Genomic DNA, 288,358 nt, shown 5'->3' on the forward strand with positions numbered 1-288,358 from the left:
ACCAGTTATTTTTATTAAAAATCTTTCTATACCATTTGAATATATGTAAATGTGAGTTTAAAATTCTTGGAGCTACACGCATGTACTTTGCCATAAGGATTATTGTGATTTTTCTCAATAACTTTTTTTAACATATATAAGCAAAGCAAGCTGAACACTACTTAGTTCTTGAATACTGAAAATTATTCCATGGCAATTACCCATGGGGGGGGGGGGGGGTCTTGTGACCTTTCACATACACTTTTTTTATTTTAACAATACCCCCGCTTTCTTTCTTTCACTTTCAACTGTAGCTGAAGCAGAGATGAGGCAATGCCAGTAAGGACAAGAGCAAACAAAGCATCTATAGGAGCTTACATACAGCAAGGTAGTTTACATAAGGTGTTTTGCTTTCCCAATTTTTCTTTGATTACATCACTTTGTAAATGTTAAGTATAAATTAGCCTCCTAGCACCCCTGACAGTTGGGGTTACAGACACTGTCATAGTATGTAGTTTGCTGAAATACTTATTTTTAGTTGACAACACAGGCAAACAGCAAGTTTCAAAATAACTTGCTTCTTTCTTCACTGTAGCAAAATAAAACATAACCGCAGCACATCACTTAAACATGGACAGAGAGAGTATTTGGCATTGGAATTTCTGCTGCCTAAAGAATCTCTGTATGACCTTGCACAACAGTTTTTATGCTGAAACAAATTATCAGTAGGGAACTGCCATCAAAAATTAAGGCGACATCTCTGATGGAATATGGGTCTCCCTGATCGCCATTAAATTTTATCTGAGTTCACTTCATGTCAAAGACAAGAAAGTAACAGCATACTTTCTCATCAAGTGGAAAACAATTATAATGTACTGTATCTAGTATTTAATTGCACAAAACCTAGTCACAATAAAAAAATTACATCTATCCTTTCAGATTATTATTTTTATATATGTTATTTCTTATCAACATTAATCAGTATATGTTTGTGTGGACCTTTAGACTTTCTCTGAAACCTCAGATGAATGACAGAAGTGAATCCTTATCAGTCTATCAAATGGCACAACTCTTCTATGGAGCCAGTTTGGTGATACTAATCAATTTAACCTGCATATCTTCAACATGTAGTAAAAAAAAAAACACACAGAATATCTATGCAGAAAACATGAGATGTCCACTTGTGCAAGCCACAATCTGAGCCTATAAGGTAAAAATACTTTCAAGAGTGCCATGGTGATACTAGCCTGTTGCTTCTAAAATAACTGCTCTGGATGACATAAAACTACTACAAATAAATAATAAAAGAAAAAATGCAGAAATCATCACTCACTGTGAATATAAAATAAATGGAAATATAGAAAAAGTCATCTTAGTAAAGTCTTCTAAATACTGTATAGCATTAAGATATTCTTTGAAACATTTTATGCTGCTGTTACAGCTTATATAAAAAAAAACAACAATCCTACAAGTATTACACATCTTTTTCTTAAAATAAAGGAGAAATGTCCTCAAATACCCTAAAAGAAATTAAAAAGTAAAATAATGAAAATGCAAAACAGACTACAAAATACTACAACCAACATCTGTTTAGCAGTTAAATCTAACAAGGATATAAAACTGATCATACCTTATGAAATCAGTGTATTACTGTCAAAAATAAATTGATGTCCCATACCTGTAAAGTTTTTGCATTTTAACCGCACACATATATACCATAAATTTATATAAAAACATAACCAGTGCATTGAAAATTATGGCAACACTAAAATTAATGTCCAAACATTATTAAATCTTGGCTGTCAATTGACTTGTCATTTGTACTAAAGATATACAGTAAAGTGGAAATGCAGATAATTTAGACAGACCCCCCACCTCAAAGATCATAAAATATACATTGTTTAACTATTAAAAAGGAACTGCGATCTATACTTTTAACATCACTAGAAAACAACAATACAGAATGCACTTGCTTCCATTCAGATTGTGTAAGTTTTACCAGCATGTACTTAATTTACAAACTATTTGCAAGTTTATCTGTGACTAACTGCTGGAAGCCTTAGTGCTCAATAACTAACATTCGTTTTCTGAAGCAATGGGCTGCGTCAACTATGGAAATAGTTAACTAAATTTAAAAGATACTGAAAGAACTTTGAACCATTTTAATTTTACTGCACATCTTTCTGTGTATAAAACACAAGAATCACTGTGAGTGGCAAATACATTCATCAGGAAGAATTTGCATTGTTCTGGATTTTCACTTACGTACAAAGGTAATAAGGCTGGACTTTTGCAATATTTATATCTCACCATAAAAAAATATCGCAACCCCTTCTAGTGAATGAAGTGTACATTAACTGGCAAAGGTGTTCAAAGGTTAGAATAGAAAAGGCTAAAATAATCATTTAACCATCTGAAAAATGGTATTCTTTTCTTAAGAACAGAGCAGTAATGAAAGAATTACCTCACATCGCTAATTCAATTAATTAATGGCATTGTAAAACTACACCGCTCGTTAAAAAACATAAAATATGGAATAACTGATCTTTTACATTTCAGCAGCACACCTTTTTTTAAAAAAAAACTGCAATCCATCTATTCATCTGGAGAGTCAGAACCTCTAGAAAGGCCCATAAAGACATGGGTAGAACATTCAAACCACACAGAGATTGACAGTTCCATGTGTTGAACCTAGCCAGGTCTAAAATATTCAGGCACATTTTATTGGCATTTCAAAATCACAGAATTAATTACCAATTAACAGGTATAGCAACAGATATCAAAGCAAGGTTATTTTCCTATACACACGTACCCTGTGTCCTCTTACAACAACTTGTTAGGAGACAACTCAAACAGAGCTTATCTAAATCGAAACACCTAAACTAGGCATGTCCTCTATATATTATATATGAATTATTCTCTCTTGTTTTCATCTACCAAAAAGTGAAGCAACCAGGTATCATCTATTACAGAAAGTTGCAGGTGTTTGTTTAATCAATATAATTTACATAACAGTGAAAATATATTAATACATATGGATTTCTTAAACAGTTGTTTAAAAAGGAAAACATTTAAAGAGTTATAGGATATCAGTAATTAAAAACATGCAAATGTATATCTCACTAAGGTTTAAACTGTACAATTTAAAGCTGGAAATATTCTGCTGAAGAATACCAAAAGGTTCATGATGGGTTTACACTGTTATACTATCATTATTTTCACGAAATCTACTTTAACGCTCAGTTTTGGAGCTGTGTAGTATTAAGTTACAATGTGTATGTTGTTGAAAAACATTTACTTAACCTTAAATTGGACGACTTCTTATGCGCAGGAAAAAATGCAGGAAAAATTTGAACATATTAGGAGGACAACTACGCACAGTCCTAATATATAACAGTTAAAATGGCCAAGGAATAACTAGGGCTTTTCTGGAGTATCCCGTGATCATCTCCATACTGGCTATAAATGAATGGGAGCAAACAACTGAGTACAAGTTGTCGGTCTGAAGTTCAAACTGTCACCCAACCGAGTACTTTATTACAAACTGATCTCGCACTTCAGTCATTGCTCTATTAAATTCGTTTCAATACCAAGCGCGAAGAAATGCGTTGTATATAGCTAACGCCCGGGTGTTCCTAAGGCAAAGATCGACCTTTATCCTCACTTTCTATCCGATTTTAATCCAACGTGCTCTTTCTTTTTTGTGTGCAGGTCGTGGGCCTGTTCCGTTTTCGCCTTTAGTTCCCTAGCGAGCTCGGCTGCCCGAATTATCACGAAATCGTTGCAGGAAGCCCAGCTGTCTTCCTACAGCGTCCGTAAGTGACACCAAGACCCGGACGAGCCATCTCTTCTCGGTCGCCCTTCAGGCTGAAGCCCTGCATCTCCATGGTAAAACCTACGACAGCATGAAGTTTACACTCAGCGTGACAAATCGGGTCAAATGGCAACTCTGAGGTTGTGGCACCTGGGCAGTCGCCATCAGAAAAGTAGCAGATTATCAGTTAAACAACTCGGCCCGGGACACTGCCGTTCTGTCAACCTGGATGTGCATTTAGTTCCTGTGCAGTCTGACAGCCTCGGACAGCATCCGCATTTACCGGCGCTCATTCCCAACTGTGCTTTCCAAAGAGTCAGGAGGGGTGGGTAACCCTTAAAAGCAGCCTGTGCGCTGCTATAGTGCCTATAACACGAGAGGTTCCGAAAGGTCGCGCTTGTCACTTACTTCGTTTCTTCTCAGAAGAACTGTTTCGGTTTATGAATATTTTTTCGTTCCTATCACCGCCACAAAACTGTTTGAAAACGAGTACTTTCAAGTTTCGCCAGAGCAGGGAGACGGCAAAGTGTAGTGACAAGGTAATCCTCCCCCGGCTTCCCTACTGCTTCTCTTCCTGCAGCCGCTCGCCTGCTCCGACTCCGTCTCAACAGGAATGAAGCCCTGGGAAACCGGTGACGTCACAGCAGCCCTAGCCTGAGCAGGATGGGACCGACGGGAACGCCTGAGCGCAGTGCCACCCGGCTGCCGTGTCGTCACCGATGTGTCCAGTGGGAGGAGGAGGATGAGAAGGAGGTAAGCAACTGAGGGTGTGTGTGAGCGAGCGAGCAGTGGAGCGGATTAAGCTTACTCAGCAGAGATGATTCCACTCTGTACATGTAACCAGAGTCAAGGCGCACATTAATCTGATATTCGGAAGAAATGGGAAATGTAATAAAAATCACGACGCGAAGGCAAATTAGGAATTGGCAGGAAACACAAATGTTTTTTTCACAGTAATTGCAAGAGCAATGGAATCAACTCTAATTTAATTTAATTAAAAGGAAAACACCGAGCCAAGTTTTAATTATAAACTGAGAATTAAGAAAACAGAAACTCCTACGTGCAGTGAAAATGGAATGCAAAACAAAACTAAAGAATCCTATAGGGCGACTCTGAAAACAATTAACAGCCTTAAGCTGTAAAATAATGAAAAACTACAAACTTCAAGAATATACAGATATCGTATTACATTCTCAAACCCACTCAATCCAATTCAGGGGTGCGAGGGCCGAATCTATCCTGACAGCACTGGGCACAATACAGGAAACAGCATCCTGCCTGAACATGTCATTGATTTATAGTTTGTTTAAAAAATCCTGAAGAAACTGCATAACCAAAGTTGACAAGTTTCAGTAAAAGGAAAATATAGAGTACTTTAAATGCCCAAATAAAAACTAAACATCTTAAAGAAAATATGGCGAATGCTGAACTCCAGAAGGAACCATCAACCAGACAATATCAAGCAATGAGATATTATGAAATATTGAAATTCAAGAACCCAAATTAGTGATAGATTCTCCTGAAAACCACTAGTCTGATCATGGTATCAAGATGTTTTCCTCTCAATATGAATAAATGACTAATAGTACCCATTTATGAAAGCAAAGATGATGTACCAGCAACCACTGCAACGTCTGTGTGAGGAGTAACCTGGTGAAGAACTTGTGTACTGTAGTATTTTAGACATCCAGAAACTCAACTTATCTGTGAGAAATACAGAGCTGAATCAGAATCACTTTTATTCCCGAGTACTTAATGTACAGGAATTTAGCTTGGTAGTTTTGGAGCTGCATATAACAAAACACAACCTAAAATACACATAAGTTAAACAACATACATTATAAACAGCTGCAGAATAGTGGGATTATAAAAGAGACTTGCAAATAATGTGCAAATGAAAACGTGTATGCATACACACATATATACATGCAAATTTACAGTAAAAGTCCTATCACTTCTTTCCAAATAGCCACACATCCAAACACGTTTTTACATGTTGGTTCTTACTTAACAAACTTTTTTTTTTTCCTTACCCGCTTTTTCAAATATAGGGTTTTAGGGGGCCAGTACCTATCATAGCAGCATCGACACAAAACAATAACAAGCCCTCAATTGCACACTAGTTCATTTCAGGCATGCTGACTCACACAGTGACAATTTAGTCATTATTTACTCTAAAGTTCATATGGATGTGAGCGGGAAAACAAGAATATCCCCACACAGACATTAAAATAATGTATTTATCAAGAGTACACATTAATATTGGTAACTGTTTTGAATACATTTACCTGTTCCCACAATATAAACCTAACTAGTTTGAAATCTCCTTGTACCAGTGCCTGTTCCACCAGTAGTGGGCACTGATGCCAGTTTAATTACTGTTTAGCCATATGTAACAGGGGTGGCAAACTCCAATCTTGTAAAGCCACAGTGGCTGCAGGTTTTTGTCCCAAACCAGTTGCTTAATTAGAAGCCAATCTTAACCAATAACAGATATTATTTAATTTCATGACATGTTAATGTTTTCACTCTACCACATCAGTTCATTCTTAAATCATAGATTTTTTTTCCTCTGCAATGATACATGTATCATCCAAGTGATTTGAAGCCTAAAATGGATAAGTAATTTTCAGTTCTTCACTTTCTCTTCAGTTTTCTTCTGAGCACTTAAGTAAACCAAATAATGAATGATGAATACACACGGGTGGAAATGGAGACAAGCTAGATGTAGAACTACTGATTCCTTTGTCATTTGCATCTTATTGCTAACCAGTAAGCCCGCGATTCTCGAAAGAATCGCAAATCCAATAATGGCAATCACTTTCTGTTCCCTCCGATATGTGGAGGGATGCAATATCATGGAGGGTGGGTGCGTCCTGGGACATATTTCATTTAATTAAATAAACATATTTGTACCAAAACGGTTTCTTTTGGAGTTGTGACTCATCTGATTCTGGTATTTCAGAAGCGCGTTGTAGGCGCCTTCATTTATTGTTTTTATCCATGCAGTGTCTTTTTTGTTTTTCTATGGCTGTGTCGTCAGATAGAAGTCGTTTGCTGACAGCGGCGGATTCGCGTGCTGAAGTGACCATGGCGGCGGATCCGGGCATGGAGGGCTACATCACTAAACGAAGGTGGCATATGCGGTGGTGTGGGCGGTCGTCTGTGGTTGTGTCATTAGGTAGAAGTCGTTTACTGTTAGGAATAATAATCCAACTTACTGTTAATACTGAATTACCGTCATGTGATTCAAATATGCCACCCTGACCGCTGGCACAGTGGATTAGAGCAAGTTTAGCTTACAGGTTGTGTTGTTTGGGCGCCACGTACTGACTCTGAGAAGTACGGGCTTGGTTTTGTATTACTAATCGGTGAGCTCTTTCCATTTGGAGCCATGACTCCTTTGCCTCTGCTGTGTCAGAAGCGCGTTGTCGGCGCGGTCTCGTTTTTGTTTTTCTGTGGCTGTGTCGTTAGGTAGACGTCATTTACTGTTAGGAATCATAATTCAAATTACTTTTAATACTGAATTACCATTATGTGATTCCAATATGTGTTGTTTGGGCGCCACCTACTGACCCTGGGAAGCCGCTGGGTTTGACTCTGGGGCGCGCGGTCTCGTCTTTGTTGTTCTGTGGCTGTGTCGTTAGGTAGAAGTCGTTTACTGTTAGGAATCATAATCCAACTTACTTTTAATACTGAATTACCGTTATGTGATTCAAATATGTGTTGTTTGGGTTCCACCTACTGACCCTGGGAAGCCGCTGGGTTTGACTCTGGGGCGCTGAGGCGCAGTGCTCATGTGCATGCGCATTGGTGCGTCTGCCGTCCAAGGCGCAGTGCACATGCGCGTCGGTGCATCCGCCGTCCGAGGCACAGTGCGCATGCGCATTGGTGCGTCCGCCGTCCGTACATAAATTAAACTGTCGTTTAGTAATATATATAAGCAGTGGATAAAACAATGAATACAGCTGTGTACAACTAAAATAAGCAATTAAGGGATAAAAATCTTAACAAGTGAGACAACTAAAATGACTCAGAAAAATGTCACTTGAACAATAAGTGCTTCATCAGCAATGAATGATTTCTTATGAAGCAATTGGATTGGAACAAAAACCTGAAGCCACTGCGGCCCTCCAGGACTGACGTTGCTCAGCCCCAATTTAAAGGATCTGAGTCTTAAATAGCAAATAAATTAAATGAAGTTAATTAATAGCAAAATCTAGTCACTAATTAAGTACCGGTAAATGCTCAGAATGAAAACCTGTAGCCACTGTGGCTCTCTCCTATCAGAGTTGGCCACCCCTGATATATAAGAAAATATCAACTGTACTGTGAAAAAATGTATTGATATCCTGAGAGAAGGCTAGAACAAACACAGAATTACTTCTCAAAGCTATCCTTGAGATATCCCAGACAATCCATATATTTATTAAATTCCAACAGAAGCATGCGTGATTCACAATAATGAGGTAGAAATAAGCCAAACCAATGGTGTCATTTAACAAACAAATGGATGTATTGAATAATATTGACAAATACCGGGAACCTTCAAAGAAAGATGTGGAAATGGCTAGGCTAACACAATTTGACAGCCATAAAGTCAAAAGTTTTACCTCAAGAAGCTATTCTCAGTGAGCAATGGCACACCAAACTAGATTACTGAGATGTGTTGTTCGAGCTGTAGTAATGAAATATGAATACATTGAGAAAGTTGAAGACAGAAAATGCTTTGGGAGACCCAAATAGCAGTCTGCATTTCATAAATACTACTTAAAGGTCACATAGGATGGTGGTCTGTAGGATGACATTGGAGATCAAGAAGAGGAAGAGATTGAGGGCAGAGCCAAGGATCAAATGGTGGAAGTTGAAACAGGAAGACTGCAATGTTGAGTTTAGGGAGGAGGTGAGACAGGCACTGGGTGGCAGTGAAGAGTTACCAGACAGCTGGGAAACTACAGCAGATGTAGTAAGGGTGACAGCAAGAAGGGTGCTTGGCGCAACATCTGGAAAGAGGAAGGAGGAAAAGGAAATCTGGTGGTGGAATGAGGAAATACAGAAGAGTATACAGAGGAAGAGGATGGCAAAGAAGAAGTGGGATAGTCAGAGAGATGCAGAAAGTAGACAGTACACAGAGATAAGGTGCAAGGTGAAGGGAGAGGTGGCGATGGCTAAGGAAAAGGCGTGTGATGAGTTGTATGAGAGGTTGGACACTAAGGAGGGAGAAAAGGACTTGTACCGATTGGCTATACAGAGGGACCGAGCTGGAAACGTACTCACAAGTGAGGAGATTGTGTTGAGCAGATGGAAAGAGTACTTTGAGAGGCTGATGAATGAAGAGAACGAGAGAGAGAAGAGGTTGGATGATGTGGAGATAGTGAATCAGGAAGTGCAATGGATTAACAAGGAGGAAGTAAGGACAGATATGAAGAGGATGAAAAATGGAAAGGCCGTTGGTCCAAATGACATACCTATGGAAGCAAGGAGGTGTTTAGGAGAGATGGCAATGGAGTTTTTAACCAGGTTGTTTAATGGAATCTTGGAAAGTGAGAGGATGCCTGAGGAGTGGAGAAGAAGTGTACTGGTGCCGATACTTAAGAATAAGGGGGATGTGCAGGACTGCAGTAACTACAGGGGAATAAAATTGATGAGCCACAGCATGAAGTTATGGGAAAGAGTAGTGGAAGCTAGGTTAAGAAGTGAGGTGATGAATAGTGAGCAGCAGTATGGTTTCATGCCAAGAAAGAGCACCATAGATGCAATGTTTGCTCTGAGGATGTTAATGGAGAAGTTTAGAGAAGGCCAGAAGGAGTTTCATTGCGTCTTTCTGGACCTGAAGAAAGCATATGACAGGGTGCCTCGAGAGGAGCTGTGGTATTGTACTAGGAAGTTGGGAGTAGCAGAGAAGTACGTAAGAGTTGTACAGGATATGTACGAGGGAAGTGTGACAGTGGTGAGGTCTGCAGTAGGAGCGACGGATACATTCAACGTGGAGGTGGGATTACATCAGGGATCAGCTCTGAGCCCTTTCTTATTTGCAATGGTGATGGACAGGTTGACAGACGAGATTAGACAGGAATCCCCGTGGACTATGATGTTTGCTGATGACATTGTGATCTGTAGCGATAGTAGGGAGCAGGTTGAGGAGACCCTGGAGAGGTGGAGATATGCTCTAAAGAGGAGAGGAATGAGGTCAGTAGGAACAAGACAGAATACATGTGTGTAAATGAGAGGGAGGTCAGTGGAATGGTGAGGATGCAGGGAGTAGAGTTGGCAAAGGTGGATGAGTTTAAATACCTGGGATCAACAGTACAGGGTAATGAGGATTGTGGAAGAGAGGTGAAAAAGAGAGTGCAGGCAGGGTGGAATGGGTGGAGAAGAGTGTCAGGAGTAATTTGTGACAGACGGGTATCAGCTAGAGTGAAAGGGAAGGTCTACAGGATGGTAGTGAGACCAGCTATGTTATATGGGTTGGAAACGGTGGCACTGACCAGAAAGCAGGAGACAGAGCTGGAGGTAGCAGAGTTAAAGATGCTAAGATTTGCACTGGGTGTGACGAGGATGGATAGGATTAGAAATGAGTACATTAGAGGGTCAGCTCAAGTTGGACGGCTGGGAGACAAAGTCAGAGAGGCGAGATTGCGTTGGTTTGGACATGTGCAGAGGAGAGATGCTGGGTATATTGGGAGAAGGATGCTAAAGATAGAGCTGCCAGGGAAGAGGAAAAGAGGAAGACCTAAGCAAAGGTTTATGGATGTGGTGAGAGAGAACATGCAGGTGATGGGTGTAACAGAGCAAGATGCAGAGGACAGAAAGATATAGAAGAAGACTAGCCAACCCGCGACGTACCATACGCCGCATAATCAGGCCGCTTTTTTAATGATTTTTAAGCACAGGGAAAAAATTAACATTCGAAAAATCCGTAATTTAATAAACCACCAAGAAAAGTAACATTGTAACAATGCACGGTACGAACCAACATACATTTGTCCATGACTGAAAACTGGAGGACCGCCGTCACACCTTCTCCTCCCAGAGCGAGGGACGGGGGTGGACGGCACTCGGGCGCGGAGGATGGAACGGGAGGAGAGGGGAAGGACGCCCATTCCGCCCCCTCCTTAATGCTAGTCTGCTGATTTCTCGTTCAGTATGTACTGCCTGCTCATGTGCCCACCCCCAACTCGTCAGACAGGGCTACTTAAAAAAATATACAGCAGTTTATCAAAGCAACTTGCTTCACCTTTACATTCTAAGGTATGCTACACAAAATACCAACTTGCTTTAAAATATTCATGTTACTTTTTATTATACCAATGTTTATGTACGGTATTTCTTTTCCAAGCAAATGAACAATTAATGCCCAACAAACTAGTTTTAAATTTAATTGTTTTGGGTGGCCTGAGATTTCTTACATGTACTATATACTGCATACATATTTTAGCTATAAACGATCATCAGTGCTGCTTATGAAGAAAGTTCCATAGCAGTGTGATGCAAAGCAGACCTCTAGGGATCTTTATGTCTCTGCTCAAAATTGTTCTGGAACAATTAAGTGAAAATAAATGGAAATTATCTAGTGGGCTGAGTGGTCTGTTCTTGTCAAAAAAGTTTCATATTCTTATTTGATGGATCAGATTCTTTGTTAGTTGTTCTAAAGTCAAATATTTTAAATTGCTTTCTAATAATTAGGTGTTTATGAGATGATCTGCTGGCCTTTTTAGCAGCTGACATTTACATAACAGTGTCATTGTAAGTGATGGAGCCGGAGCCTGAAACAAACTCTAGAGTTGTGTGCAGTAAGTCAAATGGATGCCCAACCACAATTTTAAAAGCTACTGTTTAACAAACTTTAATAGCTTAATTACTAGCTAAGGAAAGATGGTCATAGCAGTCTCCTCTCATTTGAAAATTTATCCTTTTAATGTTGCAAGCCATTTGAAAAAAATCAATTCAGCAGCAGTAAAGTTCAGAGGCTCCTATCTGCAGCAATCTTAATTAATTTTCCTGACTGGTCACGGACAACTGCATATGTAGTTTACACAGTTTTCTATGCTTCTGCCTGTAGTTTTATGCAGGCACTTCAGAGAAGTGGACATGATAGGTCAATTGCCATCTGTTAACTGGTTCTGTAAGAGGGATTAAGCGAGGGTGCTGGCGTCCTGTCCAGAGATGGTTTCTCCTATGCAATTGAACCTTTCAGGATAGATTTCTGGTGCCTGTCACCATATACAGGTAATCAAAAAACTGATAATAAAAATGGATACATACTGCAGTTCCCATTAGACATGCTCAGAGCACTGTACATATTATCATTACATTTAAAATAGTACACAAAGTGTCCTGCAGTATATATTTAGCTGAATACATGTTAAGTAGACACTTTTGGGTAAACATTGTTTTCTCTCTTAATTGACCATACAAACAGTGATATCAACATAGGTGCAGACAATATCATGTAAACTCAGGGGATGAATAGGCAAAATTAAGGTTGCTTTAAATATGACCCAGTAGCAGCCATCAGACACACTCACAGAATTACATCAGGAAAAGCCAACCTGCCAGAGTTTTAGAGTACAACAGTGTCCCTCTTGTACTGAAATGGACCATTGTTCAAACAACATCCAGCCAATAAAAGGCCTATGGTAAAAAACAATGACTGGCGCAGAATAAATGATGAGATTAAGAACAGTGCAGAAAGAGGCGTATTGAACCATATAATTTGTTGTGCCTTGTCACAAATAGGGTATGGTAGGCAAGCATCTAAGGGAAAAACAAGAAGGTTCAGTTGCAGTTCACTGAGAAACACAGACATTGGCTATTGGTAGACTGGTTTTGATGAACCCTGGTTCATAATAATAGGAGAACCAACATGCTTGAGAATCTTCAAGATGTTAAATTTAACACATTTTAGTATAGTTATGGAGACTAAATCAACAAACCGCATCCCAAAAAAGACCCACACATGTCTTCAACAGGACAAGAAGAATAAATGTGTATCAATAAACAGAGTTTAAAACTATGAATTCTAAGTGATCATTAATGACAAATCAAAAAACCAAGCTCTAAATCATATTCAAAGCTCACATAATATAATATTTTAAACCAAGAAATCAAGAATACTGTCATTACCCAAATCTTGGATGACCTGGAAAGCCCAGGATTTATCTTTAATGGTGTCATATTAATGCCATAACATGTTGCACATCAACATACTAACTCCAACATAACTTGATAAGAAACACATGATAAAATAGTGTATGTGAAAACCAACACGACATTGAAAAAAGACACAAATAATTTTAAACTGCTTGAAAACAAACCTAAATTAAAAAGTAAGTCAGAAATTAATTAGCCTTGCGTTTAAATGCAGAAACCTCTTTAGAAAACAAGTATAAATTTAAAAGCAAAACATAATACCCAATTTCCTAGTAGCCGTTTTAATCACTTCTGACTTCTGACACTCAATAGGACTTTCAGTTTTATTTTTTTTTTCATGAAGTATGTTTTTTAGCTTTAGGATGTTCCTTACAACATATATCATACTGTACTTTTTTCCTTCCATGTAACAAAATGTTCATTTATTTGCCATATATCATCCCAGTTTGGAAATGTTGCCTATGGTATCTGACAGTATATATCATTTAGTGTCTTCTGCACATCAAATTAACTTGTTTGTTATTTTTACACCAAAAAGGCAGCTCAAGGTAGCTAGCAAGCAAGTAAGTGTGGCAGTCACTGTGTACATACAGTACATATACTCTAACTAATAAAACAAAGTAAAACCTACTTAAATTGACTTAATATGGCGTGGGCTAACTGAACAGCTTCTTTGCCCCTGCCACATAATCTAGTAGTGTCTGGTACTGTACTGGAGAAGTTCTCCTGCATGTGAAATCTCTTCATTTGGTGTTCTGATGGTAACTTATGGTAGAAGAGACATGCATCTCAGGCACTATTTCAGAATCTGCTGTGAGAGCTCAATTAGTTTGAGGTGAAGTGACGAGAGCAGTCATGGTAACATTTATTGAACACTTGTTCCCAGTGGATGGTAAGATTGGTGTCTTGGAATTTTCTGTGGGTATCAGGATAAAAAAGCTTTATAGTGATTATAATCACTTGGATTATAATAGAATTATATAGATAAAAATAGATTAGAATTACTGTATATAGATTACTGTATAACAGAATTATAATCACTCAGATTATAATCATTCAGATTATTATAGATTACAATCACTCAGAATTATTACCAGCATGGTTACCTTAAACCCCAAAAGAATTAGAGGACCTATTTATATCTGGAAATTGCAACCACAATCATAAAAGAGACGCCAGACACTATGGGAAACAAGCATTGTATCATTTCTTCTGTGTCGCTGATGAGTACAGGATAAAAAGGGTGTTCTCTGACCAGAAGATACTACTCTCTACGCCATTGCTTTTCTCCTTTTTTGTCACAAGTTCATCTTTATGTGTAATAAGGGGTTTATGCACCATAATACCCCTCTCTGTAATGTTCTTGACAGACCATACTTAATGAAACATCCCTCTCTTGCCTTGCTTGGATGTTTTCCCTTGCATGTCGAATCATGCCATTTGGGTCTGGTAGTTTCCACTTTTGTACACAATTACCCCATTTTGATGATGTCTTTCTCTTTGGCCTCCATGTCTATTTAACTTTAACCACTTGTTATACATGAAATATCATCATTTAGAGCAGCCTTCATTACTGAAACACTTGCCAAACATGCTCCAACAATCAGCCTTTTGTCAAAGTGAAAAAGATCTTTTCTTGGAGACATGGCAGCCAACTATTTGATGTTTGCAGCATTTTTATTCATCATGATATGGTTTAACTACTTAATTATCTCAGTGGGTACACAAGTGTAGAAGCAGGCTGATCCTGGGACTGCATCGTGAGTTATGAGGAAAGACTGATATATGTAGAGACTAGAAGTTGACAGGACTGAACCATTTAAAATTATGAAGGAAAAAAATGGTGGATCCAAGCTGTTACTTTAAGTTAAGTTATTCAACAAGATACAGATGGAAATTTGTTGAGAATAAATTTGACATAAACATTACACTTGTGGCAAGCGGCTGGGGGTGGCACCCAACCGGGATGCCTGGAAGGACCAGAGGAGGGATTACACCTCCTTCAGACCACAAGGGGGCGACCGCCCTGGTGGCTTTGGTGACCATGGAAACAGAGCTTAGAAGCTCAACCCTATAGGGGCCCGTGGTCACTGCCAGGGGGCGCCCCAATGCCTGAGGAGCCCTGGCCCTCAGCACTTCCGCCACACCTGGAAGTGCTGGGGGAAAGAAGACCAGGGACACCCGGAGTGCTTCCGGGTGTGCAGACGGTACTTCTGCCACACCAGGAATGGGTGGCGGAAGCTCATCAGGAGGCACCTGGAGCACGTCTGGATGTGTATAAAAGGGGCCGCCTCCCTCCGTTCGATGGCTGGAGTCGGGTGGAACAGGACGGAGCTCGGAGGAGAGGAGAGGAGTGGAGGCGGTCAGGACGAAGGAGAAGAGGAATTGTGTGAAGGGCCTAGACTTTGGGGTGATTGGTGCTGCGGCACTGGGTTTGTGTGTGTAAATATTGTAAATTTATGTGTTGTGGTGCTTTAAAATCATGTCTACCTGTCTGTGCCCGGGCTGTTCCCCACACACTGTTTTTCTTCACACAGAGAGCCATTGCTGCATGGAATTAATTACCAAGTAGAGTGACAGACAGTAGGATCTCAAAAATATGACTTGATGTTATTTTGGAGAAACTATGTGAATAGGATTGAGGAGGTTTGGGCTGAATGGATAGTTTGTATCCAAATTTATAAAAGAGTTTCTTTAATTTTACCAGGTAACTATTGTCAATTGCATGAGCCTATTTATCACAAGCCTTACTGGGACTGGGTTGAATGGAACATCTCTTCGTCCTCCACAGCTGCAGTGAATATGAATAGAAGTTCCTTTCCTTCAGTCTGGTCTCCCCGCCACTTCAAACCCCCAGAGTAAAGAGTCCAGAAGAAATAACACTGTATCATCAGGTATGACTGGAGAATGACAGAGGCATGCCAGTATGATGGAAGCCTGAACTCTTGTTAAAACATTCTTCATTTTTTTCCAGCAACTAACCTCTTTAAACAGGGTCTGTCGACCTTTGACTTTCAATGCTTCTCATAGCTTTGTGTAATTTTCTCCCACTACACAGGCAAACTCCATTTAATGCAGTTAGATACTGAAAATAAAAATGAAGATAGTGCGTTTGGATCAGGGACTTTACAGTCAGATATTGATTTTTTCTGTGTCTTTACCAAAAAAATGTAATTAAGCATGAAATTCCAGTTATACTTCTTGCTGTTTCTATTACAAAACATAGCATTCTCAAACCTGCTTAATCCAATTTGGGGTCATAAAGGCTGGAGACTGTACTAGCAGCACTGAACACATGGCCAGAAATAACCCAGCATGTGGGAACTACGGCATAAAAGGTCCACCTACCCACAGCCCCATCCATAATCTCTTACAGGGCCAAATAAATTAGTATAGGTGTTTCTGAGAGTTCAGGAAGAAAATCAGAGTGCCCATAGAAAAACTCATATGAAAATGTGGAGAATGAGCAAACTCCACACAGGCAGTGACCAGGCACAGTTTTAAATCAGGGTCCTGTCTTCACAACAAATAAGCACTAACCATTGCAGCATTGTGGTGCCATTGTTTGTACTGAGTTCCAGTGCGTAATTCTGGCATTTTCTCACACAAGGTTATATTCCAGTTTTTGTGATTTCTAGGTAACAGGTCGGTGGTGGGCTGGCACCCTGCCCGGGGTTTGTTTCCTGCCTTGCGCCCTGTGTTGGCTGCGATTGGCTCCAGTAGACCCCCGTGACCCTGTAGTTAGGATATAGCGGGTTGGATAATGGATGGATGGATAGATAACAGGTAACCACCTAATTCTGGAAAACACGTTTTCTAAAAAGATGACTGTTTTATAAGATGCATGGATAAGCACTTGTGACTCCATATTAAATGGGAGCAATTAGTATGAATTGTCACATACACCTTAGTTTGCAATGTTTAAATGGTGTAATAATGAGAAAACACAAGCATAAAGGTTTGGGGTGTTTAGCCCCGTATACTGCAACAAAAAAAGTCAGAATAATTCAACAAACTCATCAGAAAATAGGGATGGGTAGACGGACAACTTATAGGGTTGGACCGAAAATTAAACAGTGGGATGCTGAGAAAATCGTGGTGGTGGATGGGAGGTTGATGTCATCAAATGGGGACCAGAGGATAGAAAGGGATCCAGAAATATTGCGACTCTTTTAGTCGTCCAGGCGATATTATGGCAGCGGCGCTTTGTTCTTTCTAGGGAAATAAGAAGAGAGAGGTAAGTACGCTGCCATTGCCTCCCGGCACGACTTGTCGCAGTGCGCGTTGGTCCTTAAGCTGCTCCACATGCACTCGTGCATGACAATAGAAATAACATAGCAGCCAATATAATATGCACATTGATGGGATACAATTCATGAGCATCTTACGCAGACTATCAAGACACTATACTCTATTTTTAAATGCAGTATCTGAGTTCCATAACATCAATAGAAGAAGCCTAAGTAAGAGTTTTGATTAAGGGAAAACTTACTTTTTAAGCAAAATGTTTGATTTGGGCACAAGACAGTAGCCACAGCAGTATTCAAGAAACTGTCTTTGGCAGCCATGAATGACTTATGTAGAATAGTCAACTGGTATCTTTACTTGAACACATCCCATCCTTCCATCCATACATCAACATTTGAAAAAGAGAGAGAGAGAGTGTGAGATAAATGAATGGAATGGATAGAGAGAGGAGCTGTAATAAGGCAGTGGCAGCTGGTCTAAATTGGGAGAAGAAATTATATAAAATATCTTGCAGAAATTATAGAAATATTAGCTGCCGCCCCACATGATAGTGAAGGATTCAAAAAAATATCACCCTGCTGTAATATGTTGGTTGTTCTGATTCTGTTTTTTCTTTAAAATTTTATTGATTGATTTAGAGTTTATTTCATGTTCTTTGTGTCTTTTTGGGTGTTTTGGAATATAAAGAATTCATATTTAAGGTTTATTTTTTGCTAACAACTATTGTTGAAATTGTTCACATATATTCAATGTCTTATCACAACACTATATTGTTTCTTGTGAGTGCCACCATTTTGGACAGCTTGCATAGGTTGCTAGCCACACTGCTATGCAGAGTACCAGATATCAAGACTAGTAATGTGACTGAAGAGAGAGTATAAAAGTTATGCACTAACCAATTATCCAAGACTGGATTGAAACCTAAAAACTTTGAGAATGTCTGTATTAGTTATAGTTTTTTTGGTTTCAGAATTTGTATAGAGGTATTTTGAATATGTCTTTGTTTAGTGCCTTGGATGTGACAACAGATATGAAAGATTCATGTTTTTGGCCTTTGCTTGTTTTGTGACTTTTGTTTCATCTTCTCGTCTATATTTAAAATTATCTCTGTCTTTTCCCTGTTAAGGCATTACAAACAAAACACACAAAAGTATTTCAGGGGCGATCATATTGAAGACATAGCATTTTGTTAACATCGGATTTACATGGAGCAAACTAAGGATACAGCTAAGAGTATATACTCTCATTCACTTTCTGAGTCCACTTTGGAACCAATCCTTGATAGGATGCCAGTCCATCGAAGGGAAGAACTCAATTTAGGGTGGTCAGAAATGATGCAAACCTCTGAATCCTTTTTTATTAGTCATGTAGGTGTTACAGAGATTGTGGACAGCCATAATATGAAAATCGCCTCCTATTTTTGAATGAGAATTGAGATGCTCATTTCAATATTATCATGATTGTGCATCTATGCCAATAAAGTGTGTGATGCTTTATGAGTTCAAAATCATTTTTTCAGGTGACTACGCATGAAACACAGTTGATTAGTGTCATCAGCTTGTTCTCAAGGAAAGCAAAGATGGGTAGAAAGTGAATGAAAATACAGGTATTAGAAGTACCGGGAGGGAGCATGTTTCGTTTTACTTTAGTGGGTGGGGAATACTTCTATGCAGACAAAGATAAATAGACTGACATTAAAAACTTTTTTTAATCTGCTTACATGTTCAAAGAAAGCTACAAGTGATAATATCCAAAGTGTCAACAAAAATGTAAAAGTCTTTCATTGCATTACCTTTGTTATGTGTTTACCTTTATGTTGGACTGTTGACATAAACATGATGTCACTTGTCTAAGATGTCATCCATTTGTATTGCTGTTTCAGATTGTTGTCTGTGTAAAAAGCAGGGCTGTAATAATGGTTGCATGAAACTATAATTATGAATGGTCAGACAAAATTCCACACGTAAAAAAAAATAACTCTCACCTTTCTGTAACAAGACTTGTTTTAAGTTTCATAATCACAATATGAAACTTAATTATTTCCAAATATTTCTACTTTGTACTTGTGGCAGATGGTTGGGGTCCATGCCCGACTGAGACGTCCCTTTGCTATATATTCAGGGGGAGCAGCAATGGACTGTGCAATACCTCCCCCTGGACGCTAGACGGCCGCCCCCCTGAGTTGGCGGTGCCTCGGTTTCCCACAGGGCTCCATGGGAATTGGAGTTGGGAGCAGCCCTGTTGGGTCCCGCAGGTGCCACCAGGGGGTGCTACAGCTGGGACTTCTGAGTCTGTATGGGCAGTATATTCGCCACACCTGGAAGTGCAGCCGGAACTCGGCAGTCAACCACCTGGAGCACTTCCAGGTGGACTATAAAAGGGGCCAGCAGCCACCACTTAATGGCCAAAGTCGGGAGGAGGAGGACAAAGCTTGATGAAGGAGTGGTGGAGGAGGAAGAAGATTGTGGTGTGCTGTTGTGTACTTGGGACTGTGTTGTGCCTGTGGGGGTCACGGGGAAGACATGCCCCAAAGGTGAAGAAAAATAAAAGTTTCTTTGGTTTTTATACATGCCTCTGGCGTGAGTCTGTGTCGGATCAGGCACCTATATAGCGCCTTTTTACATACTTTATTGCCACATGATTAGAAGTTGCTTGGAATTTGATTCAGTGAAGCTCATAAAAATTAAACATCATTAAAATTTAACTACATTAGGACTATATTTGTCAGTTACCAGCCAGACAATTAAACATATTCATCAAACAAAAAAAAATCCCTTCAAAACTTATATCGAATAAAACAAATAACAGCATGGAGTCCAAAGTTAATGCAACCAACATCTTGTGAATCAGTTCTAATATGAAGTCTGGTGCTTCTTTTCTTGATAGACCAGCCAGAGGCTAAATTGGATTGGATAAAGTCTGACTTTGTGTTTCAACCTGGAAGAATAGAGTGATTTCTCACTGTGAAGATGACATACTATGATTTTAGAAACAGAGCTCACCACCTTCTCAAGCATTTTCTTGTCTGCTGCAGGGATACCGCAATAGAATCTAATGAAGGAGTATATAAGGCAGTTAAAATGAAAGAGCTGTCAAAAAGGGTCATTGCATCCTAAGACACTTAAAATTGCTTTAACTGTCTCAGATATGCAGCTTACTTGACTTAATGGATAGGATGACCTCTCAAATTGTAGTGTTGTAAAGGATGATATCCAGGAACTTTGATTTCTTCAACCACTTTTCAGCTGTTTCATTGATATATAACAGGGGGTTTCCTCTTACTATGTTTAAACTCCATTGCCATTTTTTTTGTTTTGTTGACATCCTATTATAGGCTATTTAGGCTAACCTCATCTTGTGTGCAGACTCTTAAAGAGTGCTGTAACAACCAACTCATAAACCAGAAATTGTACTTGAAAACCCTTAAACTAGAAGTCAAAATGCTGTCTTTTAGAATTAACACACAAAAGCCACAGAGAGGAATGGCACACATCATTGGCTTTTAAGGCATGACATAACTGAAAAAGTCAATAAAACGCACGTCTAACAACTTAATGTTGTGGCATGGCAACCCAGCCCCGAAATGACACCATCTGCTGAAAACAAAATGGTGATAAAGCAAACATAAAACATAATGTCAACAAAATACAACATAGTTCAAGAGGAAAGTCATTGTCAAAACAACATTACTATTCAATTCTCCAGTGTTAAAAACCCTAAAGGAAATATTTTACCATATAAGGAACAAATTACCAATGTTTCCTGACCCATAAAATAGATACAGTCATTAGTATTCTAAATATATGACAAACCTTATGAGGTACATGAACTCCAAGGTTTTTTCCTTCTTCTTCATCATCTGTTCCCTACCAAAAATGAAGTGTAATAGACAAAGGGACAAGAGATGATTGATGCCAGTGTATATTAGATTATCAATAGGCCTGAGAGAGAGAATGGAATTAAACACAGAACTTATAGTCAATAAATATGATCCAGGCTTCAATAATGTTGATACTGAAGAATATCATGAAGCTCTAGAAATGCCATGGTGTCTTCTAATCCGCTCAAGTTATTAAAAAAATGCTACAAGACCTGGTGCACAACTGACAGTTTGATCATTTTGTGGTTCTTCATGTGTAAATTACATTTCTGACATTCCTTTTGAATTATTTTGGTATACAGTATATTATTGTTATATTTTTCTTGTTTTTGCAATGTCATTTTATGCATTGTTTTTGGTATGATTAACACACTTTTGAGTAGTACTGGCGTCATTTTGTTGTTGGTCTTAGATGACAATACATCTGCAGCTATCTCTAAGTTTGTGGGTAAATTCTCATAAACTCTCATAATCGATTGTTAGCTTTAAGGACTTAGTCTTTGGTTTAGGTTCTTGGCTCTGGTGTTTTGGCATCCCTCCTCTGGTTTTCATTCTGGTCTGTTCATGGTTTAACTTTCTTGCTTAATCACCTGGACTATCTCTGTATTATTCCGTTCCTCATGGTAACATTGTGTAAAAAGAAAAAGGCTAAATACTAAAAAATCAAAGCAGAAATCAGAGCAGAGTTCAACATGGAACTGAGCTAAGTTTGTGAGACTGGGTTGTACATATGGCTGAAACAGGAAGAAGACGAATCAGGGTGACCGGAAGAAGAAACAATGCCTTCTGTAGGTGGGTTCTGGAACTGATATGACATTGTCAGAGAGAGCTGGAAGTGACGTCATTAGTGGGAGCGCCGGTGGTGACGTCATTGATAGGCATGTTCTTTGCTGGGTCAGCAGAGGGACAAAAGGAGAAAGGAACATATGACAGGGCCAACCCATGGTCCGACTGAGACATAACACCATTTGAGCCCATCAACTGTCTCACATGTGCACGTGTGTGACAATAGACAGATTTCAAAGGAACAAGTTGGTATTCATTGAAGAAATAAAGGATCCATGTCATTGAAACGGGTATTAGCATGGTCATCTTAAAGCATAAAACAGAATTAAAAAATACAAAAATGAAGAAAGTGGCTGGCACAAAGCTCAATATCATCATTCAAAAAAGTCAATCCAAGATTCCCTCCATCCAAGGCACGTATAACATTTTAGATACAATTGGTTACATTTCTTTTGCTTTTCCAATTGAAGCACAGACAGATGAAGTGACTTGCTAATGGTCCCACACTGTCAGTAGTGGGATTTGAACCCACAACTTCAGGGTTTGAAATCCAAAACCTTAACCATTACACTTCACTGCCTGCTTTGTACTTTGTGCTGAGAAACCTCCTTACGTAACACTCCTGAATGATAAGGGTGGCAGATGGCACACTTAAGGTCCTTAATTTTGTGTCATGCATCAAACCTGTAGTAGAATTTGTTTAGTTTGTCTGTAAGTAAGCATTATTTTGTGATTCAGTAAATTTTTTAGAATTTAATCCGTTATTTTTATTTTAGTAGAAGGCTTTAGATGGTGCACTACAGTGCTCTGCTAAGCAGATTAAGAAATCAGGCTATTTATTCATCACAAAGTGTGTGCCTCCTCTTGTAGAACAATAGTAGTGGATCAACAAAGACCAAAGACAGCTACAAACTTAATTTAAGCTCTCATACTAAAGACAGCTGAACCAACAAACCAGGATTCATGCATAAGGATTTGCTACTGAATTAAATGTCAGAAAAGAACATTCTCTTTGCAGGCCCATTGATTCCATTTCTAGTAATTTCATTTCCCTATGGAAGTCAGACTAGTCGTGAATTTCGCACAGCATGGAATAAATCAGTTTGTCCAATGATCTATTAACTGTTATGTTTCTGCCAAGGCATATATCTATATACCCTGGCTTATGTGTGTTTTCTGAATATTGTTTTTTTAAATTTTTCATGTTTCATATAATTTCTGTAATGCTTCTATATTACTTAGTATTTATGTATAATGTCTTTAAGTTTATATATGTTCCTTGAGTTTTGTGGGTGGAGCCCCAAGAGACGAGGCCTCCATGACATTCCACCAGCAGCACTGCCTTCCACTGTTATACTCTTGTGGATGTGACAACATCCCTCAGGTTGTCATCAAGTGCTGTTTGATGTTTGTATTTGATATCTTTTGTTTTTTGTAGATTTTGTTTCTGTTTTGGACTCTGATTTCTGGATTAAGTATTGGGACTTATTGGTTCTGTATCGCATTTTAGGCAAATATTTTACATTTCCTAGTTTTGCTGTTTTTTTCTTAAATTCTTAATTTATAAAGATACTTTGGATTATTTCAATAAGCAAGACATTTATGGTTACCCCCTCATAGGGCAATTTGGTATATCTTGGGAGTTTTATTGAATTTTGAACTTTTAAAGCCAGCTCCCCATTTTGGGCCTGTGTAAACTGATGGCTGTAGATAGTAGTTAATCCATCCATCCATCCATTATCCAACCCGCTATATCTTAACTACAGGGTCACCGGGGTCTGCTGGAGCCAATCCCAGCCAACACAGGGCGCAAGGCAGGAAACAAACCCCAGGCAGGGCACCAGCCCACCGCAGGGCTCACACACACACACACCCACACACCAAGCATGCACTAGGGACAATTAAGGATCGCCAATGCACCTAACCTGCATGTCTTTAGACTGTGGGAGGAAACCGTAGTACCCAGAGGAAACCCATGCAGACATGGGGAGAACATGTAAACTCCACGCAGGGAGGACCCGGGAAGTGAACCCAGGTCTCCTTACTGCGAGGCAGCAGCGCTACCCACTGCGCCTCTGTGCCGCTCATAGTAGTTAATAATAATACTAATAATCATAATATATTTTATTTATATAGTGTCTTTCCCATGCTCAAGGTGCTTGTAGGCTGCCTGGAAGTTTGGGGTAAAGCCATATCTGGGTAGGCCTATGAAGTTCCTTGCCTGCTTTTTTGGGACATTTAGTACGCCTCATACCCTTTCACCATGTTTTTGAAATCAATGTACAACATTCATGTATTCATACTTGATTATTTCATTTATAGGGTCACAGAAAGGTGGAGCAGATTTGGCAGCAATGAGTATAAGGTAGGACCCAAATGTTGACAGAATTTTAGTTAACTTCAGGGCACACTTTCACTGTTATGATTTCATGGGAATTTAAAATATTTCTCTAGTCTAAAATGACATTTACATATAGTTTTTCTTGATAGTCCACAGTTTTAGTTCAAGCTGAATTCAGATATTTAATTATTTTATATTTTGTTTTGAGGTAGCCATTATTTTTTCATATCATAATTTTATTGCGCAATAAAACTTTGTTTCCAGTAGGCCTTTTGAGATCCCATTTAATTGTTGGTAACACTCGCTGTTACTATCGTGTAATATCCAGAAGTTACATGTTTTGATGTTATTTGCACACTAGTATGAAGGGTGGCATCATTAACAACTGAGTTGTCCAAGATTGTAGACATTTCCAACAAAAATCTTAACTTGTGCTGTTCATTGCACCTTACAATTTAAAGGAACATTTAACTAGGATTTTTGAGCTAGGTGCTTGTATTGAGATCTCCTGGTTTTTATTTTTGCCTACTCTGTTTTTTTAATCTCTTGGTTGCCATCTACAGTATCTTGTCTTGTGGCCTGCTGTTATTTTCATTTCCTGGCAGAATACTCAAATATACAAAGACAAATAACTTTGAGTGGATAATCAACCTAACATTTGAAATGTATGAGAAAAAGACTAGGTGGATATAATAAGAAAACTCCATAATCAACATATAAGAAGTAAGCAGACAGATATCTTAAACCCTGACCCTCTAGGCCTCTGAGGCAGCAGTGCTGTGCTATTCATTAGTAAATCTAGTCAAGAGACATCTAAAGGATGTTTGACTGCTATACTGCTAAAAGTGTAATTACTGGATGCATCACAGTGTTATACAAAGACGTCAGTCCATAACTGAAATGAAATTGACAATATGGCCTCCATGGCATATAACAAATCACTGGGTTAGACCTTCCATCCACCAAGGGCACTTAAACCAGACGTTATCCTAATCAGCATTTTTCAAGGAGTCTGGTAACCCAGCCAGCTCCTGTTCATACCCCTTTAGCCTCGGCGCACAAACAAGAAGATTCAGGTTTCCTGCTGACACCTGCTTTTTCTGTACGGTCAGATGTTTACTTTGCTCATCTGGTGTGTGTATTCAATAAATATTGTTATTGTTTTCTCTACCACCTGTGTTGGCTGAGAAAGACTGCAGCATTACAACTAAACTTTAGAAATGATTCAGAACTTAAGTGTAAAAAATAAATTGTATGTTGCTCCTCTTAATTCTTCTTCTTAGCTTATCTGCTAACCATACCCAGAAGATGAAACCCTGCTAATGCCCTTCAAGAACTTAAACTTTATATAAAATCCTTCTTAATCTTCTCAAGGCTATAAAGGTTTCATTTTGTGAGTCTATCAGTTTCCAAGAGTTCTTTCAAAGTCAGGATTAGTCCAAATGATTTTCTGTTTAATAATGAGTGGTATCCACCACTGACTGAAACTCTTGGACTGATTTATCCATAATCTCTGTGTTCTGTGTTCTATAATTTATGGACATTTATACTCAAAAGTTATATTTAATAGGAATGATTTAACAGTGCTCTAAAGTTCTATTTTCTGCAAACACCTCTATAAAATATACATACATACAAAATAGCAAAGCAACTGGTACACTACATAAATATTGGGATGTAACTACATTTAATGGCTAAGTGATTGTGAAAAAAATATTTAAATAATCACAGCTGTAGGCAACAATGGTGTGCTTTCTTCTGAGGATGATGCAAGGTTAATGCCTGTGAGGTTTTAGCCAGTCTCTCAACCCACAGTGTAGTTTCATTTTCTGTGATCTTTATGTTGTTCTTTAACTATTATTATTGTGTACTGTATATTGTGTCATTGATTATGTTTTTGTCCTGTCAGTGTTATGTTTTGAATATTGTTTGTTCATTAGTTACTCAGTATGCAAATATAAAGTTAATTTTTGTATTAGTGCATTTAGTTATATTCCCTGGCCCAGTTATATAGAGTTTTGGGGGTGGAGCACCATGATGTTTCACCTGGAGGACTATATTTACAGGCAGGGGATCAAGTTCTCAAGATTGGCATCGAGACTGGTATCATGTCCTTTATTTTGTAAGTACTGGATTTCAATTATTTTGCTCTGTTTGTTGGATAATGGATTTTACGTTATGTACTGGGTTGCCTTTTAGTCACACCTTTTTCTTTTTTTTTTTCCTTTTTTTGTTTCTGAAAGTAAACTTGCAGGATTTTATTTTTACAGTTTCCTCTCCTCCTTTTAGAATTTTTCATGAGCATTGTTAAAGACTGGCCTGTGACTGGTGAGACTGTGCCTTCTGGTTCTGGGTAAGGCCCATTTTGAAAATTAGGCTTCAGTGAGACTTGGAGACAGATTTAGGAAGCTAAGCCTCATTTTGAGTTTGGATCCTACAGGTAGGAAGGCACGATACTTCATTTCAGAGGTTTAGGCCTCATTCTTGCATTTTTTTTTGTATGCTTGTTGTAGTTTGAACCAGAAAATCAGAACCATGCCAATGTCCCTTTCAGGGTGTCATAGTTTAGTCAAGTATTTTTTTTACTCTTCCTGGCTGAAGTGTATTTTCTTTTAATTTAATCTTTTTGTTATACTGCTTTGTATATGATATTATTAATTTTGGTTTTGTTCTTTATATTTTATGAACCAAATATTGTTCTGGTTATTATTTTATGGTTAGGTGTTATGTTATTATTGAATGTATTTGGTATTCATATTTTCTTCCCTTTCCCCTTTATATAATGCCCCAAGGGTGGGACTACCTAATAATGCACTGTTTGCATTTCCTGATTTACATTAATGATATTGATTTTGGTGTAGCTAGTCAACTTGTAAAAGCCGCTGATGATGTTAAAATTGGAGGGATGGAAGACATTGAAGAGGCAGCAAAAACAATTCAGAAGCACTTGGACAACCATCAGAACAGGGTAAACCCCTGGAAAATGCAAAAGAAAAGTGCAAAGTGCTACACGTGACTCAACAGAAAATCAATTATAAATACCAGATTGGAGACACTGTCATACAGGAAGCAACGTCTGAAAAATATTTTGAATGTTTATGTTGACTCAATGTTTTAATCATCGAAGCAATGGGTGAACAAAATGTTAGGTTATATAGTAAAAACTGTTGAATATAAATCAAGAGATGTTATGCTCAGATTATATAATGCACTAGTAAGAACACTTCTGGAGAATTGTTTACAATTCAAGTCACCACACTACAATAAATACGTATCAGAATGTAAAGTTGTGCAGAGCAGAGAAACCAGGTGAATCCCAGGACATAAAGACATGCCATGCTCTGACAGACTGTTTAGTCTTGAGCAGAGGGGACCTAATCCAGGTCTACAAAAAAAGGTATTGATAAAGTAGATGTAACAGAATTCTTTTAACATAATGAAGAATCACATACTCAATGACACCAGAGGAAATTAAGGGGAAGTACATTTTAGACTGAAGCCAGGCAGCACTTCTTTACGTAAAGAGTTATGGGACTCTGGAACAAACTACCAAGACATGTAGTTGAAGCAGAAACCTTGACAACCTTTAAAAAAAAATCTGGGTGAGATATTGGGACAGCTTAGCTATTGTGTCCTCTTGTTTGCAAATTTCTTATGTTCTTATTGAGAAAATTAAGTTAACACTGCTGCTTTAGCCTTGTTTTTGATTTGTGCTACTTCCTGATTTTGGATACCATGGCCATTGATCTCTGCTTTTGCTTAAACCTGCTGCTTCTAGCTTGTGATTATTTGGATTTTGTTGCTTTTAAGTTTTGCATTTTAGGCAAAAATATGTTGCTCCATTATATTTCTACTTTGCTTTTCCTATCCAATTTTTGAAGTCAGTTTTGAATAAATCTTTAAATATAAAGGAAACTAGTTTTGTGTTCCCCTCTGACTTTTATGGACATTTTATTATTTAAAAGCTTTTGCCCAATTTTGAGCCTGTGCAGGCTGTTTGCCTGCCTTTTGAGTTTGGGCCAAGGCTGCTTGTGGTGGTGAGGCCTACTTAGTAGGTTCAGACCTGTGGAGAAGGCAGGACTGGCTTTTTGTTGTTTGTTTTTTTTTTTTTTTTTGAGGCCTGGACTTATTTTTTATTGAGTGGCAGGAATCAAAATACAGGGGAGCTTTTAAGTTGTGGGGCTGGAAGAAGAGCTAAAATTGAAGTCACCGCTCCTCTTCTAGTTCATTGTCTTCCAGGCTGAGGGTAAAAAAGGAAAACTTGTAAGAGGTTATACCACATCTAAATTCTTCTCCTGCGCAACCATTTAATCAGTCCCTATAAATGGTGCACTAACCCCTTATCTATATATATAAAATCCCTATGTGCGTCCAGGTGTCCGTGTGTGGGTGTCTTCTGATGAAGTGCGCATGCGCGGGGCACGGTGCGATGCGCGATATTACTGTCAGAGAAAGTTAGAGGCGTTTTAAGGAAATACAAACCAGTATTACTGCGAGAGGAAATTAAAGGTACACAATACAGTGACGCATATTACAGCCACATACAAGCCAGTATTACTGTCAGAGGAGATTAAAGGCATATTACCGACGCGCACGCCTGTATTACCGCCAGAGAAAATTAAAGGTATATTACGGACGTACAAGCCAGCAAACGTACAAGACGGCATCCTTCAATAAAGGCGTGCACAGGCATCCTTCAATAAGGGCGCGCACAAAAAGGCAAGCCTCAAAAGAGCGACCTCAATTGGGCGCAGCGAATAAAGGCGCGTGTAAATAAAGATCTGCACCTTTGTTGCTCTTCACATATTCCAGAGGCATTTGAACTAAATTATCTACGAACGCCTTTATTTGCCGCGCTCAATTGAGGTCGCCCTTTTGAAGCTCGCCTTTTTGTGCGCGCCCTTATTGAATAGAGCCGTACAAGACAGTATTACTGTCACAGAAAATTAAAGACACACAATACACGGCGGCAGCCCACGAAGAACGGTCAGCTCAGCAAGTAAACATCAACAAAAGAAAGGCTGAAAGAAAGAAAAATACGACCAACAAAAAGAATGAGGTCAAAGTCCCTTGCCATTTAATATAGACTGTTCCTACTAATGTTTATGCACTACTGTTCTAGCGCCCGTTATTGTAACGGGCTAAATGACTAGTATCCAAATAAATGCAGTATATATTTCCTGTATTGTTTTGTTGTGTTCAGTAGGAATCATTAGCTCCACAGACGGGCCAAGTTCAAAGCTAGTAGTAGCACTGTGGAAGAGATGTTTCACTTACAGTACCACTTCAAAGATACAAGAGTGACAAAGTAACCACAACAAGAACACAAATCAATCAAGACACAAATTACAAGTTTACACTTAGCTTGTTATTAATCTTTCAGGGCCCAAGAAGAAACTTGACAGAGATTAACACAACAGTTAGCCGTGGCGTTTTCCATATTCTGGCTGCTTTCTTTTCCAGATGCTGTGATAGAGTGAAGAAGTTTGGATTGTGCAAGTTTTTACAGAGCAACAATTCAAATGTCCGAGGCCTAATCAGGTCAGCAACTGTGATGTTTCAGTGTGTTTGGGGTGCAGTGGTTTAAATTCCAGACTATAGCAATAAATTTTATAACTTTAAGGTAATATTGTTTTGGTGCTACCAAATTAATCAGTGTCTAATTAGTTATTTTACCTCCCTTTTCTATAAATCTGTCCAATTTCTCCTTGTAGAGCCCAAGAAATGCTTTCCCACAGATTTACTGTATGTAGCATAAAAATGAAGAAGCAATGCATAATAAAAAGAAAAAGTGAGCAATGTAACAAAGTAATGATAAAAGGCAGAAATAAAAATGATGTACTATATATTATGCATAAAAGATTTTTATTTCTTACGCTGGCTATTATATGAGTTCAAATATAATAAAATACTAGGGGGCTTTTCCCCCTGCTCGTTTCGCTCGCGAACCACCCTGCCTGCGCTACGCACTAGCCTCTTTGTGGTTCTGTTGCTCACGTATGGGGATTCGGTTATACAATTTAAACAGATTTTTATTTTCATGGGAATTGTTACATATGCATAATAGAACTATTTTACATTACAGCGAGTAATTAACCATATTAAAAAAGAGTTAAACATAATAATTTGAAAGTAAATTATGTTTCATGTTGCGTTAGAGTTATTCGTTGATGATACGATTTCATTTTGTTTGGCTTTAAAATTAACATGCAAATACTTTTTAAACCTACACTTTTACTGTAAAACTTCAGTAAAAACAATTTTTTGAATTAAACTGTCGTCAATATCACATTGAATTTTGATTCTGTGTTTGGACTTTTATCGTGACAATGCAACGTACAACTGCCCGTGATTGAATTTCATTTTTTCTCCCTATTAAGTAAAATTACTTTTTCGAATATTTGGCTTTGAGATTTGTTAATTCTCTTTGCAAAAGCTATTTTAACGGGAAACTGTTAATGTTTTAATATGAATGGCATATCAACATCTCCTTTGTTGTCTAATGTTATCCCCTGAAGATGTACTACATTACCTTTCTTGGATACATCTTTCTTTCTACAGTAATTCGTGTGGAGAAAGACCAGACGGTGTTAATGGTTGTAGATATTCTTCAGAATATTGTAAGCTGATGTTTTCATCTTCTGCACAATCACCACCAACTGTTTCAGCATAGTATATTGATACACATTTAACCAATTTGCCGTGTTACCGATCGACATTTTTGGCGTTAATTCGTTTGACTTCATCGTTTCTTGCTGCTAGTATTGCCCGTGTACTCATTTTTTCTGTTGATAACCCTTCATGATGAAATTCTTCAATAAGATTTGGACATATGTCTTCTTTAATTGGGAACTTAAAGTGAGGAAAACTTTAAAATTTATAAGACTTGAGAGAGCAGAAAATGTGTCTGTCAAAAGCATTCACATGAATGAGAGATGAGATTACCATGTATGTGGTTGAAAATGGTTGAGAGGTGGGCGGGACTTGAAACAATCTCATGGCCAAGGTCTCAACTTGCGGGACTTGAAAAAATCTTCGAAAAAGTCTCATCGCAGGATTTTTTTATTATAATAGAGAGATATGGAACACAGTGGTGCACTTAATATCAGTAATCCTCACTGCTGCATACAGTTGTATATTTTGACAATGAATGTTTTCAGGTCTTCAGATAGTTTATGTAGTATATATCGAACGGACTAAGGATGCCACATGAAAGTTTGGGGTTCCAACCGGGCAACCCCGTTTAATTATTTGTCAGAAAATAAAGAAAACTAATACCCTAAGCACTCAAAGTACAGAGGCTTGCAGCAGCCCATAAATATGGCAATTCAGCAGAAACCCTGTCTCCATTGAGATGCAGGTCCATAATGAGCACCGCCTTCTGGGGACCACTTGTTTTTATGGTGTCCCAGATGGAAGAAGTGGTGTCTTCTTGAGATGATGTAGGCAGGAATAGATGTTGCCCTAAGATGTCTTCCTGGAGTTGCTGTGGGGAGAGAAGAAATGGTTAGCACCAGTGCCCTCTCTCATCCCCAGGTGGTATCTCTTACCTTCTCAGTGTGAGTAATACATGTGTGACTATATTAATTGACTAATTAAAAATTAAATAATTGTAAAAAGATGTGTTCCACATTGTTATAATTTTAAAGTTTTGAGCTGTGCAGACCTTTTTGTTATGAGCAGATGGAATCACTCATTTTGAAGGACCAATAAGGCTGCAGGTACTGGAAAATGACTAGACAAAGGGTGGTCAAAAGCAGGCATAGTCTAGACCAGGAATATGGTAACCACTGAGCCCAATATACAAGGCAAACCCATTGGTCATAAAACAAAAATCCTAACTGACTATAGTTCTCTTCCATAAATAACTACCAAAGATGTACAGTGCATCATAGATTTGTAAATATTCAGAAGCTTGAACACTGGCACTAAAGGCATTTTAAATAGCCTCACAATTCTGCTGTCAATCATATGACCAGTAATATGCGCCATCTCTACAACTGAACCACCTCAGGAAGGATGCAAATTTCAAATGCCTCTGCAATGATGTCATCAACAAAAAAATAAAAATAATAACAGCTTTTTCTACTTCTTTTGGCTGCTCCCGTTAGGGTTTGCCACAGCGGATCATCTTGTTCCATATCTTCCTGTCCTCTGCATCTTGCTTTGTTACACCCAGCACATGCATGTCCTCTCTCACCACATCCATAAACCTTCTCTTAGGCCTTCCTCTTTTCCTCTTTCCTGGCAGCTCTATCCTTAACATCCTTCTCCCAATATACCCAGCATCTCTCCTCTGCACATGTCCAGAACAACACAATCTTGCCTCTCTGACTTTGTCTCCCAACTGTCCAATTTGAGGTGACCCTCTAATGTACTCATTTCTAATCCTATCCATCCTCGTCACACCCAGTGCAAATCTTAGCATCTTTAACTCTGCTACCTCCAGCTCTGTCTCCTGCTTTCTGGTCAGTGCCACCGTCTCAGGGGACTGGGCGGTCTCGTGGCCTGGAACCCCTACAGATTTTATTTTTTTCTCCAGCTCTGGAGTTTTTTTTTGTTTTTTCTGTCCACCCTAGCCATCGGACCTTACTCCTTTCTATGTTAACTAATGTTTTCTTATTTTAATTTCTTATTTTGTCTTTTATTTTTCTTCTTTTCATTATGTAAAGCACTTTGAGCTACTTTTTGTATGAAAATGTGCTATATAAATAAATGTTGTTGTTGTTGTTGTTGTCTCCAACCCATATAACATAGCTGGTCTCACTACCGTCCTGTAGACCTTCCCTTTCACTCTTGCTGATACCCGTCTGTCACAAATTACTCCTGACAATCTTCTCCACCCATTCCACCCTGTCTGCGCTCTCTTTTTCACCTCTCTTCCTCAATCCCCATTACTCTGTACTGTTGATCCCAAGTATTTAAACTCATCCACCTTCGCCAACTCTACTCCTTGCATCCTCACCATTCAACTGACCTCCCTCTTATTTACACATATGTATTCTGTCTTGTTCCTACTGACCTTCATTCCTCTCCTCTCTAGAGCATATCTCCACCTCTCCAGGGTCTCCTCAACCTGCTCCCTACTATTGCTACAGATCACAATGTCATCAGCAAACATTATAGTCCACGGAGAATCCTGTCTAATCTCGTCTGTCTACCTGTCCATCATCATTGCAAATAAGAAAGGGCTCAGAGCTGATCCCTGATGTAATCACACCTCCACCTTGAATGCATCTGTAACTCCTACCGCAGACCTCACCACTGTCACACTTCCCTCGTACATATCCTGTACAACTCTTACGTACTTCTCTGCCACTCCCGACCTCCTCATACAATACCACAGCTCCTCTCGAGGCACCCTGTCATATGCTTTCTCCAGGTCCACAAAGACGCAATGCAACTCCTTCTGGCCTTCTCTAAACTTCTCCATCAACATCCTCAGAGCAAAATTGCATCTGTGGTGCTCTTTCTTGGCATGAAACCATACTGCTGCTCACTAATCATCACCTCACTTCTTAACCTAGCTTCCACTACTCTTTCCCATAACTTCTTGCTGTGGCTCATCAATTTTATCTCTCTGTAGTTACTGCAGTCCTGCACATCCCCTTTATTCTTAAATATCAGCACATTTAGTACACTTTTTCTCCACTCCTCAGGCATCCTCTCACTTTCCAAGATTCTATTAAATAATCTGGTTAATAACTCCACTGCCATCTCTCCTAAACTCCTCCATGCTTCCACAGGTAAAATAAAAATAATAATTAGCAATAATTATTACAGTGGAACCTCAGTTTGCGAGTAACTTGATTTACGAGTGTTTTGCAAGACGAGCTAAAATTTTTAATAAATTTTGACTTGATAAACGAGCGAGGTCTTGCAATACGAGTAGTATGTACTGTATTCGCTTTGTCTGCTGAGCGTCATGTGATCACAACTGAGCTGATGGTTCTTCTCTCTCTTGCTGCGGGATTGTGGGCAATCGTCTCCTATTCTCCATCTGAGTCGGCGTGCCTCACTCATATAGTCAACATCCATACAAATGTATACTGTTTACTACAGCATTGTGACTGTGTGTGTGTGCATGTGTGTGTGTGCGTGTGTGTGTGTGTGTGTGTGCATGTGTGTGTGTGCTGTGATGTGCGAGTCCCCGTCTTGCACCCCAAAACACGAAGCTGAGTCTCAGTACTTTAGCAAGACCAGCTTTATTCAGCTTGAAACAGCAACAGCGCGGTTATTTATTGTAGCGGGATCTGCCACTCTCCTATACACAGACACAGCAGTCAGGCAGGGTCGTGGCCAAGTAATACTCTGCCCTGCGCATTTATAATGTTCGTTGTTCCTTGTATCACCCATCGACGGCAGGCGCTTATATCATGTCTGCGATCTTTTCGGATTCGCTTTTACGGCGAACTGCTACAGCGCTGGGAGACTGCGATTGCTTTGGGACACTCTTCCGCGTGTCGTCCCGTTGGGTGGAATCCCACAAGAGTTTAGAAACTCGCTCACACCAGCCATGATTCTTTTCAAAGATAAAGTGCAGGTTAATTTGTTTTATGTATTTTTACTTTATATTTTGTATTAATCATTTTTATATGAATAGTTTTGGGTTGTGGAATGAATCATCTGAGTTTCCATTATTTCTTATTGGGAAATTCACTTTGATATACGAGTGCTTTGGACTGCGAACACGTTTCCGGAACGAATTATGCTCGCAAACCGAGGTTCCACTGTATTTTAAAAGAGAAAATAATGCACTAGAATGTTTATGAATAGTCCAAAACTGAACATTTTAACACCTTTGTCATCACCACATTGTCAGTCTGTTGAAAGTTTAAGGTTGTGATCTCTACCATTTTATGTTTTTTCTCATGGTCATGTGGCAATTCCCAAATGACCACTGGTGTATGACATCATTTTGCCAACAGCACTTAAGACGGTGGTGTGGTAATGCAGGCCCCCAAGTTTGTGAATAAATAAATTAAATAAATCAGAATAGCACCTAAGCCGGGCTGAACTATTTTAAGTTTTTTTTTTCTTAAATTTTTTGACTGTGATTTTTTGGATTATGCTTTAGGTAGGCTATTGATTTTGATAAAACTGACTTTTCATAACCAATCCTTGCCTCTTTCATCTCCTTACCCTGGTAATCCTTACCTTTGGGCTCACCACTTCACCTGTAGGATCACTCAATTTTGGGCAATGAGAGTTCAGAAAATGGTTGTATTGATGGATGGATTTATGATAAGCAACTAAAAAGCAACTAAAAAGACGTGGTAATAATGTTAAGTCTGCAAGCCATTACTCAGTGCCCTGGGTATAGGGACATAATTTAATGACGGTTAATGAGAAGTATCAAAAATTGGCGATGAGCAGGGCTGTACCATCTGGTGCTAATTTCTTTTTATTGCCTGTGAAGATTTTTATCTTGTGTAATTCTGCCAAGGTTCTGTAAGCTTCTTTTTTAATTCAGCAGCATGAATGGCCTGATGTCTCCCCCATGGTATTAGTTTTTGAATTAATCCGAACTGTCCGTATATTTCTTAGTTGGCATATGGAGTTTTTATGAAATGTGCTTGCTGCTTTTTTGTTATATGTTGAATGAAGGTAGCTTTTTGTCTTTATTTAAGTATATGTCCTTTCTGATGTAATTAGTATTTAGGCACAGATAGTGAGTGGCCACTAATTTTTACCAGTTAATTGACTGCTCAGTCAGAGAGGACATCATATGCATATACTGTATAGTGCTATTTAATGCAGGCAGGCAGGTACACAAGGAAATAAATATATAATTTTTAAAAATACGTAAGGGGCTTTAAATGTAATGTGCAGTTTTGAATGTCTTATGCAGTAGCATAAGTCTGTCAGTAACAACGTTCACGTATTAATGTGTTATGGTTGCCTTGATAATAGGCTACACAAAAAAGAAAAAAAAAATACCCAGTGAAATGGGCTGTTAAAATGAACAAAAGGATGTGGACAGAGCTAGTTCAGAGTCCAGCAATGTCACTGAAGGCGACATATCACACCACAATACTTGCTGTAACATGTCACAGATGTGATATGGCAAATGAAGACTCAACTGAGTTCCGCACCTGTCAGTGAAACAGAAGAAGGTACAGCTGTGGTGGGCTGAGAATACAAATACAATGAACACTGGTGGACTCAATAAACTATGCCTGGTCTGGTGAGTACATGTTTCTGCTGATTCATGCTAATACTTTATGACAAAAAGGTAATGAGCCTCAAATATCCAAACTTTAGAGAGTCACAAAGTCAGTACACCAGGTCAGTAGTACTGCTCTAAGAAGCAGAGTATCATCCGAACACCATGGGATATCTGAAGATATTTGCTTATTAAGAGAAGTATGAGTTTTAGAAACAGAATCATTCTTCATGACTAGAAAAGCCCTGTAATAGACCCAAGGACATGACAGGGAATTTGAAATAAGAGAACCAGCACCAGATAATTTGCAGCACAGGCAGACCGCACTGAATGTACCTTGTCTGAGTTCATGTTTTAACAAATTTGGGTATTTTGGTGTCCAAAAGAGTGAGCCGCTTTTTATTTGATAGATGTACCTTTTAAAATGGTAGCTCTGCTTAGACCCTGAAGATACTGACTTCTGTACCCCATACAGGTGATTGTGTATGCTTCCTAGAATAGTTAATGATGATGATATACTTTATTAGTCCCTAGGAGTACATTGTGTTTTCACATGACCTTTGGGGGTCAGAGCTCAGGGTCAGCCATTGTACAGCAACCCCTGGAACAATTTTCAAGTTAAGGGCCCAACAGAGTAGAGATTTTAACCTTCCAGATACCAATGCAAAGCCATAGCCACACAGCCACGTATTTGTAATTAGTATAATCTACACTTGTATTTTAATACTTAAGCAACAACAATCTTCAGTAACAGGTGAAGATATCATCACACATGCTTATTATATTTCAACTCAGATTTCCTTTAATTGCTTAATGACGTTACTTTTTTTCTCATTACTCTGTTATTGTTATAGCTTCCACACAACTCGATGCCTTGAGAAGCCCTATAAAGCCACAGGTTCAATCATTATCAATCATTCATTGGCTGAACTTTGCTCATTTACAAACATGCAGCTCTTTAAAGAAATTGAAAGGCACGTTTGGAATGAAATGGTGCTCAGCCTGCAAAGTACTAAATAAGGTAAAGGTGGATTAAATAGCTGACTTAACTGGCTTTCAGAGTGTCATTAGATGTAATGATTGACTAGTGCATGGCATCCTGCTTTATCTAAAGTAATGCATTCCAAAATCTACTAATATTCATTCCGAAAATAAAATGTGTCATTGTAGTCCAGAACTGCTAAGCTCCTGTTCCCTTTCTGCATGAACTATAAGATGCAATGAGAATGAGCAAGTGCCTGAGAATGAAAAACAGCGTGGAGATGAAATTAATAGATTGGAGCGGGTGACCTCATAGTCAGGGTAAAGGAAGAAGGTCGAAACACAGAGTGAAAGAATCAAAAGGCAATGGGCAAAACACAAAATCAAGTCAAAGAAACAAAGCAAAATGCCCTGTAGGTTCCTCTACAGTAACAAATATGTGGAAAAACAGTAAGAAATCCAAAGCTATCATGCTAGAAGGCTGTGCACCACCATCTTTTATAGGTGGAGTGGGATAAAATGACACATGGCTTTCAATGACTAGCAATAGAACATATCAACAGCGAACAAAATGGCTACTGTCATGAAAACCAACACAAAATGGCAACACCAGAATAACAATAAAAAGTCATATTCACTAAAGGGAAATATTACAACAAATTTAGCAAAAAATGCTTCCTGAGAATCTAAAACCCATATTCACAACAGTGAACAAAGAAAAATTTGAGTAAAATAAAAAGAAAAGCATCAGACAAAACATAACCATTGGATACAAAGATTCCCTCATCAGATTGGATGGCTAGCACATAGGCTATAGAAAACCCAGGAGGAGGTAGGTGGTCAGTTGACTGTGACTTTATTTTTGAATTTTTCTTGCATGACTTTAATCTCATCTGCTATCAACTGGCCAAAGTTTACGAATTAAAGGACAGATATTGTTGGTTTCCATTGTGGCTTCTAGGGGATGCCACTGGGTCCCAAACCCCAGACACAATTGCACAGACAAGTCCCAGGTTCACAATGAATCTTTTTTTTTTAATAAAGTATCTTTCCAGAGGCTCCTTTTCCAATTTATTGGCCAAACAAATCATTTCCTTTGTCCTCCTCCTATTATTTACTCCTCCACTCCTCCCGGACGATTGTTGCCCTTCTTCGCTCACTAGGCCAAGTGGAGGGCTCTCTCTTTTAATTCTCAACCTGGGAATATTTCCGGTGCTCAATTTATTGCCTCCATTAAGCACTCATAGGCTAGGCAGGACCACCCTGGTTGCTCAGCAGTTAATACCCAGCGCATGCCACAGAACCTGACAGGCCAACCGTATGGGACTACAACTCTTATGCTGCTTTGTTGGCATCCATTCAGGGTCCTGCTAGAAGAGATGCTGCCACCCTGTGTATGAGGGAGCAATCTGCCCATAGCAGACAGTTTCTAACTGTCCCATATTTCTGGCCTCCTGACTGGGAAAGGGACGGCCAACCAGCCCGGTCGAGTTGCTACCCCAGCCAAAATGTCCATCCATGGCTGATAGGACGTCAGCTCTGCTCTGTTGCAGCTTCCTTCCATGTTTACCTCCTGACAAATTGGGGGATTGCAGCTTCCTTTCAGGACATCTCTTATTTTGGATTCCAGGCCAGGTAATTGAGCCATGTCCATTTCAACCAGTCTGTCACCCCATCAGTTTCTACCTTGCTCAGTGTGTGTTTCAACAAACCTGCATTTATGGATGTACTAGTTCTGCATTTAGTAATTAGTATGATCTATACTTGTTTTTTAACTGAGAATTGTTCACAGAGCTCTGCACCTGCACTCAGTGAAGAGCGCTATACAAAAATAAGTTGTACTGTACTGTATCGAATAATAGTATTTAAACATGTATTCAAATTTGCAGCATGGAGTTGTTAAAAGGTAAACATATTCTAACTACTTAAAGAAAGCTTTGGTGCATATTCTACCAAAAATCGAAACCAATGCATTAAGTAGTAATAGCATTAATAATGTGATATCTACAGAACACAACTAACTTCTAACTTGCCATGTTTGACCAATATGCAACATACAGTGCATCCGGAATGTATTCACAGCGCATCACTTTTTCCACATTTTGTTATGTGACAGCCTTATTCCAAAATGGATTAAATTCATTTTTTTCCTCAGAATTCTACACACAACACCCCATAATGACAATGTGAAAAAAGTTTATTTGAGATTTTTGCAAATTTATTAAAAATAAAAACATTGAGAAAGCACATGTACATAAGTATTCGCAGCCTTTGCCATGAAGCTCAAAATTGAGCTCCGGTGCATCCTGTTTCCCCTGATCATCCTTGAGATGTTTCTGCAGCTTAATTGGAGTCCACCTGTGGTAAATTCAGTTGATTGGACATGATTTGGAAAGACACACACCTGTCTGTATAAGGTCCCACAGTTGACAGTTCATGTCAGAGCACAAACCAAGCATGAAGTCAAAGGAATTGTCTGTAGACCTCCAAGACAGGATTGTCACGAAGCACAAATCTGGGGAAGGTTACAGAAAAATTTCTGCTGCTTTGAAGGTCCCAATGAGCACAGTGGCCTCCATCATCCGTAAGTGGAAGAAGTTCGAAACCACCAGGACTCTTCCTAGAGCTGGCCGGCCATCTAAACTGAGCGATCGGGGGAGAAGGGCCTTAGTCAGGGAGGTGACCAGGAACCCGATGGTTACTCTGTCAGAGCTCCAGAGGTCCTCTGTGGAGAGAGGAGAACCTTCCAGAAGGACAACCATCTCTGCAGCAATCCACCAATCAGGCCTGTATGGTAGAGTGGCCAGACAGAAGCCACTCCTTAGTAAAAGGCACATGGCAGCCCACCTGGAGTTTGCCAAAAGGCACCTGAAGGACTCTCAGACCATGAGAAAGAAAATTCTCTGGTCTGGTGAGACAAAGATTGAACTCTTTGGTGTGAATGCCAGGCGTCAAGTTTGGAGGAAACCAGACACCGCTCATCACCAGGCCAATACCATCCATACAGTGAAGCATGGTGGTGGCAGCATCATGCTGTGGGGATGTTTTTCAGCGGCAGGAACTGGGAGACTAGTCAGGATAAAGGGAAAGATGACTGCATCAATGTACAGAGACATCCTGGATGAAAACCTGCTCCAGAGCACTCTTGACCTCAGATTGGGGCGACGGTTCATCTTTCAGCGGGACAACGACCCTAAACACACAGCCAAGATATCAAAGGAGTGGCTTCAGAACAACTCTGTGAATGTCCTTGAGTAGCCCAGCCAGAGCCCAGACTTGAATCTGATTGAACATCTCTGGAGAGATCTTAAAATGGCTGTGCACCGATGCTTCCCATCCAACCTGATGGAGCTTGAGAGGTGCTGCAAAGAGGAATGGGCGAAACTGGCCAAGGATAGGTGTGCCAAGCTTGTGGCATCATATTCAAAAAGACTTGAGGCTGTAATTGCTGCCAAAGGTGCATCGACAGAGTATTGAGCAAAGGCTGTGAATACTTATGTACATGTGATTTCTCCATTTTTTTATTTTTAATAAATTTGCAAAAACCTCAAGTAAATGTTTTTTCGCGTTGTCATTATGGGGTGTTGCGTGTAGAATTCTGAGGAAAAAAAATGAATTTAATCCATTTTGGAATAAGGCTGTAAAATAACAAAATGTGAAAAAAGTGATGCGCTGTGAATACTTTCCGGATGCACTGTATCACCACACTCCAGAGCTATGATCTACAACAATGTATTATCAATAGAAACCACCATGTTAGAGCATTTGGAGAACTTGTTTTTAAATGTAAAACAGTAGTAAAACGTGATACCCGCAAACGCATACCTAAACATTACAAGATTTGCTTCATGCTCCCCAAACTACACTCTGAAACAGCACAGTTAATGTTCATGGTCAAGACAAGAGGTGAGTGAGGTATTGCTGCTGACATAACACACACAATAAGAGACATTTCTGGCTTTACTTGTAAGGTATATACCAAAATGAAAGTTACGGGTCAGCATTACATCAGAACTACTGAATTTGTGTAACAAAATTATCTCCAAGTTGTTCCCCCAAGAAGGCCATTCACTTGAAATTTCACACTCAGTAACTCTCATCTGCCGGATTTCCCACATGATTTGTGGCTGCACATTTGAATCTTGCCCTGTAGGTGTACTCAAGTAACTAATAAAGTGTCTGTCATACTTTAGTGGATGCAGAGCCATTCTGAGCACAAGTGTAATGTTTCTTCATTTCTCTGAACATATGTTTTACATTACCACAATGTATTCAGTCGGAATCCAAAACAAACAGCTAATCCTTTAGTTTTGTTGATCATTTTTTCTTGTTTTGATGTCTCGATGGCCCTCTAAAGTTGAGACATACCGTGTGATGTATGAAAAAGTAGCCTGCAAATCATCAAGTTCACACAAACATAACCTTTGTGTTCCGGCCATCTGTTGAGAAAAGCATTATGTCGAGTTATGAGGACGTCTTGATCTGCAGTATGGGCAACAGCCTGTGAAGTTTGGATAGGGGTTATCTTGGTTTTAACATTGCTCACAGAAGCAGTAGTATGCCACTTTTTTTCACCAATTTCTGAACTGTGCACTACATGGGAGCACTTGCACTGGGATATTGTCAGTTTGAAGGAACCTGTACAATAGTACCACTCCATTATCCAAATATGCTGTTCCAATGAATACAGCATGTCTGCTCTCCAGCTAGCACACAGATAAGAGAACTAACGAAATGAAATAAAATGTGCATGAAGACTTCCCACTAACTTCACCTATGTTTCCTGCTTCTGAAACCAGGTCAAGCCTACATTTTCATATGTAGAAGTTAAATCTATTTTTTCTTCTCTGTCATTTGGGAATTACTAGAAAGAAAGAAAAAACAAGTTATGCTATAGATTTTTGTATGTACACATATTGTTTATATATATATATATTGTCATGCATGGGACAAGAGGAGATGTGGTAACTAACAGTATCATCTCCTTCTGTTCCAACAGCACGGAGAAATCAACCAATGAGGGCAATTGACTCTGCCCCTTCCGGTCGGAGGACTATATGTTTAAAGCGCTCCTGAAAGGTGGAGTAACAGTTGTCAGGGATGGAGCTCTGTTCCAGACCTGAGAACCTCGAAAAGGCACTGTCACTTTCTAAACTGCATTATCCACACCAGGGTCATGGAGGGTGCTGGAGTCTATCCAACCCAACAAGGCAGAAACAAACCTTGAAAAGGGTGTCAGTCTATCACAAGGTAAACACATACAGACTAATTTAGCATCACCAATTCACCTAAACAGCACATCTTCGGACATTAGGGGCAAATGCATGCAGACATGGGGAGAACATGCAAACTCTATGCAGGGAGCACCTGGGATGTGAACCCTGGTCTCTTTACTGCGTGGAAGCAGTGTTAACACTGTACCACCAAGCAGTGGCAGTGGTACAATACATATTTTATATGCCATAACAAGCTATTTTAGTTAAAGTCTCAATTGTTAATTAAACGGGGCGACCCCCAACATTTATTTTGGATCTCGTATAATGCGTCACTTGCCCACAATATATATACATTTTTGTATGTGTATTGTATGATGTTTTCAGCATTCAATGTCTTGCTTGTGTTTTATTTTAACAGTATTGAGTCTGTAATAACAATTTGAAGTGTCCTTGATAAAAGTAAACAGAACTGAATGAACTGAAGAGAAGCCCAAGCTCCTACGTGGACTTGGACATTGTGTCTGTGTCTGTCTAGATATTCCCTCAGGTTTTTCAGCTTTCTTCCATATCCCCGGACATTTCTGCTGCCTCTAAGCTGGACACAGTTGTGTGTGTCTGTTGGAGTGCCTGTCCTGTCTAGTGTCTGTATAGACTCTGCCCTACTGGGACCATGACGTGTTTTAAATGATGGCTAGGTGGATGGATGAATTAGGTAAGAAAATATGCATGCGTTTTATTTAAAATAAAATTACATGACATCATCCTGCAGACAAACCCCCCGTTTCTTTTTCCTCTTTCTTGTTAAAAATATTTCATGCAGGATAACAAATGAAAGCTCCTTTTGTGCTGAGCCTGTTTTTAGACCTTTATTTCAATCCATTGTTTCACAGTTCCTTGAGCTTACAGCATCTTTTTTGAAAGCATATGGTGGAAACTGATCAAGGTAAAGTAAACTGCCCTGTGTCCATAGTTTCCACCCTACATACAAGTGCCAAACTGGTATTCATAAATGTTTTAAATGTCTAGTAACCCAAGACGTTCAAATTGTTTTAAAAGAGTTATTCTATCCGAAACAGAAAACTAATACGAGGGCAGCAAAGCTAATTAGACGGATACTTGATAGGTTCAGACTTGTGGTCGTATCACGTTTCCTTTGAAGAATATAGCCATTAAAACATGTGCCTTTGAATGTTTACACGTCTTTCTATTCCTTCATGTTGTATATCCTCAGCCTCAGCTGCCTGGTCAATCATCTCACTACACATAGGTTTGATCGACAGACTGGACCAAATGTATTCATTTCTGCATTTTATAAATGATAATTATCAAAAGCAAAGTTTCTTTTTTTAAGAAAAATGCCCCATTATTAGCTGAAAATTAGAAATTGAAGCTTAGAATTAGGATTGCTTTCCTTGAAAGGTGCATTTTACAACCAACACTCATAGGCAAGGCTCTCCATGACTAGAAGGGAGGAAAATAAACAGCCTTGGCGTCATCACCAGGCCAAATGTTTGACATAGAGGAAGAGTGAACAGGGAGTGTCATGAATTAAAGACATTTTCCTGTTTTGTGCAGATTTACTATATAAAACAGAGTGAAAGCCATGTTTGCCTGTGTCCTGATATTCAGCAAGCAGATCTGGCTCACTACGAGATCTACTCAGGCCCTACTGTACTTTTTAGGAAATACAAAGACGTAAATGGCATGCTCCTGAGCTTCTGTGCTCATCAGTAAGTTTAATGCAGGCGACGCTGCTCTGTGCTGGCCACCTCCTGTCTCTCGTGTGTTTTAGGAGCCATTGCTTGAAAGCTCCATATTGACAAAGCGAAATTCAATCCGTTTGGGATCAATTTGAGTTTCTATGGCCATTTCAAAGCAGCTGTCATTGACTGCAATGTTAAAAACTGTCTTTCTTCATAAAATAGAGATTAGTGTTCACTATTTACAAAGTGATGTAGCCATGTATTATGTGCTGATAGATGTCTCTGCCCAAGATTTTATAGGATAAATGACTGTAGGCTTTATCAGCGAGAGGAAAGCCCCTCCATGAACCACAATGGGGAGGTGACAAAGTGTCAAGTTTTATGAATAACTGTTTATTTTTCAAGATGAACTTTTGTCAATTTTTTATGTACTCGGATATATATATATATATATATATATATATATATATATATATATATATACGAGGTTCTAAAACAAAAGAAACAACATCAAAGTGTGGTGCTTCTTTGTGTGTTTGTTATGTAAAGTAATCAAATGTGCTACTTCTAGAGGCAGCACAACCAGTCATTGAATCCAAGGGGCTGACTGCTTTTGACATTAGTGATTATAATTAATAATTATTATGTCAAATAAGCATCAAACTGTTATTCCATTTGTTCACTCAGGGTCTGTTTTATCTATTTTGCCCCAAATTTGAGGAAATTAATAAATAAAAGTATCCACTAATGTGAAAAATAAGACAAGGTTCAGATATTTTTACACCATTGCAAGCTCAGGAAGTTGCATATTTTATTATTTATCGTGATTTTCAAAAAGCTTTTGAAAGGGTTTTACATGAGAGGTTACTGGGAAAAGTAAGAGAAGTGAGAATTCTAGGAATTTTGTGTAGATGAGTGCAAAATTTGCTTAAACAGCCAAAGCAAAAGGTTATGATGCAAAGTACTTCTTCTGAGTTAGGTGAAGTTAAGAGTGGTGTTCCACAGGGCTCAGTGCTAGGGCTGCTATTATTTTTAATACATATAAATTATTTGGATAGAACTAAAAAAACAAGTTAGTTAAGTTTGCAGATGATACCAAGACAAGTAGTTTGTCAGATAATCTTGAATCCACTGAATCAGTATACAGTTAGGTCCATAAATATTTGGACAGAGATAACTTTTTTCTAATTTTGGTTCTGTACATTACCACAATGAATTTTAAATGAAACAACTCAGATGCAGTTGAAGTGCAAACTTTCAGCTTTAATTCAGTGGGGTGAACAAAACGATTGCATAAAAATGTGAGGCAACTAAAGCATTTTGTAACACAATCCCTTCATTTCAGGGGCTCAAAAGTAATTGGACAATTGACTCAAAGGCTATTTCATGGGCAGGTGTGGGCAAGTCCGTCGTTCTGTCATTATCAATTAAGCAGATAAAAGGCCTGGAGTTGATTTGAGGTGTGGTGCTTGCATGTGGAAGATTTTGCTGTGAACAGACAACATGCGGTCAAAGGAGCTCTCCATGCAGGTGAAAGAAACCATCCTTAAGCTGCGAAAACAGAAAAAACCCATCTGAGAAATTGCTACAATATTACGAGTGGCAAAATCTACAGTTTGATACATCATGAGAAAGAAAGCCAGCACTGGTGAACTCAGCAACATAAAAAGACCTGGACGTCCACGGAAGACAACAGTGGTGGATGATTGCAGAATTATTTCCATAGTGAAGAGAAACCCCTTCACAAAAGCCAACCAAGTGAACAACACTCTCCAGGGGGTAGGCATATCGATAACCAAGTCTACCATAAAGAGAAGACTGCATGAAAGTAAATACAGAGGGTGCACTGCAAGGTGCAAGCCACTCATAAACCTCAAGAATAGAAAGGCTAGATTGGACTTTGTTAAAGAACATCTAAAAAAGCCAGCACAGTTCTGGAAAAATATTCTTTGGACAGATGAAACCAAGACCAACCTCTACCAGAATGATGGCAAGAATAAAGTATGGAGAAGGCGTGGAACAGCTCATTATCCAAAGCATACCACATCATCTGTAAAACACGGTGGAGGCAGTGTGATGGCTTGGGCGTGCATGGCTGCCAGTGGCACTGGGACACTAGTGTTTATTGATGATCTGACACAGGACAGAAGCAGCCGAATGAATTCTGAGGTGTTCAGAGACATATTGTCTGCTCAAATCAAGCTAAATGCAGTCAAATTGATTGGGCGGCGTTTCATGATACAGATAGATAATGACTCAAAACTTACAGCCAAAGCAACCCAGGAGTTTATTAAAGCAAGGAAGTAGAAAATTCTTGAATGGCCAAGTCAGTCACCTGATCTTAACCCAATTGAGCATGCATTTCACTTGTTGAAGACTAAACTTCAGACAGAAAGGCCCACAAACAAACAGCAACTGAAAGCTGCTGCAGTAAAGGCCTGGCAGAGTATTAAAAAGGAGGAAACCCAGCATCTGGTGATGTCCATGAGTTCAAGACTTCAGGCTGTCATTGCCAGCAAAGGGTTTTCAAGCACGTTTTAGAAATGAACATTTTATTTCCAGTTATTTAATTTGTCCAATTACTTTTGAGCCCCTGAAACGAAGGGATTGTGTTAAAAAAATGCTTTAGTTGCCTCACATTTTTATGCAATCGTTTTGTTCACCCCACTGAATTAAAGCTGAAAGTCTGCACTTCAACTGCATCTGAGTTGTTTCATTTAAAATTCATTGTGGTAATGTACAGAACCAAAATTAGAAAAAAGTTGTCTCTGTCCAAATATTTATGGACCTAACTGTAGATAGACTTGGACATCATACAGGCAGATTTGTGGCAGATGATATTTAATGTCAGCAAATGTGAAGTATTACACATAGGAAGTAAAAATTTTAGGTTTGAACACATAATGGGAGGTCTGAAAATCGAGAGTACACCTTATGAGAAGGATTTAGGAGTCATAGTGGACTCTAAGCTATCGACTTCCCGACAGTGTTCAGAAGCCATTAAGAAGGCTAACAGAATGTTAGGTTACATAGCACGATGTGTGGAGTACAGGTCCAAGGAGGTTCTGCTCAACCTTTATAATGCACTGGTGAGGCCTCAACTTGAGTACTGTGTGCAGTTTTGGTCTCCAGGCTACAAAAAGGACATAGCAGTACTAGAAAAGGTCCAGAGAAGAGCGACTAGGCTGATTCCAGGGCTACAGGGGATGAATTATAAGGAAAGTTTAAAAAAGCTGAGCCTTATCAGTTTAAGCAAAAGAAGATTAAGAGGAGACATGACTGAAGTGTTCAAAATTATAAAGGGAATTTGTACCATGAATCGAGATTATAACTTTAAAATAAATTTAACAAAAACAACAGAACACAGATGGAAAACTGTTAAGAGTAGATTTCTTACAGACATTCTTCTTCACAAGGGGAATCATAGACACATGGAATAAATTACCAAGTAGTGTGGAAGACAGTGGGCTTTGGGAACCTTCAAAACTAGACTTAACATTATTTTGGGTAAATTAGGGGTTATAGGACAGGCAAGCTTTGTTAGTCTGAGTGGCTGTTCTCGCCAAGCGTGTTCTAATTTTCAAATGCCCTCTTATGTAGTGTTTTGCTAAGACAGGTACCACTATGATTGAGAACTTAACAGTAATACAAAAATTATATACAAAAAGTAATACAAAAAACTTAACAATAATACAAATAAACCTTCCTTGGATCTGAGTCTTCATTTTGGATTATCCCTTGGATGTAATCACATAGTTTTGAGCTGCTCTCAATAGTAGAACCCAGGAAATATCCTATATTTAAACATTTATTACATTTTAATAATGTACTGGAATTTACAGAATAACCAGTTAGGCCACTGGTTCAAAGTGTTCACATCAGACAGTCACAGAGAAGTAGATGCAATCTGCCTGCACAATGCGACAGTGTGACTGTAACTGCCAAGTTAGAAGCTTTTTTTCTTTTTAGTAAGTTTGGGCCCATATTTGAGAGTGTTGTGCTATTTATCAGAATAATATTATTTATTTATTATTGAGCTTCAGTAAAAAGGCAAATGTTTCTCAGGTGACAAAGTTTGTTTGTTCACTTGTTTTTGCACCTGTCAGTTTTGTTGATGTTTTTGCTTTTATTGGAAAGAAACTAGGCTAGTGAGCAACTATGATGAAGAACAGCACTTGTTCCACTACTATTATTTTCAAGGCAAGAAATATAATTGTTGCACAATGTGTTTGAAACACAAGCACTATTATAAACATAAGCAAAATTGTAAATAGTAAAATCAAAAATAATAAAAAGAGAAACACTTTTGCACATTTACCAGCAGAACACTGCTGCACCCAGCAGAGGGCACTGACGCTCTTGAAGAGTAGTTTTCTGACAGTAGACAAGCACCAAAGCTTGTTTTTCTTGATAAAGCTGATTGCGTTCACTCTTCATGCAATTGTGGGATGAGTGTAACTCACCAAGTTCATCTCTGTCTTATCCCCCTTGTCAATACTCCACATTAGTGCAGAATCATCTGAGAATTTCTGCAAGTGACATGACCTGGTGTTTTAGTTATAGTCTGAGGTGTAAAGAGAAAATGAGACAGGACTGTTCCTTGTGGTGCTCCAGTGTTGTTCACATCTATATCAGAAATATAGTCCTTGAATCTAACAAACTGCAATCAACAGGACAAATAGTCGATTATCCAGGACACCATGGGCTCTTCCACTTGAATACCTCTGACCTTACCCCTTATCAGGGATGGTCAAATGGTACTGAAGACACTGAAGAAATCCAAAAATACAATCCTCACAGTGCAGCCAACTTTGTCCAGGTGAGAATAAGCCTTGTGGAGCAGACAGATAATTGTATCCTCAACTCCAATCTTTGTCTGATAGGCAAACTGCATTGGGTCCAGGTGGTCCACCACAAGAGAACTCATATAGTACAGGACTAGTCCCTCAAAGGTCTGCCTGGTGTGAAAAGCAAGTGCCACTGATCTGTAGTCATTAGATAAAGAGGTGCCTCCCTTCTTTGGAACAGGAGCAATGCGGGTTCTTTTCCACAGCTATGGCACTTTCTGAAGCATTAAGGACCAATTGAATAGGTGATGGAGGAAACCACAAAGTTGGTCAGAACTGGCCTTAAGAACTCGAGGACTGGCTGCAACAGGTTGCGCAGCATTTCCTGTGTGTAGCTTCCTCAGTTGTCTCCTTATGTGAATATAGACCTAGAAAGCTTGCCGAAGATTATCAGCAGTGTCAAAAGAGTATGCTGCCTGGGCAGTGTTTAGATTCAGCAATCAGCCTGATGCATGAGTTGTGTTCTCTGACGTTGGTATCTCTGACTTTGACCTCACTCTGTACTGATCTTAAAGAGCTCCCTGCCATTACCCAGGGTTCATAAAACTAAAATATTACTTCCAACATTGGCTACATTAGCTCATGTTTCTGGCATCATAAATAGGAGTGCATGATTCTTGTATTGCTTATGTCACACACGTGCGCATGGAAAGCAGCTAAAGGGCTTGAGTAAGGGCAGTTCCGAAACATACCGGGATGTGGCAGAGTGCACTGACTCTTTTTCTCCCTTGCCTGCAGACCATTCACGGGAGATCCCACCTGGCCCTCTTGAAGTCACTTCCGGGACCGAGCCAATGGAAGGAGACCTTGCCGGCTCCGGCCCCTGTGATGTCACGTCCGGGCTCGCACCAATGGCTGAAGACCTTCATGAGCCCGACCCCTTTGACTTGACTTCCTGTCTTCCTGCCTTCCTGTTCCCTCAGTTCTGTTTTGGACTCGGTTTTGTGCACATCAGTGCTGAATTCATTTGCTCGACTTTGCAGCCAGGAAATTAATTACACGGGTGGCTGCCCCAAACCTTTTCACGACTCTTATGTCTGGTTTTTGTGACACTTAGTAACAACTTATGAAACCACATGTGCATCACGGTATCAGTTCTGCATTATAGATAGCAGCAAAACATGAAAAGTAGAGCAATCAATACATTAGTTTTATAATGTTGCAAAACGTTTACACTTTAAACTAATTATGCCGCTATTCACATAAATCTTAAGCAAATTCAAAAGCAATAATGAAGTTCAGTTTTTAATAACCAAATAATTTAATGGCTGTTTTCCTGTTTCAGCACAGAAAAATAATAAAGGTTCACTTTTTATATGTTAAAAGAAAAGTTCTGCTCCATTCTCCAACACTAGTTCCAAGGAATTCATGTATCCATTAATATTGTTGTTGTCCTATGGACTGTTGCCATTTGTAAATTCAGATTTGCAAAGATATATATATATAGAATAAAATCTAGTTGATTGCAGCTTGTTTGAACAAAATTAAAAACTTACAATAGAGGCAGATTAAAACTTTTTTTTTTTTTTTTTTAATAGTGGCTGCAGTTCCAAAATGACAATTTTACCTACCAGGATACGCCAGTAAAATCACCTAAAAAAAGCCCTTTGGAAAACAGATAAAGTTGGTTTTCTTCAGCTGATTTGTAATGGAGCAGACACCACAAGAGAGGTGATGAAGAAAAAAGAAGCCAGCTAAGTTGCTTGCTGATGTGAAGTGAGGAATTACTCTTCTTCTTCTAGAACTTTTTAGAAATTTCTGTATTATCATGCCATTTACGGAATGCCATATCCTTGACCTAACCAATCAGGGAAAAATAGATGTTGTTTTTCTTCTTATACATTGTTCTCATATCCTGCTAAATGAATCTTATGCTGAAGAGGTCACTTGACATTGGAGATGACCCACTTAAAGTTTTTCGAATGCTGTTTCCTTCCTAATGTGTATATAAACACAGGGAACTCCAGTTTCTGTACTACAACTTGCCTGAAGAAGGGGTTTGAGTTGCCTTGAAAGCCTGCATATTGTAATCTGTTCAGTTAGCCAATAAAAGGTGTCATGTCTCATCACATATTTTCTAGAAATGTTGGGTCTAAAGTTATCTTAACAATCCCCATTTCTCTAAACATGATTGTGTTCATAATCCATATTGGTTAGGAATACTTTTCATATTTGTTTAGTTCACTTTGTCTCATTTCTGTATGTTTAATGTTATACTTTCCAGCCATCCATCCATCCATGTTCCAACCCGCTGAATCCGAACACAGGGTCACGGGGGTCTGCTGGAGCCAATCCCAGCCAACACAGGGCACAAGGCAGGAACCAATCCCAGGCAGGGTGCCAACCCACCGCAGGACACACACAAACACACCCACACACCAGAGCAAATTTAGAATCGCCAATCCACCTAACCTGCATGTCTTTGGACTGTGGGAGGAAACCCACGCAGACACGGGGAGAACATGCAAACTCCACGCAGGGAGGACCCGGGAAGCGAACCCGGGTCTCCTAACTGTGAGGCAGCAGCGCTACCCACTGCACCACTGTGCCGCCCATATGTTATATTTTCCCTTTTCGAAATGTTTTTTCATTGCTACAGTAATAACATCATATTTTGTGTGATTGTTTTTCATGGTTGCATTTGTTACTTGTAATCATATACTGTAGTTCTGACGCCCCTTGACGCACAATGTTATGCATTACATACACAGCAAACCATCCAAATGTTAAGACTTTTTTAATGAGAGTTCACTACTAAAAACTAAAAAAGCTACATGGGGTAGCTCTTCTTGTTGTGATTCTGCTTTTGTTTTTTTTTGACTATGGGTCAGAGCTTTGGTTTTCATGAAAGATCATTTGACTTCACTTGAAACAGACCCCGGCATATTTATCAACTAGTCTGTGCCTACTTCACAAAAGAAAGACAAATCCAGTCAGGTTTAATCACTCCATCTGTCAATCACAATTTAGAAGAGTTCAGCAAGGGGCTTATTAAAACTTACAATACGTTCTAATCATCTAATACACAAACTTGCATACCAAAAAACCAAAAAAACAGCAATAGCTTCATTTTAGGTACCACCAGAGGAAGACCTGAGGGGCTTATTTTTCTTGTCACAGCTGGTCCATAGAGGATGCCACATACCATCCTGGCACAGCTTAAAACTGTTATGCCAACATCCAGTTGGAATGATACATCTCAGCATTTAAAGCCTCAGTTTAGGACTTGGTGCCTCTGTCTGCAATTTGATTTTGGATTTCCTAACCAGCAGACCACATCAAGTGCAGACTGCCAGAAGTGCAGTGTTGTCAACCTCTGACTCTGGGGAACGTAAGTAGCTCCTGGTTTTTATTCCAGGCCATTTCTAACTGGTTCTTAGTTACTTGACTGTTAATTTCACATACTTCTTTTGCCTTAACTATAATTCACGTGCCTAATTGCTTTTTTTCCTTACTTGGCAGCCAAACAACAAAGAGATGCAATGCAAGCCAAAAGATGACCAGCTAACCAGGTGTCTCGAACAGTCCAGGGGTCCCATTTGTAAAACTCTGCATGGATTCAGGTGTGAAAATACACAGTATGTACGCCAAACAAGAGGAAAATGCACATGCCAAAAAAAAAATGAATAAAATCTGGTGTATGCACATTTTTAAGCGATTTATAAATCACAGTCATCATGTAAATATGGGTACATGAATGTGTTTTGAACTCCACATGGTTGCCACCTTGACACAACCATATATGGACTATGCTAAACAACCTTATGCATATGCAATCACGATGCTGCAGACCTTCATTGGCTGGTAGAGCAGCATCTCACCTGACACATCGAGACACCGCCATCTGCATTCGAGGAGTTCTCAGGTACATTGCATTGAAGCACCTCTCCTCAGCATTCTGGGCAGGTAGCCACTATCAGCTAGCACATGCAAGCACATGATTAGTTACAATGACTACTAGGCTGTGTGAATCACCAAGGGTTTACCTTACCAACAAAACAACGCCATCACATACAACACCGTGAGTAAATTGTCTGATCAATACTACTTTGCCTTAAATTAATCACAGGTTGACCCAGGCCACCATGACACGATGCTTGTCAGTCTCAGCTTGGCATCACAGATGACTTGCGGTTAACAAAAGCAGTCTCATTCCCAGTAGATGCAAAATGCATGCTGTAATTCATGGCACGGGATCGTGGCACCACCAGTGCAGAGCTTGCTCAGGAATGGCAGCAGGCAGGTGAGGTGAAGACTTTTGGAGGATGGCCTGGTGTCCAGAAGGGCAGCAAATAAAACCACTTCTCTCCAAGAAAAACATCAGGGACAGACTGATATTCTGCAAAAGGTACAGGGATTGGACTGCTGAGGACTGGGGTAAAGTCATTTTCTCTGATGAATCCCCTTTCCGATTGTTTGGGGCATCTCAAAGAAAGATTGTCTAGAGAAGAAACGGTGAGCACTACCATCAGTCCTGTGTCATGCCAACAATAAAGCATCCTGAGACCATTCATGTGTGGGGTTCATTCTCAGCCAAGGGAGTGGGCTCATTTACAATTCTGCCTAAGAACACAGCCAGGAATAAAGAATGGTACCAAAACATCCTCCGAGAGCAACTTCTCCCTACAATCCAAGAACAGTTTGATGACGAAAAATGCCTTTTCCAGCATAATGGAGCACCGTGCCATAAGGCAAAAGTGATAACTAAATGGCTTGGGGCACAAAACATTGAAATTTTAGGTCCATGGCCAGGAAACTCCCCAGACCTTAATCCCATTGAGAACTTGTGGTCAGTCCTCAACAGGTGGGTGGACAAACAAATTCTGACAAACTCCAAGCATTGATTATGCAAGAATGGGCTGCCATCAGTCAGGATTTGGCCCAGACGTTGATTGACAGCATGCCAGGGCGAATCGCAGAGGTCTTGAAAATGAAGGGCCAACACTGCAAATATTGACTCTTTGCATAGACTTAATGTAATTGTCAATAAAAGCCTTTGAAACTTATAAAATGCTTGTAATTATACTTCAGTATACCATAGAAACATCTGACAAAAAGACCTAAAAACACTGAAGCAGCAAACTTTGTGAAAACTAACACTTGTGTCATTTTCAAAACTTTTTGCCACAGCAAAAATTAATTAAATCAGTTGACTCCATTCATTCTTTTAAAAAACAACTTAAAACTAATCTGTTCAGGAATGGCTTTTAACTTAACCAGACATTCTACTTCCTCTTTCAGTCTTCTCTGTACAGATGCTCAGTATAATTTGTGGGTATGTTATATCACAAATGATATTATTTTCTAGGCTTTTCTTTTAGCACTGAATTTGGTCTTTTATTCTATTTAATGCTTTTGTATACCCTGTATCTATCTGTTTTAGTGTTCTATTCAGGAAACATTTGTATCCAAGGTTAGATATACCTGCTGTTTCTTTATGGGACTATGTGAAGTGCCTTGAGAAAATACATTTATATACATAAATATATTATTATTATATTATTATAGGCGCTCTGCTCTCAGACATGGACTAGTGGAGTCTGTCAAATTATCCTGCAAGATTTTTCAAGTTATACTCAATCTAGAGATTGACAACAAATTTACTTACAGTACTGCGAATGTTGTCAGTTCTGTTATTTAAGGATTTTACGCGATCACTTTATGGTGTATGGGAGACGGTCAAGATGATAAGTCTAATTTAGGATGTGGTCTGCAGCCATCTGAAAATCGTTGTGGCTGGATGGAGATGGGAAACATCTGCCGGTTGGACAGAAGGGGAAGACTGGACTGTGAGGCTCATCGACTGGACCTTTGCTGCAATGCCTTGGAATGCTGTGCATCAGTGAGACATGGACACTGGCACCTCTTTATGTGCAACAGGTTGGTTGTCTTTACAAGCTTTACAAAACAACTTTGGGTTCTGTTTACTGCTAACCTTCTTTTTTGATGTAAGGGGGACTGACCAAGCTGGCACTGTGCTGACTCTAAGTATTCTCACTAGTCCTTACGGCAAGACAGATTTTTGCACTACAGAGGCTGTAGCATCCATCAGAAAATTCAGATTACAGTGCTGCATAGTAACAACGTAGAAATACTTTTTTAGTGTTTTTACTGAATGCTTTGAGAATATTTGTTCGAGTATAAACTTTTCTACATTTTCAAACACAAATGGATACTTTTACTCTAGTTACATTTTGCTAGACATATTGTAGCAATATAAAAACGAAAGGGCTATGCAAATACACGCACAGTTTTACCAGGCCAGTTGTCTAAAATACAGGCATCCCCGTATCTCATATACAGAATACAGTATATAAAATCTATTGCAATTTTCAATTGTGCACCCCTGGTGAGGCACAAGTCTCAATTATTACCTCGATCCAAGCTCCAACCTCAAGACAGCCGACTGCTAAACGGGATGGACACTGATGACACACACTCCCAGTCCCAGTGCTCCTCAAAGTTGACGCTGCTGTGTCCTTAGTGCAGCCTGCCAAATGGAGTGGGCCTTGTTCTGCAGGCTGCGCTGTGATGTACTTGTGTGTTCACATGCTGTGCTTCACTCACCAGGTCACCTTTGTTGCTCACATCTTCTCATATCGTCATGGATCTCTGGTGAAATATTTGGAAAAGCCCAAGAAAACCTGAAAAGCTATTTAATTGAACAAGAAGCTTGAGTAATAACGTCTAGGTAAAGTGCTTTATTATACGTTATTTAATATAGGGCCATGTCTTATTAGGGTCTGTTTTAAAGACTAATGATGTTGTTACTATACAGTCAATTTTCATGTAGTTCTGTGTTAACTGAACAATAAACAGGAGGCATTTTGGGGGTGGGCTCCGAGTGTGGGACAGGCAACAACCAATAAGTGGTTAGCTGGAAGAACACCACATCAAATCCAAGCTCGAGGGATAAGGAACATGAGGGGTTTTGGACCATGAGAACATAACTGAGGTTTATCCATCTGATGTCTTGTGTTTTACTGTATGTATCACGGCAGAATGGAGAAAAGGCAGAGATATCAACTGAACTGCCTCTGTCAAGCTACATGTTATTACCACTCAGAAAGAGAGACAAGCTCACATTGGAGATGTGAAACCTTGATAGAAAGTCATAATGGAGGACTCTAACTTGTCATGCCCTGTGATATCATCCTCAGGTGACAAGATGGGCAACTAAAGTCATAAATTTGACATTCCCCACTGACACAAAGTCATATAATGTGACAACAGCTTTAAAATGTCATCCCAAAAACCTAACATATTTAAATTCCGCAATGCACGTCACACACTATTATAGCACCATTGAGGAAAATTGTTTATCTGAACTTTCATTTAAGATGGCAAACAGCTACAGCATGATGCAGAAGAAATGGAATCCCACCCCCCCACCCAGATGAAAGTATCACAGGGAATAGAAAGCTTGTCTTTTAGAAACATCATCAGTGTCTAGGATCAAATCAACTACTTAAACTCTGCACCATGCCACTCATACATTGGGCCTGGTCAGCTTTACCCGTTTCTGCTCTGAACAATGACAGAGTCTTGAGAATTTCGACAATGCCAGTAGGACCCAAGCCAAGTTCACTAATGCAATGATGGAGATATATACTAAAAAACACCAGGGGCCTCATGCATAAGTTATGGGTTCCCACTCTTTTTAAGGAATCATTTTCCAGGACATTTCCAGGAGCTTTTTCCGGAAATTCATGACAGGATCTGGTCATACAGTCATACACTTTAGTCGCAGGCTTAACGCCATTTTAATTTCTCTTTGATTATGCAGGGACTTAGTGTCACCGATATGCTAAATTACATAAAGGCAACACCAATTAATGCACTGATGTATAATGGAGTTGTTTGACCTCTTTTTGTTACACACTGTTTTAAACTGCAAAACTCTTTTAAAGAAATAAATGCCTCTTGGATTGTGTAAAACTATCCAAACACTGACATATACTGAGCAATTCCATAATGTTCAGTATAGAGCTGTTGATCACACCATGAAATAGGCTACCATGGTGACCTAATTTCAGTAAAAGTTACTTGCATATTACATATTATGTCATTGTTTGTATCAAATAAATTTATGTACAATGTTTGTATTAAACAAAACTGCATAAAGCCAATTTATTGCCTATATCATGTGTATGATGCCTATAACACTAATATATGCAACAATTGGCACGCGACAAAACAAAGTTAGAGTTAACTTTCAACTGGTAGCTTTACTGGGAATACAGCAGCTGTAGAATTTGCATAAGTCAACGACAAAGATTATAATAAAGAACTTATCTTTGTGGGAAAAGAAGCAAATACATCAATTTTAAATCATGATAGCCTTGCCATCAATTCCTGAGTTGAAAACTTGGTTAAACTAGAAAGAATACTAGGAACAAAGGATAAGAGCCTGAACTCCAGTATATTGGAAAAAAAAAAACAATCTATAAGTCACTATAATGTAACCTGGTGTAGGCCTAGGTTTAGAAACAATGCTGGTGTTGCTCCTTGAGGTCTGATAAAACTGCATCCAGACCGATGACCTCTTTCTTTTTTTCAGCAACACTTTTACGCTAGTCATTAGATTTTGTGAGCAGTGTAAAGTCCTGTTTTCTCTCAGCCTTCTCTGCCATTGCATCTGCTTCTTCTTGCATTGCCTCAATGCTAGTGATTATTTTCTGTCTCTTTGCTGCCACTTTTGTGATTTCAGAGCGGAGCTCTTCTCTTTGCTTGTCATTTTCAGTTTTCTTTTTCTTCTTTTTTTCATCATCAAGGTATTGGACATATCGCATCCTGGCATTTCTGCAATGCTGCAAGAGGGGCTTTGGCAACACTCCATCAAATGAGCCACCAGTCAAAGAATCTTGGATTAGGCGAAGAGACATCAGAGTCCTTCCTTTCAGATTTGTAACCAGCATGTCCTTATTCACAGAGTACCCTCTTTCGACCGCTGCTTGCCCATGTGACAATGTGAACAGGTCTTTCATTGATTTCCACAGAATTGTGTACTCTGCTTTGTCACCAGCAAATCTTCCCATGAATGTGTCCAGCCGACAGGAGCTACTTCTATACCCTTGAAATTCCTCCTTATGGTGCTGCACCATTTCAGTGAGGAACATCTTGTACTCACTCAGGATTTGGTCACAGTCCTCTGCTGTATGCCATTTGGCGTTAAGAAGCAGCTGTAAGAGCTTCTCAAACATGGAGATGGCACGCCTTTCATCGCTGATCATAGTTACTGGATCTAGGCATGCCATGTGCTTTACTGCTGCATAATTCAAAGGGCATTTGTCCAGCAGTTTCTTTGCTTTTGCTGACAGGAAGGCTACACATTCTCTCCGGAATTGTTGACCCGGCAGCGGTTTTTCAAGCAGCTTCTCTGAGGCTTTCTCAAGAGCTTGTTTGGTGGCAAAGCCAAGATCCACCTCTTTCAGTGGCAAATGGAGTGTTTTGTCCAGTACATCAATATTAAGCATTTGGACAGGTGTTTTGATGTTATCCAGTACCTCCCTCTTCATAAAGCATGAAATCAAACTCTTCAGAAGGGCCTGAAGGTCTTTTGCCAAAAATGGCATCATGGGGGCATCAGTCTGGAAAGTCTCAAGAAAGGGTTTCAGCTGCCTTGCCACATAGGCAAAAAACTGTAATTTTGCCTCAAAAAGGGGGTCACCAACAGCCTCTCTGACCACAGTGTATGATGTTGACGTTGGCATTTTACTCTTTGGCAGTTTCTTGTAATTGTCGACAAATATTTCGACATGTGGCCACATCTTAAGTGCTCTCTCTGCCACTGGCAAGTCCTCCACCCACATGTGAGCACAGAATTTTAGAGGGAATGTTGATGTTTTGGTAATTTCAATAAAGTCATCCCGTCTGGCTGGTGTGTCATGAAAAACCTGCCAAAGGGCTCTTAGTTTGTCACCTATCTTCCATCCACTTTCCTTCTCGCCTTGTTGGAAGCTTCCATGAACTGTATGAAGACCACAGGTTCCTAGGTTTATCAAGCTTCTAATATCTGGGGCCTCCTTAGACCTGTCTTCTTCAAATAATCTCAAAAATTTTTTGTTGACACTTGGTCCATCCATCGAGATTTGCAGGAGCTTGTTTGGATCAAGTGGAGAGAGGGAAACTTTAATGCTCTCAACAAGCTTCTCTGATTGTGTGTGCCCTAGAAACGGGGAGTCCAGATAATGCACAACTACCTTTTCTTCATTATCACTCCAGTACCGCACAAGCACATCCATCTGCTCGGTCTGTGTTATTTTGTTGAGGCATTCATCAAATGAAATGGTATAGCAGTTGGACTGTCTAATGTCTTTCACTAGCTTGTCTCTGAAATATGGTGCAAGGCCAAAACACATCAGATACGCTGCTTTTGTTGCACCACATGAGAATTTTTGGGCAATTTCACTATCTGGAAACATCAGGTGAAACAATGAACCCATATCTGAACAGGAATTGAAAGAATATTTGGAAAGGGCCACTTTAATCACCCAGCGGATCTCTGCTTCTAAAACAGCTTCACTTGAAAAATGAGCTCCGATTGTGGGTGTAGCTTGAGGTGGAGTTACAGAAGTTGATGGCTGGACCTCGCTGCTTCCTTGACTCTCTGATTCTGCTGCCTGTCTGCTAGCTTCAGAATTTTGGGGGGTGGGAGATTGATTGATGAAATCAGTCATGCGTGGTCCTGTGCCTTGACTTGACATGACCCTCTTGTGTCCCTGTCCTTTGGCATGGCTTTTAACAGCAGAAATGCTCATGTTGCCTACATCAAAAGCTTTCTTGCATATCTTGCAGTATGCCCGATGTACATTATCTGTCACATGTCCTATCCAGTCCCTGAACTCAGGATTTATCTTCCATTCCTCCTTAAACATACACCTCCTTGACATGATTCTGCTTTCCCTCACTTCTGTAATTAGAAATACATTCTCTAAATTAACCATTATAGGCTACTATTTTTCCTGCAACACTGCCTATTAGTGTCAAAAACATTAAATACAGTAATGTACAAAAATGTAGGCTAAATAGAAATACTGATCCAGTACAGATTTTCTGTAGGCTAACTGTGGTAAACTTAATGTGAAAGCATACCCATATAATTCCTCTAGAGGGAGCTAACGTTCTGTGGAATAATGGAAGCAAGCTAGAATAAGAAGTTGAGCCAGGAGCTGTTAAGCGTGTTCAGTTGTGCAAATAAACGGCACAAGCCAAGTAATATTTATTGTGTGGCGATTGCTCGGCTGCAAGGATATCACACAAACCTACACAAACACACAAGAACAGGCATTTAGATGTAGGCTTCAAGTAGCCTAAGCCCTATTTGTTTTAAATGAAAGCAGTAGCTCTTAGTCTAATTCTTTTTAAGACTGTTATCGTGTTCGTGCTGTTTTAGGTTTGGTTCACTGAATTTATTTGCTTAACAGTGGGACCACGTAGGCCTACAAAATGATTTTAGATTGATTAAGCAATTTCCTCCGGGATCAATAAAGTATTCTGATTCTGATTACCGTCATTAGACAATTAGCACTATGCTAACACCTAATGGAAATTTCCATTAACAGGCTAACAGAAATTAGCATCGCCAATTTACTTGACATGTTTAATATGCGACCTAGGTCCACATCAGACGGTATGAAGTAACAAAACTGTCAGTTGCACCATATGCACTGTGGTCATACTTACAGTCATGCACTCAGCAGAAATTTCAAGTGATGAACTGATGTTCTGTTGTTCTCCTGTCAGCTACTGACAAGCTAGAGCAACGAGGGTCAAAACTCAAATATAATTGCCTATACATGTCTCAGTAGGTGGAGACATTGCGCAGCAGAGGCCACGACCTAGCTCAGCTGTCATCATATCTAGACTTACGAACAGCAAGCTGTTTCAAACAGAAAAATTAAAAAGCGAAAACAGAAATAAAATTCCAGTACAAGAAAGATTATTTCCAGGACATTTGGCCATTTCGATCAGTTTCCAGGTCATTTCAATGACTGGAAAATAACCCTCAAAATTTTCAGGTTTTCCAGGATGCGTGGGAACCCTGATAACGCCGTGCGTAGAATTCACACTAAAACATGGCGTACAGACAAATTTGAAATGTACATATGCACAAAAAAATTCAGATGCAGAAAACCGTGTGTAAGTCAACTTCCATGCACTTCCGCTACGTAAATCCCGGTCTGCGTGAAATGTAACGCACGTGCCTGCTGCCCCTCCCAGACTCCTTCCAGAATTATGCCTCTTTGAATATGCAAGTCAACATAAATAGCCCCTTAAGTTCAGCGTTCTGTGAAAAGACAATGGCAAAAGCACGGGGAAAAAAGAGAATATCAGCGAATGCCAAGTTGAGGCAAGGAAAAACGTACCATTTGTTGGTTTAAGCAGTTCTATAAACAAAAAAAGAAAGTTGATCGAAAGTTCAAGTTCAGAAAGTTGCACAGTGCCCGAAACATAAAAGAAGCTGTCAGATATCAAAGTCGCCGTGAAAAGGTGAGTCGTAGCCCACCGTCTGAGTTTCATATAGAAGCTTTTTAGGGTACAGAGGAAAAAAAAAAAATAGGGTCACAGTGGAAAAAAAAGCTCAAAATGTCAACTTTAATCTCGAAATTTCCACTTTAATCACAGTTTATTTTGTCATTTAAGTAGTACATCATAAACTTAATCTTAAAGTATTTTAATTTACTAGTTTCTCAAATCCCATCGTTGCTAAAGTAGCAAGTTAAATGCTTTGTATTCTGTGTGTTTTTCTATGTACTTTATGTGTGTGAATCACTACGTGCTTCTTAAATGGGCTTTCTCTTCCCCCGACAGGACACAGAATCCAGTACATTCATGATATTACAGCTCTCTGAACAATTTAAATACTAAGATGTATACTTAATATCATTTTCATGATAGGAATTAAAGCCGTATCCAGACATTGTTCCTGCCTCCTGCAAGATGCTTGCTGTGCTGTGCGTGACCCTCAATGAAATAATTTATTGCAGCAGTAGTGTCGCTTTCAAACCCCAAATCCTGTCCTTCTTCTTTCTCCAAGTAACCAATCACCACACAATCAGCTCTTTAATAGATGTCAAGCCATCGGTAAGCTTAGAATGCCGATTCTTCAAAACTTTTATGGAATCTTGAAATTTATTCATAGTACATGTTTAATTATTCCATCCATCTATCCATCCAGGGCCGCGCCAGTACCAGCAAGCATACATCGCGAGGCTGGAACAATGCCTGAATGGGTACCAGCTCATCGCTACTGCTGTTCACCGTGTCCTCACATGTTTAATTATTAACAATATAAATTATTTAAATGAAGTTAAAAATTTATCTGTCTAATGTAATACATACTTTACTGCATTTCATCTTAAAAATATCAAAAGCTCCAAAAACATAGCACCTGGACATCTAAATCGACTTGGAAGCCAGTTGTCATCATCTGTAAGTACGTGCTCACTTCTACTGAATTGAATTCCTTTATTGTTATTGTATGTTGTGCAAAACCTCCATAAACTTATTTTCCTATAAAATGGTAAAAAAACAACAAAAACAACAATAATAATAATACGATAAAAACAATGAAAAATATACAATATGAAAGCATAAGTGGCTCAGGTTGTGCAATATTACAACTGTAATGCAAGTTTATAGTGAGGCAATTGTACTTATAAGTACAAACAGTTCTACCGGGAGCACTTGATGGACTGATTTGAGTGCGTTTATAGCTCTTGGATAAAACTTTCTGAACCGTGAGGTCCATACAGGAAAGGCTCTGAAGTATTTGCCGAATGGGAGAAGTTGAAACAGACTGTGCGCATGGCTGAGGCAACGTGTGCTAGAAGCTCTATCCCGATAATTCTCTCCACTCTTCACACAATCTGCGGTACAGCTTTCTGATCAGCTGCTGTAGATCTGTGACTCCACACTCAGATGCATTGGGTTAAAACACCCATAGTCTTTGGAATAGTTTGGCCATTCCGTGCACCATTATATGGTTACAGGTTGATTACAATCAGATGCCTTAAACTAAAACATGATATGCGATTAATGTCCGTGTATTTGATAAAACCGTGTCAGGGATGTGAATCTAAAAAATAAAAGGAAGCTCCCAGGAACAGTAGCACTGCTTTGATGCTGGGTGCTGCCAGTTTGCAAAACCGAGCTAAAAACTTGAGTACGCTATGGTTTGAGCTGGCGTTAGAATGTGCGTGGCTTTACCCCAAGTTTAGTTTTTATACATCGCGATGTGAGCATGGAAACAGGCGTATACAACATTTTTGTGTGTACACACCATTTATACATGAGGCCCCGGCTCATTTAATTTGCAGATGATTCTGCACTTATGTGTATTGATAAGGGGAATGAGACCGAGTATAGGAGTCAGGTGGAAAACTTTGTTTCTTGGTGCAGAAATAATTGTCTACAACTTAACATCAGCAAAACCAAAGAACTGGATAATGACTTTTGCCACACCAAACAGCCTCGATGCCCAGTCATTATTCAAGGAGTGGATGCATGTAGAGGGGGTCCATATTAATGACAGGTTGGACTGGTAATGGTACACAGAGGAACTATGCAAGAAGGGGTAGAGCAGGCACTTCTTTCTTAGGAGACTACATTCTTTTAAAGTAGGAAGTGTCATCCTTTACATTTACAATTATCTCTGTGATGGCCAGCTTTTTTTCGACGCTGTGGTGTACTGGATTGGTAACATCACATCAACAGAGGCCCGTTGAATTAACAAAAGCTAACTAAAAGGGCAAGCTCAGTTATAGGATGCACTCTGTACTCACCTGAAGGTAGCCAAGGAGGGAAATAAAACAAAACTGAGTGCCCTTATGAACAATGCTGCACATCCTCTCTCCGACACAATAATACTGAGGACTTTCAGCCAACGAATCATTCAACAAAAGTGTCAAGAAACGCTACTGGAGCTCCTTTATACCAACAGCAATATGTCTGCATGACTCACTGTGACTGTGACAGCCAAGTCAGACGTTTTCTTAGTTTTTAAATTTTCTTCATTATTAGTCATACTGTTGAGTTTTCAGACTATAGTATGTGTATATACATTTGTCAATAGGTTCTGTTTTATAATAATAATAAAAAAAAATCCCTCTAGGAACAAATAAAGTTGTCTCTACAGGGTATCAATGACATTCAACATCAAAAGTTGGAACTCCTGAAAACTGACTTCTAATGTTGATCAGAGAAATTCACCAAAGTGTTTTTTGCAGTGATTGTCGTATTTGTTAGTGACCTTGGCAGCTGGTTATTTTTCTGGAAATTCACTGTACAGCCAGCTTAGGCAAATTTTTTTTGTCCAAATACTCCATGATGCTACAAGAGGCCAGGGTGCCATCATAGACTTGTAGAAGCGATGCACAGAACTTTCAAGACCATTGCTGATATGGCCATCACTGATCACAAATACCTTTGTGTATGTAGAAACCATTTCAGCTATGGAGATGCATTTAAAAAAAAACGAAACTCCATCTGTCCACTGAAGTGCTTCAAAGTGCTGTGCTTTATTTTTCTTCATCTCTAACTGCACACGTTTCAAGTCCCACGGCTCTTCGATTGCTGTCTGTGGGTTGTCAGTGACCTTCAAACAGGTAAAAATGGGTCCCCAAAACAACAAAAGTTGAGAAACACTTTAAAAGACCTTTTTTTTTTTAAAATCTGAACTCTGTAGAATAATTTCTCAACTAAGACCTTTCACTTATGCCTTCACCCAGTCCTAACAGTTTTTTTTTTTTTTAAGTGATATGCTTATTGATTATATACTTGACATAGTGAACTGGGGTCTAATCAAGAAAAACAATCCATACTCTCCTTAACAGCTTTAAACCTACTTCCATCTTGCCTTTTTAAAGTACAAATCTAGAAAAATCAGCTTATCAGCAGTTAAATGGTTACTTGAATATACAACCAATTGTTGCCTGTCAGGTTTCAGAACAAATCACAGTACAGAAACAATACTGATTAAAGTAGTAAATGACTTGCAAATTAATGCGGACAGAGGCCACATTTTTGTTCTAGTATTCTTAGACCAGAGCACAGCATTTGACATCCAAGACCACAGGATTCTTATAAATCATTTTAGACAATGGATGGGTCTTCCTGGGAAGTGTTTTAAATTGGTTTCAGTCTTATTTATTTTTTGTTAGACATGGCAATGGTAGTTTGGAGGCCCATGATATTGTATACTGTGTGCCACAAGGATCTATTCTGTGCCCACAGTTATTTTCCACCTAAATGCTTCCATTAGGCCAGATTATCTCAAAGCATAAGGTGAACAACCACAGCTATGCAGATAACAATAGCACCTGATGACCCCAATACTCTGGACCCTAAGATCTACTTGTATTTTTGAACAGATGAGTATTTGTCTTCTATGGGTACATAAGGAAAAAAACAAATCTTAGTTGTTGGCAAAAAAAAAAAAAAAATATATATATATCTTCAGGATAAATTTGATCCCTTAGCATTAAAAGCCAAGCTGGAAGAAAAAGAAAAAAGTGTAAGCACTGACACTGCAAAAAATTAGACCTCTTATAAAATTGCAAGATACTAAGAAATTCATTCATGCTTGTGTTTTTAATCTGCTAGATTACTCCAATGCACTTGTAACAGGACTACCTAAGAAAGATAAATATGTTGCAATTAGTCCAAATTAGAGCAGCAAGAATGTTAACCAGAAAAAGAAAACATGAGCCCATCTCTCCAGAGTTAGCATTATTATATTGGTTACCTGTGTCCTTTAGAATTGACTTTCAAATACTATTAGTGGTATATAAAGACCGAAATAAAATAGCTCCTTCCTATATTTTAGAATGCCTGCCCCCCTACACTCGAGGTCATAACCTTGAATCTTCCAATAGCTATCTTCTTATTATTCAAGGAGCTAAGCATAAAAACTCTTAAAAACCCATTTTAAGTTGATTTTTGTGTAGGTAAAATTTTGTTTTACTCTTAAGAGACAATACATGTATTGTTTGTGGATTTCCAATCATTACTAATCCCAACTTTCTCTGCTTTCTTTTCTAGTTTTTCCTGTGGTGGCATTTTACACAACTACCACCTGATCAAGGCATAATGCCACCATCTGTGATGCTCAAATTAAGGCAGGCGCCCCAACTGTCTATAAGACCCACTGCATTGAATTCTCTGAGGTGAAGCCTGGAAACAATGAGGAATGACTTAAGAACATTTACAGTAGGTAGAAAGTCCAGAGGGGGCTAGGTGGTCTTTTGGCCTTGGGACCCTACAGATTTAGTTTTTTAAAAATGTATACTGTGCTAGAGACTATATACAGTAACAAATTTGTAAAGGACCCTAACTTTCTACTAATTACATATGAATTTTATGTAAACCTGTATGGATTTACTTAGTTATTTATTCATTATTTCTTTCCTAATATAATTTTTCTTTTCTTGTATGTATTTTTGACATTTTGTAAAGGACTTTGAGCTACATCCTGTGTATGAAAATGTGTTATAGAAATAAATGTTGAACAACCAGAACAAATCTTTAGATGTTTCTATTTTTTCGTATTTACTATTTCCATAAAGGTGTATGTGCTTATTTTGAAAATGATTTGCTACATCTAATAATGGAATATATTGTTTTAAAATGGCAAGGAAATTAGAATCTTACAAATGTAATGCTAGGCAATAATAGAGTTACAAGAAAAGAAAAAAAGGTACCACTAACAGCTGAATAGTGAAATAATGAAAAAGAAAAAATAGTTTGTGAAAAGTACATCAGAATAATCCATACATTTTTGTTACGAAAAACAAATAAACCTTGTATTGTGGGTTTTAAAATGGGAGCAGAAACAGACAACCAAAACAAATAAAACTATGAAAACACACAAGAACCATAAACCATTTTAATTTTATAATAATAATAGTTTGCTATTATGCTACTTATTAACATAAAATACATAGCTAAGCTGAGTCTATCAAGTGAAAAAGTAATTACAAATGCTGCAACACCAGCAACTTTAATATATGTACATAACTTTGCTTAAAGGTTCTGGAGGGAATCTGATATTGTATTTAATAAAAAAAAAAAAAAAAACAGCAGCACACAATCATGGGCATACCCTTTAAACCTCTGAAGTGCATTGTGAATGAAAAAGTTCTTTTAAATCAGCACTTGTGTGTAAAATCAAGTTTCATTCAGAGCAGCTTGTACCAGGAATATCTGCATTATGGGAAGATGTGACACCAGTTCCACAGTCTTTATGTCCTTTTTTAAGCATTTGTTGCTGTTCCTGTAACCTCAGGATGAGTTCCTTAATTTCCTCACGTTTTTTTTTCATCCTTTGCTGGGGAAACCAGTCTGTCAGGTTCATTGGCAAATCAAAACTTACAATTGGTTTCTAGAAGAGAGAAAGAAATATTTTGAAATGAACTGTTTAAAATAAAGAACAGATGTGACTCTGTGACAAGACACCACAAAGACGTTTCTTAGTGTATAGAATGGCTGAGAGTCATGACTCCATCCTTGTGAACACACTTTCCCTACCAGATAAGGAAATTTATGATTGCTTTCTATGTTGCATTACAATAAACATATTAAATCAAACATTAAATATAGATTAATATTAATTAGGTAAACAATCATTCCGAGTAAAGAAGTAGAAAATTTAACATAAAATAATTATTTAAAGATAATGACATAGAAATGTTAGCAATGGTCCAGCTTGGTCAATTAGTTCAGAATAACCAACATGGTTTTAGCCTTCCTTATAAGGCAAATTAATTTAAAAAAAAATCAATCCAAGCCATCCAGGTGGATATTTTTTTGCTCAGCAGGTTGAATACTCCATTTGGATAGGATGAAATAGTGCGCTAGTAAAGTAGTGTAAGTTACTGTAATAAAACATTCATTTAATAGCTGCAATCCATTGGTTGTTGCAGTAGTACAGTTGATACTATTTTGATTCCAATTCCAGTCTCAAAGGTAAGCTCTTTCCAAAAAAAATAAAATTAAAAAGGGGTAGCATGAGTCACCCACAAAACATGTGAACCAGGGGGGCAGGGCAGGGGCTCCCTCAATTAAGATCAGTTAAGTACATTTCTGAAAGATTTTGACCTGCAGCAGACCATGTTTCAGAGTTCCTGTCTCAACATCAAGTGAAATCCCCATATTAGATACTGAACACTTTAGGGATGGTGGAAATTTACAATAATCCTCTAAGGATGCAATAACTTTTCAGTTTTAAAATATTTGCTTACACTGCTCTGGTACATTTTATGGATGCTGAACCCTGGGACTTCTACTTTTTTGACAACACTTAACAGCAGCTGGTGCACAAAATGAAAGAAGTAGTTCTGCATTTCCTTTCAACAGCTACTGAAGGAGGCACAAGTTCATTACTACATAACTTATTCCATAATTTCGAAGTCCCATGCAGTCCATTAAGTATTTGGACACTTGCACAATTGTTATTAGTGTGTCTCTCTCTCCAAACATACTGGCATTGAAATGAAGCAAAGGATATGAGCTATTATTGTAGATTTTCAACATTAAAAATTGTGGCTTTTTACTTAAATGGGTAAATGTTATAGGAATTGCAGCAGTTTTTATATGTAGCATCCACCCCTCCACTTTAAGGAACCATAATGAATTTGACAAATTTATATTAAATAAAACTTAGTTTCAAATCCTCTGCATCCAATGAGTGCCTTAAGTATGGGAACCCTAGACATCAAGCACTGGGTTTCTTCCCTGGTGGTGTTCTGACGTGCCTGTACTGCAGCTCATAGTGCCTGCTTGTTTTAGGGGCTTACTGCCTTTAGTCCTCTCTTCAGCAAGTGAAATGCATGCTCAGCCAAAAGATGTTGTTCCTGTTTTGGATGCACTTATTAGTAAACTTTAAACTGGCATTTCACTTTACCAGTTTTTGTATCTTGTGGTAAACCTCAGAATTTATGCTCTTGCAACCTTCTGTTTATAGTTGTTTTATACATAGCTATGCCTATACCCTAGAGAGTGTTTTTCAGCTGGTGGACCGTTAAAAAGAACTTTTCTTTACAGAGGAAAGCATTATTCTGTCATCCACTGCAGTGGCCTTCCTTGGTCTACCTTGCCTTTGGATATTCATGAGCTTACCATTGGTACATTATTAAACAGGTGATTCTGGCAAACCTAAAGCTTTTGGCATGTCTTGGGTTTTTTTTAGCCTCATGACGGGCAAAGTAGGTATCCTATAAACAAGCAAAAGAGGACTAGAGTATTGCCCATGATCTAAAAACAACAGCAAATTGAAAGACTACTGAAAATAAAAGCAATGCTATAATGAAAAAATCTACTTATATTTCAATTTAGTTTCCCAATTTGTGCCAATCAATGCATTTTAAATTTGCTATTAAGACAAAAAGATCCCTAAGAAATTATAATCAAGAAAAAATGAAACACTGGTTAAATAATAAGCCGCTCAGTGATAAGAAAAAAAAAGGGATGGTATATCACTCTGCAGTTTAAAGGGAACATCATCTAACACAACAAAAGGAACAGGCCTGCAGTACAGTATATGCACTGCTTGGTGCACTTTAAATACTCACCTCAAGGTACAGACACTATTAAAACTGAGCATTAATTTTCTTAGTCAAAATAGGCCAACGGATGATGATAGAAAAAGGACTAAACTGACCACTTTGCTTACAATAAACCAGTTTCACATTTAGCTCGAACTAACCTGTTAAATACAAATGATTTTTTCTTTCTTCCTCAATGGACTTATGTATTTCTTATTGGCTAAAAAGTAAAAATGAACTGACAGGCAATGTGACGGATGCTGATATTACTAAGAATGCAAGCTTTTTTGGTTAAAACTAATTAAATTTACATGAGCATCCTTTTACAATTTCCTCAAAAATAACTTCATAAAGGACTTGGCAAACTGAATCCCAACTGTATTACAGATGTAAAACTGCAAACAATTATTACTAATCAACCACCTGTCAGGTATATATAGGTGTCTGTGACACCCTGTGTAGTGGCAAGGTTAGCACCAGGCTACACAGTGTTGTAGTTTGGAACCGACCAGGATCAGATTTGAGAGAAGTCAGACAAGGAGACACAGACACAAAAAAGGTGTTTTCCAAAAATGAAAGTGGGTTTTATTTACATATGCACAAAGAAAAATAATGTCCCAATCAAAAATAGCAAATTATATTTATAGTGAATTTGCAAATCAAAAAATGAAAAATAAAGACAAAAATGTATATACACAAAACAGTAGTCTTCTTAAAGAAACAATCAGGAAGAAACTACACAGAACAAAGTCCAAAGAATCCCAGAAATATTTAGAAGAAAAAGTGTATATAAACAAGAAAAACAAAGTGCACCACAAACTCAAAATCTATATAAATACCTCCACCAAAACAATACAATAACTATGAGATATCTATATATATCTATATATCTATATCTATATATCTATATATATATATACACACACATATATACACAAAAAATATTTACAAATAAAGAATAAGCCACTGTTTGGTATACTAAAGAATAAGCTATACCACCACACTATCCACAGCACTGAGTCAAAAGACAACCCCTAAAGGCAGGAAGTACCACTTACACTTGGGGAACAAAACTTCACCCAAGCCGGCAACATGCAGCTCTCTTCCATCTATAGCAGCTGATGTAGGTGCATTCTGCACAGGTGCTACACTCAATCCCTGCAATTAAATAGACTAGCAGCCTTGCATGTGGACTTGAGTGCAGCCCAACACACTCCCTTCAGACAAGCCGATACTTTCTATGAAAGTAAGTTACTTTTTCTTGGATATCCCCTTCTCAAACTATAGTATAATCCTTTAACATCATTATTGTATAACAGTCCCCTTTGGGGAGGAAAAAAAATTATAATTGTAATTAAAACATAAAAATAACAGAAGGAAATACAGTGGTGTGAAAAACTATTTGCCCCCTCCCTGATTTCTTATTCTTTTGCATGTTTGTCACACAAAATGTTTCTGATCATCAAACACATTTAACCATTAGTCAAATATAACACAAGTAAACACAAAATGCAGTTTGTAAATGGTGGTTTTTATTATTTAGGGAGAAAAAAAAATCCAAACCTACATGGCCCTGTGTGAAAAAGTAATTGCCCCCTGAACCTAATAACTGGTTGGGCCACCCTTAGCAGCAATAACTGCAATCAAGTGTTTGCGATAACTTGCAATGAGTCTTTTACAGCGCTCTGGAGGAATTTTGGCCCACTCATCTTTGCAAAATTGTTGTAATTCAGCTTTGTTTGAAAGTTTTCTAGCATGAACCGCCTTTTTAAGGTCATGCCATAGCATCTCAGTTGGATTCAGGTCAGGACTTTGACTAGGCCACTCCAAAGTCTTCATTTTGTTTTTCTTCAGCCATTCAGAGGTGGATTTGCTGGTGTGTTTTGGGTCATTGTCCTGTTGCAGCACCCAAGATCGCTTCAGCTTGAGTTGACGAACAGATGGCCGGACATTCTCCTTCAGGATTTTTTGGTAGACAGTAGAATTCATGGTTCCATCTATCACAGCAAGCCTTCCAGGTCCTGAAGCAGCAAAACAACCCCAGACCATCACACTACCACCACCATATTTTACTGTTGGTATGATGTTCTTTTTCTAAAATGCTGTGTTCCTTTTACGCCAGATGTAACGGGACATTTGCCTTCCAAAAAGTTCAACTTTTGACTCATCAGTCCACAAGGTATTTTCCCAAAAGTCTTGGCAATCATTGAGATGTTTCTTAGCAAAATTGAGACGAGCCCTAATGTTCTTTTTGCTTAACAGTGGTTTGCGTCTTGGAAATCTGCCATGCAGGCCGTTTTTGCCCAGTCTCTTTCTTATGGTGGAGTCGTGAACACTGACCTTAATTGAGGCAAGTGAGGCCTGCAGTTCTTTAGATGTTGTCCTGGGGTCTTTTGTGACCTCTCGGATGAGTCGTCTCTACGCTCTTGGGGTAATTTTGGTCGGCCGGCCACTCCTGGGAAGGTTCACCACTGTTCCATGTTTTTGCCATTTGTGGATAATGGCTCTCACTGTGGTTCGCTGGAGTCCCAAAGCTTTAGAAATGGCTTTATAACCTTTACCAGACTGATAGATCTCAATTACTTCTGTTCTCATTTGTTCCTGAATTTCTTTGGATCTTGGCATGATGTCTAGCTTTTGAGGTGCTTTTGGTCTACTTCTCTGTGTCAGGCAGCTCCTATTTAAGTGATTTCTTGATTGAAACAGGTGTGGCAGTAATCAAGCCTGGGGGTGGCTACGGAAATTGAACTCAGGTGTGATACACCACATTTAGGTTATTTTTTAACAAGGGGGCAATTACTTTTTCACACAGGGCCATGTAGGTTTGGATTTTTTTCTCCCTAAATAATAAAAACCATCATTTAAAAACTGCATATTGTGTTTACTTGTGTTATATTTGACTAATGGTTAAATGTGTTTGATGATCAGAAACATTTTGTGTGACAAACATGCAAAAGAATAAGAAATCAGGAAGGGGGCAAATAGTTTTTCACACCACTGTAGAATGTATAATTATGGCAAAAGTCTCATTGCGAATGGAGCAAATTGCTGGTAAAATCTTCTTTGCCATGCCAGAACACAATGTGACTCACGATCGTACTTCAAAAGAAGTGTCGGGATCAATTTTCATAGTTCTTTTTCTGCTTCATCTGGAGAACTTGCCTTGAATTTACACTCTCAATTTAGCTGGATACAAGAGGCTGTACCTGATTTTGGCTTTCCATAAGCGCTGTATAATGCTGTAAAATACAAAATGTTTAGCAGCTGTAGAAGGTGATAAATTTGGGGGGAAATACAAATGTGGTTATTTTCAAATAAAATCTCTTGCTTTATTCTGAGAAGTGACATCAAATTTAATTGAGACTGTATTTTGTCAAAACGTACAATAAGGCTTCTAGGTTTTGAGGCATTCAATCCAGGTATGCGGTAAGCTGCTGATATCTTGATGTCTTGATTTAAATCCTCTCCAATTATTTTAGAGAATAGTTAAGCTATAAATTTCACTGGGTTTGGACTTTCACGGTGTTCAGGGAGACCTTCGATTCTGATATTATTACTTCCGTATCCATTATCCAGTGAAGCTAGTCTGTCTCCAAGCACTTTGCATTCAGAATTTGCAGCCGTTGCTTTTTCGTCAGCGGTAGATCACAAATTGTTCAACTACAGTATTTCAATACGAGTCATGAATGTTTGCTTAAAATCTTCAAGCTGAGCACCAAGTGCACTAAATTAATTCTCAAGTGTGTTTGCACTTTCCTACATTTTTTCCTCTATTTTTTCTAACATGCTTTTAAAGGTTGCCTCAAAGAGATTACTTAAACGTTTCCCCTAGTCTTTAATATCCTGAAGCAGCTTCTAGTTTGTCTTGTTTATGTCCTTTATATCTTTCCTTATATCCTTGAGAGAGCAGTAGTTATTGCGGTGAGCAGGGGGTAGCTTTCTCAGTTCCAATTGAACCTTCTGGAATCAATGAGTTATCCTGTCCTGATTCTCTTGCAATTTTGCTCCCACTTTCACTCTCAGCTGGAGCTGATGCTGCGGCGTCAAATTCCCGGAGTTTATTCTTTTGGGACTGTTAAAGATTATATTCTAGGTTTATACTATTTGGACTGTATTGCCATTAGATATTTCTACTTTAACCCTTCTACACCGCTGCTGGGGGGGCTTGTTTTGTTTTGGACGTGAGCTGTCTCTAGGTATGTGAGAGGACTGGGACTTCATGAAGTGTGGTCTAGCCTCATATGGGGAGGCAAAACAAGTGGGTGGGGAGGCAAAATGGAGGGTGGCAGGGGGCTGAGGGGGGAGAGATAGCTATTTCCAATCTATCCTTTCTACCCCCACAAATGTAAGCACCAACACTACAGGCTTCTTAGCAATATCCTGTGGCAAAACTGGAAATTAAGGTTAAAGCTATCTTATTTAATGATGCACTACCTTAACTTAAGAATAATGTAAGACTACAAAATGTCAACAAAAGGTCTGAAGCAATGTCTCTATGATCAAAGAGTGAAGTAAGCTGGAATGTCAAAAGTCTCAATCACAAATTAAAGAGAAAGAAAGCATTCTCTCACCTAACAGGTCTAAAAGCCAAGATAGTATTTTTGCAGGAGACCCACTTATTAAGCAAGGATCAGTTTCGGTTGCAAAGAGATTGGACTGGCCAAATATTCCATTCCACCTATACAAAGAAAACTAGTGTGGGAATTTTAATACATATAACAATTTCATTTGTAGTATCAGATTCTGAAAGGCGATATGTGATGTTATGCGTAATTTAAATGTAAAGTGGTTTTGATAAATATCTAAGCACCCAATGTGGATGATAGTGACTTCATCCAAAATGTACTTGCATCAATTCCTAATGTGAGCACTCATAAAATTATAATGGCCGGAGACTAGGGGTGGGCGGTATGACCAAAATTCTATATCACGGTATTTTTCTAAATTAACCCGGTTTCACGGAATTTGACTGTATTTTTTTCCCATGCATGAGTGGATGTTAAACACATTTTCCACTGCAATTACTGGCTAAGAATAACCTATTCCACTGTCAAGAGCATTGTACAAAAAAAAAACATTTTAATGTGCACACAAGTATTAATACAGGTTTGCATTGCCCCATAAAGTGATACTTTTCAAGGGGGTGGCACTAATGAAGAGAAGGAAATCACATTGCATGACAGATGCAGTCAAAATATAGAACTTTTTTATTTAACAAATTTTGCAAAAACTTAAATTATAATTTTGACAACATATTTTCAACCATCCAAAGAGGTATTTAGACTTAGGAAAATATCCAGAAGTGCTTGTCAAAAGTTGTATTGCACTGAGCATGTCTTAGAAAAGGAATAAATAAATATTTTTTGTAAAACAGCTACACTTTCTGTTAATGTTAACAATCTCTGTCCACTGACACGTTAAAGTGACTTTTTAAACAACTTTACCATCATTAAACTGCATAATATTTAAACTAATAAATAATAACAGTAAAATAAATAATTGTATTATTACTGATAGTTGCACTATTACTTCAAGGCTTCAAAAGCCCAGGTGCATTACACAGTATTCACCAAATTAAAATAAAATAAAACAAGTGCAATCTTGGTGATGACATCTTTACCAACTAAACTATCATTTAGGTAAACTGCATTAATATGGACCTTGCTTCAAGCTAAGCTATATACATAAATAATACAACTGCAACTTGCATTTATAATTGTATTTGTGGTATAGCCCTACGGAATCGTATTAGGGCCACGGTGAAGAAAAAAAAATACGGACACGGAAGAAAAAAAAAAAACTATACGTCGAGAATAAAGTCGACATTTCCACTCTATTCTCATAGTTCACTTTATAATTGAAGTAGAATGTCGTAAACTAAACTTCATCCTAAAATCATTGTTTAATTTACTAGATTTTCTCAAACCCTGTCATAAGTTAATGTAGCACATTAAATGCTTTGTGTTAAGTGTTCCCCGACCCAGTTGTTAATCACTACGCTTCTTAAACTGACTTCTTCCGCACTAAGAGGAGACAGTGATCACCATACAGAATCCATTCACTGTATGATATTCCTGCTCTCTGAAAATTTTGAATGCTAAGATAAATACTTGATATCATTTTCATGATGAAATGCATTAAAGCAGGTATTAAACATGCACGGTAGTGTGGCGGTAGTGCTGCTCCCTCGCAGTAAGGGGTCCCCGGTGTACGTTCAGTGTAGAGAACTTTATGGCAGGTGTGACGAGGCTCCGAAAAACTGGATGTATGAATGGGTATCGCACAGGTTTAACTTAAATATTGTTTAAATGTTGGGTTTGTGATCTGGTGGTCGGAGAGATGAACACAGAATTCAATGGATGTTATTCTGAGCAGGCTTTCTTTATTGCACGCTTGCTGTCTCTTCTGACGTACCAAAACCCCAATTTCTATCCTTCCTTTTTCTTTCTCCACATAATCACCACACGATAAAGGTCTTTGTGAAATTAAAACTAGTTATAAACTTAGCCCACGGAGTGTTCAGAACTTTAAAAATATCTTCGTTATACATGTTTAAGCAAGGCAGGGTACACCCGGGACACCCTTGCTGCGAGGCAGCAGTGCAACCTCCACGCCGCCGTGCCCCCACATGATTAATACATGATTTAATGCATTTCACCATGAAAATTATATCAAGTATTTATCTTGGCATTCTAAATGTTCAGAGAGCATGAATATCATGTGAATGGATTCTGTGCGGCGATCGCTGCCGGTGCCTCCTCTTAGTGCAGAGGAAGTCAGTTTAAGAAGCTCGGGGAACACTTAACACAAAGCATTTAATGTACTATATAACTTATGACGGGGTTTGTGAAAATCTAGTAAATTAAATATTCATTTTACGATGAAGTTTAGTTTACGATGTTCTACTTTAATGACAAAGTACGAGAATAAAGTCAACATGTCGTCACAATATTACACAGTACCCAGGTACATTACACTGTATTGAAAACAAATAAAACAAGTACAGCTTGGCTTGCAGTATTATCCAGTAGTATAGAAACAGTATTTACACATCTGACCTTTTAAAACTAAAGCATCTCCAGGCGACAGACGTGACTCCTTTTTTTCGGCTCTCTGTCCATTTTCACCGCGCGGCATACCTATTCTACCGTCCACTATTTGATGGTGTAGCAGTGAAAAAGAGCCCTAGTGCAACAAATCTGTGTTTAGCGGTGTAGCAGTGAAAAAGGTCCCCACTTGAACAGTTTCCCGCTGCGCCACGTTCCGAATGTCGTTTAGGCAATTTAAACCGGTGTTGCGGTACAAGAAAAATCCATATCATAAAAAAAATAAAAAACGGTTTTCGGTATGAACCGGTATACCGCCCAGCACTACCGGAGACTTTGTGTTTTAAATCCAGACCTGGATAGGTCTTCAGCCACAGGGGCAATAACATCACACAAAAACAATCACAAAGTTTGTAATTGATAATATCTTATCAGACCCTTGGAGATTTTTAAATCTAAGGTCAAGAGCACATTCCTTGTTCTCACCAGTACATTACTGTTAATCAAGAACTGATGATTTCTTTATAGATAATAATTTTTTGCCCATGATCAAATCTTGCAAGTACAACGCTATTGTTATATCTGAGCATGCCCCTCTGATCATGGATCTCAAATCATTATGACCCACGTACTCATCTTGCACCTAGCATTTTAACCTACTTATATTGGGTAACGAGAACTGTACAGAATATATATCCAAGAAAACTGACTTTATTTAATTATTTATTTAGGCACAAGTACATCTTCAGAGGTCTCCCAGAAAAATAAATTGGAACCAAGAAGGCATCAGAGTTAATCAGTGAAATTACCAGAATAGATCAAGAACAAGTCAGGTTTCCAAATGAGGCAATTTATAGGAAAGACAGGCTTTGCATTCAGAACTCAAACTCTTGACAACTAAAGAAACTGAACAACTAAATTTTTAAACCGCGACATCATTACTATAAATACAGAGAGAAGGCTAATAAGATCTTAATTCAACAAATCCACAAGCAGAAAGTTCAAAATGCAATACCAGTAATTACCAACACAGACAGAGAAAAAAATCATTTACTGTCAAAATATACAGTGCATCCGGAAAGTATTCACAGCGCATCACCTTTTCCACATTTTGTTATGTTACAGCCTTATTCTAAAATGGATTAAATTCATTTTTTTCCTCAGAATTCTACACATAACACCCCATAATGACAACGTGAAAAAAGTTTCCTTGAGATTTTTACAAATTTATTAAAAATAAAAAAACTGAGAAAGCACATGTACATAAGTATTCACAGCCTTTGCCATGAAGCTCAAAATTGAGCTCAGGTGCATCCTGTTTCCCCTAATCATCCTTGAGATGTTTCTGCAGCTTAATTGGAGTCCACCTGTGGTAAATTCAATCGATTGGACATGATTTGTAAAGGCACACACCTGTCTATATAAGGTCCCACAGTTGACAGTTCATGTCAGAGCACAAACCAAGCATGAAGTCAAAGGAATTGTCTGTAGACCTCAGAGACCAGATTGTCTCAAGGCACAAATCTGGGGAAGGTTACAGAAAAATTTCTGCTGCTTTGAAGGTCCCAATGAGCACAGTGGCCTCCATCATCCGTAAGTGGAAGAAGTTGGAAACCACCAGGACTCTTCCTAGAGCTGGCCGGCCATCTAAACTGAGAGATCGGGGGAGAAGGGCCTTAGTCAGGGAGGTGATCAAGAACCCGATGGTCACTCTGTCAGAGCTCCAGAAGTCCTCTGTGGAGAGAGGAGAACCTTCCAGAAGGACAACCATCTCTGAAGCAATCGACCAATCAGGCCTGTATGGTAGAGTGGCCAGACGGAAGCCACTCCTTAGTAAAAGGCACATGGCAGCCTGCCTGGAGTTTGCCAAAAGGCACCTGAAGGACTCTTGGACCATGAGAAAGAAAATTCTCTGTTCTGATGAGACAAAGACTGAACTCTCTGGTGTGAATGCCAGGCGTCACGTTTGGAGGAAACCAGGCACCGCTCATCACCAGGCCAATACCATCCCTACAGTGAAGCATGGTGGTGGCAGCATCATGCTGTGGGGATGTTTTTCAGAAGCAGGGACTGGGAGACTAGTCAGGATAAAATGAAAGATGACTGCAGCAATGTACAGAGACATCCTGGATGAAAACCTGCTCCAGAGCGCTCTTGACCTCAGACTGGGGCGATGGTTCATCTTTCAGCAGGACAACGACCCTAAGCACACAGCCAAGATATCAAAGGAGTGACTTCAGGACAACTCTGTGAATGTCCTTGAGTGGCCCAGCCAGAGCCCAGACTTGAATCCGATTGAACATCTCTGGAGAGATCTTAAAATGGCTGTGCACCGACGCTTCCCATCCAACCTGATGGAGCTCGAGATGTCCTGCAAAGAGGAATGGGCGAAACTGGCCAAGGATAGGTGTGCCAAGCTTGTGGCATCATATTCAAAAAGAATTGAGGCTGTAATTGCTGCCAGAGGTGCATCGACAAAGTATTCAGCAAAGGCTGTGAATTCTGAGGAAAAAAATCAATTTAATCCATTTTGGAATAAGGCTGTAACATAAAATGTGGAAAAAGTGATGCGCTGTGAATACTTTCTGGATGCACTGTAATTCACACATTTAGAGACTACTATAAGTCCTTACAATCTACTTGGTTTAAAGAAGATAAGACACAATCTAATGCATTACAGATACAACAGCTAGATATTCTCTGTGTACAGGAATTGGATAAGCCTCTGACACTTTCAGAATTCCTGGAAGCTAAAAAAACTCACTTCAGAGTGGGAAAGAAGCAGGCCCTGATGGCTACCCTGTCAAAGTTTATAAAAAAAACATTCAATCAAGTTAGCCCCCCTTTTATTAGCAACATTAATAGAAGCCAGAGACAAAATTCTACCTTAAACTTTTCCCCAAGCATGAATTACTATCTCTCTCTAAGAAAAATAAAGACTTATTACAATGTGCATCATATAGACCAGCTGTGCGCAACCTGCGGCCGTACGGCCGCATGCGGCCGTGGGCAAGGACTTTGGCGGCCGTGGACGTGTATATTAAAGTGTACGTAATGGCGGCCGTGCAGGTGTAGGGTCTCTGGACTCCAGCGAGTAAGGGGTCTCAACGCCGTGGAATCTTTGTCGGCCGGGTCGGTATGGTGACGCCGAAAGCCGATTTGGACTCTGGGGTCTCTAGACTCCTGCAAGTGTAGAATCTCAAACACCGCAGAACCTTCCTTAGCCGGGTCGGTATGTTGACCAAAATGTTGCCCTTTATATATTCATCGAGGCCTAGGGACTCTCGAGCTTACTCCGCATTTCCTGGGAGAAACAATTGCTGTAAAGGTTTTTTGTCCTATATGACGTTTCGTAGACATTTTTTTTACATATGTAGACCAGTAAATTGAATATTGTCAGATATATCATACTCTGTTTTAATGTGTAATCTGTAAATTTTTACATAAATCATAAAACATTATTAAGTTTACTTGGACTTACTGGCGGCCGTTATTAAAGTAAAAAGTCTGTAGTGCGGCCGTTATTAAAGTAAAAAGTCTGTAGTGCAGCCGTCAATAGCGGAAAGGTTGCGCATGCCTGATATAGACCAATCTCACTTCTGAATAATGATGTTAAGATACTCTTTAAAGTTCTAGCTACAAGGACTGAGAAAGTGCTTCCTTCAGTAATATCACAAGACCAAACCGGATTTATTAAAGGCAGACACTTAGCTTCCAAACTTCGATGCCTGTTTAATGTAATGTATTCACCGACAAAGTCTAACACCCTGGAAGTCTTATCTTAGTATACAGAAAAATTATTCAATATGATTGAATGGGACTACCTATTCACTATACTGCACAAATCTGGGTTTAGCCCGAACATACGTGCATGGATCAAACTACTGTATACCAGTACAGAAACGTCAGTCTGTATTAATAACCTTCAGACTAGAATGTGGTACTAGACAAGGATGTCCATTTGTCACCTCTGCTATTTAGCCATTGGCTGTTCACTTTCGAAATGCTTCCGAGATAAAGGGTATTATCAGGGAAGGACTTGAACAGAAAATATACATATATATAGTACCATATCATCTGCATATAATGATATCAGATCCACAAAATAATGTGCCTGCAGTCCTAATATCAACAGCAAAATTTCAAAAGATACCTGGACTCAAAATTAATTTGAATAAAAATGTGCTTTTTCCAGTGAACTCTCTGGCACACATAAATTGGACATCTTCTCTTTTATTGTCACAAATTAGTTTAAATACCTAGGGGTAAACATCACAAGTAAACATAAAGCTCTTTTTCAACAAATTTTGCTGTCTGCATGGAAAAACTTAAATAAGACGTGCATAGATGGTCTACCCTACATCTCACTTTTCCAGGGAGTATTAAACACTGTCAAGATGAATATCCTTCCTAAGCTTCTTTTTCTTTTTAAAAGCATCCCCATATACATTAACAAATCATTTTTTAAGAAATTAGATTCAATCATAACCTAATTTATTTGGAATTCAAAATATCCAAACATCTAAAGGGCGACTCTACAACAACCTAAAGCATAAAGTGGCCTGGCTCTACGAAACTTTCAATTTTATTACTGGACGGCAAATATACAAACTATAACAACCTGGACATTGACATATATAGATGAACACACACAGGGTTGGTCTGCAATGGAAAGAAAATCCTGCAGTACTTCTTTATATTCCTTGCTTTGTGCCCCAGTAAATATAAGTTATTGTCAATATACTAACAGCCCAATTGTCCTTCATTCACTCAGAATATGGGACCAATGAAGGAAGCACTTCAAGATAGAGAAGATTTTATCTGAGGCATCTCTATACAATAACCACCTTTTTCCATCCTCTTAAACTTAAACAATTCACTCTAACTCTATATGCACAAAGCACACAATTATTCAACATAAAATCTTTTAGCGAGCACACCTATCTTCATTTAAAATTGTCCAAAATATTTCCAGGGCAAGATCCAACCTGTGAACATTGCAATCAAGCTCACTGGGCCATATGTTTTGGGCATGCAGCAAATTAACATCATTCTGAACCAAAATCTTTAAATGCCTTTCACATAGACTTGGTGTCACAATCTCTCCTAATCCATTAACAGCTGTGTTTGGGGTACTCCCAGATGGGCTTATAGTAGAGATGGACAAACAAACTAATTGCCTTTACTTCACTCTTAGTACATAAGACTTATCTTGCTCAACTGGAAAAACTCTTGCCCACATCTTTTAAGTCAACAGGCAAATGATATTATATACTATTTGAAATTGGAAAAAATTAAATTCTCACTTATAGGATCTGTTCAAAACTTTTTTTAAAACCTGGCAGGATCTAATCAATATCATTTTAGAATAAGCTTTTTATATTGGGGAAAAAGGATTCTCTTCCCTCTTTTCTACTCAAAGTTTTACTCTGGCTGTCGGCCTTCCTCTCCTTCTCTTGGGTGGGGATGAATTGAATTACTGCCTTATGGAGATCTTATACATAATAAAATATATATGCTGGAGTGACCTTTCTTCAAAAACGTTTTGATCACAGGTAAATGCAATAGATTATTCTCTTATGTTGCTACTCTGTTTTGTAAATTCCCAAAGCCAATATATAACTGTTCTGTGTATGTAAAAATACTGCAGTTCTTTTAGTGGAAAACACCATCTCAGTGTTACAAAAACTAAAAATTCCTAAATTTTCATAGGTTCTGCTACATACTGTCTGCTCAAGCAATTTAAGAAAAAACAAAAACATGCAAATAAAATAAAAAAAACATAGCTAACAGACTATTCAGAAAACTGGGAAAAGACAACAAAGGATTAAACACAGTTGAAAATAGAAGGGTTTTAAACCATCTGAGAAATATGATGGGAGGACGCAGAATGTGTTAATCCAAAGTCATCAAAAGGTAAGCAAAATAAATGATATATTAAAAGCATCACATAAACTTACCTCAAAGAAACTTTGTACATACTGTAGGATGTAAACTCCACAATCACTAAAGTTGTCCTGTTGTGGTACCTTAGGGCTTGAGCCTTTCATTACATCTTTGTTAAAACTTCTTTTGGTTCCCTTTCTTGCTTCCCATTCAACCTCCAGGTACCTTAAAAAAAATGTTGGACTTCAAGATTTACCAATCCAAACATGAGTCAAGCAAGCAGTGGGAGAATTAATTAACAGGCTATTCTAAGCTACAGCAAAGAGGCCCTGCCTGGGTAGGGGAGTTTGGTGGGTCAATGGATTAAGTTTAATATTAGTTCTACAACATTTTAGGAAAATATAACTATTGTAACAAATGCAGCTTACCTGCAAGCACAGATGAGGGAGAGAGAAAGAGAGATGTGATATGTGTGAGCCACACTGCCTCCTCAGGTCTAATCTCATGACCATACTAACTGTAAACACCCCACACCAATGCAAACAAGAAAAATGTACGACAGGCGACAAGAGATGGAAAGCTTTTTATAATCATTAAATAAACAAATAGGTGATTTATGCGTAAAGGACCGCAGAAGGATCAGCATGTAGTTATCAGTACACTGAAATTCATTCTTGCATGTCTCCTCAGAACAGTTAAAAAATATGACAAAAATTTCTTAGCATACTGTAAATAACTTATTAATTAGTGACTGCAGTGGCGATGGGTAAATTGAAAGATTAGGGCTGCCCAGTGTTGTTAACACGTCATAATCAGAAGATGTCTCTCTGATTTTCTCTCATGTGGCTAATCTGTTTAATGCTTTAATATACAGGGATGCCACCTTTAAAATGCATGGTGAGAAACTAACATTATCTGGCAAGTCAGGTTTAGTTTGGACTAAAACCTCACATTGTCCATGTTAGACCCTCACACATTCATTTTTTGTAAGCCTCAGTGCAGCATCTGAAATGAAGCAGAGCTAGAGATAGAAAGGAGGACAAAGCAGCTGCAGGAGCATCTGTGTGACAGGAGGACAGGGTGTTATCCGTATAGTCTGTGCTTTTAAGGCAGCGAGTCTTCCATACCAGTGGTTCTCAAGTTCAGTCCTGGGTTGACTCCCTGTGACTTCAGGATTTTCTCCAAACCAGCTTCTTTTAATTAGACTACTTCTAATACAGCTGTTATTTGTCAAGATTCTATCCTTTTTGTTATCAATCCATAAATTACAAGCCAGTTATGCTATTTGTTTTCTGAATGAAGCAAGAATTTGTAAGTTACATGGATTAATACTAATCTTTTAAATTCTAATATTTCTTCAACAAGTTGATTTCTCTGGATTCATGGAGGATTTTGATACAAGAACACCAGAAAAAAAAGTTTAGGAAATTATGAACATATATTTTGTTATTATGCAATTTTGTGTTGTGCATTCACCTAAGATTTTGTGGATGTTGTGGTTGACTAGAGAGACAACAATAGACCTTTGTATAGATTGGTGGAAGTGACCTTGCTGATCACATTGTGTTGTTTGCAATGGATTCATGCTGATTATTCCTTTAGTGCTATTTCTTAAATGTGTTCATGGGTCACAGGTCCACAGCAAATAATATATTGATACTTTAGTGTGTTAAAAGCAATGTTATGTGTATCAAGTGCAACACAGTGATCTGCTCTTCATGTATGCAGTTACCTACCTGAAGGTAAAGTAAAGAGAGGTGGGGTATTCATATTAACCTGAAGGTCACAGGAGACTCAAAGCTGGCTCCAAAATATGGGCCTCCAGGTTATTTAAATTAGCCCTGAAAAGAAGGGGGGGGGGGGGGGTTTGATGGGGTGTAAATGGTGTTTTTTTTTAAAAAAGAAAAAAGGAAATCTTACTCTCGTAATGTTTTAACCACTGTAGATCGGGTTGGTCCTCTTAGAGAATCCATAATAAGTATGCATGGCCTAAAAGACAAAATAAGGTATTCATAGTCTATGAGACGTAATAGCCAAACATCACTTTTCAATATATATTTAGTATCCTTGATAAGCACTATTTCTTGGCCTGTCAACATTGAAAACATTTGTAAAAGCACACAACTTGCACTGTAGTGCAATAATATAATACGGGAAAAGAAAATGACTTTGGCTACATAACTAATTCGAATTCAGCACCAGGATGCATATTAAGGCATATACTGTAAATTCCTTTTGCACAGCATGGGCAGGCTGAACTGACTCAGAACAATTAAGTTATTTCTTGGAGAATGTTGAATATCAGCAACTTAGATTGCACAGTTTATAAACCCGTGACAATTAATAACAGCAGTATTGATCAAGCAAATGTATTTGATTATGCAACATGCTTACTAAACAGAAAAGAATAACTGTTTTTGCTAAGGACATACTGTAGTGCCGGACCACTGTGGTGCTTACTGTAGGGATCTCACTATCCTTAAGAGGGCTGATAGCTCTTGCTGAAGTAGTTGAAATTTGTATGCGACTTGGGGACTTCAAGTATTTTAAAGGGATCCCCAGCAAATGGCTTTGGCTCTGAAGCAGCTAATTTGTTGCCAGGGGCTGCAACAGGAATGCTGAGTGCTGTGCTGTCATGTGTTGCAACAGAAGTGTTTAATGCTTCAGTTCTATGCAGTAATCTGTCCATTATAAGTGGGTTAACAAACCTCTTTGTGTGAAGCTGCAGATGTATCTGTTGGCAATCTACCTACAAGAAAATTCCACTGAAAACAGCATCCCAGGTCCAAATCTTAGCTTTGGGACTCTTCCCTCAGTCTGCCCTGTAACTCTTCTATGATCTGCCTTATCCTTCACCTGCACAGTCTTGTTTGTTGCTGGCTCCGCTTCACACTGCTCACTTTGGGACAGCACAATCTGCCACACTTTACTTTTCCCCAGATTCATAAGCCCTGAGCTCTGTCAGCAACCATGCACGCAGGTCAATGAACTTAACAAATGGACAAGTGGTGGTGGAGCTGCTGAGGTGGCTTACTGTCAGCTCTCTTGCTTCTTTCCTGTACTAATGCTGCAAAAACCATTCCAGATCCTGGACCTTAGGCATACAAATTCTTCAGCAACTGCCAAGAGGCATCCAGCATGTCCATTTTAGGTCTCTGTGATACTCGCTGCTTTGCTAAGTCAAACTGTAAGTCTTTTTTCTTGTCCAGGTTCTGTCACCAATGGAGTGGCACATTGCTGTGGAGCTTGCTGGTACAGAGTGCCAATGGATTTTTGCTTTTTTCTTCTCTCTTTTAGGTAGCTTAAATTACCAGTCAAATCTTCTCAATAACAGCTCCTGTTTAATTTTTTTACTTTAAATTATATAAGTGTATGTTGTTATTTTAATTTCTGCCTAAAATTCTGACGCCATACTGAAATTACTCATGCTAAGCTATGACTCTGAACACCTAAAGGTGCAACTTAAGAAGAGATTTTAAAGTGTTTTTGTAGGCAGGATGTTTCATTAAATATAATACTAAATGAGACACATACTTGGGCTTAGAGATGGAAAAAAAACAGTTTAGTTTATAAGATCCACCATCCATTATGCTTTTATACATTTTAATGCAATTTAAAATTCGTATGCAAGGATTGTCTCTTTTTAATACTGTCATTTAAATGTTACAAATTTAAAACCATAGTGTCATTTTATATAGAAACAAAATTTCAAAATGGTTAAATTATTTTATTTAGGCAGCTGAATATCCTTGAGTGGACAAAGACTGTTGCATACAGACCTAAAACATAACTGCTTTTGACAACATATCAAATAAATAGGTAATGAGCAGTGCAATTTTTTACTTTTTGCTATGTAAATACCATCAGCAGTATTTTTGCATTAAGGGCCAGAGGGCATAGCTCATACCAGATATTGTGCAGAATAAGTAATAAGTTTCCCTCACTAATGTTACTTATTAAAAATGTTAAAATGTTTATGACAATCTCCTTAAGCATTTTTTACATTTTTCTGTCATACATCTAATGTAATTTTCTTCTTTTTGTAGTATGTACAACTGCCTTTTTGTTGCATACAACCTGTACATTTTAGTTTAATGGTGGGTCTTTTTAAAATCTCACTTTTACACTTTATGCAATGCAAAGAACTACAAAGAGTTTAGTACCATTTGCTCCCTCTGAAAAGTGGAAAAAGCACAACTATATCAGGAGTGCATCACTAAAAAGATATTATACTGATCAAAATGAAAGCGGTTGAATAGCATCTCAATTGTCATCTTGTAAAGAGAAGACTAGTCTGATGGTATTAAATTTGAAAAAGCCATAATGGAAACCTTATTTTTTTAATGGAATGAGAGGAGTACACATGTCAGCAGTACCCCTGTTTCAAAGAAACACATAGATTTGTAGAAAACATTTTTTTCAATTGTGCTGGGCTTTCACTGTCCAGCCCAAACCTGGTGCTATTATTGTGGCTTGTTCATTTTCATCTAAAAGCCATTTAATTCAAAACTTGAGATGATACGGTTTCAATTTAAACAATTTAGCAAATATAGGGCTATGGGTATTGTAAGGCTATCAACCTACTTAATGTTTAAATCTAAAATGATCTCTTGCCAGTCTAGTCAGTCCATTCACCAGCATTCAATTTTTTGAATACAGCTTTTTTTTTTTTTTTAATTTTTCCCCAAGAAAAAGGATTTCTCATTATATTTATAAATATACTTTTTCTTTTTTGCATTTCCTTGTGTTTTCTATTAAACCAACAGTCCAGTCTTTATAAACATCTTGCGCATTGCCTCCCCAATATTGACTAAAGTGCCAAGAAACTCTCTTAAAGGATTTTCTGGTTCTGAACTATAAATGAGGGGTACTCCTTTACTTTCCCCTAAGAACAAGCATTTGACATGCCATGCTTTCTGAAGTACAGTTAGGTCCATAAATATTTGGACAGAGACAACTTTTTCCTAATTTTGGTTCTGTACATCACCACAATGAATTTTAAATGAAACAACTCAGATGCAGTTGAAGCGCAGACTTTCAGCTTTAATTCAGTGGGGTGAACAAAACGATTGCATAAAAATGAGAGGCAACTAAAGTATTTTTTAACACAATCCCTTCATTTCAGGGGCTCAAAAGTAATTGAACAAATTAAATAACTGGAAATAAAATGCTCATTTCTAATACTTGGTTGAAAACCCTTTGCTGGCAATGACAGCCTGAAGTCTTGAACTCATGGACATCACCAGATGCTGGGTTTCCTCCTTTTTAATGCTCTGCCAGGCCTTTACTGCAGCGGCTTTCAGATGCTGTTTGTTTGTGGGCCTGTCTAAAGTTTAGTCTTCAACAAGTGAAATGCATGATCAACTGGGTTAAGATCAGGTGACTGACTTAGCCATTCAAGAATTTTCCACTTCTTTGCTTCAATAAACTCCTGGGTTGCTTTGGCTGTATGTTTTGGGTCATTGTCCATCTGTATCATGAAACGCCACCCAATCAATTTGACTGCATTTAGCTGGATTTGAGCAGATAGTATGTCTCTGAACACCTCAGAATTCATTCGGCTGATTCTGTCCTGTGTCACATCATCAATAAACACTAGTGTCCCAGTGCCACTGGCAGCCATGCACACCCAAGCCATCACACTGCCTCCACCGTGTTTTACAGATGATGTGGTATGCTTTGGATAATGAGGTGTTCCACGCCTTCTCCATACTTTTTTCTTGCCATCATTCTGGTAGAGGTTGATCTTGGTTTCATCTGTCCAAAGAATGTTTTTCCAGAACTGTGCTGGCTTTTTTAGATGTTCTTTAGCAAAGTCCAATCTAGCCTTTCTGTTCTTGAGGCTTATGAGTGGCTTGCACCTTGCAGTGCACCCTCTGTATTTACTTTCATGCAGTCTTCTCTTTATGGTAGACTTGGTTATCGATAAGCCTACCCCCTGGAGAGTGTTGTTCACTTGGTTGGCTGTTGTGAAGGGGTTTCTCTTCACCATGGAAATAATTCTGCGATCATCCACCACTGTTGTCTTCCGTGGACGTCCAGGTCTTTTTGCATTGCTGAGTTTACCAGTGCTTGCTTTCTTTCTCAGGATGTACCAAACTGTAGATTTTGCCACTCGTAATATTGTAGCAATTTCTCGGATGGGTTTTTTCTGTTTTCGCAGCTTAAGAATGGCTTCTTTCACCTGCATGGAGAGCTCCTTTGACCGCATGTTGTCTGGTTCACAGCAAAATCTTCCACATGCAAGCACCACACCTCAAATCAACTCCAGACCTTTTATCTGCTTAATTGATAATGACAGAACGACGGACTTGCCCACAGCTGCCCATGAAATAGCCTTTGAGTCAATTGTCCAATTACTTTTGAGCCCCTGAAATGAGGGGATTGTGTTAAAAAAATGCTTTAGTTGCCTCACCTTTTTATGCAATCGTTTTGTTCACCCTACTGAATTAAAGCTGAAAGTCTGCACTTCAACTGCATCTGAGTTGTTTCATTTAAAATTCATTGTGGTGATGTACAGAACCAAAATTAGAAAAAAGTGGTCTCTGTCCAAATATTTATGGACCTAACTGTAAATGTTAACAACACATTTATGCAGATACTATCTGTGTAAGCCCATGCTGTAAAAAGCTCGGGGTCCTAGAAAGTATTGAAATGTCAGAAAAAAAACTGAAATGTAGAGTTTTCAGTTAACTGAAAGGAACTACGCTGGGCATCTCTTTCCTAGGTGGTTTTGTTTAGCCGACGTGCTCGCATCACTTGTGTATTAGCGGCTAAGCAACTTTGTCTTTCTTTGGAGGTTTTGTTTTGCTGTTGTGCTCCCCTCGCTGTATTAGTGGCGGGAGGAAAAGTAAAAGGGATACCGTTTTGCTGATATGCTGGCCTTGCTTGCGTATCCTCGGAGGTGGAGCCTTACCCCAACTCCACCTCTCATTTCCAGGCCAGACAAACACACACACACTCTTCCACACGTAGACATTTATGTACAAGATTCTTTGTAGACTAAACTGCATAAAGCAATTTACAACTCACTGCTTGCAAATTGTAGGTCTCACATGCCATTGCCCTTTATCAGCAGAACTGAGGTTATCATCACCAAAAGCACCATCCTCACTTTCTTCATCCTGAAAATTTAGGAAAGTTAAAATATTCTTAAAATGTGTAGTTTAAAATTCAAAAAATGTAATTTATATGTTAAGAAAGATATATGGAGGTTTAATCAAAGCCTTTTCTCCTCTTTGTCCCTAAAATACATTTTGTAATTAAAAAAAAATGGTGAAGTAATCATGCATCAGTTGACTTCACTACTGTGGCTTCTTATCAGATCAAGAGTTATCTACATGACTTACAAACCTAACAGCAGAAGCAATCAAAAACATGAACTTTTTGATAGACATATTATATATATGTCATCCCTCACCTGTCGCGGGGGTTACGTTCCAGAGCCCCCCCGCGAAGTAGCGACCTCTATTTTATTATTTATATATATTTTAAGGCTTTATAAACCCTTCCCACACTCTTATAAACCTTTCCCACTCTCTTATAAACACTTCCTATGCTCTTAAACACTTTCTACACTCTTAAACACAGCACAACAACACTATGCGCAGCGATCAGATGTCAATGTGTCTGCCACGTGCTTTGTGAAGGGGGGCTAAGCAGCAGTGAGCTTTGTGCTGCTTCTGCCAAAATACCTGCTTGTCGCTCTGCACGTTCTGATGTTCGCTCAAACCCCCCTCCCCAGAGGCGCGCTACAGTCCTGCCACTTCGACTTGTAAACTAGGGGTGGGGATGGGGGTGGGGATTATTGGTGGAGAGCTGAATGTACCTAAGGAGAAGTTGACTTTGTGCTGGCTTTGTGCTGCTTGTCGCTCTGCATGTCAATAATTTAAAAGCCTGTACAGCAGCTGTTTTCCTGTCTCACTGCCTTGTCTTGCGTGAAGTTAAAATGTTTTATAATAGAGAGATGTTACTCATATCCTTAGCCCGACATCCACATATCATATGTGTTAACAAAGTGTGTTTTATAAGTTTACATGTGTTTAAAGCATGTGGGATGGGTATTTTAAGGCTTAAACTATAAAAATGTTTATTTATATGGTCTTTCTATATCGCGGATTTTCTCCTGTTGCTGATGGGTCTGGAACATAACTTCCGCGATAGGCGGGCAATCACTTGTATTTAAAAACCCGCGAAGTCGTGAATCCGCGAAAAGTGAACCGCGAAGTAGCGAGGGATTACTGTATATATATATATATATATATATATATATATATATATATATATATATAGTATATACACACACACACACATACTGTATATATTTTTTGCTGTCCCAAGTTTTCAAAACAAAATAAAAAAAAATTGGTTTATTTTAGTTGTGTGGCTACTCCAGGGATCATTCCATTTAGTCTACTTTCTCTCAGCTCGACTTAACTAATTTTATCATTAAAAAAAAAAAAAAAAAAAAAATCAAATCTAAATACTCTCTTTTTCTCAAACTGACTTTGTGCCTTCTTGCTTTACTGTGCTATACCCCTTCTCTATTCAAATGCTTCCCTTTTCCAGACAGCAACATTCTCTTTTCTTGAAATAATGTCATTTTGAAGATAATTCTTTTATATTTCAATGTTAACTCAGTGTGTTTTAATTTCTGTTATTGTTTATAATACAGCATCAATATGAACTTTTATATTCTGTCTAAGAAACCCCATGGTGAATGGTTTAAATGGATTTATATTACGTAACTGACTTATTAATGGATTGTATGCATATACATATATGTTGATCTAGATCTGATCTATATGTGATCAAGAATAAACATTACAATAAACACAAACACCAATACCAGTAAATGTAACAAGTCTCATGTTTTTAAAACAAGACATTAATTTTGTGTGATTTTCCTTAATGCAAAACTGAAACAATTTGCTTCAGCACACTATTGTACAATTTTTCCAAGTATTGTGGTGGTAAATTCTTTTAAAGTCTCCTGTAGGATTTGCCATAATTCTCATTTAGACTTTGGCGGCTTTTTTGCTCTTTTCATTGTTAAAGTATGTCAACTGCATAAAATAAAAAATTACCTGGTAAGCCTGGCACCTGGTATTTGGTTGAATTTTAAGTAATGTCATACACATTTAACACATTCATTTTGCTCCTTATTTTCACAAAAAATGTCAAGCTCTAATTGCTTTTATTTAAAGACCAATTAGGAAATCAATAGTGATATTGGTTTCTTGGAATAGTCCTACCAGAAACCTGATTGAACAAATTGAAGTGGGAAGGTGAACCATCACAACTCAAGCTCTGAATAGTCAGAGAGCACGTGGACACAGCATGTGCGTCACAGAAGGCAGCAAACAACCATCGATGACTCTGTCAAATGTACTTCAATAAACTGATCACTTTAAGTATGGTTCATCTAATAGGGACTTTTGTTTTTTCCACTGCATTCTTCAATTTACCCAGTGTCTTCAATTTTATTAATGACAGCTTGAACACAATATCTTAAAAATACAATTTGGTGTACTATTTCATGTTAATATTTGCTTGCTTGATATTAAACTATGATTTTGCTTCTATCAGTGTTTATTTTGTTTTATAGTGCTTTCTTAAACAAAGAAACACTTTCTAGATAACTAGGTTTAAAAAAATTCCTTCAGAGAAACCTTTTTGCATAGTACATACTTTACAGACATACCTATACATTCATAGGTACAACTTCTGCATAAATAAAATTACACAAAAATCTTAAAAATGAAACTAATGTTTTCTACATTTCAGCTCAATTTCAATATGACCTTTCAGGCAGCAAATCTCAGACAATTGTTGATTTTAAACATATTCTTACACAATGAATAGATTATTTTTTAGACTTGAAACTTTGCAGAATACCTGACTAGTATCAGGATCATCGGAAAAATTTAAATTGTCATCATCTTTGCTCTTGACATCTGTTTCATCACTGTAACTTGACCTTATTTGCTGCAAACCGTCTAGAAAGAAATGGAAAAGAAAACAACAGAAATAAAGTAACACAGCCAATGATTGATTGCTTACAATGCAATCTGCAAAATTAGAAAACAAATAAAAAGAGGCAGGGTTTTCACATATTGAAGAGTATGAGCATGCAACTAGTCAGTGGTTACTGAACAATTGATGATATCCCTAATTTAAAATCCTAAATGGCATGATAATTATACCAGACATTTTTTTCTATCGTTTTAATGAAAAATAATTCTTCAAAATGTGCATACTACAGAACAATGCAATTGCTAACACTAATGTTAGAATTTTGGCCACCTTTCACAAAGAGAATTCAGAAAGGGGCAGACAATTGCAATCACACCTTTATCATCAATTGTAACTGTTGTAAATATACACACGCATATATATACCTCTCTATTATAAAAAAAAAATCTTGGGAGGAAGACGAGACGTGATCTTCTCAGAAGACACTTTGATGTCACGAGAGACAAGGCAGTGAGACAAAAGGACAGCTGCTGTACAGGCTTTTAAATGATCGACAAGCAGCGTGACAAGCAGAACACGCAGCTTGCCAGCAGATGATCCGACCACATCTCCTTAGCATACGTTCAGCCCCCTGCTTTCACAAAGCGAGCAGCAGAGATGTGAATTGGCAAAATGACAGCTGCTGTACAGGGTTTTAACACTAGAATTACCAGAGCCTACGAAAAAACTTGTATATCCGGCCCACCTTAAATCGCTTCTTAAATCCGTTCACACCTCTCCGCCAGCATCCTTTGTCCTCTAAATGTGCTGATAAAAGACAAGCTGCCAGCAGCCGGCTATTCCATCCCCCCACCGACTTAGAACGTGAGCGAAGTTTTCCCAGCTCACGGCTTGATTGATTATGTGGGAGTGAAGTGGAGTTTTACAGTGGAAATAAGACATCATTATTCTAAAGTAATCTGTGTAAACACATTGTTAAAACAGAAACTTTTTCATATTTTAGTAATAAATGTTACAAAATGTAGTAGGCATAAACTATAGAATATATAAAGCCCGAGTTCCAAAGATCAAATAAACACTTTCACAAAAGCTTCAAGAATGATTCAACAGCTTCTGTGGCGTAGCGCGCTAAGATTTGTCTCTTAGCGCAGAGCAGCTTTTCCTTGCCTCACAGACGTGAGTTCGATTCCCCGCTGGGGATGAAGTGTTGCTCTTTTTTTCTTTTCTTTTAAACCTCAAACGGACATAAAATGTATACATTGGTATGCACTGTCAGTTACTGAGATCGTTATATTTTCATGTGGGATGCTCCTTTTCAAATATTTTTTTAACAATTGAGACTGCAATTAACAGGAACAACTGTCCTTATAACTTATTTTTAAGATCCATAACACACAGACAGACAGAGCACTGCGTAATAGAGATACAGACAGGCAGAGAAGTCACTAGATATATAAATAAACAGGGAAGCCACGTGTACTGAAAGAAAAAAAGAACATGTGCGTTGTCCTTGCTGAACTGAATAAGCGCAGGCGCTCTAACATCACCCCTCCACCCATCTGACTAAGCTCGGGGGAGGGGTGATGTTAGAGCGCCTGCGCTTATTCAGTGCAGCAAGGACAACGCACATGTTCTTTTTTTCTTTCAGTACACGTGGCTTCCCTGTTTATTTATATATCTAGTGACTTCTCTGCCTGTCTGTATCTCTATTACGCAGTGCTCTGTCTGTCTGTGTGTTATGGATCTTAAAAATAAGTTATAAGGACAGTTGTTCCTGTTAATTGCAGTCTCAATTGTTAAAAAAATATTTGAAAAGGAGCATCCCACATGAAAATATAACGATCTCAGTAACTGACAGTGCATACCAATGTATACATTTTATGTCCGTTTGAGGTTTAAAAGAAAAGAAAAAAAGAGCAACACTTCATCCCCAGCGGGGAATCGAACTCAGGTCTGTGAGGCAAGGAAAAGTTGCTCTGCGCTAAGAGACAAATCTTAGCGCGCTACGCCACAGAAGCTGTTGAATCATTCTTGAAGCTTTTGTGAAAGTGTTTATTTGATCTTTGGAACTCGGGCTTTATATATTCTATAGTTTATGCCTACTACATTTTGTAACATTTATTACTAAAATATGAAAAAGTTTCTGTTTTAACAATGTGTTTACACAGATTACTTTAGAATAATGATGTCTTATTTCCACTGTAAAACTCCACTTCACTCCCACATAATCAATCAAGCCGTGAGCTGGGAAAACTTCGCTCACGTTCTAAGTTGGTGGGGGGATGGAATAGCCGGCTGCTGGCAGCTTGTCTTTTATCAGCACATTTAGAGGACAAAGGATGCTGGCGGAGAGGTGTGAACGGATTTAAGAAGCGATTTAAGGTGGGCCGGATATACAAGTTTTTTCGTAGGCTCTGGTAATTCTAGTGTTAAATGATTGATGCACAGCGCGATAAGCAGAACACACAGCTCGCCAGCAGCAGCAGCAAAACAGCGGCTGATCCGATCGCAACTCCTTAGCGTGCATTCAGCCCACCCCCGCCCCCCCCACAACACGAGCTGCATTATATGTCCCGCGAGAAAGACATTTAACCATGCCCGGGGCCGGAAATAAAGGACAAAGTGTGGATGACAAAGCAGAACGTTGTAAAGAATTCAAAATTGTTGGCGCGTACACATGCACAGCAGGTCTTCTCTGATCTTCTCAGAAGACACTTTTCAACGTCACGCGAGACAAAAGGACAGCTGCTGTACAGGATTTTAAATGATCATCGCGCAGCGCGACATGTAGATCACGCCACAAGCAGCAGCTGTACAGGCTTTTAAATGATCAACGCGCAGTGTGACTTGCAGATCATGCAGCACAGCATTCACTCATTCACTACAGCGTTATTACTGGCATATATCAATAAACAAAAAATGAATGAAACAAAAATAACAATCTCTTTACAATTGTATATCCGGTTAATCAAACCCAGGGGTTGGCGAGCGAAGCGTGTGTGCATATATATATATATATATATATATATATATATATATATAGAGCATAGTTTACTGTCAAATAAAGCAAAGAGTACGCAACACATGTTTCATCCTCATTTGGGCTCATCAGGCGTACACACTCTACTGCTCCCTTCTCAGAGAATCGAACCTCGGACGTCAGCATCAGAGACGAAGCCCCTTTATGCTGCGCCACGGCGTGTGGTTTGTTTATTTGACAGGTCCGGAGTAATAAATTCATTGCATTTGTAGTCTGAGTCTCGACGACCTGAATTGTGTGGGCGGTTATCTACCAGGTAATGCTTGTGGTTGGTCTGCCATTCGGCAGAAATCCGCCACCGTGCCCTCTTTAAGTTGCGAGAAGCAGATCATGGAATGTTGCATAGTTTACTGTCAAATAAAGCAAAGAGTACGCCATTTCGTACAATTCAGGTCGTCGAGACTCAGACTACGAATGAAATGAATATATATATATATGTGTATATACAGTTAGGTCCATAAATATTTGGACAGAGACAACTTTTTCTAATTTTGGTTCTGTACATTACCACAATGAATTTTAAATGAACCAACTCAGATGCAGTTGAAGTGCAGACTTTCAGCTTTAATTCAGTGGGGTGAACAAAACAATTGCATAAAAATGTGAGGCAACTAAAGCATTTTTTAACACAATCCCTTCATTTCAGGGGCTCAAAAGTAATTGGACAATTGACTCAAAGGCTATTTCATGGGCAGGTGTGGGCAAGTCCGTCGTTATGTCATTATCAATTAAGCAGATAAAAGGCCTGGAGTTGATTTGAGGTGTGGTGCTTGCATGTGGAAGATTTTGCTGTGAACAGACAACATGCGGTCAAAGGAGCTCTCCATACAGGTGAAAGAAGCAATCCTTAAGCTGCGAAAACAGAAAAAACCCATCCGAGAAATTGCTACAATATTACGAATGGCAAAATCTACAGTTTGGTACATCCTGAGAAAGAAAGCAAGCACTGGTGAACTCAGCAACGCAAAAAGACCTGGACGTCCATGGAAGACAACAGTGGTGGATGATCGCAGAATCATTTCCATGGTGAAGAGAAACACCTTCACAACAGCCAACCAAGTGAACAACCCTCTCCAGGGGGTAGGTGTATGAAAGTAAATACAGAGGGTGTACTGCAAGGTGCAAGCCACTCATAAGCCTCAAGAATAGAAAGGCTAGATTGGACTTTGCTAAAGAACATCTAAAAAAGCCAGCACAGTTCTGGAAAAACATTCTTTGGACAGATGAAAACAAGATTAACCTCTACCAGAATGATGGCAAGAAAAAAGTATGGAGAAGGCGTGGAACAGCTCATTATCCAAAGCATACCACATCATCTGTAAAACACGGTGGAGGCAGTGTGATGGCTTGGGGGTGCATGGCTGCCAGTGGCACTGGGACACTAGTGTTTATTGATGATGTGACATAGGACAGAAGCAGCCGAATGAATTCTGAGGTGTTCAGAGACATACTGTCTGCTCAAATCCAGCTAAATGCAGTCAAATTGATTGGGTGGCGTTTCATGATACAGATGGACAATGACCCAAAACATATAGCCAAAGCAACCCAGGAGTTTATTGAAGCAAAGAAGTGGAAAATTCTTGAATGGCCAAGTCAGTCACCTGATCTTAACCCAATTGAGCATGCATTTCACTTGTTGAAGACTAAACCTTGAACAGAAAGGCCCACAAAAAAAACTGAAAGCCGCTGCAATAAAGGTCTGGCAGAGCATTAAAAAGGAGGAAACCCAGCATCTGGTAATGTCCATGAGTTCAAGACTTCAGGCTGTAATTGCCAGCAAAGGGTTTTCAACCAAGTATTAGAAATGAACATTTTATTTCCAGTTATTTAATTTGTCCAATTACTGTTGAGCCCCTGAAATGAAGAGATTGTGTTAAAAAATGCGTTAGTTGCCTCACATTTTTATGCAATCATTTTGTTCACCCCACTGAATTAAAGCTGAAAGTCTGCACTTCAACTACATCTGAGTTGTTTCATTTAAAAATTCATTGTGGTAATGTACAGAACCAAAATTAGAAAAAAGTTGTCTCTGTCCAAATATTTGTAGACCTAACTGTATATACACATGATGAATAAGAGAATCTGGCATGAAACAGGAAGTCATGGATCACTGCATGAAAGCTTCAACACACTCTGATCAACTTAAAAAAAAGCCAGATACAGTACAAATAGAAAAAATGCTTCAGTTACACTTTGCTCATAAGAGGTTCGAGTGGTGCCAATAACTGTGGCATATGTGGATTTGTGAAAAATAATTATTTGTAGATGAAAGATGATTTTCTATGTCAGCTGTGCTGAAAACTTGTGTGTTGACTGTTTTCATCTTTTTCCTTTTATTACCCATAATGGGCCAATCTGTAATGAAATGTTGGTGAATTTTAAGGTTTGAGGTTTTTTTTTTTTTTTACTCTAAATGTCTACGGCACATAAAATATCCTACTCCAAGACAATTTACTTATAATGAAAGCCTTCAATATTGCATTCAAAATTTCCCAATACTGGGCTTTGTTATTTTCTACCAGCCATACTGATCTCTGATTCCATCTCAGGCATATAAAATTTGTAGACAAAATTTTGCCACCTGCAGGCATGAAAAGAAATAAAAAAATCAGAAAATAGTTTCTACTGTGTTCTGACAGGTGTGATCAAGAAAATCATGTGGGCTTAGGAAGAACAGGGCTCTTAGGCTAGAATCAGTGTCCAGACCCAACCTAGCTCTATTGAGGAAAACAAAGATAAAAAGCATATAGTGTCAAGGTTAGGGGTAGTGAGACTTGTATTGCCAATGCATATGAACAGTAAACCCTTAATGACCAGAGTAAGAGTAGGTAATAGGTGCAGGGACAGCCAAAAAACGACAGAGACAGCATCTGAGGTTAAGAACAATATATACATTTTCTAAACCCGCTTAGCCAGACCAGAATCACCAGAAACCTGGAGCCTTGGAGCCTATCCCAGCAGATTTGGATGTTAAGGTAGGAAAAATCCCTGGTATGGCTGATGTTAAAAACAAAATTAATATATTTCAACTATCTATTTTGAGAGAGAAAAAAGCTGAAAAAAGGAGAACAAATATTTTAAAACATAATTCATTCATCCATCCATTGTCTCCCGCTTATCCGAGGTCGGGTCGCGGGGGCAGCAGCTTGAGCAGAGATGCCCAGACTTCCGGAAGAGCTAGAAGAAGTGGCCGGGGAGAGGGGAGAATCCCAAGGCGTTCCCAGGCCAGTCGAGAGACATAGTCCCTCCAACGTGTCCTGGGTCTTCCCCGGGGCCTCCTCCCGGTTAGACATGCCCGGAAAACCTCACCAGGGAGGCGTCCAGGAGGCATCCTGATCAGATGCCCGAGCCACCTCATCTGACTCCTCTCGATGCGGAGGAGCAGCGGCTCTACTCTGAGCCCCTCCCGGATGACTGAGCTTCTCACCCTATCTTTAAGGGAAAGCCCAGACACCCTGCGGAGGAAACTCATTTCAGCCGCTTGTATTCGCGATCTCGTTCTTTTGGTCACTACCCATAGCTCATGACCATAGGTGAGGGTAGGAACATAGATCGACTGGTAAATTTTCACCACGACAGACCAATGCAGCACCCGCATTACTGCGGATGCCGCACCGATCCGCCTGTCGATCTCACGCTCCATTCTTCCCTCACTCGTGAACAAGACCCCGAGATACTTGAACTCCTCCACTTGGGGCAGGATCTCGCTACCAACCCGGAGAGGGCACTCCACCCTTTTCTGGCTGAGGACCATGGTCTCGGATTTGGAGGTGCTGATTCTCATCCCAGCCGCTTCACACTCGGCTGCGAACCGATCCAGAGAGAGCTGAAGATCACGGCCTGATGAAGCAAACAGGACAACATCATCTGCAAAAAGCAGTGACCCAATCCTGAGCCCACCAAACCGGACCCCCTCAACACCCTGGCTGCGTCTAGAAATTCTGTCCATAAAATTTATGAACAGAATCGGTGACAAAGGGCAGCCCTGGCGGAGTCCAACTCTCACTGGAAATGGGTTCGACTTACTGCCGGCAATGTGGACCAGGCTCTGGCAACGATCTCACAGGGACCGAACAGCCCTTATCAGGAGGTCCGGTACCCCATACTCTCGGAGTACCCCCCACAGGATTCCCTGAGGGACACGGTCGAATACCTTTTCCAAGTCCACAAAACACATGTAGACCGGTTGGGCAAACTCCCATGCACCCTCTAGGACCCTGCTAAGGGTATAGAGCTGGTCCACTGTTCCGCGACCAGGACGAAAACCACACTGTTCCTCCTGAATCCGAGGCTCGACTATCCGACGGACCCTCCTCTCCAGGACCCCTGAATAGACTTTTCCAGGGAGGCTGAGGAGTGTGATCCCTCTGTAGTTGGAACACACCCTCCGATCCCCCTTCTTAAAGAGGGGGACCACCACCCCGGTCTGCCAATCCAGAGGCACTGTCCCTGATGTCCATGCGATGTTGCAGAGGCGTGTCAACCAAGACAGTCCTACAACATCCAGAGCCTTGAGGAACTCCGGGCATATCTCATCCACCCCCGGGGCCCTGCCACCAAGGAGTTTTTTGACCATCTCGGTGACCTCAGTCCCAGAGATGGGGGAGCCCACCTCTGAGTCCCCAGGCTCTGCTTCCTCATTGGAAGGCATGTTAATGGGATTGAGTAGGTCTTTGAAGTACTCCCCCCACCGACCCACAACGTCCCGAGTCCAGGTCAGCAGCGCACCATCCCCACCATATACAGTGTTGACACTTAAAACATAATTCTGATACTGAAATTAGTTTCACAATATCAAGTATTTTAAGCTGCGAATGTAAACTAAAAAGGATAAATTAATAAAGAATAAATACAAAAACACATTAGTATGTTTAGTTTTTCACCAGTTGACAAACTCTCCACCTACCTACATGTAGTTCACACATTGCCAACTCAGGAATTTTACAAGGTTTGTATCACTTTATTGTTAAATAAGGATTATCTGCATCTAATGCCTCTCATTTGAGCCCCGGAGATTCAGTGAACGGTAGCTTTGAAAGCAACTGAGCGCATTTAAAGCAAAATCAGTACCTTGGTATGCTTCACTAACACTTGAACCAAAATATATCATAGTGTCACTATCAGCTCTTGGAGAACTGTCACTGTTATAACACAGTAAATCACTTTCCATTTCACATTTTATGTGTCCGTATTCAGCTTGCTCTGTCACCGCAAATGCAGTGTGAACACCTGCCCTCCATCAGCACCCGCCGTTCACTGAATGAATATATGCGGGTGGTTAATGGGGGGTGACTTTCTGTTTTAGAGTTAAAAGTTACAAAATGTTAAAGATTAACAGCAAGAATATTTATTCAAAAATGGAAACGTAAGTAAATTACTTTCTTTCATTTAGTATGTCCAGCTACTTTAATAGTTTCATTTACTTTTATTGTTTCATTTCAGTTTTGTTAATGATTTTATTTCAGTTTATAAAAAATTTTTTATTAATAGTTTGAGTTTTGATTTTAGTTGTCTTTAACTATAATAACCTTGCACAGGACCAGTAACTGGCAGTCTTGATGCGTATAGTTCAATGACTCACAAACTAGTCACCAACACATTTAAGTCACAGAGTTACAAGTTAAGATGGTCTTCAACACACTATCACTAAATACATAGCTACTAACAGTAAATGACACATGTTAAAAACAATTTCAAAATATATCACATAAACATTCTCATTGTAGTTCCAGTGTTTACTGAACATTTTTCAGTGCATTACGTATTGTTTCTATCAGATCAACAATAACTCAGTTTATAGCATCACGGAAACTAAACCATAAATACTATACCTGACAAAGGTAGATGCTGCATTTCTTTAAATGATACTCCATTTATAAGTCTTGTTTTCTGTTCTGTTTTAGATCCTTGTTTTTCTGTTATTCTTGAAATTTGTGTCACATCACTGGAAGAGCTTATTTTTTTAAAATCTGCATTAGAGTTATTTTCAGATACACTAAGTTTAGATACTTTACTCCTTTGTGAGGTCTGAGGTGTACTACTTAGTGTACAATGTTCAGATTTACTACTGCTTCCTTCAAATGAAGTAGTATTGTCCTCTCCAGCACTGGAGTTACTTGTAGTTTCTGGACAACGGTACAAAGGGTTGGGTTCATACAAAGGTGCATTCAAACCTGGGAAGCAGATGACAGCTAAAAACCAATGAGCTCTGCAACAACAGAAAACCAAACAAAAAAAAAAAATGATGTTACACTACACGCATTCATATCACTCTCGTTACTAGTTTATAATACAATCTGAAATTTAATATGGATAATGTAGTAAGACTTGGCAGAATTAAAATTTTTATCAAAATAATTTGGTTTTAATAAAAACATAAAATGTTCACTTATCCTAATTAATACATTTAAATTTTTCATTTCATAAATGCTAATAATATTATAATAGATACCGTATATTGTATGTACAAAGTACTTCCTACATTATTAAACAACTTACGATTCATTAATAGGGACAAAAATAAAATCTTTCTGGAACAGGTCCACGTGACGTGTCCATGTTTTTACCCTGTTGTGCTTCCTCTGTTGTATTCTGTAAAGAAATATGACAAAAGTTAACCTACAGAAATGCATACAAAATATTCCTCAACAAAAGATAAACTAAATTCATGAATTAAATTAATGAATAGCCAATGTGAAAGCAGTCATTAGCATATTAGTGTTCATTACCATTAATCAAGAAACAAAGTCTATCCATATATGACTTTTCAAACCATTTTCAGGGTCATGGGGTACCTACCTCAGCAGCACTGGACTTCCAGTCCACTGAGGAGCATAATCACTTTTACACCTGCTCACTTACAAGAGGCATATTTAGAGCTGACAATTAACTTAGTGTGTCTTAATTTCCAAACAGTTAAACTAAGACAGAATAACATGTAAACTACATACAGACAGTCCATAGGTAGTTCATTCAAACCAATTAGCTGTAACATACTGAACCACCACAACACCCAAGAAACAGTATCCAGGGCTCCAGAATGCGACTTGATTTTCTATTTTGCGACTAATTTTTTCATTCCAGTCGCCGGTGGCGACTCTCTCTCTCTCTCAATCTAAGAAAAGTTTTAAATTTAAAGCAGCAGAAACGGCTTTTAATTATGTGCGAACACTCTCAGCCCGCGTCTGCCTTTCCAATTACACTATCACATGATTAAAACCAAACCAAAGCGAGGCCTCACCTGACACGCCCACTCTGCTTCAAACGTCATCTGGCTAACTGCTGCAGATAGAGATCTGAAATAGAAGAGAATCGGGCCACGTCTACTCCTTGAATTCCGTCCTAACTTTCCACGTAACGTGCAAAATGTTCTAAGTTTCCATGTAACATGCAAAATAGCCAAACAAAAAATTTCCGACTTTTTCTCAATGCCCACTCGTCCAAATCCTGCCTTGTCTACTTCTGAACAAACCGAAGATAATTCAGTCAGTGGGTTATCTGAGGTACTGCCACCGACGTCCGGAAATGTACAGTTATTAAAGGATGACAACTCCGTCCAGTTAGCAAAGTCTTCTGCGCCCGCAGCTCCGACGCCTGGAAGATAGTTTAAAGCGGCTTGGTTACGGTATGACAAGGGAAAGATGTATTGCAGCTTTTGTGCACAAGCCGGACAAGAAATTGCTGGTAAAACAGAATTCATTTGTGGTACGAGCCATTTTAAAAAGGAAACTGTGAAAAAGCATGGTGAGAGTAAGAAACACAAGAATGCCAGAGACTGTGTGATCGCTAGGTCTGCTCCTCGTGACACCCCCATAGCAAAGGCAGTGCAACGTGCTTGTGAGAAAGTGACATAAAATGAGATGAAAGAATTAAAAATAAAATTCAATGCAGCATATATGATTGCACTGGAATAAATACCGTTCACAAAGTTTAAATCTCAAATTCTGCTGATGAAGAAGAAAAGCATGGATGTGTCAAAAACATATGATAATGATACAGCATGTGCAGAGTTTGTAGGTTGCATTGCAGATGAATTAAAAAGTAATGTGCTGGAAGAAGCTTTAAAGGTAAACTACATCTCTATTATAACTGATTGTGGAACAGATGTCTCAGGGAAAGACAATGTCATCACATACTGTAGGTGTGTATCTGATGGAACACCTAAGACTCATCTAGTAGGTTTGGCTGAGATTGATTATGGTCATGCAGAAGGGATTCAAAACACCATTAAATCACTGCTTCAGAATGCTGACCCAACCAACCCAAATTGGTGGGTACATAAAATGAGTGCTTTTGGAGCAGATGGTGCAAGCGTGAACATGGGTGCAACAGGGGGAATAGGGGCACTTTTCAGAAAAGAGATAGGTAAACATGCTCTGTCTTTCCACTGTCTACCCCATCGGCTGGAACTGGCAATGCTAAACACACAAAGGTCAGTGCCAATGATTGAAAAAGTTTATGACCTTCTACAACTAGTGTGGAAAACTTATCATTTCAGTCCCAAAAGCAAGCGGAAGCTGAAGGCTATAGGAGCAGAGTTAGGATGCACAGTACGAAACCCATTAGCAGTGAAAACTCAGCGCTGATTGCCACACATTTATCGGGCACTCTCAGTTTTTCTCCATTCAAACTATGCAACAGGTCAGGGGCAGTACACTGCTGTGCATCATCATATGGAGCACCTTGCAGTCATGTCCAAAAACACAGACATAAAGGGAAGAGCCAAACACATTGTTCAGCAAATGGAAAGCCTGTCTTTCGTTGCCTTTTGTCACTTTTTACATGACCTTTTTTCAGAGGTCTCAAAGCTGAGCTTTACACTTCAAAAAATTCTCATGTACTTCCTCAGGCAGTTGCTGCAATTGTGGGCTGTGTGGTAACAATTAAAGGATTGAAGGAAAATGCTTTGAGAGAAGGGAAGCTGCAGGAATTCTTACAGCACATAGGTTCTCAGCCTGAAGGTTCAGTGCAACAGGAAGGGCCATCAACAAGCAGGAGTGAGAGGGCTGCAAGTAGCCACACAGTCATAACCTTTCAAAATGTTAAATTGAAAAGCCCCCAAAATCAGGCCACATTCAGAAGTGATCTAAAGGCCACAATTGAAAAAACAGTTGACATTACTTTCAAAGAATTGGAGATCAGGTTTGCAAACATGATGTCAAGTGTTACACAGCAAGGACATTCAAAGGGATCAGAAATCATCAAGTCATTTTCAGTGTTTTGTCATGATGCATGGCCAGAGGACATTGATAGCTATGGCAAGTGTGAGATAGACACACTTGTTAAACGGTACAGGAAGCTCTTATCAAACAATGGCTGTGATGTCACAGCTGTGCAGAAGGAATGGCTAATGTTGAAAATATTAGTGAAGGGTCAGTTTATGGATAAGACTTACGGTGACCTATGGACAGTGATGCTGAGCAAGGAGCCGTTCTGTACAGTAAAAATCTGCTTCACTTAGTCAAAATAATGCTGGTGCTTCCGATATCTGCAGCTCAGTGCGAGCGAGGATTTTCAGGACAAAACAGAATAAAATCAAAAGTGCGCAACTCCCTAAGTGTAGAAACACTGGAAGACTTGGTAAGGATCAGTACAGAGGGCCCTACACTTGAACTTTTTGACCCAGAGCCCAGTGTAAAGCGCTGGTTGTCATCCAGCAAAAAAAAGCGCAGACCAAAGTATACTGGCTGGTCTAATGATGCTGACATTGTAATGGTTAGTGACAGTGAACTTGAAGAGTAATTAATTTCTTTATATTTGTACACTCATTGCGAAATGATTATTTCTGAAATGATTGTTTATAATGTTTGTTATTGTGTTAATTCTTGTAAGACATTTGTGTGTAAGACGTGTGTAAGACATTTTCAGTGTTTGTATTTGTAGTGTTCCTTACACATGTTGTGTATAAGACTCTAGATTTGAAGTATTGCTTATTAGTAAACATTTGCACTGTTCACATTTATGTGTCATTTATTCTTCTGTTTTTATTATCTAAAAGACCTTGCAGAGGACACTAGTAGGCAGGTCAAATAGTTCAGATAGGAGAAAGGAAAGGCAGTGTGAGGTAGACCGAAGAAACAAATAAACAATACAAGTAAATATTATTTGATTATTTTACATTTGGCATGCGGTAGAGATTATGGCTCCCAAAAAAAGCATTTGGCTCCTAAATATTTTGGGTTTAGGAGCCAATGGCTCCCAAATTTTTTTTTCTGTCTGGAGCCCTGGTATCAAACATGTACATTAGAAAAAAAAAACAGTACGTTGGCTTATACAAAAAAATAATAACAAAAAAATGAAAATAAAGCATAATAATGAACTTATATGCACAATCATATATGCACTCCTGAGCCTCCTTCAGAAAACACACCATTTTTACAGTTACAAATGTTTTAGAATTCACATTTATTTATTTTGTTTGCATTGAAACAGAACAAAAATGCTGAGGAGTAAAAAACTCAAATCTGATATTATTTTACACAGAAATCTAAAAATTGACTGAACAAAGTTATTGGCACGCTCAACTTAATATTCTGAAAAAATAACTGAAATCAATTGCTTCATTTACTTAGTAACTGTGAATGAGTTTCTTACACCACTCTACTAGAATTCTGGACCAGTCATCTTTAGACAATTGTTCCAGGTCTCTCAACCGCTTTCCACAGGAGTTCACCTAGCACTTTTGTCTTAAACCATTTCTGCATGTTTTCAACAGTATGCTTAGGGTCATTGTCCTGCTAGAAGAGCCATGACCTCTACGGAGACCTAACTTTCTGACACTGGGCTCTACGTTATGCTCTAAAATTCTTTGGCAGTCTTCAAATTTTACTATACTATGCAAACAGTTAAGGCATCCAGTGTCAGAAACAGCAAAGCAACCCCAACATATCTGTGAACATCCATCATGTTTATCCATAGGGGCCACATTTTATTCTTTAAAGGCCTCATTTTGTTTTCTGTAAATGGAACAATGACATGCTTTACCAAACAGCTCTAGTTTGTCCACAAAATGTTATCTGAGAAGGGTGTAGCCATTCTTGAAGTAAGTTTTGGCAAACTTCAGTCTGCCTCTTTTATATCTCTGTGTCAGCAGTGGGGTCCTTCTGGATCTCCTACCATAGTGTCCCATTTCTTTTAGACAGTCAGAAAGTGTAAGCTTGACACCAGTGCAGCCTCAATTTGGTTGGAAGCTGATTGAGGTTTCTCATCCACCATTCGAACAGTCCTTTGTTGCAATCTTCCATCAATTTTTCTGTTGTGCCCACATCCAGGGAAATTAGCTACAGTACCATGGGCTAGAAACATGTTAAAAGTGATGTTGTGCAGAGTGCTCACCCTGTAGATGAGATTGTCCTTGTCTTTCCAAAATTTTGTTTCTCAAGTCCTTGGACAATTCTTTGCTCTTTTTTCTTTTCTCCATGGTCAGTGTGGTACACACAGATGCAAAGATTGAGTCAACTTTTTTCCATTTAAATTATTCTCAAGTGTGATTTCTATATTGCTAGCACCAATTATTTGCCAAAGGCAAGTTTTTAATACAAATTAAAGAAGCATCACATGATTGAAATCCAATCATTTCTTATGATTTTGAAAAGGTGCCAATAATTTTGCCCAGTCTATTGCAGGAGTTTTGGGTTGAATGATATTGGATGTTACTTTTCTTTCTCTGCTTTTTTGTGTTGATCTAATACAAACAGAAGCAATAAACATATGAATACCAAAGCATTTGTAATTGCAACAGTTGTCTATGAGAACCTGTATATACACACACATACACACATATACATACAGTAGATACATACATAGGTGGAATCCCGCTTTAACGAAATTTATGGGACCAAAATACTATGTTATTGTAACCAGGGTCTCCTGCGTTTCGCCATCTCTAATGGCAGCTGTGCAAGGTTAGCTTTGTAGTTGCCCTGCTGCATCTGGTAAACAGTAATCCAAGGGCAAAGTAATTGGTTGTCTTCTGCAAGATCAGGCTTATTGCATAACGTGCTTGTCACAGGATATTTAAAATGTTTAAGACTTGTTCCTCCTCACACTCTCCTGGTCTGGCACAGTGGTGATTCAGAACCACTGGTGTTCTTCTAATCTAAAGATGGGAGCTAAAGCAGGACGACTACCCCTGTTTGTGGCTTCTATCTTGTGTGCTCGAGTACTTAAGTTAACAGCTCCTATTTTGAATTCTTCAGACTACACCTGCCTTCTCCAATAAAGTAATTATATTTTCCTTGGAAACCTGGACTCACCTTCCTGTCTTTTGTACAAATCTGTGACCCAAGCTTAACAATACCTGTATAAAGACAGCTCTTCTTAAACTGCAAAAAAATACTTGAAAATGAGATTTTAGATGCAATTTTTTCCCCCACTGTAAACTAACGTCATTTCTAACCTTTTTTTGTTCATCGCAAAGAAAACTTTGAGAAGCGCTATGAAACTCGAACAGTACAGTATCAGCACGTGACAGAACTACCCACGCGGATGGCTTGGTGGTGCACCGACTCTAAATTAAGCTACACCTGTATGATGTTACGCCTATACTCTCACTGAGCCTTGCCAAGATTTCACAACAGAATGTCACTTTCTTGTGGGCTAACAAGGAAGAGACAACTTGTTGCAGGGTTTCCGAGATTCAGCAAATGTAGGCATGGCCTTAAGTATTTTTTGCATTGCATTATCATCTTAGTTGGCCATTTTTGGTCGAAAAAATATTTGCTATACTGAAATTAGCATTTTGTTAAAACAAAATCCGTTAAACATGATGTCATATGAACATTTGTTCGGGCTCACTAATAACTTACACTGTAGAGCAGGAAACTTTTAGTTTAAGACACAGATTTGATCAGTTAGCAAGTGCTGTTAGAGTATACTTTGGTTTCGACTGATAGCTCTTTTGTCTTGACTCTTTTTATCTTAGTATTTTGGCTGGCACAATTCATAGAATTTTGGTGAACAACTATTGCAATGCTTCTCAGACCAGGAGTATAGTTAAACCCTCTGCTTTAGAAAAGGCTTTCTTTTCTATTAGATTTTATTTCGTTTTTTGGGAAAGACTTTTGTTTTTCAATGTATTCCTGTATGAAAGGTGCATGTCCTGGTTAGCAACTGCTTTAAATATCAAAGCAGCTGCTTTTCAACACTCATTGCTAAAAGATAACCTAGGGATGCTGGCTTGGGGAAAAGACCGGCTGCGGGACATCTGAGATGCAAACCTGTCAGCCTGCTTCATGTTTTTATAGTTTCTATAACATAATTGGCTTCTTTCATTAATTGACCCAATTTAAATGAAGGTTTTTTGGTTTTTTTTTTTGGTGGTGCACGTATAATACCCATAGAACATGTCTGATGCACATTTGTGTGTATGTAGTAAAACTTTTGTGGACACTGTAACTTAAAATCGAATGAACAAACATTTTGTAGACAACTTGCTCTTGTTAGTCTTAAGGGCTAATCTTAAGGGTTTTGGAAGAGTTCCAGGTATTCTACTTAGAACTTTCAAAGTTCAAATATTTTAAGACAATACCAAGAAATGCAAAACCACTGCTTTGAGTTTTTGATGTTCAAAATTGTCAAATGCAGTAGTGATATTGTATCTGACATACACAGTACCTTCATAAAATTCACACTATTTACTGCATGTAGGTTGTAAATATGGAGATACATAAGTGCTAGACACATTATTTTAAAAAAAACAAAACAAAAACTAACTGTTAGTAATCTGGGACTGTAGACTTTCCAATTTTAGTGACTTAACTTCTAATATTTAGGTGTATGTTGAAGGTTTTCCAGTTCAGACGTAACAGAGCTACAGGTATTATGATTAAAAATAGAGAACCAATTTCACTACTTTCTCAAATGTGTTACTTATTGGTCTAGGTTTCATAATGTTTCTTATAGCTGCAGTAATGATTTTTCAGTTTGTTTTCCAAACCTTTTTTCATGGGCTAGCATCATAACAACTTTTCCTCCACATTTATAATAAGAATTCTGTGATTACTTAAGTAACAGTTGCTACATTTATCTAGTGTTCAATAAACTGATTTCTGTCTGCAATACGTCTCTTATTTGATAGAGAGCAGTGGTGGGTGATCTTGAATATACATTTTTAAATTCAAAGATTTGATTAAGCAATTCAGTTGTCCTTTGTGTGTTCAATTACATTTTTTTTTTTTGTGTGAAAAACAAAAAACTATATTCCCATTCAAATAAACGTGTTTTCTCAAGAAATGAGTAAGTCAAATAAGGAAATACAAATATTAGTCTGGGAAAAAAAAATACATTTGTGCAGGGGCAGATTAACAAAATGATAACAATAATGGATGAAATTCATAGTATTACCTAAACTCCTAAGTGGAGCATCGTCAGAAATACTGCAACCATGCTGTGATAATTGCAAGATTCAACAGAGCACGGAAAGTTATCAATAAATTAGTCAATGACTCCTAAATAATTATGATTGACTTAAGAGAGAAAAAATTTGGATGTGAGCGTCAGTAGGCTTTGCACCCTAGGAATCAAGTTACCTGGACTATTCTATAACATTTCAGTAATTAATTACTGCTCTGATGCTAACCTTTCTGACCATAAAATAGGTCATTACAATAAGAACCGACGAGATTAATTCATAATTAATTGCAGAATTATGGTATTTGAGTGCTCCTCCAGAGTCCCCCTTTATCTTGCATGATTTGGCTCAAAAAATAATCAGCACATCATCATCTCATTACAGGCTTAAGTTTCGAGTTTAGTATTTTTCCATTCAGCCATTTTAGCTCTAGACCATCCTCGAGAAATTGGGACACACAGACACACACATATCCATCAGATATATTGATGTTTTCTGTATCAGGGGACTCTAAAATGACAAGATCCATTGAAAACTGCAGATCCAAATTTTTGACGAATCTAAAACTTTCACTCCTCCCCCATAGATGATATGCATTTGTTAACAAAGGAAAAAAAATATCAGATGACACACAGAATTTGTCATTATGTGTGCTGATTTTATGCTATATATCTCATAGAATGATGCTTTATAGCAATTTTAAAAAATTGCTGAGAGACATTTTGCAAAGTATGAATGAAAGATGAATACAACAAACAAAGTTGTTTCCATATTGGCCAGTTTTGTTTTTTTGTTTATAATTTCTATTTAAGATGTCACAATTTTATATGAATGGCGCGAAACATTTAGCTAAATCATGTTTGTTCAAATTAAAACTCAAAAAACAATTCTCAAATTTGTAAAACTTCTACATTAACATCAAGAGTCCACTTGTTTACCAAAATGATAAAAAAAAATGTTAATATTCACTTACGTGAGGTTAGCTATTTCACTTAAGGATCTTTTCTCTCTCTGATTAAGGCGCTTGTAGAAAAATGAGCTGAAAACATGACTCCTTTCAGGACCTTCATTCTTTAATTTTTCCAGGAATAGGTACCTAAGCAAATGCATAACAAAAATCAAAACACATGCAACAAGTTACAAGTAAAGAATTGATTCTGGCTGCTTTGCCTTCTGTGTGGAGTTTTTATGTTCTCTCTATATCTGCACAATTTTTCTCAAATTATATTGCTTCCATTAACAGTCTAGAGATAGGATGACTGAGGACATTAATCGCCCCAGCATAAATGAGGCTATGTTTAATTATTTGCAAGGTAAACTGGCAAGGATTATTTTCCAAAGCACATACCCTCTCAAGGTATATACTGTGGCAGACATGTGAATGTTCACATCTAAATCTGATCATTTTTAATTCCAGATATATATCATATTAAATACTCAGTTTTATAGTAGTTGACTATATTCTGACAGCTATTTTGGAACTGTCATAAATTAATTTCCAGTTATGTAAAAAGAATGGAGAAAACAACCTAAACTGTATTTTTTTTGTAAATTCAAAACATTTAAATAAAAAGTCTGCTAAATAACAGTTCTTATGTCTTATATTTTTTTCTCCGTCTCCATGTTTCTAAGTCCTTGTTCACCCTTTCCCGTTTTGAGTTTCACTACTCAAAACGTGGAGCACTCGGTCTCTAACCTGGGACCTTCGGGTTACAAGGCAGCAGTTCTTACCTCTGCACCATTCAAGAACATGTGTAAACTCCCTGTCGATTGACATTTGAGCTTGAGTTTTTAAACACAATGACAGCCACATGTAAATCGAATGCTCTTTTTTTCTTTGGTTATATTCTTGAATAAATGTGCATGTGTTTATTTGATAGTTGGACTAAAGTCTTCACACATTATACACTTCATGTCATTATTAGTATAACATGGAAAAAGTTTCTGCTTTACATATGTATTCAGCATTTCTTGCATTTCTTTTCATCCTACACTTACCCAGATCTTTGTAGACATGGAACACACATGAAATGCATGTATTCCAAATAACAATATACTGTATTATTTACCCTATTAAAATCTCCAGATATCACACGCAGCTAAGGAGCCTTGGCTTGAGCTGGGAGAAGTTTTTGCCCAAGCTGTGTTCCGTTAAAGTGGGGGATGGGACAGCAGGCTGCTTGTGCTGATTGACACATTTACAAAACAAAAACGAGTTTTTTCGTAGGCTTCAGGGATTCTAGTGTTAAAACTGAAAATAACACAGATAGTGTGGTGATCTGTGAGGTGCTATGTCACTTCAAAGTCTGCTGTGTTTCTCAGTTGTTGCCATTTTGGGTTGTGCATTGTGGTGTTAGGTGTACATTTAGAAGCTAACAGTTTGTAAATATGCCTTCTAATAAGGATGGTGTAAAAGTCTAATAATATACGTATCATCTTTCTGCAAAGACTTGTGTTTTTCTCACTAGAAAATGTTTCCTTGTTTTATAGTGAATCTGCATAACTCTGTATTGCCAGATATTCAAATCTACTCTAACTTCATTCAAAATGTCATCTAATATTTTTTAACAAAATAAAAGCAAAAAATAAACTTACTTTAAATAAAAATCAATGATAACATCATTCAAAAATTCTCCTTCATTTAGGCAATGAAGGTCTTCATTTGTGACAGAAATGCCACCCTTAGCAGGAGGGGGAGGATAGACTATTAACCTGATGGAATACAAGTAAAAATGTTACTCTTTAATTGGTGAAATTTTTAATTATCATTTATATATTCATATAAAATGTATAAGAATAAGTAATAGCTTACTTTTCAATCGGGCCTGAAAATACAGGTTGTGAATCAGATGTTTCTTCATCGTCATCAAAGAATTGTGCAGTTGCACGTATGTGTGTTGAAAACATTTGAGGCTTAATACTTGAATCTGAAGACTGTAACAAAACAGAAATCATGAATATTTAAATAACACTTGAGACCTTAGAGCACAGAATGAGAAGATAAATATTTGTCACTAGTTCCAGCCATAAGAATGCATTAGCAACATTTGTCTGACATAGAGGCAATAAATGAAAAACAAATGCAAACAGCAAAGAAGAAGTTATAATTCAAGATATAGTGTTAAAAAGCAAACTGCTCATTTCAAATCATACTGCTGAAATTTCTATTTCAACTTCCGCAAAATTGTTTAAAATTACTTTGTGCAGTTTTGCCAAATTATCATTAAAAATGTGATCTTTATTCATATACCTTTTAGTTAGCCTTTCAACCTAAAAATAAACAATTTGATTACTGATTTCAATATTGAGCTTTATAAATACAACTTTGTATACTTTCAGTAAAAATGAGCCAACCTTTAACATTATCCTGAAAGCTTATAAATTTCATTATGTAAAAACTGTACCAATGAACTTTGATGATCAGTTTATGAGCAAATTAAAATCTGAACCATTATTCAGACCAACACAGATAAAGTAATCTCTAGTGTAGCATGCCTCTTCAATATTGAGTGGAGGGAGACAGCAGTACCTCTTGGGTGGTTACTGTAGTGGTTGTCCACATTTTATAAGGGTATGTTCCAACTGTAGAGAAAGCGCACTCCTTACCTTCCTTAAAAAAGCAAGCTGTCAAGTCCAGCAATATTCATGTGGATTTCACTTTGTACATAAAACAGCTCTTTGTTCTTGCGTGAATATTAAAGGTGCCATGTAAGTTTGTTTGTACAGTAAAAGCAATTTTCATTTTATTATACAGCATTTAAATATTTTATTTATTGTTTTAATTTATTATTTACGGCTTTTAATGGAGTTATTTTTACTTTAAATAATGTGTATTTGCAGTTTAAGTTTATCAAAATGGGTGTTTTGTTAGGGTCTGGGAATAGATTAATTCACCTTCCATTATTTCTAAAGGAGAAAACTGATTCGGACTTCGAACAATTCAGAGTTCAAATGGCCTCCTGAAATGAATTAAGTTCGAAGTACGAGGCACCACTGTATGAAAAAAAGTTTGTATACCACATTAAATTTACAAAATAATAAATCTGAGATATGTTACTGATTTTTCTCTTAATGTAGAATACGGCAAAATTACAAAATTGTAGCTTACGCCATGACTTACAAAATGGTAGTATACAACACAAATGTGAATAAATGAGCTATCAGCTAATCCTGGAGAACTTCAATCATCAAAACTTACATCCATATGTATTCATTTAAAAGTGGAAATTTGTAATGTTCTCCCTGTGTCCTCATAGATGTTGTTTGGGTTTTTTCTTTCCAAATATCAAAGACACCTACAATAAGTTGTCTGGAGACTTCAGATTAGTCAATAGTAAGTTTGTGCATCCTTTGATGGACTATTCTTCAGTGGAGACTGACTTCCTGTTGTGTGCAAGAACTTTCCAGAACAGAGCCAGGAGTCCCTATGACCCTGTGTTAGAAAAGAGGAACTACTCCTTTCTTCTCCATAAAGCACACACATTAATTTTCTTAGTGAGTTCATCGAATACTGTTGAGGTGAGAGTTGCTTTTTAATGAAATGACACAGTCACTTGCAGATACTATGTTCCAACATGGAAGCACTTAGGGTGAAATGACAAAACTACTGCATTTAATAGTGCCCCATGAGTAACCATCAACAAGGTTAACTGTTACAATCCAAGTCTTGACAAACTGGAAAAAATAACTTAAGTCACCTCATTTGTGGTGCAAGCCATACGGATGAGCAAAAAGGTCAACTTTGAAGTTAAAACTGCATATGCAGATAAACTAATTTGCTCCTCATAATTGAAAGTTCATCTGCATACTTAGCAACCACTCCTACATTTAACTGTACAAGAAATAACCATGGAATATGTTAGAAAACATTGTCAGTATATTTTGTATCTTATTTCTCCATGAATGTTTAAAGACAGATAAGTTATTTTAAATTCAATTGAAATTTTTTATCATATATATATATAGGCAGGAGAAAAGGCTGTTTTATATCAAGTATAGGTTTTAGAAAATGAAATGTGTCCTTTTACCTTGTCATTTGGAGAAGGCTCCTCACATCTTTTAATGAATCTTACAAGTCTTTTATTAGCTTCTACAAATGAAATACTGACCAAAAAATTATCAATCCCATTTGCATTCCCAATTTTTTTAAATATTTCAGTTAGCATTGCTTGAGCATATGGATTTAAACCACTCTCAAATATCAAAACAATGTACTGTTCATCTGGACCTGGGAAGAGAGGAAAAAAAATTCAAATGAACTGTGTCAATAAAACAATAATGTTTTAAATAAAGCAAGAAAAATCCTGGATCAATAAACCTTGACCTAGGGGTTATTACAGAACATGCAATAAATACAACAAGAAAATGAATTTGTGCAAAACAACTACATTACATAAACTATATATACTGTATATTATATTTTTATATTATATATATATATATATATATATATATATATATATATATATATATATATATATACAGTGGTGTGAAAAACTATTTGCCCCCTTCCTGATTTCTTATTCTTTTGCATGTTTGTCACACAAAATGTTTCTGATCATCAAACACATTTAACCATTAGTCAAATATAACACAAGTAAACACAAAATGCAGTTTGTAAATGGTGGTTTTTATTATTTAGGGAGAAAAAAAATCCAAACCTACATGGCCCTGTGTGAAAAAGTAATTGCCCCCTTGTTAAAAAATAACCTAACTGTGGTGTATCACACCTGAGTTCAATTTCCGTAGCCACCCCCAGGCCTGATTACTGCCACACCTGTTTCAATCAAGAAATCACTTAAATAGGAGCTGCCTGACACAGAGAAGTAGACCAAAAGCACCTCAAAAGCTAGACATCATGCCAAGATCCAAAGAAATTCAGGAACAAATGAGAACAGAAGTAATTGAGATCTATCAGTCTGGTAAAGGTTATAAAGCCATTTCTAAAGCTTTGGGACTCCAGCGAACCACAGTGAGAGCCATTATCCACAAATGGCAAAAACATGGAACAGTGGTGAACCTTCCCAGGAGTGGCCGGCCGACCAAAATTACTCCAAGAGCGCAGAGACGACTCATCCGAGAGGTCACAAAAGACCCCAGGACAACGTCTAAAGAACTGCAGGCCTCACTTGCCTCAATTAAGGTCAGTGTTCACGACTCCACCATAAGAAAGAGACTGGGCAAAAACGGCCTGCATGGCAGATGTCCAAGACGCAAACCACTGTTAAGCAAAAAGAACATTAGGGCTCGTCTCAATTTTGCTAAGAAACATCTCAATGATTGCCAAGACTTTTGGGAAAATACCTTGTGGACTGATGAGTCAAAAGTTGAACTTTTTGGAAGGCAAATGTCCCGTTACATCTGGCGTAAAAGGAACACAGCATTTCAGAAAAAGAACATCATACCAACAGTAAAATATGGTGGTGGTAGTGTGATGGTCTGGGGTTGTTTTGCTGCTTCAGGACCTGGAAGGCTTGCTGTGATAGATGGAACCATGAATTCCACTGTCTACCAAAAAATCCTGAAGGAGAATGTCCGGCCATCTGTTCGTCAACTCAAGCTGAAGCGATCTTGGGTGCTGCAACAGGACAATGACCCAAAACACACCAGCAAATCCACCTCTGAATGGCTAAAGAAAAACAAAATGAAGACTTTGGAGTGGCCTAGTCAAAGTCCTGACCTGAATCCAATTGAGATGCTATGGCATGACCTTAAAAAGGCGGTTCATGCTAGAAAACCCTCAAATAAAGCTGAATTACAACAATTTTGCAAAGATGAGTGGGCCAAAATTCCTCCAGAGCGCTGTAAAAGACTCATTGCAAGTTATCACAAACGCTTGATTGCAGTTATTGCTGCTAAGGGTGGCCCAACCAGTTATTAGGTTCAGGGGGCAATTACTTTTTCACACAGGGCCATGTAGGTTTGGATTTTTTTTTCTCCCTAAATAATAAAAACCACCATTTACAAACTGCATTTTGTGTTTACTTGTGTTATATTTGACTAATGGTTAAATGTGTTTGATGATCAGAAACATTTTGTGTGACAAACATGCAAAAGAATAAGAAATCAGGAAGGGGGCAAATAGTTTTTCACACCACTGTATATATATATATTTGCAGTTGGAGATCCACAAAGGGAGAAAAAATGAATCACGTATCATAAAATAGTTTTATTCCTGAGCTTTCAACCCCTATCAGGGGTCTTCATCAGAGGATAATGCTTAGACTTACAAGAATCAAAGGCAATATATAGCAACACATTCAGTATGGGGGGGGGGAATGGGGGGGTGGGTGGAGGTGACTAAGTCAGTATGATCAAGGGGGGGGGGGGGGGGGTTGTATAGTTTAATTAATGTGTATATGTCCTTCTTAAGTTGGCATATGCTGGGTTTATGTCCAAGTATCTGTTGATGGCATTTTCATCTGATAGCCAAGACTCGGCCAACTCTCTGGCGCTTTTTGTACTGGCCTTAAATTTTACTTTTACATTGTCCCAGTTGAATGTGTGTCCTGTCAATTTAGTATGTGCATATATCAAAGATAGTGCGTCCTTTCTTCTGACGGCGTTGCGATGTTCCTGTACACGTGTTGAGATTTTTTTTGACATTTGTCCTATGTATACAGCTGAGCAAGAATTGCATGGAATACTATAAACTGCGTTTCGTGTTTCGGCTGTCGATTTCTTGTTTTTAGCATTAAACAGGACCATGCGCAGATTGTTGGTGGGTTTATGTGCTATTCTGATGCCCCACTTGGTCAGGGTGCGTGCCGTGCCTTCTGACACATTATGGTGATACGGGAGTGAATGCCAGGTGGGGTGGGGGTTCTGATTTACGTCGATTGTATGCTGATTCCTTTGCCGTCTGCTGTGTAGACTCCGATTAATGAAAGTAAAATTTAAGGCCAGTACAAAAAGCGCCAGAGAGTTGGCCGAGTCTTGGCTATCAGATGAAAACGCCATCAACAGACACTTGGACATAAACCCAGCATATGCCAACTTAAGAAGGATATATACACATTAATTAAACTATACAACACCCCCCCCCCCCTTGATCATACTGACTTAGTCACCTCCACCCACCCCATACTGAATGTGTTGCTATATATATATATATATATATATATATATATATATATATATATATATATATATATGTGTGTGTGTACATATGTATCTATATAAGACTGGGGCCAAAAGGCATGAACCCCAAAATAAAACTAAAGCCTTAAAACATACCATAAATGTTTTTCAAGCCAAGACTATAATTGAGTATTGATCAGCATCTTGAGATTGCACAAATGTTTTAAAACAAATACACTTTTGTGACATTCTGCTACTTTAAAAGAAGTCTGGCAGTGCTCTTCAGCCTTCACATTATTGTCTGTCAGACTCCATAAAATACAATTATTATTTTGAGTGTTTTTAGCATTTATAACTAGATTTTTCTTCAAGTTCATGTTTATTGTCATGTGCACATAGTACTTGTTGATCTCTTAAGAATATTAAGAACAATGTAACACCAACATGTGACACCCTCAAAAAACAGTATTTAAAGACTGCAACATAAATTTATAACAATATATACCAGTACAAACTGCATTTGGTACTATGACCAGCTGTTTAGTTACCTTATAATCTATGTAAAGAAGCTGTCACTGAAACTACTGGTGTAATTTTCAGTGACGCTATAATACCATTTGTCAGAAGGGAGAAGTAAGAAAAGCAACTGAGTTCAAAGGCTGAGGTCTTTAATAATCCTGTGCATGTTATGGATATGCTACACAGAAGGCTACTTGGTGCCATTTGTAATCTACGCCACCTGCAATCATACTATATTGATCTGAGAAGGTTCCATACAGCAGGATGTTGTGTATGGATGTACTCCACTTTGGACTTGTAAAACTTACTTCGAATATACAGAGAAATTCAAGGTTCATCAGACATCTGAGAAAGTAAAGGCATTTATAAGCCTTCTTAACAATTATTGAAATGTGTTGTCATTTTATACTATTGACTAGCTATGCTACCAGTTTAAGATGGTTTAAAATCTAAGTAAACAACAAAAACTTCACCATATTTAGCATTGGAATACATAGTAATGTATTTTATAAAGCATATAGTAATACAATGCACTGCATTTCTCATTTCAACAGACGGGTCATCACAAATATTACCACTGCTTTTATGAATCCCACATCAATTGACATATAAAAACATGAGAACCAGATGAACACACAGACACTTGTCCTTTTATTAAGACAGATACTGTATGTCTAGTTATCCTTGCTGACGCATATTGTCCTAAACTGAGTAAATGGGTATCCCAAGACTATTTTTGGACTTTTAGAAGATTTATTATGCAATAATAAATTATTAACCTCAGTATCATATTGCTTCTAATTTAAGACAGTTTTTCCATATGCATCCTAAATTTGAGGCATTTCACGGTTATATCTCACAAGACTTTCTACAGCTTAAATATAGGAAATAAGCTTGTGCACCCTTGTGAAAGGAAAACCGGTTCAGTACACATGAGCTTGTCAAATGAAATTGAATCTACAAAACAAAAAATTAAACATATTTCTCTAAATAAAATTGTAAACAATGAATTTCAGCCTCTCCCACCCCACCAAAGTTATAAAAACAAAAATGACCAATTAAATAAATGAAGAAAACAGCTGTAACTCAAATTGCTGGCCGGTCAAGAATCATCAAATCAAATAATGAAAATAACTACAAAATAAACTGCTATTATAAACAAGTGAAGAATTTCTGAAATATAAATAAAATTCTGCAGTATTTCTAAGCACTCTTTAAAGTACTGTTTTCTTTTTAAGCAGACAAAAATGAGGACGAAGATGTTGCCTCTTTTTTCTTTTTTATACAAGTCAATTAATGGCTGAATTATTGTGAAACACAGGTCACACATACTCAAAATTAATTTAGCAATATAGTTTGTGTAGTCACAGAAGAAGCTTTTGCTACAGGCAGTGAACTATGAATGTACACTGAACAGCATGAATAACTGGATTTTGCATTTGATCCACGCCATGCCATAACAAATTTTTTTCACTCATGCCACATGCAGATTCTTATAAAAACAGTACAGAAACAAGGTTAATTTAATTTGCAACCTGAAGTGCCAAGGTGTTGTCCTTCACTTCTATATTCCTCCAGCCAAGCTCACCACCATTTATTACACATTGTTCTATTGCACTTGTGTTTCTAAACTTTAACCAACTTCATATTTAATGAAGGGAAAATGTCTTAAGTTGTTTTTTATGAGTAATGTTATTATTGAACTGTGTCTGTTCCTTGGTGTTATTTTAGCAACAAGGGAGATGTCGAGGCTATGGGTATTTCAGTTATGGATTATTTTCAAAAAGCAGGAATAAATCTGTATACAGCAGTGACTCTAAGGCACAACATGAATTAAAATGGGTCAAGTTCTAGTCAAGATATTTTTTTAGTTTTAATTTGTATTTAGTTTTTGATTTCATTTTTTGTTTAATCTGAGTTTTAGAAAAAACAATTTTTTTACTGTTGTTATTTAGTATATAATCCATGTTAATATATACAATTTTACTGTCTGTGACTTTTTTTTTCATGAAAATGCATTAGTTTAAGGCTTCCAGTATAATCCAAAAAAATGCAAAAATCAAATTATAATCAATATAATTTATCACTTTAACCTGCAACACATTTTAAGCAAACACACATATAAAGTAGAACCACAGATTCTCTGTGATTCATTTAATCAAGGTTCTCATTATTCAAAGCGAACCTATAAGTATGATACACTAGTTTTTTTATAATTTATAAAAACTTTGCCCTGAGAAGCTGGTGACTGTGGGCATCACTCACTCATACATCCCCAACTGCACCCTTCCACTTCTATCAGTGTGTCGTCAGCACTGACCATGTACACACTCTCTGTTGTTTCAATTACTAAGGATTTTTGTGTTTATACAACAATGAGGTCTGCATAGAAAATTCACACAAGATTTCTCATACAGAAATTCTAAATGCCATTGAAATAGCCACTGTGTATATTGCTCTGCAGGAACACACTACACCTGTCAACATTTTAATGCCAAGGCAACTGTCAAACACTATAGCATGGAGGTGATGAACATTAAACTCACTACGGTATTAAAACTGGCCTAAAAATTATACTGTACCATATAAAAATGTCAAAATCTTTTAAATGCGTAATTTTTAATACAAAATGGCCATTGTCATCCATTTTAAAAGAGTTTTCTAAGTTAGCATCATTACCCTAGATAATCAGGGTTCTACAGTACTCATATTTATTTTAAGACATTTCTTGTTGCTGACATTCTTGTTTTTACATTAGTTTTAGTTAACCAAATGATTCTTTCATTAAGAACATGGATTGTTTTAGTTTTTGCTAATGGGACTAACATTGCATAAAAATGCATTGGTTTTCCACCGTGTATGATATATTCACATTGGCCAGACAGACAGACAGATACATAGATAGATACATAGATAGATATGCATAGTGTGGGGGAGGAACGATCTCCTCAGTCTGTCAGTGGAGCAGGACAGTGACAGCAGTCTGTCGCTGAAGCTGCTCCTCTGTCTGGAGATGATACTGTTCAGTGGATGCAGTGGATTCTCCATTATTGACAGGAGCCTGCTCAGTGCCCGTCGCTCTGCCACGGATGTCACTGTCCAGCTCCATGCCTACAATAGAGCCTGCCTTCCTCACCAGTTTGTCCAGTCGTGAGGCGTCCTTCTTTATGCTGCCTCCCCAGCACACCACCACATAGAAGAGGGCACACGCCACAACCGTCTGATAGAACATCTGCAGCATCTTATTGCAGATGTTGAAGGATGCAGCCTTCTAAGGAAGTATAGTTGGCTCTGTCCTTTCTTACACAGAGCATCGGTATTGGCAGTCCAGTCCAATTTATCATCCAGCTGCACTCCCAGGTATTTATAGGTCTGCACCCTCTACACACAGTCACCTCTGATGATCACAGGGTCCATGAGGGGCCTGGGCCTCCTAAAATCCACCACAAGTTCCTTGGTTTTGCTGGTGTTCAGGTGTAGGTGGTTTGAGTCACACCATTTAACAAAGTCCTTGATTAGGTCCCTATACTCCTCCTCCTGCCCATTCCTGATGTAGCCCACGATAGCAGTGTCGTCAGCGAACTTTTGCACGTGGCAGGACTCCGAGTTGTATTGGAAGTCCGATGTATATAGGCTGAACAGGACCGGAGAAAGTACAGTCCCCTGCGGCACTCCTGTGTTGCTCACCACAATGTCACACTTGCAGTTCCCGAGACACACATACTGAGGTCTGTCTTTAAGATAGTCCATGATCCATGCTACAAGGTATGAATCTACTCCCATCTCTGTAAGCTTGTCCCTAAGGAGCAGAGGTTGGATGGTGCTGAAGGTGCTAGAGAAGTCCAGAAACATAATTCTTACAGCACCACTGCCTCTGTCCAAGTGGGAGAGGGATCGGTGTAGCATGTAGATGATGGCATCCTCCGCTCCCACCTTCTTCTGGTATGTGAACTGCAGAGGGTCGAGGGCGTGACGGACCTGTGGCCTCAGGTGGTGAAGCAGCAGCCGCTCCATGGTTTTCATCACATGCGACGTCAGAGCGACAGGCTGGAAGTCACTCAGCTCACTAGGATGTGATACCTTTGGGACTGGGGTGATGCAAGATGTTTTCCAAAGCCTCGGGACTCTCCCCTGTTCCAGGCTCAGGTTGAAGATGCACTTTAGAGGACTTCCCAGCTCCAATGCACAGGCCTTCAGCAGTCGTGGCGATATTCCATCTGGACCCGCTGCTTTGTTGGCACAAAGTCTCCTCAGCTCTCTGCTTACCTGGGCTGCTGTAATTTGTAATTCCATAGAATCACTTTTTACTCTATATTGCCTCATAAAAATATGTCAACTTTACAAATTTTAAATTTTTACATTTAATTTTAAATGAAGTCTTCCTAAACTGTGGAACATGTTTAGTTTCAACTATGACTTCCACAAATGGCAGTCCCCTTTGTCGATGCATGATCACATTCACCTTCACAAAATATATACTAATCAATATATTCAGGGATCCTGGGAACTTGCTTTAATATGGTATCCTCCTTTACTACTTGTGTTGTGAAATTATCATCTGCCTTTACCTAAAAAGATAAAAAAAAATAATATACATCCTAATGCATATTTTATTCTTCTGGCTAATTTCCAGCATTTAGTATCTTCAGCTTTGATATTTTAATGGCTTGACTGAAAACTAGTTAAAACCATGTGAAGACTGAGATTACCATACAAAGGCAAAATGAAACCAGTATTTTGGAACACAATACCCTTTTTGAAACAAGAAAAAAAATTACTTAAGCCAGTATATAGTTGTTATTATTATGTCCATATACAATGTCATATTACACTTACTTGATCCTTTGCAGTCATACCATCCATTTCCCTTTTCTTTTGTCATTTTTAATTGCGTCTGTAGTCTTAAACAAGCCTCAGGAGTGGTCTGAAAAAATATAACTGGTAACTTCTTGGCACAGCACCATTCACAGCAGATAATTTCAGAGGTGTTTAGATGTATTGACTCCCTCCCATCTTCAGGAGAAGCTATGGCAAAAGCACAGACAGAACATAAAAGCAAAAACTATTATTAAAATTCACCTAAAATGTGCATATTCTAGGGATACTAAAGCAAAGGCTATATCCATTAAATGTTTAGCTCACTTAAATAAACCCAAGGGCTGTAAGGCGTTGAAGCCAATCCCTGCTGCATTCAGCAAAAGGAAGAAACCAGTTGTACATGGGGAACCATCCATAATGGCTAATAAGCACAAACCAACAGTCGCTGACAATGAACCAATTTTAAGTTATCAATCTACCTAACCTGAACATCTTTCACATGTGGAAGGAAAACTGGAGTAACTTTCAGTGAAACTACCTAGAGTAGAACAAAGAAAAATCCACACAGACATGAAGAAAAAGAAATTATGCAAAATAAATAAATAAACTGGATGACATTCCAAGTCAAACTCATTTGCTCAGAAATGTTTCATTTTGGAACAAACACTTTATAACAATTTATTGGTGTATTTTAAGTGGTCACTTTATTAGGTACATATGAGCAATAACACAAATTTTATGCAATGATTAAATTATGTGAGTACAAGAAAAACTTTGAACTGGAGAATATTACAAAAGCTCCAATAACTGAAACAATGAAAATGAATTTGTGCAAAACTATATTAAACAATATAAATAATGTAAACAATGAGGACATTTCAATTGCTTCCTTTTGTAACATGCAATAAGCCTATGTCAAGTGCTTCTTTTTTGACAAATGTATATTTATAAATGTATCTTTTTTTAAGCTGTAGCATAATGGTTGACCCATCAGCAATAATTACTCTGCTGCCAGCCAGGTACTTTGTTGCAAAGCTGTACAGGTCATCACCATAAAATTTATAGTAAGACATTTAAAATACTGTGCAAATTCAGGTATACAGATCCATTAACATTGCTAAGAACATGTTTTTTTTTTTGGGCTGGTCTACTAAATAATGAAATTAAATGGAAGGCTCAAATATGTGAAATGCTGAATCTTGAACATGAATTCCAGTTCTCCAAGTGGTTAAGTTATTATGAATATGCTTCACAATAAAAGTGGTAATAAATATTTAGTCTGGGATAGGGTGGCAACTATGGGGGCTGTTGCTGCTGGCAATGTTCATATAAACTGGAAAGCATTAACAGCTAAAATATACACATCACGGTATAACAGTACAATTTTCCACTTGTGCTATACTGTAGTTTCCTAGAAGCACATAGTGCAGGAACAAGCATTAGGATTGTTTAATTTGTGAGACCAAGTGCCAAGGCACTGTCCTTCACGCCTACTTTCCTATAACCAAGTCCAGCACCCTTTATTTTTAATAACTTTCTTAGTACTTGAATCTGCCTTCAATTACCTACTAAAAATAAAGATCTTGGAAACAGGTCTACATAGTAACTATTGAATCATTTTAGCCTATCATACAGTATTACCGGTATATTGCAGAACTAGCCGACGCCCACTGTAGTATACGGTGGTGTAAGAATAGGAACGGAAAACGGTGAGAAAGGAATTCAGAAATCAAGAAGAAATAAATACTTCTTGATAGACGCAGTGTGCATGTAGAATTTCCGGCCAAGCAGGATTACATGTGAAAGTGATAAATAAATTAGGCTTTCCGAATTTACGTACTATGGCCATGGCATCCTGATAGTTTTGTTGCATGTATCTTGGACTTCCTGAAAATGTGGATGGTAATATGATCATTTTGCCTACATGTACGTTATTTTCAGCATTTGCTTGCAGTGCGTCTGAAAGTCTTTTGTATTGTTCCACGCACAGATCTTGTTGATGTAATCGGAAATAGTTGAGACGGGCGCCCTCTGTTTAAACATACGCATCTACGACGTACTGTTGGAATAGTTTGCAGCTGGAGTGCAAAATACTAAATGTATTCCTCATTGCTAATCTGTATGCATAAAATTAGCATTGAGTAAGCCTTATTCACTTGGCGGGTCTTTAATCAGGAACATGTAAATCTTTGTGCCAGCCAATGTCTCTGTAAGGGAATACAAGCGGGTAAACCATAGGATCGCAAATCATATTGAGCGTGGAAATCTGTTTACAGGAGCTGCCTATGGGATAGATGCAAATGACCCTTTCGGAAGGCTGTTCGCCATCTAATCCGACGAAAATCGCTGCAACATCGGTGTGACATGTTGGGGCCTTGTATTGTCGTAAATCCTGCCTAGGGTTTTCCTTGAAAACCATTCGTACAGATGCTCTTGGATTGGACTAAGCGATTTCATGCCTGTGTTTGTATGATGTAGCGAAGGGGTTGATGGTTCTGAGCATGGAATCTAGCTGGAGAAGTAAATTTTCACTGCATACAGAGTTTGCTTTATTTTGTAAGCATACTTCAGTAGCTTGCGCTGTGTCAAAAACATACAACTGTCCATATCCTGGAGAGGTAGAAGTGTTAGTGTATAGTGGAGAGATTTGGTGATAAATTTGCCCGTGTATTTTAAAACAGTATGGTCCATGGCCAGGAAGTTGAGTTATCTGTGCACCCATGGAAGCAAACGCTAGAGAAGAGTTGTATTCTTGAATGTGTTCACGATAATTTTTAGCTTCTGATGTTTGCTGTGTAAGAAGCTGTTGTAAAGACACAGGTGGCTCCCGCAAAGGTGGTAAAGCTACTTTACCGTTGTGGCAGCACCTCGAGTACTTGTTGGATGTATTACGCTCAGCAGGCCAGTATAGTGGATGACATGGAAGAGGACGAATGGGAATCGAGAAATGTGGAATAAGTGACCAAGCCCCATGGAAGATAGTAGCTTTTAAATCTCAACTTGATTATATGTTACATTCAGGTGAATAGGGGCTAACAAGCTACATTCAGTAGGATATTCTGTTCTCATCAAAAGCTTTCTACTGTTTTTACTTATATAAATTGACAACACAACAAATACCAAACAAATTACTGGGAATGCAGACTGTTAACAGATTGTAGGACTGTGCCCCAAAACAAGTGAATAAAACTTTGTGTATCAAATTTCTATCATTTGGAATGATCTGTGTTTTCAGAAGCAAGTACACTCAAGATAAAATGCCTGCGGACCAACTATAAGCAGATATAGTCCATAAAAGTCGACTTAATGATAATGCTCATCCACTGCACTAAAATTCTGTTTTATTTGTCTGCTTAATCTTACAATTGCAGAATAAAAAGTACACCACAGATCCTTTGTACTATTAGTAATTAGGCAATGCAATGACAGAGTGATCAAAAGTCAAAAAGTTCTGTAAAACAAAGTGATTAATTAAGAGTATTTAAACTTTAATACATATTTTTTGTCTGATTTTGTGGTATTCAGTGGAAAAACAAAAAAATAAATAAAATTAAAAAAACTGAATTTTAAATTTAGAGATACGTTTCAGTTTGGCATATGTAATGTGTCTCTGACTGCAAAGGAGAACAAAAGAAAACTATAGCATTGTCGGATCATAGTCAGCAAATGAAGAAGTAAAGGAGGTAAACCATAACCAAGTTTATAAATAAGCAAAAGCCAAATCATATCTTGCCTCACAGATAACGAGGACCATTCGACTCCACCATAAAGTGGTACAATAATATGTTATTCTAGCAAGAGTCCAAGCTGCATTTCTCGTCTTGAAGAGAGATGAAAGTCCAACCGAAAACCAGAGAATTGGTCTGTCCTGTATTCTACAATTCTTAAAAGGCACATGCTTATCAAACACAGAAAGAAAAGATTTATTGGAAGATTTAAGTGTTAATTCGATATCTTGAATTTCAAAGAGATGTATAATAAACAGACAGATAGATTGATAGACAGATAGATATTTTATTAATCCCAAGGGGAAATTCACATACTCCAGCAACAGCATACTAATAAAAAACAATAATAAAGAGTGATAACAATGCAGGTATACAGACAGACAATAACTTTGAATAATGTTAACGTTTACCCCCCCGGGTGGAATTGAAGAGTCGCATAGTGTTGGGGGAGGAACGATCTCCTCAGTCTGTCAGTGGAGTATGAAAGTGACAGCAGTCTGTCGCTTAAGCTGCTCCTCTGTCTGGAGATGATACTGTTCAGTGGATTCTCCATTATTGACAGGAGCCTGCTCAGTGCCCGTCGCTCTGCCACAGATGTCAAACTGTCCAGCTCCATGCCAACAATAGAGCCTGCCTTCCTCACCAGTTTGTCCAGTCGTGAGGCGTCCCTCTTCTTTATGCTGCCTCCCCAGCACACCACCGCATAGAAGAGGGCACTCGCCACAACCGTCTGATAGAACATCTGCAGCATCTTATTGCAGCTGTTGATGGACGCCAGCCTTCTAAGGAAGTATAGTTGGCTCTGTCCTTTCTTACACAGAGCATCAGTTTTGGTAGTCCAGTCCAATTTATCATCCAGCTGCACTCTCAGGTATTTATAGGTCTGCACCCTCTGCACACAGTCACCTCTGATGATCACGGGGTCCATGAGGGGCCTGAGCTCCTAAAATCCACCACCAGCTCCTTGGTTTTGTTGGTGTTCAGGTGTAGGTGGTTTGAGTCACACCATTTAACAAAGTCCTTGATTAGGTCCCTATACTCCTCCTCCTGCTCACTCCTGATGCAGCCCACGATAGCAGTGTCGTCAGCGAACTTTTGCACGTGGCAGGACTCCGAGTTGTATTGGAAGTCCGATGTATATAGGCTGAACAGGACCGGAGAAAGTACAGTCCCCTGCGGCGCTCCTGTGATGCTGACCACAATGTCAGACCTGCAGTTCCCGAGACGCACATACTGAGGTCTGTCTTTAAGGTAGTCCACGATCCATGCTACAAGGTATGAATCTACTCCTATCTCTGTCAGCTTGTCCCTAAGGAGCAGAGGTTAGATGGTGTTGAAGGCGCTAGAGAAGTCCAGAAACATAATTCTTACAGCATCACTGCCTCTGTCCAAGTGGGAGAGGGATCGGTGTAGCATGTAGATGATGGCATCCTCCGCTCCCACCTTCTCCTGGTATGCGAACTGCAGAGGGTCAAGGGCGTGACGGACCTGTGGCCTCAGATGGTGATGCAGCAGCCGCTCCATGGTTTTCATCACATGCAACGTCAGAGCGACAGGCCGGAAGTCATTCAGCTCACTAGGATGTGATACCTTTGGGACTGGGGGATACAAGATGTTTTCCAAAGCCTCGGGACTCTGCCCTGTTCCAGGCTCAGGTTAAAGATGCGCTGTAGAGGACTCCCCAGCTCCAACGCACAGGCCTTCAGCAGTCGTGGCGATACTCCATCTGGACCCGCTGCTTTGCTGACACAAAGTCTCCTCAGCTCTCTGCTTACTTGGGCTGCTCTAATTGTGGGTTGGGGTAAACTCTCTCCTATGCTGGTATCAGCAGAAGGATGGGTGGAGGGTGCAGTACTCTGAGGTGAGAGTGGGTTAGGTTGGTCAAACCTGTTAAAAAAGTTGTTCATCTGGTTTGCTCTCTCCACATCTCTCTTGATGGTGGCACCCCGCTTCGAGCTGCAGCCAGTGATGATCTTCATCCCATCCCACACTTCCTTCATGCTGTTATTCTGCAACTTCTATTAATATTAAGTGAAAAATCATTCTAGAAAGCCTGCTTCTTAAAATTTCTCTGAACCATCACATGAGCAAATGTCTTTTCTTACCAGGAATTCGAATAAATGCTATTAGGCAGTGATCACCATAGTCAGACACCTGTGGCAACAATTTTTTTACTCCTATTAAATAACATCAAAACAATTAAAGTTCAGCCTACTGGGATCAAAAAATCAATTATTAAAGATTATTTAATTCAAATAATCAGATATGGTATTCAACCAGTTTAAATTAAGTAACCAAACCCAAGCATCTTGAGAGTTACTAAATGGTACATGTAGATCTAGTAATTTACCAATTGCATATGAGCAAGCTGAGGGAAGCCTATAGATTCACATAACCACAACTGAATTATTTTACCCTAGATTCACTTTCAAAACTAGAAATTCAAAGCACTTTTCCATTGTAACAGCATTAACAACATCTATTTATACAGTACATTTTCAAACAACAATGTAGCTCAAAGTGTTACAAGATGACAAAGAAAGTTATAAGAGGAGAAAAAAAAAATAAGATTAGGTAATATATATTAAAGAATAAATAAAACAAGGTATGGTCAGAAAATTGCAATTGAAAAATCATGATTTAGGTTATATGGCTTCACCATCTCCTCTCACCTTTCTGTCCTTTCTAAACTGGTCATTATTTAAAGTTACTTCAAAAATCACTATTTCTTATCAGGTTTTTGTTAATGCCATAATATATAGGGATGGGAATCGAAAACCGGTTCTTGTTGAGAACCGGTTCCCACTGTTTCAATTCCATGGAATTGTTTGCCATTTTTGCAAACGATTCCCCTATCGATTCCAGTCTCCTCGAATGACATCACCACGTTGCGTAGCGTCATTTACCCAGCAGGAAACATGGCGCCTAAGCGGCACAAACACTCAAAAGTTTGGTTATACTTTACGAGAAAGGATGACAACAGGGCAACTTGCAATACTTGCAAAGTAGATATTTCATCAAAGGGAGGAAACACTACGAATATGCAAAAGCATTTGCTCACGCGACAACGTTTGCACGTCCTCTCCCGTTAATACGGCAGGTAACTAATCAACTAACATTGCATATTATGTTAGCGCGATTTGCCTTATTGCAAAACCTGCTATTACTGTGCATTGCATTTAGATGACCATGACGAGAGAGACAGACAGAGTCTGGCTGGCTTAGATGCTGGCAGTTCTCGCTGCAGTCTACCGGTAGCTTCTCCTTTCACAGAGGTGGGGAAAAGTAAAAATTCCTTCCTGAAAAAGCAGATATGCTTATATTTCTGCAAAAGAATTGTTAATTCTCCATAGTTGATGGTTGCAGAATTGCACAGTGCACAGTTCCATTGGACTTGAGTTGATTGTATTTGTTGCTGGCTGATGTAGTTTTATTTTTGAGTGCTCAGCTCATATATACTTTTAAAAAGGAGAGTGTAAATGTTACTGGACATTCTTGTGTAATTGCCACAGAATTATTTATGTTATACTTTGTTGTTGCTACAGAAGAATATATATTTTATTATTATTTTACATTTACACATTTTTTTCTGGGGACCCCGTGGCACCCCATCGAGAAGCTGTAGGCTGTGAATCTCTTAAGACCTCACTGTTGGGTTTGTAAGGTCATGCTACTCCTAAATTTCTGTCTTGTTCAAAGATAAGATATAAAACAAAGTTCTAAGCTAATCGACCCGTGTGTTCTCCTTTTTTAAAAATAAGAATCGATAGGAGAATCGATAAAGAATCGAATTGTTAAACAGAATCGAAAATGGAATTGGAATCGTGAAAATCTTATCAATTCCCATCCCTAATAATATATGAGTCTGTTTTCAACACCAGCGATCCAACTTCCCATGCTTAAGCAGGATTTCAACATTTAAACAAATTACTGACTTTGCTGACCTCTCTTAATCTTAAACGTGAGAAGATTATGAAAAGATTTTATGGAAAAACTGAGACTCTAAAACCAGAGAGATCACTAGAGCAAGGGGGTGCCAACGCATATGTAATGAAGAGGGGACTGTCTGGGATGACTGTAGCAACACAACTATGTTCATTTGCTTGTCTAAAGTAACTAAAGTAGCAGTACTATTTCTAAGATGGTTAATAATTACCGGTATGACTGAAGTATAAAAAAAAGTATCAAAGCAGTCCAGTCTTTGTCTCAGGTCACTGGATAGCATCCATGTCTCACAACCATAAAGCGAGACAAGGAGCACTAGGACTCTAAAGACTTGGACCTTTGCCCTTTTGCATAGATATCGGGAGAGCCACAAACCCCTTTCCAGCAACCTCACAACCACCCCATGTACTCCCAATCCGTCTACTGACCTCATAGAAAGAGTCACCAGAGACATGAATGTCACTGCCGAGGTAAGTAAACCTCTCGACAAGGGCGACACCCTCTCCGTAGACAGCCACACTGCTGATGGCTGTGTCTAAGAGGTCATTAAAGGCCTGGATCATGGTTTATATCCAGGATACTCGCAAGCCCAGACACTCAGACTCCTCGCTCAGTCTCTTGAGAGCCCTGATCAGAGCCTCAATTGACTCCGCGAAGATTACAGCATCGTTGGAAAAGTCAAGATCAGTGAATTTTTCTTCGCCAACAGATGCCCCACAGCCGCTAGGCCCCACAACCATGCCCAACACCCAGTCCATGCATGCAAACACTGAACAGAGTAGGGGCAAGAACATCCCCCTGATGAACCCCAGAATCAACTGAGAAAAACGTAGAGTTTCTGCCTCCACTCTGCACATCAACTTTGATGGGATCCTGTGTTTCTTCTGAGAATCCTTGCATACCGATGGCTTGAGTTTGTGTCGAATGAGTGGTTGCTCATGGAGTCCCGAATGAGGCAAATTACCCGCATTGCGAGGGAACAGTCCAGTAAGGCACTACAGCCATGTGATGCGATTTCCTAAGAGTGATCAGGCTTGCAAGGATCCTCATTGTTGAGGACCCGAAAGGCTGGACCAGGCTAAGGGCATGCCCACGTAACACCTGGCTATGGCAGATAGAAGGTCATTTCCAGAGTGTGGGACTGCACCGCATATCTGCCTGGGGGGTTGCCAACCAGGATCCTGAGCTGTTTGGTCGTGTGGTGGGTGTGAACAATGCGCTGTACCAGTGCATGCTCCCCAACCTAACCTGACCTGGTTGAAATATTACTATTACTTTTCCAGGAGATCTAGTACCAATTGGGCAAGAGCACTGTAAAGCTACAGACATTCCATTTTGACATGAATAGGATTTAAAATGTGATAAAATCATTAAAGCCATAGGAACAAACAGTATAAATATAGTCACCAAACCAGCCAGCCACAATGTTCTCAAGGCAGGAAACATAAATAGGATGCCAGTTCAATTCAGGACACATTGCAATTCCATACCAGGCCAATCTGACCTTACCAGTCCTCATAAAAAAGCTTTGTCAAATATTAGTTTTTAAAAAAAAACTGAAGTGGAAAAGAGAAAACTACTTCTATGTGGATATCTGTTTCCTGTGTAATTCAGTGCCTCTTGATTTTTTATGCATGCACAAAGCACAGCATTGTTTATAGGTTTTCCATAAGCATAATAATATCTTTGCGTTTGGATTATGCTCCTCGTCCAAGGCTATATTACCAACGAGCAATGCAAATTTTATTTGCAACTGATGGTACATTTGGAAATATGCCCATTTTCTATTTTCGTTTGCGCCACTTTGCTGCTCTACGGACAACAATCTGGCCTCATCATTATTCTGGTAAAAAATATTGCTACAATAGCCCCTCCACTGTCTAACAAATGCTACGCATTCAATCTGTACAAGATCAGATTATGATCATTCAGGGTGGGGAAAGAAAAATCACTAAAATTGGTTTCAATTCACATCACATGATGATGATCTGGGAAAAATACAACATATTTAAAGACATGGAAATTTTTCAGTATCCCTCCATAGAAAAAGAAAAACCAGAACTGTCTCAGAAATAACTTGAAACTGACTAAAGTAATTGACACCCATTATTTTTAATTCTGTATTTAATTGAAATCAGAATTTGCTTTAAAGTTTTGATTCAAGAGAATATTTCAAATAATAACACAAATGAAAATGGCATTTACAAATAGGACAGGACCCTTAACATAATATTTTGTTGCACAACCTTTAGAGGCAATCACTACAAACAAGCAATCTCTGTAGCTCTCAATGAGATATCTGTACCTGTCAACAGGTGGTTTGGGCCATTCTTCCTGAGCAAACTACTCTAGCTGTGTCTGGTTTGATAGATGCCTCCTTCAGACTGCATGTTTCAATTGTTTCCATAGATGTTCAATAGGATTCAAATCAGGGCTCATAGAAGGGCACTTCACAATAGTGCAATCCACTGCCAGATGCAGGAGTTCTCCTGAGTCTTCTTCCATTGAGCCCACTGTCACTCAAAAAGCAACAGATGGTGCGATCAGACATTGATCTTGGAGTTCCACTTATATATCGTTGAAAGATATCCTTGGCTTTTTGTCTAACATTCTCACTATCATTCTGTCCATTGTGGGGTTGAATATCCTCTTGTGGCTATGACCACAGAGAGTGGCTTTAGTCCCATGGACCTTAAACTTCTTAATATTTGCAAGTGATGTCACAGAAGCATCAAGCTGCTTGGAGATAATCTTAAAGCCCTTGTCTTTAAGAGGCTGGTCTATAATTTTATTTCTGATCTCCTCATACACACGATGACACCAAACAGTAGTGTGACTACTTTTCTACATTTAAATTGGCCGAATGACTTATTGCACGATTGGAGGCACATGATACTACTTAAAGAAAACTGCTAGTTTGAAAAATGAGTCTATTCCAATTATACATGATCTTTTCTAGGGTCAAACAAACATATCCATGCCATTGTAGAATATCTTTGTAGAATAAGCAATATTTTATCTCTTTTCACACTTGATTTGCTTTACTCAATGTCATATATAAGGCATACAGGTATACGTGAGACCATTGCTTTTTATGTAATCACTTTTCAGGAAGCATTCAACACTTTTTCAATGAGCTGAAAGCGTATCTATGGAATACCACATGCACCGAAATGAAATAAAATAGTCTATTATAAAAAATAAATAAATCTTGAGACGAGATCAAGTCCCGCCCTCCTCTCAACCATTTACGGTTAACGGCCCACACCCACAGTCCTCTCACCTCTCATTCGTGTGAATTCTTTTGTCAGACACAGTTCCTGCTCTCTCAGCTCTTATAAATTTTTACGTTTTCCTCACTTTAAGTTCCCAATAAAAGATGACTTATTATGTCCAAATCTTAATGAAGAATTTCATCCCGAAGGGCTATCAACAGAAGAAATGAGTACACGAGCAATCCTAGCACCGAGAAACTAAGTCAAACAAATTTACGAGAAAATGATCACTCGGTCACATGGCAAATTGGTTAAATGCTGAAACAGGTGGTGGTAATTGTGTGGAAGTTGAAAACATCATCTTACAATATCCAGTAGAATATCTACAACCGTTAACACTGTTTGGTCTTCCACCAGCCGAATTACTGTTGAAAGAAGGATGTATCATAATGTTACTGTGTAATTTATGTATGAGTGATGGGTTATGTAATAGGACAAGATTAGTTGTATTCAAACTTGGTCGAACAATTCTGACATGTAAAATTTTAACAGGCAACAAGAAAGGTATTGTAGTACATGGAAAACAGACACAAAATGAGATCTTGATATGCCATTCGTATTAAAACGTTTACAGTTTCCCGTTAGAATAGCTTTTGCTATGACAATTAACAAATCACAGGGACAAACATTCCACAAAGTCAGTTTATTTATTAGAGAGAAAGAAACGATAGGGCAGCACGATGGCGCAGTGGGTAGCGCTACTGCCTCGCAGTTAGGAGACCTGGGTTCGCTTCCTGGGTCCTCCTTTGGTGGAGTATGCATGTTCTCCCTGTGTCTGCATGGGTTTCCTCCGGGTACACTGGTTTCCTCCCACAGTCCAAAGACATGCAGGTTAGGTGCATTGGCGATTCTAAATTGTCCCTAGTGTGTGTGCACGTGCCATGCGGTGGGCTGGCGCCCTGCCCGGGGTTTGTTTCCTGCCTTGCGCCCTGTGTGGGCTGGGATTGGCTCCGGCAGATCCCCGTGACCCTGTAGTTAGGATATAGCGGGTTTGATAATGGATGAAAGAAACGATATTCACTCACGGGCAGTTATACGTTACGTTGTCACAATGTAACTCCAAGCACGGAATCAAAATGAATACTTATGTACATGTGCTTTCTCAATTTTTTTACTTTTAATAAATTTGCAAAAATCTCATGTAAACTTTTTTCACGTTGTCATTATGGGGTGTTGTGTGTAGAATTCTAAGGAAAAAAATGAATTTAATCCATTTTGGAATAAGGCTGTAACATAACAAAATGTGGAAAAAGTGATGCGCTGTGAATACTTTCCGGATGCACTGTATATAGTAGAAAAGGTATGTCTAGTGTCCACTGCTGTACTGATACAGATTCAGTACATTCTGAGACAGTCATTAAGGCATAGGTCAATGTTGAAACTGACATGGCAGAATGTTTCTTGAAACACTTTTCTTATATTTTTTCTGTTGCTTGCATAAGAGGGTTGAATATCAGTGCCTGATCTGCACACTCGATGTGGTACCTTGTGTCATAACAAGCTACCGCAGTTCAAGGCTTAGTGACTTCCACATATCCCTTGAAACAAACAATGACAATCACTGCATTGTGTACAGTTCTTAGGGGGCTAATGTCTTCTTGTCCTTGCACTGGATTACAATTATTTTGTCTTTTTGTCACGGAGCTACTGTCGCACCACTCTGAAGCGTCCTATGACCAAATTCTTCCGACATAACAAGGCAACTAGGTCGTACAGTGTCACATACATCAGTTTCACTTTGCTTGTCAACATTTGAAGACCAATTTACATCATTGTTACTATCACTCGAATTGAGCAATGTTTCAGTTCCAGTTCATTTTACAACTGCCCTGTGCGTCTTTTAATTTGCCATTGTGTTTACTGTGGTGGCTCCGCTCCACTCGTGAATATTGAGAAGTTACCTTAGAGTTGCAAAACTTTAGAATACTGTTATTCAGGCTTAAAAATATAAAGCAGATCATTACATATCACCCTGAACGTGACTCATGATTAATAGTAATTGCATAAAATTCTCAACCAGAGTCACACTCTGTGTTAATGCCAAGCAAGTTAAGATGAGGTGCTAAACTGGTTGACAGGTCTAAATTAGTGCAATAACAGTGAATTCTGTAATATGCATCTCACAATGCACTGATGTTATATGGTGCCTGCCTTGACCCTTGTGCTTTCAGAATAGTTCCTAGCTACTAGAAAAAAAAAGAGGGCTTTGTAAGCAGAAGAACATGAACAATGCGAATAGATGGCCCAATATATACTTGGAAAGGAAATACGTTTTTTTACACTCTTCTCAGTAAAGGCTTCACAACTTACAGAATAACTAGTATTAATGTAATCAACTATTAAAAAAAAAAAAAAAATCATACTCACTTTCTGTTTCAACTTTGATGTAATCAAGGGTAAACTGCAAAATGAAAAGAACTTAAATTGTATTTTTTTTTCCACCAAACCAGAGAATGATAAAAGATAACTGAAGACCTGAACAAGTGCCACAAGCAAATTTACTTACAATCACTGGATCCGTCACTGCTCTGCGAAGAGATCCTACCCGTATGCTTCTACATTCTAGAATCATGCTTTCCAAGTTAGTAGCTTGTTCACAGGCAATAGGTGTTTTAACCTGAGCTACTTTTCTCCGCTTATCAGGAATTAAATTTCCATACTAAGGAAAAAATATTTTAGAGAAATTAAACCTTAAAATTACCCTCTTTTCTAAACTAGGATACAATAAAAGTATTTAAAAAAAAAAAAAACTGGATGTAGAAAAATTACACACTACAAAATACCTGGTCCTTCATTCGGGCCTTTCTTGGTATTATTATTCTGGGTTCTGCTTCAGGAAATATGCTACTCAAAGCCTGCTCAGCAAGCTCTGTACCGTCTTTCACTGCTGCCTCTGCTTTCCCTCCAGAGGGTGTAGGAGATGACCGAGCAGAGTCCGCAGGACGAGGTGAAACACTGTCCATTCTGCTTACACTTCCTGTGCTGGCATTTTCTGTTTCTTCATCTTCATCGTCACTAGACAAAACAACTAAAAAAAAAAATATTTAATTGGTTAATAAGCAAAAGAAACATTTTCTTTCTTTTTGTTGCAACATATAATGGACTAATAGTAGTTAACCCCTTAAATGGTAGTTATTTTGAAACATTGATGGAAACAAATAAAGAAAATGGACTTTAGCTTCTCTTCAGCTTGGAGAGGCCCGGGTGGTAGGCGCTACCCTCTCGGGCGCCCGCCCGGACCTCTTGTCACCAGGCACGGCCGGGACACGGTCACCCAGTTGCAAAATATTTAATTGGTTAATAAACAAAAGAAACATTTTCTTTCTTTTTGTTGCAACATATAATGGACTAATAGTAGTTAACCCCTTAAATGATAGTTTTTTTTGAAACATTGATGGAAACAAATAAAGAAAATGGACTTTAGCTTCTCTTCAGCTTCTGTATGTTAATAATTTATACTAGAGAGTCAGTGTTGTTTCTTTCAACCTATATGGTTTTCGAAATACTGTAGCTGCTGCTATAATTCCCTACACTACAACAGCCATTTCCACCTGTACATAGTAATGTGCTGTGGGGGTCGAGTGCTGTTTTATGTTTCTTTTTTTTTGTTATTGCTATTGTTTTTTTAAACTTAGATTTTTTTTTTCTTCTAGCTTAATTATAAAGTCATTTGTTGTATAAGTTCAATAAGTTCAAGTCTTCCCACCTTCAATACTACTGTATCAACAAAAGACCACTGCAGGCTGTTCATAAACTACGTATCTTATGTTAACAGTGAGGAGGAGGAGGAGGTTAGGAGCATGCGCTGATACATCACATTGTCGCACCCACCACATGATAAACCAACTCAGGATCCCAGATTAGGACCAGACTGCAGCCATGGAAAGGGTGACACCTCAGCACCACACTAGTTCAGATGGAATGGAACCAGTGTGAGGTTATTTTTATGGTGGTTGGAGTGCCAATTCTGCCACCAACCCCCAGGAGGGCTGGATGCAGATTAATGTCATACCCAGGACGGAGCAATTGTAGGTTAAGGGCCTTGCTCAAGGGCCCAATGAAATAGAGTCGCGTTTACGGGATTCGAACTAGCAAACTTCTGATTACCAGTACAGATCCCTAGCCTCAAAACCACCAAAAGACACCTGATAAGATTAAAAAAAATTACTAATTTTGATTCCAACATCTCAAAAAAAAGTTTTCACCAGTAGTTCTTTTTTACTTACATACATCTAATGTTATTTCTTGTAATTTTATCATGTACTGAAAAACTATTTTATCATGAAAATTTATTTTTGTTTTCTTTATAAAGAATATTATGATGATTTTGCCTATTGTGAGGGATGTATAAAATAAATATGGATTGATCTGAGCATCTTGGGTAGTCAGAGACTTAAACACATTGCATAATCATAAAAACATAAAATACAAGTTATAAGAAATGTAATCATTACCACAAACGGACACCAAATATTAATGAGAATTTCAAATTAGACCAACTAAGAATTCTGAGCATTTACTTCCAGCAGGTGTCCATTTGAAAACATAAATTTGTAAAGAATTTATTTTGCCTACAATTTTTCTAAACAATTTCTAACTTTACTAACTCAAAGCATAAAGTCAGATGTACCTAATATGCACAGTCATGCGCCGATTTACTGGTGCCTGAGCCACTTTCCTTTCACAACAAATTTTTGCAATCCCCGAAGAAGTATCGATTGATTACTGTTAAGCACCAACAAATGAATGAGCTTTCCTCATGATGTAATGGACATCACGAACCACCAACACGTGATTGATAAGCATGGGAAGGTCACCCATGAAGTACTGACTGATTGGAATAAAGTGTCGACACATAATCAATGAGCACTTCCCCAGTAGTGTATTGGGAGCACAGCTATGAAGAACTTCCAGACTGTTGCACGTTATATATACTTTATAAAGTACGTTCCCTAGGAAATGGGGAGTTTTGAAACAGGCTGTGCGTGCAAGATATCTGCAATTTAATGAATATTCATTTGCCGTTCAAGTTCCAATCTAACAATCCAAGCCAGACCTCTGTGTTGCTCAAAGTAAACACTCAGATGGATTCGCTACATTTAGAGATGCAAACTTTTCTTTGTTTTGTGTCACATATCAAAATTGCAGATTGCAATGAATCACATAGTTCTAGTACATTACCACCAAATGAGCTGTCTGTTAAGCACAGCAAGATTAGATTTAAAAAAAAAAAAAAAAAAAAAAAACTCTGCTGCACACAGTTCCATTGCCAGAATTTATTTTAATATTGAGCAGATTTTGTACATATGACACTCTTGTGATCATAAATCTTCAGTGGAATGGCATACTTCAGAATTAAGAGTGCTGATGAACTCCAAAGTGCAGTTTGGTGACGTTTGATCCACTGTTAAAAACTTTGCAATACTGCAGCATTCAAATTATTTTAAGATTACTGTAGCCCAAACATTTTCTATTGATGGAGCACTTAACAATGAGAAATGTAGTTCTGTTACACAGCGCGTAATAGGAACTCACTCTTGATGCACAACCAATGTTGAAAAATCAGTTCAGGTCAAATTCCGTTATAATGAACTCCCAGGGACCTAAAAAATATTTCATTATAACGAAAATTTTGTTGTAATGAGATTCTGTATTTGTTACTATAGTGCTTTCTTTAACTTACGCCCAAGCATTTGCAATCATTTCAATAGCTTCTTTTGTGTTAATTTTAATCTCCTCATGCCTACAAGAAATGCTGACGAGAATTTTTCTCAGCATTTCTTTGCGATAATACACTTTCCCGAAACTCGATTGCAGCGTCTGTGGAAGAATGTTCGTCCGTTTACCAGGGAGGGCAAAAACAGGCTCATAGCGCTGCAGTGAAATGACACAGAGGCAAATCATAAAAGATCGGGGTCGCGCTCTAAGTCCCTGTCTTGCACCGCAAAACACGAGGCTGAGTCTCAGTACTTTAGGAAAACCAACTTTATTATGCTTGAAACAGGAATGGCACACCTATTTATTGTAGCGTGATCTGCCACTCTGCAATACACAGACACAGCAGTCAGGCTGCATCACCCATCGATAACCTTTTCTGTTTGCTTTGGCGGAGAGACTCAGAATATCTTTGAGATAGCTGTTGCCCCGACAACAGATAAACAGTCTTCCATAGAGGCGGAAGCGTGTCGTCCAGTTAGGGGAGGTCCCAAGAGAGTTTACAAACCTCACATTTACCTTGAATGAGTGCCGCATTAATAGGAATGTTTCGTGAACGAGCATCTCTGAACCACACAAAAACTGCTTTTTCGACATCTTCAAATGCAGCAGTTCACATATGTTTGCAACCCGAAATTTTTTTTCTTTTTTTGCTTGGACTTTCAAGAAAGTTGACAGCGTTGATAGCGAAATTCCGAATTCACTGGCAACGTCTTTTTTTGCCAAAAATCGAGAGCTACAAAAATGTAAAGTTTTTTTTCTAATATGAACTGTTATCGTTTTATCGTGTCTGCTGTTTCTATAGGAGGGTGTCAATGACTTAAATTCCAATGGATGTTTTTAAAATTTGAACGAGCAAAAAGCAAAAGGTATCACTGAAAACCACAGGAAACAAAAAGGGCAAAAAAAAAAAAATCAGTACAAGGAAAGTTCGAAGAAAGAAAAAAAAAATTACAATGTTTCTGTTTGGGGATCATTGTGCACAACTGAGCTGCGGCCACAGAACTAACTGCTCTGTGGATGATTCATTCAGGCATTTCAAGGTGTTTTGGGCACTTCGTTATAATGAAAGTATCTGCTGAATGTACTTCGTAATAACGAGATTTCTATATAATCACATCATATGGGGAAACAGTTGGGACCATAAAAATTCTTCGTTGTAATGAAAATTTCGCTATAAAGATATTCATTATAACAGAATTTGACCTGTAATAATAATCTAAAACTAGATGTATACGTGCAACATTAGCTCGGTTAATAACATTAATTACATGCTACACAACTGCTTAATGTGTCACTGAATTGGTACTGTCTGAAAAAAAAAAAAAGCAAAAAAAAAACATTTGGGCGAAATAAGGCTGCAATTCCTACCTTCTTTGGCGTACAAAAATCATATTTTTTTTTCTAGTCTACATACTGACTGAATTGGAATTGTGGGAATTTGTTATTTCAGCTTAACAAATCTTAATTGGCTATAAATTTCAAACTACTTAGTAATGCAACACTGGCATATTTTAAGCACCTTTTCTTTAAGTTTGGCAAGAGGCGACTCTCACTGACACCAGGTCCTCTGTGATTGACATTCAGTTATGGCAAATGAAATCCACAGAATAATTATCTGAAAAGTGAGGAGGATTTGGCATTTGCTCTCTTTTCAAGAAGGTAAAGCTGATGGATGGCCGAAAGTTGTAGTTAACTGTAGGACAGACAGACATTATCCATCTTTTGCTATGGTTAGAACACAGGTTTCTGGCTTAAAAGCCAGGGCCAGACACACATAATGCCAGGTAAAAAGTTTCAGTTTGTCTGACAGACCCCCTCTATGGAATGCAGCCTCTGCAGCTTATCTGATAAGATGACTTATACCAGACCATGTAACATCTGGGGATATCTCTTGAAGGAGCAAGATGGACACCCAAGTTCTGAACAGATGACCATAACTAAAAATGAACAACATTGATGGACAAAACTTTGCTCCAGTGGTCAACAAATAGGATGAGATTACGTACACCCCGAAAACCAATGGCAAGACCTTTACTCCTTCTTTAAAAAAAGACCCTAAAAAGACCCTAACTCATTGCTTCCCTTTGTCAGTACACTGCTCAATCTGGCCATAACTTCTGCTATATAGCAAAAACCACAGTGCTTAGGCCACAATGAAGTTGGAGCAACTCCTAATCCAAAATGGTAACCAGGGCAGCACTGAAACAAACTGAATACTGTCTGAAACAGTCCAAACCTTGCTAAAAATAGCAAGTGCCCAAACTGAGAAAGACAGATTACGTAAAAACCAAACGCTCACCTTGCTAATAACGGTGGCTAACTGATTACCAGCTGACTCAGAAGGTGTAACTTTCCTAGGAAACAAGGACACCATGTGTGTAAAAACCTTAAAGAGAAACTTCAGTATCTGCTGCAACCAGAAGGTGTGACAAAATGCAAAGAAGGAGACAAGCGTCTGATCAAAGAAAGAATGTGCACTGAAGATTCCTGAAGTGTCTGGAGAAAGACGACCAGAAAAGTACAAAAGCACACACAACAAACATCACAAAAACAAGAAGCTTAAATTCAAGCTTAACAATTTAACTCTTAAAGTGCCACATACTTGGGGGGTTAATGCACCACTGGGCACCAAATACTTTTTTGCTGCACATTTTAAGGAAACATCACAATTTACCAAGAAAAAGTGAAATTGAAATGGTAGACATTTTTTTCATTTCACACACTGCCAATGAACTGTAAAAACGATAAAAAAAAAACTAGTGCAACAATCTATTATATGTACAAGGTACAACTGCTGACATTAATGAAATTCAGTAAATCACAGAGCCACCTGGGCTTGAACTGGCTGCACACATAGGTCAATGCTGATGCTTGCAGGCTATACCCTGTGTGTGTGTGTATATACATACACACCTATATATATATATATATATATATATATATATATATATATATTTATATATATACACACACACACACCAGTGCATCCGGAAAGTATTCACAGTGCATCACTTTTTCCACATTTTGTTATTTTACAGCCTTATTCTAAAATGGATTAAATTCATTTTATTCCCTCAGAATTCTACACACAACACCCCATAATGACAACGTGAAAAAAGTTTACTTGAGGTTTTTGCAAATTTATTAAAAATAAAAAAACTGAGAAATCACAGTATTCACAGCCTTTGCTCAATACTTTGTCAATGCACCTTTGGCAGCAATTACAGCCTCAAGTCAAATATGATGCCACAAGCTTGGCACACCTATCCTTGGCCAGTTTCGCCCATTCCATTTTGCAGCACCTCTCAACCTCCATCAGGTTGGATGGGAAGTGTCGGTGCACAGCCATTTTAAGATCTCTCCAGAGATGTTCAATCGGATTCAAGTCTGGGCTCTGGCTGGGCCACTCAAGGACATTCACAGAGTTGTCCTGAAGCCACTCCTTTGATATCTTGGCTGTGTGCTTAGGGTCGTTGTTCTGCTGAAAGATGAACCGTCGCCCCAGTCTGAGGTCAAGGGCGCTCTGGAGCAGGTTTTCATCCATGATGTCTCTGTACATTGCTGCAGTCATCTTTCCTTTTATCCTGACTAGTCTCCCAGTCCCTGCCGCTGAAAAACATCCCCACAGCATGATGCTGCCACCACCATGCTTCACTGTAGGGATGGTATTGGCCTGGTGATGAGCGGTGCCTGGTTTCCTCCAAACGTAACGCCTGGCATTCACACCAAAGAGTTCAATCTTTGTCTCATCAGACCAGAGAATTTTCTTTCTCATGGTCTGAGAGTCCTTCAGGTGCCTTTTGGCAAACTCCAGGCGGGCTGCCATGTGCCTTTTACTAAGGAGTGGCTTCCGTCTGGCCACTCTACCATACAGGCCTGATTGGTGGATTGCTGCAGAGATGGTTGTCCTTCTGGAAGGTTCTCCTCTCTCCACAGAGGACCTCTGACAGAGTGACCATCGGGTTCTTGATCACCTCCCTGACTAAGGCCCTTTTTCCCCCGATCACTTAGTTTAGATGGCCGGCCAGCTCTAGGAAGAGTCCTGGTGGTTTCGAACTTCTTCCACTTATGGATGATGGAGGCCACTGTGCTCATTGGGACCTTCACAACAGCAGAAATTTTTCTGTAACCTTCCCCAGATTTGTGCCTTGAGACAATCCTGTCTCGGAGGTCTACAGACAATTCCTTTGACTTCATGCTTGGTTTGTGCTCTGACATGAACTGTCAACTGTGGGACCTTTTATAGAAAGGTGTGTGCCTTTCCAAATTATGTCCAATCAACTGAATTTACCACAGGTGGACTCCAATTAAGCTGCAGAAACATGTCAAGGATGATCAGGGGAAACAGGATGCACCTGAGCTCAGTTTTGAGCTTCATGGCAAAGGCTTTGAATACTTATGTGTATGTGCTTTCTCAGTTTTTTTATTTTTAATAAATTTGCAAAAACCTCAAGTAAACTTTTTTCACGTTGTCATTATGGGGTATTGTGTGTAGAATTCTGAGGAAGAAAATGAATTTAATCCATTTTGGAATAAGGCTGTAACATAACAAAATGTGGAAAAAGTGATGCGCTGTGAATACTTTCCAGATGCACTGAATAATAGAAGTGCGAGGCGGATGGAAAGGGGAAAAAAAAAGAGAGACAGAGAACGGGAACAGAAACGGAGGTTAATGGGGAAGACCTGCGTGAAACACTTGAGAAGATAGAAGGCATGACAAAGGACAGCACAGTTTGTTCTGAAAATCCTTAAAGTGTGGAATTCTCTGCCAAATAATTTTAAGTCAATGAAACCACCTGGGATTGCTTTCCTTACTTTGTTTGGATCATCTTATGCTTGCAAGCAGCTGTTTCAGCTTTGAATTACATCAAATCTGACACCAGAAACAGACTAACAGATGACCTGAGTGCTGCATGTGTTGCTCTCAAACTTACAAAGTATGAGCCAAGGTTAGACAAATTATCAGCATGCATACAACAGCAAAAATCACATTAATTGTTCAAAAGCATGCCAAATGCAAACATTTACCTTTCAATAAAAAGTTGTTTGTATCATTGCAAGCTCTGTTATTGTTTTTTTTTCTTTTAAGACAAAAGATGTTAATGTATGAGTTGTTTTTTTCTAAACTAAAACCTCAGTATTTAGGTTAAATTGCCGTGTTGGCACTTTGCGATAAATAAGTGAGTTTTGGGTTGCAGTTTGGGCACTCAATCTCTAAAACTGATATAGAACATAAAAACTTTGACAAACAAGAGGTGACCAGGCTTGTTTCTTCTAAGATATCCCAATATCTTGTTCAGATATTTCATGAAAGTCATCAAGGTTTACAGTATCTCAAAAAAGTGAGTACACCCCTCACATTTTTGTAAATATTTCATTATAGTAATCCTTCCTCCATCGCGGGGGTTGCGTTCCAGAGCCACCCGCGAAATAAGAAAATCCGCGAAGTAGAAACCATATGTTTATATGGTTATTTTTATATTGTCATGCTTGGGTCACAGATTTGCGCAGAAACACAGGAGGTTGTAGAGAGACAGGAACGTTATTCAAACACTGCAAACAAACATTTGTCTCTTTTTTAAAAGTTTAAACTGTGCTCCATGACAAGACAGAGATGACAGTTCCGTCTCACAATTAAAAGAATGCAAACATATTTTCCTCTTCAAAGGAGTGCTCGTCAGGAGCAGAGTCTGTCAGAAAGACAGAGAGTAAAGCAAACAAATCAATAGGGCTGTTTGCTTTTAAGTATGCGAAGCACCACGGCACAAAGCTGTTGAAGGCGGCAGCTCACACCCCCTCCGTCAGGAGCAGAGAAATAGAGAGAGAGAGAGAGCCAGAGTAAAACAAAGTCAAAAATCAATACGTGCCCTTTGAGCTTTTAAGTATGCGAAGCACCGTGCAGCATGTCCTTCAGGAAGCAGCTGCACACAGAAGGTAGAAACGTCCCTATCGTCTAGGTGTGCGAACAGCCCCCCTGCTCACACCCCCCTACGTCAGCGCGAGAGAGAGAGAGAGAGAGAGAGAGAGAGAGAGAGAGAGAGAGAGAGAAAGTAAGTTGGGTAGCTTCTCAGCCATCTGCCAATAGCGTCCCTTGTATGAAATCAACTGGGCAAACCAACTGAGGAAGCATGTACCAGAAATTAAAAGACCCATTGTCCGCAGAAACCCGCAAAGCAGCGAAAAATCCGCGATATATATTTAAATATGCTTACATATAAAATCCGCGATGGAGTGAAGCCGCGAAAGGCGAAGCGCGATATAGCGAGGGATCACTGTATATCTTTTCATGGGACAACACTGAAGATATGACACTTTGATACAATATAAAGTAGTCAGTGTACGGCTTGTATAACAGTGTAAATTTGCTGTCCACACAAAATAACTCAACACACAGCCATTAATGTCTAAACCGCTGGCAACAAAAGGGAGCACACCCCTAAGTGAAAAATGTCCAAATTGTGCCCAATTAGCCATTTTCCCTCCCCGGTGTCATGTGACTCATTAGTGTTACAAGGTCTCAGGTGTGAATGGGGAGCAGATGTGTTAAATTTGGTGTTATATCTCTCACACTCTCTCATACTGGTCATTGGAAGTTCAACATGGCACCTCATGGCAAAGAACTCTCTGACGATCTGAAAAAAAGAATTGTTGCTCTAAAAAAAGATGGCCTAGGCTATAAGAAGATTGCCAACACCCTGAAGCTGAGCTGCAGCACGGTGGCCAAGACCACACAGCAGTTTAACAGGGCAGGTTCCACTCAGAACAGGCCTTACCATGGTCGACCAAAGAAGTTGAGTGCACGTGCTCAGCATCATATCCAGAGGTTGTCTTTTGAAAATAGACGTATGAGTGCTGCCAGCATTGCTGCAGAGGTTGACGGGGTTGGGGGTCAGCCTGTCAGTGCTTAGACCATACACCACACACTGCATCAAATTGGTCTGCATGGCTGTCGTCCCAGAAGGAAGCCTGTTCTAAAGATGATGCACAAGAAAGCCCGCAAACAGTTTGCTGAAGACAAGCAGACTAAGGACATGGATTACTGCAACCATGTCCTGTGGTCAGAGGAGACCAAGATAAACTTATTTGGTTCAGATGGTGTCAAGCTTGTTTGGCGGCAACCAGGTGAGGAGTACAAAGACAAGTGTGTTTTGCCTACAGTCAAGCATGGTGGTGAGAGTGTCAGGGTTTGGGGCTGCATGAGTGCTGCCGGCACTGAGGAGCTACAGTTCATTGAGGGAACCATGAATGCCAACATGTACTGTCACATACTGAAGCAGAGCATGATCCCCTCCCTTGGGAAACTGGGCCACAGGGCAGTATTCCAACATGATAATGACCCCAAACACACCTCCAAGACGACCACTACCTTGCTAAAGAAACTGAGGGTAAAGGTGCTGGACTGGCCAAGAATGTCCCCAGACCTAAACCCTATTGAGCATCTGTGGGGCATCCTCAAACGGAAGGTGGAGGAGCGCAAGGTCTCTAACATCCACCAGCTCTGTGATGTCATCATGGAAGAGTGGGAGATGATTCCAGTGGCAACCTGTGAAGCTCTAGTGAACTCCATGCCCAAGAGAGTTAAGGTAGTGCTGGAAAATAATGGTGGCCACACAAAATATTGACACTTTGGGCACAATTTGGACATTTTTCACTTAGGGGTGTACTCACTTTTGTTGCCAGCGGTTTAGACATTAATGGCTGTGTGTTGGGTTATTTTGAGGGGACAGCAAATTTACACTGCTATACAAGCTGTACACCGACTACTTTATATTGTATCAAAGTGTCATATCTTCAGTGTTGTCCCATGAAAAGATATACAGTAATCCCTCGCTACTTAGCGGTTCACTTTTCGCGGATTCACGACTTCGCGGATTTTATATGTAAGCATATCTAAATACATAACGCGAATTTTTCGCTGCTTCGCGGGTTTCTGCGGACAATGGGTCTTTTTACTTGCTTCCTCAGTTGGTTTGCCCAGTTGATTTCATACAAGAGATGCTATTGGCGGATGGCTGAGAAGCTACCCAATCAGCGCATGCAGTTAAGTTCCTGTGTGCTGCTGATTGGCTCAGCGACGGAGTGTTGCATTAACCAGGAAGTCTCGTCTCACTCATTCATCATTAACGTGCTAATGCTTCAGGGGCCGTGCCCAAGCACCAACAGAAGATGCAAATGATTGCAGAAAAGGTAAAAGTTTTGGATATGCTGAAGGAAGGGAACAGCTACACCGCTGCAGGACATCGATTCTTTTTATTTAAAAAGGAGGAAAAGCATACAAGATCTACGGCCGCAGTGTCCTTTAACCAGGGTGCAAAACGAGTTGCAAGTGGACGTGATAAGGCAGTAGTCTGGATGGAATCTGCTTTAGGAATCTTTGCAACAAGGTCGACGACGTCATGACCGCCTACAAGCTGCTACGTGTACTTCGCTATACAGTAAGAGTAAACTTATCTACCCATTTCATATTGCTTAGCAGTTGTCCCTGTTTTTAATAGAGTAAATGGTGGGTTGTAAACAATACAGGGAGGGTTTAAAAACGTCCAAATATACGTTAAATAATTAAATAAATATAGTGTTCCCTACTTCGCGGAAATTCAGTTATCGCGGTCAGCCTTGGAACCTATCTCCCGCGATAAGTGAGGGATTACCGTAATGAAATATTTACAAAAATGTGAGATACTGTATAAGTCAACTACATGTCTCCACAGTTTGCTCTTATGCTTCCAGGCTTCAGTCCTAAATGCACTTCCCCTAAGGAATAAACAACCAACCACTCCTAAAGATGGCTACGTTCTTTTAGCTTGTAAAGAAGCTTTTCTTGTGGGATGCTGCACAGGCATCTCCACGTTTCTCTCAGTATTCGTGCTGATCACAGTCTGGTAGGTTACTACACATCATGTGGGTAGTTTCAAGGCTGCCTTTTGGCTTGACTGCTGTGTAGTGGAGTAGCATCCACCTGCAGAGAAACAGAACCATACGTCACCACAGTTTTAGACCCGTAGTTGTAGACCCGCAGTTACAGACCCAGAAGTGATGTCTACGTCGTTTCAGGACTGACTTCGTAAAATTACTTTTGGAAGGTTTGGGCAAGTCTCGGCATAGCCCGGAAAGTAACGTCGGGTCAAACACCCATTCAGAAACCAAATAATACGAATCATTGTGAAGTTCAGAGGGTTTCTGCCATCACGTTGTGTCATATATCAAACTAAACAATACGGATCGTTTCTGTGAAATACACCATTATCATTTACGTTGTGTTCGGGTCTGTGGGAACCATTTAACATGTCGACAAACTTAAATTCATCAAGATCTGTGTTAATTGAAAATAGTTTTTCGTTTACATTCATGAAACGAAGTATACAATATAATTATAACGTTTACACCACGTTAGAGTTTAGTAAAACGATAATAATAAAAGTGATTACGTTTTTTAAAATGTACTATGCATGTGTGCAATATTGTTCTAAACCAATTTAGAATAAACATTTATGCCAATCTAATATTTTTAAACATGTATGTGAAGAAAACGGCAATACATATTCTACACTGAATTATGCAATATATTAATTACCTTATATAGAACTGCTCTAGTTTTTGTCACTTATTATTATAAATGATGGGCCATCAAAAGAAAAAAAAAGAAAAATACTAATAAGAACACAATTTATTTATATAGCACCCTGCCCAAAATTCAGAAAGAACAGGACTTATATAACATTGGCTACAAATAATATCTTATATTATTATATAAATAATAATAAAAGACAATGATGCAGACTAAAATACAACATATAATACTACAAAAAAATCTTGAACAAATAACATAAATTGTGATAAAAATTCAAACCCTGAGTACCTGGACAGAGAGAGGGGGTAAACTGAAAGAAGGGACAGAATGTCAGGTCTGTTTAATGTCTTCCTAAATGAACGAGTTAAATAAATGAATGGAGTCAGCTGATCTCATTAATTTTGGGAGGTCATTCCACAGTCAGGGCGCTATACAGCTGAAGGCCCTGCTGTCACCCACAGAGTGCAGGTTAGTGGGGGGAGTGGGGGAGTGGACAGAATGAGAGGACCTTAGTGGGCAGGTCAGTAACAGAATTTGATATTAAATCCTGCAAGACACAAGGAGCAGTGAAGGTGCAGCAGGATGGCTGTGATGTGCTCGCTGTTGTTAGTTCGTGTTAGGACTCTTGCAGTTGAGTTTTGAATCAGCTGGAGCTGTGATATAAGATTATATTATTATAAAATTAAGATTTAACTTAATTATTATATTATAAATTAAGGCACGAGGGTTGCCCTGGACATGACATAAGCTACATAGGGTCTGACAATGGGTCCAAGGATTTCATCCCGATACCTAATGGCAGTCAAGGTGCTGCTGCCTAGCCTGTAGAGGTCTGTGTGTCCCTCCATGGATATGCCTCCCCAGACCATTACTGACCCACCACCAAACCGGTCGTGCTGAACGATGTTACAGGCAGCATAACGTTCTCCATGGCTTCTCCAGACCCTTTCACGTCTGTCACATGTGCTCAGGGTGAACCTGCTCTCATCTGTGAAAAGCACAGGGCACCTGCCAGTGGTGGACCTGCCAATTCTGGAATTCTATGGTAAATGCCAATCAAACTCTACAGGGCCCACTAGAGGACGTCGGGCCCTCATGCCACCCTCATGAAGTCTTTCTTTTTGTCAGAGGTCAGAGACATTCACACCAGTGGCCTGCCTGCTGGAGGTCGTTTTGTAGGCTCTGCCAGTGCTCATCCTGTTCCTCCAGTCCTGCTGGTGGGTTAAGGACCTTCTCTGGCCCTGTCCAGCTCTCCTAGAGTAACTGCCTGTCTCCTGGAATCTCCTCCATGCCCTTGAGACTGTGCTGGGAGACACAGCAAACCTTCTGGCAATGATACATATTGATGTGCCATCCTGGAGAAGTTGGACTACTTGTGTAACCTCTGTAGGGTCCAGGTATCGCCTCAGTAGTGACACTGACCATAGCCAGATGCAAAACGAGTGATAAAACAGATGAGGAGGGAAAAATGTTAGTGGCCTCCCTCCACCTGTTAAACCATTTTTTCCTATTTTAGGGGTTGTCTCATTGTTGCCCCTCTAGTGCACCAAAGCAGCTGAAACTGATGAACAAGCCTCTCTGCTACTTAACTGACTAGATCAATTGCCCACAAGTTTCATTGACTAGATGCTGTACTCCCATTAAAAAGTGTTCCTTTAATTTTTTTGAGCAGTATATTTTAATGTAATATTGTGGTTTTCTAAGTCACTACACAAATTACTGAAATACACTCAGTGATAATTTTGGATAGCCTCCCACTTCAGTCCTTCACAAATGCAGTAGTTTACAAACATCGTATTTTAATTTTTCTTTGAGAAGCATTAAAAATAATTGTGTTGAGTCTCAACTTATGATTACATTTTTTGCTATGTATATACTATTGAGGGACTTTTTTTAATTAGATGGTCACTTTATTTTAACAAGCAATGTAAATAACCTGTTTACACTTTACCCTCAGATCACATTCTATTTGTTTATCAAGCAGAACTGAATATTTTCATTTTCTACACAATACTGTAATAACTGTACAGTTCACACAGTGAGACACACATACACACTCACTATGCATACACACTGCAGGTGCCATCATTGGTTCCCCTGTGGATTGGACTGTTGAATCGACACAATGGCTGTACATGCTGGGGTCTTTGGCACTTCTTGTCCCAGTAGAATGTGAGGTGTCACCAGTGGTTTACCCTGCTCCTCAAGAAGGCTCTGTCTCCTTCTCCCTGTTCCAGTCTCAGTTCAAAGTTGTCCAGATGACAAAAGTATTTTTTTCTGAGATGTTCGATATGTTGAAAAAATTGCCTGTGGTCAGCATCCAGCGTAATGTTTTGTCTAAATTCTCCACTCCTCTTTTTGTAGCATTATAGTCCTTTAACATTTCTGGCCATGGCATCTCCTATCCCTGTGCAGGTCACATTCTTCACCAAGGATGTGTCAATATTTTGTTTAGACAAACTTTAATGTCTTCACTGGCCTATTCTGTGTGGCCACCAGTTGAGATGGGAGCTCTGGCTTATTTTTCCTTATTGTGCTAAGCATTGTTACCTTCCTCTTGAGGAGTTACTGTCCCAGATTGTGTAAAAGTAAGTTATTGCATATGGCGTTGTGGCCATGCAGCTTATGTCATGTCCAGGGCAACCCTCATGCCTTAATTTCTCACAGCAGTTCCTCCATCTGACTTCCCTTTGTTAATGAAATGTCATCCTCTGCTCTTCTGTAAATCTGTGCTTCCCCTTGAGCATGTTATTCATAGCTTTGGACTGGCTTATCATGCAGATGATGCTTAAATCTATTTCAGTGTTAAAACTGACACTTCATCACAGCTTTCTCAGCTCACAACTTGCCTCAGTGAAATTAAAGTAAAATTAAAACCTGAACAGAGCAAAACTTTTTAAAATTAAATTGCAACAAAACTGAACTCCTGCAAAGTGGCACTAAAGTGCAACTTAAGAAAACAAGCCCCTCTTCAGCCATTCTTGGTGATGATCTCATCAGACCTTCTTATACTGCAAAGAATCTTGGTGTCACGTTGATTCCTCCTTTTCTTATTTCACATATGTATACAATATTAAGAAACTTTCTTACTTCCACCTGTGTCACATTTCTTATGTTTGCACATTCCTCTCCTTTTCTAATGTTGAGAATCTTGTCCCTGCTTTTATCACATCCAGCATTGATTATTGTAAGTCACTACTGGCACGTGCCCCTTCAGATCTTCTATCACAGCTCCAGCTGATTCAAAACTCAACTGCAAGAGTCCTGACACGCACCAACAACAGCAAGCACATCACAGCCATCCTGCTGCACCTTCACTGCTCCCTGTGTCTTACAGGATTGAATATCAAATTCTGTTATGGACCTGCCCATTAAGGTCCTCTCATTCTGTGCCCCCCACTAACCTGCACTCTGTGGGAGACAGCAGGGCCTTCAGCTGTATATAGCGCCCTGACTATAGGATGACCTCCCAAAATTAATGACATCAGCTGACTCCATTCATTTGTTTTAACTCATTTGTTTAGGAGGACATTAAACAGACCTGACATTCTGCCCCTTCTGTCAGTTTACCCCCTCTGTCTTTCCAGGTACTCAGGGTTTGAATTTTTATCACAATTTATGTTATTTGTTCAAGATTTTTTTGTAGTATTTTGTTGTATTTTAGTCTGCATTATTGTCTTTTATTCTGTTAGAAAGTTTTGTATATCCTGTATTTATTTTTATTAAGTGAAGATATTATTTGTAGTCAATGTTATATAGGTCCTGTTGTTCTTTTTGAATTTTGGGCAGGGTGCTATATAAATAAATTGTGCTCTTATTAGTATTTTTTTTGGTGGCCCATTGTTTTTAATGATAAGTGACAAAAACTAGAGCAATTCTATATAAGGCAATTAATATATTGCATAATTCAGTGTAGAATATGTATTGCCATTTTCTTCACATACATATTTAAAAATATTAGATTGGCTTAAATGTTTATTCTAAATTGGTTAAGAACAATATTGCACACATGCATAGTACATTTTAAAAAACAATCACTTTTATTATTAATGTTTTACTAAACTCTAACATGGTGTAAATATTATATTGTATACTTCGTTTCATGAATGTAAACGAAAAACTATTCTCAATTAACACAGATCGTGATGATTTTAATTTTGTCTACATGCTAAATGGTTCCCATAGACCCGAACACAACGTAAATGTTAATAGTGTATTTCACAGAAACGATCCGTATTGTTTAATTTGATATATAACACGACGTTATGGCAGAAACCCTCTGAACTTTACAATGATGCGTATTACTTGGTTTCTAAATGGGTCTTTGATGCGACGTTACTTTCCGGGCTTTGCTGAGACCTGCCGAAACCTTCCAAAAGTAATTTTACGAAGTCAGTCCTGAAACGAAGGTGACGTCACTTCCGGGTCTGTAACTGCGGGTCTAAAACTGCGGTGACGTATGGTGCTGTGGCTCTGCAGGTGGATAGTATTGGTGTAGTGGGGTACGTCTTGGTGACGTCACCAGTGGGGGTGGCAGAACCAGGACTAACCGGAGTTCTCCCAACTGTCATGGCTGCCCCCAAATAACTTCTCAAGTTACTTGCCTAAAAAAATAGAAATCCACTTTCTATAGCATTCAGCAAACTGCAGTGAGACCGGATTATTTAAAAGTGGAGAAAATTCAAGATATTTGTCCTTTTTCTCAAAGTGGAAAATATTCACAGCAAATGTAAGCAAATATTCGACTGAATATTTCTTTAAAAGAAAAAAAAAAAAAACCAACAGTAGTGTAAACTGTTCCTGCATTTCTCAGCAAGTTAGCAGGTGTTATCAACAGCTGGAGACATTATAATAGTGCAAATCTTGATAATGTAGATTTATTATGTCCCCAACCACCCTACAAAATGTTTGTGGATTGAATTACAACTTAAAATGTAAAGTTTAAAAAAAGATGTTTTTCTCAAACTCGCAATCAAACTAAACCATGTAATCTGTGAACTACTACACCTCTCCTAGTAAACAAAGAACTTAAAAATGATAAGAAGCTCCAAACTGTTAAAGTTCAAAGGATATCTAGGCTAGGTGCCAAAGCCTAGACGTGGAATACTCTTGTGCACACTATTATCTTTTTCACTGTAGTAAAGAAGAGAATCTGTGTAACACATACTCTAAAGCATAAGTAACAGGTTTGATTAAACTTTCAATCATTTCAATTATCACCACAATTATTGCCATATGCAAAGACTAGAAATAAACTGAGTTACAGTTATTACAATACCATTCACTGAAGAAATGACCAAAACAAAGTAGAACATATTTACTTTACAATGTAAAATAAAAAGGCAGTGTGGGTACTGGCTAGGGCAACTTAAGTTTTAAATAAAAGGTTTATTATCTGGGAGACCCTGTGCAAATTACTTAACCAGTCTGATAACTACACCCACCTTGATCACTGAAAGTTACCTTAGTTATTAGTGCTTACTGACCATACAATAAGAGAAAAAAAAGAAAGAACCCACTTTTGAGATACCAAAATATGAAATAAATTAATTTGTGAAGATAAACTTACTTGGATCATTCAGTTCATGCTGCTTGTGTGTCATCTGCCTTCTTCCTCGCACAGTTTTAGAAAGATTGTGAGAATTCAACACCAGTCCAGGTTTTCCATTTGAATTTGCAAGGTTAGTTCGGGTAATTTGTATGGGTAGGCTCATTATTTTATTAATATCCATATTAGATGAAGTTCCAAGCAGAGATGTACCATAAAAAGTTTTTCTTGAAATGTTTACATGTAAATGGTTTGGCCCTGAATTAAGCTGATGGATTGGTGGCCGAGAAAGTGATCCAGTGGTTACATTTACTTTTGCTGTATTATTTATGCAAGCAGAGTTCGGCATGAGGGAATGTCCACAGTTTTCACAATGCACATGATTTTCACTTTTCTTGTTACATTGACCACAAATAGTAAAATATTCACTGGCATCTAAACCCTAGTAAAGGAAAAGAAATTTAAAGCAACCTATTTACTACAAAGAAAACACAAATTTACAATAAATATGTCATTGTTAACTGAAAAGTAATTGTTATATTTAGAAATAATATTAAAACATCCACTCAGCCATAACTTTTAATCATTTTTTTTCAATTAAAGATCCCAGTATTTAAACAATTTTAATATTAAAGTTATCAATATATACACTGCAATACTTGCCTATTGCAAATCAGATTAAATGTGTCAAAGCTAATTCCTGCTACAATATGCACATATCAGTAAAGTTTATGAATGAAAGTTATGAACATTACCTCTTAAAATGAAAATAATACTTTACTTCTAAAAAACAGACTTAAAAACATTAAAAATAAGCATACATTTTCACACGGTTTTTTCCACATTTGCCATTTTAAAAAGAGAGAACAACTTACCTCTTCAGAAGATCTTCGTTTCTGCTGTATCCGCCGTTTAATTTCTCCATCAGGTGCAGAATTACTAGCTCCTATAAGCATAACAAAAGTCAAGATAAATGTCAATGCAACACTCAAAATAGGCAGAAAATATGCACTATTTACTTTATGCAATTAACACAGACATAAAACTGACATTAAATAAAAAATGTGCCTTTGGAAATTTAAAGGGGGCCTTGTTAAGAATTTTCCATTAAACACTGCAATTTATTCAAAATGTGTTATTGTATGGGGGATCTGAAGGATATTTGAACATAAATGTCACTGTCAAGCACTGTATTATAGCAATCATCAGAAAGCATGAATAACAAAAGAGTAAGGTTTATGGAAAATATTTTGTAGGGTTACTGTCAACGTCCTGTCAAAGTCATTTATAAGAGCAAGGTTTAATGTTTATATTATTTCCATCTTGCAATTACTTTTTTTAATTACATTACCTTTCATATTAATTTGTTTTGAACACAGTACATAACATTCTTTTTTTGAATTTCCTGCTTATTCATTTTCTTTTTTCTGTTTTCATCTCTAGTGAAAAAATATCAGTCCTGAAATATAGCTGGCTTCCTCATTAGCTTATGAAGGCATCTGGCAATTACCCGAGCTGTAGTTTTCCACCCTAGCAGACCACAGTAAATAGTGTACTATCTTCCAAATACCATGCAAGCTGAAATTCTACTTTTAATTCTACACTACAAAAACACATTTTATATTGATTACCATTGTTCATGGAAAAACACTTACCAGACATACCTGGACATGTAAGGATTATATTATCTAATTCCTGTCTTTGAACATTGGGGGGATATTCCTTTCTGGGGGAACAAAAAACAAAAATAATTTTTTTCACCCTCTGTCTCCTAAATTATCCAAAATATAAAACTTGCAATTATTTTCTATTATGACATATATTAAAAAAAAAAAAACAATACTTTACTGATACTAAGGAGAAACACCCAATAAATAAAATTATGTCAGGATAAACAATATGTGGACAATGAAGGACACAAGATCACAAAAACATGAATTTTACTAGAACATTGGGGCTACGTTATGATTTTTCTTGACCCTGCAGGAGCAGCTTATGAAAACATGACACATTTTTAAGCAGTTTCTTACAATCACCACTTGTTTTTTTTTTTTTTTTTTTTGTTTTGCCAAAAAGAAAAAAAGAGGTCACAGGTATATCTCTCTGCATTGCATCCCTTTCCCCAGCCCAACCATGTGAACAAGTGGGTACTTTACAGTATGGCTGATTGGGGCCATTGAATTTCACTAATCCATGTTCAACAAACTGAAGACTCACTGCCTCAGTCCAAGTCATTTTTGTATTACTATTTTAGGTTTCTCATGCATATAGTAAAGCTCCACAAAAGGTACTGATAAAGCAAAAACAACATGCACAATTTTTAAAGCCCTTTTTCTAATATGAGCCAACACAAAGACAGCAGTATAAACCTGTTACCACAAAGCTTAAACAAAATAACATACAATAAATTATATTTACTCAGTACATCTTACCTCATTATCTCTACAAACAAGACACAGAATAAAATGCTTAGGTATTTTCATTGCTAAGCCAAATTCTGTTACACGAGTACAGCCAATGGGTGTCGTTTAGGATACCAAAGGTATGGGTAAGAAAATGCCCAAACCCTAATGGTAATTACAATCTTTCCTTATTAAATTAATTACAGGTTCCTGCAAAAGTGTAAATGTTGTGTGAAATTTATACAACAGGAGTGTAAAGTGCAAACATTAGGATAACTTTGTATTCCAAAAGCATAACATTACATACTGAACTATATCTGGAACACCTCGGACACATACAATCTAACACAATCATTTCATTTTGAAAGATGATGCTGTTATGACACTAGGACTGGCAGGTAGTAATAATCAATACATTTCTGAAGAATTTATGCTTGTGTTCAATGTTTGGGTTACAAATACATGAACATCTGTTCTTTCATTAAACCTTCATTAGTTTAAAGTAGAAATAACATGAATATTGTGCTTGTATTGAAGTTCAAGAAAGTAACCTGTATAATCAAGCAGACAAAATCTGAGTTCTACATTATAAAACGTGGGCTGGGAATTCTCCAGTTAAGCAAAATATGTTTATGTGCTAATAGTGTGGTATTACTATTACAATCAGTTTGTACCTATTCACTTTAAGCTCATCTGGGTGTACACCATATATAGCTGTTAATAGGTTAGTAGTGACATCAAGGCAATCTGATAAGTATTTAAAGATTTTTGTGCAAAATTATGTTAATTTGGTGCATTCCCAAAACATGAGGTATAGTGATACTGGACCTAGATGGCAACACTAGCACATTGGACCTTACCCCTAGGTACATGTTGGACAATTTTAAATGAGAATTGTGACTGATGGAAGGTTTTGAGCTGAATTATTGAGTGCTTGCCAAAAATATAGAGCTAGAGTGAATTCTGTGTACAGCTGACTTCCATTCCTCTTTTGAGATGTTAACCAAAAGGTGCTTGTCATAATTTTCACTAGATCAGATATAGTTTTGCTGTTGCTAACAAAAAAATGTTAAAAGCACTGTACAAATGTTTTTGGTTATGTGAAGAAAGAGAAAATATTAAAACAAGATAATGAAAGACAAAATATACAGTGCATCCCTAAAGTATTCACAGCGCATCACTTTTTCCACATTTTGTTATGTTACAGTCTTATTCCAAAATGGATTAAATTCATTTTTTTCCTCAGAATTCTACACACAACACCCCATAATGACAACGTGAAAAAAGTTTCCTTGAGATTTTTGCAAATTTATTAAAAATAAAAAAAATTGAGAAAGCACATGTACATAAGTATTCACAGCCTTTGCCATGAAGCTCAAAACTGAGCTCAGGTGCATCCTGTTACCCCTGAAAAATTCAGTTGATTGGACATGATTTGGAAAGGCACACACCTGTCTATATAAGGTCCCACAGTTGACAGTTCATGTCAGAGCACAAACCAAGCATGAAGTCAAAGGAATTGTCTGTAGACCTCCGTCTCGAGGCACAAATCTGGGGAAGGTTACAAATTTCTGCTGCTTTGAAGGTCCCAATGAGAACAGTGGCCTCCATCACCCGTAAGTGGAAATAGTTCGAAACCACCAGGAGTCTTCCTAGAGCTGGCCAGCCATCTAAACTGAGCGATCAGGGGAGAAGGGCCTTAGTCAGGGAGGTGACCAAGAACCCGATGGTCACTCTGTCAGAGCTCCAGAGGTTCTCTGTGGAGAGAGGAGAACCTTCCAGAAGGACAACCATCTCTGCAGCAATCCACCAATCAGGCATGTATGGTATAGTGGCCAGACGGAAGCCACTCCTTAGTAAAAGGCACATGGCGGCCCGCCTAGAGTTTGCCAAAAGGCATCTGAAGGACTCTCAGACCATGAGAAAGAAAATTCTCTGATTTGATGAGACAAAGATTGAACTCTTTGGTGTGAATGCCGGGCGACACGTTTGGAGGAAACCAGGCACCGCTCATCACCAGGTCAATACCATCCCTACAGTGAATCATGGTGGTGGCAGCATCATGCTGTGGGGATGTTTTTCAGCGGCAGGGACTGGGAGACTAGTCAGGGTAAAGGGAAAGATGACTGCAGAAATGTACAGAGACATCCTGGATGAAAACCTGCTCCAGAGCGCTCTTCACCTCAGACTGGGGCGACGGTTCATCTTTCAGCAGGACAACTACCCTAAGCACACAGCCAAGGTATCAAAGGAGTGGCTTCAGGACAACTCTGTGAATGTCCTTGAGTGTCCCAATCAGAGCCCAGACTTGAATCCGATTGAACATCTCTGGAGAGATCTTAAAATGGCTGTACAGTGTGCACCGACGCTTCCCATCCAACCTTATGGAGCTTGAGAGGTGCTGCAAAGAGGAATGGGCGAAACTGGCCAAGGATAGGTGTGCCAAGCTTGTGGCATCATATTCAAAAACACTTGAGGCTGTAATTGCTGCCAAAGGTGCACCGACAAAGTATTGAGCAAAGGCTGTGAATACTTATGTACAACCCCAAATCAGAAAAAGTTGGGACAGTGTGGAAAATGTGAATAAAAAAAGAAAGAAGCAAGTTATAAATTCTCCTCAAATTTTATTTCATTGCAGACAGTATGAACACAAAATAATTCATGTTTTTTTTTTTTTGTCAACATCATTTGATTTGTAAATAAATATCCATTCTTGCCATTCAGGCTTGCAACACATTCCAAAAAAAGTTGGGATGGGGGCAATTAAGGGGTAGTAATGAGGTATAATAATTAAATAATGATGTGATTTGAAACTGGTGATGTTAACAGGTGATTGGAATCATGATTCGGTACAAAAGCAGCATCGAGGAAAGGCCTACTCCTTTAGGAGCAAAGATGGGCAGAGGATCGCCAGTTTGCCACCAAGTGCGGGCAAAAATCTTTGAAATGATGAAGAAAAACGTTTCTCAAAGACAGATAGGAAGAGATTTGGGCATTTCTCCCTCTACAGTGCATAACATAGTGAAAAGAATCCAGGGAATCTGGAGAAATTACCGTGCACAAAGGCCAAGGGCGCAAGCCTAAACTGAATGGCCGTGATCCCCGAGCCCTCAGACGGCACTGCATTAAAAACCGTCATTCATCAATAAATGATATAACTGCGTGAGCTCAGGACTACTTCAGGAAGTCACTCTCAAGCACTACAGTACGTAGTTACATTAGGAAATGCCAGCTAAAACTGTACTGTGCCAAAAGGAAGCCCTACATAAATAGTGTCCAGAAGCACCGTCGACTTCTCTGGGCTCGGAGGCATCTGGGATGGTCCATTGTGCAGTGGAAACGTGTATTGTGGTCAGACGAATCGGTTTTTCACATCTTTTTTGGAAGAAATGGACGCCGTGTGCTGCGGACCAAAGAGGAAAAGGACCATCCAGACTGTTACCAGATACAAGTCCAAAAGCCAGGGTCTGTCATGGTATGGGGTTGTGTCAGTGCCTTCGGCAAAGGTAACTTGCACTTCTGCGATGGCACCATCAATGCTGAGAAGTATATCTCAGTTTTGGAGGAACAAATGCTGCCTTCAAGACGACGTCTTTTCCAGGGACGCCCATGCTTATTTCAGCAAGACAATGCCAAACCACATACTGCGCGCATAACAAAGGCATGGCTGCGTAAGAAGAGGGTGCGGATGCTTGACTGGCCTGCCTGCAGCCCTGATTTGTCTCCTATAGAGAATGTTTGGCGCATTTTGAAACGAAAAATGCGTCAACGAAGACCCCATACTGTTGCGCACCTAAAACGTTGTTTGCAGGAAGAATGGGACAAACTAACACCTGCAACACTTAGTCACTTAATTTCTTCAATGCCTAAATGTCTTTTAAGTGTTGTTAAAAGACAGGGGAACTATACAAAGAGGTAAATGCTATACTGTCCCAACTTTTTTTGAAATGTGTTGCAAGCCTGAATGGCAAGAATGAATATTTATTTACAAATCAAATGATGTTGACAAAAAAAAACATGAATTATTTTGTGTTCATACTGTCTGCAATGAAATAAAATTGAGGAGAATGTATAACTTGCTTTTTTCTTTTTTTATTCACATTTTCCACACTGTCCCAACTTTTTCTGATTTGGGGTTGTACATGCGATTTCTCAGTTTTTTTATTTTTAATAAATTTGCAAAAACCTCAAGTAAACTTTTTTCACGTTGTCATTATGGGGTGTTGTGTGTAGAATTCTGAGGAAAAAAATGAATTTAATCCATTTTGGAATAAGACTGTAACATAACAAAATGTGGAAAAAGTGATGCACTGTGAATACTTTCCAGATGCACTGTACAGCCACAATTCTTTTAAGTACTTCACATTGAACAAGTAAACAGCTAGCAATGAATAGCATGACAATGTAACAGTCTCTCTTCTCCTTCAACAAACTTTGGTTGACTAAGATGGTTTGAAAAAAGTACACTCAGATAAGGTATTTATAATATTTTGTATGTGCTCACTTAAACATGTGTGAATGACCAAAGCACTCACATTAAAAATAGTAAGATTTTCTTGAAAAACACACACACGTTCACAGAGCATCCTTAGAATTCTTGGGTTTGCATCAAAATTAAGTGCCTTAAATACAAAGTTATTTTCCTCTCTATTACCACAAAAAGACTGAAAAAACACTGAGCCTAGTGAATTGCCAAAAACCCTATAAATATATATGACATTAGACGAGAATTAAAAATTCCACCAACAAAGACAAATGAAAACTCAATCAAAACGAAAAATCTTTACATCTGGGGCATTGGTACAATGTGAAAGAAAATAATACAAAATTGTTTGAAGCATAAGCTTACCTCTCCTTTAGGTCAAGATTGCTTTAAAGAAAGAAAAAAACAATATTAAAGATCCTACTCCTCTTAACACAATATTTTCTATATTCATTTATATTATTTACAGTCTTAAAAACAAAACAAGCACAATTAAAACACTGGAGATATTTACTTTTCTTCAGAAACGTATGCATATGTAATCATACACTGTAATTTCAGTGAATGCTACTCTGATTGTCACTAACTACTAAGGAAATTCTGTTAACTGTCATTATGCAAGATGACACAAAACAATTTATAGATTACTGAATACTGCTAAAGGCAGTCCATCACACTCCTTTTGGAGCAGGGAAAATTTTAAGGTATTGCCCCCTCCTCTTTGTATCTTTCCAGGCACAAAAAATACATTTAAATTAAGCAATGTCTTTAAGAAGCCAGAAATGAAAATAAGGAATGCCAGTGCAAACCAAGTGAACAGAAAAACAAGTTTCAGTGGTGCTAAAGCAATTGCAAAGGTTGCTCTGACAACAAATTAGCACTTAGTAGGGAAGCTCCGATCGATCATCCACTGATCAGAATTGGCAGATTTTCATTTAAAAAACACTCAATAGGTGATCAGTAAAAAGGCTGATCACCAAAACCAATATTTTCAGCCCCTGCTTTTCTAAGCTTTATGGTAATTCAGTTGAAACACTCCTTTACGTATGCAAATACAGTAGTTGAGCCAGTGTGCATCCTTTTATTGTTTTCTTTTGAAGCAAACTTCCTGCAGTGTAAACAAACAGCAGTGAGATGGAGAACTGTTTTATCAGTGAATGAGAAGGTGAATGAGAAATTTACATTAAATAAAGTAAAGTAATAAACTGAAAAAAAAGTAATCTGAGAAGGCAAGAAAAGCTACTTTAAGGAATTCAGACCTTTACTGTATTTTGTCCTTTAATTTAAAACAGACACCACTTGAGCTTGGACAGCAAGCTTCTTTAAAATGCAGAAACCTATGCTTTCAACTGGGAAAAGGAAATTAAAGACAAATTTGAAATTGCTGCTTAAAGAAGTCAAGCAAAATTACACCTTTTATTAGCTAACTAAACGGAATACAATATGCAAGATTTCAGGCCGTTTGTACTGATTAGTACTACAAGTACTACTTAATTAAAATGGTAATCCATAATTTACAATTACACCTCATGAATTACAAATGTAAAGGGGAAAAAAAAACCTGAATACAGCAAATGTATATTTTAACAGCAAAAGGCTGTAGTGCAATTAATGATTTAAAATGATAAAAACCTATAAATGCATGTACTGTATATTTACATTTAAGCACTGATTAATTGCCGATATCAATTAATTGATTGTGTGAGAATATACAAACATATACAGTACTGTGCAAAAGTTTTAGGCAGGTGTGAAAAAATGCTGTAAACAATGAATGCTTTCAGAAATATAAATAAATGATTGTTTATTGTTATCAATTTACAAAATGCAAAGTGAGCGAACAAAAGAAAAATCTAAATCAAATAAATATAAAAATTTGTATATATATATACACACAGATAGATAGATAGATAGATAGATAGATAGATAGATAGATAGATAGATAGATAGATAGATAGATAGATAGATAGATAGATAGATAGATAGATAGATATTTATATCTATCTATCTATATATCTGTGAGGGATGGCCGACAGTTTATCCCGGCCAATACCCCCAAGCCGCCAGATGGAGCCATCCCTGCAACATGGAGGGGCCCCGAATTCCTGCAGTGCATCATGGAACTTGGAGTCTTTCATCACAGCCCTGCTGGATACCGTGGGGACACCAGGGGACACTGCAGGGAGGCTCAAGGACTTGTATTTTCCATATAACCCGGAAGTAATTTCCAGTCACGGGGACAGAAGAAATGATGTGCTTCCGGGTTGAAGAAAAGAAGGAGTTTGCGTCTGACCCGGAAGTGCTGGGAAATCACACGGACAGAGGGAAAGAAGCACTTCCGAGTCAAGAGATATAAAAGGACTATGGGAAACCCCAGAAAGTTGAGCCGAGTTGGGAGGAAGGGTGACTGAGCTGCTGGGAGTGGAGGATTGTGTATTGATTAGTGTATTGTGATTATTATTATTACTGGAGTATTGTGGAGTGGAGGGTGCTTTGTGCACTTTATTATAATAATAAAATAATATTTGGACTTTCACCTGGTGTCTGACGTGTGGTCTGAGGGTTCAAGGGGACGACAGCGCCCCTATCTGTCACAGTGGCGTAGTCGGCAGGATTCTCTGGCCGTCGGTTTGGCAGAGGACCTGAAAAAATTTCTGTGGACAGAAAGCCCAAGAAGACAGTGTCCCGACACGCAGAAAAATCGCCACAACCCACCTTTACCAAGTCTGTCATGGGGAAAAAAAAAGGTTAAGCAGAGCGGCAGCCCAAGAGGAGGTCTTACGTTCGTCAAAGCTGACGCTCGGGATGAGCCACAGAGCAACTACGCGTGCCGGGAGAAGCTTCCAGAAGAAGACGACTGCTACGAGGTATGTGCCGGGGATTCAATTGATAACATCTTTAACTCTTTTAGGGCGGATGTCGACTTTTGTCGACAGGAGGGGTTGAAGGCGAATGTCGACAAAAGTCGACATCCAGGGATAAAGGGCGACAATCAGCTGTTAATGGCGACAAATCTCACTGTCACATCACAGGCATTCCCTCTGTGCTTGGAGGAATGCTAGACTCGTTGACTCGGCAAATAAACATTGCGTGTGCGTGAGTTGCGAAATGTAAACAATGGCAAGATGGCACCGACATGTGAAAAGGCAGCGAAGCAAGTGCAGAAAAGAAAACACTTGGCAGACGTTGTTTTGCGCATTACCGCGGAGTCGGACTCTTGATTTTTCTCAATTGGACTTTATTGGCAGTGATCAGGAGATCGAGCAAGAGAGTTAGAAGCAGGCATCAGCTGATCAGACACCAGCCGATGCCGCGCGAGCGGATCTGCTGCCAGTTGAGTGCCTGCGCGCAGCCGATGCATCTACGGCAAGGTTCGCATGGGATAAATACACATACATTGATCCGTTGAGAGCCGATATGGCTACCGGAGTTTACAAGACGGCATGGCTTGCTTTTGGACACGACAGATCACCAGCTGCTGTACTTCAGGCTGCTCTCTCCTGATGCTGCTTTTCAGCTACTGTCAGACGAGACAAACAGGTAGGCAGAGATTTTTTTTGAATCGCGGGCTGCGTTTGCATCGCATTCTCGTTATTCAAAGTGGAAACCCACAACGAAAGACGAGATGAAGCGCGCTGTGGCATTACAAATAGAGATGGGACAGAACTGGTGAGATAACTTCAGGGAGCCTTCGTCCAAACGTGTTTTGTCCCCTGGTGGCTTAGGTACGTGCTGCTGCAAAGTTTTATTCACTTCTGTAATAAACAGAAGCAAATCCCATGGGGTGAGCCAGGCTATAATGCCATACATAAAGTTCATAAAGTTTCAGAAGATGAAAAGAGGTGACAATACGGTTTTCATGCAGGCAGAAAACTTGGTGGCAGTGGCATGGCATGATGGCAAATGGGTGACTTGTCTCTCTACAATACACACTAACAATATATGTTAGAAAATGCAGCAACAGACAATTGAAAAATAGGCATCAAAACAACACATAGAGAATTCAGGCTCATACAACATGCAAGACAGTAACATTTGTCAAAAGTAAATATTTTTTGTTGATTTGATATGTTAAACAATTGCTTTGTGTTCTTTTTTAAAAAATGTTAGTTTTTGGAAAAATATTCAGCCCTGGGAGAAAAGAAACAAAAAAAAAAATTAGCCCTAAAAGAGTTAAAATAACACATTTTGTCCTGTGCACATACCTCGGAGGTGGTCATTCGGAGGCTCTGCGGGAGGCAGGAGAAACTCCCAAAAACGGTGGTGCGCTCTCATTCGAGCCGACGAGCAAAAAGACAGACTTTCCGCATGTCAGGTGCCGGCAAGGAACACGTGACCTGCTCCGAGGGATTCTGGGAAGGAGAAGGTCCATGTACTGCTGCAGACGATTTCGCCCACAAGAAGACGGACTTGGGCTTTCCGAAGGGGAAGGGGGAGGCAAGCGAAGTACCGCTCACACCACAAAAAGATAAGGAGGTCCGGGAAAGGACTGGTCAGTCCGCCGATAAATTGAAACAGGCGGATCGCAGTCAGCCAAAGGCAGCACCACAGGCCTCCAAGAAGAACTCCAATTCCCAGACGCCTGTGCACAGCCCAACCGAGCACGTGCCAGCAGCGGGCGTGCTCATTGGCTCCCGGCCGGAAGGTAAGGCAAATGATGGCCTGAGCCTGCCTCCGGCTGAATTAAATAAAATGGACGTGTGCGTGCTGGAGAAATTAATCCAGCCCGTGACCAGTTTTTTACAAGAGGTGCAGTCAATCCAGAAGATCATCGCAGACTTGGAAGTAGCAGCTGAAGCGCCTATTAAGAAGCTAAACGAGTACCTGCGGTGGTTTTCTCGGGAGCCTCCTGTCTTAATTCGGCGGTACAGGTATGTGAGACCCGTGTAGAATATTTACAGACCTAATAACTTACTATTCAGTTTAAATACAGTATATCTGATATGAGCTGGCATTTAACGTGAGCATTAAAATGATTCTGGTGAATCTAAACATAGCAGTTTTCTTCATTGATTTAGTGTTACATCAAGTTTAAACAACATGTAGAACAGGATACAGTGCAAAGTATTACATGTTATTGTGTACTATTAGAGTTCATTACTCTTATTTGTAGAAATGTCTGGGTGTGTGTACAGATTATAAAAACAGCTTTCATATTTTATATCTTGGTTTATTTTCTTGTATCTGTGTAACAATACAATATATGTTGTACTTTCCTGCTGCAAAGGTCCCCCAGTATCATAATCTACCTATAGATCTATCTTGCATAACACAGTGTAGATCAGGCATGTCAAACTCACTACCATTGGTGGGCCGCTTCGACTGCCATACGTGCGTCAGCGGGCCGTACTGTAACAAATACTATTATACAAAGTTACTGTAGCTTTCTTTCCAATACTGAAAACTTTAAAAAATGTAATTCTTAAAGTTTAAAGAAAAGCAATTTATTTCCATGCAGTCTCCATACAACAGTGTAGAATTAGAGTCTTAACCTCTTAGCTAGGTCCTTATTATATAACTAGGCTCACCCGCCTTTTATCCTCAATTTGTGTGCGCTCCATGTGTACATCAGGCATATAAGTGTAGGGAATGAGAACATCAAAGTGCCCATCATAACATTTCCCGAAAACTTAAGTTTTTTTAATCAGCTCGAGTGCCTGTCCAAACTTGGAGTGTAGGACTCCATAATAATATACTTGAAACTCATAGGGGAACAACTCTCCCGCTGCCATTAGCTCAGAAATGGTACCATAAGTTTGAGACTTTGACATTTCAGTGAGATACTGAAGCTCATTTTTATAAGAGATTCCTGACGGCATCATCGTAAATGGCTGAAACCTTGACCAATTACTTAAAACATGTCGTACAATGTCAGCCCGAATCTGTACCGCTGAAGACGGAGTTTCATGCACTAAATAAGCTATAGATGAGAATAAGCAAGCACCATCTCCCCTGATATTTACTACGCGGTGAGGCATTTGTACTCCATCAACATTAATTATTTCCAGAGACATAATGTTGTCTATTTTTCCAGCGCATCGCACACAAAAGCAAGGGAACGATGGGAGCACCAGAACTCTGCTCACATCGTGTCGCAAGCCGCAAATAGAAAGTCTGTGATACGCGGAATACCGCTACGCTTTGCACTCACGGGACGGAAGGACAATCCCGACCACTTATATAGTGTCTTGATGATTGATATTCATTATATTATATTCATTGCTTATATAGGAGCCTTACAGTGTGAGATTTATTTCTTTTGTCCCGACACTTGTTAGTAACCAGTTCGTCAATATCAGGCTTGAAATCTTGTGCAGCTGCAACTTTTATGAGGGATGAAAGGTGCTCGACGGTAAGTCTTGAACGATGTGGGGTTTTGGTAGCTTTCATTAACAAAAACAATTGATGCCAACTTATGGATCTGCACATACGAGGGTGGCAGGTAAGCATACAAGCCTGGCACACCAACTTCGTTGTATTTTGCCTTCAGAATAGAATCTGACTGCACTTCAATCAATTCCATTTAGATATTCTCAGGCGCATTCTCAACGTTGTAAGAGAACAGCGCAATGCCCTGTTTGTGTGAACTGAAATCACGAAAATGCTCACTGAATTCATTGCTCAGTAATTCAAGTTGGAAAACCAATCCTCCAAAAATCAAATTTTACTTTACTAAGTTTACTTCAAAGTTTATATTGTAAAATAAGCCGATATGCAAAAAGCCACCTGACCTACAATAATTTTACAAACTCAAAATCACAAAAATATGTTAATAAACAACTCACCAACTTCTCGCGTCCACTTCAGATCTTCAGCTGTAGTCTGCACTAACTGTTTGTTACAATACTACCACAAAATTACATGAAACTAGAGCAAAAAAACATGAAAATATGCGGGCTACTACTACTCGTGATGGTCAGTTCTGCCCAGTGGCCAGTCTCAGCAGCCCAGTCAGTAGTGTAGCCTTAGCAGGGGCGCTCTAGGCTCGTGGCGGCCCTGGGCAGAGAAAGAATCGGTGGCCCCTTCGCCTGGCAATGTCAATACGGTATCTTATGCACGGCGGATGGCCACATCCGTTGCGGACACTGCATAGCCGCCTCGTGCTCATGACACGCTTCTATATACGCGTGTCCGTAACTTGAAAACCAAGTGGTGGTCCATGATATTCTCATTACGGCAAAAGATTATAATACTACATATAGCTTACTGCTCCGACTCTAGCGACATTTGTAAATACAGCATACTAATTAACAAGAAACAATGTTTTTCGGCCACATTGCCGTCAGCTGTGTCGTTATTTTCTTTTTCTGTTTCATATTCAATACATATTGGCGTGGCGGCCCCTGGGATTTGGCGGCACTGTGCAGGTGCACAGTTTGCACATTCCTAAGGCCACCCCTGCTGCAGTCTAGCACTTCAGTTGTGACGCTGCGGCTCTTTAACTTTGGTCAAGGTTCGTGGCTATACTAGCAGATGACGTTTCCGGTACCGTAATGCCATGGGAAAACGCGCTTTTGTCAGAAGGCAGAAGTAAGAAAAGTCAATAAGTAACACCGAAGATGCAGAATGATTCAATCACAAACGATAGTAATCATTTTGTACAAGTTCAGTGCTAACTAGGATCTGTCATGCGGGCCGCCCGCGTGTTTGACATGCCTGGTGTAGATAGAGTCACATGCTAGGTAAATGTCTTTCCAGTTATGATCTTTATATTTGTGTCTAAACATTTGGAAAGATCTACTTCATTTGCTAGATTAAAAAAATATTTTCTCCAAACTTTTCACAAATTGCGTTATAAACATTTACTCTATGAAAGTTGAAAGAGAGAAGGTCTCATAGAAAACCATTACCAAATAATTGCCCGCTTTGTGTATTATCAATTTATTTTTCACAAAACCAAATCATACAGGTTTTCTGTACTGACTGTTGCTTCTCTTACATTCCAAGCACAAGAAATGAGCCTTATTAACTGTAAACTGTCTTAGATCTTAGATCCAATCCTGTTTCAATAAGTAAAAGCTCCCTGAAGCCCAGTGCCAAATAAAGCAAGTTTAGAAAAATAGCCTAAATAATAAGTGATGACAAGCAAAGTAATAACATAACTTGAAATACATTCTTGAATTGAAAGAATAATGTAAAATTTAAATTACTAAAGTATTATAAAATTGTTTCACTTAAAATGAAACATGTTAGATAGCTTCTTCAGAAAGCAGAGGTAATTCAAATTAACATGTCATATGGTCATTATTGCCACATGCACAGATGTTTAAATGGCTTAGCTTCTTGATAACAGTTAAAAAGTATTTGCAGTTTATGTCACATATAGTGTCACTCTGCACACTTTTTGAGCTCTCTATATACCCATCTAAATCTGAAAATGGTAGAATCTTTTGTCACCCTTACAGCATTTCTTAATTTGATTTACTCACTCATTGCGGTTTTGTATTGAGCAAGTCAATATATTTTTATGTAACTACTAAAAACAACTTAATTTTGGCAATTAGTATTGCCCAAGGTTACTACTAGAGGTGGTACTAAGGCAGTAAGTGGCCCCAGATGACATGATTGTAAGTCTGGTGGATAACAATTTAGCTCACCTTAAAATTCAATTTAATAGTATTTTCATTATACCTTATAGTACAATGTGAAGTATCTGATGCTAGTCTTACTGCTAGTGCAGAAATATAAATGAAGGAAAAAAAATACAGTGTATTCCTGGAGGCTTAGTTTTCTTATACTCTACTGGCATATGTCTATAGCAAATCTAATAAATAAATGACCTGGATACATCAGAAGTAATTCGTTAACAAACATCTTGTTATGTAATCTTTATTTTAGGAATTGTGTTTCTTACCTTACAAATATCATCAGTAGTATATTTAACTAACGCTTTTAACTTTACATTTTTCTTAAAGTAAATTGTACCATAATTCCTGAAAAGATGTTTGCTGCATTTAGTATAAGAAATGTGCAGCGATGAATAATTTCTACAATTATTTTACGTACAGTGCATCCGGAAAGTATTCACAGCGCATCACTTTTTCCACATTTTGTTATGTTACAGTCTTATTCCAAAATGGATTAAATTAATTTTTTTCCTCAGAATTATACACACAACACCCCATAATGACAACGTGAAAAAAGTTTCCTTGAGATTTTTGCAAATTTATTAAAAATAAAAACATTAAGAAAGCACATGTACATAAGTATTCACAGCCTTTGCTCAATACTTTGTCGATGCACCTTTGGCAGCAATTACAGCCTCAAGTCTTTTTGAATATTATGCCACAAGCTTGGCACACCTATCCTTGGCCAGTTTCGCCCATTCCTCTTTGCAGCACCTCTCAAGCTCCATCAGATTGGATGGGAAGCGTTGGTGCACAGCCATTTTAAGATCTCTCCAGAGATGTTCAATCGGATTCAAGTCTGGGCTCTGGCTGGGCCACTCAAGGACATTCACAGAGTTGTCCTGAAGCCATTCCTTTGATATCTTGGCTGTGTGCTTAGGGTCGTTGTCCTGCTGAATGATGAACCATCGCCCCAGTCTGAGGTCAACAGCGCTCTGGAGCAGGTTTTCATTCAAGGTGTCTCTGTACATTGCTGCAGTCATCTTTCCCTTTATCCTGACTAGTCTCCCAGTCCCTGCTGCTGAAAAACATCCCCACAGCATGAAGCTGCCACCACCATGCTTCACTGTAGGGATGGTATTGGCCTGGTGATGAGCGGTGCCTGGTTTCCTCTAAACGTGTCGCCTGGCATTCACACCAAAGAGTTCAATCCTTGTCTCATCAAACCAGAGAATTTTCTTTCTCATGGTCTGAGAGTCCTTCAGATGCCTTTTGGCAAACTCCAGGCGGGCCGCCATGTGCCTTTTACTAAGGAGTGGCTTCCGTCTGGCCACTCTACCATACAGGCCTGAGTGGTGGATTGCTGCAGAGATGGCTATCCTTCTGGAAGGTTCTCCCCTCTCCACAGAGGACCTTTGGAGCTCTGACAGAGTGACCATCGGGTTCTTGGTCACCTCCCTGACTAAGGCCCTTCTCCCCCGATCGCTCAGTTTAGATGGCTGGCCAGCTCTAGGTAGAGTCCTGGTGGTTTCGAACTTCTTCCACTTACGGATAATGGAGGCCACTGTGCTCATTGGGACCTTCAAATGCAGCAGAAATTTTTCTGTAACCTTCCCCAGATTTGTGTCTCGAGACAATCCTGTCTTGGAGGTCTATAGACAATTCCTTTGACTTCATGCTTGGTTTGTGCTCTGAAATGAACTGTCAACTGTGGGACCTTATATAGACAGGTGTGTGCCTTTCCAAATCATGTCCAATCAACTGAATTTACCACAGGTGGACTCCAATTAAGCTGCAGAAACATCTCAAGGATGATCAGGGGAAACGGGATGCACCTGAGCTCAATTTTAAGCTTCATGACAAAGGCTGTGAATACTTATGTACACGTGCTTTCTCAATTTTTTTATTTTTAATAAATTTGCAAAAATCTCAAGGAAACTTTTTTCACGTTGTCATTATGGGGTGTTGTGTGTAGAATTCTGAGGAAAAAAATGAATTTAATCCATTGTGGAATAAGGCTATAACATAACAAAATGTGGAAACAGTGATGCGCTGTGAATACTTTCCGGATGCACTGTATTTACTATCTCAAAGCATTGCTGTATTACCCCGTGCAGATGTTAACAATTAAAACAGTCCATTTTCTAAAACTCCCATCTGTTGTCCATCAGAGAAGCTGTTTAAGTACAGACACTGAATTGTAACCAAAAATTGTATCTCTCAAATACGTTTTATTTTCAATCATACTGGGCTAAATCATACTTTGTCGTATATTTATTTTTTGATGCCTTGTCAAGCACACTTTACTGCAATATTATCTCTAATGTACACAGAATGTTCTGACACAGGCTAAATAAGCTTGACAAGACTGCCAAGCACATTGCATTAAGCAATGACTTAAAAAACTTCTGACCAGGGTTCTCCAATACTTGTTAACTAAAAATAAATAAATGACAAAACATACACATTGAGAGAGAGTACCAGTTATACTTAAAAGATTGTCATTTACACAGAGAAAGAGTGTAAGACTCATAAAAGTCTATACCTTTGTGCTGGTGTTTTCACTGCTGCTGGTATATTGGCATGTTGAAAACGGCGTCCTTGTACAACAATACCTTGAGAGGGCTGGGAGCTTACCAAGATAAGCTTTGGTCTGTGGTTGCCTGATGTTGCATTTACAACTTGAGTACTGTCACTTTAATGGAATAAATACAAGAAATTAAATAAAGTCCTTAACGACCTTCTCAAATACTAATGCTTAACAAATCCAAAGAGTGGAAAAAACTTAAGCATATATATTTACACTCAAACTTTTTTTATAAAGAGTATTTAACTTGTGTATAAATGTATAACCCTAAAGTCCTAAACCCTAAACAGTTAAGTTGCTGTTTATGAGTAAAGCTCTATTACTTCAAATATTCAACACCACAACTTCTAAAATGATTGCAATATTAATGCTAAAAAAATAATTTTACCAATATCCAAACAATGACAGTTTCTATATAAAAATTTTAAGAACAACAAAAACCCAACAAGCCCCTCAACAGTGTTTTAGGAAATACAGGTTATTTCACAATATATACAGTATATTCAATGAATATATAAGTTATGTATTTTTCAAGTAGAAGTTATTTCTTCACAATCATGGTATATATTAATTTGTCACAAAATTTGCTTCTAAAGTACAGGGTACTTTCCAATATTCAAATGAGTAAAAAAACACAACAACTATTTTTACAGTAATAATACATTTTATTTAAATAGCAACTTTCCCATGCTCAAACCATTCAGATTTCAATATGCAAATATAATCCCAAATCAGAAAAAGGTGGGATGGTAAGGAAAATGCAAATTAATAAAAGACACTGATTCTTAAATTTACATTGCAGACAGTATGAACCCAAAATATTTCATGTTTTGACTTGCAAACTTCATTTAATTTATTAACCTCCTCAGCGTTGCATTTTTCCACAAAAAATATGTAAAAAGCGTTACATTTTTGGCTTGAAAAATGACATTTTTATTAAATCTCATCTTTCTACTGTAAAAAGTACAAAACAATAAAAAATACAATTTCAGAAGTGTAAGAAGTATAATAATAATAATAGTAAATAATAATGCTAATACAGTCGACATTTTGTGTGGTATATCTTTGAATGGGAAAACATTTTAGGTGTATGGTCATTTATCCAACATGGTTCAGTATAACCATTCGTCTCAAAAAACAATTCTTTCAATTACGACATCATTAGGAATAACTTCAAGTAAAGAACGTAAGTGGATTTTGGCTGTGAACATTCATTTTTTTTCTTGGCTTCCACACAAAATCAATACAAGGTGCTGCTAGTTTATTTGAAGCAGGGTCAACTGTAAGCCAGATACATACAAGAAATCAAGATACAAATTCAGAAAGCTATCTATCTAAATGACAGTACAGGAATTAACTAGAGATAATATTTTGCAGCTGTAACAATATGCAGTCTTTGACAGGTATCAGACATCCCTATAGACAACAAAGTATAACCCTAACCCAATATCCTCTTCATTATCCCCCCTCAGATCAACTAAATGTTTTCACTCCTAATTTTGATATCATCATCACCAGTCGACACAGATGCCACATCCCTTGCACTTCATACCATCCTGGCCTACCTGGATAAGAAACTGCTAGGGCAATGTCCCGTTTATAGACTATTATACGTTAGACGTAGTAATCACTGAAGGACAAAAAGTTGATGTGAAGCAGATCATTGATATTGGTCTATCAGACCATTTTCTGTTACTATTTAATATAGAAATAATGATAGAAAACATTCACGAGAAGCATATTGTTAAAAAACGCTTCTTTGATTCATCAGCAGCTTTAAAACTTACAAACATTCTAAGCAATCAGTCCGTTTATAGTGCCAACTATAATAGTGAGGATAATGTAAATAGTAAGGTAGAAAAATTTAATACTAAAGTGAGAGCTGCTGTTGACATAGTTGCACCTGAAAAGACAGTTAAAAAATCTTCTAGCATTGTTATACCATGGAAGACCCAAAGAGTGTTTGATTCAAAGAGAACATGCCGGAGAGCTGAGGAAAACTAAACTAACTATCCACTATGAAATATTGAAGGTTAAAATAACAGAACACAATAACACAGTCCGTCTTGAGAAGCGCTGCTATTTCTCTAAGATTATATAAATAACAATGCTAGTAATCCCAGAGTCTCACTCTCTACGATTGATCGTCTGCTAAACCCAGGTAACGCAAAAGAATGCCTCCAAATACTTCCAAGTAAAACCTGCGAGGCTATTGCTGTATTTTTCAATCAAAAAATTAATGACATTAGAAATAACATAGTATATCTCCCCAACACTGCGGATCCTCCTAAGCTCCAGTATTCTGTTATAAACAAATTAAATTCTTTCACTAGGACAGATTTACCTGATTTACATAGAATAATTTCTCAACTTAAACCCTCCACCTGCGTCCTTGACCCAATACCAACAAGTTTTTTCAAAGAAGTATCGGGCGTGCTAATTGATAATATTCTTGACATAGAGAAATTTGTCATTAGATATGGGGGTCTTCCCAGACTGTCTTAAGACTGCTGTAGTTAAACACCTACTCAAGAAAAATAATCTTGACCCCTCTGCTCTTGAAAATTTTAGACCCATTTCCAACCTGCCTTTAAGTAAAATTCTAGAGAAGGCAGTCATTATGCTGTTAAATGACCACCTCAATAAACATGCTATTCTTGATAAATTTCAGTCACGTTTCAGAACAAATCACAGCACAGAAACTGCACTCGTTAAAGTAGTAAATGACTTGCGGGTAAATGCAGACAGAGGCAATTTATCTGTTCTCATCCTCTTAGATCTGAGTGCCGTATTTGACACCATTGATCACAACATTCTTAGAAATCGCCTTATTCAATGGGTAGGCCTCTCTGGCAGTGTCTTAAATTGGTTTGAATCCTACCGGGCAGGGAGAAAATTCTTCATTAGTTGTGGTAATTACAACTCAAAGACACATGATATCCTATATAGTGTTCCACAAGGCTCTATCCTGGGTCCGTTGCTCTTCTCAATCTACATGCTTCCGTTAGGTCAGATTATCTCAGGGCACAACGTGAGTTACCACAGCTATGCTGATGACACACAGCTGTATTTATCAATAGCACATGATGACCCCGGTTCTCTTGATTCACCAACACAATGTCTTACTTGTATTTCTGAATGGATGAATAGTAATTTTCTCAAGCTAAATAAAGAGAAAACTGAAATTTTAGTGATTGGCAATAATGGATACAATGATTATTAGAAATAAACTCGATGCATTAGGATTGAAAGTCAAGACGGAGGTAATAAACTGTTGACTGTAACCTGAATTTTAAATCGCATATTAATCTGATCACTAGGACAGCATTTTTTCACTTAAGAAAATAGGAGGTCTAGCAAAAGTTAGACCTCCTATTTCAATGAAAGATGCTGAGAAATTAGTTCACACTTTTGTTTTCAGTCGACTAGATTACTAGATTACGCACTCCTCTCAGGACTACCCAAAAAAGACATAAATCGTTTACAACAAGTGCAGAATGCAGCTGCTAGAATCCTAATGAGGAAAAGAAAATCCAAGCACATCTCTCCAGTTTTGATGTCACTACACTGGTTACCTGTGTCATTTAGAATTGACTTTAAAATACTGCCTATGTGTTATAAAGCCTTAAATAATCTCGCTCCATCTTGTATATCGGAATGTCTGATACCCTATATTACAAATTGTAAACTTAGATCCTCACATGAGTGTCTGCTTAGAATTCCAAGAGCAAAACTTAAAAGAAGTGGTGAGACGGCCTTCTACTGTTATGCACCTAAAATCTGGAATAGCTTGCCAATAGGAATTTGCCAGGCTAATACAGTGGAGACACTTTAAAAAACTGCTGAAAACACATTACATTTAAGTTTAATGATTAGTTACTGAAATCCAGTTTTTTTTTTTTTTTTTTTATAAAGAAGCCTAATGTAATCATATATTTGTCCTATGTAAGTTAATAGTAAACAAAAATTTTAATTCATCTTTCCTTCATAATTGTGAATGTAACTTGAAACATATAGTTTGAAACCCTTGTCCTCTTTAGCTCATGACATTTGGCACAATGTTTGAATAACACAACTTACATTGTCTTTTTAAAGTCTGGGCATGTTTTGAAACAATTGGGTGAAAAAGTCATAGTTAGTCCGTTTTGATATCAGCACCGGAAATGTAGCAGCTGGCTGACGCAGAACCCAGAAGAGAGTGTGCATATAGCCTATTCTCCATCTGTTCTCACAGTCTTCCACAGATGCACAGGACACGTGACAATTAACTTGACTAACTTTCATCTGACTTTTGGCACGGAATACATCCATCATATTATCTTTAAAATTAAAGGATGAACGTGCAAGAAGTTGATTTGTTGTTTTAATTTTGACAAAACTGTGAACATGAAAATAACTGCTTTACTGGTGGTAATTTGCATGCTAGGGATGGATGGATGGACAGATAGACAGAATTTTCTTTGTCTCCAGTGGGGACATACCAGGGCTGCCACTCCAAGTTATTTTTTTGACATTTTAAGTGATAACACTTCAGAATATCTATATATATAAAAATGGAATGGGTGGGTCGTCGGGTGGGCCTTTTTTTCATTCCGTCGTTTTTTCGACGTTTTGAAAATGTAGAATGATTATTTGATTTTTTTGTTTTTCTTTGATCGTGTCTATGTAGCCGCCGTCGTAATAAAGTATCGCTAAAATCGTCATTTATCGTAATTTATTTTTGACGTATAACGTCGCCGTCGTCGAGGTCACTGATACCAGTGCAAAAAATCTGCTTACGGTTGAAAGACACACCCTACTCACTGGACAGTTAAAAACACCAATCAAACTAACGATGACATCAAGTATTACCCAATCAAAAGTAGGAAAGGAGGCATCATCATAAAATGCGTGTGGGATGATTTGCATGAGACGCTGCTTTAAAAAAAAAATGATAAAAAAAATACGGGATAAATCCCGTCCAGTATTGATTCAAAACGGGACGCGCAATTTCATTCTCAAACGCGGCACGATTCCGTATTTTAAAGGACGGGTGGCAACCCTACAGTGCCAGGTAACCACCCATACAATCACATTGTGATTCAGACTAGGAATGCAATGAATGTAATTACCCCGATCTACATACAAGGCGAAAGTCTTGCAACATTCAAAGATGATGGTTTGGGATAAGTACACCATACAACATAAAAGAGCTTATGAAGCCTTGAACCGAAAAAAGCAACATCTCAGAGATCGTAAAAAAAAAAATAGGAGCTAATGTCGTTTTACTCGCTGTAGATTTTAGTCAAACATTACCAGTTATTTCACGAGGGAGACCAGCACATCAACTCAACGCGTGTTTAAAATCCATGCTTCTCCCACGCTCGGTTATATCTCGCGTGTTCTCGGGTAGGTGCACCAAAAAATGTATACATTTAAGCATGTAATGGGCAAACAAAAAATGAGGTATACCCGAAGGCACAGCAGTAGTACTTAATGTAACTTTACTTCTTAAATGTTAATGTTTTACTGTTTAATAATTTATACGCTTCTTATATGTTGTTCAAATTCTTTTATCAAAATACCACTGACAGCGCAATGCACGATAACATCGAGTGAATACACCATACGCATCTGCCCACGGCTGCCCTGCTGTGCGCAGATAGGACTTGATTGTACAATAAAATAAAATAAAGATAAAAACACTAAAACAATCATCACCCATAAAGCGGATAGTAGACGTGACGTACTATATGTGTACCACATTTCAAGTGTATAGGTGCAACGGTTTGCGAGCTACAGGTCATTTAAAATCCTGGACAGACACACAAATTGCCACGGTAGCAAATTACAGAAGAAGATTTTACTGTTTAATAATTTATATTTATATGAAATGTGCTTCTTATATATTACTTCATATTCTCATATGATAATGTTAATGTTTATATTGATTTCTGTGTTATTAAAACTGCATGTATGTGTGTATATGTATATATATATATATATATATATATATATATATATATATATATATATATATATATATATATATATACGAGCTGTATATACCCGGCGTTGCCCGGGGCAGAAGTAACCTAATCGGTCAAACACTTACATATATACCAAAGTAAACCTAATCGGTCAAACAGTTACATATATAAAAAAACCGAACCTAATCGGACAAACAGCTTCATATATACAGAAGCGAACCTAATCGGACAAACAGCTAATCTATATACATAAGCAAACCTAATTGGTCAAACAGTTACATAAATCCATCCATCCATCCATTTTCCAACCCGCTGAATCCGAACACAGGGTCACGGGGGTCTGCTGGAGCCAATCCCAGCCAACACAGGGCACAAGGCAGGAACCAATCCTGGGCAGGGTGCCAACCCACCGCAGGACACACACAAACACACCCACACACCAAGCACACACTAGGGCCAATTTAGAATCGCCAATCCACCTAACCTGCATGTCTTTGGACTGTGGGAGGAAACCGGAGCGCCCGGAGGAAACCCACGCAGACACGGGGAGAACATGCAAACTCCACGCAGGGAGGACCCGGGAAGCGAACCCAGGTCCCCAGGTCTCCTAACTGCGAGGCAGCAGCGCTACCCACTGCGCCACCGTGCCGCCCACCAGTTACATAAATACAAAAGCAAACCTAATCGATGAAACAGCTTCATATATACAGAAGCGAACCTAATTGGTCAAACAGTTATGCATGTGCAGAATAATTTTACAAAGATTATGCGTGTTAACAATCATTAAAAAGAAAAGATTGAGGAACTCTTCTTCTATATGTGATGAAGCTGGATGAAGCTGACTTGACGAAGACGTAGGTGGCATAGATTGGTTTTTCTAAAACAGAAGAAAAAAATGAGTATCTATTATTATTTTAAATTAGAATGAAAATGAGAACCTTGATTAGAGATAGATTATCCGTATTAAAATATGTGCATGAATAAACTTTTGCTAACTCTCTAGCAAAAGTTTATTCATACAAATTGGCATGGGATGGCTTTGTGAAAAAGTAAAAATTACATAAAAATAAATTGAGAATGCGTACTTCGATTTGACTGAGATTATCTGTAATGATGAAAAAAAAGTTTAGTATGTTTTTTTTTCCATACGGGAAGGATGTAAAACCTTACATAGGCACCCTTCAGCCCGTACTGAAGGGTAGTGTCAGATTCTTACTGACTAAAAAACACCCTTTTTATTCCACAGCTACCCCAAAAACCACTATTAGGCATTACTTTGGGGTGGCAGTAGTTTAGTTATGAAACAGCTGGGTCCTGAAAAAAATCTGTCTTATTAGTGGCTTCATCACATATAGAAGAAGAGTTCCTCAATCTTTTCTTTTTAATGATTGTTAACACGCATAATGTTTGTAAAATCATTCTGCACATGCATAACTGTTTGACCAATTAGGTTCGCTTCTGTATATATGAAGCTGTTTGATCGATTAGGTTTGCTTTTGTATTTATGTAACTGTTTGACCAATTAGGTTTGCTTATGTATATAGATTAGCTGTTTGTCCGATTAGGTTCGCTTCTGTATATATGAAGCTGTTTGTCCGATTAGGTTCGGTTTTTTTTATATATGTAACTGTTTGACCGATTAGGTTTACTTTGGTATATATGTAAGTGTTTGACCGATTAGGTTACTTCTGCCCCGGGCAACGCCGGGTATATACAGCTCGTAATGTTATATAGCATGCACAACAGAAAAATAGAAAAAATAAAAACCTAAAAATTATCAGAGAGAATAAAAGTGAAAATAAAATGGTAACTTTCACAAGTACTATAAATGTACACCGTCTGTTATGGACGCAAACCAAATGTATGTGTGTGCTGTATAATATTAACAATAAGAGCAGCTCACTACTGAAAACGGCAAATATAGGAGTCAGTGGGGATCGAACCGGGGACTCTTGATTAACAAGTCAGCAAATCTTACCGCTACACCACGGAAGCTGTTATTTTATCCTTGAACCTTTTGTGAAAGTTTTTATTTGATCTTTGGACTTCATACATTATATAGTTTATGCCAACACTTTGTGATTTACTACTAAAATATGAAAAATGTTTCTGTTTTAACAATGTGTTTACACAGATTATTGTAGAGGAACGATCTATTACAGTAATCCCTCCTCCATCGCGGGGGTTGCGTTCCAGAGCCACCCGCGAAATAAGAAAATCCGCGAAGTAGAAACCTTATGTTTATATGGTTATTTTTATATTGTCGTGCTTGGGTCAAAGATTTGCGCAGAAACACAGGAGGTTGTAGAGAGACAGGAACGTTATTCAAACACTGCAAACAAACATTTGTCTCTTTTTCAAAAGTTTAAATTGTGCTCCATGACAAGACAGAGATGACAGTTCCATCTCACAATTAAAAGAATGCAAACATATCTTCCTCTTCAAAGGAGTGCGTTTCAGGAGCACAGAATGTCACATAGATAGAGAAAACAATCTCTAGCAAACAAATCAATAGGGCTGTTTGGCTTTTAAGTATGCGAAGCACCGCGGCACAAAGCTGTTGAAGGCGGCAGCTCACACCCGCTCCGTCAGGAGCAGAGAGAGAGAGAGAGAGAGAGAGAGAGAGAGAGAGAGAGAGTTTGTTTTTCAGTCAAAAATCAATACGTGCCCTTCGAGCTTTTAAGTATGCGAAGCACCGTGCAGCATGTCATTTCAGGAAGCAGCTGCACAAAAGATAGCAACGTGAAGATAATCTTTCAGCATTTTTAGACGAGCGTCCATATCGTCTAGGTGTGCGAACAGCCCCCCTGCTCAATCCCCCTACGTCAGGATCAGAGAAAGTCAGCGCAAGAGAGACAGAGAAAAGTAAGTTGGGTAGCTTCTCAGCCATCTGCCAATAGCGTCCCTTGTATGAAATCAACTGGGCAAACCAACTGAGGAAGCATGTACCAGAAATTAAAAGACCCATTGTCCGCAGAAACCCGCGAAGCAGCAAAAAATCCGCGATATATATTTAAATATGCTTACATATAAAATCCGCGATGGAGTGAAGCCGCGAAAGGCGAAGCGTGATATAGCGAGGGAATCACTGTATTTCCACTCTAAAACTCCAGCATATAGCATATAAAAGTGTAAAAATCAATCAAGAAATAACAGAGTTATAGCTGAAAATAATTAAGTGGCACGGTTTTTTGGCCCACAGTGTAGTGTGTTGCTCATTAATTCATTCAACAGACCAGCAGCATTCAGTCTCCCAGCTCCCACTAAGACTGAGCACAGTGGACTGGGAGGTGTCTGCACTCTGCAGCTCACGAATGCTGGGACGGGACAGAGTTCATTGAAGTCTGTGCTGTTGACAGCTTTGAACAGCAACTTGAAATTGCAATGTGTCAGTCTGTTGCATCTGCATTATCTGTGCCAAGAAACTTGCTGTCACAGAATGATGACAAGAAACTGGATGCATCAGTAAAAGCTGAAATGGCTGTGTTTCAGAGCAACGGCAAGCACGGGCGTTGTTTAGAACAAGTGTATCAGTATCTGATGACTGTGCCGCCTACTTCGGTGTAGGCAGAGTGTGCTTTCTCAGCGGCTGGCGTACTCTGCACGAAGGTGCGCTCTAGTCTGGATGACCGCACACTGGACACGTTGTGCTTTCTACGCTTTTATTACCGCAACTAACTAGATACATGTACTTGTATGACAGCATGAATGGCTTGTAGTTAAGGTTAGTCTTTTATTGGTGTCAACATACTGCAGTAGTTTTATTAAAAATATAGTAAGTGTCGGTCGTTCTAAAACCGTTCACATGTGAGATGCCTGTGCACTGTGTCATCCCCAGGAGCCCGGGAATGACATGCATGGATTCCCGAATTCCCAGGAATGGATAAACTAATCTGGGAATGGATTCCCTAGTTGTATGCAAATGCTCATATAGACCAGCCAGATTCATTTTGGAACAAAGTGCTTTGGACTGATGAGACAAAAATTGAGTTACTTGGTCATAACAAAAAGTGCTTTGCATCGCAGGAGAAGAACACCGCATTCCAAGAAAAACACCTGCCACCTACTGTCAAAATTGGTGGGGTTCCATCATGCTGTTGGGCTGTGTGGCTAGTTCAGGGACTGGGGCTCTTGTTAAAGTCGAGGGTCAGATGAATTCAACCCAATATCAACAAATTCTTCAGGATAATGTTCAAGTATCAATCACAAAGTTGAAGTTACGCAGGGGTTGGATATTCCAACAAGACAATGACCCAAAACACAGTTCGAAATCTACAAAGGCATTCATGCAGAGGGAGAAGTACAATGTTCTGGAATGGCCGTCACAGTCCCCTGACTGGAATGATTTGAAGCAGGCTGTCCATGCTCGGCAGCCATCAAATTTAACTGAACTGGAGAGATTTTGTATGGAAGAATGGTCAAAAATACCTCCATCCAGAATCCAGACACTCATCAAAGGCAATAGCAGGTGTCTAGAGGCTGTTATATTTCCAAAAGGAGGCTCAACTAAGTATTGATGTAATATCTCTGTTGGGGTGCCCAAATTTATGCACATGTCTAATTTTGTTATGATGCATATTGCATATTTTCTGTTAATCCAATAAATTAATGTCACTGCTGAAATACTACTGTTTCCATAAGGCATGTCATATATTAAAAGGAAGTTGCTACTTTGAAAGCTCAGCCAATAATAAACAAAAATCCAAAGAATTAAGAGAGGTTCCCAAACTTTTTCATATAACTGTATGTATATATATATATATATATATATATATATATATATATATATATAATTTAACTGTGAAATTAAGTGTAAGAGAAATAAGTAATTTTGCAAAGAACAATTTGTACAACGATACTAATAATTAAGTCAATAGTTCGGTAATAAAACTGAAATGCTATACAGCATGAAGAATGCACCACAGTTGTAATATACAACTTAATCTCCGAGAGACAAACGAGGGTGAAGTGGCACACACGATCCTCATCCTCCCCCTCAGGAGTGCTTCCAATGTTTCAAAAGACTTTTGTTACTCCAGGACAAGCATGGACCTCAACATAAATGCATTTTTTGCTTACATATTATTTTGCATTTTGTAATATGGGGGAAAAAACAGCATGACTAGTGTATTTGTGGTATGTCACATTCTGGGACAGTTAATTTAGAATAGGCAGTTCCTCTTAGTCTGCAGCGTAATTATGGCATATTGTATTTGGGACAAGTCTCAATTCTAAGCATAGCAGCTCCCTAATTAGGAATTTAGCTGGCAAACTGCATCTGCGCGTCCAGAACAGACATTGGCTCATTCAGTTAATTACAACTGGGGAGCATCCGGGCAGATTTCTCTAGATTTGAGATACTGCACCGAGCTTGCAATGCTTTGTTCAGATAATGTAGATACGATAGTGTATGTGTGTGAATGCAATAAAAAATCTCATACATGTTTATATGGGATCTATTTCTTCTACGTTGTTTATGATTTAATGACTTTTTTTTTTTTTTTTTTTAACAACTCTTCTATGAGAAAGATCAAAATCAACCCCCAGACAGGCAATTACAACTTCAGTAACAGCACATTGATGGATAAGAACATAACATTTGATTGGGATTTACAACATTACATTGTACAACAACTTTTTCTTGCAAATAGTTGCTGTAGAAGGAATTTACTATCAAATCTTAAGTTAGTTACATTAAAAAAAAGCAGTCAGTACATGCTCTCTAAAAAGAGAAAATTAATATATAAAATTGTAAGTTATGGAACCTATGCAAGTTTTACAAGTTTTTTATTACTTCATTATTTTATAAGACAAGAGTTTTTTTTTTGTTTTTTTTTAACCACTTGGCTAACCCTACAGGCTGGAAAAAAATTCTGGCGTGGACATCCCTATGATGCTGTATTACAATATTTGCTCAGCAATTGTGTACATTGATAATGGCACAACAAAACATTCAGATGTTATTACAGTAATGTTTGGTCAATAGCTAATTAAGGAAAAAGATAAAATTAAATATTTCAATAGCATCTAGATTGACAATATTTTGCTAATTATCCTAATACTTTCTTCAAAGGCTAAGTGGAATAAATCTGAGGGATGAAGCTCAAAAAGAAATTTTAAAATGTTGAAGTATACATGCATAGAAACACCTCAATTTTTTTTTTTACTTTTGCAAGATAATCTTTTTTCACATATAATTGAGTATATCAAGATACAAATTTTGACAATCAATTATGGGGGGTACTCAATCTAAAAGTTTAAAAGCATATTCTTAGATACAGTGAACTGAAAAACACCTATTTCTTTAGCTATCATTTATAAAATTATATTAACCGTCTAATTTAAATTCCATCAGTTTACCCCAAAAAACATTTCTAAAATTAAAAATGATGCAAAGCTATGCGCCCTACAGTGCCTCTATAAATAAGCATGAAAGAATCAGATGGGGAAGGGGACTTTCCTGTACTAACAACCTACTACTCTTTTGATATCACATAATCATGTTTTTCCTGTCCTGTTTTTCTGCGAGAAAGGCTTAATATATAGTAAGGCACACGCTAATCATTGGGCTGAAACAGATACTACACATTGTCTGGAGGCAAAAGTGCTTGCTACTTCTAGTTGTGGAGGCGAGTAGAACAAATAAATGAGAGAACAGATAAGACTGAGCTCAAAGCCAAGTTAAAACTTTTGGTAATGTCAAATTATAATTCAAAAGCATGATAAGTCCAACATAGTGCATGAGTATTAAGTGAATCTTACTCATGGGTGTCATACGTAGAATCAGTTGAAAAGTACAACATCTAATTTAAAACTAATTATTCAAACACTCAAGACAATATCATACAGTTAAAACACCAACAACATACCCAAGCTTCTTCCCAGCTCCCAACATGTTTAGGCCAATGGCATTGCCCTTCAGCAGTTTTAAATGTTTGCTTGATCTTCTTTCATAAGTTTTCAAAGTGTCACCACTGCAGAAAGGTTTCAATGTAGATTGCTATTAAGAAAAATATTAAGTATTAACAAAACTACTTCAAGTATATATACAATATTTAACAATGATTATTGTCAAGGAAATCAATTGAAATTTAAGTTAGGGCTTGCTACATTAATGAACATATGCATATGATTTAATGTTCTTTATTTTATAAATATTTAACAAAGGTGGAATAAACCATGTGTGGCAATAAGCTGTATTTATGCTGCTTTAAATGCTTCTTTTACAGAAATTAAGATGTACAGTGAAGTTCAGTCTTGCTATCGTTTACTTAGAAAATACTACAAGAATGCAAACTCAGTGTTAGTAATCAAAGAATATGAAATAAATTAACACATCTTTCTCATAGTTAGTGCACACATAAAATACATGTCACAAAATCTGATCAAGAATATTGTTATATATTATTTTCAGCACCAAATATAAGTTAACACTAGAATTACCAGAGCCTACGAAAAAACTCGTATATCCGGCCCACCTTAAATCGCTTCTTAAATCCGTTAAATTTGTTCAGTTGTTCCTGTTAATTGCAGTCTCAATTGTTAAAAAAATATTTTAAAAGGAGCATCCCACATGAAAATATAATGATCTCATTAACTGACAGTGCATACCAATTTATAAATTTTATGTCCGTTTGAGGTTAAAAAGAAAAAAAAAAAAGCATCATTTTATCCCCAGCAGGGAATCGAACTCAGGTCTATGAGGCAGCAGAGCTGTTGTGCTCTAAGAGGCAAATCTTAACGCGCTACGCCACGGAGGCTATTGTACCGTCCTTGAAGCTTTTGTGAAAGTGTTTATTTGATCTTTGGAACTCGGGCTTTACACATTCTATAGTTTATGCCTACTACATTTTGTAACATTTATTACTAAAATATGACAAAGTTTCTGTTTTAACAATGTGTTTACACAGATTACTTTAGAATAACAATCTCTTATTTCCACTGTAAAACTCCACTTCACTCCCACATAATCAATCAAGGCATGAGCTGGGAAAACTTCGCTCACGTTCTAACTCGGTGGGGGGATGGAATAGCCGGCTGCTGGCAGCTTGTCTTTTATCAGCACATTTAGAGGACAAAGGATGCTGGCGGAGAGGTGTGAACGGATTTAAGAAGCGATTTAAGGTGGGCCGGATATACGAGTTTTTTCGTAGGCTCTGGTAATTCTAGTGTTAACCATGTAGCCATATACTAACAAAAATTAAACTATAGTACATTCTTCTGTGAATTACCACAGCACATCAACCATGACTAAAAGCCGTATCGCTCATTCCAAGTGAAAAGGCAGGAGTGGGGTGGAAAAGCGACAGGTTCCAGACTAGATGGCTATCAGACTTCAAAAGGCTTTTATACAGTCTGGGGGCAGACATGAAAATGTGCAAGTGCTGCTGCAGCAAGCCTAGTGTAGCCAGTCAGATTTTGTGGCAGAATCACACAGATTTAAAGCATAAAAATCTAACAGCACACTTAAAGCAAATGACATGTGGCATGCTGTGACGGTGTTGGCTGCAAGCAAATGTGCCAAAAAATCTGCAGTGGTAAAATGTTTCCAGATACAAAAAGAAAAATGATGTGAAAAGATATGATTTTCCAATTAAAATAAACTTCATGTATTACATAGCAAAGGAAGAACAGAGTTTCACACAAATTAAACCAATTGTTTTGCTGCAAAAGTAAAATAGTCTTAACATTTCACTAACAAATCACAACTAATTTCAAACATTACTTCAGACTTAATAGTGTTTGTATATTTATATATAAGAGGGGGCGACCGCCCTGGTGGCTTTGGGGACCACAGGAACTGAGCTTGGAAGCTCAACCTTATAGGGGACCGTGGTCACCGCCAAGGAGCGCCCCGATGCCTGGAAAGCCCTGGTCCTCAGCACTTCTACCACACCCAGAAATGCTGGGAGGAAGACGACCAGGGACACCCGGAGTGCTTTCGGGTGCACAGCCGGTACTTCCACCACACTGGGGAGTGCCGGTGGAAGATTGCCGGGAAGCACCTGGAGCACATCCGGGTGCATATAAAAGGGGCCACCTCCCTTCATATGTTGGACTAGAGTTGGGTGGAAGAAGGACGAGGTCTCTGGAGGAGGCAAGGAGGCGGCCTGAAGAGAAGGCATTGTGTGTGTTGGCTAGGACTTTGGGGACTGTGGCACTTCTGTAAATAATGGAGCACTTTAATAAACGTGTGTGGGGTGATTCAAACGTGTCTGCCTGTCTGTGTCCGGGTCATGTTCCACAATATTATATATTAGTCATGATGGTGCAACATATTCTTCGGCGGTTGAATATTGTGGTGGTCAGATATTTACGTGATGGCCAGTAAACCTTATCTTTCACAGAAACTGAAGGAAAAAAAACTTAAATTACATTTTTATTTCTGAAGTGTGTGTTTAATGTGATTCTGAATATACAGTGTGTGTATGTTTGTTCATAAGCCAAACTGCCAGTTTAGTTCATTGAAAACTGTTGTTTTCAAGGAAAGCGCATGAGTACGTGTTCACTGCAAAGCCAGAAGTGCTACTCAGTGTTTTATTTATATTTATTACGATTTATTTTCAATGTATTGTAAATGTTCTATAAAAACCCAGATTTTGTTTAAAATATCTACAAGTAGTTCATTTGAAAAATAAAATTTCTGAAAATTTTATACAAATCTATTTAGTGAAAAGTTCCAATTCTTGAATTTTGTATTTAATTTCAAATTAATTTTTTTTTTTTTTTTTTACACAATCTAACTAATAGATTAATCGACAAAATAATCACCAGATTAACAGATTATCAAAATAATTGTCAGTTGCAGCCCTACTGTATAGATATGCAAACTGATGAAAACTTGTTATGTTGGTCCTTCAGTATGTTCGCTGCTAGGATGTTATCATAAACTAAAACAAAAACAAACATATTAATGAAAAAACATTTTTGTAAACCAATATAAAATAATTCACAAAAGCTAAAATAAAAACAAATGATACAAAACAATTATAGTAGCTAAAAAGACTAACTACTGAATTCAGTATATTAACCTTCCCTGACCAAGATGGCATCAGTGATCAACATAGCCAAAAGAAAATATCAAAGCTCTGCAAGGGAGCTTTTCAAATATACTACTGAAAGTGACAATACCTGTATGAAGTGCATGGTTAGAGGGTACATCATGTGTTGTACAGATTAAGAGTAAAACCCAAGAAACCTTAAAGTTTACCGAAATAACCATCACAAGTTACCCTGCAACATATTTCAGGGAGAAGAAAAAGGCTGACATGCATGAAAAATCACAGCCCACAAGGAAGTTCAAGTCCACATAATGCAAGAAAACAACCATTAACAACACAGTTGGACAGCATAGCAGCGGTTGAACACCAACAATGCAAAGAAGCCCAGGTTTACCTGTTTACTGAAACTGGCATGTCAACATAGCTATGTGACTTGACGTTGCTCAGAAAATGCATTTCTCTTGACCCTAATTTTAACATGCCATGTGCTACAAGAATAAATGCACTCATAACACATAAAATTGATACAGCAACAAAGCATATGAAAGAATAGGTTATAGTACAGAAAGTAACCCTTTGTGTAGGTGGATGGAGTAAAAAGAGTCTGATGGCTTTACTTTTCTGAATCACTGCATGCTTTTATAATTCACCAACACACCAAGTGCACTATGCTTTGCCTGGTTTACATCATATATGTCATCCACACACATGAGAATCTTTGACAAACGCCATCGACCACACTTTGGATGAATGGGACATACCAGAGAACAAAGATATAACAACAGTGAGAGACAAAATTAGCAAACACAATAAAAGCTTAAAGATATACTGTGAAGCGCGGAGGCAAGGAGACTAAATTAACTGACAATTTAAATATATTTGTTACATTGATTTACTTTTACTTCTTTTCCATCCTTATTTTATGTAATATAAATATTTGCATTTTTAATGTGAAACAAAAAACAACTATGTATAGAAAAGTCAACCCTAATAAATTCATATCAAAACTCACAAAGGTGTTTCTTTAGACAGAATAAGAACAGAACGTTAATTTGGCATATCCTATATGGATAATGGAAGGTGTAATTTTTCCCACTATATACTGGTTTTCTAATGAAATATTTTTTAACATTGTTAAAAATTCTAATGTATAAGGAAGAAATGTATGCATTACTTTAATAATTTAAGGGACCTTATGAAGAATGACACAAAAAATGTGTTACTTGTTAGCCTCAAACAAATTGGACTATCCATCAATGTTGCAAATGGTTTAAATCTTGAGATTGAACATATAAGGGAGAAATGTGCACATAACTGAACAAATACTTTTGTTATTAGAAAACTGTATACGTGAATGGGGCTCCAAGGTATTTATTTCCAATTTGATGATTTTTTTTTTTTTAAAACTAAATAGGAATTTACTGGCCTATTAACTCTTACCTATATGCACTATGCATTTCTTTTCTTCAAAGAACTGTAAATATAGCAGAGTTATTTGTATTGACTGAGGCAGTAGAACACAATCATACAACAGCACAGCAAAATTAAGATACACAGAATGTAGCAGTCTAAGCAAACACAACAGAATACAAGATCTTATCTAATAAAATAATTAGCTTAAACTGAGAAAACCAGCCTAGGACATCTAACAATGAACAGATGATCTTGTGTGTGCCCCTGTCTTACAGGTATTTGTTGAATGCATATTCTCATTTTGTGGACAGTTGTAATCTGGATTAAGAAACAGAATTGCCACTTCTCTGGTGCACAGAAAAATGTATAACTGAATTACAATAACAACCAGGATCCATTTTATATCAGTGTTGTCGTAGGGTTTAGCAAAGTAAACCGTACAATGGAGAAAGTAGTATTTGTTGTTTGCTTTATACCATTTAAATTGGGATTGCTAATTTGAATACAAAAGGTGCAAATGATCACAAAATAAGCATTTTATAAAATTGTTCATATTCAGTATCTACCTGACACTAAACAAATATTTCTAAACATATTTAGTCTAAAGTTCTCTCAAGGAGACACAAAAATACCTTCATCACTTAAACCATGTGAAAATTACTAAAACTTAAATATACATAAAAATAAAATAAAAATATCTGTGAAATAAAAACTAAGCTATTACTAACTAAAAATACGGCAGAAGGTTAAATAAAAATAAACCTAAATGGTAACACAAAAATAAAATTAGTATTAAAAGGCAAAACTATAACGACCTTAATTCACTGTGATACAATAACACTTCAGCTTTAAAAGATTTTTTTTTTTTATTTTGTGGAGAGTAAATTACTATCTTGTAATTTTGATTTTCACAACACTTGTATGAGAATGTACGTCACAAGTTAGGGTTGCTGGAGCTCAGCGGGGCGTGCACATACATGGGCTTTCAGACTCGCCCATGAAATATCATGAAATGTTATCTGCATTTGCATAATTAGAACTCTGCCCCATCCTGCATCCCACAGTAAGTGTCATGAAATGTTATCTGCATTTGCATAATTAGATCTCTGCCCCATCCTGCATCCCACAGCAAGGGCAACTTATAGTAAAGTGCTTTTCCTGTAGAAAGCCTTAACAGGGTTAGGGTTAGCGACATCTACTTGATCAGATGCGAACAACAAAGCAAAAAATCAATAAATAGTAATTGAGCAGGATAGAGATTCACAAGACTGATCTGTAGACTGTAAGAATCGATCTTGAAACGTTTAAACAAAAAATAATGATTAATCGGATCCAGGCCTACTTTGCAATCAGAATTTAGTCTCCTGACAGCAAACGAAACTGAACAACTTATTTTTAAATCACACCATTATTATTTTGAATACTGGAAAAGGCTAATAAGATTCCAGCTCAACAAATCCACAAGCAGGAATTTCAAATGGCTAAAATCAAAATTACCAATACAGCTGGTAATAAAATCAAGGAACAAGAAGAGACAACTGACATACAGGGTGAATCAAAATTATTTTTAACACTAATGGTACTGCTATGTATATACTTATACAGTAATCCCTCGCTATATCGCGCTTCGCCTTTCGCAGCTTCACTCTATCGCGGATTTTATATGTAAGCATATTTAAATATATATCGCGGATTTTTTGCTGGTTCGTGGATTTCTGCGGACAATGGGTATTTTAATTTCTGGTACATGCTTCCTCAGTTGGTTTGCCCAGTTGATTTCATACAAGGGACACTATTGGCAGATGGCTGAGAAGCTACTCAACTTACTTTTCTTTCTCTCTCTCTCTCTTGCGCTGACTTTCTCTGATCCTGACGTAGGGGGATTGAGCAGGGGGGCTGTTCGCACACCTAGACGATACGGACACTCGTCTAAAAATGCTGAAAGATTATCTTCAAGTTGCTCCCTTCTGTGCAGCTGCTTCGTGAAGCGACATGCTGCACGGTGCTTCGCATACTTAAAAGCTCGAAGGGCACGTATTGATTTTTGATTGTTTGTTTTTCTGTCTCTCTCTATTTCTGCCCCTTGTCAGAGGGGGTGTGAGCTGCCGCCTTCAACAGCTTTGTGCCGCGGTGCTTCGCATACTTAAAAGCCAAACAGCCCTATTGATTTGTTTGCTTTCCTCTCTCTTTCTGACAGTCTCTGCTCCTGACACGCACTCCTTTGAAGAGGAAGATATGTTTGCATTCTTTTAATTGTGAGACGGAACTGTCATCTCTGTCTTGTCATGGAGCACAGTTTAAACTTTTGAAAAAGAGACATATGTTTGTTTGCAGTGTTTGAATAACGTTCCTGTCTCTCTACAACCTCCTGTGTTTCTGTGCAAATCTGTGACCCAAGCATGACAATATAAAAATAACCATATAAACATATGGTTTCTACTTCACGGATTTTCACCTTTCGCGGGGGGTTCTGGAACGCAACCCCCGCGATGGAGGAGGGATTACTGTATACAATTTTTGTGGACAATTTATGTTCCACATACGGTACATTTGTTAAACATGATGGCGCACAGATTTGAGACATTCCTGTAAATCATCTTGCACATATAAAGTGTTTTATGAACGAATGTAAGTCATTATACTCCTCTCAGTAAAAAGAAGATGAGACAAGCCAAGGAGTTTTGTGATAAATTACAAATACCATACAAATTAAAAAATACCAAAAAAATATTTACAGAGGCTAAAGAAAGCAACACTTTATCCCAAATATTAATAATGGTTTTCCAAAGAAAAATACCTAACTACAATGTGCATCATATAGACCAGTTTTACTCTTGAATAATGATGTTAAGATACTAGCTAAAGAACTGAGAAAATGCTTCCCTAGTAGTATCAGGATATCAAACTTGACTTAAGGTCAGACATTCAACATCAAACCTTCGGCGCCTGTTCAATTTAATATACTCGCCCATAAAATCTGAGTCACCAGTAGTCTTACTATCTTTGGATGCAGAAAGAGTCTATGATAGAGCTGAAAATGGATTATCTATGTACTACAATGCAGAGTTGGATTTGGCCCCAATTTAACTGCATGGATTAAACTACTCTATACCAATCCAGAGGCCATGGTCTGCATTAAGAACACAAACTCTGAATACTTCATATTAAAATGAGGTACTCAATGAGGATGCCCTCTTTCACCAATGCTTTTTGTTTTAGCGAGTGAGCCACCAAATATTCATCCTTGGGAGAAACCAGACACAAAAGGGATTATCAGAGAAAAATTCAAGCAGAAAAAAATCACTATATATGCAGCCAACATGGTGATTTATATTTCAGTCCCACACTCAAAATTGCCATTAGTCTTAAAGATAGTGGTCTACCAACCATCTCACGTTAGCACAAAGAATTCTTTCAAAATGAACATCATCTCCAAGCTCCTATTCTTATTTCAGAGTATTAATGCAAGCATAAACAGCCATATTTATTCCAGGAGTAGTCATATATACATAAACAAATGATTCTTTAAGAAATTAGACTCAATTATAATAATATTTATCTGGAGTTTGATATGGCCATGCATTCTTAAGGTGACTCTACAAAAAGCTAAAGAAGAAGGTGGAATGGTAGTACCTAACTTTCAATCTTCCTGCTGTGCCCTGTATTCTGCTCCACTCAATAGTAACTAGGGCTGACAAATTACCCAAACACAGAGTTAAAATATTCAAGTTAAAAGTCAATATTTGAATATATTTAAACTAAAGATTATGGGCATTAAACATGTACGTTTGTACATGCTTTCTTTTTCTTTTTTTTTTTAATTATTATTACTGTAATGGCCACACAAAACAAACTGCATCAAAACAAAACAAATAAATACATTCTACCAGTACTATGGCAAATATTATTTAAATCAGTGTTTCCCAAACTCGGTCTTGGTAAACCCCTGTGGCTGCAGGTTTTTGTTCCAACTGGATTCCTAATCAGTGACAACACCTGATAGCACTGATCTCATTTAATTAGCTGGTATTTTTTTTTTCTTTTATTCGACATTCAGAAAAGCATAGCAGCATGATTTTTACATTTATAAGATATTTAGAAATATTTCTGCTTTTGCTATAGATTTAAATGCTTAACTCTTTTGTTGATTTCATTATACTTTGCCCTTTCTCTGTGCAGTTTTTCACCCTTTGTTGTATCTTAATAATGACAATTTAAAACGAGCAGAGCAGACACGCAGGCAAACAACACTAAATAATCAAAGGGTGCAAGTACTTTAGCAACCAACCCACTAATGAGTAAATAATGGATTAATTAACACTAGAATTACCAGAGCCTACGAAAAAAACTTGTACCCTAAGTTCTTGTCTATAAGCCGGACTCATGTATTAGCCGGAGACCAAAAATCATACGAATTTTTAAAATAAAATCGTATCATAGATAAGCCGGACTCATGGATAAGCCGAACGTATTATAACCTATAACTAATAGAAGGGAGGGAGGTCAGTGGTCTCACTCGCGCCCATTTAATTTCTTTAAGGGGGGAGAGAGTGTGAGATATTGGCGTCTCTCTCACTCCCCGCATGGCGCGGTTGGAGCGGCCGGAGCGCGTTCTTTCTGCTCTGGGCGTCGCCGAGTCAACACGAGCGCGTAGCGGTCATTTAAATTGTGATTTTATATGTAAGCATATTTAAATATATATCGCGGATTTCTGCGGACAATGGGTCTTTTAATTTCTGGTACATGCTTCCTCAGTTGGTTTGCCCAGTTGATTTCATACAAGGGACGCTATTGGCAGATGGCTGAGAAGCTACCCGGCTTACTTTTCTGTCTCTCTTGCGCTGACTATCTGTGATCCTGACGTATGGGGATTGAGCAGGGGGGCTGTTTGCACACCTAGACGATACGGACGCTCGTCTAAAAATGCTGAAAGATTATCTTCACGTTGCTATCTTTTGTAAAGCTGATTCCTGAAAAGACATGCTGCACAGTGCTTCGCATACTTAAAAGCTCGAAGGGCACGTATTGATTTTTGACTGAAAAACAAACTCTCCCTCTCTCTCTCTTTGTCTGCTCCTGACGGAGGGGGTGTGAGCTGCCGCCTTCAACAGCTTTGTGCCGCGGTGCTTCGCATACTTAAAAGCCAAACAGACATATTGATTTGTTTGCTTCACTCCTTTGAAGAGGAAGATATGTTTGCATTCTTTTAATTGTGAGACGGAACTGTCATCTCTGTCTTGTCATGGAGCACAGTTTAAACTTTTGAAAAAGAGACAAATGTTTGTTTGCAGTGTTTGAATAACGTTCCTGTCTCTCTACAACCTCCTGTGTTTCTGCGCAAATCTGTGACCCAAGCATGACAATATAAAAATAACCATATAAACATATGGTTTCTACTTCGCGGATATTCTTATTTCGCGGGTGGCTCTGGAACGCAACCCCCGCGATGGATGTATAAGCCGGACTTATGTATAAGCCGATATTCTATTTTTTCATTTTCACAACTTTTTTCCTTAGATAAGCCGCGGCTTATAGACAAGAACTTAGGGTAGATCCGTCCCACCTTAAATCGCTTCACACTCCTCCATCAGCGTCTTTTGTCCTGTAAATGTGTTGATAAGCAGCAAGCAGCCTACTATCACATCCCCCACTGCCGCACAGTTTTCTCAGCTCAAATCTGTTTAGGCCTACCTGCGTGTCAGTTGCTTGGAGATGTATAGAGTGAGAAGTCAAGCAAAATGACACCTTTTATAAATACTATATTGTTATTTGGAACACATACATTTCGTGTGTGTTCCATGTCTACAATCTATGTAAACACATCGTTAAAACAGAAATGTTTTTCATGTTTTAGTAATAATTGACAAAATGCAGACATGAAGTTTATAATGTGTGAAGCCTAAAGTCCAAATATCAAAGAAACACTTTCACAACAGGTACAAATATAGCAGAACAAATGCGCTCAGTCAGTCTGTAACAGCCGGTGTAAATGTGTGATATTTGTAAAGGTGAGCTTTGTTTTTTTTTGTTTTTTAATATTCAGTTTCATTCTCTGTCTTGTTCACGATTCCACCCTTGAACCAACCCCCAAAATCTGACACTAGTGTTTTCACATAAAGACGCGCTATAGCTCAATTGTTATTTATTTGTATCACATAAAGACGCGCTATAGCTCAATTGTTATTTATTTGGATCACATAAAGACGCGCTATAGCTTGCATGTTATTTATTTGGACCACATAAAGACTCGCTATAGCTCAAATGTTATTTATTTGGATCACATAAAGACGCGCTATAGCTCACATGTTATTTATTTGGATCACATAAAGACGCACTATAGCTCGCTATAGCTTGTATGTTATTTATTTGGATCACATAAAGACACGCTACAGCTCGCATGTTATTTATTTCGCCAACGCTACACCTTCCAAATCTAAACACTAGTGTGGTGTATGTGCCCAAAAAAAGTCTAACTGCATTCTCGTACCATTGCTCATGTACTAAAGTGTCAGCAGGTATTTTTAGTGATATTACACGTGTAATTCGTGAGCATGCCTTTGACGATAAAACAGAGGAAGCTCTGCAGTTCACTTGTGACTTTATGCTGTAGATCTGGCTCTTACATACAAATGACGGTGCATGTGCCCAAAACATTAACATTTATATGTTACTTCCATAAAAGCCAGAGCTAATGTTATTTACCTATTTACCTTGAGTTATTTACTTACATGACGAGGGTTCTACATCAGATCAAGAATGTACTTTTGCCATCGCTGTACTTTGTATATGTACATGGGAAGCTCTGCACTCGAGACTTTACGCTGTAGGAAGTAAGTAAATAAATTAAAGGTAAATCGAATGTTATTTACCTTCAGTTATTTACTTACATGACGACGGTTCTACATCGGATCTGGCTTTTATGTAAGTAACATATAAATGTTAATGTTTTGGGCACATACACCGTCCTTTGTATGTAAGAGCCAGATCTACAGCGTAAAGTCACAAGTGCAGAGTTTCCCATGTACATATACAAAGTGCAGCAATGGCAAAAGTGCATTCTTGATCCAATGTAGAATCGTCGGCATGAGTTGAGTGTACCTCTGTTATAGCGCGTCTATGTGAAAACAGAAGTGTCAAATGCGTTTTTATGGGTTGGGGGCGCGGGGAGTTGGGAACGTCAACGTGGCTGAGAGAATAACAGAATAGAAAAAAACAAACCTAACCTTTACAAGTATCATAAATTACACCTGCTGTTACAGACTGGAATCAAATGTATGTTTTTATTCTAAAATAGTAAAAATACGAGCAGCTCAGTTCTCAAAATGGACTCGCCCAGGATTGAACACGCGAAGCTTTGATTACAAGTCAACAGCTGATACAGTTGCGCCACCGAACCTCTCATTCAAATTGCGTGTCAATGTCGCATGTAAAGGTGGGTTGTTTTTCTGCAGTTATATTTTTGAATAAAAGCGCATTTGTTCTGTTATATTTGTACCTTTTGTGAAAGTGTTTCTGTGATATTTGGAATTCAGGCTTCACACATTATACACTTCATGTCTACATTTTGTCAATTATTACTAAAACATGAAAAACTTTTCCGTTTTAACGATGTGTTTACATAGATCGTTGTAGACACGGAACACACATGAAATGCAAGTGTTCCAAATAACGATATAATATTTATAAAAGGTGTCATTTTGCTTGACTTCTCACTCTATACAACTCCAAGCTACTGACACGCAGGTAAGCAGATTTGAGCTGAGAAAACTGTGCGCCGGTGGGGGATGTGATAGCAGACTGCTTGCTGTTTGCTGCTTATCGACACATTTACAGGACAAAAGACGCTGATGAAGAGGTGTGAAGCGATTTAAGGTGGGACAGATCTACGAGTTTTTTCGTAGGCTCTGGTAATTCTAGTGTTAAACAATTAGAAGACATAGAAAAGTAGAATGAAAATCAAGATGAAAATACTGTTAAAAAGAAAAAAAATACATTATTCCTATATAACTGCTTGGTACATTTTAATTTTTTTTTTTTTTTTTAAGCAAGCATAGTTTTCTAATTTCTATATTGTTCCCTAAACACAGAACTTGGGAAATGTCAGTTCACTTAATTAGCCCAGGAGTTCAATTAAAAACAGAAGCTGGTTGGAAGAAACACCTGCAGCCACAGGGGTTCACCAGGATCGAGTTTGGGAAACACTGATTTAAATACATGTCATTCATCTGAGTGCTACAAAACCCAGGAAACATTGTCATAAGCACACTGTAATTTGCAGAGGCACCATCAGTGAAAAAAGATACAATATAATAATGTAGCGGAGTGTGGTGCCAGAACACATGGCTCATAAGGGTTTAAGCTCCTTTTCATGGATGCCTTTATGGGTTGCTGCCCTAATAAGGATCATGAGGGACACAGGTCACTTAGTTTGACCATGACAGGGTGAGAATAGTGAGCAAAATAAAAGGCAAGAGGCAGGCAGGTCAAAGGTGGTCTTGTTCTATTATTTTGGAGGTGTGTAATGCACAGCAGCAGTGAACGGTTTATCTCATGGCATCATCTTTAATAAAATCCATGTATGCGTCCAGGTGTCCATGTGTGTCCGTCTTCTGGTGAAGTGTGCATGCACGGGGCGCAGTGCAATGCGCAATATTACTGTCAGAGAAAGTTATAGGCGTTGTAAAGAAATACAAACCAGTATTACATGCGAGAGGAAATTAATGGTACACAATACAGTGACTCATATTACAGCCACATAAAAGTCAGTATTACTGTCAGAGGAGATTAAAGGCATATTACCGACACGCACGCCTGTATTACCGCCAGAGAAAATTAAAGGTATATTACGGACGTACAAGCCAGCGAATGTACAAGACAGTATTACTATCACAGAAAATTAAAGACACACAATACACGGCGGCAGCACACGAAGAACGGTCAGCTCAGCAAGTAAACATCAACAAAAGAAAGGCTGAAAGGAAGAAAAATACGACCAACAAAAAGAATGAGGTCAAAGTCCCTTGCCATTTAATATAGCCTGTTCCTACTAATGTTTATGCACTACTGTTCTAGCGCCCGTTATTGTAACGGGCTAAATGTCTAGTTTAGAATAAAAAGCCTGTCGATACCTGCACACTCACCCAGAAAAGCAGCTCCTGTGTGGCTTACAGGATCATCAAGATATCAAGTCAGGGTCAGCACAACCTATCTGCTTTTCCCCCCTTTACAGATGTAGCAATATTTTAATACAGGGGGCCTGAATATTTTTTAATTACACCACATTGTTTTAGGCATCATGTGTCAAACTGACAGGGCAGCCATGCAAGACGGAGACTAATTGTAGGACACATCGTTTTGCCTCTTTAATCTCTCATTAATCCCTGCTCTAATGTGTTGTAATCAAAGGAAAATCACAATTATGAGTCAGTTTCCATTTCCTTTAATGAGAACACCTTAGCATTACACAACAGTGAATAGGTAGGTAGTGAATCAGTATGAAAGAAAAGAGTTTTCAAAACATTTTCGTTTTACTTTTCAATACAGTCCCCTGATAGGTCCATACACTTCATACACTTTTCCTGCAATGACTTTAACCCCTTTGAAAAAAAATCTTCCATTTGACCTTCAAACCGGGGCATCACAGCTACCATGAAAACCACGGTCCATGGAGAGATTTCTTCAAAACTCAAACAGGAAATATAATCTGAAGAAGCCAGGTCAGGACTGTAGGGTGGATGATTCAGCACATTCTTGGATGGCAGCCTGTGATTGACATGCCAACTGGCACACTGATGTGAACAAGCAGAACACCCGCAGTTAGTTTTCTCCTTGATTGACTCCCGCAAAGCGATCAGTGTGTTGGCATAACTTTCCCTAGTTATGGCTGTCTTGTGTGCCATGAACTCCAGAAGCAAAGGTCCTTCAATATCCTGAAGACAGTTGCCATGACTTTTTTGGGGTGGGGGAAGACTTGTGCTTCCACTGCATTGACTCCATTTTGGAATAAGCATCTCAGTGATAGACCCAAGTCTCATCTCCAGTCACCAAATGATGAAATAAATTCACTTGGTCTTCACAGAGCACCTCCAAGTTCTCCTGACAGCACTGGAGCATCGAGGCTTCCTGAAATGGTGTCAGCATTCTTGGAACCCATCTTGCATTGACCTATGACATGGCGAACTTTTCATTAATTGTTTTCCAAACTCTACCTGCCGAAATGTCAATTTCTTCTGCTATTTGGGAAACATCAATTCATCTGTCTGACAAAATTAAATCCTCGACTTTCTTGCACATTTCCGAGGAAGTTGCTTCCACAGGCCATCCAGTGTGAGGGACCTCTTCAAGGTAGTTTCTACCCTACTTAAACAGCTTTCTCTAAAATTTTACTTTGTAGGATGATGGAGCAGACTCACCATAAAACGTAGTCATGCGTTCATGGATCTCCTTTCTCTTCTTTTGTGCGAAATTTTATTACTGAATGTTGCTCTAAATTGTTTCAACATGCATTCTACTTTCTTTCATACTTGGTCAGTAAAACATCGCAGCTTTGCATGGCACATGGAGTAACTCCACGCCAAAATAAGTACAGCTAAAACAAATTACCTCACTTTTAGAACTGAATAAAAAAATTTGCCTTCAAATAACACCTTTTTACATAAATTCAAACTGATTTCAAACAGCGATGTTCAATCTGACAACCCTAACACTAACCATTGTTAGTACAACAGTAATTGATTTGTCCATCAGCAACTTAAAATATGGAACCAATACAGGACATATTTCAAGGTAAAGCAGTTCTCCAACAGGCTTTTTCAAAGAAGTCTCTGATGTACTAATTGATAGTGTACTTGACGTAGTGAACTCATTATTAGATACAGGGTCTCCCCTGACTGTCCTAAGACCGCAGTCGTTAAACACCTGCTCAAGAAAAATATTCTTGACTCCTCTGTTTTGACTTTGGACTAATTTCTAATCAGACTTTCTTAAGTAAAATTCTAGCAAAGGCAGTAACTAAGCAGCTAAATGATTAATTGATTCAAGATTCTATTCTTGACAAGTTTTAGTCCGGTTTTAGAACAAATCACAGTACAGAAACTGCACTGGTTAAAGTAGTAAATTATTTGTGGGTTAATGCGGACAGAGGCCATATATCGTTCTTGTTCTCTTCGACTTGAGTGCAGCATTTGACACCATAGATCACAGTAGTCTCATAAATCATCTTAGACAATGGGTGGACCCCTCCGACCGGATCTTAGATTGGTTACAGTCTTACTTAGCAGGTAGAAAATACTTTGTTAGTTGGGGTGATTATACTTTAGAGACCCTTGATATTGTATACAGTATACCACAAGGATCTATTCTGGGACCGCTGCTTTTTTCAATCTTCATGCTTCCATTAGATCAGATTATCTCAAAGCACAAGGCAAGTTACCACAGCTATGTAGATGACACACAGCTATATTTATCTATAGCACCTAATGACCCGGACGTTCTTGGCTGTCTGATCCAATATCTTAGCAGTATTTCTGATTGGATAAGTAGTAACTTTCTCAAATAAGGAGAAAACAGAAATCTTAGGGATCAAGATTATTTCTTATACCATCACTATATCTATGTTTGCCAATCACTTACTCCTAAAAGTCAAGACAGAAGTAAAGAATTTAGGGGCAATTATTGACTCCAAACTAAAGTTTAAATTGTATATTAACCAGATAACTAAGTCTGCATTTTTTCATTTAAGGAATATAGAATAGGTTAGCTCTGTTACAACTTTACAAGACACTGAAAAATTAGTTCACACTAGGGGTGGGCGGTATGACCAAAATTCTATATCACGGTATTTTTCTAAATTATCCCGGTTTCACGGTATTTTTTTCCCATGCATGAGTGGATGTTAAACACATTTTCCACTGCAATTACTAGCTAAGAATAACCTATTCCACTGTCAAGAGCATTGTACATTGTACAAAAAAAACATTTTAATGTGCACACAAGTATTAATACAGGTTTGCATTGCCCCATAAAGTGATACTTTTCAAGGGGGTGGCACTAATGAAGAGAAGGAAATCACATTGCATGACAGATGCAGTCAAAATATAGAACCTTTTTATTTAACAAATTTTGCAAAAACTTAAATTATAATTTTGACAACATATTTTCAACCATCCAAAGAGGTATTTAGACTTAGGAAAATATCCAGACGTGCTTGTCAAAAGTTGTATTGCACTGAACATGTCTTAGAAAAGGAATAAATAATTTTTTTTTGTAAAACAACTACACTTTCTGTTAATGTTAACAATCTCTGTCCACTGACACGTTAAAGTGACTTTTTAAACAACTTTACCATCATTAAACTGCATAATATTTAAACTAATAAATAATAACAATAAAATAAATAATTGTATTATTACTGATAGTTGCACTATCACTTCAAGGCTTCAAAAGCCCAGGTGCATTACATAGTATTCACCAAATTAAAATTAAAAAAAACAAGTGCAATCTTGGTGATGACATCTTTACCAACTTAACTATCATTTAGGCAAACTGCATTAATATGGACCTTGCTTCAAGCTAAGCTATATACATAAATAATACAACTGCAACTTGCATTTATAATTGTATTTGTGGTATAGCCCTACGGAATCGTATTAGGGCCACTGTGAAGAAAAAAAAAAACGGACATGAAAGAAAAAAAAAAAAACTATACGTCGAGAATAAAGTCGACATTTCCACTTTATTCTCGCCGTTTATGTCGAGATTAAAGTCGACATTTCCACTCTATTCTCATAGTTTACTTTATAATTAAAGTAGAATGTCGTAAACTAAACTTCATCCTAAAATCATTGTTTAATTTACTAGATTTTCTCAAACCCCGTCATAAGTTAATGTAGCACATTAAATGCTTTGTGTTGTGTTCCCCGACCCAGTTGTTAATCACTATGTTCCTTAAACTGACTTCCTCCGCACTAATAGACAGCGATCACCATACAGAATCCATTCACTGTATGATATTCCTGCTCTCTGAACATTTAGAATTTATATCAAGTATTTATCTTGGCATTCTAAATGTTCAGAGAGCATGAATATCATGAGTATGGATTCTGTGCGGCGATCGCTGCCGTTGCCTCCTCTTAGTGCAGAGGATGTCAGTTTAAGAAGCTCGGGGAACACTTAACACAAAGCATTTAATGTGCTATATAACTTATGACGGGGTTTGAGAAAATCTAGTAAATTAAATATTCATTTTACGATGAAGTTTAGTTTACGATGTTCTACTTTAATGACAAAGTATGAGAATAACGTCAACATGTCGTCACAATATTACACAGTACCCAGGTACATTACACTGTATTGAAAACAAATAAAACAAGCACAGCTTGGCTTGCAGTATTATCCAGTAGTATAGAAACAGTATTTACACATCTGACCTTTTAAAACTAAAGCATCTCCAGGCGACAAGACGTGACTGCTTTTTTTCGGCTCTCTGTCCATTTTCACCACGCGGCATACCTATGCTACCGCCCACTATTTGGTGGTGCAGCAGTGAAAAAGAGCCCTAGTGCAACAAATCTGTGTTTAGTGGTGTAGCAGTGAAAAAGGTTCCCACTTGAACAGTTTCCCGCTGCGCCACGTTCCGAACGTCGTTTAGGCAATTTAAACCGGTGTTGCGGTATAAGAAAAATCCATATCATAAAAAAAATAAAAAACGGTTTTCGGTATGAACCAGTATACCGCCCAGCACTAGTTCACACCTTTGTTTTTAGTCGTCTAGATTACTGTAATGCACTCCTAACAGGACTGCCTAAAGAAAGACATCAATCGGTGGCAATTAGTTCAAATGTAGCAGCCAGAATCTTAGGAAAAGAACATCTGAACACATCTCACCAGTTTTAGCACTGTTATATTGGTTACCTGTGTCATTCAGAACTGACTTTAAAATACTACTAATGGCTTACAAAGCCTTAAATAATCTTGCTCCATCCTTTATTTTGGAATGCCTATCCCCCTATTGGTTATAGGACTAACCAATCTCTCTATCTCTCTCATTCTTCCTAGGGCACGAAATGGAAGCAGAAGGAGACAACGGCCGACAGTGAGATGAATCGCGTTGCAGTCGTAGTAGAGGAACTCCAGGCACTCGACGAACAGATTCAGAAACTCCTGTCCAGACGAAGATACCTCAGAGATCTGAAGACTCGGCTGCTGGATAAACCGTCCTCGCCATCTGTAATCAGCGTAACATCAACCCCGCGTTGTGCCGCTCAAGTGAACTTCATCCCCACGCCTCGTAGGAGCGACACCGATGATGACCTCGGTGTATTTCAGCTATGCAGGTGGTGGTTCAAGGCCAGAACACCTCCATTGGCACAGGCAAGCATCTTAACTCAGAACCGGCTCGACCCTCTCCGCGTCCCCAGTTCGCCTTCAGCCCCTGGTGATGTAATAGTGGTAGGCGATTCTATTGTTAGAAACCTCAATATCGCATGCCCTAATAGAAAATCGTTTGTTTCTTGTTTTCCCGGTGCTCGTGTCCAAGATGTGATGAGACGTGTGCCGGCAATCTACGAGAAGCACAAGAACAGGGCAGTTGGAGCAATTGTTTTGCATTCCGGCATAAACGATATAAGGCACCGACAATCGGAAATCCTCAAGGCTGACTTCACAGCATTAATTAAAGACACGAAGGAGAGGACCCCATCGGCAAAGATCTTCATTTCGGGTCCACTGCCTCTCGTCAGACGATCAAATGAGTACTACAGTCGTCTGCTAGGATTAAACAACTGGCTGCAGGGCTTCTGCAAGAACCAAGATATCGGGTTCATCAAAAACTGGGACCTCTTTTGGGAAAGACCGCGTTTTTTCAAGCAAGATGGCCTGCATCCGAACAGTTTCGCGCCCGGGTCCTCTCTGAAAACATATCTAAGGTAATTCGTTTGTCTTGACTATCTATCTCTGCTGTTAACCCCTTCCGAAATGCTACTGCTGTGCTTGGACATGATAATTGTTTAATAAAATCTTCCATAAAAGTGCACAACATAAATACTGTAATAACCAATCTCAATGCACGTAGAAAATCTAGGCAATACGGCATAAACACCAATAATTTAATTAAAGTTACTACTTTAGATGAACAATGTATTAAAACTATAAAAACAGATTATAAATTAAACAAAAAAATACACACAGAGCGGCGCTAATAAAAATAACTTAGTTCCTGTTCCAAATATCAATAACGCACATATTCATCTCTGCCCCTCCGAAACATTAAATATGGCACTATTAAATGTTAGAGCTTTAACTAACAAAACGTTTTTTATCAATGATCTAATTAGTGATAAAAAAATAGACTTTATTGCACTAAGTGAAACGTGGCTTAGCTCAGATGGTGCAGCTGTTTTAATCGAATCTGCGCCTCCGGATAACAGTTTTACTCGTGCAGATCACCAAGGAAAGAGAGGTGGCGGACTAGCAAACATTTAGTCAAGCCGGTTAAAATGTAAAGATGTCAGTTTTGGTAAATTCAAGTCCTTTGAGTATCTTGCCTTTGTTATTCATGGAGATTCTCACGTTCTAGTATTATCTGTGTATAGACCTCCTAAATTCAACTATTTCATTTTTGTTAGGTAGAATGCCCAGAGGGGACTGGGCGGTCTTGTGGCCTGGAACCCCTACAGATTTTATTTTTTTCTCCAGCTTTCTGGAGTTTTTTTTTGTTTTTACTGTCCACCCTGGCCATTGGACCTTACTCCTTTTCTATGTTAACTAGTGTTGTCTTATTTTAATTTCTTATTTTGTCTTTTATTTTTCTTTTCTTCATTATGTAAAGCACTTTGAGCTACTTTTTGTATGAAAATGTGCTATATAAATAAATGCTGTTGTTGTATACTCCAAGTTGAAACCTTAGATCTTTGAGTGGAAGTCTGCTTATAATTCCAAGAGCTATTCTAAGAGCTAAACTTAAAAGAAGTGGTGAGGCAGCCTTTTGCTGTTAAGCACCCAAAATCTGTAATACTTCACCGATTGAAATTTGCCAGGCTAGTGCTATGGATTTTTTCAAAAAACTGCTAAAAACCTATTATTTTAATATGGCTTTTAATAGCTACATTTTAGTTGTATTCGTGAAAGACTATATGTGCATAGAATTATCTTGTTCTTCAGGGATCCGAAATCTTCACTAATCTCTACTATTCTCTGCTATCTTTTCTGGTTCTTCTGTGGTGGTGATCGGCACAACTATGACCTGATCAAGGCACCATGCAGCTGCCGGAATTGATAGATTTGATAGCGAGTGTTATCCAGCTGTCCAGAAGACCAGCATCATCAAATACTGAATGTGTGAAAAGCAAGAGGACTGACTTAAGTACATTTATGTTAGGTAGACTGCCCAGTCGGGGCTGGGTGATCTTTTTGGCCTTGCAACCCCTGCAGTTTGTTTTCTTTTTTCAGCATAGCTGAAGTTTTTCTTTTTGTTTTTTCTGTCCTTCTGGCAATCTGGCCTTACCTTTTCTTTGTTACTGTCTCTTTAATATTATTGCCAAATCTTATTTGTTTTTCATTTCATATTACTTTCTTCTTTTAATGCACTTTGAGCTATATAAATAAATGTGCTATATAAATAAATGTTGCTGTTACTAGTATCTGTTTCTCCTATATACAATAATCATCTGTTTCAACCCTCTCAGAATAACTTAGTATTTAACTCATTGAAATCACTAAGAATAGACACAAGATCTTTAAACATTTTTTACTCACATCCCTACTATATAAATGTTAGTTTAAAAACACACAAACACTATGCAATTCCCATCACCTCCTATCATTACCCCAAATCACTGCACACTTTGTAATGAAAGCAAAGTTTCAGCATAGCCTCTTGTCAAATTGCAGGTTGATTCCATAAAACATATTTGCACAGTTGAATCAAATAAAGTGTAACAACAAAGCAACCTCTAAGGACCCTGGTAAAATGGGTTATGAAACTTTGCTTCAGTTTGTTTCCATTTTGAGTGGTCTAATGATCCACACAATCAGATCAGAAATTATTACACAAGTAAATGCTACTACCTCAATGGCAGTTACATGTTTTCTAACCCAGGCAAATGAAGACGCAGTGAGGTTATAGTCGAAGAAACAAGCAAATAATGTAGTGAGAAAGCATATCTTAGTGAGACTGAGATACTGGCGTGTGTAGTATGGATTTCAGACCAAGAAAAGAAGTGTCAAAACTTTCTTGAATTTAGAGCACAATATAGTGAGAGTTACAGCTGGGCAAGGTGGACAACAATATCACTTTTTTTTCTGTATCTATTGATTTTGATAATTACCGCAATATAGTTTCATATTACTATTTTTATTTTTAAAGAGTATCTATACTAATATATTCTGAATAAACAAGTTAAAATAAAAAAATACTAATAAACAGATTTATTTTTGAGAAATGGCACATAAACTACACATTTAACATTTCCTTGAAAATTCTGGAATGTTTTTGCTTTTCAGAATGATTGAACTTACAGTAGTTCAGATTAACAAGGACATTTATCAATTTAGAAAAACAGTGTGCAAAATAGCTTAACAGTGCAAGTATGTTAATTTGCAAACAGGGGTGTGTGATATTGGCATAAAATTATATCAGTATTTTCTGGGACTTTGATGGTAACAATAATTAGATGATAGTTTGCATCCTTTAAAAACGTGTTTGTAAAAGTCTTATTGCTCTAGCTTCATCTTGTTAATAGGACATTAGATGTAGCTTACTAATGAGATTAATGAAAAACAGTTAAGGAAAACAGGTCTTATTTACTTAAAACTGAAGTAAATTAGCACAAAAACATTAAAATTACCAGGCAAATATTACTGAGATCAAACAGTGTAAGTATGAGTAAATCATTTCAAAGTGGCCTACAGGATTTACACAAAAGACCAACAAAACTATTATAATGATAGCATTTCAAACAGACACTTACCCTTAACGTTAACATGAACTGATTCCAAAGAGAATAAAATACTAATCATAACTGAACTATAGCGCAAATACATTATAGTCTGGATAAACAAACTGCTCCGCTGTAAGGTGAATTGTTCAGCATACCAGCAAGAACAAACATCTACTGTACTATATAGCCTAAAAACCCAAAGGTCTCACAAATATTGCACAGGAAAAAAACTATAGCATTTGTAAACAAGTTGTCATATATTGCAAAAAAAAAAAAAAAAAAAACAATCCTATAATATTTTTAAATAAATTACTAACTTCAAGTTTTGTCCAATATTGCAGAAAAAAAAAATCAGAAAAAAATAAAACTGTAAATTTCTACTAATGAAACTTCAAGTGGTGTGACAGAAACACCAGTATGTCCACATCATTTGGCTTCACAATAGCACGTTTATATATTACAACATTTCCTCCCGTGATGAAAGCCCTCTCAGAAGGGTTCATTGAAGCAGGGATGTACAGGCGCTTTTTTGCAAGTTTCCCCAATTTAGGGAAAATGTACTTTTTGTGTTTTCCACCACTCAAGTGGATTTACATCACTGTCCACCTAAGGTAATCAAGTAGCTCTTGATCTCTTTTTCAACGGCAGTGCACAGAAACTCACCTTCTCTGAATTCCTGTGCGTTTTTGAAAATGTTGCTAAAACACTTTTTTCTTCTTTTTGGATCCCCCCACTGTGTTATCACCTGCTCCAACTTCTGCAGCCATAGGGGCCAGATGGAGCGAGGCAAGGAGGTGGGGATTTGTGTGAGTCTTTTAAATAATGAAAGGAAAAAATCTGTTTTAGAATCATGGACCCCCAACCAAGACAGCTTGCTTCTTACAGATATAAAAATAATCCATTTGAACGGATTAATAATTCATATAAAAGGATCTTTTTCTTTTTTTTTTTTGCCCGACACCTACGGGACTCCATACTACATTAATTTCACTTAAATTGGATTTTATTGCGGAACGACAGTTTTTGCCATGCCAGCTCCATATGCTGTGACTCATTCCATCTCGATTTCTTATTACCTGCAACGGTTTTGACTACATTCAGTTAGATTTGTCTTACAATTACAGGAAAAAAGGCAATTGATCTTGACATAAAAATGAAGGTGATCAAATACCATCAGATAGGAAAGAAAGCGAATGCATGTAACTTTTCCCCACTGTAACCAGTGTTTACCATTCATGCTGTACTAGTGTACTCTAGCTTTGTATCTAGTTAACCTCCAAAGCTTCTGCATTGTGACACACGATGTGCCATTCGTGAGTACCACCACGAAGGGGTAATGAAACCACACTGAACTCCTTTATCTGTTAATGTTAATTATAAACAAGCTGAAATGTTAAAACAGAAAACATTTGAGTGCTCAAAATCTGCCAGTGCAATTCCTCCTTTCACAATTAACACAATGAACACAGGGAGAGGCTTTCACGGATGACGTCATATAACATGGACAAAGAGGCGTGTTTTTGATTGTTTTTTTGAAAAATGAATAACAGGCTCGATAATTTCAGCTTGCACATTGCTAAAACAAAAATTAAGATATTATCGTAGACGATAAATATTGTATACGCCTAACTGCAAACAACAATGCAAACTAAATCTGCACTACTAGCTGCAATAAACATCTACCTATATTCTAATTAGTTTATGTTTGGGCAGATTAAACTCTTCTGGAACTGCTGCCAGATCGCTCCGATTTTTCCATGATAAATAAAATGCACTGACCACTTCTTTTCACAAACACCTATAGCACTTTCAATTCTGCTATCTCTTCCAGTTCTCTCTTTATCTGTAGCGATAAAAAACAACATATTTATGTATTGTTAATTAACCATTAATCTAGTAGTAGAAGCAACTCAGTTGTAGTATATTGTAATGTTAGTTTTGAAAATTTAATATAAACAACACAAAACATATCCATAACTGTAAATTAATTAATAACATTCAAGACTAATTTTCCAGCGACATAGCCTTGACAGTTTTCACTCCATTGTCCATAGTAATACACATCTTGTGGTCTTCTCTAAGCTCCCAAGATGACAGGGCATTCTCCAGCACCATTGCAATAGTTTCTGCACTGTGATTTGTGGTAAAATTTGCAGTTTGCAACCATTTGCTCTGCAAATTCCATTCCGTGTCAATATAGTGAATAGTAGCACTTAAATAATGTTCCAGTGTCTGACTCTACCATAACTCTGTTGTAGTGGCAAAGTACCTCACATTTTTTAATGCAGCCTCTAACTTCACCCGATATTCACTTCAAAGCTGTCAAAGCATGGTTTGAGAAAAACGTTTTTGGCTAGGGTGTTTAAACCTTGGGTCAATTACTTTCAAAAGTTTCCTGAAGCCTTCTTTTTAACAAAACTCCCTGGTCCTTCGCTATGAAGCAAGTGACTGCGTTTGTGATGTCTTGATGCCTTTTTGATTTTCTGTTATGTGGGGTTATAGAGGCAAATGATTAGACAATCGACTGCTATTTAGGAACAGCACTGCTGCTAACAGGCTTGCAACCCACATCACACTAGGAATCTTTTTCACACTCAGCATATTTGATTGAATGGTATTTTTTAAGGTGGTGGATTAGGTTTGTTGTATTAGTATTTGTTGGGACTTGTTGGTGGCATACCTTGCATACTAACTTTATTTATGCTTGGCCTGATTTGAGGTAGCCGAACTACCTCCAAACTTTTGATGACATGAGCCCTTTTTTGGTCTTCTCTCTTCCTGACTAGTTAACACACTTTCCACCTCAGCCCCACTTACCAGGACGTCCTTGTTGCATGGCATATTTCCAAAATATCCAACCACTTTGCCAATGTTTACAACATAGCTTCTTCGTAGGGATGAGTAAATTTGCAAAGGTTATAAAATAATATAAAAGTTGTATTTTTTATTTTGTTTCTACTACTTGATTTTTTTAAGAGTAACAATTCGCCTCTGTTGATGTTAAACCTTTGTCTTTCCTTGAGAATATGGAGAAAAACACATTTTGTCACGTGTGTTACTTTTGTTTTTTAAAACATGGTGCAACAAAGTCCAAAAAAATTCTCAAGTTGAGTTTAAACAAGTACAACTAAATATTTTGTCCTTTAAAATTAATGGGATCCAATTACTTTGATACCTATGCTTATAGTATGTGTCTTTCCCCAAAAGTACAAGTTACTTAAAAAACATTGAACATTCTCAAATAATCTTTATCCAGAGCTTAGGTCTGAACATATTTGTTTTGAAATAATTTCTGTATTAGGATAACAGCTCATGGTTCTACTAGGATAATTAAAATACAGCCTCCGGCCCCGGGGTCAATATCTGCTCCATTTATAAAGGAAAAGAGAATATATATGCAATTAATCCTTGAGCCCACTACTGAAGTTTATAAAAGAAATTGAGGTGATATTTAGAAAATAGCAATAAATGTTTGCTTGAAGTTACAAAACTGATGAAACCAAGAAGACAGTGTTAAAACACGGTTGTGTGTACTTAGCTGTTTAAAATAATGTCTTACCTTTTTCCCTTCTTCAGAACTATCCATCTTATCACTCCTATCCATTGTTAGATCCACTGTACTATAAATTAAAACAGAAAAATGTCTACAACAAACAACACACACATCATTAATTAAAACAATGCAGTGATGATTCCTTATATAAACAATTTATTACAGGATTTGGATGTTAAAAGTTCAGTGAGATAGACAGAAGAAAATATTATCCAATGTGACTGCAAACTTCAACATATTTATTTTTAAATGAACAATATATACACTTGCAGTGACAAACTTTGTTGATTTGTCAGGCAGTGCACTTCTTCAATTACCAATAATGTGGAACAAGTTTAGCAAACTTTCATTTGATGGGCTTTCAGAGAGATCTTTAGAAAATCAGAGCAATGAAAGTCAGGTAACAATTGTCACATGTAGTAAAAATGAGTTAAGTGTAACCATGCATCTTAATTTCATTTTTGCTGTAAGAGTCTATGCCGATAAAGTTTTAGTAGGTTTGACAGTTTTTTCTGAAGTGCCAGGCTTATTAGCTTGATTGTTTTGTAAAAAAAAAAATCTTCAATATCTTAAGAGTGTCACAAATATAGTACATTATAAATTTCTTAAAACATAACATTTTTACTGGGATAAAATACAAGGAAGCACAAATTACTGTATTGGCTATCAAAAACAAAACAAAAAAAATCACAAACAAGTACTGTATGAACACTGCAGGTTAATAAAGAAAACTGATTACAATGGTTACATTTTCAATATATAAAACTACATTTTTATTTAATAAACCATGGTTAACAAAACAGGCTGCATTCACACTGCAAGTCAATTTCCAACTTTTTTTATAATCATACGCAACATAGACCCAATCATCAGATTTCAACCATTTTTAAATGAGGTAATTCTTTTCTCAGATTTACATTTCCTTACTAACTTCACTTCAGTTTCGATGCAGCCTTCATCATAATTCTGTCGTACAAAGATGGATAATAGTGCCGATTCAATGTGACAACAGAAACAAAGTTAAGTTGTGTATTCAATAAGCATTCGGGTTCACTACCATCAGTCAGTACAGCTCAACTGCTACATGTTTTCTGATAGAAATGGTGTGACCCAACCATGCGTTTCTCCAGGAGAGTCTTTCACACAGTCATTGCCATAAGTAATTGAAAATGACATTCTAAAATTGTTAAAGTACTGTACTACATCAATACAACCACATCTTACTCAATCAGTCCTGGTTCCTTTCTGCAGAAGTTTAGTGACTATAGTGGTATAGTGACTTGATGGAAGCCACTCTTGAGTTAAAGTTATATGACAACCTACTTGGACTCAGAGAGCATGAGGGAAAAGATTGTCTAGTCTGATGACACAAAAATTGAACTCTTTGGTCAGAATTCAAAACACTGTATCTGGCGAAGATTAGGCGCTGCTCAATCACCTGCCAAATACCAGTGAATACAGTGATGCACAGTCATGGTAGAATCATGCTTTGGTGGTGTCTCTCAAAAGCAGGGTGTTGGTGACTGGTCAGAATTGAGAGAAGCAAGAATGCAGCCAAATACAGAGATGTACTTGAAGAAAACCTGCTCCAGAGAGCACATGATCTCAGACTGGGGGGACAGTTCACCTTTCAACACAACAATGATCCAAAGTATATTCAAGACAATGCTGGAGTGGATCCGGGACAAGTCTCCAACTGTCCTTGAGTGGCCCTGCCAAAGTCTACACTTAAACCCTACAGAACATTGGTTGAGAAACTTAAGACGGCAGTTAACAGGCACTGCCAATTCAAATTAACAGAACATGAAAGATCTACCAGGAACAAAGGGAAAAACTGCCCAAATCCAAATGTGCATAGCTTGTAGTGACTTTAAGACTTGAAGCTGGAATTGCTGTCAAAAGGGCTTCCACAAAGCACTGAATTTCATGTCTGAATACTTTGATGAATGAGAGATCTCAGTTTGATTTTTAATAAATTTGCAAACATTTCCGAAAACATGTTTTCAGTTATTATGGGTCATTTGGGGTTATTGAGAATAGACTAAAGGACAAAAATGGCAAATTTAACTTTTTAATATTAAAACCACAAAACAAATAGTGTACAGAAAGTGAAAAGTTCTGAATACTTTCCAAATTCTTCAAATATATATTCCCCTGAAATTTCACTGAAATCTTTTTTTTTTTTTTATTTTATTTATAAATATTTTATACAAAAATATTGCTTCTACATCATTTTTTTTTTTGGTTCCCAGCTGTGTTGTTTTGCTTTTTGCCAATAAATGCTGAAGCTGTTTTCTGTTCATTGGCAGCGCAATGCAGGGAAGTCCAATTAATTAAAAAAAAAAACTGTGCTAATATTTAAAGCGAAAACATATGCAAATAATATATGCTGTGCCCCAACAATTTCTTTTTAAGTTTACTCATTCTGTATTAAACCATCTATAGTTTCTGGGGCTAGGGCTATAGGAATGCACTAGGAAAACAAAAATTAGCAGACCCACACCATAACACACCATTTATTTATTTATTTTTATTTTTTTTACAAACCCAGACAAACAACCTTATGGAAATGTTGAAGTGGGGACTACAAACTCCCCATCAGCCAGTGCGCTACTCCCTATGAAAACCAGTGCTAACAAAGTCTAATCACTTATGCATGAGGGTATCTGATTTTATACTGTGTGGCAGACAACCAGGGACCTTGCTCCACCAGGATGCCTGGATCAGGGAAGGACCGGGAAAGAGGCAATATTTTCCCTGGATGCAAGAGGGCAGCCCCCCTGATTTCCATCAAGGGGCTGCCTGGATGGTTCCTCAGCCATGGAGGACAGCACTTCCTCCACACCAAGAAGTGCTGCCGCTCCAGGACCTGTGTACGCCCGGAGTACTTCCGGTTGCAAGGGCAGCACTTCCGCCACACCAGGAAGTGCTGCCGGAAGACCATTACCGAGCACCTGGAACACATCCGGGGTGTGATATAAGGGGCCGCCTCACTCCCTTCGAGGAGCCAGAGTCAGGAGGAGGAAGATGGAGCTTGCGACAGAGGAGTGGAGGTGGCCGAAGAGAGAAAGGACTGAGGAATAGTGTGTGCGTGGGTGGAACCAAATTGTAAATGTTATTGTAAATAAACCTGTGTGTTTTGAACATTGGTATCGTGTCTGTTTGTGGCCAGGCTATCTGTTACAACTATGAACAAGTTTCATGTGATTGCAATCCAGTAACACCCACCTATGGTGGCTAAGAACCACTGACTTAGGTTTATGTGGTATATGACAAGTGCTGGTTCCTGACCGGGGCCGTTTCCTGCCCTGCACACCATTACCAAGAATGCATATTTGAAAGAGTTAAGCATTAAAGCAAACAAATGAAATTTTCATATAATTATTATATATATTTTATACCAGTCAACTCACATAATCATTGACTTTTCAGTCAACTATGGTATAACGTTATTTACCTCTTCGCCTGAAGGTGTTTTGTTTTAACTATCCACTACACAAACTAAAAAAATGTTAATATTAAATTCAGTGTTTAAATTAAAGATCACTATCCTCTGCAAAATCAAAACTGCCAACATCTGAATTAAAGTAAAGATGCAAGTTTATCTAAGTAGTTTGTATTTAGTGTTACTCATAACTGAAAACAAATATTTCATATTAACAATGGACTAGAAAAACTACTACAAAAAATGCTTTTTATCACTTTTCAAAGAAGCTGGACAGCAAGCAACTGAATAAGCCACTGAGTAAGGTGTGGCTGGGCGATTGTGAGGGAATAAAATTGAGTGCTTAGATTGATCGGCTGATTTTCATTAAAGCTGATCTTTTCAGCCCCTGGTTTTCTAGGCTTTATAGTAATTGCAGTGCAACGTTAAATGAGATATGACAGTAATTGAGCCAGCTCATTGCTTTTTTTTTGTAGTGAACTTCCTGTCACGCAAACTAAGTAAGACAAGGTTCATTTTGCAAGAGACAACTGAAATAAAAAGAAAGTGGATTAATAAATTGAGAAAAGGGAATCAGAAGTCTTCTTGTACAAGTAGACAAACTGCAAGAAAACCCACTTTAATGAATTCAAACCTTTTTATTTTGTCCATTAAATTAAAACAGATACCATTTGAATTCAGAAAGCAAGCTTGTTTCAAATATAGCAGCATATTTTTAATTTGAAAAAGAAAAAAAAGATGAATTTGAAAATGCTGCTTAGTAAACAACAGGCTTGTTAGCTTAACAGAAAAATGTGTCCTTTTCTTATAAACTTGTTAAGCATGTTAGTTTAGAGTCTTCTTGATAAAGAACCAATGAACATTTGATAAATTTGTGGCTTTTACTGTGTTATTTCTTGCTGTGTGTTTTGGTAAGAAACAAGTACTGTATTATTAAAATGGTAATCCATATTTATAATTACACCTCAAGAATTATGACTGTCTAACTGATACACTGAAGAAAAAAACACCTGGATAAATATAGTAAACTAGCCAACCGACGGCGTAGCATACGCCGCATAATTATGTATTGATTGGTGAACACTTCCTGAACGACACAGTTGTCCAAATGGGGTGGGTTTGTGGATACCACTGTGAGTGAATGAAAAGATAGACCTCTGGAGAGAGCAACATACAATTGTCCATGACTGAAAGCGGGATCGTCTGTGACGATGGAGGCCACACTGGTGAAAGTTACTTCTTCGGTAGGGATAAGTTTCTGCACTTGTTCATTAAGGTGTAGCGAGTCTTCGTTGTTGACGCTTAATATAGCTTGCGTACTGAGTTGTTCCGGAGTCACAGTTGAGAAACACTTTTTTAATGTTTTTTAAGCACAGGGAAAAAATTAACATGTGAAACATCCGTAATGTAATAAGCCACCAAGAAAAGTAACATTGCAATAATGCACGCTACGATCCAATCGCTGTAAACAGAAGTGAAAACAAAATCGAGCCCGGTGCATTCTTTAACTGCTTTGTAGCACAGTGGTAGTGTTTCTGCTTTGCAGTAAGGAGACTGTGGAAGATTTTGGGTTCGCTTCCCGGTTTCTCCCTGTGTGGATAGCGCTTTGAATACTGAAAACACCGGTATATCAATGTAATGAAGTATTCTTATTGTTATGCATCCATCGCTCGCTCTCTCTCGCGCGCACCTCTCTGTGTGCGTGTGTGTGTGTGTGTCGCTCGCTGCACGTGTTCCTGCAGGCATACCAGTAAGTGAATGAAAAGATGGAACTCTGGAGAGAGCAACATACAACTGTCCGTGACTGAAAACTGGTTTTGGCAGATACATGCACATCTTTTTGAAAGTTTGGCCCTGTGCCTTATTAATTGTCATCGCAAAGGCAAATCTAACAGGAAATTGTCTTCGTGTTAAAGTAAAAGGCAAATTATCCGCGACAAACTGTTTTACATGCTGCATACCAACCTGCGGCGTCCGCATAATCATGCCGCTTTTTTTTACTGTTTTTAAGCAGAGGGAAAAAAATGAACATTTGCAAAATCCGTAACGCTGATTTCAGTAAGTACAATGCACACGCGTTTAATTTGTCGCTCACTTTTTGCCAGCCGTCTTTTCTGGTTTGGGGTGCTTTTGCAGTGTTACCGCTTGTGCATATTAAATCTTGAAATCCTTCGAGTAACTAATTAACTAACTAACTAACTAACACCCACCCAGCTTGTGAGAAAAAAAATGCGCCCATTCTTTCATCATTTTGTTGCAGCCTATCAAAGACTTGCTGATCATGTTTTCTAGACTCAATATACGTTGGCTTTTCACTCAGCGCGGGGGCACGCATTCATCTTGGATTATTACATCCTGCTAGACTAATCTGCTACACGGCCGCGTTTGAAAAACCGACTTACCCCTGATGAGTTTCACCGGCATTAATGATTAGGAATCTGGTTGGAACAAAACCCTGCATCCACAGGGGTTCACCAGGACCGAGTTTGGGAAACACTCAGACGAAACCGACTCAGGTGAGGAATTGGGGCGGGCAAAGTGGTTGCAGCTATTGATTATTCAGTGTTGTTTGCCTGGGTGTCTGATCTGCTCGACGGGATCATAAATAAAAGGAAAACAATGTGAAGGCAATGTCACAGGTGATCCTGTGGTATAGTGGGTCCACAGCTCTCCTTCAAAAGGCCATTTTTAAATAAATAATCATCGCACTCACAGCATAGCGAGGGGCGTAGAAGTGTGGCTGAAATGGTTTCCGGGTGGAGTCGTGCTGCGGGCATTTCTCCCCTGTGCAGTGTGCGAGTGAGTGAGGAGAGAGAGAAAGCCGGTACGTTAGAGTGAGCGAGAGCAGGCTCGAAGGCAATGTGTTCCTGTGGTATAGCGGGTCCATAGCTCCCCTTCAAAAGGCCATTTTTAATCAGGCGACTGACAGTAGTGGAGTCAGGCACAGAGGTCAGCTGCTGAGAGAGCGTCTCGACTGTTGCAGGGCCTACATTGGTGAAGCAGGTGAGACGCTAATGAAAAAGAGGCACAAGGCTTATTGGTTTTTAAAGACTGCTTCCTTCATTGTGTTTTAACCTCAGTTTTAAAGGATTGCGCGTCTCTCTCTCGCGCTGCCTGTGTGTGTGCGCGTCTCTCTCTATCGGGCTGCCTGTGTGTGCCTCTGTCTCTCTCTGGCGCTGTCTGTGTGTGTGCGTGGCTCTCTCTATCACGCTGCCTGTGTGTGTGTGTGCGTGGCTCTCTCTATCACGCTGCCTGTGTGTGTGTGCGTCTGTCTCTCTCTGGCGCTGCCTGTGCGCGCGCGTCTGTCTCTCTCTGGCGCTGCCTGTGCGCGCGCGTCTGTCTCTCTCTGGCGCTGCCTGTGCGCGCGCGTCTGTCTCTCTCTGGCGCTGCCTGTGCGCGCGCGTCTGTCTCTCTCTGGCGCTGCCTGTGCGCGCGCGTCTGTCTCTCTCTGGCGCTGCCTGTGCGCGCGCGTCTGTCTCTCTCTGGCGCTGCCTGTGTGCGCGCGTCTGTCTCTCTCTGGCGCTGCCTGTGTGTGTGCGCGTCTGTCTCTCTCTGGCGCTGCCTGTGTGTGTGCCTCTGTCTCTCTCTCGGGCTGCCTGTGTGTGTGCCTCTGTCTCTCTCTCGGGCTGCCTGTGTGTGTGCCTCTGTCTCTCTCTCGGGCTGCCTGTGTGTGTGCCTCTGTCTCTCTCTCGGGCTGCCTGTGTGTGTGCCTCTGTCTCTCTCTCGGGCTGCCTGTGTGTGTGCCTCTGTCTCTCTCTCGGGCTGCCTGTGTGTGTGCCTCTGTCTCTCTCTGGCACTGCCTGTGTGTGTGTGCCTCTGTCTCTCTCTGGCGCTGCCACTGTGTGAACCAAGGTTCCACTGAGGTTGACTAATGAAAAGTCAACGTGGCTCAGAGCTGCATGTGGACTGTGGCACAGACAAGCAGAAATGACGGCATGTTTTCCGAGGCGTCGCGTCCGAGTTGGTGGGCGTGGCTGTGCGAGTTTTCATTGTATGGGAGTTGGTGGGCGTAGCTCCTTCCTGCGTGCTTTCATAGGTGTCTTGCCCGCTCTGGCGGCGGCTTAGAGAATCTATATATGGCTCCTTCCTGCGTGCTTTCATGGGTGTCATGCCGCTCTGGCGGCGGCTTAGAGAATTATATATATAGATGTATACTTTCTAACAGTTAAAAAAAAAAAAAAGTTGTAGTGCAATTAGTGTTTAAAAATTATTACAACCTGTAACTGCAGGTATATTTACATTTAAGCAGTGTTTAATTTCCAATACTAATTAATTGATTGTACAAGTATTTTTTTGTTAGACAAATGGTGAAAACTACTTTTAAATAAGCCTTTTTTCAGATAGGCACACCATATAAAATAAATATTACATCTTGTAATTATGAGAATTATTTTTTCTTTAATGCCATATGGATTATGGAAAAATATTTTTGTGCAAATTTTATTTGTGTGCATTTTAAGGAAAATTTATTAATTAATTAAGCATTCCGGATTTAATTTTATAAATAAAAAATGAACAGTTAACACCAGTGGTCTATAGTCGGATTATAAATATATACATTTAAATTTACTTATTTACTTATTTTATCCAAGGTGACTTACAACATTTATGATACAATTGATTACATTTCTTTTGGTTTTCCAATTGGCGCACAGGCAGGTCTAGGGACTTGCTATTGATTACACAATGTCAGTAGCAGGATTTGAATCCACAGCCTCAGGGTTTGAAGTCTAAAGCCTGAACCACCACACTACACTGCCTACTTTAATATTGGACATAAGGCTTCTATGTGCCAGGTTATGCAGGAGATTAGTGTAAAACGTTTTTTAAAGGGAGATTTAAAAAAAAAAAAAAAAAAAAAAAAAAAAATGAATCTATACTGGAATCGGCCGATCAAGTAACATGAAATCAGTGATCAGTATCAGCCTTAAAAAACCTGATTGAACATCACTAGAATAAAACCTCCCAAGATCACTCTGCTGGAAACTGAACAATTCTTGGAATGATCAACAACAAAAATTACAATTTAAATGTTTCACTCAAATGATCAGACTTGATTTTAAATTTGAAAATGATATCAAGTATACATCTTAGTATTTAAATTATTCAGAGAGATGTAATATCACGAACGTAATGGATTCTGTGTCCTGTTTAAGAAGCACGTAGTGATTCACACACAGAAAACATAAAAGAACACATACAAAACAAAGCATTTAACATGCTACTATACTTATGATGGTATTTGAGAAACTAATAAATTAGATTTAAAGATGAAGTTTATGATGTTCTTCTTTAATGACAAAATAAACTACGTGATTAAAGTGGAAATTTCGAGATTAAAGTTGACATTTCAAGCTTTTTCTCAATGTGTCCCTATTTTTTTTTTTTTCTTTTCTCTGTACCTTAATAAGCTTTCATATGACACTCAGACAGTGAGGTACGACTTGCCTTTTCACAGCGACTTTGAACTCTGACAACTTCTTTTTTTATTTTGGCATGGTGCAACTTTGTGAACTTGAGCTTTTGAGTTTCTCCGACACTCTATGTCACTCGATCAACTTCCTTTTGTTGTTTATACCACTGTTTAAACCAACAAATAGTACGTTTTCCTTGGTATTCGCTGAAATTCTTCTATTTTCCCCCATGCTTTTGCCATTGCTTTTTCACAAAACGCTGAGACTTAAGGGCTATTTATATTGATTTGCATATTCAAAGAGGCAGAATTCTGGGAGAGGCAGCAGGCACATGAACGTGCGTTACTTTTCACGCTGACCAGGGTTTATAGAGCGGAAGAACGTGGAAGTTGGCGAACGCACAGATTTATGCATCTGGATTTTTTTGTGCGTACACACATTTCCACTTTTGTCCTTACGCCATGTTTTAGTGTGAACTCTATGCACAGTGCTATGCATGAGGCCACAGGACTTCTGGAACAATGTGCCTTGCACAGATTAGGTAAACGTTCGAGTAATCCGGCCAAAGTACCAGAAGACATGCGGCAAAAACTAAGGACACTATTTGAACAGAAGAACCTGATACAAACTACAAAGCACAATACAGGGAGTCCTTGGGTTACAACATCTCAACAAACAACGTTTCGAGTTTACAATGCTCACTCCCATAAAAACTTAAAAAAATTGAGACACGAGTGTTTCGGCTTCCGCCATTAGCGTCATACTTAGACTACATGGGCAAACTAGTTTGGTTGCGCGCAGCAGAAGAATACGCAGTAACGCAGAGTATGAGTGAGGGAGTTGGCGAACTACTTTTGTTGCGTGCGGAGGAAGTGTTCCGTTTGTGTGGCTTTGTTTGGCAACTTTGTGGCCCTTATCATGGCTCCTAAACAAAAGACAGAGTCTTCAGATGGTAGTGCTGCGAAGAAGAGGAAAGCCATCACGATGGAAGTGAAATTAGACATTGTAAAGTGATCAGAAGTAATAAAGGTAAAGAGGTTTTTTTTACACTAATTTTTTGTCATTTTTTCTGTTACTACAGTACAGTGTACAGTACAGTATATTTATGTCCTTTTCCTTTTTCTGTGGCTTAGTTGTGTTTTTATGTAGATTATGATTTTGCAAATGTGTTAGGATAGGTAAGTGACTTCGGCTAGAGTGCATTTCGACTTGCACCAAAATTCGTGTTACATCACTGTTGTAGGAATGGAACTGTGTCGTAACCCAAGGAGCCCCTGTAGCAGAAATCTTATTGTTTGGGGCTGCTTTACTGCATCAGGGCTTGAGCAGCTCACCATCATAGAATACACTATGAGTTCTTCATCACATCAGAGGTTGCTTGAGGATAACATGAGACCCATCTGTCAGAAAACTGAAGCACGACCAAGTGGACATTAAGTTATAACAATAACCATAAATATTCCAGTAAAACCACCAAGGAATTGCTGAAAAGAAAGAAATCGAGTGTTCTGGATTGGCCAAGTCAAACCTTAATTCTGAATCCCGTTGAGATTCTGTGGGAGTATTTGAAGCGGTCCATGCACGCAGCACATACTTCAAACATCACACAGCTAAAAAAAAACAGCATGCATAAGTGGCAAGAACTTTCTCTTACTCAATGTCAGAGACTGGCAGACAGTTCTAGAAAATGTTTACTTGAAGTTGTTTCTGCCAAATGGTGCAATACCAGTTATTAGAGCCAAGGATGTACTGACATCTTACACAGACAGAAATATATTAATTTTTCATTGAATAAATTATTGCAAAGTAATTTTCTCTCTTTTTTAGGTTACATCCCCTTTACCCAAAGACACTACTTAAATGAAGATCACATCTTGATATTTCCACATATTAAAAAAGAAAAACCGTTTAGCTACATGCATTGTAAATGACAATGCATCACACACAAAGCGCTGAGACGGCTCTACCTAGTAGTGCTTAACATAAATAAGGCCTTACTTCTTTTCTGCTTTGCCTTCATTCTCATCTGGAACACCAAAACCCCAGATAGACTTATATCCTCCATCCTTCTTGCATTCTGATCTATTCAGTGCTGAAACAGAAAAACAAAAATATTTGTCGTGTAACTACTTTGTACTTTACTATGACAAGCAGAAGGGCTTCTTTAATTCACAGACACAGTTACAACCTATTTGGGAATGTGGAGTGTACTAAAATTTGGGCATCCTTACATATGATTTTTTGGTCCTCAAAGCTTGCTAGGCCTTAAATTAAACCAGAGGAAGAATATTTCACAGTTGAAAAGATAATGTATACCCATTTAAGATGCTGTTCCTAAACTAAACAAATATGATTTACTCCAAGCAGCTGACTGAAGACTTCAAACTTAATATAACTGCCTCTTACAAAGCAGGGGAAAGCCAAAAAAACTCAGAAAACATTTTAAATGGTATGCAACGGTAAACGGTATGTTGCCAAGAGAAAATATGAAAGATTCAAATATACAGTATATTACAGTAGAACTGCTTATAACAAGACTTATAACTGCTTATGACAAGACAGCAGTGATATACGGAGAGTTTTATTTAGTAACTGCATCTGTGCTTTATTAGAGAAGTGCCTCTAAGAGGCATTTTTAGAACTTGATACACAAGTATGCAAAATTTCTCCAAACGGTGTGTTTAGGGAGTGAAATTTTGGTTAGAGGACAATAATTTTCTCCTAGGGAATTCAATTATTGGCCAGACCTGTGGATATTCCACCCTGGGAAGTGGTAACTCATAAGTTTTCTTTCAATAAGTGTGCGGTACTGACTTATACTATTAATGAAGTACTTTGCTTTGTAAAAACTAGTGTCACAATAATCACTCAGTATGAATTTCTTGTAATGAACTATCCACTGACAAAACTAAAAAGCACCAACTCCCAACTCATGGCCAAGTGTGGAAAAAAAAAAAAAAAACAAAGAAATGGTAGTGCAACTTTTCATTCAGTTTTAAAACCACAGCAAGATTTGTAAAAAAAAAAATGGATAAATATATCTTACAACAAATCTTAAAACCCCACACAGACATTATTTTCAGGTAATTTGCATTTGAACAAATGTACTTCAATAAGCTGGTTTAAAACCCACTGTAAGATCCATCTACTTGAACAGGCACTGCAGTTATTGTAAAATCAAAGCTCTAAAGGAATGTGCACATTAACTGGACTTGCTGATAGCCCCATGATGAACCACTATGTGGATATTGCGTGGATTACAGAGTCATCCAGTTGTTCAGGCTTTTTTCTTACTTTAAGGTCTTATTTACCAGCATTTATTTTATTGTTATTAAAAAATGTACCATTGGACTTAAACACAGCTTTAAAATTGAGTTTGGAAAACTACAAGTATTCACTTTAATTTTAAAGTTGTGTTTATTTTATAATGTTACTATTTAAAGTTAATTCTTCTGCCACTAGCTTTTAAATTTTTTGTGATACAGTATGTCAATAAAGCTGTGATTTACACATACTTGCTTATATTACTTGTAATGACAAAGGAACTCAACAACTGTCCACTGAAAGCTAACAAATCATCCAGCATTGTTTAATTTTATACAACCCTGGTTCATCTTAATAACCATTTCATGCTTCAATGCACAGAAGTTCTTTACGAAAAATAAAGTCTCAGTCTTTTTCTCCCATATGCTTACATACCATGAAATAACCAAATCTGGAGACCTGACCAATTAAATTTATTCATACTCCAATCAATACACCCATAACAGGCATTTCATGAGGGCAACAATCAATCATGAAATTTGCACAGATACAGGAGTGGCTGTCTCCCTCACGCCTGAGACATACAGCAAGTTATTTAAGCCTAGATTGGAAGAATCAGGATAAATCAAACAGACAATGAGTGTACTATTTGCACAACACCATACAAAGTCTTCATTCAAATTATGAGCATAACATAATAATCCATAAAGTATATATCAAATGAATGAATGGTTAGTGCTGTTCACTTAGGTAGTGCTCCATCACATAGTTGAAAGGAACTCTCTTATATGGATCATCACTTCTGGTAGAATATATCCCAGCACCACAAACAATTTTTAGCTTTATATGGAAAAATAAACCAAAATAATTTAAAATATACCTTTTCATTTATACTATAAATTTCATTTTTTAAATGTATTACTAAAACGATTATTTTTTTAAACAATAAAATTGTGGCCCATACTACAAGAACCTGCAAAGGGAGTGACCAGAATTATATGCTATAAAAATGTTAATTACCTGCTGAAAGCATGTTAGGAGCCCTGGGAAAAGTGCTCACAAGTGTAATTAAACTGTGAAGATTTCAGCCTGTGTGAGTGGCATTTGGCATCATCCAGGCTGGTCGGGATTTATCACTTACCATCTATTAAAAGTGGCAAATGATCAAAGCCAGGTGATCATTGGGGTGACATATACAGCTGAATCTGAAAAATGAGACAAATACAACCTTTAAGTATTTTTTTAGAAAAAATAACTATTTATTGATGAGTAATTAACAAAACCACATGTGCCACAATTATTGGCTACCCTAGAAATGCTTATGAATAAAGTGTAACTGAAGCATTTTTTTCCATTTACCGGTATATCTTTCTTTAAGTTGATCAGTGTGTATGTTCACTGGGGTATAAATATTATGTGGCAAACAGGCCAAATTCCCTTATTCATTCATCAACATGGGAAAGACAACATACAAATCAAATGAGGGAAAAGTGTGTTGACCTTCATAAATCAGGGAAGGGCTATAAAAAACACATATCAACAGTTAGGACAAAAATTAAAAAGGTCATATCAACTAGAACTGTTGCCAACTTGCGTGGAAAAGAACCCAAGTTAACTCTGCAGTGAGGAGGATGGTAACAGAGGTAAAAAAAAAAAAAAATCCATAAGGATCTGGAGAAATACAGAAAAAAGTAGCATGTCACCATGTTTCCAAAATGACCATCAGACTCCACCTCCATGCCAAGAGATTATTTATAAGCCATGCCAGAAAAAAATATTTCCTGTTATTTAACCACAAACATAAGCGTCTGGAGTTTGCTAAATGCTACTGAAACTCTGACTCAAACTATGTTCTATGGTCAGACAAAACAAAAACTGAGCTTTCTGGCAACAAACCTCTTAAGTGGGTTTGTTGTAAAAATGATATACCAAAAAGAATCTGATTTCACACTGACAAGTATGGTGAAGGTTCTGAGATATTGTGGGTCTGTGTATTCAGAAAAATGGAACTTGTTAGGGTACATGGCATCATGGGCTCTATGAAATACCAGAAAATGTTAAAATGAAAAATGTCTCATCTCCGCCAAGAAAAGGAAAAGTGGGTCATGGTTGGCGATTCCTGCAGGACAGTAATCCAAAACATGCACAAATTTAAAACAAAAATGGTTAAAGGAACCCAAAATCAAGCCTCTTAAAAAGCATCTCATAGCTCCATTAAAGACCTGTGGAAAGAGCTCAAGAGGAGAGTGCAGAAGAGAGGACCCTGGATAATGTGGAGAGATTACCGTAAGTAAAAAGAAATAGTGGCATATTTCCTTCTCTATATTCTCTAACCTTATAAGATGTTATAGAAGACGACTAGGGAGGATGTATAAGGTATTAAATGTTGGGTTACCAATAATTGTGGTACATGTGGTTGTGCTACATATAATTATTTCTTGATGAGGAACTGTTTTTTCTCAAAATAAATATACTTCACTGAAAGGTTGGATTTCTCTGTTTTCTTTCACTGAGAGATTTAAGTAATTTACCAAAACGCAATTTTTCATATAACCCTTTTTAATCATCTTTCCCAAGGATGCCAATAATTGTGGAATGGACTGCATATTTAGCTTCTGAAACCTCATAAATAAGACACTTTCAAGATTTAAATACGGAACTTAAGTATGACATCCAAATATGTTATCAGTAACATACTGCCTCTAAACCATCAATGGGTACTTTGTGCAGCGTCATTCATGGGAGGTGTCCATGTTAAGAAAACTAATTTTCAAATAAAAGTGCAGATCCGCTCTACTAAATGCCTTCAGGGAGATTGCTTGTTAAATAAAACAAAGAACTGCATTAATTTGTAAACCAGGTAAAACCAAACTGTTTGTATACACATACAACAGAGCTAATTTCAAATTTGACAAGTGAATGTATGAAGTGTATAATGATACAATGGCCAAGATAACAATAACTAAACTTCAATAAAGTATTTACCGACTTCCTCCTAACACACCACTTAGAGGGCACAAAAAGAATGAGTGCCTTACCAGGAGTTTATAATCCCAAAAGAAATTCACGGACTGTAATTATCAAAACAGACAGCACAGGGGCCAGCTGCCACACCACTCCATGGTCCTTGGTTGAAATCCTGAGCTGGGAAATGCCTATTTTCATGATCCCAGGGTAGTTCAACTGGTAACCATAAACCAGCCAAACATGAGTGAGTCCAGTGTTAGTTCTCACTTTGCTGTTCATGGTGCCAATACATAGATTCATTTTAGGATTGCAGGAAGTCCTATGATTGAAAATGGATCAATGAACATTTATAAATTAGACTTTAACCACTGGCTGCAAAGTGAAACATGTTGTAGGTTTAAGAGTGTAATATTAAAATGTTTTCTAGCACCTCAAATGATTTAAAGCATGGGCTGTTTGCAATAATCAAACCGCTTAATCAGCTTAGACACGAATAAATGAAAGGTAAGTGTGAATGCTAACATTTAAAATGTAACAATTCATTACACTGTGGACTACTGATTCACAGGCTACCCAAAAAAAAGTCTAAACCACTTTACAAATGCATGCTGCACAAACGTATAATGTGGCATGTGCATAAAAATTAAATCAACCTAACCTGTACGTACTTAATTGAAAATCCGCAAGGCTTACCTTACTGCTGCTTAGCAAGCCATGCAAACACCCTTTCAAAACAGATTTGCACGCATAGTTTTAGCATCATGCATAGTTAAATGAAGCTGGTGGTAATGAAGTAACCTGTTTTTTTTGGTTTTTTTTACTTCGTCTTTCCGAGAATAGAACACTGAACACGTCTTAGTCGCCAGTAGGCCGCGAGTACATTTGCTGGCTTTTTTCAAAACATCTAGGGTCGAAGAAGGTGATCTCTGCAAATAAAAATGTCAACTGGGACGCTTTTTTTCCCCCAAAGGAGTCCTTGCAATAGATTCATCAAGGGAATATAATACCGGCAACTGTATCGAAGTGACACTGAACGAGCATAAAGGGGCCTACCTTGAATGAAAAGGCTGGGCTGGCGGGCCATGAGTCGCAGTCGCCGCCAACACTATGTCGCTTACCCCAGTCGTCTGCTCTCGGGTGGCGGCGGTGGCAGCGCCGACGCTAGCAGCTCACACGGCGTCTCTCTCCGCCTTCCCTCCACCAACGGCGTGCTGGACCCGGACCCGCCTGCTCACCCCCCACGTTATTTGCCGTAGTCTCTAAATCCCTTTGTACTCTCAAAATATTTTTTCGATATGTTATCCCGTAATCTTTCTCATCATTTACAGTGTGGCAGAACGGCGATGTGTTCTTAATTTGCCCTTATCTAATAACCAGTGAAAAGGAACAAAGCAAAGCGGCAATCAAAAACAATGCTACTCCCCAATGCAAAACTCAAAAAAGCCAAGTTGCCTCGGCCAATTAAAATGCAAACGCTTAAAACGCGTTCTTACTCTCTCTCTCTCTTTCTCTGACGCGAGCTTCGGAAAGGCGTCTTCATCAGCCTGGCTTCAGAAATCCATCCCCCGGATGATGAGAGAGTAGGCCGTGCTCGATGCAAAGTGGACACCCCAGTTCATCCGAAAAAAAAAAAAAAAAAAAATCAACAAAAAACACGAATGGGTCCCCTTTCAGAGTTTTACGTCAAAACAAAGCACATGATGAACAAAATCAGTTTTAAATATAGGCTATGTTCCTATTTCGTATTGTGGGTAGAATTATGTCGGTGATGTGGGAAGGGAAGCAGGAACAAAGCTTTCAATATTAATGTTTCTTTTATTTTGTGGTATTGTTTTAAAGAGAGGTTGCTATTAATAACGTAAGAAGGCATAACCGAGTCCGCTCGAGCAGAGCTCTCTTGCTCTGTACTCGATGCGTTCTGCCTGAATCGGTAGTGGCGGTCAGGAATATTGCTGTCTTCGACTACAGTGAGCACGGTACGCTGGGTGATTATTTGCCTTCTCTGGCGGCCTTTACATAGTTTGGTTCCTCTCAACTCAATATGGCCAACACTTTCAACACTCAAAAGGCAGCACGAGTGAATAAAAGTTATTTTTAAAGGCCACACACATCTCTATTGAAATTAAAGTACCGTTATTCATTTCAGTAGTGCGGTCGTTTCCTCGTTTATTTGGCTCTAAAATTCCACAAGTTGGAACAGCTTGGCAAAGCCTGCTATTGTGTTATCTTGTGCCCATCATTCACTCACTCATTCATTCATTTTCCAAAATCACTTACAAAGGTTTATTCTGTAGGTTTTACAGGGTCATTATTGTCACTTGCACGGAATGCACTGAAATTTTTATTCTTACCTGCTGAACAACATGCATCATGGCAGCATTCGATGGTACCATGATTTGTGAGTATATAATATACAGTAATAAAATTTAGTGGAGCATGTGTCTGTCTGGTTGTTACTTCGGTTTTTCCTCCCCCATTTCAAAGTCATGCAGGAAGGGATAATTGTGACTAAACTAACTGCAGTTTAGTGTGTGGGAGTGGGCCTTGCAATTGACTTGTACCCAGTGCGGCCAGGATAGGCTTTGATTACCTATGACCTGGATTAGTTTAAACCAGGATAGGCTTTGATTACCTATGACCTGGATTAGTTTAAACAAGTTTCAGAATGTTTTATGTTATGCTATACTATACTGTACTATAGTATAATAAAATCTTATATATTAAGCTCAACATGGGGATGTGTGAGTTTTGTATTTTTTGTACAATTCCATGCCCTTGGTCTAATCCCAACAAAATTTTGCACCCTTATTACACTTTGTCAGAAAGGAACTGTAAACTACTTTGGAACCCAAAATCCAGGAAAAGGCCCTGTTCTGTATTTGAGCAAAGACAAAGCCTCATTCATAATTATTGTCTGAGAAAAGCTTATCCTAGGCACAGAGTAAGAAACATCCTAGTCTATCACAGCCCCCCAAACACACACACACACTCCCCACAGTGTCATGGAATCAAGGTGGAAACCATAACTTCAAGGTACCTACACCTCTTTCAGGATGTTACAATACAAGACTAGAAAAATCATTGAATTTTTTAATCTCATCCTTTACTGAAATTGATTGAGTTTAGTGTCACTGAGAGCTTAAGCTTGTCCCAGCAGTTTATCACACAATGCAGGAACAATCCCTGCAAAAGAAGCCAAGATGTCCAAGATACTGTACATACAGTATATTTACTGTATTGCGTACAAGACTAATTTGGATCACCAATTAACCTAACTTCACTTTAGTACAAAGAGATTAATGTCACAGTCCTTTTGCATTTTCCTAACAACTACGTTTGTACCTGTATTGTACCAGTTATGTTTTTTTCTGAACATTTTTGGAGCTGTGACATTTTTAACACAGTTGGTTGCTTCTCTGTATGTGGAACACATACTGATCTGACCTTAGAAAGGCAAATAGTATTATTAAAGCTCTCAGGAAACCTTTTCTGTTCCCTGACTATGACTGTATCTGGTGCCAGGCCCTTAAAGACATGGTTTGACAAGTTTGGTGTGGATGATCTCGAGTGGCCTGCAGAAAGCCCTGACATCAACCCAGTTGAACACCTTTGGGATGAAATGGAATGCCTCACAAATGCCCTTTTGGCTGAATGTGCACAAATAGGTGTTGTGGTCAGGTTTCCACAAACGTTTGACCATATAGTGTTTATTAATTATATACATTCTTTACAAACAATTTTAAAGCAAAGCCTCCTTGTTTTCATTTGAATTATTTTTTATCACAAAAGTTATTTTATTCTGGTACAGTTTTATTTAATGATTTATGCTTTCACAAGCATAGTAACAGTTATTTTCTCACACTCAAAATCATAACTCTTTCTTCAACAATTAATATTTTTCTCCACAGATTAGAAAAGCAGTTTTGTTCATCTCCAAGTGGATCCCCAAGTTTGTTTGTTTCTTACATTATTGACACATTCTGAAAACACCTTCCTGGACAATTTTATATATATATTTCTATAATGCTGAGGAAAAAAATATGTTCAAAATTAGTTCTGTTACACATGTATGCAAGAACTTGTGCTTTAGGCAGGATTCACACTACCATCCAGTCTTTGAAGTCTGACATTTTTACCATATTGACTTTATGCTTGTGTTTCACTTTTTATTTTAATTGATAGCTTAGCATTTACTGATCTGTTCAGTTCACTGAGGTATGTATAAATCTTAAGGGTACCATAATTCAAGATAAATGACTACTGTTGGTGCTGTTGTTCTTTCCTGAAAACAATTTGACATAGATTCTCAAAATCTTTGCATTCTTCAGATTTATTAAATTGTATTTGTAATTAGCTGTATCTTTGGATTGGGCGGCACGGTGGCGCAGTGGTAGTGCTGCTGCCTTGCAGTAAGGAGACCTGGGTTCACTTCCCGGGTCCTCCCTGCGTAGAGTTTGCGTGTTCTCCCCGTGTCTGTGTGGGTTTCCTCCGGGTGCTCCGGTTTCCTCCCACAGTCCAAAGACATGCAGGTTAGGTGCATTGGCGATCCTAAATTGTCCCTAGTGTGTGCTTGGTGTGGGGGTGTGTGTGTGCCCCGGGATTTGTTTCTGCCTTGCGCCCTGTGCTGGTTGGGATTGGCTCCAGCAGTCCACCATGACCCTGTGTTATGATATAGCGTGTTAGGATATAGTGGGTTGGACAATGACTGACTGACTGTATCTTTGGATTGTAATAACTATATCCATACCAACCTCTTGACTTTGGAAAGACTCTTGTCCACTTCCTTTGAGAGCTGGTCTGTCTCATCATTAGGCAGGGAATGCATCAAAAAGAGACAATAGCCATATGGACTCAATACTCTCTTCACATCTAATATGGGTATCTTCTGTTATTACCATTGTGGGATATGGCCGGCATGTCATCCCAGCCAACACTCCCAGGCCACCAGGTGGAGCCCTTCCTGCAGCATGGAGGTGCCCCGAATGCCAGCAGGGAATACTGGACAATGTAGTTTTTATTCTCAGCCCTGTTGGATACCTTGGGGCCCGCTAGAGGACTCTGCAGGGAGGCACAGAGACTATTTGCCTTATGCCCAGGAAGTACGTCAGAGTCACGTGGACAAAGGGAATGATGTGCTTCCTGGGTGAAGAGAAAGAAGGATTTTTTATCTGACCCGGAAGTGTTCTAGGTCACATGGACAGACAGGGTGAAACGCTTCCGGGTCAAGGACTGTAAAAAGGACAGTGAAACACCAGAGCATTGAGCTGAGCTGGGTGGAAGGGTGGCAACGCGTCTGGGAGTGGAGGATTGATTATTGTATTGGTTATTATAGGGATTATTGTGTATTATATGAGTATAGTGGAGTGTAGAGTGCTTGGTGCACATTATTATTATAAAATAAAGTTATATTGGACTTTTATCTGGTGTCTGACGTCTGATCTGAAGGTTCAAGGGGTTGACAGTGCCTCTATCTTTCACACCATCAGTATAACCTTATAAAACACAAAGGCCCCTTTACATCCAGTATTAACACATGTGATGTGACCTCATTAAAAACCAAATTGTAAAGGCACTTGTGATTGGATTGTGTTTGAATCACTCAGACCACATTTAGAGGTGGTCAGAAGTGAACAGCTTCTACATTTAACAAAAGGGTAAATGGAAACACATTTTCTGTCTGTATGCAACAATCACTTAAGCTAAAGCTAAGATGAATTTTCTGCAGAGGAGGTGACATTGGCTCTGTGTCTGGGTATGATGTAAACACTGGAGATACATTTTAATGCCAGTTGTAAACATAATCAGGCTAAGTTAAATCCAAGGCCTTAAATTTATGGCTTTAAAGAAAGCTTGCTTACTTGCTGTCCTGTTCTCTCTCCAGATTGCCTCCAGCCCTGCTCCAGCGACTCTCCTATCTATCTTTAGTTGAACGCTCTTGTTGCCTCTAAATTTTTTTAATCTCAGAGGTTGCTGCTAGAACAAGACACACTACTAGAAAGTTGTCAACTTTACTGTGTTTGGATTAGCGCTCCAATACTGTTCCTTCAAGATGCCAGAATAAAGGTCTCTTTACCCAGTTCTCTCCTGTCTGCCTTTTTGTGCAATTCAGAAGTCCCGATGTGGCAATGTGTTCAATAAAATGTTACCAAAATGGATAATTAATCCATTCATTCATTAATAAACCACAAAAACAAAGAAATCCTGAAAGTGGACAAAAATCACTTAAATAAGTGAAAAGCGATGAAAATGGCCTCACTTATTATTATATACTGTAATTACTAAAAGGTTTTATTTTGATATGCAAAGCATATAAGAAATAATGAATCAATGTTGCTTATAAGAATAATTAATCAATAATACTATATTTTTCTTTTAAATTCAATGGATTTTTACTGCAATACAGTTTTATATCCTTGCAGGCAATAATATGCACAAAGTGGTGACTGCAGTGGTACAAGCCCCTCTTTTTTCTCTTATTGGCCCATTTGCCCTCTTTTTTTGTTAGGACCTCATTGATAATTTCTTAGCACAAGTGCATGCCTCATTTTGCATTGCAACAAACACAAAAAAAGGAGCGACAACCAGCAAGTTTTGTTAAATCTCAATAGGCTACTGTTTACTATTCCATTTGGAAATACAATATGGTCTATGCTAATTATTATTATAAATTCCACAAAAATGTGTAAAAAATATTTTTTGTGTTTGTGATATTTTTTCACATGACATCGTAACAAAGAAGATAGCTGTATGTCTTATGCATATGCATATTATGCTTCCAAAGTGTTGTTTCAAGACTCAAGAGCAGCAGTGAAACAGTAATTTGATCAAAAAGATAGTGACACCAAGTGCCATCAATTGATGACAAGGAGAGAATAAGAATGAAAAAAACATTGTCCAGGTCAATCACAGTGATTACTTGAGTTGGTGAATAAACAAAGTGAAAATTGTTATGATCCGTTCTAATAAGATTATGTATGCTCATATTGATTTGTCTTCAGCCTTGGTTTAAATTATGCCACCTGTCTAATAATAAATGGAAATTCATTCCCTATTCAGAGACTGTACAGGTACGTTCTCAGCCTTCCACTGCTATTTTATCCAGTCTTCAAATTTTAAGCAGGCCTGCATCCTGATAACTAGAACATCACAGAATATTTACAACAAAAATTAAGGCTCTTTCTATGCCGTGAGCAAGGCAAAAAAAAGACTGGCATTTCATAAAGCTGTGTTTATTAAGATACAAATTAACTGAGAAATGATATTTTTTCTGAAACCTTTGAATGAAATGATAAATTTAAAACCATAAGAACATTTAGATGCACATTTCAGAACAACCTGAAGTGAATCTGATTACTTTAATAAAGAGCTGACATACAAACCCCTCCCTCGACCAGCTTTTGGAAAAGCAGACCAATGCTCTATATTGCTGCTGCCCGCATATAAACAAAGACTTAAACAGGAAAAAACGCTTTACAGGGACATCTACAAATGGGACAGTGAAGCTGAGGGGGTCTTACAGGGCTGCTTTGAAACAACTGATTGGCAGATGTTTGAGGATTCAGCTGATGGCAACATCAATGAATTCACAGACTCTGTCACAGGATATATCAGCAAGTGCATTGACGATGTTGTCACTAAAACCTCCATTTGCATATATCCTAACCAGAAACCCTGGGTAAATGGGGAGATTTGAGCTAAGCTCAAGGCACGGACCTCTGTCTTTGGCTCAGGGGACTCTGATGCATACAAAGCAGCTAGATACAACCTCCGGAGGTCCATCAAGAAGGCCAAACGGGACTACAGAGACAAAGTGGAGTCAAGCTACCACAGCTTTGACACCAAGCGCCTGTGGAATGGACTGTGCTGCATCACTGACTATAAAAAGAAAAACACAGTCAGTGTTCAGCCCACTGCATCTCTTGCAGACGAGCTCAACACTTTCTATGCTTGTTTTGATGCAGCCAACAAAGAACAGGTGCTATATCCTCAAGGGGGCAGTGAGTCTGTCACTCTAATCCTTGAAACGTCTGACGTGAGAAGGTCCTTCAAAAAGTTCAATCCTCGCAAAGCTCCGGGACCAGATGGCATCCCAGGCCGTGCCCTTTAGGGCGTCTGCTGACCAGCTAGCAGGTGTGTTCACCAACATCTTCAATCTCTCCCTGAGGCAGTTGGTGGTCCCCACTTCCTTCAAGGCATCCACCATCATTCCTGTCCCAAAGAAACCGGTGATCTCCTGTCTGAATGACTATCGCCCAGTTGCACTGACATCGGTCATTATGAAGTGCTTCGAGCAACTGGTCAAAGGTTACATCTGCTCCTCCCACCCCGACACGCTGGATCCTCTCCAATTTGCTTACAGAGCAAACAGATCTACAGAGGATACCATTGCACTAACAATAAACACTGCCCTCACCCACCTGGAAAGAGGAAATACATATGTAAGAATGCTGTTCATAGATTACAGCTCGGCATTCAACATCATCATCCCCTCAAAACTCATCTTGAAGCTTGATGACCTTGGGTTGGGGACGACCATCTGCAGATGGATTTTCTCTTTCCTCACAAACAGGCCCCAGGTGGTGAGAGTCGGCAAACACACGTCCTCATCCCTCATTTTAAACACAGGAGCGCCACAGGGCTGTGTGCTTAGCCTCCTCTTGTATTCCTTGTTCACCCACGACTGCGTTGCAAAACACGGCACAAACATCATCAACACGTTTGCAGACGACACAACCATCATAGGCCTTATCACTAAAAACGATGAGACGGCCTACAGAGAGGAGGTGCTAGCATTGAGTAATTGGTGCCTGGATAACAACTTGTCTCTTAACGTCAGCAAAACCAAGGAGATGATTGTGGACTATCGGAAACAGCAAGGCGGAGAACACCAGGCCATCTACATCAGCAGCCTGGAAGTTGAAAGGGTTAACAGCTTCAAGTTCCTCGGAGTAAACATCACCAAGGATCTCTGGTGGACCCTTCACATGGACACTGTGGTTAAGAAAGCTCGCCAGCGGCTCTACTTCCTGAGGAGGCTGAGGAAGTTTGGCATGAATGCCAACATCACCTCAAACTTTTACAGGAGTGTGGTCGAGAGTCTGCTGACGGGCTGCATTACCGTCTGGTATGGGAGCTACTCTGCCAGCAGCCGGAAATCACTACAGAGAGTGGTGAAGGCAGCAGAGCATATCACGGGCAAGATTCTCCCTGCCATTGAAGACATTTACCTCCATCAGTGCTTGTGTAAGACAAGCAGCATCATAAAGGACCACAGCCATCCATCACACCAGCTGTTCTCCTTGTTACCGTCTGGCAGACGATGCAGGAGTCTGGCTGCTCGGACTACAAGACTTAAGAACAGTTTTTACCACCAGGCCATTCGACTCCTCAACAGCAACACCTGAACACTTACATACACTTACATTACACCTACATTGCATTACATCTACATTGCACTACTCACACACAAACTGTACCTGCACACACTCTGAATACTGACTGGAACATGCATCTGCACTTTATTGAATATGCATCTGTACTTCTAAAACATTATCTGTGCAATAACTGTCATTTGTACTTGCTGCTCATTCAACTCATATTGCTCTATAACTTCTTTTTAAACGTACACATTTTATTTTATATGGCTAGTCTATTTTTAACTTGTAATTTTTTTTTAAATTATTTTTTAGCTTTATTGGATCTAGGCTGAGTGACTTGTTTTTCTCGTCATACACATTTCATTGTATGTTGACCCTGTGTTAACCTATATATGACAAATAAACCTAAACCTAAACCAATGTGCATTTTAAAAGAATCAAGGACAATGCAGTTGTTAAAATATATTATTATGTCATTATGAGCTCTTGAAGTTAATATAAATGACATTTTCAACAAGCTTGTTGTAAATAAAATATTTTTTTATCATATAGTAAATCAGCATTTCTCCATGTACAGTATGTAAGGTTTTGAAAAATGAGATTTGTCAATATTTTCCCCACATTCCAATTTTTTTGTTGTTTAAAATATAAATATTTTGGCTCAGAAAAAAATTATTTTGGGTGTATTTTTAAAATCCATTACAGTGATATTTCGCATAATCAGTCTCATTTTTAAGTAAATACTTTTCTTAATTCAAAAAGTTTGAAAGAGAACTAAATCTGAATATTGTGTTTTTTACTATATGTTTACTAAGCTGCTATCCTAACTTTTGTTAAAATGTTTTGGTGACACTTTAGTTTAAATCCTACAAAAATTCATCTATTGCTAATTTTCCTTTTTTAGCAATACCTTAATAATGGATTCATTTCATGCTAGTAACACAACAAAGCATCAGTTAAGTTGTTTTTAAACTCTGCAATGTAGCCTACTAAAGTAACTTCACTTTGGAGCAGTCAGAAGTGGCTTGAGTGAGACATATTTCTCTTGATATTGTATAACACCTGGGAATCCTTCATGTTAATAAGTAATTTTAACAGCATTTCAAAAACTATTAATTTGCCACACTTCACAGAGATTTATAACCACTTTACTGATTCGTTGTAAGTGTAATTCAAACCAAAAGGAGCCCTTTTCAAGGTTTTACCCCCAAAACAACAGACACTTAAATAAGAAAAGCTACTGCCATACCCAGAGACAACCTTCTGGAATATAAAAACAAAGACAACAAGAACCACATCCCCCTTGTTGTCACCTACAACCCACATCTTGAAGCACTTCGAAAAATTATAAAAGAACTTCAGCCAATGCTAAACAATGACCAAACACTGAAAAATGTATTTCCTGAACCTCCCCTCCTGGCATACATACAACCACCAAACCTGCAGCAACTAATTGTCTGAAGCTTCCTAAGTGAACCAACAGAAAATGGCATATCTCCCTGCCTACAGAAAAGATGTAAAACATGTGCCCACATTTATGATACAGATCGTATAGTTATACCACACTGCCGACTTGAACATTACATAAAGGGATCATTTCCCTGCAGATCATCTAATGTAGTCTACCTAATTCTCTGTATGAAATGTCCTGACACTGCACTCTATGTGGGAGAAACTGGACAAACACTCTGCCAGAGAATGAATTTACACAGGTCCCACATTAAATGTGGCAACACAGATGTTCCTATAGCGGCCCACTTCAACAGCCATGGACACTGTGAGGGGGACTTTAAAGTCACAGTGCTTATGGGCAACATCAGAACACAGCAAGAGAGAAAAGAATGGGAAGTCAAACTCATGCTAAAATTTAATACATTACAACATGGATTGAATAAAGACAAGAGTTTTATGGCCAGGTATGAGGATTATTTGCATCTCTCAGACTGACACGGAAAACCTGACTACAGATCCACATTGTAAGGAAAAACTCATTAGAAACTTCAAAAGACTTTGTTGGACAGTTATCCTATCCAAAGATCTTGACCATACATTGTTCTCTCTTGTTAAATGAACCTTAGCCTGAAGGGGTCTATTATTTTTTTACATTTAAGATTTCTCACTTAAAGATTTGCCAATGTTGTTTCTTGTCCTAGTGTGTATATAAACACAGAGAACTCCAGTTTCTGTATTGCATCTTGCCTGAAGAAGCGCAGGTTCAGCCATTGTACAGCTCCTGGAACAATTGAAGGTTAAGGGCCTTGCTCAAGGGCCCAGCAGAGTAGGATCTCTTTTAGCAGTGACAGGGATTCGAACCAACAACCTTTGGGATACCAGCGCAGATCCTTAGCCTCAGAGCCACCTATCTTTTTAGTTAGCCAATAAAAGGTGTCATTTTGCTTGACTTTTCACTACATTCATAATGGCTAACACAGTACAACACCCTAGTACTAAAGGTTTTGTTAAGTAATAGATGCATTTTTGCAGTACCTAAACTAAAGTGTTCCCAATATATTTTGGAAAAGGAATGTTAAGTTGGCAGTATACAGTAGTACAGCAATGGTTAGGGCTGCTGCCTCCAGCCCTGGGATCACATTCTGGCTTGAGTACTGCATGTGTAGAGTTTAAATGCCCGTCTTCATGTCTGTGTGAGTTTTCCCAGTGGGTGGTCCGGTTTTCCTGACATTACTCCAAAGATCTTTCTGTTAGGTTAATTGATGATTCTAAATTAGCTGGTACTGTATTCTCTGATGATGAACTGGAAAAGTGTGATACAAAGATGATGGGTAGATAGATAGGTGAAACATTAAGTTGGTGTATGTCAGATCATGAATGCTCTATGTTTTAAAAATTAATATAGGACACAGTTTAGAAACTGATCAAGGCAAACATCCATCCATCCATCCATTCTCTTCCGCTTATCCGAGAACGGGTCGCGGGGGCAGCAGCTTGAGCAGAGATGCCCAGACTTCCCTTTCCCCGGCCACTACTTCTAACTCTTCCAGGGGAATCCCGAGGCGTTCCCAGGCCAGCTGAGAGACATAGTCCCTCCAGCGTGTCCTGGGTCTTCCCCTGGGCCTCCTCCTGGTTAGACGTGGGAGGGAGGTGTCCAGGAGGCATCCTGATCAGATGCCCGAGCCACCTCATCTGACTCCTCTCAATGCGGAGGAGCAGCGGCTCTACTCTGAGCCCCTCCCGGATGACTGAGCTTCTCACCCTATCTTTAAGGGAAAGCCCAGACACCCTACGGAGGAAACTCATTTCAGCCGCTTGTATTCGCGATCTCATTCTTTCGGTCACTACCCATAGCTCATGACCATAGGTGAGGGTAGGAACATAGATCGACTGGTAAATTGAGAGCTTCGCCTTGCGGCTCAGCTCCTTTTTCACCACGACAGACCGATGCAGAGCCCGCATTACTGCGGATGCCGCACCGATCCGCCTGTCGATCTCATGCTCCATTCTTCCCTCACTCGTGAACAAAATCCCGAGATACTTGAACTCCTCCACTTGGGGCAGGATCTCGCTACCAACCCGGAGAGGGCACTCCACCCTTTTCTGGCTGAGGACCATGGTCTCGGATTTGGAGGTGCTGATTCCCATCCCAGCCGCTTCACACTCAGCTGCGAACCGATCCAGAGAGAGCTGAAGATCACGGCCTGATGAAGCAAACAGGACAACATCATCTGCAAAAAGCAGTGACCCAATCCTGAGTCCACCAAACCGGACCCCCTCAACACCCTGGCTACGCCTAGAAATTCTGTCCATAAAAGTTATGAACAGAATTGGTGACAAAGGGCAGCCCTGGCAGAGTCCAACTCTCACTGGAAACGGGTTCGACTTATTGCCGGTAATGCGGACCAAGCTCTGGCACCGATCATACAGGGACCGAACAGCCCTTATCAGGGGGTCCGGTACCCCATACTCTCGGAGTACCCCCCACAGGATTCCCCGAGGGATACGGTCGAATGGCTTTTCCAAGTCCACAAAATACATGTAGACTGGTTGGGTAAACTCCCATGCACCCTCCAGGACTCTGCTAAGGGTGTAGAGCTGGTCCACTGTTCCACGACCAGGACGAAAACCACACTGTTCCTCCTGAATCCGAGGCTCGACTATCCGACGGACCCTCCTCTCCAGAACCCCCGAATAGACTTTTCCAGGGAGGCTGAGAAGTGTGATCCCTCTGTAGTTGGAACACACCCTCCGGTCCCCCTTCTTAAAGAGGGGGACCACCACCCCGGTCTGCCAATCCAGAGGCACTGTCCCTGATGTCCATGCGATGTTGCAGAGACGTGTCAACCAAGACAGCCCTACAACATCCAGAGCCTTGAGGAACTCCGGGCGTATCTCATCCACCCCCGGGGCCCTGCCTCCGAATCCCCAGGCTCTGCTTCCTCATTGGAAGGCATGTTAGTGGGATTGAGGTCTTCGAAGTACTCCCTCCACCGACCCACAACGTCCCGAGTCGAGGTCAGCAGTGCACCATCCCCACCATATACAGTGTTGACACTGCACTGCTTCCCCCTCCTGAGACGCCGGATGGTGGACCAGAATCTCCTCAAAGCCGTCCGAAAGTCGTTCTCCATGGCCTCCCCAAACTCCTCCCACGCCCAAGTTTTTGCCTCAGCAACCACCAAAGCCACATTCCGCTTCGCCTGCCGGTAACTGTCAGCTGCCTCCAGAGTTCCACAGGACAAAAGGGTCCTGTAGGACTCCTTCTTCAGCTTGATGGCATCATTCACCACCGGTGTCCACCAACGGGTTCGGGGATTGCCGCCACAACAGGCACCGACCACCTTACAGCCACAGCTCCGGTCAGCCGCCTCAACAACAGAGGCACGGAACATGGCCCATTCGGACTCAATGTCCCCCACCTCCCTCGGGACGTGGTCGAAGTTCTGCCGGAGGTGGGAGTTGAAGCTACTTCTGACGGGGGGCTCTGCCAGACGTTTCCAGCAGATCCTCACAACACGTTTGGGCCTACCAGGCCTGACCGGCATCCTCCCCCACCATCGAAGCCAACTCACCACCAGGTGGTGATCAGTTGACAGCTCCGCCCCTCTCTTCACCCGAGTGTCCAAGACATGTGGCCGCAAGTCCGACGACAAGACCACAAAGTTGATCATCGAACTGAGGCCTAGGGTGTCCTGGTGCCAAGTGCACATATGAACACCCCTATACTTGAACATGGTGTTCGTTATGGACAATCCGTAACGAGCACAGAAGTCCAATAACAAAACACCACTTGGGTTCAGATCGAGGGGGGGGGGGGGCCATTCCTCCCAATCACGCCCTTCCAGGTCTCACTGTCATTGCCCACGTGAGCATTGAAGTCTCCCAGTAGTACGAGGGAGTCCCCAGAAGGTATGCCCTCTAGCACCCCCTCCAGGGACTCCAAAAAGGGTGGGTACTCTAAACTGCTGTTCGGTGCATACGCACAAACAACAGTTAGGACCCGTCCCCCCACCCGAAGGTGAAGGGAGGCTACCCTCTCGTCCACCGAGGTAAACCCCAATGAACAGGCTCCAAGTTGGGGGGCAATAAGTATACCCACACCCGTTCGGTGCCTCTAACCGGGGGCAACTCCAGAGTGGTAGAGAGTCCAGCCCCTCTCAAGGAGATTGGTTCCAGAGTCCAAGCTGTGCGTCGAGGTGAGTCCGACTATATCTAGCCGGAACCTCTCAACCTCGCGCACTAGCTCAGGTTCCTTCTCCTTCAGAGAGGTGACATTCCATGTCCCAAGAGCCAGCTTCTGTAGCCGAGGATCGGACCGTCAAGGTCCCCGCCTTCGGCCACCACCCAACTCACACTGCACCCGACCTCCTTGGCACCTCCCATAGGTGGTGAGCCCATGGGAAGGGGGACCCACGTTGCCTCTTCAGCCTGTGCCCGGCCGAGCCCCATGGGTGCAGGCCCGGCCACCAGGCGCTCGCCATCGAGCCCCACCTCCAGGCCTGGCTCCAGAGGGGGGCCCCAGTGACCCGCGTCTGGGCAAGGGAAAACGCCGTCCAAAGTTTTCATTCATCATAGAATCAAGGCAAACATCTTATTCGAAAATTGTTCAGCTTCCTGTTTGAATATACCTATGTCATTGGCTATACCTTAAGGTAGACAATAAAAAATATTACATTTTTTGAAAAGAAAATATTCATCACTTTCCTATAAATTATTCTGAAATCAAAAATAGCTGCACTGAATGCGATCTGCATATTGGATTCATGACACCATTCCTTATGGATTGGGTTAGCTTGCATGCCTAGTTCAAGAATCCCATAGGAAAGGAAGTGGCCACAGTTACAGAAAAGATTACATTTGATGCTACAATGATAATAGTTTAGGGGTTAAGATATGTCAGTCCACCCACTTATTCATTTTGTGAACCTGCTTTCTCCATTATCAGAACATCAGATGTAAGACAAGATTACAAGTCTGCATGGGCATATGCAGTGCATCAGTCTAATGTACACACCAAACTTACTTGAAATTGTGCCTCTTTTGAATGAGAAACATCAGTTGTATACATAAAGATAAATTTGTTAACACCTCACATGTCCCAGAAACTGTGAGGTAGCTACACTAAAACAATGCACCACAACACCTGCATTGACAGGTTTAAAGGCTGTTCGGTGAGCCCAAGTCCTTTGGAGATGCCGTTTATGGCTTAATGGTAAGTAAAAGTTTTGTAATGGTACACATTATTCAAATGACTTTTCATGTAAATATTTTGGGACTTTTCTGATAATGACATGGAAATTAAGAATAGGGACTGGCACTGAGAAGAGACAGTCAAAAAATATGCTTTCTCTCTCTCTATATATCACTTCGCTCACCCACCCCACAACCCCCACCCTCGGGGGCACACTTGACACTAGCCACTTCGCGTTTCTGCCGCTCGCGTTGTGAAGGGGGAGGGGGGGCTGAACGCACGCTAAGGACAGGTGGACGGATCAGCTGCTTGCTGTCTGCTAGCTGCTACCGAGCTGCGTGATCTGCAAGTCGTGCTGCACATCGATCATTTAAAAGCTTGTACAGCAGCTGCTGCTGCCCTGCTGCCTGATCTGCATGTCATCGATGTCCATTGATCATTTAAAAGCATGTGCAGCTACTGCTTCTGGATGTCGCGCTGCACGTCAATCATTTAAAAGCCTGTACAGCAGCTGTCCTTTTGTCGCACTTCCTTGTCTCGTGGGACGTTAAAGTGTCTCTGAGAAATTGTTTGTAAGTAGGGCATGACGTGCAAGAAGTCTCATGGGACTTCAAAGTGTCTCCCCGAGATGATCACATCTCGACCCAAAATTTTTTATATAATATATATACAGTATAGATAGATAGATAGATAGATAGATAGATAGATAGATAGATAGATAGATAGATAGATAGATAGATAGATAGATAGATACTTTATTAATCCCAAGGGAAAATTCACATACTCCAGCAGCAGCATATTGATAAAAGACAATATTAAATTAAAGAGTGATAAAAATGCAGGTATAACAGACAATAACTTTGTACAATGTTAACGTGTACACCCCCGAGTGGAATTGAAGAGTCGCATAGTGTGGGGGAGGAACGATCTCCTCAATCTGTCAGTGGAGCAGGACAGTGACAACAGTCTGTCGCTGAAGCTGCTCCTCTATTTCGAGATGATACTGTTTAGTGGATGCAGTGGATTCTCCATGATTGACAGGAGCCTGCTCAGAGCCCGTCGCTCCGCCACAGATGTCAAACTGTCCAGCTCCGTGCCTACAATAGAGCCTGCCTTCCTCACCAGTTTGTCCAGGCATCAGACGTCCCTCTTCTTTATGCTGCCTCCCCAGCACACCACCGCGTAGAAGAGGGCGCTCGTCACAACCGTCTGATAGAACATCTGCAGCATCTTGTTGCAGATGTTGAAAGACGCCAGCCTTCTAAGGAAGTATAGTCGGCTCTGTCCTCTCTTGCACAGAGCATCAGTATTGGCAGTCCAGTCCAATTTATCATCCAGCTGCACTCCCAGGTATTTACAGTATAGGTCTGCACCCTCTGCACACAGTCACCTCTGATGATCACGGGGTCCATGAGGGGCCTGGTCCTCCTAAAATCCACCACCAGCTCCTTGGTTTTGCTGGTGTTCAGTTGTAGGTGGTTTGAGTCACACCATTTAACAAAGTCCTTGATTAGGTTCCTATACTCCTCCTCCTGCCCACTCCTGATGCAGCCCACGATAGCAGTGTCGTCCGCGAACTTTTGCACGTGGCAGGACTCCGAGTTGTATTGGAAGTCCAATATATATAGGTTGAACAGGACTGGAGAAAGTACTGTCCCCTGCGGCGCTCCTGTGTTGCTGACCACAATGTCAGACCTGCAGTTCCCGAGACGCGCATACTGAGGTCTGTCTGTAAAATAGTCCACGATCCATGCCACCAGGTATGAATCTACTCCCATCTCTGTCAGCTTGTCTCTAAGGAGATATACATACAGTATATACATTATGGGCGGTTGGGCTTCCTCCTCCTAACCCTCTCGAATGAGATCGAGCAGTCCCCTGGGTTGTCAACTAATCCATCTGTCTGGGGATGCTACACAGACGTTCTGAGGTGGCAGATCTGGAGTAGTCTGGTCACCTCCTTGAAGGTCCGTGACATGAACGGCATCCCCTGATCTATGAGGATTTGTTTGGGGATGCCCACTCACGAGAAGAATCCTGTAAGTTCCCAGGCTCTTGGCTCAGCTTGGACGTAACCACCATAAGGGGTATGGCCTCTGGATATCGGGTGGTGTAATCAACCATGACTAGGATGTATTTATATCCCCATGCCAAGGGTTCAAGGGGCCCTAAAATGTCCATTCCTAATCTCTCAAATGGAATATCAATTATAGGCAGGGGAACTAGAGGGGCGTGAACCTTCCTGAGAATTTGCATGAGCTCACATTCTGAGCAGGATCTGCAAAACAGCCGCACCTCCTTGTGCATGCCTGGCCAGTAAAAGCATGCAGTTACACGTTGTAGGGTTTTTTCAAGGCTTAAATGCCCATAAACAGGTGGGCATGAGCCAGGTCACATATTTCCCATTGAAACAGATGGGGAACAAGGAGTTGGCTGCATATCCTGTCTGGGCTTTCAGTCATCCAATATAACAGATCGTTCTCAAGGACAAAATAAGGCATGGCAGGTGTGGAATCTTTGGTGGGCTGTCCATTAATGGCCACGACTGCATTTCTGCCATGCTTTACTGAGTCATCCTTCCATTGCTCACGCCTAAAAGACGAGGGCAGTTATTGTAACTGTATCGGTAGATTCAGCAGATTAGTAGGGAGGTCTTCAGTTGAGACAGCAGAGTTTTGAGATGTAGTGTGTGGGTTAGCCTTGCCGCCCAGTTCCTCTTGCATGGCTGGGACTCCTCCTTGGACGAGTGGCTATCGTCCGTATCCAGGGTTGAGGAACCAATAAGACATGGCATGGTCCAATCAGAGTTGCCCTGGGACTGGTCCCTCCCTACTATCAGTGTATATAGAGGCTTCAGAATCACCACCACTTGCATCCAAGCCAATTGTCCTCAGACCAGTAATCAACAGATCGCGGTGGGATACTCCTTAGCCTCACCGTGAATACATGTGAGACTGTTCCTTTTGCGATCCTACTGTCCTGACCGGACGTAGCAAGCAGCAATGATGGTTACATTACTGCCGGTATCATAGAGAGCCTGGACTAGGTGCCCATTCAGCCTGGCTGTGCCTGTAAAAGGAGAAACGAGAGGGTTAGATGCGACCGCATACCAATACCTGCCTGCCTCAGCCCAAGCACAGTCCATCAGGGGGAGATGACCACTGTGTGTCCTGGCTAACTGCAGCAGTAGCAATGAAGTGGTATGGGGGATCTTTCCCTCTTCCTGGATGGGGTCTCTGTGTCTTACACTGGAATCTTGCTCTGGTTATTCCGACTGGAGCGGGTACGGTGCCTTTCATCAGGGAGTTCAGTCTGACTGGCAGATCTGTGGTACTCAATAATCTCTACCAAGGTTTCCATGTCAGCCCACAGTAGTCTTCACACAGGGCGAATCAGGTTTTCCGGGCGAGTACGAGGAAGTCTGCCAAGATCATCTCTACAATCCGCTTTGGCGTATTTTCACTCGGACATGGCCAACAGGTCATTCTTCCCAACAAGCGGAAGGCTTGGGTCCAGGCAGGTTGCTCCGGGTCGAATCTCCATTCCCGACAGAGCTGGGCCTGGCAACTAGGGGTTAGTCCGTAGTGGGCAAGGATTTCCTGTTTTAAGGTGGGATAATCTGAGGCTGTTTCTTCATCCAGATCATAATACACACGTTGCGTCTCGCCTTCTAGGAAAGGTGCTAGTATGTGACTCCAGTCGCTGCGCAGCCAATGCTGTCGGTTGGCCGTCTGCTCACATATGGTCAAATATGCCTCAACATCTTCCCGAGGTCTAATGGGGACTAGTAGTTGGGTGGGACCTTGTCCTCTTGCGTGATGCGCCCTGTCCTGGTATGCACGGCGTCCATCCATGTCCATGAACTCTGCCTGGAGGGCTTGCAGCTGAGCAAGCAGATCAGCCAGCTGCTATACCACGTTAGTGAGGCCTGTCAGCTCAGTCATTGAAAAAGCCCAACCAATTCTGCCGACTACACCACCTATGGTCGGGCGGTGGAAAGATAGACTGGAATCAGTGAAAAGTTTGGGATGCCAACCAGGCTGACCCTTTAATTCATCATGAGACGAAATAAACAAAAAATATAAGCAAAGAAAAAACGCACCAATGTGCTGCTCCCCAGTCAGTGGTTCCTCCTTCTTTGGAGTTTTAATCTCGTGCTCTACTGTGCAACTTATTTAGTTCTTCCAGCAAAAGATGCCTCTCTTTAGGCTGCACGAATTTTATGGCAAAACTTCTGGAAGGGGTGGGGCTAAGTGTGCTTACTGGCTGGTTTCTCGGAGCTGTGAGGGAAGAGGAAAAATAGGACAAAGCCAGCAGTAGCCCATATTGTCTTGGCGGGTTATTAAATAGCTTCCCCAGCCCTCAGAGGAGTCCTCCAATGCCCATGTGTGAGAATACATAAAGAAAGAGAGAGGGAGAGATGCAGTGCATTTACATATATATAAATGTATATACTATATATATATATATATAGTATATACAATACCCAGGCCGCCAGGTGGAGCCCTCCCTGTAGCGTGGAAGTGCCCCGAATGCCAGCAGGGTATTATGTAGGAGGAGTAAGGAATATTTTCCCTACACCCCGGAAGTACGTCCCAGTAACATGGACAGAAGAAATGATGTGCTTCCAGGATGTAAAACAAAAGTTTTTGATCTGACCCGGAAGTGATAGAAAGTCACATGGACTGAGGGACAGAAACACTTCTGGGTCATGGACTATAAAAGGATTATGGGAAACCCCAGAAGACGAGCTGAGCTGGGTGGAAGGGTGGCAATGCGTCTGGGAGAGTGGAGGATTGATTATTGATTATTGTGTATTGTTTATTGGAGTAGAGTGGAGTGGAGGGTGCTTTGTGCACATTTATTATTAATAATAAAGTCATTTTGGACTTTTATCTGGTGTCTGGTGTGGTGTCCGAGGGTTCAAGGGAGCGAGAGCGCCCCTATCTGTCACAGTTGGCATAATCGGCAGGATTCTCTGGCCATCGGTTTGGCAGAGGACCTGTATTTAAAAATTTACTGTGGATAAAACCCTAAGAAGGCAGTGTCTGGGCACGCAGAAACTTCACCAAAACCTACCTTTACCAAGACCATCATGGGGAGGATAAAAGTCAAATGGAGCGCCAGCGGAGGAACCACACTCATCATGGCCAATGCTTGGGATGAGTTTTGGAGCGGCTACACGGATCGGGAGAAGCCTCCGGATAAAGAAGACTTCAACGAGGTAAGTGCCGGGGATATCAATGATGACATTTTTAAAATAGCTCATTTTTTACCGTGCACATGCCTCGGAGAAGGTTATCTGGAGGTTCTGCGGGAGGCAGGTGAAGCTCCCGAAGATGGTGGCATGCTCTCGGTCGAGCCGATGAGGAAAAAGAAGGACTTCCGCATGTCGGGTGCCGGCGAAGGACACGTGACCACCCCTGAAGGAGTGGGGGAAGCAGAAGGTCAGCGTCCTGCTGTTTTTGACTTCACCCTCAAGAAGACGGGCTTGGCCTTTCTGAAGGGGAAGGGGGAGGCGAGCGAAGCACTGCTCACCCCACGAGAAGGTAAGGAGGGCCGGGAAATGGCTGGTCGATCTGCCGACAAATTAATACAGGCAGATCGCAGTCAGCCAAAGATGGCGGCCCAGTCCTCGTCCAAAGAGGACTCCAATTCCCAGAAGCCTGTGCGCAACCCAACCGAACACGTGCCTGGAATGGACGTGCTCATTGGCTCCTGGATGGATGGTAAGGCGAGTGATTGTTTAAGCCTGCCTCCAGACGATTTAAATAAATTAATAGACGTGCGGGAAATCGAAAAGTTGATCGAGCCTGTACGAAGTGTTTTTCAGGTGCTGACGGTGATAAAGAAGATTGTCGGAGATTTGGGAGCAATGGCCGAAGCGCCGATCAAAAAGGTAGAGGATTACCTGCGGCGATTGGGTCGGGAGCCTCCCGTAATGATTGATTCGGTGGTACAGGTGAGTTTTACCGGTACTATATATAATGAAATAGGGACGCAGAGTGACACGGGCCCGCGATTAATCCATAGCGGGTGCCAAGTAGCTGTGAGCCCTACAAGGGAGTCGGGAACGTGGACCGGGTGCTTGATGGAAGGATCGATCGAGCCGGAGCAGCTCAATAGTGCTGTCTGCCGGAGCGATGCGACCCTGAAGACACCAACACCGGTCATTTATAAATCGAAGGGGGTGCAGACAGTAAAAGGGCTCTCTCTTTTCCATAGAGAGACTCAGACTGTGGACAAGCCCCAGATTAAAAAGGAGATCCCAATTGAGAAATGGGGGTCTCCTGATAAAGTAAAAAAAGCAGCTGAAAGCTCAAGGGCGGCCGGTGAACCCTCCTTAGCGGGGAAAGGGACGGAGCCAGAATTTCCGAGGTGCTTCCAGCATCGCAGAGGGATAATTCTGGGAGGACAGAGGTGGTGTTATGGATGCCGACGGCTGGGCCACATTTGGCGACACTGTCCCTGAAGAGCAGGGGATAAAGTGGAACACTGTTATGATATACCTCTAGGTTCTCCAGGGAATACTTCAACAGGAACAGCCAAGGTCCGACCAGAAGTCCCTCCTGGAGGACAACGACCCTCGCAGGGCTGGTCGCTTCGAACCATGGTTCTTCGCTGGGGGAGGGAGTACTGTGTGATATGGCTGCCCATTCATCCTGGCCAATACCCCCAGGCCACCAGGTGGAGCCCTCCCTGTAACGTGGAAGTGCCCTGAATGCCAGCAGGGAATTATGGACAGTGGACTTTTAATTCACAGCCCTGCTGGATACCATGGGGGCCGCCAGAGGACGCTGCAGGGAGGAGTAAGAAATATTTTCCCTACACCCCGGAAGTACGTCCCAGTCAAATGGACAGAAGAAATGACGTGCTTCTGGGATGAAAAAGAAGAGTTTTTGATCTGACCCGGAAGTGATAGAAAGTCACGTGGACTGAGGGACAGAAACACTTCCAGGTCATGGACTATAAAAGGATTATGGGAAACCCCAGAAGACAAGCTGAGGTGGGTGGAAGGCTGGCAACGTGTCTGGGAGAGTGGAGGATTGAATATTGATTATTGTGTATTGTTTATTGGAGTATAGTGGAGTGGAGGGTGCTTCGTGCACATTTATTATTAATAATAAAGTCATTTTTGACTTTTATCTGGTGTCTGGCATGGTGTCCAAGGGTTCAAGGGAGCGAGAGCGTCCCTATCTGTCACAATATATATATATATATATATATATATATATATATATATATATATATATATATATATATATATATATATATATGTATATGTATATATAGCAACCTCCATGAGGCACACAGCTCCCCAAACACCCGACATGACAGACACAGACACAAGTACAGCAACACAAACGTTTATGTAGATGGGGAAATGCTTCCCAAATTATTCCCCTCAGCAGCACAGTACAAAAGCACAATATACAATACAGCACTTTTCTCTCTTCTCTGTCTGTATTTCCGCCTCCACTCCTCCTTCAGCAAGCTTCATCTGCTTCTTCCTGATTGTGGCTCCCCAAGTAGTGACAGCTGGCTCCTTTTATAGGGCACCCAGAAGTGCTCCAGGTATTTGGTGATCTTCTGGCAACATTTCCAGGTGGTTGGCTTAACGTCTTATTTATTATTTGCGTGTTCTTTTCAAGCCTGTATATGCTAGGTTCATGTCCACATGTCTGTTAATGGCATTTTCATTAGATATCCACCATTCAGACAGTTTTCTAGCACTTTTAGTATTAGTCTTGAACTTTACTTGCACTGAGACTCATTTAAATATGTCTCCTGTGGAATTTGTATGTGTGTGAATCAGAGACTGTGGGTCCTTTCATCTGACTGCATTGTGATGTTCCTGTATACATGTGGCAAGTGTTTTTGATGTATGTCCCACGTATACAGCTGGACATGAATCACACGGGTGTGCTGTAAACCATGTTCCATGTCTCTGCTACCAATTTTTTAGCATTAAAAATGAGTTTTTGTAGGCTTGTGCGCTGCTTTGATACGTGATGTAACTTCTGATACCCTGTGATGATAAGGAAGTGTGTGCCAGGTGGGATGGGGGGTCATATTAGAGTCGATTGTTTGCTGGGGTCTTTGGCATCTCCTATGTAAGAACTGTCTGATGAATATCTTTGGGTAGTGGTTTGATATGAACAGTTGGAAAAGGTAGCGTCTTTCATTGTGTTTAGTCTCCTTGGTATTACAATGGGTGCAAACTCTTCTCAGCACATCTCCATTTATACGATAAAGAGTGATTGCTAGCTAAGTGTAATATTTTGATTGCATAACATAGCTTATAATAAACAATTTTAATCAGGGTGGCATCGTTACCTCTTTCAATTGATATGTCCAGGAAATTGAAGCATCGGTTTCTTTTTCCATAGTAAACTGGATCACATATTGCGTTGATGTGACTATGGAAATTATGGAAATCATTCAGCTGGTCACTTTTTAATATGACGAATAGAGCCACACTTTCAAATCACTGCATTACCAGTTCTGCTAAGAGTCCTGATAATGGTGATCCCATTGGCTTGCCTTCTTTCTGTCTGTAGTATTTCCCATTAAAATAAAAGTGAGTTTTCTGGTAAAGTAAAACTAGATGGATTATATCTTTTGTGGCCAGCTTCATTCATGTCGTTATGGTGGGCTCATTATTTAGCTTTGTTTGTAGAGTTTATGTGGCCAGATGAATTGGAGTCATAGTGTACAGAGACATGATATCAAACAAAACCATGTATCTCATCCTCAGCGATGGATACGTTTTTCAGGTGCTGCTATGCCATCTCGGCGCTATTTACAGAATATTCTGAATCATATGTTAAATGTTTGAGCATTTGAAAAAATGTCTTTTAGATAAGTTATAAGTTGGACCACCTTTTGGCTGTCAACCAGACTGAATTTTAGAGGGGTGTTATGTATTTTTGAGAGGCCATAGAATTCAGGGCAGCTCACATCATTGGATTTCATTCTCTAATATTCCTGTGAGTTTAGATGGCTGTTATTCCGGGGCTTATTCAGAGTGATGTTGACTCTGTTAAAGGAGGTATTAGTTGGGTCACTGGTTAGTTGTTCATAAGTGGTAGTGTCAGAAAGCATTCCTTCTATTGCTGTGACATATTGCTCTTTGTCTAATACAACTGTTACCCCTCCTTTGTCAGCAGGTGTGATAACAATGCTGTTACGATTTTGTAGCGATCTTAAAGCCTTCAGTTCTTTTAAAGAAACATGTACTCTCGGACATCTTGCATGTAACTGGCTGTCCATGGCACACCTTGTTTCTTGTGCATTGTCAGCCGATATCTTTTTGGTTTGTATTATGTGTTCTGGTTCATATATAGAAAATTTGATAACAAGCAGAAAATTATGTGATAATAAGGGCATCTAATCCATATCCCTAAGGGAGTGATTTAGTGATTTTTCTCTCTTCATAACCTTCTCCTTTTAGGTTAATAATAAAAGGTACCTCCATTGCATTTTCAAATGTTTCAATCCATTTTGCTCCCAGATCCAAGCAGAGTTGTTCTAAGAAATTTTGCCTCATCATATTGATAATAAAGTAATTAAAGAACAAAACATGATCATAACGATGGCTTCTGCAAACAAGCTTACTTTGTTCTATCTCATCTTAACCATATTTAATAATTGTACATACCATATGTAACAAAGTGGGGCACACACATATTAATAATTTAATCTCTCTCAGAAAGAGATGCCATAATCCATCAAATATTGTATAATTGGATGCAGGCATTTCTTCAATGCTGAAATTCCCTCCTACAAGCAAGAAATGTATGGGTGGCAGTCACAATATTCCTTACAGTTCTTGCTGGTGGTGTCTGGACAGTACAGCCCACGCAGTAATCTTGATGCCCCCTTGTTTCAAATTTCCATCACAAAATCTCTGTCTTTCAACCGGACTGGAAGCAACCAAGCTGCAATGTTTGGAGCTGGTAAGGAGAAAAAAATTCCTGCACTTCTTAAACAGCTCTGCAGACTGAAAGAGTGGATTGTGCCCATCCTTCATTTAGAATAAGAACTTTTTATGGTCTTCCCGGGAGCGTGTGATTGCCTTTTGATTTTGCACTGACTGAAAATGCCTAAAAAGTTCTGGAAAGCTGTAACAGTGGCAGTGGTAAGAACTCTTTACTTGATGGTTACTTTTCGAGAAACTGCATAAATTCTTCATTTAGTGTTATTTTTAAATTGGTAGTAGATATCTTGGCATGTACACTAATATTAGGAAAATTCAGCTGAAGTAAGTATCACTTAAAATGCAGTTTTGTGGTTATATGTCATTTGTAATGTGATGCAGTTTATAATGGGTGCCAAAACAGCTGGCATTTAAGTTGTAGAATTATTGCTATATGGTGTTTGGCATGCCATTCTCACTACCATATAAGTTTCTGGAGTTACTACTTTCTTCTTACAATCCAGCTCCATGCTGAGTTTTTGACACCTGCACTGCCAGTAGTTTTTAAATCTTTTGGTTTTGTTAAGGCCAAACAAATTAAAAAAAGAATGGATGTATAAATATTTATTATATATAAAGGAACACTTTTTAATCAGTATAGCATCAAGTCAATGAAACCTCTGAGATATTGATCTGGTCAGTTAAGTAGCAGAAGGGGTTGTTAATCAGTTTCAGTTGCTTTGGTGTTAATGAAATTAGAGGGGCAACAATGAGACGACCCCCCAAAACAAGAATGGTTTACAGGTGGAGGCCACTGACATTTTTCCCTCCTCATCTTTTCTGACTGTTTTTCATTAATTTTCCATTTGGCTATGGTCAGTGTCACTACCAGTAGCATGAGGCCATACCTGGACCCTACAGAGGTTGCACAGGTAGTCCAGCTTCTCCATGATGGCCCATCAATATGTGCCATTGCCAGAAGGATTGCTGTGTCTCCCAGCACAGTCTCAAGGGCATGGAGGAGATTTCAGGAGACAAGCAGTTACTCTAGGAGAGCTGGACAGGGCCATAGAAGGTCCTTAATCCATCAGCAGCACCGGTATCTTCTCTTTTGGGCAAGGAGGAACAGGATGAGCACTGGTAGAGCCCTACAAAATGACCTCCAGCAGGCCACTGGTGTGAATGTCTCTGACCAAACAATCAGAAACAGACTTCATGAGGGTGGCCTAAGGGCCCAACATCCTCTAGTGGGCCCTGTGCTCACTGCCCTGCACCATGGAGCTCGATTGGCATTTGCCACAGAATTCCAGAATTGGCAGGTCCACCACTGGCGCCTTTGTGCTTTTCACAGATGATATATACAGTATATATATATATATATATATATATATATATATATATATATATATATATATATGTGTGTGTGTGTGTGTGTGTGTTTTAATCAAAATAATTACTTTAGAAGTATCATATAATCTTAACACAATAAACTTAAAGTAAAAATTTCAAATCTTTTTTGTCTATGTCTATGATTAATGTCTATGTAATCCTAAATTGTTTAATCTTCATCCAGTTCAGGATTACATAGACTTTATGGCCGAAGCCGAGAACAATCCCAGAGTTGAGAGCCAGTCCATTATGGACCAGCTCATTCACAGACCCATACTCACACTGGTATGCTTCTGCATTGCATACTCTAAACTAACTTAGAGCTGCAGTGCCTGTCTTTGGAGTGATAGAGAATTGGGTCATGCACAAAATAACTATTCTACATAATTAAAAAAACATTTTAGTATTACGCACATGGCATTTAAGTGTGTTTGTCTCATGAAGCATGATTGTTCTATGTATGCCGATCAGATGTGTGGTATGGATTTTAATTACAGACTGCCTTTTCATGTCCATGATTGATGAGCAAAAATGGCAAATTTATCCATTCAAAATTAAGTCAACATAATACTGTGTGCAGAATCTGAATTCTTTCTGAATCCTCTGTGTAATAAGTATTTTTCTAGTTATTTTAAAATGTTTGCCTACATATTAGTTCATAGTCAATGTAACTTTCTATTATTACCCTTACAAGCTAACCTGTAAATAAATTATTCTAATTTGTTTCTTGTCATTCCGACTAGTGACTAGTTCAGTCTATGATCTGCCTTACAGTTGGTAAGACATGGAGGACAAACAATTTTAAACTGTACTGAACATACTGAAGGCACTGAAGTAAAGTTTATGTAAGTTTGCCATAGAAAAGTAACACAACTTTTAAGTACAAAATGTTACTGAAGTTTAACATGAGAAAGCTAAGATTAATGAAACAGTGAAGAAGAAACCTTTTTTTCTCCTTTTTTTCAATTATTCTGCATGTCTAAAAACTTTTTTTGATGTTCTTTTTTCAGTTTTCACTAAAGCTTTTTAAAACAAATTTTATTGGTCTGTTTAATTTATTTTTTTATGTGTTTGACTCATGCTGGATCCTACCTTGCCAACTCAGTAGCTGCTCGATTTTGGGAACCTGGTGTGAATGTCTCTGACCAAACAATCAGAAACAGACTTCATGAGGGTGGCCTAAGGGCCCAACATCCTCTAGTGGGCCCTGTGCTCACTGCCCTGCACCATGGAGCTCGATTGGCATTTGCCACAGAATTCCAGAATTGGCAGGTCCACCACTGGCGCCTTTGTGCTTTTCACAGATGATATATACAGTATATATATATATATATATATATATATATATATATGTATATATGTGTGTGTGTGTGTGTGTGTGTTTTAATCAAAATAATTACTTTAGAAGTATCATATAATCTTAACACAATAAACTTAAAGTAAAAATTTCAAATCTTTTTTGTCTATGTCTATGATTAATGTCTATGTAATCCTAAATTGTTTAATCTTCATCCAGTTCAGGATTACATAGACTTTATGGCCGAAGCCGAGAACAATCCCAGAGTTGAGAGCCAGTCCATTATGGACCAGCTCATTCACAGACCCATACTCACACTCAAATATGGTCAATGTTCCATCTCTAGTTTAACAAAACACACCTGTCAATGGGATATGATAGGAAAACTCAGGCAGACATGGTGAGAATGTGCATAAGGCTCACAGACATTGGTTGGCCACTAGATTCAGATCAAGCACACTGGTTCTGTTTATTTTTATGTTTATTTGCACAGGCATGCCAAAACACAAACAGAAAAGAAACACAAAGATGATGAAAATGTAATCAAAAATAAAAATGTTAAAAAAGCGAAAACACTAACAAAAATGAAAGTGGAAAGAAAAATTATGAAATTAGAAATAATAAGTGAAAATAAAAACATCCATCCATCCATCCATCCATTTCCCAACCCGCTGAATCCGAACACAGGGTCACGGGGGTCTGCTGGAGCCAATCCCAGCCAACACAGGGCACAAGGCAGGAACCAATCCCGGGCAGGGTGCCAACCCACCGCAGAAATAAAAACATTAAAATGAAAATGATCTCAGTAAAAAAGCAGGTAAGTGAGTGGGCCTGTAACAAGAAACTGAAATATCCAAGAGATACATTTTACTGAAATTGCAAACTTTTTCCAACTTTTAAAATTTGCAGCTTAAATTGTTAAAGCAGCAGCATTCCCTTTTCAGAGGAAGTAATTTGTGTATGTCTGTGAGCAGTAGTCCTGTGGCTTCCAAACACATTGAGGTGCACAGGTTTGAAGGAATCTCTGTCTTCTAAAAATGAAAACTGCCATTGCAATCTATGTGAGTTTGTATAATAATAACAAAAAAAGAGGACTCTTTTATAGCAACAGAGCTCTGTTGTCACCACTGTATGACCCTCAGAGGTTATATCATGTTCTGTCATTTTATTGATGTGATAGAATGGCAGTACAATGCAATCAGTATCCTAGATTCTGGATTCAGTAGCAGAACTCTTCTGCAGTATTGTTTAGTATAGAAAGGGTCTCCAGGCAGTAATACCTGAATGTGTTTTTTTTCAGTTTTGATTGGGTGTGATTATTTTGGTACTTTCAGTCTTGTAGTTATGAACTGTCTATGTCTGTCTGTTATGACATCACATTTTCTCTTTTTGTCTCCTGAGCCATTTCAAGCATTCCTTCTGCCTTTGTTCAGGTGTCCATACCTCTATTTGTACTCAGAATGTCACCTAAGTATAAAAACTTCCACACTTTCTCCCAAACGACTCCACTGCTGATATTGATATCTACACACTACTTCAGCTTTCTACACATGCTTTCTAAAACATGCAGACTACCTTTCACATCACTCCATCTTTTATTCACTCACTTCTATCAGCCCATGCTCTGGACTGAATTTCTCCCAACACTTTTATCACACTTGCTACATGGCCACAATCCAACAAGACTGGAAAAAAGTGTGTTCCTTCCAGTAAACAAAGAAAAGTTGGAGTGGGGTCATATCCATCAACTAAGCTTTTAGTTTCATGTAATAATTGTGGTAGAGAAAGAATCAGGGATTAGTTAAAGTTAGCAAAATGCAATTTGGTTCCATGCCTGGGAAAAGAAAAAACAAATGTGGTGTTTGTTTTTAGGCAAATGGAAAAAATGGAATGGAAGAAAAGTATTTGGTGAAGAGAAATAAAGAGCAATATGCATTTGTAAATCGGGACAAGGCATTTGACAGGGTACCATGAGATACGGTGAGGTGGGCACTACTAGAGTGAGGTGTGGATGAAGGGTTAGTGTCTGCAGCAATATCACTGTATGAGGAATCACAAATAGTGGTCAGGACAGCAGGAGGGAACAGTGAGAGTTTAGAGTGAAGGTGATGCTGCATCAGGGATCCACTGTGAAAGCATTGGTTTCTACGATAGATACAAAGGTTGTGACCAGTGAAGCATGTAAAGAATTGCCATGTGAACTCTTGCATACCAATGCTCTTGGTGTAATGGCAAAAACTAAAGCAGAACTGAAAGAGAAGATTTTGAAATGAAAACTAGTCAGTTCAAATGCAAAAAAGATCAAGGTGATGATTGGATGAAGGAGAATGAGATATGGAAGAGGTGGGTATGTAGCTGTGTGGTTTGGGCAATAGAGGTGTTAGGAAATAGTCAATCCAAGTTGGTTTGTCAGAAGTGGATGCATAAAAGGTGTAGTGCTGTGAAGGGTAGTCAGCAAGTGGTGAGTGTGACCTTTGTTTGTCGAAAGTGTGTAAGTGGGGTGTGGAAAGCTGACATAGTCCATCCATCCATCCATCCATTTTCCAACCCGCTGAATCCTAACTACAGGGTCACGGGGGTAAGCTGACATAGTAAGTGTCAAAATAGACATCTGTAATGCAGTTGTTTTGGAGAAAACATTGAGCTTCTTTTATATGAGCTTCTTTTACTTAGGTGACATCTTGACCATAAACAGAGGTGTGAGTATGATTGGTACATGGAAGAAATTCTTGGAGTAGTCAATCATTTTTACTTCTAAAGGGGCCTCTTTGGCATTAAAAGGAAACATTTATAAGAGCTTGTGTGAGCAGCAGTATGCCCCAAGACAGCAAGAAATAAAGGCAGGAAACAAAAAAGTAAAGTTGTAAAGAAAATAGATGAGAATGATCAGGTATATGTGTGGAGTGTTATGCATAGAAGAAGATACATGTATAAAGAAGAGAAATACTTGGTGTGAAAGTAATAGGTGGTGTCCTGAGGATAAACAGATTAAAGTAGTATGAGTATGTGGTACAAAAGCAGAGGATGACTCACTTTTAAAAATGGTTATTTAATGGCACTTTATGGTTCTTTACTGGATTGTGTGGTTACTCATAGAACAATTGCTTGACAAAGCACCATTTCATTCAGAGAAAGGTTCTTTGCATATGAACTTGGTTCTTTGTTCTTTGAAAAACATTCTAATATGCAGAACAAATGTGAAATCTTTACTAAGTAACAAATTAAGAAAACCTGGACTTATGTTATTGTATTGTAAGAGTCCTTTTAAAATCATTACCAATTGTTTTTCACAAATCTGTTAACATCTACTCATGGTTATTTACTATATGGAGCTTGTTATACATCTAAATAAATAAAGTTTCTTTCTGAAACTTTCATGTTGATGGATCTTTTGGGAACCCCAAAATGGTTTCCCAATGGCTTCACTCTGAAGAACCACTCTGGCACCTTTATTTTCAAGGGTGTGGGGGAAGAGATGACCCAATAAAGTGGTGTGAGGAAGAGGTTGAAGAGAATGTATGGTTGGATGATATGAAAAGAACATGTCTGATGGCAAAGGGTGTCAAGGACGGCAGAGAATAGAATAAAAATATCTGGGGGCACCTGGCTAACCTGAACAAACTCAGAAAATGACCATTAAAGTGGTGGTGATGAATACTTAAAAATGTAAACAGAGCCCACAATAAATTATTTACCTAGTTTTTGTCTGTATTATAGCTTAATGGTCCTTCTTTGTGATTTGTTTCGTGTTGTATTTGTGTATAATTTTGTGGAACAACACTTAAGCACTCCAATGTAGAACAGTAAGTTAGCAGGTAGCTTTTAGACTTCAATTACAGATCTTCTACAACCTTCTATTTATAGGTTAGTAAGTTCATGATTATCACAGAGTGGAGCAAAATTCTTACTTGCACATGTTATTCAATACACAATATGTTGCCACTCTCTGGCACAATGATCAATGAGAATCTTACCTAGAAACGTCTGTGTTCCTTAGCTTTAAAATTTCAGAATACAGTTTAAATAAACAACTATCACCTGCGAATTATGACAGATGCCTTAAGAAGAGACAAGTCCAGTTTCAAAGTGAACTGCTTGCTAAATTAGACTTCTTTTCATCTTGAATTTATGCACCATGTATTATAGCCTAGCTTAGTAAAGTTTGGAATTTTATAGAATTGATGTAATATAGAAGAACATATTACAGAAAGCATGGGTATATTCTGAAGTTGAATAAAAACTAATGCTTGAATTGTATGAATATTACAAATCTGTAATAACACAGAACGGAAATACATTTCATTATTAAGAAAGTGAGAAGTGCTGTGTGGCAGTTTAAAGCACTGTTCTGAGTATGTACAGTTTCTTTCCCAGAGCCATGGCCCTTGCAAACCACTTAGTCTGTTTTTCTCAATTATTTATGTGTTCTTTCACATACTGTATGAAGGTGTGTGTATGTACAATATATGTGCATGAATGTGCGTGTATGTACAGTATATGTATATCAATGTATGTGCATACACACTATACACACATTTTCATTTGCATATCATTTGCAAACTTCCTTTATAATTGTGCTATTCTGCAACAGTCTGTAATCTATGTTGTTTAACTTATGTTATTTCTGTGTGATGTTATGTCCTATTATAAGCAGCTCCCAAGCTACCAAGCTAAACCCCAGTACATTAAGTATGGGTAAATAAAATGATTCTGATCCCATAATTATATGCTAAAATATACTTTTCAATTGACTGATGGTGATAAATTGTTCTAGCATGAATCTGCGTGTTTGAAAGGTTCTTACTTATTGATGGTTTTCATTTCAAAGTGAATTTCGGTTTTTACTGTCGGATAAATGGGTAGAAGGAAGAAGAAAAAATGTTTACTGCAAATCCTAAACTGTCTTTCACTTTTAACAACTTTCACCACCAGGTGGCAGTAAAACACAAATACAGTTTACTGCTTTCATTTAATTCAGGGATGAGCTTTACTGGTTGCAGTGCCTGCAGTGACAGAAGTTATCCAATTTTTTATTGATTAGAAACTAATTCTAAGTGTTCAAGGAGAATGACATAAAACTCAACATGCTACCCAAGACAATACTTCTATGGCTACTGCTAGTACTGCTGTATCTTTGAAAAGTGGGAGGAAAACCAGAGTACACAGAGAAGAATAATCCATTGATAGATATGGATAAAATATACAAAGTCTACACAGTATGGAATACACGCTCAGTCTTCTGAATCTGTGAGACAGTGGTACCAAGATGGGAAGTCCAGGGGGAACCCTTAATTAACCCTTTAGACTTTGTGAAAGTCCAAATATCAGAATTTGGTTTAAAAGCGCGATCATAGTTTTGCAAATAACTCAGTGTCTATTTCAGGATTTGTGGGAAAAATATTGTTGTAGCTGGCAGCAGAATCAGAGCAAAAACAGCTTTCAGCCATTGCCTCACAGGCCAGTGGGGCTGGATGTTTGAGTGACAGTAGTCCCTCCAGCAAATATTAATGTCCGTTGACAAGCTTCTGAAAGTTTTGAGAAGTAGGACCAAGACTTTTAGAGAAAAGTAAATAAGAGCTCCATGCTGTGGTTAGTACTTGCCTTGGTCTCAGTGATGCTGAAGAGTGTTATGCTGGATAGCATTAATGATATGGTGGTACGAACAGGTTACCAACCTTCGTAATGGTATGCTTCTGCATTGCATACTCTAAACTAACTTAGAGCTGCAGTACCTGTCTTTGGAGTGATGGAGAATTGGGTCATGCACAAAATAACTATTCTACATAATTAAAAAAACATTTTAGTATTACGCACATGGCATTTAAGTGTGTTTGTCTCATGAAGCATGATCGTTCTATGTATGCCGATCAGATGTGTGGTATGGATTTTAATTACAGACTGCCTTTTCATGTCCATGATTGATGAGCAAAAATGGCAAATTTATCCATTCAAAATTAAGTCAACATAATACTGTGTGCAGAATCTGAATTCTTTCTGAATCCTCTGTGTAATAAGTATTTTTCTAGTTATTTTAAAATGTTTGCCTACATATTAGTTCATAGTCAATGTAACTTTCTATTATTACCCTTACAAGCTAACCTGTAAATAAATTACTCTAATTTGTTTCTTGTCATTCCGACTAGTGACTAGTTCAGTCTATGATCTGCCTTACAGTTGGTAAGACATGGAGGACAAACAATTTCAAACTGTACTGAACATACTGAAGGCACTGAAGTAAAGTTTATGTAAGTTTGCCATAGAAAAGTAACACAACTTTTAAGTACAAAATGTTACTGAAGTTTAACATGAGAAAGCTAAGATTAATGAAACAGTGAAGAAGAAACCTTTTTTTCTCCTTTTTTTCAATTATTCTGCATGTCTAAAAACTTTTTTTGATGTTCTTTTTTCAGTTTTCACTAAAGCTTTTTAAAACAAATTTTATTGGTCTGTTTAATTTATTTTTTTATGTGTTTGACTCATGCTGGATCCTACCTTGCCAACTCAGTAGCTGCTCGATTTTGGGAACCTGGAAAAGACCAGCTAAACACTGTACCTTGAGTAGTAGCATTCTACATAGCTAATCTGTAATATTTTTCATGGTACCAGAGTAAAATATCAGTGTTCAGCCAGCACTGGAATACTAATGGAAGCTGCTGACTGTCATGGGGTATTTCGAACATTGAGCATCTCTCACCATTGTGTGACAATAATTTACCACTTACAGTGTTAAATTAGCAAAAGTCTGTATATATGACCATGGTTTCTTTGAAGTGTTAATAATTCTCTTGGTACTGGACATTTTGTGGCTCTGATAGGAAGCCAGAGTTCACAGAGAACATGAACACTGACACAGGTAAAACATGCAGTCAGTAGTTATAAGGAAACAACCCTAACGACTGGACCACCATGCAGCCCTAAAATAACATGCATAAAGAATTAAAGCATTCAATGACAGGCTGCAGTAATGTTCCATAATCATTGTTTTTTTATTTTTCACAAAGAGAGCTTCAGTTTCTCAATTTTTGCTTTGTTCACAGTATACTACCTGCTGTTTGAGATTTAAACATAGGCATGATGCCCAAATAACTCAAGTGCAATTACTAGTTCTTAGTTTATTATATACTAAACATCTTTAACTGGAAAATATTTGGATGTCATGGATTAATTTGTAATTTACCAGAGAGGATATTTCACTGTTGATTGGCTACGCTGCTCGAGCAGAATCAACCAACAGGTATTTGTAATTAGTAGGGTACCCTTTAGGCAATTCTCTAACAACAAGGCAAAACAGCTAAAGCATAGAACTCAGTAACGGATGCACAGGAACGTATTCTATTGCAGTGAGGAAATGGTGGAGGCTTAGAAAGACCAGGAAGATAAAATAAGAGGATATCGCTAATTTGAAAGGTTTACTCCTAATATGCTAAGACATATTCATACAGGTAAGGGCAGTGCAGCTGTGTGGTTTAACATGAAGCAATAAAGGCTGTAGACTGAACATACTTCTGTTGAAGATTCACCCATTAATACAATTTCCCAAGCTCACTTTTTTCTTATCTGGATCAGAGACATTAGAACTGCACTAAGCATAAGGCTCACGCCACCACTGAATCATATTGGTTTCAATTAGATTAACAATCAACCTAATAATATGATACTTTAAAATGAGTTCTTCAACAGGAGCACAATGACAAAGATGGAAACATGTTAAGTATAAATCATTACAAAGAGAAACATAGACATATGATATAATTAACAGGAAAGTATGGAAGACTTTAGGAACCTTCTAAACTTAACGTGATGTTATTTTGCAGTGATTTGGTGAATAAGTATTGACAAGCTACTATATGTTGGTCTGAATGGCCTATTCTTATCAAAATTGTCCAACTGTTTTAACCTGTAAGAACTGATGGAGGAAAGCAAAGCACACGATGGAAACCAAAATAACCATGGGGGTCTTGAATTCCAAAGAACAAACAATCCCTTCAGAACTCAGGGACTAGGGATCAAGTGTTTTTTCTTGTTGTAGCAACATCTTATGTTAGGAGTAATATATTTCTAACAGTCCTCCTGGTACTGTTGAAATGTTTTCATAGAAGGAAGATGCTAAAATGTCTTTTTGACAGAATGCTAGGATGAGCCAAGGCTCCAAGATTGTAAAAGAAGCGGGTATATAACAGGCATTCACTTGCTATGGCCATTTTTGGAATTATTAAGAAGGGCTTTACTACAACCTGCATCCTTGGACATCACTCACAGCATGTTTAAGGATGTTTTATGAGAAAATCAGTTCAATAGATAATTTTATTAGATTAATTGTAATGATCTTTTCCCTTTTTTTGATATCTTTATTATAATGCTGATATTAGAATGCATACTTATATACTGTATTTTACATTCTGACACTGTGAACACATATGACAGTATCAACGAAGAAGAAAGCCTTTTATAGCCGATATATACATTATCTGCAATATTAATGCCACATCAAACCAAGCGGACCATTTCAGAGGATGCAAATCATGTAGCCATTCATAAAATATAAAATGTAATATCAAAACCAGACTGCAATGTCATTAACAGCATCACTGAAAATTACATTATAATTTACAAAAACAGAGCATAAAAATGCTCATTCTTAGCCTGTGATGCCGCATTTCCAGTTTTAAATATCACTTTTTAAATTTAATTAAATTTTTTGGATGTGTGAGTATTGCTTTTTTATGAATTTTGCATTTTTTTGTTGTTTTCTTGTGTTGCCATAATACTAATAAAAAAACATTAAAAAATATTTATATAGTGTCTTTCTCATGCTCAAGAATTTTATGAAAAAATAATAATTTCTAAAACAAAAATTCCATAAATGATAGAAACATCATAAAAATATAACATTTTCAGGATAACATTCATAACAAAATGATGTTATCACACTGTAAAAAATGTCAGTGCATTCAGCAGTTAGTCCAAGCTTTGGATCAAACAACTGAAATAACTACAAATGCTAGCATTAGTGTATTGAAATAATAAGAGGTCAGTAGTATTATTTTGACCTTCACTTTTTAATTTGAAAATTGAGTTTTGGCTTTTGCATTAGTTTTGTTGTTAAGTGCTCAAGATTTAAACTTGTGTAGACCTCCACTCAACAAATGAATTTTCTCTTGGTTAATTCTTCTGAAAGCCCATCATTTCCTGGTTAGGCTATTATTTCACTCAAAGTCTGTTGGACTAGAACTACTCCTGCTCCTTTCATAACATATGTTGCAGAATGCATGTTGTCATAGGCGTTAGTTTCACATTTGCAGGACATCTTATTGATAATGTCTTGTCTATTTAGCAGAGAATTGAATAACCTGGGACACTTACAATGGGCTTGGTGTATGGGAATGGCCTTGTTCATGCTGGGTACCTTGTGACTATTTTTATATTGTATTGGATTTCTGACTGTGTGCTCCAGCAATTCCTAAAGTTGTTTCTCGGTTCACTGTGTGTCTTAAGTATATAGTAAAACATATGGCAGTTTGTAAGGCTCAAGAGTTGTGTGTCAGAAATGGTGGTGGATAATACTGGGGCACCTCATGTTCTTGTTTACCTTCTACACAAAGAACTTCCAATATAATACTATCTGCTATCTGCAGAAATTTACAGATGAGCCAGAATACAGGTGCTGGTGGAGGACATTGTCTTGTGGTGCAGGGAAAACTTTCAACTGAGCAACTTTCACAATGGCCAAATTGTGATGGATAGAGACTGGGTCAGAGGTCTGTGGGGTGTTTCCACTATGCAGTTGTTAGTACCTATCAAAAGTGGTCCAAGCAAGAACAATCGAAGAATTGGCAACAGGGTCATGGGCACCCAAGGCTCATTGATGCATATAGAGAGTGAAGACTGGTCAAATCCCACAGAAGAACTACTGTAGCACACATTGCTAAAAAAAATCCTGGCCATGAGAGAAAGCTACAGTGCATCACAGCTTTCTGCATATGGGGCTGCGGTCAGAGTGTCTTTGATGACCCCTGCACACCTCTGAAAGTACATTCAATGGGCACATGAGTGTCAGAACTGGACAATGCAGCAATGAAAGTATGTGGCTTTGTCTGAAGAATCACTTTTTATTTTAGATCATGTGGATGGCTGGTAGCATGTACATCATTTACTTCAGAAAGAGATGGCAGCAGGATGTACTATGGAAAGAAGGCAAACCCCCATATACTGGGTAATGTTCTGGTGGGAAATCTTGAGTCCTGGTATTCATGTGGATGTTACTTTGACACATACTGTACTACCTACCTAAAGACAGTTGCAGACCACATACACCCCTTCATCACAATTGCCTCTTTCAACAGGATAATGTGCTTTGCCACAATGCAAACATTGTTCAGGAATGGTTTGAGGAACATGACAAAGAATTTAAGGTGTTGACTTGGCCTCTAAATTCCCCAGATCTCAATATAAACAGATATAAACAGATCTGATCCATGGAAGTCCCACCTTGCAATTTACAGAACTTAAAAGATCAAATGCTGACATTTGGTGCTAGATACCGCAGAACACCTTAAGACCTTTGATGGGTGAGAGCTGTTCTGGTGGCATGAGGGGGACCACATATTAGGCAAGTGGTTTTCATGTTGTGACTGATCACTGTACATTTTTTTCTATTGTCTTATAATGTAATTTTGAGTCAGTATCTGAGTAGTCTATGTTTCTGCTGCAGTATGCATCTGAAATCTAATCTAATCTAATTATTTATGAGGTGTGCTTAAAAGTGTCTTTCACCCCAGCTAAGATTTAAATTTGTATATTTTTAACTTCCTTCTTCATGGACTAAATAGTATTTTTCTTTTTGGTGCTCTACTGTTTTCTAAATATGCACAGTAATCTAATGGTATTTTCAGTCGCTATCAAGCTCTGCAACTCATTGATACTAAAATAGTTTATGCACTTTAACAAAGTTTTCCAGCAGAGGTCAGTGTTGCCTACTGCAGGTTATTATGCAGATTATATTCTGCATATTATGAGCCTATTGATTTATAATGTCAGTTTTGGAATTCCTAAGATTGGTCATGACATTTCTTCCGTATCAGGAGGTGAAAATATCACTGTATTCTTAGAGAAGGGAAAGTTAAGAAATGAGTTAATTATGTTTGTACTCAGAACTTGTATCACACAAATTATTAGGACTGAGAAAATGTACTCAAGCTGCTCACAAGAGGGGTGCATGAAAGTAACTTGATTTGTATGTTGTTAGCTATCTCACAGTTTTCAAAGCTCAGAAAATAAAAAATCACATTAGGAAAGAGTGGATGGATTTATGAAAAAAAGAAAGGTGATTTCTAGTTATTGACAATTAGTTGTCCAGAATAGCCAACACTAAGTATACATATTTTAGATTCATTTTTCCTAATTGTCTCTGCACCATAGAATACATTTAAAAAGATGTTTGGGTGGGGAAAATCTGAATAGTCCAACACATAAATTTCCCTACATAAAGCAACGACTTTAGAATATTGCAGGCCAAGGCGTATAAAAACACAAAATCATTATCTCCTTAGAGGAAAATCAATACGGCTTCCTAGCATTTTACAGTGCTAGTAACTGTGCCAAGTTTCATTTTGATTAACTGATTCGTTTTTGAGTCATCTTGTCCACAGTCTTACGTCTGGGCACACAGACACACATTTCCTTAAAATTGATCAAATCATTTTCAGAGAAGCTTTTGAAAGCTTGCTTTCCTAACAATTTATATATTCACAGTATATGAACTTATACCTGGAGCATTAACTCTATTAAAATCATATTACAGTATTTTACAATTTTAATAACACTGTGAAGTATCACTAAGTCTGAGCAATTCACTTTTGAGTTATTATGTCTATAATAAAGTATATCAAATCAAAATAACAAAATAAGATGTGTACATCATTTCGAAAGTAGTCAAATCATATTTAGGGGCCTCTAAATATGTATATCCTTGAAAACTTGATATAAAATTTTTAGCTCTGTTACAGTAGTTGCACTATTTCCATTCTCCCAGTTTCAAGGATGGTTGCTGCCTTGTCTCCAGTGACGTTGGGATTAGCAGTAGCCCTAAGTTGAATTGAGTTTGGCATTGGATGGATGGATATAATGGGAACTAATTCAGTGTACTTTGAATTTGACTATTTTCATGTATGTTAATCGATCAGTAACTCATTCCAAATTTAAACACTTTACACATCTAGAGTGAATAAAGTTTTGCGTGTAAAGCATACACTATTAGGGTTACCACAAGGCTCCAGTTTACCTGATGTGGTGGGTGGCCAGAATCCTTACCCAGACAGGACGCCCAGTGTGTGGAAGGACCAGGGGAGAGAGTATTATCAGGATAGTTTCTCCCCCAGGCCGATAAAGAGCAGCCCCCTTTGTTTCCAGTGGGGCCTTGGGTTATGAGCATGGGAGCTCAACCCTGTTGGAACCGTTGGCCACCACCAGGTGGCACATGGACCTTTCCAGGGTCTTATTTGGTCATGCTCATTAGGCACCTGGAGTGCTTCCAGGTGCCCTATAAAAAGGGGCCAGTCCTACCATTCGATGGTCAGAGTTGGGAGGAGAAGACAAAGCCTGAGGAGGAGTGGAGGGGGAAGGACTGGCAGCAGGAAGGGACTGTTGTTTTGGTGATTTGTGCACAGTGTGTTTTGTTGTAAATAAACCAGGTGTTCTGTGGAACCTGTGTCCTGCCTGTGAGTGTGGTTAGGGTGGCTAACTGTCACACTGGACAGATGATAAAATCTCCTCAGGCACCCATCCATCCTCTAATAAGGAACTGTGGATATCCTCCCTCATCACTGTGTTAACCGATTGATCAATTTACTTGTATCTGCTGGTCTCCTGCAGGTTGAAAGTGTGTTACTGTATGTGACACTCAAAATTTGACTTGGAAACGGTAATATGTCAGTGTTCAAATTCCTTTATTTAGAATAAACAAGCAAAACAATGTCCACCACATCAACTATAGAGTTATTCAAGCACACAAGGAGGCCATCACATCAGCACATACTATAAGCTCCACTCAGTCAGTACCTAAGTAATTCCACAGACAGGCAACTCTTACAAACAAAGTGAGTAGAAAACATAAGCATCTTTTTATCCAGAGGATGGATGATGAAACTGTTCAACAACTTAGTGAAGTGACGAGTAAAGAAACCCTAGAAAGGCAGAGACAGTATGGAGCCACATGGGAATGCTACGTGCTGTTGTCCACATTTCTAGCCTTTTGTGAATAGTACTAAATCTGTATAAAAATTCCAGTTTCTGGATCAACCTGCATGGATGAATAAAGGACATGCCCTAAAAGCTCAGATGAATAAATCTATGAGTGTGAGAGGCAAAAATGTTCTGATATGTGTAGGCTAAAGCTTCCACAATAGAAAAGGGTGAATATTAGTGAAGGTACACAAGGCTAAGAAAAAATGATAAAAATAAAATATTCCTTTAAGAATGATTTTGGTACATAAAACATGTCTCCCTAATATGTAACTGTATGCTTGAAGAGATTTACCCTTATGAAAACAAATGGGTTTACATTTTCTATTTTTGGAGAAGAACAGCTGAAAGGAAAAGTGTGCAATTTTAAAATTTCTGTGGATAAGATGGTAAAGTCAAGTCAGGTTCATTGTCATGTCTACATACACTAGCGCAATGACGTTCTTGCTTGCTTGTGTCCTTAGAACAGTTGACAAAAATACAAATAAATAAATAAATACAAGTATACACCACATGCAACATATAAACATCTCACTTCTTATGATTGACTAAATCTATTGGCACAAGTGCCACCAGTTGTGGTGTATTGTTTGCCAGAAGGAAGGAATGAGAAAAGTAACTCTTCAGGGTAGTTAAGGTCCTTAATTATCTGTTGCACCTTTCAAAGGCAGTCTGTGTTATATTTTTCATGAAAATAAGGCAGCTCAGTGTTAAGATTTTGTGCCACCTTTGCCCCTCTCTGCAGTGCTTTACATTTCTGAAGCCAGTATTTTCCTTTCCAAATTGTTATGCTGCCAGTGAGGATAGATGCCACTGTGAACCTAGAGAAGTTTGTGAGAACAGATGGAGAAATGCGCACTATCCTCAGATGTCTGAGGAAGCAAAAGTGTTTGTGTGCCTTTTTGACAAGAGCCGAAATGTGTTGTGTATACATGAGCTATGGTCACTCCAAGAAATTTGAAGCTGCTCACTCTTTCAGTACAATTCCCTCAATGTGGTCTGCCTTCTGCTTGCTGAAGTCAATGACCAACACCTTAGTTCTGCTGATATTAAAGGTGATATTGATATCCTGGTACCACTGAGTCAGCAGAAAATTCTCTTCTGTGCAAACCATCTGATCATTTTTGGTGACTGGGCCTATGATGGTGGTGTCATTAGTAAATGTAATGATGGAGTTGTGGCCACACAGTCAGAGGCAAAGTACATAAGCGGGCTCTGAATACTGCCTGCTAGAGTAGCTGTGCTGAGAGTCAGCGTGATGTATGTGGTGCTGTCAATCTGCACATGCTGAGGTTTGCTGGTTAGAAAGTCTAAAATCCAATTGCAGGAGATGGCTCTGAGCCCTAAACTTAGGAGTTTGATGATCAGCTTGTGTTAAATAATGCGTTGTAGTCTACAAACAGGACTATGGCATGAAGGTTTCTATTATCCAGATGTGCCAGAATGGTATGAAGTTTAGGGATATGGCATCCTCTGTGGACTGGCTATGACAAAATGCAAACTGGAGGGTATTAATATTCTGATTTATCAGCATACATCTGCATATTACTTTTGATGTTTGTACACCATATTTCTATTTTTGATTACGTTTACATTATCCATCCATTTTCTAACCCGTTTATGCAGTTTAGAGTCAACCCCTATCCTGACAACTTTGGGCACTTGATGGCAATGAACCTAGGTGCAATATGTCAGGGCACAGTTACACATGCACACTCACTCATAGGGGGCCAATTTAGAGTCACCAATACATAATCTGACACTGTGATGCATGAGTCACTGTCTTGCACCCGAGAGAAGATGCTGAGTCCAAAGACTTCAGGTAAACCAAGTTTATCCCAATCAAAACAGGAAGAGTCAGGGTATTTATTCAAATGGGAGCTACCTTTCAATAAACACAGACACAGCAAACAAGCAGTGACAAGGCCAAGTCAGTGGTTGAGTTAGAATGTTCCTCACATCAACCACTGGGTGACAGATGCGTTATGTGGGGAAGCTGTGAACTTGCAGTTGTCTCGGTGATGCCTCAAACCTGCGGTTGCCTTGCCAACGGAGAAGCACTCCTCAACAGACGGGTCAACCACTTTTCACCATGTAGCACCATTGGGGAGGGCCTCAAAGGGTCTCAAAAATCTCACATCTTCCCCTCAGCTTTGTTTACACCGGTGTGGACGACATATGTACATCTTTATGAGGTAGACTTTGAGAGAATTGGAACAGTCCACCCAGGATATTTGATGTGATTCAAACTTAGGGCTCTGGAGCTGTGCATCAGGAGCTCTAAACACTTTTCTACCATACCACCCACATACATTTCTCCTTTTTTAATTGATTAATATATTGTTTTGCTTTTTATGAACCTAAACTGGGTAAATGGAGTAGAAAGTGGACATACAAATGGATCATTCATTGCCTTTATTTCAACGGACCTACCTCTAGAACTGCCTTAGTTGATCTACCACCAGTTTTTCCTACATTAACGATTTCTTACACTCTGCCATGTCAGATCCCTACTTTCACACCCTTTGAAGTTTTTTGTTGGTAAAAAGAAGTGCACTGGGTACAAGGAGATGAAAATTGCAAATTACTATTTTTAAGATGAACGTAAAATTTTGGTTAACACTTTAGTTCAGGTACTACAAAGATGCACCTATTAGTCATTTACTGTTATGTAACAGGACCTTAACATATTCTTCTTTGGGTGTTCATAACACTTACAAAGCATCAGTAAAGTGTTTATTCATCTCTGCAATGTGGCCTACTAACAAAACTTCACTTTGGAGTAGCCTGAGGTGGCTTAAGTGAGACATATTTCTCCTGATATTATATATTTAATATAAGACCTGTGAATCCTTTATATTAACAAGTCGTTTTACCATAATGTCAATATGCCACACTTCACAGAGATGAATAACAATTCTAGTGACGTTTTAGAAGTGTTATGAAGCCCAAATGAAGTGTATGTTAAGGTCTGTTATGCTATGAGTAAGAGTAAATGAGTAATCAATGTATTTCTGTGGTATCTAAGGTGTTACAAAAATAAAAAGTACATTTCAAGAGGTTAAAGATGGAAAAGTGTTAGGACAAAATTTTGAAGCAAAAATGATCTTCAGAAAAATGCCAAAAAAATACTTGAAATCACTCAGCTGGAAAATTGATCTGACTGAATTAAAACTTACTTTTAGATGCATGGGCACTTTGAGGCACAACTAACAAGCATATTACTCCTCAACTAAGCAGCATAACATTGAGAAGGCTTGGGCAGCAACCATTTCTGAGACTGAACAATGCAGAAGGTCAGTGAGAAAGGTCTGCCTCTGTGAGGTTTTGGTTGATGATTAACTGGGTCTCAAATAGTTGCAATTGATGATTACATTTATTAACATTTATTAGTTATAATTAAGACCAAATGAATAAACTAATACAACATACACCTACAGTTGCAGGACAGGTTTCATTTTTGATGAAGAAAGTGCCTAAATAAAAAAAACGTTCTCTTCTTCATTGGGAATGTTGGTTTTCTTCCCACATGTTAAAGCATGAGTTGAGTGACATAAAAACAGGAAAGCAGTATGTCATGATGTGTGTCATTTAATTGAGCTTGATGACAATGACACTGTACCGTGAGTCTTTTTGTTTGATCAAAACAATTAAAAACACCACATAATACAGAAAATATAGGCTATGCCCCTTTAAAATGAATACTCTCACTATTCACCATCCCACAACATTACTTCATTGGGTGTGTAAAGTGTTAGATTTGTTCAAAACATGCAAATTCCTTATTTAGCACAATGTTGATTATTTTGCCTTTAGGACATCAAAAGTTTTCCTTCTGCTAAATATTAGCTAAATGTAAACTGTATTTCTATAATTTACACTTCTAGAGATGAAACAAATTAAAAAAGAAAACAAAACAAAACTACAGTAACATAAGTAAGTCTGACACTCTTAAAGTGGAAGGAGGCCCCTGAACAATTTTTTTTCATTTTGTGGTTGGACTGGTAATATATATTGTATTATAGATAAGTGTGACTTAAGAAAAATGATTCTGAAAATTTGAAAGGATGTCATCCTTAATGGGGGCAGCATGGTGGCGCAGTGATAGCACTACTGCCTCATAGTAAGGAGATCAGGGTCCTCCCTGCATGGAGTTTACATGTTCTGGTTTCATCTAGATCTTCCGATTTCGTCCCACTGCCCATTGAATTGACAACGCCAAATTGGCTTGTGTGTGTGTGTGTGTGTGGGTGGGTGTATGTGTGTGTTTGTCCTGCGATAGACTGGCACCCTGTCCAGTGTCTGTTTCTGTCTTGCACCCTAAGCTATCTGGGATAGGATTCAGCCCCTACCGCAACCCTGGTCTGGATTAAGCAGGTTAGAAAATTAATGACCTGTCATTCCAAAAAGCAGATGACTGCGCCCTGATAGTTTCATTTACACTTAACAGGAATATTATTATTCAAATGTGTGAGAAGCATCATGGTTAGCACCTTTGCCTCATACAAGCAGCATTCTAGGTTCTAATAAACCCAGTCGTTGCACATTTTCTTTGTGTGTAAAATTTCCTTCTTTGTATTTCAACATGACATTCTCAGTTTCACTTAATCAAATTCATAGTGATGAGCCCTTGGCATAGCATAAACACCATCATAGGGCACACACATCCACATTCACATTCTCACAATGCCAGTTTGGAATTACTGAATAACCAAAGCTGTAACTAAATCATGGGTTGTGCAAGGGGAACCCACCCAGACATGGGGAGAAAATGCAAAAACTCCACAAGGACAACAATTAGATACAGGATTCAAGCTCAGATTACTGGATCTTTGAGGTAGCAGTGCTAACCTTGCTACCACTGCGCAACCCCCGCCACACAGGTTGGGTTAATTATCGACTCTAAATTGGTAAGTGTGGGAGTGTGTTTGAGTGCAATAGACTAATGGCTTGTTAAGGACTTGGACCTGATGCCAAAAGGACATTCTCCCTGTAATGAATTAAGCTAGTTAGAGAAGCTTATATTAAGCAATTAAAGTGGACACTGAATGGTAATGTCTGCTTTCATCTGTAATAGTTTGAAAATTTACTCAGAACTTTTTTAAGTGTTCAAGAGGAGCGTGTTGAAGAGTTAACAACACGCTGAATCCAAATCATACATACTTATAGTGCTTTAAACCTGTGCAAAAAACATTTTCACAAATAAATTTAAGTATAGTGTAAATAATAATGTAAGATCAAATCATACATTTTATGAAACCACTTGTACCTGTCCTAGTACCATCAAGCCAATAGGAGGATCCAACCACGTCCACCACAGTGCACACTCCCATTCACTCATACAGAGTATGTGAAAGCATCACACAAACTTCAACAAGTCTGAGATTCAATCCTGGAGCTGTGAGGTGGCAGATCTAACCGCTGCACTACTATGATGCCCAAAAATATAAAAGATCAATGATTCTTTTTTTATTTTGTTAACAGACAAGTATTATCAGGTGTTCAGGATACAGTGAAATATTTACTTGTATGCCTGACCAACATACAGCATGTTGCCATGATAAACAAGAATGTATTAAAATACTCAGCTTCATTTTATTTAGTAAAAAAACACACATTAGCTTACCTGATGTACTTCTGCTTCTGCACTCCCATTATACAAAGTAGAGTTCTATTACACAAGTAGCTAAACAATCTTTTATCAAAACCTGGAATGTCCTATTCTGACGGGACCAGGGAATTTAAATCTTTTTAGTCTTGAGCAGAGGAGGCTTTTGGAGAACTAATCCAGGCTTTGAAAATTCTCAAAGTATCAGTACCTAGCAATTTGATTCCTTATTCTCTTACAAGCACAACAGTTTGGATACAGTTTTGAAAAAGCAGCACCCGTTTCTTTCTTTCTAATGTATTATTATAATTCAACCTAATAAAACATTAATCGTGCTGTGGAAAAATACATCATGATGTGACACTCCAGGTTCAAATACTGCATATTTGGTGGAAGTGGAGAGAGGAGTCAGAGGCAACAACAAGAGGAACTGGTGACTGACATTTTGAAAGGACCCACGCACCCAAAATCGATGGAGTATATTTGAATGAAATTTTAAAAGATTGATTATTTGTATTTATTTTCTTTTAAAGTTCATGTAATATGTGCTTTTAGTATTTTTAGTGCAGGTGCAAGAGGCCAAACCCCAGACCTTGGCCACCAGTTGCACAGGGTTGGTTGGAGAATGTGGAGCCTTCTTGTATAACTAGGTGGCTTATAGGAGAAAGTGTGTGAAGGGAGAGGTTCATTGCATTAGACAGTTTTAATTAAAAAAATAATTTGGAGCGTACAGGATTCAGATGGGCACAGGTGCATGTGGGAATTTGCATGTGCCGCTCCGAGGTTGATTGGGGCACTTGGCTGAGTGCACATTCATGTGCAGTCTCAAGTGCATCAGTCAAGTGCTTCATTCACAGCTCAGATCAGGAGATTACAGCACCTGTGCCCAGATACAGTTTAAAAGACAGCCTACCATCGAAAGTGGACGTCATTTTTGGATTGGCAGTATTATGGCTCAGGATTGTTATTAACAAAGAATTAGATTCTGCCTGTGATTTTAACCTTGTTTTAATAGACTATTTATTAATGGATTTTAATCTCTGCACATCACTGGTTTGTATCATGGATTATTTATTGCACTTTTTGGCATGTTGGGGATTTTAACTCCCAACAGTTTTTGGTTGACTTTCATTTAATAAAGCATTTAAGCAATTTTACACCTACTGTACCTCTTGCTGACTGTGTATTTGTCCTCATTTGCTCGGCTCATGTTTGGTCTATGATTATTAACGGCTCCGGGTTTAAATTCAAGGAACTGTGGTCCCAGCCTGGACCATCACACATGATACTCCAGTATTAATTAATTTATTTTTTACTCTCCTGTCATCTTTCTTCTAACCATACTGAAAGGTAGCACTTAAGCCATGTCCATCCATCCATCCATTTTCCAACCCGCTGAATCCGTATGTAAACATCTTGCCTGAAGAAGGGGCCTGAGTTGCCTCGAAAGCTTGCATATTGTAATCTTTCTAGTTAGCCAATAAAAGGTGTCATTTTGCTTGGCTTTTCTCTACATTCATAATGGCTAACACGGTACAACACCCTAGTACTATAAATAACACAGAAATTGTTTTTACCATATTTGTATGTATATGGAAACAAAGTAGTTGTTCAACATGAAAAAGCAAAGTCATCCAATGCTGACTGTATGCATTGCTTACATCTCAGTTATCTGCATTCTTCTGTCTTCATTCAGTATAGAAAATATCACTATAAATGAATCAAGGAGCCAGATGTTGCAAGATGGTGACACTTCATGAAACAATCATACAGAAGGATTTACCTGTATGTTTTTATCTGGAAAATGACTTTGGCTCTAAAAATGAGAAGGACACGTCTTCAGGTATTGCACTATTATAGTGTGGGGTGTGACCATTTTGTTTTCTGGTGACTGGAAATGACAGTAAGTATAGAAGACTTCTACAGTCCAAGACAAAAAGGAAGCTTCACATCTTTATAAACATGCACATTCTTAATGATGGATGTGAGTGCAGATGTTTAGGCAGATAGAGAATTTGTTTAAAATGTCAGGTGTTTGTGTTGCAAGGAAGGAACTTTGACTGGACATCAATCAGTAAACTTTACATGTAGACAGCTGTGTAAAATCTCTTTGGGACACTTCCTAAATAACCAGACTGCACCAGGTCTACACTTTGATGTGTATCTTTAGCTCTGTCAGGTCCTTCCTCATTAAAAGTTACATTTTCAGACCACATGGTATTTTTTGAGGAAAGCAAAGAAAGCAATACAAACGTTTGGTCTTTGGTTTACTTTCTGAGCTTCTTTTTGTCCTCCTGGATCTTTATCCACCTTCTTGAGTGTCAGAATTGATTTGCTCATTTCTTCCAGGCAAAGCCTATATATCCTGGTTAGACTTTTCTGTATACACTTGAACTAAAGTGACACCATATGGAGATTACTCAGTGCTGATGGTTTCTGATGAAGAAAATGTGATCAAAGAGTGTTACCTGCAATTATACATTATCTATCTATCTATCTATCTATCTATCTATCTATCTATCTATCTATCTATCTATCTATCTATCTATCTATCTGTCTGTCTGTCTGTCTGTCTGTCTGTCTGTCTGTCTGTCTGTCTGTCTGTCTGTCTGTCTGTCTGTCTGTCTGTCATATAGTGCCTTATCCTATCATTTTCTTTTTAAACTTATTTTAGAATGTGCTGATTATATTTAGTCATTTTGACATTTCTGATGTTATTTTGGATGTTATATATTTGATTTTTCTGTCTCTGCCATCTTTTTCTTGCCAACAAAGAGTCTCATTTGTAGCTGAATGGCATGTACATGAGGCGTGATGTCAGTTCACAGCCACTATAAAAGACGCCAGGAGGCACACAATACAGCAGCCTCGTTCTTATCAAGCCATTTTAGGATTTAACCATTCTGTCATTTAAAATTTGATATAATCACTTTCAAATTTTAATATCACTTTTATGAAATTTGGGTTTCCAAATTTGGGAAACCAAGTTTTTAAATGGTTCATAACAGCATTTTGAATGTTGACACCAACAATTAGAAATTTAAAACCAGAATTTTTAACTTTGATGCCGAACATGGCCACTTCATCCTGTTGTTGAAAAGTGTCACATACTGTAGCTGTCCTACTTTTGTTAAAGATGCAGCTGCCCTCCATATAGATTGTAGGCTACAGGATATGCATATTCATTACCGGAATTACAGTTGTTACAAAAATCTATCTGTCAAAGAAGAGTATAATATTTCATTGTTTTAAAAGTATTTAATTGTATATGTTCTTACAGTAGGTTACAGTGGGTTTGAAATATTGAAAATCAAGGTGTTGATATCATTAATCTGGATATTTGTGAATGATGTGGTGGCACATTAAGTTTCTGTACACACACACATAAACACTGCAGTGAAATTACATATTCCTGAAAATAAATAACCTTAACTCTAACTTTGAAGATTCTATAAAAATTGCTCTCTCTAGCTCTCCAGCTAATCTCTTCACTGTGAGTTTCCATTGTTCACACTATACATTGCCACTTCCGACATCACTTCTGTAGAACCTGTACTGATGAACTAGGTCTGCATGAATATGCATATACTCCTAATGTATGTGTACAGTTACATTTACAAATGTCAATTTTATGTCTACTGTGTCAGGAAATTAAAACTAAAGTGAACAGGAGGAAAATAGAGGGAGCAAAAACTCCAGAATACAAGTTCTGAAGGAATTAAACTCTGTATTAAAATATGATACAAGCTTCTCAAAATGTGATGTCAATTGTCTACATTTTGATATAATTTTTAAAAATTTGATATCATTATTTCACACATTAAACAGTTAATCGGGGGTTAAAATATTTATCTCTGAAAATGAATTTTCAGTATTTTAATACAAGGGACGCTCAAAAAGTTTCTGCACTTTTATATTTTCGTTGGAAACGGTGAAGGGGGGAGGAGTAGTAATTGGGCATTAAAAAGTTGGTACAATGCTGGGAAAATTGTAGAAAAGTGATGTAATTTGTTTTTGAAATGCTTAATAAATAAATTTAAAATAAAGTGTGGAAACTTTTTGAACATCCCTCACACATCAGTGATTTAAAATATAATATCAAATTCTTAAAATTTGATATCGGCAATTAAAAATTTTATTTCAGCTTTTTTAAAATTAGAGCTCATCCCACAGAAAATTGATATCAGGTAATAAATATGAGCAGAGCAGATGAATCTTTCAGCAGAATATGAAGTGCACAGTTCATTATCCATATTTTAATTTTGACATCAGCATACTGAAATTTAATATCCTGTTTTTAAAATTTAATACTAAGTTTCCAAAAATTGTGCTTAGAATTTGAATTGACATTCATAAGGTTGACATCAGAATTATGAAATTTGAAAATATATTTAAAAGACTTGACACTGGACAAATGAAAACACTTGATAGCAGACTTTATAAAGTAGATGTAAAATTTTACACATTTGATATCAATATTAAATCCTTGATTTCAATTTCCTGAAACAGGATAAAAATGTGATTTTGAAGCTAAAAAGTGGCTTTATACTAGCATTCTTACTCTAATCTTAAAAGACAAAGAAATAAAATTATTCTTTCCCACAGTTGGTTATATTATATGTCTGTCATGTGAAATGTTGAAAATGACATTAAAAATACAGTATCAATATCAAATATTAAAAATTGAAAAATTTTAAAACGCTGATATCAAAATTAATACATTGCCATTATCAAATTAAAAAATGTACGATATCACCAATTTGCATATTGGGGCAAAAAGGCAGCAGCCTACGATAGCTTAGCACTCGAGCAAATAAAGAAGAAACTGGCAACAACTTTGAATTTTGAAAAAAAACATTTGGTGTTGGTAAAAAGGCAAAAGAAAAGTAAAAAGAATTATGGTTTTAGTAAGTACTTCCTTTGACTTTTCACTTAAAAGATGGAACAAACTATTGGTTTTGATGAAAAGCTCTTTTTGATTTATGTGCCTCTAACCCAGCCTATTACATTACATTTTTTTTGACTTGACCTTAAAATAACTAAAGTTAATCTCTGCCGTTCAAACCACTCAAAAGTCTGTTTTCACAAAAAAAAATTAAACTTAATTTCCCTCATGGAACTGCAGTCTCTTTGTTTTGGTGTTATTGCAAATTGGGGTTATCCATTATTTGTGTAAATCCCGGAATTCTTCATGAACCAGGTATGCTATTCATGATCTATTTTCTCTTTTGATGTGTTTCACAAAATAAACCCAAAAACAGATTAAAAAAGCAGGAAAGACATTTGCATACTAAATACAGTGCACCTCTATGATGATATGCAAGCTGTACCACTATATATTCACTAGGGGGTTCGCCCCCTGCTCACTTCGCTTGCCAACCCCCCGGCCCTGCGCTACGTAACACCCACTTCACGTCTCTGACACTGTTGTGAAGAGGGGGGCTGAACGCACCCCAAGGAGACACGGTCACTCCTTCAAAACCCCCTCTTAAACGGTGATATAATGGGAAACAAATACTGTTTTTTTTTACCTCCTCTTTGCTCGATCAGCCGCTGGCTTGCTGCTTCTGCTGTGCTGCATGATCTGCATCTCACGCGGTGCTTCGAACATTTAAAAGCCTGTACAGCAGCTGTCCTACTCTTTGTCTTTTATTTCCGGCCCTGGGCGTTGTTAAATCTTTTGGCACAAAGTCCCGTCTCACGGGATGTGAGTTCTTGATATTTTTTAGTTTATAATTTAAAAACGGAATAAAAATCTGAAAATCTAACAACAGCACATTAAAGTTTGATAAATTCTGAAAAGAATGATACCAAACATATACAGTCGCCCCTTGATATACGACCGGCTTGACATGCGAACAACTTGATTTACGACCAAAATTTTTATTTTGATTTACGACCAACATCTTGCGTTACGACCTGAATGCGGTCACGTGTATCCGCTTGCGCGATTGTAAACAAACAGAAACATTCCTATTAATGCGGCACTCATTCAATAAAATGTCAGGTTTGTAAACTCTCTTGGGACCTCCCCCAACTAGAAGACATGCCAAAGTCCAAACTCCGTATGGAAGACTGTTTATCTGTTGCTGGGGCAAAAGCCGGCTTAAAGCTGTGCGGAGTCTCTCAGCCAAAGCAAACAGAAAAGATATCGATGGGTGATAAGCATGTGATATCCCTGCCCGGCAATGGACAAGCAAGCTTCCACAGGCGCGGCAATCGCGCTTCAGGACACACTTCAGCATGTCGTTCCCATTGAGTGGGGAGTTGGGGGGTCTCAGAAGAGTTCAGAAACAGTTCCTTGTATCATCGCAAGGAAATGCTGAGAAAAATTCTCGTCAGAATAACTTGTAGGCAGGAGGAGATTAAAATTAACGCAAAAGAAGCTATTGAAATGATTGCAAATGCCTGAGCGCAAGTTAAAGAAAGCCTTCAGTTTCATTATCATCCTCCTCCCTTCCTGCAGCCCAAAGATGTCAAATTAAATGGTGAGTACAGTATGAAGTTGTTGTTTCTGATAGGCTAGGCACTTTTTATTACTTTTTGGTTAGTACATTAGAAAAATTATTGGTGTTTTGGTAAATTATGCACATTATACAACCCTTTTTTATTATGAAAAGGTTAAGTAAGTGTTGCAGTGGGAGGTTCGGAACGCATTATGGGTATTTCCATTATTTCTTATGGGAAAAATAGTCTTGACTTACAACCAACTTGAGTTACAACCAGCCGTCACGAACAAATTGAGTTCGTAAGTCAAGGGTCCACTGTATATGTAGGTTTTAAAATAAGCCCGATTTAAAGCGTGACAAAAAACATGACATAAAAACATCACATAAAATCGTTGCACTTTTAGGCTTAGGATTTTATATATATATAAAGTAGATATATCTAAGAAAATGAAACTTTTTAAGGCTGTTGACAATGGTAAGGAGGATTACATTAACAGCTGGGGTCCTCCACAGGCATGATGGAGAAACTGACTTGAGAAATTTAAACTGTTGCCTGGGGATCTGCAAAAGAGAAGTTAGAAATGTATGAGCAGCATTATGACATAACAAAAAGAGGCATACCAAAAAGTTCCACATGCTAAATAAATCTGACCCCTTACACAATGTAAATATTCTACTTTTCGTTTTAGACAGAAATACTAATGAATGTCACAGAAAATCTAAAGAGTTGGGCTTTACACAGTTTTAGAAAACCTTTCTATTTTCTTAAGTACTAACCATAGTACCTGTCGAAGATGAGTAATAGAATAATTATAAAATTTTTGCTATCTCTTATTCTACGTGTACCTTCAGCACCTTTCCTCTACTCACGTGTGTGAACATCTCTCCACCAGGACTCCCACTCTTGAGCATGTTCCTGTAAAGCCAGCATCTCATATTCTTTCATTATTTGCAAGGTGCCCTTCTCACCTCCTGTCCGGTTTTATACTTGCTGTCTTTGAAGGTGACTCTCTCAGCAAGCCTCTTACACCTTTACTTCTCTTTGTGTGTCTCACACTTGCACTTCCTCTTTTGTCACATTGCCATAGCCAAACTAACCAATCAGATTGACCAGAGGCACTAAACACTCAGACTTTACTGTTTTTCTTTTATTTTTAGTTATATACCCTGTATAGATAGATTCTGTGCAGTACTATGAAAAATTGCCCTACTTCTGATATTTTGCATCATTGAATATTTCTCACGAGGATTTTGATTGTATCATTTTGTTGGTTGTACTAGCATATACAGTTGAATCTGGAAAATAAAAGACAATAAAGTCTGGTGCTTTTCCATTTTGAAATGTTCATGCACTCCCAGTGAGCCAAACCCACTTAAAGAGACATTTGGGGCCTTTTGATTGAATATATCATGATTCACACCATCTTGTCCATTTTAAATCTCACTAATTTTGACCCATACCATCAAGATGAGGTTTTCAGAAGAGATGTTTCAAGCATTTTCAGAGCTCTAAGCCGCATACCTACTGTATTTTGGTCAGAGTTACATACGTCTTCTTCACCCTCTTTTTGGTGTGTTTAGCAGACATTGACAATGTTCACGATTCCACCATTAGAAAGACACTGAAATTTGATTTTGATTTGATTTGATATACTTTATTAATCCCTGAGGGGAAATTGTCTTTTTGCATGATTTTTGGAGTACAGGGTCAGATCCATGACAGTGAAGCAATACAGACACCACTACTAACCAATCTGATTATGAGTGCTCACCTCATGTTAGCTGAAATATACCTAAATTGTCTTCCAAAGGAGAGAGGAGTAAAAAGAGATACTCATCATCATCATGTGCTCCAATATGTCTGGACAGAAGATTATGCAATATAGTCCACTGTGTCAGGTTTAAACATATTTTATTGCAAAGGACATGGACAATTCCATCACTGATGGAAACATGAATTCTGCTCATAAAAAAGGAATCTTCAAGGAAAGTGTTGTGCAATCAGTTGGTTGGTTGAAGCTAAAATGGTGTGGTTTAATCAGAAAGACACTCATCTGAAACCCTCAAAAAAGTCTAATGCCTCAAAATACATTTTGAGTTAGTCTGAGTTCAGAGTCCATAGCTAAACCGCATGGAGATGTTGTGGCAGAAGCTGAAACAAGCAATTCATGCTTTGAAATCCACAAATGCCAATGGGATGAAGCAGTTCCCCAAGGGGGAGTAGGGCAAAATTCCTCTATGGCAATGAGAGAAACCATTTAAAATAGTAAAATATCTAGTTACAGCTATAGTATTTCTTTTAGATTTTTTTTCTTCCAATGTTCAACTGATGGTATAGTTTGGTTTATGTTTCTTGTATGTTTCTTGTTTCAGTGTTTTACTATTCTTCACTTTTAATGTGAGTACAGTTTTAATAAATACCCTACCATTTTTTCCTCTTTTATTGCTGATGAACTGCTCCAAACATGCACACCAACACATAAAATACACACATCGAAGGTTACCAATCATACAGTGTGAACTTTAGGGACACTCTTGCAGGACCCCAGACTCAAATATAGACACAAGACACCAAAGTAGTAAATGACAAAACAAGGACTAATTCCAATGGGACACCAAAGTCTACCTACACGTAGACATGGCCTCAGGGTGTCCATAAGTAAGATTATCTCTCTCTGTGCAACTTCCTCTCAAAGTGATACTTTCCACCAGTCTCACCAGATGAACCTTTGTCATCATCCTTCTCCCAGCTCCAAGCACTTTGATATACTGGGACACATGGGCCTTTATAGTCCAGTTCCTGGACAACCTTCAATTTTGTGTGCAGGAACTATATTATGTTATTATTTGGTATTTTGTGATGACTTTTCAGGGCTTTTTGTTTTCATGTGCTCCACAGTTTGGGTATTACTCTTTGATGACCATGGCAAAGTTGTTGAGAGCAATGACAACTAGCTGATACCATGTTATTGTACGCCAACATGTGTATAGTACCAAGTTATTTTAGTCAGTGGTGTGCATCTCTAACCATCCTCTCTATGGATTAAGCTTTCTGTCATATCTGTTTAGTGCTAAACAAAGTTTAAAGGCATTTTTAGGAAGAATGTAGTGTTGGAGCCTTTCTGTTTTGTACTCTCGGCTTCATTTGTGTTGCACATAGTGGGATTTGCTATCATTTCTGTCTGTACTCTCTATGTGGTTTTTGACTATGTATCTGTGTCACAGCAAAGATTCTGTTGAATACTTTCCAGTGTTTTCATTTCCAGGTGTTTTTCTTTTTAAAAATCTTCAGGAAGCTCTTCCCTTTCACTGTGTCCTTGACACATCAAGGGTTCCAGGCCATGCCACTGTTTTTTTTCATGGCATATGTGTATTTTGCTTTTTGTGTCTTTTTTGTTTTTTTTTAAGTGTATTTAATATATTTTTGTAATTTGTATTATTATTTTTATTCAGTATCCTTGTACCTTGTGTTGTTCTCTGATGTTCTTTGTATTTTATGGGTGGACTGCCCTTAGCCTATAAATTCTGGCTGAGAAGTGGGTCCATAAGTAGTTCATTGATTATACAACTTTTGGAGAGTGTGGTTCTTTTTAAGACCTCACCTAAGTAAAGTGTTTGTAAGTGTTGATTTTCTGCTTTCTTGGATTTTTACTTCTGTTCTTAAATTTTGATTTCTTTTTGTGGATTAAAATTTGTTGTTGTGTGTGTGATGGTGTGGGTCATCGCCACTCTTCCTGTTGCCTTTGGAAGCCTCTTGAACTCACCTCCATTGATAACGTAACCAAGGATGAGCTGGGCAAATAAGGACACTCACATCGCTATGATATGTAACCATGCTCAAGTGTTTTTATTAAAACAATCCAAACACAAATCAAAGTGTCCAAATAAATAGTGTAGTGAAATCTTCTTTATTAAATAAATAATCCATAAAAATAGTGAAGGTGAAGGCTAAAAGCTCAATATATCACATTCCATTAAAAACAGCAAGATTAAAATTCCAAGACAGTTCACAAAACTATAAGCCCCAATGCTGCCCTTTTACACCTGGTGCCAGGCCTTTGGCAATCATGGGGCGCCACTCCAAACTGCATATGTCTCCTGCCACCTATCCTTCAGTGTCTGCAGGAGACACATGTTAGGCTGCTCTTTGAACCCTGAAGTTCACTCCCAACCACCTGCCTCTCGCTTCTTGCTGCACGGATGCTCTCGCTCACTTGCTAATACTCTCTCCCCATCTCTGTGTCTCTCTTCTTCTTTCAATTTAATTTCTGTCACTCCCTCATCTTTCTCTTTTCCCTTTTGCTGGCCAGTCTATTTTTTCTTACCCCTCCTTCAGCAGATGCTCCTTTTAAACTCTCCTATGTAACTGGGCATAGGCGCGACAAGCCTCTACCTCTGAGGCACAACTGAAGCACCCGACTGATCTGCCTGCCTCTGCATGTGTATGCGCCGTGATCAGCCAGGTATCCCAATTAGCATCAGAGTGAGGTGTGCCTGCACATACTTGCACCCGATTGGAGCCCCACACACGATTATTTACTAAAAACTCACCTGATGCCACAACCACCTGTGACAGTAGATTAACTTGTTACGCACATCCTTTTTGTCTTTGCATTTTTGCCATTTTTGTTCTTGTTTTGTTTATATAAAGAAGTTCTTCTTTAGCACAATTATTGGCTTGATTTTCATGCCAAAGATTTTTTACTTTCTCTTCATAGGCATATCAATACATTTTGGGGCATTTAAAGATATTCTGAACTTTTGAAGTCAAAACTCTTTTTAGGCCCATGTAGGAAAAAGCCAGCCAGTGTATTAGGATCAGGCTGCCTTAGGTGAAATTTTTCTAGGCAGGCTCAGGAGGGACCTGGCTGGTTTCAAGTGTCTTTAAGAGACCTCACACCATTTTGCCATGTCACAAAGTCCTGTATGTTCCTCTCACCACAGAATAGTACTGTGGAGGGCCAGACTGACTGTCTTGTTATGGTTCAGCCAGGGCCTTATTTCTGTATTTTCTGTTTATTGAATCTTTTTGTTGTCTTTGAAATATGACTTTGTAAGTTGTATTATTGATTATGTTTTGATTTTGGATCCTTCTGAATTTTATTTATTGTATATTGTTCTCTATGTTTTTTCAGAATGTTAATTATATTTTCTTCTTGTGAATGTGCCTTGTGCACTTAAAGGATAAGTATGGCAAAGTAAAGCATGTCACATGTCTCCTTTTAAAATGGTTGAATCTAAGAACACCATCTTGCTTTTAGCTTTTTTTTCCTTCTTAAAATGACATGGATGCAGTATTTTGCAATATGTGCGTAATCTCAACACTTTGGATCAATGTTCAATAACATTTTCGGCTTGAAAAAATTGATGTATCCAGTAAGTTTTAAGCCATTTCTTCAAAGTGAGACCCTGATTGACTTTAACTCCATTATAAAATGCAATAGTGGGCTAGGGATTTTATTTTAAATTTATGAAATTTGCTTCATTTTAGAATGCAATATTCATGTGACAAACCTTTAGGGGACCACTTCTAGTCCTTAAGCCAGCAGGAGGGCCCGGTGGCACTGACTTTTTTGAATGGTGTTTCTTATAAGTTCTGCTTGCATTCTTCTCGTTTTCAACTCTTGATTCTTGACTGTGGACTGATCTTGTTTGGTTTTTGAGGATTGCCGTTTAGGTTTTTTTTTCCTTTGTTTTGTTGTGTTTTTTGTTCTTTTGAAGTTTTGTGTTAATTAATTCTCTAAATATAAAGTATATTTGTTTTTTGTTTCTAAGTTCCACAGGTTTACAGAGTTCAAATTTCCCTTTCACAAAACACTCCCCAAATTACAGGGACTGTATCTATCATAGAAGTTCAAGGAGAACTAAAATGGATTTCAATGATATTGCCTATAAGTGATTATTTTTCTTTTATTTTATATATATTTTGTTTTTTGTGTGTTTTTTTGTATAATTATATAGCAAACTCACTTGATGGAATACTCCATTAAAAAATTATTTTTTATATTTTACTTAACCCATTTAGTCTGAAGCCGAGAAAAATATTAATATCATGTTTTCATGCAGAATGGAGAGAAAAAAGTTTATAATGTACAGTACCAATGTTGTACAATGGCAAGCAACCCAAAAAGACACCCGTAAAAAAGAGAGAAACAAATCTCACTTTGCTTGTGTCACATAATCTACATGTGTGTTATCCAGTCGTATATACATCTGGAATTACCAGCACACATCATAAAGAGGGAACTAAAGCTTCATGGGATTTCCTTTTGGAGTTGAAGACAGGACTCTGGACCAACGAATGAGGGGGGCAGTTGGATCTTCAATTCAAAAGGTCAAACCATGAGGCTTCAGTTTCCTGTTTATCATGTGTGCTGATAATTCCAGAAGTAGGCTTTTAACACAATTTTAGGAAAGCATGTGTTTTGCACAATTTGAGCATACAACTGGATTACTGACATCTGGATTTTACAACAGGAGTAATATAAGGTTTTAAAATGATAAATTAAAAAACGTGTTTCTCTTTCTTAGTGGTTCTTCCAATTTTCTGTGCATTGCTGTTTTATTTAGCAAATTCTGACCTTCTTCTTTCTAATCCTATCTTGTTTAATTCTTTGTTTTGACTTTCATCTCCTGGTTCTTCCATTTTCTATGCCTTTATGAGGCAATACACACACACACTATTTGAAGTAATGGTGTTTAGTTGGAAGAGAAAGTTAGAGGAATTGGCCAGGAGATGGGAGGCACAAATCAACTCCAAAATTGAAGTCTTTAAACAGGCTAGAATAAAAACCATGTGTTAAAGCAGAATGCTGAACCAGAAGTTGACATCAAAATATCAAAGGTCCTCAAACTACAATGTGTAATTTACCTCTAACTAACCCTAATGAATCCAAAAGCTAGGATTCCAGAATTTGTGTGTTGCCATTTTAGGATTGTCTCCAGCAGACCCCCGTGACCTTTTTGTTAGGATATAGAGGGTTGGAAAATGGATGGATGGATGGATGAATGATATCACAATATATCATGTGACTGTAAGAGGCATAGCAACCATTAATAATAAGGCATGTAAAGATTAGCACAAAATGGAAGCCATCTTTAAAAAACGAATAATAATAAAATTGTGTTGTCACAGTTATGATAAAAAAAAACATAAACATAACTGTGAATAGCCAAAAAATGAGGCAGTCAGAATGCCAGGCCACCAAAACCTGGATTTATTTGAATTGGCATTTTGGGCTAGTGGCTAAATACTTCCCTGTTCAATCTAGCCTTCGGCTT

At 38.7% G+C, this 288,358-nt stretch overlaps 2 protein-coding genes across 13 annotated transcripts in view; both read right to left on the reverse strand.

The window, feature by feature from the left end:
• myo6a (myosin VIa) overlaps positions 1-4,466 on the reverse strand; it is a 257,094-nt gene extending 252,628 nt beyond the window's left edge. For 2 of the 5 annotated variants that reach the window (XM_051925547.1, XM_028797486.2), the window contains exon 1: positions 4,202-4,465. The gene's annotated coding sequence lies outside the window, so the exon portion shown is untranslated. Of the gene's footprint in view, positions 1-4,201 lie in introns of all 5 variants that reach the window. The other 3 variants (XM_051925549.1, XM_051925548.1, XM_051925546.1) reach the window with 2 other exon arrangements.
• Positions 4,467-66,987: 62,521 nt separating this feature from the next.
• senp6a (SUMO specific peptidase 6a) lies at positions 66,988-229,077 on the reverse strand. Of its 8 annotated transcripts, none has more exons than XM_028797497.2 (24): positions 228,647-229,077; positions 222,921-223,014; positions 212,070-212,130; positions 186,030-186,160; positions 173,150-173,299; positions 162,404-162,424; positions 156,808-156,878; positions 156,028-156,098; positions 155,174-155,594; positions 137,102-137,346; positions 136,825-136,977; positions 136,686-136,719; positions 123,389-123,577; positions 114,982-115,181; positions 112,767-112,888; positions 112,550-112,666; positions 110,928-111,050; positions 102,103-102,195; positions 101,436-101,812; positions 92,487-92,587; positions 89,622-89,713; positions 84,510-84,578; positions 82,664-82,814; positions 66,988-67,496 (listed from the first exon to the last, which is right to left on the reverse strand). In XM_028797497.2, the coding sequence occupies exons 3-24, from the start codon at positions 212,112-212,114 to the stop codon at positions 67,290-67,292; spliced, it is 3,183 nt and encodes a 1,060-aa protein (XP_028653330.1). In that variant the 5' UTR covers positions 212,115-212,130; positions 222,921-223,014; positions 228,647-229,077; the 3' UTR covers positions 66,988-67,289. The 8 variants fall into 8 exon arrangements, with proteins under 8 accessions (XP_028653330.1, XP_028653324.1, XP_051781514.1 ...); XM_028797491.2 differs by lacking the exon at positions 228,647-229,077 and adding an exon at positions 228,207-228,632; XM_051925554.1 differs by lacking the exon at positions 228,647-229,077 and adding an exon at positions 228,207-228,632 and having other exon boundaries at positions 156,817-156,878; positions 212,070-212,154.
• Between the last annotated feature and the right edge of the window lie 59,281 nt (positions 229,078-288,358).

Source organism: Erpetoichthys calabaricus, chromosome 3 (genome assembly GCF_900747795.2).
Source record: "Erpetoichthys calabaricus chromosome 3, fErpCal1.3, whole genome shotgun sequence".
Lineage (NCBI taxonomy): Eukaryota > Metazoa > Chordata > Cladistia > Polypteriformes > Polypteridae > Erpetoichthys > Erpetoichthys calabaricus.

What these genes read in the sequence shown, in the direction of transcription:
- senp6a (XM_051925553.1), bottom strand. Translation starts at nt 228,237, where the DNA reads ATGGCCCGCCAGCCCAGCCTTTTCATTCAAG. An exon ending in AGGCCCGAATGAAGGACCAG is followed by an intron (nt 136,978 to 137,101) that starts GTATTTTGTAGT and finishes TTTTTTCCTTAG; the next exon opens with TATGGAAATTTAATTCCTGA. An exon ending in ATGTACAAAGTTTCTTTGAG is followed by an intron (nt 67,497 to 82,663) that starts GTAAGTTTATGT and finishes TCTCTCTTCTAG; the next exon opens with AAACCAATTGTAAGTTTTGA.